Source organism: Aulonocara sp. 'chitande type north' Nkhata Bay, linkage group LG3 (assembly GCF_057382095.1).
Source record: "Aulonocara sp. 'chitande type north' Nkhata Bay isolate Kocher_YH1m ecotype deep benthic linkage group LG3, A_spYH_male_GT1.1, whole genome shotgun sequence".
Classification (NCBI taxonomy): domain Eukaryota; kingdom Metazoa; phylum Chordata; class Actinopteri; order Cichliformes; family Cichlidae; genus Aulonocara; species Aulonocara sp. 'chitande type north' Nkhata Bay.
The window spans coordinates 2702905-2988710 of NC_141346.1; the positions used below are offsets into that span (position 1 = coordinate 2702905).

Sequence of the window (285806 nt, forward strand, 5' to 3'; positions counted from 1 at the left end):
GAAGTGTAGGGCCATGTTGATGGCGTCGTCTACAGACCTGTTGGCTCTATATGCAAACTGCAGGGGGTCCAGGAGGGGGGCCGTGAGGGTCCTGAGATGGGAGAGAACTAGGCGCTCAAATGACTTCATGACCACAGATGTCAGAGCCACGGGTCTGTAGTCATTTAGTCCAGTGATCCTAGGTTTCTTGGGGACAGGGATTATGGTGGAGGACTTGAAGCAGGCAGGCACATGACAGGCCTGCAGTGAGGAGTTGAAGATGCCAGAAAACACTGGGGCCAGCTCGTTTGCACAGTGTCTGAGGGTGGCAGGAGACACGCCGTCTGGGCCGGGAGCTTTCCGAGCATTCAGACTCCTAAACTGCTTCCTCACATCTGCTTCATGAATATGAAGAGTTGTGGTCGGAGGAGGTGGTGTGAAATCCTCTTTTGTGTGGGGTGAGGAGGGGGGTGTTGTAGGTGAACAGTTTGAAGGTGGTGATGGCTCTATGGAGAGGGGAGAGGTGGGGGAATGAGTGTCCAAAGTGTCTCTATTGTTGGGGTCGTTGGAGGTGTGAAGGCTGCCTGATGGCTCGTCAAAACGGCAGTAGAAGTCGTTGAGGGTGTTGGCTAAGAGCAAGTCATCAGTGGAGTGGGGGGTTTTAGGCTTGTAGTTGGTGATATTCCTAAAACCTTTCCACACAGAGGCCGAGTCATTCTCTGAGATCTGCTGCTGCATCTTCTCAGAGTGCTGATGTTTAGCAATGTCCACTTCTTTAGTGAACCTGTACTTGGCCTCTCTGTAGCAGTCCCTGTCTCCGCTTCTGAACGCCTTTCTCTTTTCCAGCCACAGCTTTTTGAGTTTAGGAGTAAACCAGGGTTTGTCATTGTTATAACTCACCCTGGTGCGTGATGGCACAATGCTGTCCTCACAGAAGTGGATATAGGAGGTGACAGTCTCCGTAAACTCGTCCAAGCTGTTAGAAGCGGCCTTCATTGTGTCCCAGTCTGTGGTCTCCAAACACGTGCGAAGCTCCTCCACAGCCTCGTTGCTCCACAGTTTTTTAGTCCTCACGACAGGTTTGGAGAGCTTCAGCCTCTGTCTGTACGCGGGGATTAGGTGGATCGTGACGTGGTCAGAAAGTCCGAGTGAAGCGCGGGGCACCGCACGACAGGCCCCGCTGATCGTGCTGTAACAGTGGTCTAATGTCCTCTCCTCTCTGGTCGGGCATTTAATATACTGCTTGTATTTCGGAAGCTCATGGCTCAGATTGGCTTTGTTAAAGTCCCCAAGAGCAATGATGAGAGAGTCCGGGAATGTCCGCTCCATGTGCAGTATCTGCTCCGCGAGTGCGCACTGAGCTGCCTGCGCATCTGCGTCTGGCGGGATGTAAACAGCGGCCAGGATGAATGAAGCAAACTCCCGCGGAGAATAAAACGGTTTGCAGTGGATAAAAAGGTATTCCAGAGAGGAAGAGCAGTGCTGAGCAATCACTGTCACATCTGTGCACCAGCCACTATTGATGTAGAAGCAGACACCTCCACCTTTGGTTTTACCGGAGAGAGCGGCCTGCCGGTCCGCGCGCAGCAGATGGAAGCCCTCCAGCTTGAGCGCGCAGTCTGGGATGTCCTCACAGAGCCACGACTCCGTAAAACATAAGACACAGGAGGAGGCAAAGTCTCTGTTCATGCTTCTCATCAGGGCCAGTTCGTCTGTCTTATTCCTGAGTGATCGTACATTAGAAAGGAAGATCCCAGGAAGGGCAGTACGCAGTCCGCGTCTCCTCAAACGCACGAGTGCGCCCGCTCGCTTTCCTCTCTTCCGGCGTCTCACTTTCCTGATCAGAGTCAGCAGTAAATCTGCCGCAGATGCGACAAATATTGGAAATAAATCCACAGGCGTTGTAGTCCTGTAGTTAAGGAGCTCTTCTCTGGTGTAAGAGTATCCAGAGGAGTGCCCAGACACAGAAGAAATGCACAAAAGCAAAACAAAAGTAACGCACTGAAGCACCAGGGCATCCATACGCGGCGCCATCTTGGTCGTTGAGTATACTCCACTGTGTTACATGGGAAAATACAAAGATCGGTTTCAGAGAGCTTGTTGGAACAAATGTGTCATTGTTAATAGTCTTGTAACGTTTTGCACACAGTCACTACATGAATCTGTGACTGTTTAGTTCAATTTGATTGTTTGCCATTAAATAATGTGGTGGCGGATTTCTTTTCTCATGTATTAATCACATATTTAATCACATCTCATTAGTTATAGTAATATCACTTTCTCACTTTACCATAGTGAGAGCACTCCTGTCACTAGTTTACATGCATGTGGAAAGTTACCACAGTGAGGCCGTTGTAATGGGAGACGTTAAACAGATAGTGGGACTCCTGCTTATCAGGGATGTAAATCTTTAGGTGACGGCCAAGCAGAAAACAAGGTCATAATTCTCTCTGTGAGGGAGGAGGTATAGCCCCCTGTGAGAGGGGGCTATACAGGCAGGTCAGGACAGGCAGGTGGCAGACGCCGAGTAGAAACCTGGACACAAGTTGGCAGATGAAACACAGTTCCAACCAGAAGTGATTGCACGCTTTCGAGGAAGTCTAGTTACCACTGTGGGGGTGACTAACGGACTGGCGTGGAACATCCGTCAGCGCCGGGTTAAGTAGATCTTGGTTGATCTGATTTCCTCGTGTTGGTGTTGTTCCCAGATCATCATACTAAATGTTGTTCCAGGATCAACATTGCAAGTGACCAATCAGAATGTTGTGACGTCATACTTTTGCGACTTCGGGAAAAACCGGCGTAAAACAAAAAACTGTACTTAAGCTGCTTGAAACCGCCTCTGTCCGCCGATCAACGGACCCTGACCCTAACCCTAACCGTAACCCTTTAAGAATTGATATTGTCATTGCAACATTGGAATTTCATAAATGCACGAATGGCTTGGCGCGCAAAGGAATAACGTCACAACAATGTGATTGGTCACTTGCAATGTTGAACCTGGAACAACATTTTCATGATGGTCTGGGAACAACACCAACACGAGGAAATCAGATCATCCGTAGAGGTTCGTGTAGTCACCGTGATGGAGAGCAGGTGTGCCGGTGATGGCCCAGCCCGGGGGTGTGGCTACCCGAGCATCACGCATTCCACAGACACAGGACACAGTCTCTGTCTCACTCTGGCTTCAGACCCTCCTGGATCAAACTCACCTGGAAAGGCTTTCAAACACCTTTGAATAATAAACATCGTGTTTTATAAGATAAATATCATGTTTTCATGTGTCTGTGCAGTTTGAGCTTCAGTGGATGAATCAGTGCTTAATGTTTAATGTGGATACTAATGATCAATAAATGTGCTGATTGGAATCAAATGAATGACTCGGACTGAATCTGTTCCTGCTTTTCTGTCATGTGGATTCGATCCAGACCTCCAGCTTCTGCCCTCCGCCTCACATTAGTCGCCCAGCACAGCAGCTTTCCCATTAAAGCTCACTTTTCCCACCTTTAAAGGAGCCTCAGACACACCTGGAAACTCGGTTAGAAAAAGTGAGATGGGATTAAGAAAAGCTGGGACAAAAGACACGGCACGAGCTTGTCGTCTGTGAACCTTTGACTCATTTTTAATCTTTGCTGTGATGCAGCTTTGAACACAGGAGACTCACATTTGACCTTTAAATGACACCGTGACCTTTCCTCCAGAGCCACCCTCAGTCCACAAACAGCATGTGACTGATTAACTGAACTGATCAATATTCCAGAAGTTTCACAGACTCGATGCTGCAAAAAATAGCTTTTATTTTGACGAGCAGGGTATAGGTCACTTCCTGTCACTGCTAGCGTGACATTAAGACGCATCAGGAATGTCCTGAACAGTGAAATAAGTTAAAATGAGCTCAGTGAGCAGATGAAGACAACACAAGGCTGGGGTTGGATCAGAGATGTTGACCATGTTCAGGTGTTAATCTGATAAATGTAAGCTCCGCCTCCAACACGACAGAAGGCTCTAAATGAATCCCCTGTGCTGGCCTCCCTGGCTGCCTGTGCCTTTTAGAGTTCATTTTTAAATTCTCATGTTTTTAAAATGTTTCACAGTCTTGCCCCGCTTTACCTCTCTGAGCATCTACATCCCCACACACCCTGTCGGTCTCTCAGGTCAGCTGACCAGCTGCTCCTGGAAGTACCGAGATCCACGAGGAAGCTCAGAGGGGGCGGGGCCTTTTCTATCGCGGCTCCTAAATTATGGAATAGCTTAATAATAATTAATTAAACAAAGTAATAATTTTATGTTTTCTTTTATTTGGCTTTTATTTATATCTTATGTAATTTTAACCAATAACCAATGTTATTCTGCTCCCTCTCAGACCAATATTACCAGTATCATAATCAGCAATATTACCCAACAGATATTAAATTGAATATTTAATATTTGTTTCATCCCCCATCACACGCTGCTACTCCCTTTATTCTCCAGGATACAGTCATTTATATTTGATACTATGTCTTGCACTATCCTACTACTGTATATTACTGTATACTACTATTCTTACTGTGTATATTATAGATCTTATTCATCTGTCCCTCTGTCTCTCCTGCTGCTTTGAGCATGTACATGACAAAAGAATTTCCCTCGGGATCAATAAAGTCGTTCTTATTCTTCATTTTACTGTATAGTTCCAGTGTACTGCACGTTAGTCAGCTGTGGTTGTTTTAAAGTGTTTTATGAATGCATTTGATGATGATGATGATGATGATGAAGCCTACTCAGCAATCCCCTCCCGAGGCACTCACTGTTTTGTTTTTGTCTATATACCGAGCTTCTTACTAACTGCACGCACACACCAATCTCTGCTCCGATTCCACTTTATTTCGTCTACCTCTCCATTTCCTCTGGAGCTTCTTGCTCGCGAGTGAATTACACACATTGCAGCAACACAGTGCCATCTAGTGGCTGATACACACATGAGTCAACATGTTACATCTCCCTTCTTAAAAAAAAAACACAACTCAGGCTTGTAAAATTTCTAAGGCAACTGAAATTACAGGAATAACATCCTGAGCACATCCATTGATAACATAGCATTCGACTCAATACTGGCTATATCACAAACATAATAAACAGATGCATATAATGACATCATTGGAACAACAAACATGTAAACAGCTTTTGTTTTGTTTTTTTTGTTTGTTTGTTTTTTTTAGGGCAGCGATCCGCCTGCACCCTTTACAATATTACAGGTCCAAGACCTGTCTTGGTTTGGTAACACGCCCATATCGAGTCGTGTATCCAGGTGTTGTAATGTCTTTATCAGGGGGCTCCACAGGCGGGGGCTGAGATACCACAGGGCTGTCATCGCTGATGCCTGTTGGTTGAATGAACTCCTCACCTCCTACGCTGTTCCTGCTTCTGCGGAGGTGTCGGCGGTTACGCCGGTAAACTTGTCCTGTATCTGTGGTTATGTTGTAGCTTCTGGACGTGTCGGCACAACTTGTGACCACAGCTGGTTTCCAGGAACCGTCTTTTTGCCGGAACCGGACCGGTGTGCCAGGATATAGTTGAGGCAGAGGTCGGGCGGCTCTGTTGAAATAAGTCTGCTGGCGCTGCTGGCAGACCTCTCTCCTCTCACGCACTGTTTGCTGGCAAACTACTCGGGGTTCCAGCTGTTTTGGTGTTGCAGGGAGGATGGAGCGAAGTCTCCGGCTCATGAGTAGTTGTGCAGGCGACTTTAAGTTGTCCACGGGGGTGTTCCGGTATTCTAATAGGCTCAAGTAGGGATCCTTATGTTCCGCTTTGGCCTTGTCCAGAAGTTTCTTTGCTGTCTGGACTGTTTTCTCGGCTAGCCCGTTGCTCTGTGGGTAATGGGGACTAGTAGTGGTGTGGGTGAAACTCCATGACTTTGCGAACTGTTGAAACTTACTGGAAGCATAGCACGGACCGTTATCACTAATCACCGACTCTGGAATACCATGCCTAGCCATGGCTGACTTTAGTTTGTGGATCACTGCTTCTGCAGTGCAGCTGTGCAGTCTTTCCAACTCGAAGAATCTACTGTAGTAATCTACCATGATGATGTAGTCTTCCGAGTTCCAAGTGAACAGATCGGTGGCTATGACCTGCCACGGTCGTTCTGGTATTGCATGTGACAACAGGGGTTCCTTGGGGTTAGCAGCTTGTCTCTTCTGGCATGTGCTGCAGGCTCCGACGGCTTCCTCAATCTGCTTTCCCATGCCTGGCCAAAACAGAAGGTCTCTGGCTCTGTTTTTGCTCTTTTCTATACCCATATGGCTGGAATGAATCCGCTCTATCATGTCCTTTCTGAGCCTTTTTGGGATGATCATTTTCTCTCCTTTAAACATGATCCCGTCTATCAGTGAGATCTCATCCCTGTGGTTCCAAAACTCCTGAATGTCAGGCGGACATTGAGACCGTTTATCAGGCCATCCACTCAATGTGGTCCGTCTCAGGCTGTTGAGCTGAGGATCTTGGGCTGTTTCGTTTCTTATCTCTGAGAGTCTCTGATCACTGACAGGCATGTTGCTGAGGACTGAGTGGATCTGCGCATCCATCCCGTCACATAGTGATTTATCGTGGAACTGTATGGATTTCCGGGAGAGCGTGTCGGCTACCGGGATGTCTTTCCCTGGCTTGTGGATGATGCTGATGTCGTACTTTTGCAGCTGTATTATCATCCTCTGTAGCCGTGGTGGTGCTGATGCTAGTGGTTTTTTGAGTATGGACTCAAGTGGCTTGTGGTCCGACTCAATGGTCACATGTCGACCGTACATGTACTCGTGGAACCGCTTGCAACCAAAGAGAACAGCATACAGCTCTTTTTCTATTTGGGCATAGTTCTGCTCAGTGCTGTTAAGTGACTTGGATGCGTAGGCGACTGGCTTGCCGTCCTGCAGCATCACAGCACCGAGGCCACTTTTGGATGCATCGACCTGGAGTCGTAGCGCTTTCTTGGGGTCGAAGAAGGAGAGAACTGGGCCTGGTTCTCTAGTGATCAGCTCCTTCATTCGTTGAAAGGCTCTGTCATGGTTCTTGTCCCATACAAACTCACTGTCCTGCTTTAACAGCTGGCGGAGCGGAGCATTTATCTCTGACAGGTGTGGGGCAAATCTTGCTAGATAATTAACCATCCCCAGCACTGTTTCCAATTCCGCCCTGTTCTGTGGGGGCGCCATGTCTTGGACTGCTTTTACTTTTTGTGGATCTGGTTTCAGTCCTTCGTGTGACAATGTGTGACCGAAGTAACTGACCTCTTTGACGCAGATGGTGCACTTGTCAGGGTTCAGTTTTACACCTCTCTCTCTGCTGCGCTGCAGCATGGCCCTCAGGTTGTCGTCATGCTCCTGTTTGGTTTCTCCGAAGACCAGTACGTCGTCCACAATGGCTGCCACGCCCCTCAGGCCCTCGTAGGTCTCGTCCACGCGTCGCTGGAACTCATCCTGAGCTGAGATTATGCCGAATGGCAACCTGAGGAAGCGGTACCTGCCAAACACAGTATTAAATGTGGTTAACAGAGATGATTCGTGGCTTAGCTTAATGGCCCAGTAGCCTGATCTGGCGTCCAAAACACTGAAATACTTGGCCCCAGCAAGTTTTGTGGTGACATCCTCCAAGGTGGGTAGAGGGTAATGGGGTCTTTGTATAGCCTTGTTGAGGGGTCTGGGGTCCAGACATACTCTGAGTCTGCCTGTCTTGGGTTTTTCCACGACAACAAGTGCATTCACCCAGTCCGTAGGATCTGTGACCTTGCATATGATTTGGTTCCTTTCCATGTTGTCGGGCTCGTCTTTGAGTCGGGCTCGCAGAGCAATGGGAATCCGACGAGGTGGGCTGACTGTGGGTGCAACGTCTGGATTTACATGGAAACTGCATTCACCAGGAAATTCTCCTATCCCTTTGAATACGTCTGCATATTCGTCTAGTATTGCCTGTGAACTGTTGGTTGTCTTGCCTCTTTCCTCCGTCACTGCCATCACGATCCTTACCAGGTTAAGGTCACGGCAAGCTTTCATTGCTAATACAGGTGGGGCGCTTGTGTTAACGACATGGAATTCCAACGTGCAGGTCTTGTCTTTGTGTTTGCATTTTAACTGGCATTTTCCTTCCACGCTGAGTGAGTGTCCCCCATAATCTGTGAGCTTGTGTGTGACAGGCTTCAGTGTCACGTGTGGGAAGAGTGTCTGGAACATGTTAGCTGGAATTGTGTTTGCTTGCGCCCCAGTGTCAACTTTAAACCTCACTGTCTGTGGGGGGGAACCAAGCTGCATGTCTGCATATGCTTGCTCATCATTTCTTCCTTCATTTTCTATGGTGATGCTATCAATGTAGAAACAGTCTTGGTCCTCATCTGTGTCCATAGTTGACATTTCTATGTTCTCTCTCACAGTGTGTACTGATTTGAGGTGGGCTTTTGTCTGCGAAGGGAGTCTTGACCTGCATGCTCTCGCAAAATGGTTCATTTTCTTGCATTTTGCACATTGCTTCCCTTTTGCTGGGCAGGTGTCTTTATTACTGTGTTGTCCGGCACAATAGCTGCACGTTTTTAGTGTTGCATTAGCGTGTTCTTTTGGTCTCACGCTTCTTGTTTGATATTCTTGTCTGTGCGATTTCCTGCCGATGGCGTGCACAGTTTCTTGGCCCCTGGAGTGACCCATAGTTTTTAGCTGTTGCTTTGCTAGCTCGTGTGATCGTGCTATATCTATAGCTTTCTCTAGCGTGAGCTCTGCGCCTTGGCTGAGTAGCTTTTCTCGGACGTGTGGCGAGTTAGTGGCAAATACAATGCGATCCCTGACCATTTCATCTGTATTTGGGTACCTACAGTCTTTAGCAAGCAGTTTCAGCTCTGTAATAAACTGTTCAAATGTCTCATTTTCACCCTGCATCTTTTCATGGAACTTATATCGGGCGTAGATTGGGTTAGCTTTCGGTATGATGTAATCAGTGTACTTATCGTAGTACGTCTGAAGCTTTCGGGAGTCGTCTGCGGTGAGCGTCCACGTGTTGTAGACGTCCCGTCCTTTCTCACCGACCCATAGAAGAAGGTAGCTGCATTTATCTGCCTCCTCCTTCCCCCGAAGAGGACCAGCGAACATTAGCTCGGCGTGCTGCTTGAAACGCCGCCATGCCTCGGGCAGGTTGCTGGAGTCCCAATCCATACGCGGTGTGGGAACGCCGTAAGCCTCCATGTCTGCGCTGTCCGACGGCGAGGGATTGCGTAGAATCCCACTTCTGACACCATGTTTTGTTTTTGTCTATATACCGAGCTTCTTACTAACTGCACGCACACACCAATCTCTGCTCCGATTCCACTTTATTTCGTCTACCTCTCCATTTCCTCTGGAGCTTCTTGCTCGCGAGTGAATTGCACACATTGCAGCAACACAGTGCCATCTAGTGGCTGATACACACATGAGTCAACATGTTACACTCACCACCTGATGTAACAACCCTGGTTATTGTGGTATGGCACCAGTAGGGGGTGCTGTCCTACTATTGTGGTAGTTGGGGAGACTGTTCTGTTTAACTGCCTGGTCTCCGAGTTGTCCGGCTAACATCCACACCACATGCCCGCGGGACCTGCTAGCCACTCCTTCCTTGCCAGACTGCCGTTACACTGCCTGCAGAGTAAGCCACATCAGATGAGACTGCTTTGTTTGTCCACATCCTCGGTTTCTCAGCTAATCAACCATCTCTGTCTGTTCCAGAGAGCCACGCTCGAGTTTCCCACACCTCGATTATTCCCCTGTGAATAGTTAGTAGCTGTGACATTCTGTGCACATCTCCCCACATAAACTCTCCTCATCTGTATTTTGTGAATAAAGTCTGTGTACACGTTAAAAACTGCATTTCATAGGTCCACGTGCACGTGCTGGCCTCTGGGCCCGCCTTGACAGGCGAGCTGCAGAGAGGCATGTAGGACTGCAACTCTTCTTCACCGTCCCAACTCTGGATAGTCACGCTTTGACAGGTTACTGAATTTACGTAGCGAGTGGTCAGTAAACATCTTACCTCTGCTGGATCAGGTGGACCCTACGCAGTTGGCATCTAAGCCACAAAGGGGGTGAAATGAAAGAAGATGCAGCGCTGCTTTCAGTTGATACCGTTGCACATCAGTTACGACAAACAGATGCTCAGGTAAGAGTTGTATTTGTTGGTTTGACTTCAGCTTTGAGGACAATGAGGACACAGGTTTTATTGCAGCACTTAATTAAGACGAGGCTAACTCCAGGGCTGATTCACTGGATCAGATTTATTACTGATCGTCCACAGAAAGTTTGTATGAATCATGTTTTATCTAAAGAAATCATTGTTAGCACTGGAGCGTGTGTCAAGGGTGTGTCTGATTAACACCTGACACAGAGCGAATCAGCTACGAGCTAAGCTAAGCTGGCCAATCCCCAAATACACAGAGAGTGTGGTTTGGCTGAAGCGAGTGGAGATCACACAAGGGAACAAGAAGTGATGAGTTTTCAATTAAAGTTGCTACACAGATCAGCAAAAACACCACTGTTCGTGGGAACAGGAAGTGATACTCAACACCAAGTGACAACGCCATTCACTTTTTCTATGTGCAAAAAATATATAAAGTAATAAACAGCAGTATCTCCCATGTGCTCTGGTGAAATGCTGATGTCAGTGTGGTGTCATGACTCACCTGATACAGCCTGTCTCTAATCAGTGCAAATGTCAGCTCTACGTCACTTGGTCGAACGCTGATCGTAGGGTGTCATCACAAGAGTCCTCTAGTGGGAAATCCACAGCTTGTTGCAGACTGGTGCTCATCTTTACCTCTGAGAAACCTGGCCTCTCTCTGATTGGCTATAAACGTTCCTCTAGCTGTTTCTGTTCAGTACCACTGACTTTTACAGCCTTTTATCAGCAATGCTGCTTCCATCAAGTTCAAAATGAGCTCACAGTTTAAATATTTGACATATTTTCTGTTCTACTGTGAATAAAATGTGGCTTTGATGATTTATAAATCACTGTATTCTGTTTGTATTCACATTTTTACAAAGCCTCCTAGTGTCACGGTCTGTGGGGGGGCAGACGGTGTGGAGGACCCAGGTGTGGACACAGGCGGGAGGCGGAGCTAATTCTAACCAAAGGCGAGCGTTTGTTTTGAGCTGATAAATCAAAACTATTGCACTGTGACTAGACTGCTATGGACTGACTATGAAACTATAGATTAACTATGATTTCTATGATGGGGAACGATACACACTTGACGTGATGAGGAACGAATGGAAACACTCAGAATAAATACACAGGAGGTGAGGAGGGGACACAGCTGACACAAATTAACATGATCACACCACAGGAGAAAGTAGAAACAAAACAATGAGCTCTTCAAAATAAAACAGGAAACATGGAGACTTAAACCAGACGTGAAACACATGACAAGAAACCAAACAGAAAAACAAGGAGACAGATGACAAAAACGACTTGACCTCAACTAAAACCTAAATAAGAATAACCCTCAATCACAAACCTAACACGAGAAGCTCAGCAATCCAAAATAAAATTCAAAAGGCCCAGCCTGTGACACCTAGAAACACCTGCTTTGTTTCTGGTAACAGATCGTTGTTTACAATTAGCCCTGTTGCAGAAGCCAGGGTAAAGCTGGTCCTCACCTAGCAGGTTTCTCCCAGTCGAGGTGCCAAACTCTTTGTTGCTCTCACTGACGCCTGCAGCCGTCCTGCACCTGTCAGGACTCGTCCTGAACTATTTTCAGCTCTAAACGAGCAGCTTTTATCCCACAGTTTCACTCACACTGCATCTCTCACGCACACACATGAATGCTGTAAAAACAACCTGTTCAGCACACTGAGAGTCACCTCACACATTTTTAATTCCCCCTTTATCCACAGAGGCTCAGCAGGAAACGTTACAAAAAGGGAAGTAAAGCCTAAAAGCTCTCGGAGCAAAAGAACTTTAAGAACTTTAAGTGCTTTAAGTACTTTAAGTGCAATGGAGCCTCATCAGGGATCAGTCTTAACACACACAATGTCAGCTGTGACCAGGATCTGTATTTACTGCAAGCTGTTTGTTGTCACACCTTCTCTCCAGCTCCACGTGATGAGCTGCAGAGTCAGAGATCCAGATGTTGTCCACAGAGAGAGGACACGTTTCAGTGAGCTGTACAACCGCTCATATCTTCAGTCGTTGTGTTTTTGTGGTTCAGAACTGCTCAGTCACACACAGAGAAACGAGCTTCCTCCATTCTTCATGAACACCAGCGAATGCTCCAGGAGCAAAAATATTCAGTTCATCCATCCACTTCTGCTTATCCGGGGCCGGGTCGCGGGGGCAGCAGCCCAAGCAGAGAGGCCCAGACCTCCCTCTCCCCAGCCACCTCCTCCAGCTTATCTGGGGGAACACCAAGGCGTTCCCAGGCCAGCCGAGAGATATAATCTCTCCAGCGTGTCCTGGGTCTGCCCCGGGGCCTCGTCCCGGTGGGACATGCCCAGAACACCTCACCCAGGAGGCGCCCAGGAGGCATCCTTGTCAGATGCCCGAACCACCTCAGCTGGCTCCTTCCAATGTGGAGGAACAGCGGCTCTACTCTGAGCCCCTGCTGGACGCCCGAACTCCTCACTTCTATCTCTAAGGTAGAGCATCTGCATCACTCCAGCTGCAGCACCAATCTGTCTGTCAGTCTCCCGTCACTCGTGAACAAGACGGATACTTAAACACCCGCGCTTGGGACAGGAACTCGTCCCCGGCCCGGACTGGGCACTCCACTCTTTTCCAGCTGAGGACCATGGCCTCAGATTTGGAGCTGCTGATTCTCATTCCCAGCGCTTCACACTCGGCTGCAAACCGTTCCCGTGTGAAGCCACCAGAAACACATCATATGTGATAATGTAAACAGAATTGGTCCTGCCACTGAACCCTGCAGAGCTCCATAAGTAACCTCAGCGTGTGAAGAGGACTCTCCTTTCACATGATAGATGTTAGATAGATATGATTGCACTGAAGGCTCCACTGGGGTCTAGCCGGACAAACACACACAGTGTGATGAAACAAAGAGCACGTCTGCAAACAGACACCATGGAAACTGTGTGTAAATATTTATCACATCCAGATGTTTGCACTGACACAGTGAGCAGATCCAAACCATCTGCTGCTGTAAGGTACACTCATCAGGAAACCAGACCTCGGGTCCACTCAGAGCCTGTGTCTGTGACCTTTAGCGCGTCTGTAGAGTTCACAGTGATTCTGACTCCTCGCTGCTTTACAAGACGCAGCTTTTATCTGACTAATGATGACAGATCCATCAACACAAAACTTTCTCTTTACTGCAGTGGGCTAAATGTCCACTGAAAGGGCAAAGTCACTCGCTGATATTTTTAACTCTGTGAAAGAGCGCTGGCTCATTCAGGGTAAGGTGTGGCGCGGTGTGGCTCAGCTGCAGGGCAGGGGTGGAGCAGTGGGTAGGGTGTGATGTCAGGGAGGCGGACTCGCACGCGTGGCCCCATTATCTATTCATGTGTCGCCTGATAAAGATGTTGCTGCGACCTGAGGAGAGGGTGTGGTGTGTGTGCTACAGAAGCAGGGCAGGTGGAAAGCCAGCCAATGAAAAACGTGCTGTTGTCGGCTCATTCACCGCCACAAAGCACTTTTAGCAACTTTAAGAGTCTAAATACATCTTTAAGCACTTTTTGAAACAGACCAACACAAACTAGCCATCCATCAGTAATGGTGATAGGCTCACTCATACTTCACAGGAAGTGACCTCATCTTGGCGCTCTACCGTTTGTGGCATCCTGCAGAAGTCTTGGACCAACATGTTTGTTTTGATATAAAAGGAGTCTAAGAATTTCTGTGTGATCTCAGTCTGAACAGGTGAAAGTAGTTATTCCTGACAGGTTTGCACATTTACCTGAGTGTGTAACAAAACACTCTCTTCAGTCAGCATCACCTTTAGTCCCCACTGCTAGGAGCACCTGGACAGCTGGACACAGGTAGAGTTGGCCCATGTTGTCTCCTTCCTGTCATTAAAGGTCTCTCAGAGACAACAATTTACACCTTTTATGACAATAAAGCTTCAGTTAAACAGTCACACTGCATCTGTTAGTGCCAGAGCTCTGCCCAGACAATAACAGTCCTTCCAAGGAACTCTTTGCCCCTCCCACTTTGCTGATGTAATGTGATGACTCAGGAGTGTTCCTCATCTTAAAGTGGAGCGCAAAAGTATAAAAGAGGTCATAGCGTGCAGGGTCACTCATTCGATCACTTCACACCGTGACAGCAAGGAGACGACAACATGGACGGTCTGCAGGTGAGTGCTGGGCAGGTGACGATGGCAGGAAGCCTGAATAAGTCTGAGAGCAGAAGAAAGCGCACACAAGGACAAGCATGTACAGCTTTAAGAGAGGAGTGCCAGCTCACTGAAGATACATGAAGTCAGAGGAGGAGGAAGGTGAAGGGTTAAAGGAGTCCTGAGATGAAGACTTTTCTCTGATTTTACGACTGACTGCAGATTTAAACACGTTTAATGCAGTTCAGACTTCTTCACTCTCTGGAAGTCCATGACAGGAGGTGCCTGGTCTGTGGTTTTTGCTCTGCGCTGGTCTGATATGGTCTGTGAGCATTTGTGACTCCTCAGATCAGATCAGCTTGTTCTGGCTCGTTTTTTGCTGATACGTGCAGAGGGGTGGAGCCTCATTCTCAGGAATCCACATTTGTTGAACTTTGTTTCTGTCTCCTAGCAACAGGGTTTGAACTGATTGTTTACAGATTAAGATTAGGTGAACATGTGTCTAAAGTTGGATCGCTGAATCTGGTTTCTGTCCAGGTGTGTTTGTTACCTTACAGGACAGAGCAGATTGGGCTAATAGAAAGGACTTTAGCTTCAGGTATACTCAGGGTATAGCTTCAGTATAGCTCAGGCAGGTGCGCTATAGTTATGCCCTTCTTACCTGACACTTTGTTGTCCAACTGTCTATGTGTCTTATCCCAGGTGAGCATTGCATGTCTGCTGGTGAAGATGACCTTTGTACAAGGGGTTGCAGGGAGCTGTCCCACCTGTGCACGAGGTAAGGAGTCCTAATGTGTGTTCTCCTGCAGCTGAAGCTTTGACTCAAACAGATCTACCTGTGCACACCTGCGCATGTCTCTTAGCTCATGTGTGTGTCTCTCAGGTTTCTTCCTAGTGAAGAACTGCTCCAAGACTGTAGGGATCGGGTGCAAAGACTGTACTGATTGCTCGGGTAAGAACACTTTCAGTAAAAGGGCTGGACTTACCTATTTGCAATCAGTCACTGCTTGATTTGTCCTCCTATGTGTCCTCCAGCTTTACATCGGGACACTCTATCTGAGTGCACGCAGTGGACTGATGCTGTGTGCGGGAACCAAACTGTGACCACGGTGACAGTCACCACGGTGACCACTGCTGGACCTCCTGGTAGGCTCACCTGTTCATCCTTCTTCTTCACACGGCTTGAGAGGAACCTGAAGTTCTTATCACTGTCCTTTTTCTCGTCCACAGTCTTCCCTGGTGAAATGTGGATCATCCTAAGTGTGATGTAAGGATAACTCTCCTGTAATTATTAAGTGGCCTCTAATCACTTTTTAATCAATCAGTCAACACTCTGTGATGAGCTGTTCATCTGTTATTGATTCCTTCCTTCATCTGATCCTTTTAACCTACTAGTGCTCAGTGTTTTCTCTTCCTGTTTGTGTTTTTGTATTAAACGGATGAAGGCTTCTGATTGGATGTTTAGCTGGACTTAGTTTTATCTGCATTACAATTGGTTCTTTTTTGAAGGGGTGGAGCTAACTGTGTTTCTATATCTGCAGATCAGTGTCTGTGTTCCTGGTTCTGGTGCTCGCTCTGGTTCTCTCAATGCTATCCCAGCGGTACAAGCAAAAGAAAGGTAACAATCTCCACAATCTCCACCCCCTCAAACATCCACCTGCCCCTCAGGTAACAGGCCCTCTGACCATGTGACTCACCTGCTTGTTTCTTCTGCAGCTTTGTACCTGCCCTGAATGAAAGCAAGTCATTCTGAATGCCTCTCAGCACCAACGTCTTAGGGACAAGCCACTGTCCATGATGGCCAAAGCAGCAGATCCAGCTCTCAGAAACCAGAAACGTGGAGTCCAGGTCCAGGGCAGGTTTAGAGTCCAGGTCCTGGGTGGATTAAAGACCAGGTCCAGGCCGGGCTCATGAGTCCAGGTCCAGGTCGAGCTCATCATTCCAGGTCCTGAGTGGATCAGAGTCCAGGTCCTGGGTGGGATTAAAGTCCAGGTCCTGTCCGGGGTCAGAGTCCACCTGTAGACTGGTTTGATCCACCCATTATACTTCACATCCAGGCCACCCTATAAGAATACAAATGTAGACCAGGTGTAGACTAGGTGTAGTTCAGGTGTGAAGTAAGGTTAGATTCCAGGTGTAAGACAGGTGTAGACTAGTTGTAGCCAGATGTGGCGTAACTGTAGACTAGACGTAGTCCAAGTCCTAGGAAGAATTTAATTTCAGGTGAAGTCTGGGTCCACTTCATTAACACGTAGCCCAGGTGTAGCTCAGATGTAGCTCACACATAGACCAGGTGTAGCTCAGGTGTAGAGAAAGTGCAGCTCGGATGTAGCTCACACATAGACCAGGTGCAGCTCAGGTGTAGAGAAAGTGCAGCTCGGATGTAGCTCACACATAGACCAGGTGTAGCTCAGGTGTAGAGAAAGTGTAGCTCGGGTGTAGCTCACACATAGACCAGGTGTAGCTCAGGTGTAGAGAAAGTGTAGCTCGGGTGTAGCTCACACATAGACCAGGTGTAGCTCAGGTGTAGAGAAAGTGTAGCTCGGGTGTAGCTCACACATAGACCAGGTGTAGCTCAGGTGTAGAGAAAGTGTAGCTCGGGTGTAGCTCACACATAGACCAGGTGTAGCTCAGGTGTAGAGAAAGTGTAGCTCGGGTGTAGCTCACACATAGACCAGGTGTAGCTCAGGTGTAGAGAAAGTGTAGCTCGGGTGTAGCTCACACATAGACCAGGTGTAGCTCAGGTGTAGAGAAAGTGTAGCTCGGGTGTAGCTCACACATAGACCAGGTGTAGCTCAGGTGTAGAGAAAGTGCAGCTCGGATGTAGCTCACACGTAGACCAGGTGTAGCTCAGGTGTAGAGAAAGTGCAGCTCGGATGTAGCTCACACGTAGACCAGGTGTAGCTCAGGTGTAGAGAAAGTGTAGCTCGGGTGTAGCTCACACGTAGACCAGGTGTAGCTCAGGTGTAGAGAAAGTGCAGCTCGGGTGTAGCTCACACATAGACCAGGTGTAGCTCAGGTGTAGAGAAAGTGCAGCTCGGGTGTAGCTCACACATAGACCAGGTGTAGCTTGGGTCTATAAAATAAGTCTGTAATTTGTCACAGCTCACCCAGAACCCCCCCACCCCCCCACCCCAGCATCCTCCCGATCAGCTGTTTCATTTCCTATATGTCCCATAATGCAACTTTACCTCTGCAGAGGCGACAAGCTGAGAGTAACGTGTGTAAAATCAGTGGAATGACCTTTAACCCTTTCACTGTGAGTGTGAGATGTCTGGATGAGCTATTTCAGTCAGTAGTGATGCTTATTTATTGATTCTGGATCAATAAATCTGATCACCTCTGTAAACTGAACGTGTTGTAAACCTAAATCTCTTTTAAATGTTGAAGTCATTATGTACTTGTGTGCTCCTGTTTATTCAGAAATCTGTGACAGTTTTATACTTTAAACTTTCTTTGGTACTTCAGGTGTGTATTAGATAATCTGCTGTATGAACAGAGTGTGTGTTTGTATCACATAATAAACTCTAAACTAAAAACATAATGACTCTCGCCATGGATTCATCTGTTTTATTGTAAGCTAGGAGGTTGTAATGTCAGGCTCACAGAAGAAGATTTACTGTTTCCAGGATTAATTTACTCCCACAGATGTAATATTATCTACAGCTACTCTTAGTACCATTGATGTTAAGTTAGACTCTTTTTCTCCAATTGATCTTTCTGAGTTAACTTCAATAATTACTTCCTCCAAACCATCAACGTGTCTTTTAGACCCCATTCCTACAAAACTGCTCAAAGAAGTCCTGCCATTAATTAATTCTTCGATCTTAAATATGATCAACTATCTCTAATGATCGGCTATGTACCACAGGCCTTCAAGCTGGCTGTAGTTAAACCTTTACTCAAAAAGCATCTCTAGACCCAGCAGTCTTAGCTAATTATAGGCCAATCTCCAACCTTCCTTTCATATCAAACATCCTTGAAAGAGTAGTTGTCAAACAGCTAACAGATCATCTGCAGAGGAATGGTTTATTTGAAGAGTTTCAGTCAGGTTTCAGAGCTCATCACAGCACAGAAACAGCTTTAGTGAAGGTTACAAATGATCTTCTTATGGCCTCTGACAGTGGACTCATCTCTGTGCTTGTCCTGCTAGACCTCAGTGCAGCGTTCGATACTGTCGACCATAATATCCTATTAGAGCGATTAGAACATGCTGTAGGTATTACAGGTACTGTGCTGCAGTGGTTTGTATCATATCTATCTAATAGACTCCAGTTTGTGCATGTAAATGGAGAGTGCTCTTCACACACTGAGGTTAATTATGGAGTTCCACAAGGTTCAGTGCTAGGACCAATTCTGTTTACATTATACATGCTTCCCTTAGGCAGCATCATTAGAAGACATAGCATACATTTACACTGCTATGCAGATGACACCCAGCTCTATCTGTCCATGAAGCCAGATAACACACACCAATGAGTTAAACTGCAGGAATGTCTTAAAGACATAAAGACCTGGATGGCCGCTAACTTTCTGCTTCTTCATTCTCAGCAACCATCTTTTATGAACTCTCTTAACAAGGTCAAGCAGAAAAATCAAGATGATTGAAGGTTTTTTATGATGAGGTGATAGCTTATCAGTTATCATCTCCTCGATTGATCATCTTAAAACTAATAAATCTCCTGGAACTGATGGTTAGCAACCTTTCTCTGAAGAGCTAGCTCCATTACTGCTAGACGTTATATTAGAGAGGATTGGAAAAGGCTCTTTATCTCCTGCACTAACAGAAGACATAATCCCCACACCTAATGTGGTTATTGATAACTGGAGACCTAATTGAATGCAGACGACAACATTTTTGCCTCAACACTGGCTTTTCTGGAGCCGATCATTGATGAAACCCAATCTGGTTTCATGAAAAACTCACTGTAATCAACATTTCTATGCCCTGGTGATAACCTAATCCTTTGCCTGGACTTTTAGAAGGTCTTTGATATGTTAGAACTTTATATTTCAAAGCATTGAAAATGTTGGCTCTGGTGACTTCTTCTGTCAAGCTGTTAAAACATTGCATTTTACAGGCTCCATAAGATTAAGACGGTGAACATCCCCATGATTCAAGCTGAGTCGGGGGAGGAGATCAAGACTTCCACTGCTTTAATAAAGACAATGGATTTAAAACAACATCCACTCCATCCATTCTCTTATCTTCATCAGGGTTGGAGGGGGGCTATCCCAGGTGTGATAGGGCGAGAGGTGAGGTAGACCATGGACAGCTCACCAGCCTATCACAGGACAAACAGTGAGACAGACAACCATCTGCATGGCAATGTTCCCTCTAAGCTGCGCACTGCCGGCACGGTCTCTGCACACAGAAAATCTGCGTCGCGCACAAAAAAAAAAATCTAACCTGAATTGAAATTAAAGTAAATACCTTAACAATTCAGTTTTGCAGTGTTAGTCAGTGACTGGCTGCTCCCGTATGGGATCAGAACGATGCCACCTTATCCCACAGTCCAGACATGGCATTTAGTCGTTTAGGAAGGGGGGAAGTTTTAGGAGTGACGGCGTGTTTTGAGATGTGAGAGACTTGAGACGTTTAGCGCAAATCTTGTGTAGTTAGTGTGTAGTTAGTTTGTAGTTAGTGTGTAGTTAGTGTGTAGTGTAGTCAATAGTGTTGTTGTGTGTGTCAGAACAATGAGGCGCCTGCTGAGTGTTACAGGTGTTACAGCAGTGACACATCTGCTGCTGTCAGGCCTGCAGGTATCAGGCTGTTGTTCTCCTTCATCTCATAGTGGACACAAATTATTTTTGGAGCGGCACAAATAATTTGTGTGGCATCAGATTTGATGCAGAACAGCTGATTGTTCTGTAAATAGTTTGAAATGTTTATTTAAAAAACACCTTGGCTGCATTTTTAGGTAAACAGCTGCAAAACACTTTGTTGTTTGCAAAACTCAGTTACTTTTTTGAAGAAGTAACTATATAATTAACTGCCCAACATTGGTCATTATTTACTGTATGTTGCAGACAGAGTTACAGACTCTCTCCCAGACCACAGACTCAGAATACAAGTCAGAGCTTTATTAAGAAAATATATATATATTTTTTTACTTCCAATAGTGTTAACATGCTACAGGTCATGGACAAGATTTTATTTTTCGTTGTAAGTGGGCTAAAGCACTTAATTAAAAGTAGTGTAACGTGAATGCTGTAATTTGATTACTTTAATAAACATGTAACTTGGATGGATTGGATGCTGGCGTGACCACAGTGCACACGTCTGCTGTTGCTCACAGTGGTCCAAGGGCCGCTCAGGGAGTTTGTGTGTTCGCGCAGACACGTGAAACATTACAGGGAACACTGCTCACGGGTAATATAAACCAACTAACCAAGCCCACTAACTGTGGGAGAAAACCAGAGTAGCCACTGCAAACGCAGCCGGACTGTGGGTCTGAACCAGGACCTTCTTGCTGTGGGGCAGCAGTGCTAACCACAGCACCACCGAGCTGTCGACCCAGACTTTAAGAAAGTAGGAAAAGTATGATTACAGCTCGGTACTGCTTCTTCTTTGTGTTGACAGGTTGAACACAGCAACCACCAGCAGCATGCACGTGGTGTGTGCGGGTGTCTGCCTCTCACAGTGATTCTCCTCGCGTGTGATCTTGTAACATCGGGAGTCCAAACACTAAGACACTAACTGATACGATCACCATAGAAACGTGAAATCACTTAGTTCACGTTCCATGTTAGACTGTTGTAAGCGTCACATCCTCCAGTTTCAGTTTACTGAGCGAATTGATAAACATCTGTAACCACCAACAACTCTCAGTAAAGACTAATAACGAAACGAAGCAGCAGCAGGAGGCGTTGTTGCGGCAACCAAACAAATAGCGTTACCGTGGTAACAGCAACGTCACTCGGAGAGTTTCTGCTGACGTGCGCGTCATCAGCCCTGTGCGCAGAGGTGAGAGGTCACGTGTCTGACTCACCCGGATGAACCTCATTGATCACCGATGTCAGAGACTTATTATTAGGACTTAAAGTATTCACTAATAAGAACATGACGATAGGTAACACCGCAATAAAGGACAAACAATTTAATAATAAGTTCATCTCTAATACCTCTAATACTACAATGTACCTGCCTTCACATCTAAGGATGTTCTTTACTTTATGGACAATCTGGATTCTGACATCTCAGATGTTGTCATTTTGTAATAGTGCTACGTAAGTTTTTATTCATTTATGTAAGTGGAAGAATGCGTCTCCTATGTTTACCGTCTTCTTGAATTACTTTTGTTAATATTTTAAGTCACTTAAGCTTATTCCAAATATGAACCAAAAAACTGCTGTACTATAAATACTTGCTATTCTAATTTTCCTGCCTGTGTCAAAAGTAGTGATGTGACGTACTGTATCGAGGCTTCGAAGCGTGTGTCAAGTAATGGAGGGGGCGTTTCCGCGAAGCGCGTATCGAGGCTTGCTTCATTTATGGGAGGAGCTGAAAATGATGACGTCCGAAGCCTCGCTGCCCGGCTGTACCACGTGACTGGTTCAGGAAGCGGTTCGAACTTTGCCGCGAGCTATGACAGCGGTATAAACCCCTCAGACCCCATTCAAAATGTGGGCGTTTGATGGAGAGTTAGAGACAGTTTAGAAAAAAAAGAAATCGCCTACGACCTGCCACAGTGGAGAAACTGTTGTTTCTAAATAAAAACCAATGATGTGTCCCCTAAACACTAATCACTGTCCTTGCCTCAATGTTACAAAAGCACAACCACTGTCCACACCTCACCTCACAGTAAATGATCATTTCCATTTTAGGCATTTCCAAATAATCATTTTCCATACTGCCACTATAAATATACACAGTACACTGCATCACTACAATATACATGTTTTACACACTCCTTTTGTTGTTGACATTTACAGGCTGTGTGCAAAAGGCCACACTCTTCAAATTCATGCCAACTATTATTTTTACGTCCAGTAGGTGTCCTGCTAGAGCAAATGAAGCTTCAAGAAGCTTCGCGTTGGGGTGAACCAATTGGATGAAAAGCTTCAGTGCTTCATGAGGCTTCATCTGCCCATCACTAGTCAAAAGGTCTATGTTCCTTATTTCTTTACCTTAGAAACTTTTATTTTCTCCCTGTAAAGTTATAAAAAAGAAAAAGACTTATTATTAGGGCGTTTCATGTTTTAAATAAACTTTATTTAAAGTTTTTGAGCGTCCCCCTGGCGTGCACGCGCCTCCGCACATGCTCGTTCTCGCCGTGTGTCGTCACGTGCTGCGATTGGCTAAAAGGACACCACCCAGTGTACAGCACGCATGCGCAGTGTGGCAGGATAGGAGCAGAGTTTTGAGTTCAGTGGCGCTTACTGCTTGCAGCAACAGCACGCGTACGGCTGACACACGCACACCTCCACAGACACCGGGAGCACGCACAGCTGCAGACCCGGCCGAGGAGCTCCACAGTCGGCATGAGGATCGAGTTCGCCCCGCTGAACGTCCCGCTGCGGAGGAGGCTGCAGACCGCCGCCGTCGTGCAGTGGATCTTCTCCTTCCTGGCGCTAGGTACAGTCACGTGACCTGCCGAGACACACGTAGAGACAGTGATTGATCAGTGTGATCAGGGTCGTTGATTAATCAGCACAGCGTGCAGTAGTATTGATCTGCAGTCACTCTCAGGCGAGTCCTCAGCAGCTTCAGCCTGTAGGTGGACCCTGCAGGTGTTTGCGTTTGGCTTCACTGTCCAATCAGAGGCACATCACAGGAAAACTGAAGGATTTCACGGCTTCAGGTGTTAAAAAGGATCCTCCCACTTCTACCTGTTCATTTGTATTCGGATGTTTTATGTGATGTTTGAGTTTATCTGATGTTACACACTCATTTTTATTTTCACCTGGTAAAAGGTTTAAAGAGGCGGAGCTTAGACACACACACCTGTTAAGTGTAGATCAGCCTGGTCACTCAGAGAGCACCTGAACGCCTCAGCTCACCTGTCTGCCTCACTTGTCTCCCAGCTCAGTGCTGTTTGGCGGCCTTCGTCCTCCTCGCCCTCTCTGATTGGTGGATGGTGGCTCTGCTCTACGCTGGCTGGCTGTGGCTGGACTGGGACACACCCACCAATGGGGGTCGAAGGTCACAGTGGATGAGGAGGTGGAGTGTGTGGGAGCACTTCAGAGACTACTTCCCGCTGACGGTGAGCGATCCCTGAATATTGGTTACTGATCATTCATCAATCACTACTGATCAGCGATCGATCAGCGCTGCTGTTCGCTGATTACCGATCAGTGATCAATCAATCGGTGATCGATCACTGATCGGTGATTGATCACTGCTGGTTTGTCTGCAGCTGCTGAAGACGGTCGACCTGGACCCGAAGAAGAACTACATCTTTGGATTCCACCCACATGGTAACAAACACACCTGTACACCTGCCCTTTTTAGTCCCGCCCCCTGGTGTGTGTCTCCATGCATGTGCCTGTCCTCAGGTGTGCTGGTGGCGGGGGCGTTTGGGAACTTCTGCACGGAGGCGACGGGTTTCTCTCACCTGTTTCCTGGACTCAAGCCTCACCTGCTGATGCTGCCGTTCTGGTTCCGAGTGCCGTTCTTCAGAGAATACATCATGTGTGGAGGTAAGGACCTGTGAGCTCAACTGTGCTGGTCATGTGACAGCGGTCTGTGTGCTGATTGGAGGACAGTCATGCTCTGTTAATGACGCTCCTTTAAACTCTACGCTCCTTGGACTCTTTGTCGCTGTGACCTCCTCCAGCTGTTGTAATCCAGCTGTGCTTTCATCACAGCGTCTCCATCGGGCTTCAGTTGCTCCATCAGCCCTTTGGACTCTGGGCTGCAGGTCAGCAGGGAGGAGGCTGACACAGGCTCTCTGATTGGCTGCCTGACCACACGCAGGGTCACATGGGTCGATGTGTCCCAGCTATCGAGCACCTGGTCGTGTGACTCCGGCTCGGCTCCTGTTGCCCCCTCGGTGCGTGCACCTGTGTCACCTCGGGTCAGACTCACCTGAGGGAGGAAGCGGGGTCATGTGACACCTGGTGGTCTAATGAGGAACTGCAGGATGGAGATTTAGAACATCGTCGTGAGGGTGTGACGAGCGCAGTGTTGATGGAGTGATGGGTGGAGCTGGTGTGTCAGGGTCTCACCTGTGAACCTGTGTATTCTCTGGACCGAAGGTTGATTCCATCTGGATCAGTAAGAGCTGCAGCAGGGATTCAGTCAGTGTTTTTATCTCTAAGTAAACTGTTTCTGTTGTTTGATATCTGGTTGTACTTTTTTCTTCTTGTAAGAAACAAACATCTGCCTTTAGTCTGACAGGGCGGGTGATGGTTTTGGTCCTTTTCAGCCGACACCCGTACCAGCCCGAGGTCAGTGTTAGCGATGACGGGCCGATGGGGACTCCAGGCCTCGAGGGCCGGGGTCCTGCAGGTTTTAGATGTGTCCTTGATCCAACACAGCTAGGGCTCCTCGATTATGGCAAAAATGATCATCACGATTATTTTCACTGAAACTGAGATCTCGATTATGTGACGATATTTATTTAACAATAACAATGTGTTGAATAATGACTTTAAAGATTGTCAAAAAATAATATAAAATAGTGCAAATACTGATAACAGTGCAAATGTTTGCAATATAAGAAATAAATGAAAAATGTAAACATCTGTGTTTAGTGAACTTTGCAGTGTTGCTCTGTGGTGCAGCTACGACACCGTAGCAAAGTTTACACACTGTGTCTACTTGATCCACGTCTGACTGAACCCGTAATGTTTCCACACCACTGAAGGTTTTTACCTCTTTTCAACCAACAGCAGTCACTCTCCTCTCCAAATAACTTCTGCTGAGCTTTCCGAGCTTCCCTCGGGTCCTCTTAATCAGCGGTCCCCAACCCCCGGGCCTCGGACCGGTCCGTAAGTCGTTTGGTTCCGGGCCGCGAGAGTTGAGGCTCAGGTGTGAAATGTATGGTTTTTATCGATTTTCAGCGTTATTTTGTTATCGTTTTTATCGTTAACTCTGTTTTCCTGGGTCTTTTCACGTGTGTTATGAATAAATCTTTTATTCGGTACTAGTTTTATTTTGTTGTATTTATCTGCAACACCTTAAAGGCCGGTCCATGAAAATATTATCGGGCATAAACCGGTCCGTGGCGCAAAAAAGGTTGGAGACCGCTGCTCTTAATTGTTGTGACACGTGTTCGAAATGCAGAGAGGTGCGCTCGATTTGCCACACGGAGCAGCGCGAGAGTAAAGCGGGAGGGAGGGGCTATTGGCTCAGTCATTTTTAATGATTGTTGAAAATTCGATTAATTGAGCAGCCCTAAACACGGCTGATTTAAAGGCTAAATGACTTCAACACGTACTGAAGCTCTCCAGAGGCTGGGAATGAACTACTCATGCCAGTCAGGTGTGGAGACCCACCGGCCCTCGAAGCCTGGAGTTCCCCAGCCCTGTCCTGGACGATGAACGTGGTGAAAGTCGATCTGATTGTCAGGTGGAAGGTTTTTGGCGGAGCGCTTTAACGGTGGTGTGGGGGGAGTGGTCTGAGCTCAGTTTCATCAGTCTGTAGGTCGCTGGTGTCTACATGGCCTCTATGCCTTGTGGTAACCATGGTAACAGGTGAGGGGAGGAGTCACTTGTCACCCGTGTCTCTGTCAGGTCTGGTGTCCAGCTCCAAGTCCAGTCTCTCGTACCTGGTGAGCCGTCCCGAAGGAGGGAACGTGGCCGTCGTCGCAGTGGGTGGAGCTTCCGAGGCTTTGGACGCTCGGCCCGGAGCTCTCACCTTACAGGTACGTGTAGTCCTGCTGTGACCGCGACTCGCAGCTCCGCCCCATCGCGGTTACATCACTGATGTAGAAAGAGGAAGCTGTGTGGAAACACACCGCACTCAGTGACATCATCGGGTTATTAGCACAGTGAAACATGAGGTCAGAGGTCACAGGCTGGACTAACCACATTTTAAATTTTAAATTCTGCTTTTCCTCACCGAGCGCCGTCTCCGTCTGTTTTTCAGGTTCAAAACAGGAAGGGCTTCATCAAACTGGCTCTGAAACATGGGTGGGTGGAGCCTGTAAAGAGGGCGGGTCTGAGAGGGCCAGGACTATCACCTGACTGACTGTGTTTGTCTGTGTGCAGAGCTCAGCTGGTTCCCGTCTTCTCCTTTGGAGAGAACGAGCTGTTTGATCAGATCGAGAACCCGACCGGCTCCCCTCTGAGGAGGCTGCAGGTCAGAGGTCACACCCCACATCACCGTAGACGCTTCAGGGTAACCTGCTAGATAAAGGAACCACAGGGGGGCCCTCACAACCTTCTACAATCATTTACCACAGCTCTGATTGACCCTATAGCAGCCTCTCAGCGGCCACAAAGCTGATACACTGAATATAATCTATTCATCGCTGCACTTTTACAGCTGCTTGAAATGACTGTGTGGCTATTATGGGATACCAGTGTGTTATCCTGTGTCTACAGAACCGACTGCAGAGCATCATGGGAATAGCCATGCCTTTGTTTCATGCCCGAGGAGTTTTCCAGTACAGCTTCGGCCTGATACCCTACAGGAAGCCCATACGCACCATCGGTACGAGCACACAGCTTCAACCCGACCCTGACTCAGTGTTTATCCCAGCCTAATATAATGCTAACCTGATGCTGTTGCACTGTCGTTCCTCTAATATAGACTCAGAGCTAGCCTAATGGTAACTCCATCTGTATCCCGTGATGACTCAATGCTAACTTGATGCTATTGCACCGTCCTGCGCCTGGCGCGTCCTGCCATTGTTGCACACTTGTCCTTTATGTCGTCCTGTGTTGATTGTGTTGAACACTGTGTCGTTTCACTGTGTACTGTATGGTTAAAAGGACCATCAAGCCTCTTCACTTGACTTGCTGACCTTTATGGTGTTCATCTAATGCTAAACCACAGCTAACCAAGTGTACACCACACTGAGCACTAGGAGGGGGTTGTGTTGGTCTGCTTTAGTCCCTTTGAGTCCGTATCAGCTCCCGTTCCTATCTCAGTTTTTAAACACCCTCTACCCTTTATCTCTGGCCCAGTGTCAGCCTGTGTCAGCCCCGTTGGCTGCTTGTTGGGTTTATCTAGGCACAAAGCTGCTGGAACACAAGCCCAAACTGCACAACCAAACCGACAAGACGGAGCTCTTTGCCCTTGTTAGCGAGGGACGTCAGCCCAGGCCTTCACCTGTCCTAATTGAATATGCAATTACAAATGCATGTGGCATTGTTAAGCAGGTATACCTGAACAACATCAGTGTCTGTAGTCTGTGTGCGTGGGTGCAGCTGTTCCATAGATAGACATGCAACCTTTCAATGCACTTAAACTGTGTCTGCAGGACAGCAGAGTAGGCGTCTTGCTAAATGATCAGAACAGGAGGTTGCAATAGGTCATGTGTCAGATGAGCATCTAAAGGTCAGGACAGTTTCTAAGCTCTGATGGAAATGATAACGTCGAGGCTGCTTCCTCGTCTCGTGGTACACAAGTGCACACAGAATCTCATCAGACCTAACAAGGATCTGATTGTTATCAGCATACGAGTGATGTATGTTTCTAAGCATAAAGGACGATATAAAAAATCAATTCCAACACTGCTGTCAGCCTCATGCCTCTCTCTGCCTCTGCCCTCAGTGGGGAAGCCCATCCCAGTGGTCCAGACTCCGAGTCCCAGCAGCGAGGACATCGAGAGTCTTCATAAAGTCTACCTGCAGAATCTCGCTGAGCTCTTCGAGCAACACAAACGCAGCTACGGCCTTGCTGACGACCAGCACCTCGCCTTCATCTGATGGAGCGCGTGAACATTGAACTATGAACTACATTCATGTAAACACCTGACCTGTGTGTGACTTGCATGTGATTTCACTATGAGTTGGATCTGCTTGCAGAGCCTGTTGACTTAAATTGGAAATTCCAAAGCTGCTATCAGGAAGCACTGATTACAATAGCAAAAGCTAACAGTGCTGGGAGGAGCCATGCATTTAAATAGGAGCTAACACACAGTGGGAAGCATTCTTGCAGGAATCTGCCTGTAATGGGCTTTGCTAACGTTAATGCTAATGGAGCTTTCATGGTACGTTTAAGGGTGTCATAAAGACTACTCTCGTGGGTTTATGTGCAATAAATCATGTAATAGGATCACAGGTAAATGGACTGGTTCTTATTTTGTGCTTTCCTGCTTCGAGCAGTCCTAGCGATTTACACAATTCACCCACAGTCATACTCCGATGGATGCGTCAGAGAGCAACATGAGGTTACAGTCTTACTCGAGGATATTTTGCATGCGGACCGGAGCAGACGAGGGTCGAACCACGAGCCCTCCGGTTAGTAGCTCTGCTCTAACCTGAGCTACAGCCACAGGTGTGGCAGCACAGGGGGTGGTGCAGTGTGAGTCAGAGCTGTTTGCCTATAAGCAGAGACCCTGGAGGACTGAAGCTGCAGATGCTGAAACATCTGGAAATAAACTGAAGCTACGTCTTTGAATTGTTTCCCTTGTTTAAAGTGTTTGGCATGGACGAGCTGAGCGTTGGAGGGTCTTCATGAGCTGTGACTGATGCTGAGCGTCTGCTCGGCAGCAGGTTATGTTGAGAGGGGACGCTCACGGGGATCTTCTGACCTGTGAATTTCCCCCAGAGAGCCGAGGTTACCGGAGACATAAATAAATACACTTCACGATTCACATTGATCTGATTTGAATGATGCAATATTCAATAAATTCTGGTAATTGGATTCCACGAAAGCGTGTCAACAGAAAGCAGAGGTCCGACGGCACGTGCACGCACATGCTGCTGAGAGCAGAGGTATCACAGGTTTCATCCCTCCGGACAAAAATTCACTGAAGCAGCAGAAAAAGAAAACAACGCTTCACGTTGGAAGAACATCATCATGAGTTCTTTATCTACAGCTTTCAGTACCAATAATCAACTATGTGCTGCAGGCCTTCAGGCTCCCAGTCGTTAAACCGTGACGGTAACGTCTGTGGACCCAGCAGTCCTACCTAATTATCTCCACCCTTCCTGTTTGATCGACTGCAAGCAGGTATCTGCTATAAAACGCCAGGCCAGGAAAATCTGCTTTGTCTGTTTCCTCCTCAGCTACACAAAGACATCTGCTCACAGCGCCAGCTTTGGCTAAATGCATGTGTACAGTGAGGCTGAGATTGCAGAGGAATAGTGAAATAATTTGAACGCACGAGCTTCAGAGGGTTCCTTCGACAGCACGCTGATCTGAACTCTTGTATGATTTATATTATTGTTCATTATAATATTTATGAGCTGAGCTGAATCCGGTCAGAGGTCAGTGCCGACACGCAGGCTGCTCAGTAACGCTCGCTTTCACCTTTAAAGACACACGTGTGTGCACTTTGAACCAAACTTTATTGACAACACGTTTACGGTAAAGACCCCTCCTCTCTCCCCACTGCGCAGGCGCTAACTCTGTCAGAGTCTGTCGTGCACGCGCACGTCGGTGCTCGGACGTGATCCGGATCGGACCCGGACCTGGCTGCGCGTTCACGAGCTGGTACAGAGACGCGCACGCTGTTAGGATGGAGAGGAAGAGGAGGAGCGTGCAGTGACGGAGCGCAGGGTGTTTGTTTACAGAAGAAGAGGAGGAAGAGGTGAAGCTGCGCCTCAGAAGAGTCTCGCTCCTGAAACAGCGCGAGGAGAGGAGGAGGAAGAGGAGGAAGAGTCCCCAACTTCTGACTCCGTAAACTTCCTGCACGCTCCACGGTCGGGCCGTGCTACCGCGCATGCGCCCTGAAGTTTTCACCCCATCGGAACACAATGGACCGATTGTGACGTCACCGGTTGCTTATCCGGATCTGAACCAGTGACGGCGGCGGGAGCGCGCCTCGGCTCAGCGCGTGACCGTGAGTGTTTACTGAGAAGTAAACTTTACGTAACTTTTGTTAAATCCAAACATGTTTTACAAACACACGTTTGACAGACACACAAAGACACACGTCAGCTCCTCCCTCCACCGTGTCCAGAACATGCAGCTCTGCTGACACAGGTCGTCGTTGACCTTCATCGACCTGTGGCTCAGGGTGCGCTGGTGCTACAGGACACCTTTAGGTTCGGACACGGTGTTCGTTATGGACACGCTGTGGTTTCCACAGAAGACCAACAACTCAGCACCGCTCGGGTTCAGATCCAGGAGGCCGTTCCTCCTAACCACACCCCTCCAGGTCTCGCTGTCGTTGTCCATATGAGCGCTGACGTCTCCCAGCAGGACAACAGGGTCCCCAGGTGGGGAACCCTCCAGCGCCCCACCCGGGGACTCAAGGAAAGCTGGGTACTCAGAACCGTTGTCCCGCGAATAAGTGCAGACGACAGTCACACTTAACTGCTTCCCACCAGGGAGGTGACATTCCACGTCCCAGTTACTAGTCTTGGTAGCCGGGGTTCGGCCCACCAGGGCTGCCTGACACACGTTGCACCCGACCCCTACGATGCCTCCTGCGGGCGGTGGGCCTCTTTTTACCTTTTTTGGCTGTGCCCGGCCGGGCCCTAACGGACTAAGGCCCGACCCCCAGACTCTCGCACTCGGGCACCCTCGCAGGTCTGGCTCCAGGTCGGGGCCCCGGTAACTTTATCCCAGGCAGGGTGAACATCACCATTAAAGCTGTTTTTTAAGTTATCGTCCCTGCAGAACCGTCTGCACCATGAGATACTCGTATGCTGAGATCTCCAGTAACTAGTATCATCTGGAGTACAGTCAGATTCTGACGACACAACAGCAGAATTAGACTGCTCAGCAAAAACAAATATGGCTTTATGTTATGAAGTAAAAATGTAAGTGAAACACAGGAAGTGCAATCAAAACAAAACAGGTGGGAGCTGGTCCCACTGTTTCTTACATACAACCAAAAATAAATAACTTTGTTTACAAAAGCTGTAATTTATGTTTTATTACAGTTTTATTAAAGCTCAAAGTTTTGTTGAAGCGGTGTTTCAGGCTTTGAGGGTCAGTTAGCAAAGTGACCAAAAGTCTGTGGACACACCTTCATGTTCAGAAACCAACATCATCATTATCACGTGGTCCACCTTAACTCAGCTAGCCAATCACAGCACAGCTCTGAGAACTCCGAGTGCCTCACCTGACCCGGAGAGTGAAGGGTTAAACCCTGCAGAACCTAAAAAACACACACACACACACACACACACACACACACACACACACACACACAGTCATGTTGTGCAACAGTCTGAAGCAACACAGCTGAGCAGGGTGGAGTGAACAGGAAGTAGAGAAGAAGCAGAGTGGGATCTGCAGGGCGGTGCACTCTTCTGGACAGACAGACTGCACGAGGGGTGAGACACGTTACTGCTTTTACTCGGACCTCTGCCTCCACACACTGTGTTGGTTTTTGTGCTCTACGGGGACCTGGGTGTGTACATGCTTCTCTGAGGACTTCGAGTGTATTGTGTGTGTTAGTTTTTGTGCTTTATGTGGACGTACCAGAGGTCTGTGCATCTGACGACTTAGTCCACTGATATAGACCACCTGCGTTTATTGTGAGGCTACGTCCCCAGGATGCGGATCAACACACGTGCACATGCTCAGTGTGTCCTGTTTGGACATAAACAGCAGTGAATGTTAGGAGGCGTACCTGTCAGGTGTCTTCACACTGGACTGTGGTTAAAGCTGAACTTTGACCCCTAAGCTCCTCCTCTGTAGATCAAAAATCCATGTTTATTCTTAATTGTGTTTAATTTTTTAAGCTTGTGTCTCTGAAATGTCCCCATAAACCACATTAACTGGTGTACTCTGCTGTGTGTCAGTGAGCCTGTGGAGTGTGTGCGTGAGAATGAGTGGTGGTAAAAAGAGGAGTGGCTTTCAGATCACCAGCGTGACTTCAGAGGTGAACCAGAGTCCAGCAGACCAATTGTCTCCTAGCGCTGTCCTGCCCATCATCCAATCAGAGGTCTCTCTGCAGTCCCCCCTCTGCAGCCCTCAGGGAAGCTCCTCCCAGCCAACCACACCCTCTCTGAAGAGGAAGTACGTCTCCCTCGATGGCGGGCAGGGGGCGGGGTCTTCCTCCAGGTTCAGGGTGGTGAGACTAGTGAGCGGAGCCGGCGGCGGAGGCCGGGGTGAATCGTATCGTCGCGGGCGATGGATGTGCACAGAGTTCACAGAGCGGCAGGAAGGCCCGGGGTTCAGGCGGGTAATGGACAGCATGAGACACGCCCACTCCTTGGAGTCCCTGGAGATGATTGGCCGGGAAAGCGAGTGGGGTGGAGTCCACTCTCAGGACAACACCCATATGCTGGCTCAGCACGTGCTGCACAGCGGCCCGCCTTCACCCACGCACCAGACGCCAGCTAATGTCCGGCTGCTCGACCACAAGGAGTCACGCCTTGTGGTCGAGCAGGGCTTAGGCTCCACCCCTCCACCACCTTCACCCCGCCCACGCTTCGCCCCAACTCCTCTGCGGCTGGATGTGGACGCCTCAGGACGGGTAAACACACACACAGACACTCGTTTTAATGCCTTAGTGAGGACATCAATCTGACATAATATTTTTGCTAGCCTCTTACCCTAACCCTCAGAAACGACCTAATCTGGACTAACCCGGACTAGCCCAGACCTAATCTGGACTAACCCGGGCCTGACCAGAACCTCATTTAACTCCAAAGCACAACCACAGTGGGCTTTATGTTCAAATGTAAAGAGAAAACCCACCAATCAGCAGCCATATCCCTACTCCTTTGTGAAGCATTTGGTTCCCACAAAGACATTTAGACAAGTATACACGCACACACACGTGTCCTACTGCCTGACTCAGGCGTGATCTCTGCACAGGTGGAGGCTGTTAGCTGCACGCCTTCTCGTTTGCGACGTAGCTGAGTTAGCAGCACCTGTTCTGCTCTGCAGTTTCACCCCTGACACACTAGGGGGCGGTGCAGCTGCTAACAGAGGTGGGGCTAGGGCGTCAGCTGCTTGTGATGTCACAGCTGCAGCTGATCGAGCTGATTGTTGATCAGGTCATTGGAATAATAAAAACATGTACGTGCAGCAGTGACATCAGAGCAACATGTGACATCATCATGACATCACTGAGGAAACCCGCTGCTATATAAAATGAATCTTTAATGTTAGAACATTGCTCGTTGTTTTTACGACAGTCACTCACACCTGTGTCTCACCTGTCAGTCTGTCCTCAGGCTGTCTCACTCTCAGCCTGGCTCCCCCCCTGCTGGACTGTACCAACCCCCTCTGACCCCCGCTCAGACGCCGTCAGGCTTCAGCCTGGACCGCACCATGTTCGACCTGCCGGGGGACGCCAGGTGAGTGTGTTTAACAGGTGTTTGTGATGTCACTGCTCAGTGGGAGGAGTCAGGATGCTTCTCAGAGGTCAGCTGATTAGTTTTCAGTGTTTGGTTTGTTTGTGATTGATCAGGTTGATTGATTGAATGATGAACCCGGACTTTCACAATAAAAGTCCACCCTGTTTGAACTGCGTGCGTCTTAGAGGGCGGTGATGTCATACAGTTTCAGGTAACAGCCAATAAAACACCTGAGAGTCAAACTGACATTAAAGACAACTAATGGACCAAAACGCCTGGAAACCAACCACAGAAATGTCAGCGATCAATATCAGTGATCAGGAATTAATTACTGATCAATACCAGTGAGTGATTACTGATTAGTTCCAGTAATGAGCAGGCAGTTGGTCGTTTCCATGGTCCCTCCGTCTGAATCAATGGGCCTCTGTCTGCGAGTGGGCGGGAGAAGAATGCTGCTGCTGCCTTGCCATTGGCTGAGACCGTGAGTGGGCAGGAGCTGGCAGGCAGCAGCCAATCAGAGAGCAGAGATGTGTGGGAGTGACAGAGAACATGAAGATCTGAAGTCTGGACGCACCTTAGTCTGAAGACAACATCTGGATACAGCTGCTGACATTTACACACCTGTGAGCTCACAAGGAGGCAGCCAATCAGGGGCCACCTGGGAAGGCGGAGTCAGAGGTATTACGATTACATTAAGCTGATTGGAGTTTGCTCTGATGGTGTGCTGTGATTAGTTGGTGCTCTGTGGTGAAGTTCTCACTGGATGTTTCCTGTTGTGCTGTGCTGTGATTGGACTGGGTTTTTTTTTCAGAGTGCTGTGATTGGACTGTAAAATATGTAGCTGAGTTCTGATTGGCTGGTGTTTCAGTGGGCCTCCATCAGCTGAAGATGTTTGTAGGTGAGAAGAAGAGGACCTGTCAAACACGTCCTCAGCGCCGTCTCCCTTCGACTCCGCCCCTTCCTCCCAGGACTCTGCAGCTTGTTGCTAAGCAACTGGAGCCTCCAGTTGTCTTACGGGATCATACAAAGGTCAAAGGTCGTGGCTCAGCTGTCAGGGAGTCCTGGCCAAGTTCTAGGACATCGATCCAAGAACTCAAACCACGGGTGACTCAGAGGTCCCTGACCCCTCCCTCCAGAGCTCAGCCTGTCACAGAGGCCCGCCACCGATCCACCAATCAACCACAGCCATCCCAGCGACCCCAGAATCCTCTGCGTCACACTGCCCCGCATCCTCATTGGTCAGTTCCTGCCAGGGCTTCACCCACCGGGCAGGGCTCTGAGGCCACTATGATGGCTCTGCTGCTGTTCTGCAACAGGTAACCACGGTAACCCGGGCGGGGTTCAGATTCACCTGCAAAATAATAAATATGTGATAGTACCTGTCCAGGGCACCGTCGTAATGGAGATTTATCATTTCAGTGGGTTTGTTCATGGTTAGATAAAGTAATAACAGGTGAGAAGAACATCTGTGCAGATTAGAGATGGACCGATCCGATATTACGTATCAGTATCGGTCCGATACTGACCTAAATTACTGGATCGGATATCGGAGAAAAATAAAAAATGTAATCCGATCCATTAAATATCACAAAAGCACCTCACAAAACTTGCAACACGCTGTAACTCACCTCAGAACGTTAGCACGTCGGAGCAGTATGCATCACGTGATAGAGCGGCTGTGGCATGCGGGACCTGTCGGTGGTCTGGATAGCATTTGGAGTTTCGCTAGCAACCTGGCATTTCATCTCCGACAAAGTTATCCCCGAGAGAAGTAAAGCAAGTGTGTAAGTCCATCTCTGAATGTTTGTAAAGCATTCCTGCGTTAAGCTTAACAACTGATATATGGAGCGACTGCCTCTTCTGGCTGCTGCTTCAATCATGAAACTGCTTAACGATCAGCTGATCGGCTTTTCTGTCGTGAGTCCGTGTCTCTAGTTTGCTTTTGGTCCACTTTGCACCAGAAAGAGGAAACCAGCGGCTGAACAACAGCAGCACGTTTAAGCTTGATCAGCTGTTGTTAGAATGTATTTAATATTACTTTCTACTCCAGGATCTTTTTCTACGCAGCTGACGCTGGTAACTGTGCAGGGGCGGATCTAGCAAAGTTTAGCCAGGGGGGCCGATAGGGCATTAATGAATGAATAATGAATGAATATTCTTTATTGTCATTGTCACAAGTACAATGAAATTGAAAGATGTCTCCGGTCAGTGCAACATCACGAAAGATAAATACTTAAAAACTATAATAGATATGATATAAAAGATAGAAATACATATAAAATACAGTATTCTCATACAGTAAATACACCCAAGCAATCCAGGCCTAAGGCCCCATACAGACACTCAACATACGACCTAGTTGATATATCACTCAAACAATCAATCACTCAGTCAATTTGTTAGCGCATCCAACAAAACATGTCTGAAAGCATTCCAACATCAAGGGCACAAATGACAACAGGGGCAATGAAAGTCATCTACTTTTAGTAGCATTGAGACATGATATTGCAATTGGGTAGAAACTGTGTTTGAGTCTGTTAGTCCTTGTGTATGTTGTTCTATACCGTTTACCTGAAGGCAGCAGTTCGAACATGGAGTGTCCAGGGTGTGAGGTGTCCTTTATGATGTTATGGGCTCTTTTGAGGCAGCGGGAACTGTGTAGGTCTTTCAGTTTGAGGAGAGGGCAGCCGATTGTCCTTTGGGCAGCGTTGATTACTCCCTGGAGTGCTTTCCTCTGAGCCACTGTGCAGCTAGCGTACCATATGCCTATGCAGTACGTTAGTATGCTTTCGATGGACATACTTTTCTTTCTTATTCTCATTTAAAATGTCGAGCTTTTAATAAATAATTATCCGAATCTTACACCCAAAGTTTTAATTTGATGTAAAATGAATAGAAGTCAATTACTGTATATAGTGACTATTAAGTCTAATATATACACCCTAGTAAGCTATAGTACTTTTTCCTTTGGGAAGGTACCATCTGTGCAGTCTGCAATTTTGTTGAAGAAAGATGTTGAATCTATTTAATATTTCTTGAAAAATAATTGATTTCTGTGCATTTTTTTTCACACTGCATCAAATTAAGGTTGATTACGTCGATTAAGCATCATGAGGTGGAGCGTGAGGGGTGGTTCCTTATTTTTTATTTATTTATTTTTGTTGTTGCTGGGAGTTGGAACCCTATTAGTTAGGTTGCTTAATATTTACGCTAAGTACTCTTTAAAATACCAGAATAGGGAGGATGGTGTAGGTTTAAGTTTATTAGATTGATCAGTATTGCTGAACTATGAAATATTTTTTTTGTATACAGGTATAACAGAATAGCTTTAGTGTAGTTGTTGTTTTAAACTTGAGTATGAACTTATACAAAATGCAGCAAGATATTTAAAAAACAGTTTTGTTGATTAAAAAACACTATATCGGATTCATATCGGTATCGGCAGATATCCAAATTTATGATATCGGTATCGGTATCGGACATAAAAAAGTGGTATCGTGCCATCTCTAGTCCAGATGTGGATAAAGGTGCTGATAACGGTCATTCACCTGTCTCAAAGTCACCTATCAGAGAGTCACCTGCCTTTCTCACCTGCCTGTCTCAGCTGCCTGTCTCTCACCTGTCTGTCTCACCTGCCTGTCTCTCACCTGTATGTCTCTCACCTGTCTGTCTCACAGGCCTGTCTCTCACCTGCCTGTCTCTCACCTGTCTGTCTCACTTGCCTGTCTATCACCTGTCTGTCTCTCACATGTCTGTCTCACCTGCCTGTCTCTCACCTGCCTGTCTCTCGCCTGTCTGTCACCTGTCTGTCTCACTTGCCTGTCTATCACCTGTCTGTCTCTCACCTGTCTGTCTCACCTGCCTGTCTCTCACCTTTCTGTCTATCACCTGTCTGTCTCACCTTCCTGTCTATCACCTGTCTGTCTCTCACCTGTCTGTCTCACATGCTTGTCTCTCACCTTTCTGTCTTTCACTTGTCTGTCTTGCCTGCCTGTCTCTCACCTGTCTGTCTCACCTGCCTGTCTCTCACCTGCCTGTCTCTCACCTGTCTGTCTCACAGGCCTGTCTCTCACCTGCCTGTCTCTCACCTGTCTGTCTCTCACCTGCCTGTCTCCCACCTGCCTGTCTATCACCTGTCTGTCTCACCTGCCTATTTCTCACCTGTCTGTCTCTCACCTGCCTGTCTCTCACCTGTCTGTCTCTCACCTGCCTGTCTCTCACCTGTCTGCCTCACTTGCCTGTCTCTCACCTGTCTGTCTCTCACCTGTCTGTCTTTCACCTGCCTGTCTCTCACCTGTCAGTCTCTCACCTGCCTGTCTCTCACCTGTCTTTCTCACCTGTCTGTCTCTCACCTGTCTTTCTCACCTGTCTGTCTCTCACCTGCCTGTCTCCCACCTGCCTGTCTATCACCTGTCTGTCTCACCTGCCTATTTCTCACCTGTCTGTCTCTCACCTGCCTGTCTCTCACCTGTCTGTCTCTCACCTGCCTGTCTCTCACCTGTCTGCCTCACTTGCCTGTCTCTCACCTGTCTGTCTCTCACCTGTCTGTCTTTCACCTGCCTGTCTCTCACCTGTCAGTCTCTCACCTGCCTGTCTCTCACCTGTCTTTCTCACCTGTCTGTCTCTCACCTGTCTTTCTCACCTGTCTGTCTCTCACCTGCCTGTCTCTCACTTGCCTGCCTCACCTGCCTGTCTCTCACCTGTCTGTCTCACAGGCCTGTCTCTCACCTGCCTGTCTGTCTCACATGCCTCTCTCTCACCTGTCTCTCTCTCACGTGTCTCTCTCACCTGCCTGTCTATCACCTGTCTATCTCACCTGCCTGTCTTTCTCAGCTGTCTGCCTCTCACCTGTGTGTCTCACCTGCCTGTCTCTCACCTGTGTGTCTCTCACCTGTCTGTCTCACCTGCCTTTCTCTCACCTGCCTGTCTCACCTGCCTGTCTGTCTCTCACCTGCCTGTCTCTCATTTGCCTGTCTGTCACCTGCCTGTCTGTCACCTGTCTGCTTCACCTGCCTGTCTCTCACCTGTCTGTCTCACAGGCCCGTCTCTCACCTGCCTGTCTGTCTCACATGCCTGTCTCTCACCTGCCTGTCTTTCACCTGTCTGTCTCACTTGCCTGTCTATCACCTGTCTATCTCACCTGCCTGTCTTTCTCACCTGTCTGCCTCTCACCTGTGTGTCTCACCTGCCTGTCTCTCACCTGTGTGTCTCTCACCTGTCTGTCTCACCTGCCTTTCTCTCACCTGCCTGTCTCTCACCTGCCTGTCTCACTTGCCTGTTTATCACCTGTCTGTCTCACCTGCCTGTCTGTCTCACCTGTCTGTCTCACATGCCTGTCTCTCACCTGTCAGTCTCTCAACTGTCTGTCTGTCTCTCTCTCACGTGTCTGTCTCACCTGCCTGTCTCTCACCTGCCTGTCTCTCACTTGCCTGTCTATCACCTGCCTGTCTCTCACCTGTCTGCCTCACCTGCCTGTCTCTCACCTGTCAGTCTCTCAACTGTCTGTCTGTCTCTCTCTCACGTGTCTGTCTCACCTGCCTGTCTCTCACCTGTCTGTCTCACTTGCCTGTTTATCACCTGTCTGTCTCACCTGCCTGTCTGTCTCACCTGTCTGTCTCACCTGCCTGTCTGTCTCACCTGTCTGTCTCACATGCCTGTCTCTCACCTGCCTGTCTCACCTGCCTGTCTCTCACCTGCCTGTCTCTCACCTGCCTGTCTGTCTCACCTGTCTGTCTCACCTGCATGTCTCTCACCTGTATGTTTCACCTGTCTGTCTCACCTGCCTGTGTCTCACCTGCCTGTCTCTCGCCTGCCTGTCTCTCACCTGCCTGTTTCTCACCTGCCTGTCTGTCACCTGTATGTCTCACCTGTCTGTCTCACCTGTCTGTCTCACCTGCCTGTCTCTCACCTGTATGTCTCACCTGCCTGTCTCTCACCTGCCTGTCTCTCACCTGCCTGTCTGTCACCTGTATGTCTCACCTGTCTGTCTCTCACCTTCCTGTCTCTCACCTGTATGTCTCACCTTCCTGTCTCTCACCTGTATGTCTCACCTGCCTGTCTCACCTGCCTGTCTCTCACCTGCCTGTCTGTCACCTGTATGTCTCACCTGTCTGTCTCTCACCTTCCTGTCTCTCACCTGTATGTCTCACCTGCCTGTCTCACCTGCCTTTCTCTCACCTGCCTGTCTCACCTGCCTGTCTGTCTCTCACCTGCCTGTCTCTCGCCTGCCTGTCTCTCACCTGCCTGTTTCTCACCTGTCTGTCTCACCTGTCTGTCTCACCTGCCTGTCTCTCACCTGTCTGTCTCTCTGTGTCTTGCAGTAGTTCCAGTACCAGTTTGATCGCCATCGACAACAAAATTGAGCAGGCCATGGTGAGTCCTGTTTCTACGTTTCTAGTCGTCTATCAGGCGTCGATCTATAAACCTTTGTATCTGTTGCTGGTAGATTCTGTCATGAAGACATCAAGTCGTCTGTTGTTTTTCTAGTTGTATATTTACTCTTTGCAGTGAGAGAGAGTTTGTCTGTGACTCTGTTCCTGTGTAGATATTTCAGTTCTGTAGTTATTTGATTTCACCTTGATTTAAACGAGGATAACCTGACTCCTGAGGTTAAGGATCTGTTGTGTGAGAGGGTCCTGACTGAGAGACAGTCAGCAGTGGTTAAACAACAGCTGTAAAGGTTTCTGAGCCAACTCTGATGGTGGTCCTCCGTCAGGTCGGTCCTGGCTCAGTTTGTCCTCAATCTGAGGTTGAATGCATACATTCCAAGTATGCATGTAGAGCTGTTCAGATCTGTCCCTGCTGCTGACGACCATAAATGTGACACCGTTCTGTGGTTACAAACGTCTCTCAGTGAGGACATATGAGCAGGAGGTCTCCTCTATGCTGATGATGCTGTTAATCACACAATGCTCCCTCTGTAGGACGGGCTTTATGATTGGCTAGTTTATTTATGCACATCACGTGTGTGTGTGTGTAGGACCTGGTGAAGAGTCACCTGATGCTGGCGGTGAGGGAGGAGGTGGAGCTTCTGAGAGAACAAATCAGAGAGCTGCAGGAGAGGAACCGGCAACTGGAGAGAGAGAACCACACGCTGAGGGCGCTGACCCACAGCATGCACACTCAATAACACACACACTAACACACACACACACTAACACACTCACACGTGCCGTCATGTCAGGGTTAACAGGACGGCGTTCCGGCTCCTGCGTTTTCTGATCAGCTGATGCTTCAGAGACACTCGCTGTGCCCTCCTGCTCGTCCTCCTTCATGTACCTGTAGTACTGTTGAACTGCAGTATTTGTGGTACTGTGTACTGATGAAAGGTGTGTGTTTCTGTGTGTGTGTGTGTGTGTGCAAGTACTTACAGCATCTGACAAAAGTGAGCACACCCTGACATTTCTGTAAATGTTGTGTTAGCTCCTTTCATGGGACAACGTTGTAGGTAACAAAAGAGAGAAGACCCGAGGTGAAAATGTCCAAACCGTGGCCAAAAGTATTATGTTTGGCCACCATTATTTTCCAACACTGCCTCACCTCTGTTGGTCATGGAGTTCACTGGAGCTCCACAGAGTGCCGCTGAATCCTCTCCCACTCCGATGACATCATGGAGCTGGTGGATGTTAGACCTTGCACTCCTCCACGTTCCATTTGAGGATGCCCCACAGATGCTCAGTAGGGTTTGGAGACATGGTTGGTCTGAGCACTGACAGGCTGACCCTCCACGCCTCTGCAGCAATGCTGGCAGCACTCATACCTGTTTTCAAAGACAACCTCTGGATATGACACTGAGCACGTGCACTCAGCTTCTTTTGTCGACCATGTCCTGTTAAACTGCTGGATGGTCTCGACCACCGTGCTGCAGCTCAGTTTCAGAGTGTTGGCGAGTCACGTGACACCAGGGAGGGAAAATGGCTAATCGGGCTCAGTTTGGACATCTTCACCTATGGCTGTACTCTCTTTTGTTTCCCAGGGATTCAGTCACTAATGGCTGTGGGTGGAGTTATTTAGAGGTGACACCAAATGTGCACTGTTGTACAAGCTGCTTACTTTACATTGTGTCAGATTGACAGTGTGTCCTGTGAAAAGATGTAACGAAATATCTCCAAAAATGTGAGGCTGTGCTCTGTGTGCGAGTGTGTGTCTGTGTGTGTGTGAGTGAGTGTGTCTGTGTGTGTCTGTGTGCGAGTGTGTGTGCGAGTGTGTGTCTGTGTGCGTGTGTGTGTCTGTGTGTGTGTGAGTGAGTGTGTCTGTGTGTGCGAGTGTGTCTGTGTGCGAGTGTGTGTCTGTGTGTGCGTGTGTCTGTGTGTGCGAGTGTGTCTGTGTGTGCGAGTGTGTCTGTGTGCGAGTGTGTGTCTGTGTGTGCGTGTGTCTGTCTGTGTGTGTGTGTGTGTCTGTGTGCGAGTGTGTGTGTCTGTGTGTGTGTGTGTGTCTGTGTGCGAGTGTGTCTGTGTGTGTGTGTCTGTGTGCGAGTGTGTGTGTCTGTGTGTGTGTGTGTGTCTGTGTGTGCGAGTGTGTCTGTGTGCGAGTGTGTGTGTCTGTGTGCAAGTGTGTGTGTCTGTGTGTGTGTGTGTGTCTGTGTGTGCGAGTGTGTCTGTGTGTGCGAGTGTGTCTGTGTGCGAGTGTGTGTGTCTGTGTGTGCGAGTGTGTCTGTCTGTGTGTGTGTGTGTCTGTGTGTGCGAGTGTGTCTGTGTGCGAGTGTGTGTGTCTGTGTGTGTGTGTGTGTGTCTGTGTGTGTGTGTGTGTGTGTGCGAGTGTGTCTGTGTGCGAGTGTGTGTGTCTGTGTGTGTGTGTGTGTGTCTGTGTGTGTGTGTGTGTGTGTGCGAGTGTGTCTGTGTGCGAGTGTGTGTGTCTGTGTGTGCGAGTGTGTCTGTCTGTGTGTGTGTGTGTGTGTGTGTGTGTCTGTGTGTGCGAGTGTGTCTGTGTGCAAGTGTGTGTCTGTGTGTGCGTGTGTCTGTGTGTGCGAGTGTGTCTGTGTGTGCGAGTGTGTCTGTGTGCGAGTGTGTGTCTGTGTGTGCGTGTGTCTGTCTGTGTGTGTGTGTGTGTCTGTGTGCGAGTGTGTGTGTCTGTGTGTGTGTGTGTGTCTGTGTGTGCGAGTGTGTCTGTGTGCGAGTGTGTGTCTGTGTGTGTGTGTGTGTCTGTGTGTGCGAGTGTGTCTGTGTGCGAGTGTGTGTGTCTGTGTGTGTGTGTGTGTCTGTGTGTGCGAGTGTGTCTGTGTGCGAGTGTGTGTCTGTGTGTGCGTGTGTCTGTCTGTGTGTGTGTGTGTGTCTGTGTGCGAGTGTGTGTGTCTGTGTGTGTGTGTGTGTGTGTGTGTGTGTGTGTGTGTGTGTCTGTGTGTGCGAGTGTGTCTGTGTGCGAGTGTGTGTGTCTGTGTGTGTGTGTGTGTGTCTGTGTGTGTGTGTGTGTGTGTCTGTGTGTAGGTGTGGAGGACAGTGAGGATGATGGGTGGAGTCAGCAGCTCAGCTCCAGGCAGCAGAGGTGTTGTCAGAAACCGATGGACGAGTCAGAGCTGATGGTTTGAAACTCCTTCTTTGAGAGCCCCTCCCACCCCGAGGAGGTTACTTCCTGTTTAAAGGGAGTTTTTCCTCCCCACTGTCCCACCGTGTGAAGCACTCGGAGGCGACTGTTGTGATTTGTGCTGCAAAGTAATCGTCCAAGGTGTCCCGATGATGTGTTTCAGTGTGGCTGCTGAGGAAGGAGTTGCTTCATCAATTTGAACTGTAGCTCAGGATCAGCGGGCTCCGCCCTCACCATGGGTCAGGCTGGACCCACTGTGACCCCTGATCACTCACACACACACACACACACACACACACACACACGCATCCTGTAACACAGTAACCCAGAATGTGCCTTACTGACCTCACCTGACGGTGTGGGCGTGGCCTAACGGTCGCACCTGGGACTGTTTGTATTAGCCGTCCAGATGCTGATGCTGATGATGAAGAGTAGAGTCTAATAAATTAATAAAGCCTTACAGACTGATGTTTGTGTGGTCCCTCTGTGTTTGCTGTCTCTCTGTGGGGTATGACGTCACACACAGTGCATGCTGGGATACTGGGTCAGGCTGACAGATGGAGAGAAAACAGCCAAATCAGAGAAAGGAGGATATCTAATCCTTAATCCAGCGAGCCCCTCCCCCTGCACACACACACACACAATCGTGGAAACAAACACAGGATTAGGATTAACTGATGATCTTTAAATCGGTCAAAATTTGAATGGACTTTGGTTCACAGCTTGCGCCTCTCCTCTAAAGCTGACCTTTGACCTGCAGCTCAGCAGTCAGCTCCTCCTCCCTGTGAAGCTGCTGGCCCTTTAAGAGAGGAAGAGCACAGGATGAGCCCCCCCCTCACACACACACACACACACACACACACACACCCTCCTCCTCCTCAGCTGCACATTGTTCTGTGGCTCCGGGAGAAGCCACTTCCTCCTGCTGCTGCTGCTGCTCAGCCCGCTGCAAACGGACAGACAGACAGTTTCAGTGCCTCCGACGGAGAGACGGCGTCTGTCTGTGTGTCCGACGGGATCAGCTGAGGGGGGCGGACACGCGAGCACAGACAAAGACTCGCAGACAGACGAACAGACTGGACGAATGGACTGACAGGATGCGGCACCGCTGGACCCTCGGGCTCGCCCCCAGGTAGGAACAAAGACTCTCCTCCTTTTTTCATGGATGCTCCTGCTCCTGTTGTCATGGTAACCATTTCCCAGTCTGAGGTCACGGAGAGGAGGAGGGCCGGTTTGTTACATCAGCCGGCGCTTCCTGTTTTTACCTGCGTGATGTCATCAGACGTCTGCGGGTCACGTGACTGTAGAGCTTTTGTTTGTTTCAGCTGCAGCTGAGATTTTCACAATAAACAAACAGTATAATCAGCTTCCTGCTGACAGAAGCCTCGTGATCGATGAACGTCCACACTTACATGATAAAGCATCCTGACTCATTTACAGCTTTTAATCTTTTTAGAACTTTATTGTGAAAATTCCTCAAACCTGTTTGTAAAATATAAAAAAATGTTTATTTTATTCTGAAATCAGACATCACTGTGGAACAACAACAGCAGAGTTCTTGTTCAGATTGTTAAAACCTGTTTACACCTGTCTGAGGTTCTCTGTTTAGACCTGTGGTTGGGGTGGACGTAGCTCTCTCTGAGGTTCTCTGAGGTTCTCTGAGGTTCTCTGGGGTTCTCTGGGGTTCTCTGAGGTTCTCTGGGGTTCTCTGAGGTTCTCTGGGGTTCTCTGAGGTTCTCTGGGGTTCCCTCTGCATCTCTCTAAGTGCTGCTGGTTCTGTCAGAAAAGCTCTCCTGTCCGTAAGATCACAGTCTGGGATGTGTGTGTGGACCTCCTCAGGTTGGTCGTTCAGAATCTTTGGCTGGTTTGTTTTTATCCTCAGTGATACTTTGACCTCTGACCTCTCAGCGCTTCATTCATTGTCGTGTTTCTGCCCACGGTGACCTATGGGATTCAAACCAGCAGCCCTGGTTCACAGGTCACTTCCTCTGCACATGGCTGGCCTCAAACAGCTGATCAGCTCCTCCATCTTCTCCTCTGCAGGAGTCTGTGACACAGACAGTGTGAGCTCCTCACAGCAGGAGCTGACCTCTGACCTCTGACCGCCTCGTCATGCTCTGAGACTCTGAGAGAAATAACTGCTGTTGCATTAAAGCAGCCGGTCAACAGGAAAACAACCCCAGGAAGTCTGCTTCCTCACACACACACACACACACACCCCTGCTTTGTCCTGACTGTGTGTGTGTGTGTGCGTGTGTGCGTGTGCGTGTGCGTGTGTGCGTGTGCGTGCGTGTGCGCGTGCGTGTGCGCGTGCGTGTGTGTGTGTGTGTGTGTGTGCGTGTCCTATTTCCTTTGTTTGACGGCCTGGTTGGGAGAACAACAACAACAGCACATGAGGATGTCTGTGAAGGCTCTCGGTCACCCAGGGTGGCTCTTAAGTTAAATCATGGTTCTAGCTGCGCACTTGCATGAAGAGGCGGGGCCGGCAGCATCTGACCAATCTAAAAGGAGCGTTTCATGGATCACGTGACTCTTCTTTCACAGAGGTGTCACTGCTCCGCAGATGTTATCAGATGACGATTGAAGACGTCTAATCTAACAGTGAATAATCTGAGCGACCTCAAAGGGTGATTCTGTTCATCAGGACGTTTCAGTGGGAGAAACCTTTCATCATCATCATCATCAGCTGACTTCTTCAGTCTCAGCTGACTGCAGGTTTCCTTTAAACAGGACGTTTGCACAATGACTGGAACCAGCCCACTGAAGGAGCTGGGAGGTCAGCTTGTGATCGTTAATCTGCAAACTGACCACAGCTATGAGAACCATTCACAGAGAGTTGATCACACACTGACCTCACAGCGTTGCAGGATGTACTTACGTGATGACTGAGCGTGATCGAGACATTTTAACAGGGTGCACCTCTAAGACAAGCTTTCTGTGTGATCAGCTCAGTCACCTTCTGGCTTCGATCAACCTGCTGCTGGGCTCTGAACACCACACCCTGAGGTGAGAGGTGTCATGATGGTCTCGTACCACGTTACATCTGTCTTCACTTGCATCCCAGTCAGGGAAGCGTAGTTCGTAAGAGATTACAGGACAACCCCACTCTCAGCGTGGACCAAGTGTGCTTGAGCTGTGTCTTCAGTGTGTGTAGAGTCCATCGTGTCTTTGTGTCTCGCTCCCTCGTCCCTTTGTGTCTTAGTCGTGTCACTGTGTTTCCTCTGTTCCTCTCCTTGTGTCTCATCCTTGACTCCCTGTTTGTCCATCTTGTGATGTGTCAAGCCTGTGTGTCTTAAGTCTGCCTCTCAGGGTTTCCTGTTTTATTTTGACAGTCTTGCGTCCCACGTTCATTTAGTCGAATTCGTTCCAGCTGTTTTTCCGTGTGTTTCTTCCTCCTGTGTGTATACATTGTGTCATTTTCCACTGATTCCTCGTCAGTGCGTCTGCAAATCTCCAGCGGTCCCTCCTTTTGTTTCCAGGTTTCCTCGATAAATTCCAGTGATTATTTCTGTGTTGGTTTCCCCAGGCTAGGTTGTCATGGTTGTTCTTCGTTTATTTTGCCTTTAGCCATAATAAACCTCTTGCTTTTGGTTGAACCCAGCCTCCTCTGTCTGCTGCACGATCTGCAGCCATAAAGCGTCTCGTTGTCTGCTTCACTGATAAACCGTCTCCCTGTTTTCAGCGAACATCAGATCACCTGTGCTCAGCTAACACACATTAGCCCTCCCACTTTACCTGTGGACCAATACAAACGCTCCGTCAGTGAAGCTGCTCTGTTCATTCAGCATCTGTTCACTTTAGCTGAGAATCATGTGACCCAGCAGCTGTAGCACCTGTTCTTTTCCAGGTGTTCTCATATGGGCGTGGCCTGTAATGTGACACTTTCATTATGATGCATGTAACATGTTACCATAGAAACTCATACAGATTTTTAGGAGGATGCTATTTCTTCTAACTGCAGCTGTTCATAGACAAACCGTCCTCTGAACATCGTTACGGCTCGTAGGAGGACACCTGTGTCTCTGACAAACCTCCTGTTATCAAAGAGGACAAACAAACCCAAACAAAGTACAAAGGCTGGGGAGCAAAGGAGAGGGGGCGGGGCTAAAGAGGAGGCCAAGACGTGATCAAAATTAGTCTCACTTTCTTGTTTTATCAAGTCTAGTTTCAGGTTACGTGACTCCGCCCACAGGTACGGGCCTCACCCAACAGCTGCACCTGTGGAATTGTTCCAGAGTGACCTCTGACCCCTGCTGTTTGCCCTGTGCTGAGCTGCAGCTCTCTCTCTCTTCACAGGTAGCCCAGCACTGAGGTGAGGTGTGACTGTTGGTTGCCATGGTGCCCAGGCCATCGTCAGGGGAACTATGGGGGCTCCACCTGATGCCCCCCCGGATCCTGGTGGACTGCTGCCTGCCTAACGGTACAGCCACGGGCGGATGTAAGCTTGGGTGTAGCTCTGTGACGTCATAATGTCGGACAACAGATGACATCATGACGTCACAGCTTTGTTTTTAAGGCTGAACACAAGCATCACTCGTACAGGCTTACCTTCGTCCTCTTTCAGCTCACCTGTAATATTTGTGTTTCTGTTGGATTGTATTTCCGTGGCGTTTCCATGGCGTTTTCATGCTGTTTCCATGACATTCCTCAGGTATGATGGTTAGCCTGGAGTGTCTGAGGGAAACTCCTCTCATCAGTATCAAGCAGCAGCTCTTCTCCGAGGCCAGGAAGTACCCCCTGTACCACCTGCTGCAGGTATACGCTCTTAACTTTGACCCCGCCCCTTCCTTCTATCTCAGTCCAACTATAAATTCCGGTCTCCGATTGGCCAGGAGGAGTCGTGCTACATCTTTGTGGGCGTGACCCAGGAGGCTGAGAGGGAGGAGTTTTACGATGAGACGAGGCGGCTGTGCGACCTGCGCCTGTTCCACCCCATCCTTAAGGTCATCGAGCCCCTCGGCAACCGTGAGGAGAAAATCCTGAACCGTGAGATCGGTAAGGGAACGCCCCATCACATGTAATCACACTATGACCTCATAGTCAGACTCCTCCCCCCACAGGTTTCGCCATCGGGATGCCGGTCTGCGAGTTTGAGATGATGAAGGACCCGGAGGTCCAGGACTTCCGCCGTTCCATACTGAGCGTGTGCAGAGAGGCCATGGAGGAACGGGAAGGAGGGGGGGCCCACAGCCAGGCGCTCTACGTTTACCCCCCCAACGTGGAGTCCAGTCCCCAGCTGCCCCAGCACATCTATAGCAAGCTGGACAAAGGTACTCCCACACCTGCTGGGCCCAGAACCACCCTGTACCTGTCTCTCCTGTGTGAGGTGCCGTGAGGGACATTATTACTGAAACACTGTCACTACTGAAAAACCTTTCAGTTGAACAGGAAGTTGTTTCAGTTGAACAGGAAGTTGTTTCTTGACAAGGAAACTGAAGGAAAAAGTGGTAGATTTCAAACAAACCACTGCACAGATGTCTACTCAGCAACCTGCCTAAGTGAAGCAGCTGCATTACTTAACACTATATTAGCCCCAGCATAAGTCACATTTAGAATAACAGACGGGCATTATCCTGGTTATTTATTTGGCATGTGTGCTTTTTGTCTTTTTTAGCAAAGAAAATCTTAAAATCATCAATAAAACCCAAGAGAAGCTCAGCGCTCCTCCATGTAGCACAATGATGTTTACTCAAAAGTATGATGATGTGAATAATGTCTGAGACACCCAATGCAGATGATCCATGTAAAAAATTATGATGTAATTCAAATAGTGGCACATCATTAATATTTAGGGAAATCCAATTTCTTAACTTTCTTTATTAGAAATTCTGCCACAGGATTAAAGTGTGTTTCTGTAACTTCAGGTAGAAGAGGCTATTTCATAATTTTCAGTACGCTTTATCCAGTGTATATGAAACAACTACATTAGAACCATGTAACCATCCTGTTGTAACTATGAAATATTTTGTCTTTGAAGAATCTACTAATTATACTCTTATTGCATTTTTATCAAACAGCTGACATTGCCCTGGCAATAAATTTGGGAGCACTGATGAGAAATTATTGTATATCATAAACTTTTAATCAAATGAAGCCGAGGCAGCGGGACCAGTGCACTAAATGTGTTATATTCTCTTTGAGTTTAGACAATATTTTTCTGAAAGGTCCGTGTAACTGAGAATGACACCGCTATCATCCACAAATCTGTCATGAATATAATCTTTTTGTTTAACCAGTCACTCTTGAAAATTGATTTTTGATTAAGTGTTATTACCCTATGATTCCATAAGGCTGAATTATGGGGAGAAGTTGTGGGTCGCTCATTTATTGTATCCCTTCACAAGCTGAGATCTTTCTATGTCATGGGTTTTATTCCTCCACAAAAATTGGAAAATAACTGTATTAATGTTTTTTCTCAAAGATATTTTTATTGATTTAAAGCAACAAAGAAAAACAGGTACACACAGAATTGTTCAACAACAGACAAGTTTCACAGTGACTGTTTGGACTGAAATATTAGAACACAGATTAATGACACACTCACATGTCTAGTAATTGCTTACACCAGTTTACCCCCTACCCATACCACTTAGAACCCCTATCCCTCAGGCCAGGTAGGAAAAAAAAGAAAACAAAAGAAAAAACAAACAACAGAAACAAAAAACCCAAACAACAAACAAACACACACAAAAATAAAAAATACAAAAAAACCATTGCAAATACAACACAAAAATAAGACAAACACACATGACTAGAAAAAAATAAATAAATAAAATAACAACATTTTTCTGTGTTAATGCTTTTAGAGGAGATATGTAGAGAGGGACAAGGATAAATCAATTTGGAGATGCCTCCAGCTTTAGATAGGATGTTTCTGCCAAAAATAGCGAGTCTCTGGTTAACCAGTGGCTGAGTGATGTCTTTATCTCCATGATACAGTTAGAAATATTAGTGTCTTCTCTGCTAATTGGGTTTTTTAGATATTATCAGCCCTATATATTTAACTTGAGGAGTCAGAGCTTGTATGAATCGGGTTCACATTTTTTGATACTGAGAGATAAACGAGCCCAGACCTCCCTCTCCACAGCCACCTGCTCCAGCTTATCCAGGGGAACACCAAGGCGTTCCCAGGCCAGCCGAGAGATATAGGCTACGTTCACTCTGCAGGTCTTGATGCTCAATTCAGATTTTTTGATCAAATCCGATTTTTTTGTCTGCTCGTTCACACTACAAATAAAATGCGACAGCAAACGCGCTCTAGTGTGAACGCTCAAAGCGGCCGCATGCGCAAAAGAAGACGTCACACACAACGCGCTCTGTTTAGACCCAGAGCAACAGTATTGTTTGACTGATGGCCTTAATATAAAGACTTCGGACTTTACGTTTCCCAAGTTTTGCTTTAAGTTATTTTGTTATTTACATAATAATGTAAATAACCTAATAATGATCCTTATTGCTGTTTTAGAGGAGCGGTGCTTCAAAGGATAGCTGCAGATTTCTGTCAGAATCTGCAGATTATACAGAACAAATAAAATGTTCACGTTTCTCCAACGTTGTCTTCCCAACAGTTTCACTGACATCTACACTGGATGGACAGGAAGCGTTCGCGATGTCTTCTCTGGCGCTGATAATTGGCGTCTGTCTTGTGTCAGTGACGTAAAAGACGGATTTAATGCGACATGACCGTCAAACAGCAGTCGCTTTCTGAGACATCGGATATGTATCGGATTCAGCACCACATACGACGGTGACCCAGATCGGATTTGATGCGCTTTCGCCTGCAGTGTGAACGTAGCCATAATCTCTCCAGCATGTCCTGGGTCTGCCCCGGGGCCTCCTCCCGGTGGGACATGCCTGGAACACCTCACCCAGGGGGCATCCTTGTCAGATGCCCGAACCACCTCAGCTGCCTCCTTTCAATGTGGAGCAGCTGCTCTACTCTGAGCCCCTCCCGGATGGCAGAACTTCTCACCCTATCTCTAAGGGAGGGGCCAGCCACCCTTCGGAGGAAGCTCATTTCTGCCGCTTGTATCCGCGATCTCGTTCTTTCGGTCACTACCCACAGCTCGTGGCCATAGGTGAGGGTAGGGAGGAGAAGCTTTAGAGAAGCTTTAGTTTTCTCTACCTCGCATTTATCTTTCAAAAAATAGATGTATCATCTGTGAATTGACTTATTTTGAAGTCTTTATTAAAAATTGATATTCCTTGTATGTCATGTTAACAACTGAGTTGCCAATATAAAAAGCTTAGGGGAAACAGGACATGCTTGCCGAATTCCCTGTTGCACCTTGAATCCATTTAAAGAAGCTACAGTATTGTTAAGTAATGCATCTGCTTCACTTAGGCTACAAACACAGCCGCCCCCACCCCCAGGTCCTGGACCAGTACCGGTCTGTGAGTCGTTTGGGTCGCAAGAGTCGAGGCTTTCAGGGTTTTTATCGTTTTTATATCGTTTATATTGTTAGCTCGGTTTCCCTGGGTCTTTTCCCGATGTTATGAATAAATCTGTTTTTTGGTAGCGGTACTGTATACCTGTCTGACTTGCTGTACCTGTCTGTGCAGGGCGCCTGATTGTGACCATCTGGGTGATCGTGTCTCCATCAAACTCCAAACAGAAGTACACCTTGAAGGTAAACCTGGACACTGAGCTGGTTCCTGAAACAATCAGAACAGGAAGTGAGGTAGTCACCAGGTGTGTGTGTGTGTGTGTGCAGGTTAGTCACGACAGTTTACCTGAGCAGCTGATCGCCGAGTCCATCAGGAAGAAAAGCCGATCGATGCACCTTTCACCTCAGCAGCTCCGCCTCTGCGTTCAGGAGTACCAGGGCCAGTACATCCTTAAGGTACGCCTGTCTGTCTGTGTCTACCTGTCTGGCCCCACACCTGACGACTCACCTGTCTCCCTCCCTGTGTGCCTCTCAGGTGTGTGGCTGCGATGAGTACCTGCTGGAGAAGTTTCCTCTCAGTCAGTATAAGGTAACAGCTGATCCTGTGGCTTCACTGCACCTGTCACAGTTTGTCCTACACCTGACCTACCTGCTGCCCATAGTTCACATTAATGTCACGTACAGGACAGGTGAGACTGTCCAACGTGAGCTTAAAGTGTCATCCAGGATTAGGTGATCTTCAGTTCCTCACCTGTGTGTCTGCAGTACATCCGCTCCTGCATCATCGTGGGACGTCTTCCTCACCTGATGCTCGTGTCCAAAGACAGCCTCTACTCTCAGCTTCCCGCCTCAGGCTTCGTCACGCCTTCCTACAGGTATGGCCGTCACAGGTGTCACACCTGCAGGTATCACAGGACACAGGACAGGAGGTGACTTGAGCTGTGTGTGTTTCAGCCGTCGGACTCCTCAGCCGTCTCCCTGTCCAGGAGGAGGCGACGGTTCTCCTCCTCGCTCCTTGTGGGCCTTCAACACTCTGCTGAGAGTCCGGCTGCTCTGCGCCACGTACGTGAACGTGAACATCAGAGACATCGATAAGGTGAGTCGGTACTCGCTGCCTGGACCTGCCGCATCACATGTGGGGTCTAACAGGTGTTATCATGATCAAGCATCAGCCCTGACTCCAGTAATTATTACGTGCTTTGAGAAGCTTTAATGTTCAAAGAAGGACTCACAGGGTCGTAGCAGGAGGAGACCCAGGACTCTGCAGAGGTTCTGAGCACTGGGGGCCGGTTCACTGGACTGGATTAGATGTCTGGATGTTTGGGTGGATGGTTGGATCAGTCCCACCAAAACATCAGATAGGATTTTGTTGTGTGTGTGTAGATCTATGTGAGGACAGGGATCTATCACGGAGGAGAGCCGCTCTGTGACAACGTCAACACCCAGAGAGTGCCCTGCTCCAACCCCAGGTACGACACACCCAAACACACACGTTAAAACATCGGCCCCCCTCCTGTCGCTCCTTTTACCTGCCTGTCTGTTCAGCTAACTCTTACCTGTCTGTCTTCAGGTGGAATGAGTGGCTGACCTATGACATCTACCTGGCTGACCTCCCTCGTTCAGCCAGACTCTGCCTGTCTATCTGCTCTGTGAAGGGAAGGAAAGGAGCTAAGGAGGTAGGAAAGAAGGGAGTACAGGTGATCTGTGTAGTAAGACTGCTGGTTGAACCTGTCTCAGGTCGTTTCTCAGTACTCAAGTACGCAAGTCCGTACTCGTCCCACTCGTGCTTCTGAAGTTCCCACGGGAATCTGGAGTTCCTGAGAACTGGAGGACGCGGCGATCGTTCTAATGTTGGAACGGGCGTGTACTTGATGACATCACAGCTCAGCTCCATTGTTTCCACTGTCACCACCCTTTAATTTAACTGTGATTGATATGTGCAATGGAAATTACACATGACATAAAAAACTGCACAAAGTAATAGATTTCTTTAAGGAAAAAATCTTTTTAAAGTATTTTGCAAAATGCCCTTTTACATATCATCTGCTTCACAGTCAGATGTGAACAGCTAAAAGCAGTACACATGTATGCACAGTTCATGCCTCTTATTCAATAGAAACAAAGAGGTTAGAAAGCTTTTATTTTATTTTAGTAGATACTAAAACCTACCACAGACAGCTGCTGGGGTTTGGAAGAGAACTGAACTAATACTCCAAATATAATCAGATCATTGTTGGAGCAGCCGTCAGGATCTCCTCGTATCAACATGCTGTTTTTGTTTCCTCCTGGATTTAATTTTTTTTATTGTTAGATTCAATTCAGAGTCAGCTGTTTAAATAAGAACAGCACATTTTACATCAGGTGAAATGACCATCGATGCATGCTCGATAGAAGGGGAGGAGCCAAGACACATCCTCTGTCTCACCTGTCTCACAGGAGCACTGCCCTCTGGCCTGGGGGAATGTAAACCTGTTTGACTACAAGGACATCCTGGTCTGTGGTAAGGTGGCTCTCAGCCTGTGGCCTGTTCCCCATGGCCTAGAGGACCTGCTCAACCCCATTGGAGTCGCGGGTTCAAATCCCAACAAGGTACCCAACAAGTTCTCTCAGACAGTAGAAATGTGTCTGATCCTGAAGTAAGTATTTAATGATGGTGTTGTGGTCTGCAGGAGACCCCCTGCGTGGAGCTGGAGTTCTCCTGGTTCAATCAGATCGTTGTTTTTCCTGACGAGCAGCAGATTGAAGAGCACGCCAACTGGACCATCAGCAGAGAACTGGGCTACAACTACTGCCACGGCCTGGTAACTACAACATTAAAAACTCCCTCTCTGCCCCCCGAGGTTTGGTGTGTGTGTGAAATCCTCAGACCACGTCCTCTAAAGAGGTCCTATACAAAGATCCTCTACAGAGGTCTTCTACCAGAGGTCTTCTACCAGAGGTCCTCTACAGAGGTCTTCTACCAGAGGTCTTCTACCAGAGGTCCTCTACAGAGGTCTTCTACCAGAGGTCTTCTACCAGAGGTCTTCTACCAGAGGTCTTCTACCAGAGATCCTCTACAGAGGTCCTCTACAAAGATCCTCTAAAGAGGTCCACTACCAGAGGTAGTCCTCTACAGAGGTCCTCTACAAAGATCCTCTACAGAGGTCCTCTACAAAGATCCTCTACAGAGATCCTCTACAGAGGTCTTCTACCAGAGGTCTTCTACCAGAGGTCCTCTACAGAGGTCCTCTACAGAGGTCCTCTACAAAGATCCTCTAAAGAGGTCCACTACCAGAGGTAGTCCTCTACCAGAGGTCCTCTACAAAGATCCTCTAAAAAGGTCCACTACCAGAGGTAGTCCTCTACAGAGGTCCTCTACAAAGATCCTCTACAGAGGTCCTCTACAAAGATCCTCTACAGAGATCCTCTACAGAGGTCTTCTACCAGAGGTCCTCTACAAAGATCCTCTACAGAGGTCCTCTACAAAGATCCTGTACAGGGGTCCTCTACCAGAGGTCCTCTACAAAGATCCTGTACAGGGGTCCTCTACCAGAGGTCCTCTACAAAGATCCTCTACCAGAGGTCCTCTACAGAGGTCCTCTACAGAGGTCCTCTACAAAGATCCTCTAAAGAGGTCCACTACCAGAGGTGGTCCTCTACATAGATCCTCTACAGAGGTCCTCTACCAGAGGTGGTCCTCTACATAGATCCTCTACAGAGGTCCTCTACAAAGATCCTCTACCAGAGGTCCTCTACAAAGATCCTCTACCAGAGGTCCTCTACAAAGATCCTCTATCTATCGGTAGTGGTTTCCTGTGTGCTCTCCTTCCATTAACAGTGCTCTTCTTCGGGGTCTTCCTCAAAGTGAACACAGTTGCTTTCCAGCTGTACTCCAGCTGTTTTGCCTTTGGCTTCTTTTTGCCTCTTTGGGAATTGTGGTGTAATCTTTATAGGTTTCATCTCGACCGAAGAGCAGCAGCAGTCCTGTGCAGTTTGTGTTTCCGATGTTGTTGTGTGTTTTAGTTTGTCAGTGTTTACCTGTGACTCAGATCCAAATACAGAAGACTCAGCAATTGCCTCAGACTACCTGTCTCTCACCTGTCTCTCACCCATCTCTCACCTCTCCCTCAGAGCAGCCGTTTGGCCTGTGACAGCAGTGTTTCGTCAGGCGATGCCGAGCAGCTTCGCTCTCTCTGCTCCAGAGATCCGCTGTACGAGCTCTCGGAGCAGGAGAAGGACTTCCTCTGGAGACACAGGTGAGAATCAATGTAATGGAGTGAACACCCTGCAGGTGTATTTTTGGAGGCATGTCCTCTGAACGCTGTGACGTTCTGAACCCACAGTTAAACCTCTGATCCAGGTACATTTGAACAGGTTTAAATAGTCCCAGATTTACCTAACGTGATCTTTGACACAGAAACTTTCTGGACCTTTCTGTCTGTCTGATTTTAGATGTCTGGCAGCTTCACGTGACTCTCTCTGTTTGTGCATGTTCCTGTCCACCGGCCTTGTCTACCTGTCTCTCCCCATTTGTCTACCTGTGTCTCTGCCTGTCTGTATCTCTGCAGACATTACTGTGTAAACATCCCAGAGTCTCTCCCTAAGCTGCTTCTTTCTGTCAAATGGAACTCCAGAGACGAAGTTTCTCAGGTACCGAACTTCCCATCACAGTCAGGGACAAATGCTTCAAACCCTCACTTTGACTCACCTGTCTCTCTGTCACCTGTCCCCTCCCTCAGATGTACTGTCTGTTGAAGGAGTGGCCTCTGATGGAGCCCGAGTCGGCTCTCGAGTTGTTGGACTGTAACTTTCCCGACCCAATGGTCCGAGAGTTTGCGCTGCGCTGCCTCGTGCAGGGCCTGACGGATGACAAGCTGTCGCAGTACCTGTTGCAACTTGTACAGGTGCGTGTGGTAATGGTAAATGGTAAAGGGTCTGCACACCTGCTGCTGTGTGCCTCACACAGTCCTCTGCAGCACACTGCAGACACACCTGGACTCCTCACCTGTCTGTGTACTGTCACATACATACACTTATCTTTCGTCTTTTGTCTCATGGTCTTTTCTGCAGGTGTTGAAGTATGAGATGTACCTGGACAATCCTCTGGCCCGTTTCCTGATAAAGAAAGCTCTGACCAATCAGAGGATAGGGCACTTCTTCTTCTGGCACCTGAAGTGAGTGCAAATGTCCTGGTGTTTACCTGAGGGATCTAACACGTCTGTTTGGTCATTTTTAATCTAACAGGAAGTGTTCTCACAGGTCAGAGATGCACAACAAGACGGTTTCCCGACGCTTCGGTCTGCTGCTGGAAGCTTTCTGCAGAGCCTGCGGGATGTACCTGAAGCACCTGAACAGACAGGTGAGCCCTGACACACCTGGTCTTCTGAGTCCAGTTCAACATGAGCTCCTTATCTAGTTTTTCTTAACCTAAGACCATCACCACACAACAAAAGTGTGTCTCAGCCCAGGATTTATCAGTCTACCTGTGAGATAGTTCACAGGAACCAGGAAGCCTTGGAAGACCAATCAGAAGCATGGACACATACTCACAGGAAGTATCATGCTGGAAAAATATTAGGTGGTTAAACACAGAATAGAGCGTGAAAATAACACAGAGCAGCAGAGTGAAACAGCAGTGTCAGTGATTAACGAAGCTTCTCTCACCTGGTCGTTTGTATAACTGAGCTACTAACACACCTGTGTGTGTGTGTGTGTGTGTGTGTGTGTGTGTGTGTGTGTGTGTGTGTGTGTGTGCAGGTAGAGGCCATGGATAAACTGGTGAATCTGACCGACACACTGAAGCAGGAGAAGAAGGACGAGACTCAGAAAGTATGAAAACAAACAAAGCAACTTAAATCTGACTTGTGATTGGCTGACGGTGACGTGTGTTTCTGTACTGCGATTGGTTGTCAGACTCAGATGAAGTTTCTGGTTGAGCACATGTCTCGTCCAGATTACATGGAAGCTCTGCAGGGATTCGTCTCTCCACTGAATCCAGTTCACCAGCTGGGAAATCTCAGGTAGGCATAACTGGTTAAATAACTGCATGACTTCCTACCTGACCGATCATTGCATGACCAGATCTTTTAGTGTGTGTGACTATGACTAAGATCAGTGTGGATATTTATAGCTCTTGGTAGTGAAATGTGGGGTTTTCTAAATATAAAAGTGATTCATCTGCATATTGACCGACTTTAAGTGTTTTATTCTTTAAAGAGCTTCCTGACTGCATCAGCGTGTTTTCAGGCTTGAAAAACAACAAAGTAAAACAATGTTTAAAAAGTGTCGTGTGCTTTTAGGCTGGAGGAGTGTAGGATCATGTCCTCGGCAAAGCGCCCCCTGTGGCTGAACTGGGAAAACCCTGACATCATGTCCGAGCTTCTCTTCACCAACAACGAGATCATCTTCAAGAACGGAGATGGTAACGAGTTTGGCGCTAACTGTATTACTGCTGTTTACAGCTGTGCCAGGGCACTGTGGGTAACGTAGTGTGTTCTGTTACAGACCTGCGTCAGGATATGCTAACGTTGCAGATTATTAAAATCATGGAGAACATCTGGCAGAACCAGGGTCTGGACCTGCGGTGAGAGCCCGTGACATTAGCTGTGACATCACACCGACACCTGGCTAACGGAGCGTGTGTTTGTGTATTAGCATGTTGCCCTATGGATGCCTCTCCATCGGTGACTGCGTGGGTCTGATCGAGGTTGTGAAGAACAGCTTCACCATCATGCAGATTCAGTGCAAGGGAGGCCTGAAGGGGGCGCTGCAGTTCAACTCCAACACGCTGCATCACTGGATCAAAGACAAGAACCGCGGCGAAGCGTGAGCACACCCCTCTGCACACATGTTTGCATGAACACCTGTCTGCCCTCTGCTCACTTCCTGTCTGTCCCACAGGTACGATCGGGCCATCGACCTGTTCACGCGCTCATGTGCTGGTTACTGCGTTGCCACGTTCATCCTGGGAATCGGAGACCGCCACAACTCCAACATTATGGTGAAAGAGAATGGACAGGTGAGCCTCTGACCCCACGCCCTGACAGCTCTTCCTGGGACTGCAGCCGCCTAACTCTTTGTCTGCCTCCTCCAGCTGTTCCACATTGACTTTGGTCACTTCCTGGATCACAAGAAGAAGAAATTTGGCTACAAGAGGGAGCGTGTACCCTTTGTCCTTACTCAGGACTTCCTCATCGTCATTAGTAAAGGCATCCAGGAATCCACCAAGACCAAGGAGTTCGAGAGGTGCCCTGTCCCTCCTCTTTGCACCTCCTCCTGTCTCCCTCTGAGCCCGCCTCACTCTCTGTCTACCTGTTTAGGTTCCAGGAGATGTGCTACAAAGCATACCTCGCCATCCGTCAGCACGCCAGCCTCTTCATCAATCTCTTCTCCCTTATGCTGGGTTGCGGGATGCCTGAACTGCAGAGCTTTGATGACATTGCCTACCTGAGGAAAACCCTGGCCCTGGGTAAGACTGGAGTGACGGACGGGCAGGAGACAGGTGGTATTATGATGCTGTAGATGTCTAGAACTCCACCAATCCATGGTGGCAGCAGAGTGCCTGTTCTAAGCAACCATCTCCTGTCCATCACAGGGACAGTTCAGTACTTGGAACTGTCTGTAACCCGTCTGTCTCTAAGCCATCTGTCATAGACCGGCCTGTCTAAGGTCATATCCCAATTCATGGGTTGGATCCTCCTGAGGACCCGGCCTTCGTGGTCTACGTGGGCCGGGTCCTCAGAAGGTTGGGTAGGCCGGAAGTAAACGGCTGTGGAATTGAACGGTCTAGCCTTCAGATTAGCATCACCGCTGTCTTGGTGGAGTTTAATAAACTCGGCGTAAATTCTCGACCATCTCACACTTCTGTTTAATCAGTTTTCTGTTTGACGTTTATTCAGCTGTGTGAAAACCACCCAGGGGATTAATTAAGTTTTATTTTATCTAATCTAATCTAATAACTTTAATCTCAGCCAAACCGATTGACTCACGAACAAATAAAACACTGAAAAAGCCCAACAATAACATTTTTAGGTTGTCTAAATGACTCTTATATTACATTTAACCTGAGTAGCGAAAGTCCGCGGTGATCTGAAAATGATGTGCCGGGAGTTGTGTCGTTCTCGGCGGCTTCAGTGACCCTCGAGCTCTCAGCTAGCTGTCGAGCTGGTGGGTAGCAGACGTCTCCAAAAACGTCGAAGCACTTTTGCAAATATGCGATATCTTGATAAACTGAGCAGATATTAGAAGTTTACACGCCCACATTCTCGCCTGAAAATATTTTAAAAGTTTATTTTTTGGGGGGTCCTTTGTCCCTCTTTGGGGGGGGAAACTCCCACTAGGTTTAAATCTGGGACTCCCCACCATTTGACCCTAGAACTGAAGAAGCTTCTCAAATGAGAGGTGAATCATCTTCAAGCAACTTAAACAAGTCCAGACGCTTTTCTTTCCAAGCTCCTTAGATTAATACCAGTAATTTTAAAACTTAGTAGCTGCCGCCATTGCCGGAAACTGGAGTTTGGCTGGGCCACGCTATGATTTCTGGGATATGGTGGGCCACGATGGACACACCTGACCCATCCTTCAAATTCGGGTAAAAGGAGGCCACACTTGTCGGCTGCATTCAGAGGAGTCTACGAATTTGGACAGCCTTCGGCGCGTCGCTGTGACGTAATCGGTCTACAAATGTGTCCTCAGGAGGATGCAGCCCATGAATTTGGACACGACCTGTAAGTCTTTTCTTTAACCAGTCTGTCTCTAACCCATTTGTCTGTCATTCAGAGAAGAGCCAGCAGGAGGCACTGGAGTACTTCACCAAGCAGATGAACGACGCTCACCACGGCGGCTGGAGCACGAAGATGGACTGGATCTTTCACACCATAAGACACATGCCCAATGAGCACTGACACACACCTACCCACACTGGTGTGTTTGTTTACTGCACTACTGTGATGATTATGATACTAATGATGATGATGATGATGACGACAGACTCGTCATCTGATGTCATAGATTTTCTTTAGAGGTTTTTTGTCCTTGTGTCTTTTGGACGGTTGTCATAGAAATATGAATCTCAGGGTCAAAGGTCAGTGGGGTTTTGATGATGCCAAAGGCAGGCTGGGAAAAAATGACGATGCTGATGATGAAGGTGACGTCACAAAAGTCTTCCAATCGGTGCTACTGTTAGCTTGTTAGCTGCTGTACTTTTCAAAAACAGTCAAACTTTATTGAGTGAAATTTTATTGACAAGCAGCTGTAACTTCATAAAATGTTATTTTTGAGTGACATAACTTTATTGAAACCAGCAAAGTGAACACTGTGGTCACTGTGAGAGCAATAAAACTTCCAATAACCAATCAATATTTAGATTATGACAATCAGTTCTGACCAGTAGGAAGGCAGAGCTGACCAGCTGTGGGCGGAGTCATTGTGATGATGCAGTCTAGAGACTTAAGATACCTTCAGAGTTTATTGGAAGTATCTTTTGGAGTATTTTGTTGATTTGAACCCACTTAAACAGATTTTTACGATCAGCATATCATCCTCGTTAATCAGGGATCAAAGTACTCGACAATCTGAACCAATCAGCTGCTGCCGTTAGCCCTTAGCTAGTCTACTTAGCATTGTTAGCTGTTGGCTCATGAGTCATGCTGAGATAGTTAGCATTAGCCTGTTAGCTATTAGATAGCTGAGTTGTTGCACTGGATAAAGGAACTGTGGGTAGGTTTAGTTACCATAGTGAAAACCCCGTCCCTCTAATCTCATTGGCTGCCAGTTCCTAGGGCAGGGCTACATTCAAATAGTTTTATGTGAAGGTTTTTTCCTGTTCAGGTGAGAGATCAAAGCCCCGCCCCCTGCTGCATGCTAATCATTCATTGCTGACATCATCGACTGTGATGGTTACTATAGTGACTGATAACACACGGGGAGATGTGATGTGTTTGTTTCCATGTGATCAGTATTGATTGTTTTCTGATGTATTAATGATTTTTAACTAATTGGTTTCTTCATGTATTGATTTGTGATGTTATTGATTCTTCTTGACCCTCTGACATAAGAGAGCAGGTCACCTGAAGGGCGGAGCCTGATGTTATAACACCATGCCCAGGTGTTAAAGCACTTATTGATCAGTGTTATTATGGATTATTGTTGTTTTGTTGTTTCAAAATAAAAGTTTAACTGGTGTGTGTGTGTGTGTGTGTGTGTGTGTGTGTGTGTGTGTGTGTATGTGTGTGTGTGCTTTACTCACCTGAGACATGTTCAGTTCCTCTGACGTCCAGCAGGTGCTGCTGTGACCTTTGAGTCCTAACTGCTCTTTTTTTAAAATGAAATAAATAAAACTAAAATAATAAGATATTTCACCGTATTTCAAGGAAAATAAATGCAAATAACTCTGGGTATTAATCAATCCATGATATATGACATCTTTTTTTTCCAAGCTCCTTAGACAGCATTTGACACTGTTGACCACACAATCCTATTAAATTAGGGGTCCCCAATCCCAGTCCATGAGGGCCGGTGTCCCTGCAGGTTTAAGATGTGTCCTTGATCCATCACAGCTGATTTAAATAGATAAATAACTGTCTTGTCTCCAGAGGCCTGGTAATGAACTAATCATGTGATTCAGGTGTGTTGACCCAGGGTGAGATCTAAAACCTGCAGGGACACCGGCCCTCGTGGACTGGGATTGGGGACCCCTGTATTAAACCATCTAAAGACGTGTTGGGTTTGCACTTGTACAAACGTATATATGTATTTTATGTTCACATATGTGTGCTTGTGTGTGAATGTGTACACTCTTGTATATGTATGTGCATATTTGCATGTACACATATATTTTTACAAACATATGGGATGTCACAATGTTTTCTATTTTTTCATCTTTCATCTATTTTAATTCTTTTTATTTGATTATGCTATCCTTCTGTTCAGCACTTTGGCGGACACTTGATGCTCTTTAAATGTTCTTTATAAATAAAGATCACTTGACTTGAGAAGCATACATTAATGCAGAGAAGTGTATTTTCGTTTATCGTTTTTTTAATGTATTGATTGTGCATTGTTGGTCCTCCATATATTAATAAATATAATTTTGTAGTTTATGCACTATGGGTCCGCCATAATATTTATATATCACTTATTATTATTTTTAATGAAGTCAATTATCCCGCGTTGATCCTCCATACTTATGGACATAATGTTTCGCTTTTATAACCTTTCGTGAAAGTGCGATTAGTGACCATTATCAAATTTGTCCCTTCGCGCCTTCCGTCCACTGTTCCGCCGTAAGCATGCGCATTGACAGAAGCCGTCACCGCAGTCCAGTGTGTTGAGTAGAAGCCGAGTAGGGACAATAGATTAAAAATAGAAAAGTACAGGTGATACAGGCGGAGATAAGGAGCAGAACGAGAGACGGAGGAGAGATGGATCAGTTGGAGCGGTAAGGCTCACCTTTGACCCGGAAATAACTGCAGATAACGCTCGAGCACGTAGAGCTAGCATCCAGTGTGATTCATTCAAACTTTATTTAAACAGACTGCGTGAAATAAGAGTTAGCCGTTAACAACAGCGTTTTTATCCAGGCAGTCGGGGTCTAAACTTTATTGACACAGCCTCCCTGAACAGTCCGTTTGTTTCGGAGCGTGAGACGGTCGCGTGCGCTGTTGTGTACAAGTGAGAGGACCTGTGGAGGTGTGACGTCAGCGCAGGGCTCCGTCTTTTAAATGGAGTTTAGGAAGGACGTGAGATAAAGGGGCGACTTCACCTGTGAGTAGTGACGGTGCGGTGTGTCGAATCTTTCCAGCCAATGGTTTCGGGCGCACGAAGCCCCGTTTAACAGCTCACTGCTGCCATCTGCTGGTCGTTCGGTGTACAGCGGCCCTGCTGTGGTAACACATGCAGGCTACATATCAGTGGAAAAGCAAACGTAAAGATGACTCAAGCATTTTAGCTGTTCGTCCACCATAAACCATGGGCACGTCCCTCAGGTGACACCTGGGATTACCTGCTGAGTACTTCCTGTTTGTCTTTCAGTCCCCAAGATGACAACGCACAGGAGACAGATTGTCACGTTGACAATGCCGATGGAAACAACAACAACAACAACCGGCGCAAGGTAACCTGTTCCTCTGTTTTACCTGGTTACCTGTTCACGCCGTGCTCGTGTCTGTAGGCACGTTATGTTATCCCAGGTGGAAGTCTCGCTGAGACACGTGGCGTTAGAGGACAGACAACAGTTGTGTTTGTGGATATATGACTGACTGTAATTATGCATGAAATCATCACATCTCTGTAGGATTAAACTGTTTGAACATTATAAGTGCTTCATAAAAACAATGTCACGTGACTTTGCTGACAGGCAGCTAAAAGTGTTGTTTAATGTTCCTGTTGGAACTTTTGTATCGCCGCATAAATAAGAGTCATAAAACTCAGCACTTACTTTTAAATGTTTACTCTTCGGCCGCCCCACTTTATCCTCTGCTGTGCTATGAATCCTGGGATATGATGTGCCAACCCACATCATAACCCATCCTTGAAATCTGAGGGAAAGGACGACGCATTTGCAGCAGCCTTCGTCACGTCACTGTGACGTAATCGGCCCTCTGAAGGACAGCCTTGAGTTTAGACACTCTTAAAACCCTCAGACTGTGAGGGCCTGATTGGTCAGCAGCTGTGATGTGTGTGTTTTGTAACCTGCAGACGGTGTGTCCAGGTGCAGGTGAGCACCCCCTGCAGTATAACTACACCTTCTGGTACAGCAGGAGGACCCCGAGTCGTCCCGCCAGCTCTCTGAGCTACGAGCAGAACATACGACAGATCGGCACCGTGGCCTCGGTACGTATGGACAGCTTTCTGTGAGGACACGCCTCCTCTGAGACCACACCCCGTCAGCTTTACTGATAGTTTCAGTCTGACACGATTTTATTTCTTCTCTCTCTGATTCAGTCACATGATCAGTCTGACCGGATCAGTAAGTCTGTGCGATCGATCGTTCTGATAGCCAATAATGTGTGTTCAGGTGGAGCAGTTCTGGAGGTTTTACAGTCATCTGGTGAGGCCAGGTGACCTGAGCGGGCACAGCGACTTCCACCTGTTCAAGGAGGGCATCAAACCCATGTGGGAGGTAACTAAGTACCCAGTACTCCTGCAGTACTCGTGTAGGACAGATTTGTGCTGCTCAAATGAAAGTACAACAATAAAATCATCATAGACACACAACACATGCAGGGCTGCAGTGACATCACCACGAACCAGACACGCCTGTGTGAGGCCACACCCACACCAAGAAAGTACTAATGAAGGAAGCATCAATGAATTCTTAGTGAAGTGCTGATGAAGATCAGGGGTATCCATCCATCTTCCTTCACTGGGGGGCAGGTCACGGGGCAGTAGCCTGAGCAGAGCGTGCCAGACCTCCCTCCTGCTGGCCGCCTCCTGGAGAACACGACAAGCACACCTTGCCCAGGAGGCTCAGCTCTCTCTTCACCACCATGGACCGGTGCAGCATCACTGCAGCCGCTCCAGTGCGCGCTGGAGGACACCACCTGATGAAACCAACAGAACCAATCTGCACGAAAGCCAGAGACGAGATTCTTGGCTGCGCCTGTAAATTCTGTACATGAAGATTCTGAACAGAATCGGTGAGAGTACCATGTCCCACCAGGAACTAGTCCTACCTACTGACGGCTCTGCGGACCAAGTTCTTGCAGTGGTTGCTTAAGGATTAAATGGCCCGTAGTACGGCGATGGGCCCCTGTCCCTTTCCCTGGCTGTGCCACATCCTGGGCCTGGTAACCCCAGGCAGGGGGAACTGTTTCCTGGGTGATCTTCTCATGGAGGTTTTTTAATAACTCTTTGTCTGGTCCCTAAACCCATGTCCAGAAAGGTAGCGCTTCACAGACGAGCGGTCCCACAGCTGTACACAAAAGGCTAAAAGTAACATGAACGTTAGGTCATAGTCAATACAACAGATTAAATAAAACACATGAAAATAAACAATACATAATAATTCAACTAAGAATTCTTAACAGAAAAGCTGTTTTAACAGAAAAGTATTAACTGCTCATCAGTGTACTCGAGTACTGCAGGAGTAATCCTGGAGATGTACTCATGCGCTAAAGGAGTACTGATACTGCAGCAATCCCGTACCGCCCCCTGCTGTGCTGCTCGTACCAGTTGTCCCAGATAACTTCCTGCAGTGATGTTAGAGCTGTGTGGTCACATGACTGATGCACTCAAACTCCCCCCTGTGTCACCTACCTGTGTCACCTGTTGTGTCTGTCTCACCTGTGCAGGACGAGTCTAACCGCAGTGGGGGGAAGTGGATCATCCGGCTGCGTAAGGGTCTGGCGAGTCGGTTCTGGGAGAACATCATCCTGGCCATGCTGGGCGAGCAGTTCATGGTGGGAGAGGAGATCTGTGGGGCTGTGGTCTCCATACGCTTCCAGGTAACCACACAACCACTGCAGCACTGTGTTACTGCAGGGCTGCTGCTCTGAGTCGGAGTATTCAGAGGTGGAATGAGGCAGAGCGGAGACCTTCTCTACCAGAGATCAGGGCTCAAACTGGGATTCGGTGCTGTCCAAGTAAAACACAATAGAACTGTGTTACTAAAGTGCAGCTAGTGATGACTGTGGAAGTCTGTGGAGTCGAGCAGAGCGAGGACTTCTGTGATTGTTACCAGGGTTACCCAGTGCTGGTGTGCTGGTCCCCTTTTTTTAATAAGAATGAAACTACACTGAGCGTCATGCTCAGTGCTGAATTCCACTTTCAGAGCTCAGGGACCTCCCACGACATCTTTCAAAGTAAAAGTATTTCCAGTCTGGATCATGTGATCTGATCAGTGGGTAGCGTGGGTTCAGCTGGACGGGTGGGGTCTTGTTTGGCCTCAGTGTGTCCTGTGTGGAAGACTGTGGCAGCAATGTCGTCGAGCTGTGTTCACAGACCAAATCAGTGAGTCCGATATATGAGCGCTGGAAGTGAGCTCAGAGGAGAGCTGCTGCTCCTCCACTGACAGGAGTCTGCTCCTTTAGCCTAAGCTTAAAATTAGACGGTCTGTCTCCCAGATCCAAACTGGTTCCCCGAGTTGTGCTCTGATGCATCCATCGGAGTATGTGTGTAAATATTAGATAGGAAAAAGGACTTGTGTGGATGGGCGAACCAGGCACGCTGTGCTCAGAGTAGGAAAGTGATATAGGAGAACCAGTCCATTCACCATTTCCTGTCAGAGGCCATAAGAAGATCATTTGTAACCTTCACTAAAGCTGTTGCTGTGATGAGCTCTGAAACCTGACTGAAACTCTTCAATAAGCCTCTGCAGATGATCTGTTAGCTGTTGGCCTATAATTAGCTAAGATTAGCTGGGTTTAAACAAGCTTGAAGGCCTGTGGTACGTTTATGATAGCATCTGACCTCTGACCTGTCTGTAACCCGTCTGTCTGTCAGGAGGACATCCTGTCGATCTGGAACAGGACGTCCAACGACCAGACGACGACGTCCAGAATCAGAGACACTTTGAGACGAGTCCTGAACCTTCCAGCTAACACCATCATGGAGTACAAGACCCACAACGACAGCCTCAGGTACTACCACTGTGCTAGCACTGTTACTGCTGCTAACACTGTGCTGTCAGGTTGGTTGATGCTTTGAGTGTATTCATATGAACCTGACGGTGATCAAAGTCACCTGTCTCAGCTCTAAACCATCTGTACTTAACCCTTTAAAACCAGTTAGAGCAGCACGCTCCGTTTTGCCTAACCATTTTTAAATCCCTGTAGAACCGGAACCGTGTAAGCTAGCGCAATAATTTTTTTTGCATATGAAACCAGAGGAGTTGTACTTACATCTGATGCCATCAGCTTGTCCTCGGTCACGGTTCCCTTCCACATATAGCTTTGCAAAAACTGCATAAAAAGCACTTGCAGCAACAAAAACATAATATCCCAGAAACACGCTTTGCCGATCCGATCAGCTGTTCGTAACACTTCCTACGTTAGAATAGACGTCAGCATGAGCTATCGCATGTCCGCCATTACCTGCCCGAAACCGGAAGTGACTTCATTTTCTCAGAAAATGTAGTTTTTTACTTGTAGGCCTTTACCGATGTTTTTAAAAGTCATGTTTGACTTCATGCTTTTCTGAATAGTTGCTGGGATGCTTAGGACTCAAATCGCGCTGCTTTAAATGGTTTATTTTGACGCACCTGCTGTTTTCTCTGCAAATTTGCATCATAGGATTGGTTTTAGTTTTTTCTGCAGTATATAAAAATTGCTGTATCTCAAAAATAAAACTATGAAGACACAAAATAAATTCCCTGTGGTGGGAAACTGTTTGTGCAACTTTTTTGGATTTACAGTTTTGAGGGATAAACCTCTTAAATTTCTCTATTTAGAAATATATGTTAAAAAAATAAAAACGATTTTCAAATTTTTTGTACTTTATTGCAGCGGTCCCCAACCGTTTTTGCGCCACGGACCGGTTTATGCCCAACAATATTTTCACAGACTGGCTTTTAAGGTGTCAACAAAATAAAACTAGTACCGGTACCGAAAAAAATAAGATTTATTCATAACACATGTGAAAAGATTCGATCCCTATACAACCGTTGTAAGAGCTTGGTTCGCATTGCCGGCAATAAGTCGGACTCGTTCCCGGTGGGTGATGGGCTCCGCCAGGGCTGCCCTTTGTCTCCGGTTCTGTTCATAATTTTTATGGACAGGATTTCTAGGCGCAGCCAAGTGACGGAGGGCTTTCGCTTTGGTGGCCTCAGAATCTCATCTCTGATTTTTGCAGATGATGTGGTTCTGTTGGCTTCATCGGGTGAAGGCCTCCAGCTCGCACTGGAACGGTTCGCAGCCGAGTGTGAAGCAGCGGGAATGAGGATCAGCACCTCCAAATCTGAGGCCATGGTTCTCAGCCGGAAAAGGGTGGAGTGCCCACTCCGGGTCGGGGATGAGTTCCTGCCCCAAGTGGAGGAGTTCAAGTATCTCGGGGTCTTGTTCTCGAGTGATGGGAGAAGGGAGCAGCGTAAATAAGCTTCCTCCGAAAGGTGGCTGGCCTCTCCCTTAGAGATGGGGTGAGAAGTTCGGCCCTCCAGGAGGGGCTCAGAGTGGAGCAGCTGCTGCTCCACATCGAAAGGAGCCAGCTGAGGTGGTTCGGGCATCTGACAAGGATGCCCCCTGGGCGCCTCCTGGGTGAGGTGGAGAGACACGCTGGAGAGATTATATCTCTCGGCTGGCCTGGGAACGCCTTGGTGTTCCCCCGGATAAGCTGGAGGAGGTGGCTGGGGAGAGGGAGGTCTGGGCCTCTTTGCTTAGGCTGCTGCCCCTGCGACCCGGCCTCGGATAAAGCGGATGAAGATGGATGTGAAAAGACCAGGAAAACCGAGTTAACGATAAAAACGATAAAAACGATAACAAAATAACGCTGAAAACCGATTAAAAACCCTGAAAACCAGACATTTCACACCTGAGCCTCAACTCTCGCGGCCCGGTACCAAACGACTCACGGACCGGCACCGGTCCGAGGCCCGGGGGTTGGGGACCGCTGGTTTATTGCACTTTTTTGCAATTTATGTAGTTACTATGGACTTAATGCTAAAATATGGGCTATAACAGTTGTATTGATGTATAGCAACTTGAAATGCTTCCAAAAACTGCTCCACAGCATATAAACATATGTCGTTCTTGGTTCTATGGCAGGTCTAAAGGGTTCATGATCCTCTAAACAGGGTTTGTCCTCTGTTGATGTTTGGGACATGAGGTGGAGCCACTTTTCATCTAATGAAAGGAAATCAGGACTTTTGTTTTCTTTAGGTCAAAGTTGAGATCAAATGTACGTGTCCTCCCTGTCCTCCCTGTAAACCCTCTGTTACCCCTCTGTCCACTCTGTAAACCCACTGTTACCCCTCTGTCCTCCCTGTAAACCCACTGTTACCCCTCTGTCCTCCCTGTAAACCCACTGTTACCCCTCTGTCCACTCTGTAAACCCACTGTTACCCCTCTGTCCTCCCTGTAAACCCACTGTTACCCCTCTGTCCACTCTGTAAACCCACTGTTACCCCTCTGTCCTCCCTGTAAACCCACTGTTACCCCTCTGTCCTCCCTGTAAACCCACTGTTACCCCTCTGTCCACTCTGTAAACCCACTGTTACCCCTCTGTCCACTCTGTAAACCCACTGTTACCCCTCTGTCCTCCCTGTAAACCCACTGTTACCCCTCTGTCCACTCTGTAAACCCACTGTTACCCCTCTGTCCTCCCTGTAAACCCACTGTTACCCCTCTGTCCACTCTGTAAACCCACTGTTACCCCTCTGTCCTCCCTGTAAACCCACTGTTACCCCTCTGTCCACTCTGTAAACCCACTGTTACCCCTCTGTCCACTCTGTAAACCCACTGTTACCCCTCTGTCCACTCTGTAAACCCACTGTTACCCCTCTGTCCACTCTGTAAACCCACTGTTACCCCTCTGTCCTCCCTGTAAACCCACTGTTACCCCTCTGTCCACTCTGTAAACCCACTGTTACCCCTCTGTCCACTCTGTAAACCCACTGTTACCCCTCTGTCCACTCTGTAAAGCCACTGTAAACACTCAAGTGTGTTTAGAGAGAGGGAGGATTGCAGCAGATGGTAAATGGCTTGTATTTGTATAGCGCTTTATGTAGTCCCTAAGGACCTCAAAGCGCTTTACACTACATGCAGACATCCACACACAGGTGATGGCAGCTACATTGTAGCCACAGCCACCCTGGGGCGCACTGACAGAGGCGAGGCTGCCGGACACTGGCGCCACCGGGCCCTCTGACCACCACCAGTAGGCAACGGGTGAAGTGTCTTGCTCAAAGACACAACAAACCGTCAACCTTCCGATTACAGGACGAACTGAACTCTTGAGCAACGATTGCCCAGATGACACTAATTCTGTGTTTAAACTAACAGCTGTGCTTGTCACTGCTGACTGGTGAAATGCATTGTGGGAAACGATGCTGATAAAGCAGTGAGACCTCTTCTGTCTTCTGTTTCAGGGACAACTCGAGCTTCAGGAACACCAAGATCTCTGTCTGAGGTCACCGGGGTCAGCCCAATGGCCCTCTGACCAAACAGGAACTGCCGTGGTGTTACTCTGCTCTCTCATTGGCCAGAGGATGGCCACATGGACCAATAAACTGACTGAACTGGACTGACGGTGTTAGTTTGTATCTCTGAAGTTTGTGCTGGTGTAAATAAAACTGAGTCTTCTTTAAACTCTGAGTGTGACTCTTTAATCCCAGCTGGCACCTCCGGGTCCCAGAGCAGTATAAAGACCTGTCCCAGGATATTCCAGGATGGTAGCTGAGACTAATCTGGGTCTATTCCAGGCTGCAGTCCAGCAGGGAGCTGAGCAGATGGACTTGATCCAGGCCGGGATTAGCAGATCGGAGGTACCATCATCGGTACCTGATCCAGCTCACCTGTCTGATCGCATGATTCACCTCCCCTGCTGCTCCTTACACAGGAAGACGCCCTCTTACCACAGGCTGTGACACTACAGCGAGGTGCTGACATCATCAGCAGGAAGTGAAGACGTGACAACAACACAGGTGGATGCAAAGTTCCTCTCTCTCCACTGTGAGTGGATGTAGCTCGACCATGATTCTCTCTCTCCACTGTGAGTGGATGTAGCTCGACCATGATTCTCTCTCTCCACTGTGAGTGGATGTAGCTCGACCATGATTCTCTCTCTCTCCACTGTAAGTGGATGTAGCTCGACCATGATTCTCTCTCTCCACTGTGAGTGGATGTAGCTCGACCATGATTCTCTCTCTCTCCACTGTAAGTGGATGTAGCTCGACCATGATTCTCTCTCTCCACTGTGAGTGGATGTAGCTCGACCATGATTCTCTCTCTCTCCACTGTAAGTGGATGTAGCTCGACCATGATTCTCTCTCTCCACTGTGAGTGGATGTAGCTCGACCATGATTCTCTCTCTCTCCACTGTGAGTGGATGTAGCTCGACCATGATTCTCTCTCTCTCCACGGTAAGTGGATGTAGCTCGACCATGATTCTCTCTCTCTCCACTGTGAGTGGATGTAGCTCGACCATGATTCTCTCTCTCCACGGTAAGTGGATGTAGCTCGACCATGATTCTCTCTCTCTCCACTGTAAGTGAATGTAGATCGACCATGAATCTCTCTCTCTCTCTCTCTCTCTCTCTCTCTCTCTCTCTCTCCACTGTAAGTGGATGTAACTCGACCATGATTCTCTCTCTCTCCACTGTAAGTGGATGTAGCTCGACCATGATTCTCTCTCTCTCCACTGTAAGTGAATGTAGATCGACCATGAATCTCTCTCTCTCTCTCTCTCTCTCTCTCTCCACTGTGAGTGGATGTAACTCGACCATGATTCTCTCTCTCTCCACTGTAAGTGAATGTAGATCGACCATGAATCTCTCTCTCTCTCTCTCTCTCTCTCTCTCTCTCTCCACTGTGAGTGGATGTAACTCGACCATGATTCTCTCTCTCTCCACTGTAAGTGGATGTAGCTCGACCATGATTCTCTCTCTCTCCACTGTAAGTGAATGTAGATCGACCATGAATCTCTCTCTCTCCACTGTAAGTGGATGTAGATCGACCATGAATCTCTCTCTCTCTCTCTCTCTCTCTCTCCACTGTAAGTGGATGTAGCTCGACCATGATTCTCTCTCTCTCCACTGTGAGTGGATGTAGCTCGACCATGATTCTCTCTCTCCACGGTAAGTGGATGTAGCTCGACCATGATTCTCTCTCTCTCCACTGTAAGTGAATGTAGATCGACCATGAATCTCTCTCTCTCTCTCTCTCTCTCTCTCTCCACTGTAAGTGGATGTAACTCGACCATGATTCTCTCTCTCTCCACTGTAAGTGGATGTAGCTCGACCATGATTCTCTCTCTCTCCACTGTAAGTGAATGTAGATCGACCATGAATCTCTCTCTCTCTCTCTCTCTCTCTCTCTCTCTCTCTCTCTCTCTCTCCACTGTGAGTGGATGTAACTCGACCATGATTCTCTCTCTCTCCACTGTAAGTGGATGTAGCTCGACCATGATTCTCTCTCTCTCCACTGTAAGTGAATGTAGATCGACCATGAATCTCTCTCTCTCTCTCTCTCTCTCTCTCTCTCTCTCTCTCTCTCCACTGTAAGTGGATGTAGCTCGACCATGATTCTCTCTCTCTCCACTGTAAGTGAATGTAGATCGACCATGAATCTCTCTCTCTCTCTCTCTCTCTCTCTCTCTCTCTCTCCACTGTAAGTGGATGTAGCTCGACCATGATTCTCTCTCTCTCCACTGTAAGTGAATGTAGATCGACCATGAATCTCTCTCTCTCTCTCTCTCTCTCTCTCTCTCTCTCTCTCTCCACTGTAAGTGGATGTAACTCGACCATGATTCTCTCTCTCTCCACTGTAAGTGGATGTAGCTCGACCATGATTCTCTCTCTCTCCACTGTAAGTGAATGTAGATCGACCATGAATCTCTCTCTCTCTCTCTCTCTCTCTCTCTCTCTCCACTGTGAGTGGATGTAACTCGACCATGATTCTCTCTCTCTCCACTGTAAGTGAATGTAGATCGACCATGAATCTCTCTCTCTCTCTCTCTCTCTCTCTCTCTCTCTCTCTCTCTCCACTGTGAGTGGATGTAACTCGACCATGATTCTCTCTCTCTCCACTGTAAGTGGATGTAGCTCGACCATGATTCTCTCTCTCTCCACTGTAAGTGAATGTAGATCGACCATGAATCTCTCTCTCTCCACTGTAAGTGGATGTAGATCGACCATGAATCTCTCTCTCTCTCTCTCTCTCTCTCTCTCTCTCTCTCTCTCCACTGTAAGTGGATGTAGCTCGACCATGATTCTCTCTCTCTCCACTGTGAGTGGATGTAGCTCGACCATGATTCTCTCTCTCCACGGTAAGTGGATGTAGCTCGACCATGATTCTCTCTCTCTCCACTGTAAGTGAATGTAGCTCGACCATGAATCTCTCTCTCTCTCTCTCTCTCTCTCTCTCCACTGTAAGTGGATGTAACTCGACCATGATTCTCTCTCTCTCCACTGTAAGTGGATGTAGCTCGACCATGATTCTCTCTCTCTCCACTGTAAGTGAATGTAGATCGACCATGAATCTCTCTCTCTCTCTCTCTCTCTCTCTCTCTCTCTCTCTCTCTCCACTGTGAGTGGATGTAACTCGACCATGATTCTCTCTCTCTCCACTGTAAGTGAATGTAGATCGACCATGAATCTCTCTCTCTCTCTCTCTCTCTCTCTCTCTCTCTCTCTCTCCACTGTGAGTGGATGTAACTCGACCATGATTCTCTCTCTCTCCACTGTAAGTGGATGTAGCTCGACCATGATTCTCTCTCTCTCCACTGTAAGTGAATGTAGATCGACCATGAATCTCTCTCTCTCTCTCTCTCTCTCTCTCTCTCTCTCCCCACTGTAAGTGGATGTAGCTCGACCATGATTCTCTCTCTCTCCACTGTAAGTGAATGTAGATCGACCATGAATCTCTCTCTCTCTCTCTCTCTCTCTCTCTCTCTCTCCACTGTAAGTGGATGTAACTCGACCATGATTCTCTCTCTCTCTCTCTCTCTCTCTCTCCACTGTAAGTGGATGTAACTCGACCATGATTCTCTCTCTCTCTCTCCACTGTAAGTGAATGTAGCTCGACCATGATTCTCTCTCTCTCCACTGTAAGTGGATGTAGCTCGACCATGATTCTCTCTCTCTCCACTGTAAGTGGATGTAGCTCGACCATTATTCTCTCTCTCTCCACTGTAAGTGGATGTAGCTCGACCATGATTCTCTCTCTCTCCACTGTAAGTGGATGTAGCTCGACCATGATTCTCTCTCTCTCTCCACTGTAAGTGGATGTAGCTCAACCATGATTCTCTCTCTCTCCACTGTAAGTGGATGTAACTCGACCATGATTCTCTCTCTCTCTCTCTCTCTCTCTCCACTGTAAGTGGATGTAGCTCGACCATGATTCTCTCTCTCTCCACTGTAAGTGGATGTAGCTCGACCATGATTCTCTCTCTCTCCACTGTAAGTGGATGTAGCTCGACCATGATTCTCTCTCTCTCCACTGTAAGTGGATGTAGCTCGACCATGATTCTCTCTCTCTCCACTGTAAGTGGATGTAGATCGACCATGAATCTCTCTCTCTCTCTCTCTCTCTCTCCACTGTAAGTGGATGTAACTCGACCATGATTCTCTCTCTCTCTCCACTGTAAGTGGATGTAGCTTGACCATGATTCTCTCTCTCTCCACTGTAAGTGGATGTAGCTCGACCATGATTCTCTCTCTCCACTGTAAGTGGATGTAGCTCGACCATGATTCTCTCTCTCTCCACTGTAAGTGGATGTAGCTCGACCATTATTCTCTCTCTCTCCACTGTAAGTGGATGTAGATCGACCATGAATCTCTCTCTCTCTCTCTCTCCACTGTAAGTGGATGTAGCTCGACCATGATTCTCTCTCTCTCTCCACTGTAAGTGAATGTAGCTCGACCATGATTCTCTCTCTCTCTCCACTGTAAGTGGATGTAGCTCGACCATGATTCTCTCTCTCTCCACTGTAAGTGGATGTAGCTCGACCATGATTCTCTCTCTCTCCACTGTAAGTGGATGTAGCTCGACCATGATTCTCTCTCTCTCCACTGTAAGTGGATGTAGCTCGACCATGATTCTCTCTCTCTCCACTGTAAGTGGATGTAGATCGACCATGAATCTCTCTCTCTCTCTCTCTCTCCACTGTAAGTGAATGTAGCTTGACCATGATTCTCTCTCCTCTCTCTCTCTCTCCACTGTAAGTGGATGTAACTCGACCATGATTCTCTCTCTCTCTCTCTCTCTCCCCACTGTAAGTGAATGTAGCTCGACCATGATTCTCTCTCTCTCCACTGTAAGTGGATGTAGCTCGACCATTATTCTCTCTCTCTCCACTGTAAGTGGATGTAGCTCGACCATGATTCTCTCTCTCTCTCCACTGTAAGTGGATGTAGCTCGACCATTATTCTCTCTCTCTCCACTGTAAGTGGATGTAGATCGACCATGAATCTCTCTCTCTCTCTCTCTCTCTCCACTGTAAGTGGATGTAGCTCGACCATGATTCTCTCTCTCCACTGTGAGTGGATGTAGCTCGACCATGAATCTCTCTCTCTCTCTCCACTGTAAGTGAATGTAGCTTGACCATGATTCTCTCTCCTCTCTCTCTCTCTCCACTGTAAGTGGATGTAGCTCGACCATTATTCTCTCTCTCTCCACTGTAAGTGGATGTAGATCGACCATGAATCTCTCTCTCTCTCTCTCTCTCCACTGTAAGTGAATGTAGCTTGACCATGATTCTCTCTCCTCTCTCTCTCTCTCCACTGTAAGTGGATGTAACTCGACCATGATTCTCTCTCTCTCTCTCTCTCTCCACTGTAAGTGGATGTAGCTCGACCATGATTCTCTCTCTCTCCACTGTAAGTGGATGTAGCTCGACCATGATTCTCTCTCTCTCCACTGTAAGTGGATGCAGCTTGACCATGATTCTCTCTCTCTCCACTGTAAGTGGATGTAGCTCGACCATTATTCTCTCTCTCTCCACTGTAAGTGGATGTAGCTCGACCATGATTCTCTCTCTCTCCACTGTAAGTGGATGTAGCTCGACCATGATTCTCTCTCTCTCCACTGTAAGTGGATGTAGCTCGACCATGATTCTCTCTCTCCACTGTAAGTGGATGTAGCTCGACCATGATTCTCTCTCTCTCCACTGTAAGTGGATGTAGCTCGACCATGATTCTCTCTCTCTCCACTGTGAGTGGATGTAGCTCGACCATGATTCTCTCTCTCTCCACTGTAAGTGGATGTAGCTCGACCATGATTCTCTCTCTCTCCACTGTAAGTGGATGTAACTCGACGTTGACGCTCTCCCTCCTGGTCTGTGGTCCTCCCTCGTTCACCCTGACATCATCTGCTTGGTTTTCCTTTGGACAGATGAAGCTCTGAGACAAAGGTAAATAGATCATTGATCGCTCGATTGAGTGTTCTGATATTTGAGCTTCTGATGCTCAGACAGTCTTAGACTCTGTGTGTGCAGACAGGTTGTGTTTTGTCCTCTCTGATTTCCGATCCGTTGGAGCTCCCTCCCTGTTAAAAAGGAGTTCTTCCTTCCCACCTTCGATTGCCCCTCTAATATTGTAGGCTCTTTGACTGCTGCTGTAAACCCGAGCTGTATACATAAAGTTAAATTTTGCCTGAATATAGGGAGCATGGGACCTGAGTGATTTAAGTAAATCTGTTAATGAGCTTGATCTTCTTTAAAACCAGCCAATCGGAGAGCTGCAGATCAAGTCTTGACCTCTCAGGTGTGTGTGTGTTTCCATGGTTACCATGATTGGATTAAAGGTGTCAGCGGATGCCCTCTGTGGGTTCAACCTGAGCATGTGTGGTCATAGTTACATACTCTGCTCTATCTCTCCTGATGCCATGACTGAGGCAACACATTTGCACACACCATCATCGGTTATTGCACAACATGCATGTCTCTGGACAGCCTCTGGTGGCAGCCAGACAAACCAGTGAAAGCCTCCACCTGCTCTCCAGTTGCTGTACCTAAGGGTCCAAACTTTAGGATTTATGTTCTCTGAGGAGAACCAGTCACAAATGAGCTACAGCTAAGGGTCCTGTTTCAGAAAGCCGGTTCACTGAGGCTCAAGTCCTGAAGGGGGTCATGGTTCATAGTGGTCCTACACAAGCGGTCCTAGTCCCTTAGGAGGTTGAAGGTTTCCAGTGCCTGGTGGTTTGAGTGTTCAGCTTCAAGTCATCACAGTCTCTAATGTGGACTCAGACCTACCTTCAGATTAATTATCCCCAGAGGGAAGCATCTCTGTGACATCACCTGGAGACTCATCACAAACCCCACAGAGTCACAGCTGCAGGAGGTCAGAGGAAATGTGGTCGTTTCAGAGGTTTTGACAGTCAGCTTTCAAACGCTGATACAAGCAAGCATCCTACGTGTGGTTAACTGCATCTCATTCATAGTTACTGTGGAAATGACACTTAAGTCATGTGAACAGAAGGTCTTCTTCTGAGGGTTTATTGAAGTATTCTCACCTTAAAACAGAGCGTGGTCCTCTGTGAAGGGGCCAGCAGGTCCCTGTGACCTTATCACCTTGGAGCTTCTACATTGTCATTTTTTAACGAAGCACTACGTAGGCCTCTAAATTCTTAATCTGTTATTCACTTTAATACCTAACAGGAGCAGATGTTAAAGGTAAGATGTTACATCATTCAGGTGGCAGGCTGGTCGTATAAACTTACAGATCATGTGATTCTGGCTACCCACAGTCCACAGTGACGCAGTGGTTAGCACTGTTGCCTCACAGCAAGTCCTGAGTTGTAGTCAAATTCAAAGTGGAATCAATGTTCTTCTGCTGTCCATGTAACTGTGACATGTGACTGCATTGCGTCCAGAGGAAGCCAAACCCCGTAAAAGCATCAGTGTACATATGCAATGTTGGTCTATAAAATCTATTTAAAACAATAGCTTGCTCTTCTGTTTTGACTGGTATGTTTAGTGTAAATGTGTTTTCAGTGTTACAAACAAGTGATTCATACAGATTTCTGATGCTTGTCTCCTCTGAGTTGTATGTCAGCATTATTAAGTCTTATTACAGACTGCCAGAGCCAGTCCAGTGTTCCACAACCAGTGGATTCAGCCTTCCTCCTGAATCCGAGGGTCGACTACAAATCTCTTTTCCAGAACACTGGCATACACTTTCCCAGGAAAGCTGTTGAGTGTGATCCCTCTGTAGTTGGAGCACACCCTCTAGACCCCCTGCTTAAACAGGGCAACCACCATCTGGTCTGCCAATGTAGAGGCAATGCAACACTGTAGAAACGTAACCCAGCAGCACAATAGAGTTCCTTATTGGAGAGTTATTGAGAGTTATTACCCCCACCCAGTGACTCTAAGAAGGCTGGATGGGGTGCTGGAGAACTCTGTAGGGTCATTTGGCTCATACACACAAACAAAAATTAGGACTCATTCCACGACCACAAGGCGCAGGGAACCACCGGGGAAAACTCCAACAGCAAAGGCAGCCAACCGTGGCGATACATGTAGTACCACTCTGTCCGTGCCCTCACATCGAGGGCAACTCCAGAGGGGAACAGAGTCCAGGTCATCTATAGGAAACTGGTTGAGAACCAGAGCTATACACTGAGGTCATCACATCTTAACCTCATGCACCAGCTCAGGCGCCTTTCCCACCAGAAAGGCGACATTCCATGTGCCACAAGCCAGTTTTGGAAGCTGAAAATCGGAGTGCCAGTACATCAGACTGTCTGGGGTGGCTGTAGCTCAGGTGGTAGAGCGAAAGCTTGGTGGTTCGATCCCTGGCTTCCTCAGGCTGCAAGCCAAATATCCTTGGTCAAGATCCCAAATTGCTCTCCGATGCATCCATCGGAGTATGAATGTGTGTGAATGTTACTTAGAAAGCACTTGGAAAAATGTGCTTGTGCGAATGGGTGAATGTACAAGTTGTGTACAGTGCCTGAAGTGCTCAGAAAGAGTAGAGATGCGCTATATAAGAACCAATACATTCACCATTTACCATCTAAGCACCCAACCCTACAGCCCCTCGTGTGGGTGGTAAGCCCACAGTCTTAAGCCCTGTCTTTAAAATGAACTGACATTGCAGGTTAAGTAATTCATTACGTGGAGGTTTCAGGTTCCTTGTTAACAGACAGTAGTTTGACAAACCTGAATCAGTTTTTTTTGTTTCATCTTTGTTCAGACGAGTTTGTGTTCTTGTTGACTTTCTAAAAATCTGTCTGAATCTCTGGCAGGTTGTCAGGATGCAGCTTCGATGGTTGCTAGGGGCGTGTCTGTGGTTGCTATGCATCGAAGAGGTTCGGACAACAACCTTCAAGATCGCCTTGGTCGGTCCGTGGTCATGTGACCCGTTGTTTTCCCGGGCGATGCCGACAGCAGCGGTCACGCTGGCGTTGTCCAGGTTACGGACTGACACCAGTATGAGCAGAGGGTACTGGTATGATGTCAAAGTGCTGGACGAGGACTGCTCTGCCTCCAAAGGTCTGTTATCCAATCAGCCAACAGGACCTTAAAATAAAGTTCAGTAAAATATTTAGAAAGAGATTACCAGTTACAGTTATGGTTAGTTACACTAGAACAAAGTGCTACAGGGTTAACCAATCACACAATGATGAGTTAGCAGCCAATTATTAGACCCCCTGTTAAAAGGGTTTTTTTCTTTCCCACTGTTGCCAAAGTGCTTGCTCATAGGGGGTCATGTGATTGTTGGGTTGTTCTCTGTATCTGTTATTGTGCGATCTACTATACAATATAAAGCGCCTTGAGGTGACTGTTGTTGTGATTTGGAGCTTTATAAATAAAATTGAATTGAATGAACAATCAGAACACATTTAATAAAACCTTTAATTTGAAAAGTCTGCTTGTTAGTCACATATTAGACCACCTCCAAAGGATCATTAGACATTTAATCAGTCTTATCAACACACGCTTATTTGAAGTGTGTTTATCAGCTTACAGACTGGAGTAAGTGAACAATTTTTTATTTTCCTTATTTTTATTTGTGTGATATTTATTTGACCTTTGACCTTTTTATTTTAGCTCTGACCAACTTTGGGGACTTTGAAGGTTATGGCTATGCCTACATTGGACCCTTTAATCCCGCCCTCTGTCACTCTGCCTCCCTAATGACTGAGCATTGGGAGGCTGGACTCGCCTCTCCCGGTTGTCTAGATGCTGACTGGCCAAACCTGCCGCCACTGACTCCTCCCACCAGAGTCCTGTTCACCGTGCTCAGATTTTTCGGCTGGGCGCATGTCAGCATCATCACAGGTAAGGGTTTGACATCACAGTCAGAGTGGTGGGGTGGTTCTCACCATAATCTCTTCATTCAAACTTGTGTTACTTTAATTTAGTCTGAGCCGGTTATTTGATCTGAGCTTCACCATTTTAGACTGTTACACTCACATATTAGGCCCCCTTTGTTTGATTTTGGTGGTTTGACTTTTACTGCCCATCGGACTATAACTGCAGTGGTTCATTGGGACATCACAGAAGTGGAGGTGTTTTCTGTGAGGGCTTTAACTTAACCATTGTTACTTATGAGCTTCTGAATGGAGATAGAAGTGAGAGCTAGACCCAGTTTAACATATCGACATGTTCACCAGGACTCTTTCACCAAGGAAACTTCTTGCTGACATGAAATCCTCTCTGCCAAAGTAAAGTACAGAGATAGACAGAGACAGCTGGAGGTTCAACAGATCCACTGACCTTCTGATCCTCCAAGTCTGATTTCACCATTCTGAAGGAAAAAGGAGACATGGACCGAGCCCTTCTCTTTATGGACCCATCCAGGAGGACCTCAATTGTCCTGGTTGTCTGATTCCAACTTATTAAGGACAGCTTCTTAAAAGCTCAGATGATCTCCACGATCTTTGGTTCTTCATCATTTCAAACCAACCATCAACTAAATGATCCACACGAAACCTTGATGTCAGGGGGCACTCATTCGATTAATGTCCAGACGGCTGTGATCATCTCGTCTTCTCTGTGAGAGTAAAAAACAGAGCAGTGTCAGGTCAAGTGGCTTTATTGTCATTGCAACCATGTGCAGTATGAAACGAGACAGCGTTCCTCACACTGTTCCTCTCACTGTTCCTCACACTGTTCCTCACACTGTTTCTCTCACTGTTCCTCACACTGTTCCTCTCACTGTTCCTCACACTGTTCCTCACAGCGTTCCTCACACTGTTCCTCTCAGTGTTCCTCTCACTGTTCCTCACACTGTTCCTCACAGCGTTCCTCACACTGTTTCTCTCACTGTTCCTCTCACTGTTCCTCTCACTGTTCCTCTCACTGTTCCTCACACTGTTCCTCACACTGTTTCTCTCACTGTTCCTCTCACTGTTCCTCACACTGTTCCTCACAGCGTTCCTCACACTGTTTCTCTCACTGTTCCTCACACTGTTCCTCACACCGTTCCTCACACTGTTCCTCACAGCGTTCCTCACACTGTTCCTCTCACTGTTCCTCAGACTGTTCCTCACACTGTTCTTCTCACACTGTTCCTCTCACTGTTCCACACACTGTTCCTCACACTGTTCTTCTCACACTGTTCCTCTCACTGTTCCACACACTGTTCCTCACACTGTTTCTCTCACTGTTCCTCACACTGTTCCTCACACTGTTCTTCTCACACTGTTCCTCTCACTGTTCCACACACTGTTCCTCACACTGTTCCTCACACTGTTCCTCTCACTGTTCCACACACTGTTCCTCACACTGTTTCTCTCACTGTTCCTCACACTGTTCCTCACACTGTTCTTCTCACACTGTTCCTCTCACTGTTCCACACACTGTTCCTCACACTGTTTCTCTCACTGTTCCTCACACTGTTCCTCACACTGTTCTTCTCACACTGTTCCTCACACTGTTCCTCTCACTGTTCCACACACTGTTCCTCACACTGTTCCTCACACTGTTCCTTTCACTGTTCCTCACAGCGTTCCTCTCACTGTTCCTCAGACTGTTCCTCTCACTGTTCTTCTCACTGTTCCTCACACTGTTCCTCTCACTGTTCTTCTCACTGTTCCTCACACTGTTCTTCTCACACTGTTCCTCTCACTGTTCCTCACACTCTTCTTCTCACTGTTCCTCTCACTGTTCCTCACACTGTTCCTCACACTGTTCCTCACACTGTTCCTCTCACTGTTCTTCTCACACGGTTCCTCACACTGTTCTTCTCACACTGTTCCTCTCACTGTTCCACACACTGTTCTTCTCACACTGTTCCTCTCACTGTTCCTCACACTCTTCTTCTCACTGTTCCTCTCACTGTTCCTCACACTGTTCCTCACACTGTTCCTCTCACTGTTCTTCTCACACGGTTCCTCACACTGTTCTTCTCACACTGTTCCTCTCACTGTTCCTCACACTGTTCCTCTCACTGTTCCTCTCACTGTTCCTCACACTGTTCCTCACACTGTTCCTCTCACTGTTCTTCTCACTGCTCCTCACACTGTTCCTGACACTGTTCCTCACACTGTTCCTGACACTGTTCCTCACACTGTTCTTCTCACTGTTCCTCTCACTGTTCCTCACACTGTTCCTCACACTGTTCTTCTCACACTGTTCCTCTCACTGTTCCTCTCACTGTTCCTCACACTGTTCTTCTCACTGTTCCTCACACTGTTCCTCTCACTGTTCCTCACACTGTTCCTCACACTGTTCTTCTCACACTGTTCCTCTCACTGTTCCTCTCACTGTTCCTCTCACTGTTCCTCACACTGTTCCTCTCACTGTTCCTCACACTGTTCCTCACACTGTTCTTCTCACACTGTTCCTCTCAGTGTTCCTCTCAGTGTTCCTCTCAGTGTTCCTCTCACTGTTCCTCACACTGTTCCTCACACCGTTCCTCACACTGTTCCTCACAGCGTTCCTCAGACTGTTCCTCACACTGTTCCTCTCACTGTTCCTCACACTGTTCCTCTCACTGTTCCACTCACTGTTCCTCACACTGTTCTTCTCACTGTTCCTCACACTGTTCCTCTCACTGTTCCTCACACTGTTCCTCACACTGTTCTTCTCACACTGTTCCTCTCACTGTTCCTCTCACTGTTCCTCACACTGTTCCTCACACTGTTCCTCTCACTGTTCCTCACACTGTTCCTCACACTGTTCTTCTCACACTGTTCCTCTCAGTGTTCCTCTCAGTGTTCCTCTCAGTGTTCCTCTCACTGTTCCTCACACTGTTCTTCTCACACTGTTCCTCTCACTGTTCCTCACACTGTTCCTCACACTGTTCCTCTCACTGTTCCTCTCACTGTTCCTCACACTGTTCCTCTCACTGTTCCTCTCACTGTTCCTCTCACTGTTCCTCACACTGTTCCTCTCACTGTTCCTCACACTGTTCCTCACACTGTTCCTCACACTGTTCCTCTCACTGTTCCTTTTGTGAACCTGCACGAGGTCTGGCTGACAGCTTTTACCCAGCATTTGCGTAAACATATGCATCACCCCGGCAGTTTGTTTAAATTGTGATCATCTTTGTTGTCTTAATTGTTTATCAGTGTTTCCTTTCTCCATCTCTTCTCCTCTGTTGTGTAGCTGCCACCGACCTTTGGGAGAGCACCGGACAGGAAGTGGCCTCTGCGCTCCGGGCTATGGGTTTGCCGATTGGGCCGGTGGTTACCATGGAACCAGGCAGCAAAGGCGGGGCTCGGGAGGCGCTGAACGAAATCAGAGAAGCCGACAAGGTCAAAGGTCAGAGCTAAGAGGTGATCGTTAAGCTGCATCCCTGAACTGAACACATCAGATCAGAGAACTTTTTATTTCACCTTCAGTGGTCATCATGTGCATGAGCTCTGTCCTGATTGGTGGAGAGGATCAGAGGGAGGTACTGCTGGCCGCCCTGGAGATGGGGATGGTTTCCAATGGTTACGTGTTCATTCCCTACGACGCCCTGCTGTACGCGATGCCCTATCAGGTAACGACCAACAAGTTCTCAAGGAGGTTTTATTCCATTTTCTCCGATCCTCAAAAAAAAACCTGAGTCAAGCAAACTTTTCTTATTTACCACCCATACACCACCCCACTGCCTTTACATGTTAATCATGACATGTTTAACTAAAGGCTGAGTTCTGATTGGTTCCCTCCCTCTCTGTTTTATCCAATCAGCACACAGTCTTCAACCAGCTGACCAATAGCACGCAGCTACGTCACGCCTATAGTGCCGTCCTGACTGTTACCATGGCATCCGACCAGAGTTTCTATGAAGCTTTCCGCGAGGCTCAAATGAGCCGAGAGATTCACTCGGGTGTCTCCGCCACAGAGGTAAACAAACAAACAACAACAAACACGGGCTTTAATGTGCTGATGGATTCAGAGGTAAACAAGTAAATAACGTGTAAACAATGTGTACGTCCCCAGTAAACGAGAGAATCTAATGTGACAAAGTGTTGTCCTGTGTCTGCAGGTGTCTCCTTTGTTTGGGACTATTTTCAACATGGTCTACTTCGTTGCAAAGGCAGTGGAAGAGCGCCGTCAGGCGGGGAGTGGACACTGGGTGACGGGCAATCAGCTCATGAAATCAGATGGAGGCTTTGATTTTCAGGGTTTCAATCAGGTCACACAGATTTCAGCACTCGCTAGCTGAGTAACTGATGGAGTTGCTGCTTTCAGTATCAAAGCTGAGATAAAAGACGTTCTCCTCGTTTCCTTCAACAAACTGCTCCAGATCAGATAGACTCGTGACACTCAGAGGGAGAGAGGCAAAAACTACAACAAGGCACACTTCACGGTTTTTAAAACTATGACCTAAAACTCAAGTTTTGTTTTGTAGCAGTGAAGAGTTACTCGTGACTGAACCTTCTAGTGTCAGATGACTCTGATCTGGGAACAGTTCGTTCTGATTAAGTTAGACAGACTAATTGAGTCTCTGTGTCCACAAACACAAGAGTTTTAATAATTGTTTTTCACCACTTAATACAACATAATCACATCTATCCCGTCGTTAAGTGTTTGCATAAAGTTCTCTAAGGAGCTTGGAAAGATTTTCAGTGTACACTGAGAAGAATAGAACCTTTGACTCTGAAGTTCTCCAGAGGCAAAGAGGTAAAGAACTAATCATTTGACCCCGATGACCCAGGGTGAGAGCTAAAACCTGCAGGACACCGGACCTCGAGGCCTGGAGTTTGAGAGGATCAATAATGGGTCAACAACCCTCTTAAGGGACACTCCCACAGACGCTTTTCTTTCCAAGCTCCTTAGACCATGATGACCTGGATGACTAAGAAACTTCACAGACATTTAGAATAAAGTTAATAAATTAATCATTTCTGAACCACAGAATTTGATTTGATCTTTTTTGTTTTGCATCATCATCATTTTCATCATGTCCTCACCTTAAACTCAATGGTACAATCAGCTCCTGTCTTCTTCCCTTTCAGGTGTTGTATGGAGGTACTGAGGGGCGTGGCCTGCAGGCCAGCTACGTAGTGTTGGACAGCGATGGCGACCGCCTCGTCCCAACACACTCACTCTCTCCGACGCACACCGACGGGACGACCGGAGGTCTGAGACCGCTGAGCCGTTCCTTTGTCTTCCCGGGAGGAAAACCCCCCTCAGCCAGCTTCTGTTGGTTTAATCCAGATGAGGCCTGCAGTGGAGGTGTGTTTACTGACCCACAGAGAGGGTGGGAGCTTTGTGCTTCAGTTCAAATGAGGTCTTAATTACACCTGTAGTTTCTGTATGTGTCGTGATTTAGTGTTCACATTGACAAAAGGTTGCTGTCCGGCATGGCTATAAATGTGGAAACCTCTCCACTCCCTGCAGGTATGGGCGCTGTAACTGTGCTCTTCCTCTTCCTGTTGTTCTGCACTCTGCTTGGAGGCCTTTTCTTTTGGAACAGGTTAACACACAGGCTTAATCTCACACACTCCTCTCTAACGTACCTGGTGCTTATTCTGCTTTCAGTCTGGTTCTCGGTCATCCCGGTCATGGTAGTCTAAGAAACTTGGAAAGAAAAGCGTCTCGACTTCTTTAAGTTTCGTGAAGACGCAAAGCTTCTTGAGCTCTAACACCAAATGGTGGAATGACCGAGGCTTTAAGGCCTAGTGGGAGCTGTCCCTGGAGAGGGTCGTTGACCCATTGTTCATCATGTGACTCATCACATGAGCCGAGGTATTAGTGATGTGTTGGTCGTGAACAAAACGGCTCTTAGAGCCGACTCTTTGAAGCTCCTTATTGGGAGCCGTGGGATTTCTTTCTCCCTCTCTCTCTCTCTCTCGCACTTTTTCCCGCTTCACTCTGCACGCGAGCCTTGTACTGGGCAGAGGGGGGAGGGGCGGTAGTTACACTCAGTAGCACAGGAACAGAGCGGGAGGGAGAGAGAGAGAGCAGGGACAACAACGTCACATTAGAAAGGTATAGTGATCATCCACAACTATTTTCAGTTGCAGATGATAAAGGATTCAGAAAGTTTATTCATGCAGGTCCATATGACAGAGAATATGCATCTTCTTTTTGTTTTCATATTATAATTTATATTTAATTGTGTTGTGGTTTGCAGTGTTTTGTGTTGTTTCACTTTAAATTTGTGAAAGGAAAAAGTTGAAAATTTAAATAGTTAAAAGTTGAAATGTGAATAGTTTATTTTTGTATTATATGATTTATTTATTACATTTTATGTGGAGTGAATAAATAAAAGTATATTTACGGTGGCCCCTACAGACAAAACACGTACAAAAGACAACAGCAGTGCTCCAGGATGCTAGGGGGCAGTGTTGAGCTTTTGTTATCTTCTGGCTACACAAGCCAGCAAGTACCAACGACTGGATTTGGTGTGTGGTAGTAACAGGTAAATGAACATTTGTTTAAATTATTTGAATATATATGAGTGCCTGTGTATAAATACACAAACAATACCCACATGCTTTCAATTGTGTAATTTAAGTGATCTAGTAGCTCGGCTTTGGAAGTTCAGTTAATGCCAGCAATGTGTTTTGGAGTTTGTACGTGTTTTGTCTCTGGGGGCCACCACATATATTTATATATAAACATATAAATAAAACCACATTTTTTTACATTAGTAATTCCTTTTGTGCATAATTTTATATTATTGTGAATAATAAATTAATTAAAGCAACAAAACAACCTGACGAGCCGGTTGGGAGCTGAAAGAGCCGGGTCTCTAAAAAGAGCCGGAAATCCCATCACTACGAGGTATGAGGGTCATTTTTAGCAGACGTAGCCAACCTTTACATGGAGGAAGTAGAAAGTATGACTCTTGGCAGCACCTCGCCACTGGTGCAGACACGTGTATGCCACCTAACAGTTTGCTGTTTCTGGACTGTGCACATAGAGGAGAATCGAAATCTCAACATTAAAGTTGACTGTAATAGAGAGAAGATGGATGGTTTGAAAGAGGAGTGAAAGAAGCCATCTATGTCCACTGTGAATGACCATCTTTGAACAGAGGGCGGGGCTTATCACACCAACTGTCGGCCATCTGTAATCCAGTCTCTGATGCTTCCCAGGCGCCTTAAGGTCTCACAATGGGTTCACCCAAAACCTCTGCTTATAATGACTCACACCCACCTTGGCTCATGTAATGAGGCCATGATCAAGAGTGGGCCAATGACCCTTTTAAGAGGCCACTCCCACTAGGGCTTAAATACCTGGGACTCTCCACTATACAGTCTTCGAGCTAAGGAAGGTTTCTCAGACAGAGCCTCTTTAAGAAACTTGAAGTCCAGTAGTTTTTCTTTCCAAGCTTCTTGGATTTCTGCTGCTTAGTTCAAACAAACAAACAAACAAACAAACACACAAACAAACAAAAAAGCCATAACCACCCTGAACTCACTGACGACATCGTTTCACCCCCCAGTCCAAGGACTTCCTTCCATACACAATCGACCATCACCACTGTGTAACACTTAATTTATGTGCAATGACCCACACTGTAAATATATAACACGACTTATGTTGTATATAGTGCTGCAGAACTGTGCACCTTTCTTTTCTCACGTGTCTCTGGACAGGAGTACTAAGGGAGCAGTGACAGCAACCAAAATGATCCTTACTCTGGACGACATCGTCTTCATCGATACTCAAGTCAGCAGGAAGGTCAGAGAATGTTTACTGGTGGTAACTAGTGTTCAATCTGGTACCATTGCTGGTACTGGTGCATCTGTAGTTCTGTAGAAAACTGGGAGCAGCGGGAGTACTAACAGCGAGGCATGTTTGACTAATGAGCTAATCGATGAGCTGATCAATGGGCTGATCAATAAGTTGATCAGTGAGCTACCTTTGGTCAGATTGTTGGTGTTTCCATAGAAAGTCAACGATGAGTCCATCATGAAGAGTCTTTTGGAAATGAAAACTCCATTGCGATCGCTCGCTCGAAGTTATATCCTCACAACACCCGAGAGCTCCAACATCGGGATACTGGAGGTATTACCTGCACCTGTGTGAGCCTACCTGTCCTGTCACATTCCCTGATTGGCTGTGCTGTTTTCAGGGTGACTGGGTTTGGCTGAAGAAGTTCAGTACTGGAAAAACACCAACAGAAGCCAATCAAACCACCCAGAATATGTTCAGCCAGGTATGATGAGCAGAAAATCTACAATAGAAAACAACAGACACAGATTCTATTTGTTTCTGTGTTTTCTGTTCTGTTGTATGGCGCTACCATCTGTACGTGAAACAGATTAACAGTATTGCAGTATTAAGAGTATTTTCTGCCTGGTGTTCAGTTGCGGGAGATGCGACACGAGAACCTAAACCTGTGCCTGGGTCTGTTTGTGGACTCGGGGATCTTCGCCCTGGTGGTGGAACACTGCCCCCGAGGAAGTCTGGCAGACCTGCTGGCTGACGGCAACGTGAGGCTGGACTGGATGTTTAAATCCTCACTGCTCATGGACCTCATCAAGGTACTGCTGAACCTGGTGTTCACTTATATCTGCTATGAGTAGTGGTGGTCGGGGGATGAAACGAAAGAAGTGAGTTCATTAGATAATCACTGTTTGTACAATGCTGCTACTTATACAACAACTGCTGCTGTGAGCATTACTCACACTAGTACTCTCTTATTATTAATAGTGCCATGATAAAACACTGCTGTCCTAATGAAGGATCTATGAACTAGTCTGATGAAGTTCAGGTTTCACGACTCGACTTCTAAGTCAATTAATTATGCAGCTCTATTCGACTTTATCTATGATCTCTTTAAAGACTGTTTCATTTCTGATCAGACCGATCAGGTTACTGATATTTGTGTTTGTTTCAGGGCATGAAGTACCTTCATCTGCGAGGTTTGACTCATGGCCGTCTGAAGTCAACAAACTGTTTAGTTGATGGTCGCTTTGTTCTGAAAATAACAGATTATGGACTCCCTATGATCCTGAAATCCCAGGGGATCAGCATTCCTGAGGATCCACACGGTAGAAACATGAGCACGTTCAGATGTTTGAAGTTTATCTCAGACGCTGTATCTCTGCTTACACGTGTGTTTATGTCAGAGGGCATATTAAGACTCTCCATCCTAACCCTAACATTAACCCTAATCATGAACAAAACACAAACCTGTTCCAATAAAAACTGCAGCTGTGTTTCTCTTCCCGTCTCTCAGACATGCTGTGGACAGCTCCGGAGCTTTTGAGGAATCCGGTCTCAGGAGGTTCGTTTGCTGGAGATGTCTTCAGCTTCTCCATCATCATACAGGAAGTGATCTCCCGCACACTGCCATATGCCATGATGGACATGCCGGCTCATGGTGAGGGAGGATGTCTGATCAGCTGTGTCTCTTATAAACCGCCTGTCTCTTACCACATGTCTGTCTCCCAGAGATCGTGGAGCGTCTGAAGCAGCCTCCTCCTCTCTGCAGGCCGATCGTTTCGGTCGATGAAGCTCCTACCGAGTGTCTCACGCTGATGAATGAATGTTGGAATGAAGACCCGAGTAAGAGGCCGAGCTTTGATGACATTTTCAAACAGGTGAGCCGAGTCTCACTGCTGCCACCTGCTGCCTTCTACAGGCTCGGGGTTATTTTCTGATTTCATCTCGACTCCTTTGACAATCTGTTTGCAGTTTCGAGGTATCAGCAGAGGCAGGAGGGCCAACATCATCGACTCCATGCTGCGGATGTTGGAGCAGTACAGCTCAAACCTGGAGGATCTGATCCGAGAACGAACGGATGAATTGGAGATTGAGAGAACCAAGACAGATAAGCTGGTGGGGCAGCTCCTGCCAAAGTAAGACTAAAACAGTAAATTACTAGTAATAATTAGCAGTAATGTGAACTGGAGGTGTGGTCAGAGTCTCTGATGGGTGGGTGGATAAGAGTCCTTGAGAATAGAACTGTGTCGTTGGGCCTCGTTAATGAAGTTCGCTGCAGACAAGAATGAAAGGTCCTCATGATGCAGACTTTGGTCCTGATGGGACACCGACTCCCGAGAGAGGAGTGGCCATGCTGGGAGGGTTTAGCCTGGCTCGGGGTTGTGGAGTTGCACAGGTGCTAATGAGAGGGCATGCTGCAGCCAATCACTCCTCAGGTTATGAATGATGAGCTGCATTGTGCATTTGGAGGAATGCCCCAACATGATCTTTGGTGAGTTTAACTTGTTCCTGTATCACAGGAAGTTCGTCCTCCGTTGTGCTCTTTTGATTTGAGCTTGTTTAGCTCTCTGAGGACCTGTGAGATGATAGCTGCTGGCAGGCTGAAAGGTAACTCTGTCTTACTGGAATCAGACAGGATCATTGATATGGTTGGTGCCAAGGTTTTCGACTCCACTGGGGGCAGATTCTGACACCAGGTCACCAGATAGTGACTCTTTCAACTGTAGTTGGATTCATCCCCATTCAGCCAAAACATAGCAGGTTGAGCATGGTAATCACGTTCCAGTCTCCTGGACTGTCAGCACTGGTTATCTTCCAGGCTGTTTCGCTGTCAGGCAGCAAGTCTATGATCCCCCTGCAAGAGGAGTACATTTAGGCAGGAGGATTTGTTCTTTGGCAGACCAGGATGATGATGGCGTTAAAAGTGGAGCTAAACTGGAATCCATTATTGGTTCCTGCGGAGTCCTGGGTTTGAAGGATGAACTGGAGAGCCATGTTAAACTTCTGGCCTGTATTTTGGCTGTTTGTGGCATGGTTACACTAAGCAATGAAATTCTTACTTTGCGAGTTCCCATTTGTTCCAGGTCTGTGGCTCAAGCTCTGAAGAAAGGGAAGCCAGTGGAACCTGAACATTATTCGGACTGCACCCTTTACTTCAGCGACATTGTTGGATTTACAACTATTTCTGCTCTGAGCGAGCCCATCGAGGTACAAACTGTTTGAACTTGTTTTTGTGCATTTCATTTTTCAGTGTTTCACTAAACCCGTGTGTGTGTAGGTGGTCGACCTGCTGAATGACCTCTACACCATGTTTGATGCCATCATTGCTCTCCATGATGTGTACAAGGTAACACACTTCCATTTAAAACACGTGTCTGACCTAAACAGTGAAGATTTGTCTTAATTTCTGGATTATCTGAACAAAGACACATGAAATTTGGTTCTGGTTTTGTTATAGGTGGAAACTATTGGAGATGCCTACATGGTGGCTTCAGGTGTTCCCAACAGGAATGGGAATCGACACGCAGCTGAAGTGGCCAACATGTCTCTGGACATCCTGCACTCGATAGGAAACTTTAAGATCAAACACATGCCCGAGATTAAAGTCAAAATCCGCATCGGACTGCACTCAGGTACACCTGTCCACCGTTATCTGCTCATTCAGTACCAGGACGTCAGGAGAGGGTTCATTTATCAGTGTAACTACTATACTATCAAGTTTCCTCATCTGAAGAATCCAGAGTATGTTCAATGTGTCTCAGGTGTAAGTCACTCTTACTGTGGACACGTGTGGATGAGATTAGTGAAGCTCGACGTCTGTGGGCAACTGCTGAAAGATTTAGAAATGTCGGGAGTAGTGAGTAGAAGTGTCTGTTGACAGAACTGTTTTGGGAGACCTCAGGGCTGGCTCAAGTCCTGCCTCATCAGCAGCTGGTGCTCAGACCACAAGGATGGGAATGATATTTGAACCAGTCAGACTGGATTACAGTACCAGTTTTGGACAAAACAGTTTAATGGTTTTTCTTTTTAGATTCTTGCTGAAGGCATCAACTAATAATGAACACATGTTGAATTATGTAGTAAATCAAAAAGTGTGAAATAACTCAAAACACGTTGTTTGTTTTATATTTTAGATTCTTCGTAATATCCAGACTTTGCTTTGATTACTGTGTAACCTGGACGTGTGTCCCTCTATCCTAATGAAAGGGATCCACCCTACTGGCCCCAAGTGTAATATTTACAATGTTCGGGTCTCGGGCCTCCCAGTGAGAATCACCACGAGGCTACTCCGAGGCGCACTCACTGAGCCTCTAGGTTCTGAAAGGAGATTGGCAGCAGCAGACTAAATGGAAGCAAACAAGGCCTCCAGCCCACACAACACTGCTGATGGGAATTCTGAGTCTTTTTAGAGAACCGGCTCTTTCGGCTTGGCTCACTAAAAAGAGGAAAACCATGACTGACCTTCAGTTGTTAAAGTAATGATGGACTGTTGTTTCTCTTACTTTACTAATATGAATGGTAAAGGTTGTCAAATATGTCTGTCAGCTGTGTACCAACCTGATTTCTGCACAACACAACTGATGGTCCCAACCCCATTAAGAATGCAAGAACCATTCTTAATTAGGGGGCGACCGTGGTGCTGGGGGTTGGGATGTGCATCTGTAACCGGAAGGTTGCCAGTTCGATCCCCGGGCTCTCTGTCCTGGTTGTTGTGTGAGGGGCCGATGGCGCGATATGGCAGCCTCGCTGCTGTCAGTCTGTCCCAGGGCAGCTGTGGCTACACCTGTAGCTTCCTCCACCAGTGTGTGAATGTGAGATTGTAAAGCACTTTGGGTGCCTTGAAAAGCGCTATATAAATGCAATCCATTATTATTATTATTATAACCAATGAACCCTGACAGGCTCACCTGTGAGGTGAAACCATTTCAGGTGACTACATCATGAAGCTCACTGAGAGCAGGATAAGGGTTTGCAGCGCTGTCAACAAAGCAAAGGGCAGCTACTTACAGGAATCTAAACTATAAAACATATTCAGTGTTGTTTTGCTGTACCCTCAATCATCCAGGTGAGTAAATCCAAAAGAGTTGATTCAGTTCATCTGAACGTTCTCAGTGAGAGAAACGTTTCATCATCATCAGGTGACGTCTTCAGTCTCAGCTGACTGCAGGTTTCCGACCTTATAAACATGCATTTGCATAATGACTGAAACCAGCCCACTGAAGGAACAATGGGCTGGGAGGTCAGTTCCTTCATCATTAATATTCACGTTGTCATGTGGGCTGCTCCTGCCGGGAGCGGTGGAGGAGCTGCTCCAACCGGAGATGGCAGATGAGGGGCGCAAGGGTCCACACCGACTGGAGGAAGAGGAGCTGCTCCAGGAAGGGCTCTTCCAGCCGGGAGTGGTGGAGGAGCCTCATAAGCCAGAGGTGGACGAGGGGCGAGAGGGGCTGTGCCTGCTGGAGGCAGAGGCGCCGCACGGGGAGCTGTGCCAGCCGGGTGGCTCCCCAGCCTCAGTCGGACGATGGGGGTATTTGGCGGGGCGTGGCCTGCGGTGCTGTGCTGTGCAGAGAAGGTGGACACACCTGCACGGCATCGGCAATCTTGCCCCGCCAACTTAAAAATGGGACTGGTTCCTGACTGGGGTCTGTTGGTGATGTGCATTGAGGAATAAACATGTACAGAACACAACTGGGTCATTGTTCACTCATGCTGGTTTCAGTGACTGTGCAGATGTACTGTTTATAAGGTTGGAGAAAGCTGAGACTGAAGAAGTGACAAAGCATTTCTCACACTGAAAACACTTCATCCTACATCCAGTTGAACATAATCAACTTTCCTGGCATATTTAAACTTGTTAATGAGTTTTTTCTTTGCTACATAATTCCATATGTCGTGCTTCATATACATGAGGTCTTGAGTTTGTATCAAAAGTAGTAAAAATAAAGAAAAACCATTAAATGAGAAGGCGTGTCCAAACCTTTGACTGGTAGTGTATTTGTGTTCCCAGCTAGTTTGAATGTAACCCTACATCTCTGATTAAAGTATGGTAATAATGGTTCCTGAGGTTGTCAGTGGTGTTAGTGCCAGGTAAAGGTCTGGCCCTTCCTGTCTTCAGGTCCCGTGGTAGCAGGTGTGGTTGGACTCAAGATGCCCAGGTACTGTCTCTTTGGAGACACGGTGACCACGGCCTCACTCATGGAGTCCTCTGGGCTACGTAAGTAAAATCTTTGATCAATGGTTGGATCACTGAGAGACCACCCTGAAGTCTCTCCTGTCTGCATTTAAATTATGTCAGAATCACTAGCTTCCTCCTGAGTTGCGGTGTGACGATGTGTTTGTGGTCTGCAGCTTACAGGATCCACATCAGTCTGAGTACGGTCAAAGTCCTGACCAGTCTGAAAGTGGGATACCACATAGACACCCGGAAGGCACAGGTATGCCAATCTAAACAGACCTGAAGCAAATCCAAATATAATTGCATGACGCAGTAGCTGTGGATGCTGTTAGAAAACACGCAAAATGGTGATAAAGGCAGCACGCTGGCTCGGGTATTAGCACTGTTGCTTCACATAAAGAAGGTCTTGAGTTCGATCCCACCCCCTGCCAGGGCCTTTCTGTGTACTGGGTACTGTGGCTTCCCACAGTCCAAAGACATGCAATTAGTGAGGTTATGTTAATTGGAGAATCTAAACTGGTCATAGGTGTGACCACGAAGCTTAGCCTTGAATCGGGCTGGCGACCTGTCCGGGGTGTACCCTGCCCCACCCCTGCGACCCTGATGAGGATGAAAGAGAATGGATGGTTTATAAAACCTTATCAAAAGTCAGGTTATTACCCTCAGGTTTACTGTAGTCCAGTCTGACAGGTTCAGAGTCTGGTCCAGATCCCACCCTGTCCACAGTTAGTCAGCCTGATGCCAGTCCGTGGTGGGACTCGTTGATGTTTGGATGCTTGTGTTGCAGGTTAAGGGCACAGAGGACACGTACTGGCTGATGGGTCGAGAAGATTTTAATAAACCTCTTCCTGTTCCTCCAGACCTCGCCGGAGGGTAAGAACACACAGCGGTCATTATCGATTACCAATAAAGTAATCATTAAACTGAAACTCGCTCTCCACCTGTCTCTCTGTCAGGGCCAGCAACCATGGAATCAGCCTGGATGAGATTCCAGTCGACAGACGACAAAAGTTTCTGGACCGACAGAAGAAGATGAAGAAGTGACAACACACACAGTGTCATCAGCTGATGAGACCCTCTCAAAGACATCTGAACCCTGGAGATCTTCAGCCTCCCAAAGGCTGTAAAGTCTGAGTGCACAAACCAATCATCATCATGGGCGCTAATTTCTACTTCCTGATTTAACTGGAAGTCCTCTTTGATTGGTCGCTGACATCGCTTCTGTTTGACTAGTGGAATTTGTCCCTCACACTGTCTGATGTTTTACAGTTGTATAGAAACTAACTGTTACCATGGTGACTGTGATGTGTTAGTAACCTTGAAATAGAACAAGGGTTGTTCATGTCCAATGAATGCTGGGTAAATGACTGTTAAAGAGTGGATGCGTGACAGATGTTGTGTTGATCAATAATCGGTTCTGCGCACTGACGCTGGCTGTATGCTGTCGCTGTTCCTCATGCTCCTTTAAAATGTAAATGTTCCATTAAACTCTGAGGTAGACTCAGTGCTTAAATATGGATTTTCCCGGATGCTCCTGAAGGCACCGTCTTCCTCAATAAGTCAATCAAACGTGCAGTTCAGGTCTATTTTCTTCACTACCAGCTGAGTTTCACATAATAATCTGTAAAAATAACACACAAACACCCATTGTTGTGTAAGTAATAATACTTTTTTAAAAACAAATGACAAAAATACTAAAAAGAGTGAAAAAACAAACAAAAATGGAAACAATTTAGTTTAAATATTGTCTGAATTAGACAGAGGGCGGCTGCTGCTGTCTGCTGACAGGTGAGGGCTGAAACGAGCCACTGACTCCTTTTAAACCTCCCTCTCAGTCTGCATGTTTGTTTATTCCCTTTCCAATTTTCATTCGTCTCATGTTTTGTGCATTTTGAATTAATTTCCTTGTGCTTCCTCTTCTTAAATCCTATTTTTAAGCTTTTCACCTTCTAAATTCAAAAATGGATATTCTCTGGATTATTCCAGTTTTACGTTAATTTAATTAAAGTTGATTTAAAAGTATTAATATTTTTTTTGATATAACCCCTAACCCTCTCTGATTGCTAAACATAAGCAGCTGTACTCCAGTTAACCTGGGTTTCGATAATCGATTTTAGCTTGAATAAAGTGATATTGATTCATTAGATCCTGAATCAGTTTTTAAATATAAATGTATTTTGCCAGAAATGCCAGAATCTCAGGTTAAAGCTCACAAAACTAGATCCCAGATCTGAACGAATGAAATATTCTTATTGAATATGTAGTTAGATCAAGCATGGAGGTCTGGATTTGGAGTCACACTCAAAATGAAAGTGGACAAACACTTTGATGTAATGTCCTTAAAACAAGTCCAAATGAGGCTCAGCAGTGCCTGTATGACCTCCCTACAACACCTGGGCATGCTCCTGATGAGGTGGCGGATGTTCTCCTGAGGGATCTCCCAGACCTGGACTAAAGCATCTGCCAACTCCTGGCCGGGGGCAAGGCTCAGTAGAGGCCTCACGGCACATCGTTCTTTTAACCCCCCGCCGTCTTTCACTACTCAGGTTAAACATGATACATGAGTCACTTAGATAACTTAAACATGTTATTGTTTGGCTTTTTTCAGTGTTTTATTTGTTCCTGAGTAAATCGGTTTGTTATAGTAACTTATAGTTTTCACACAGCTGAATAAACGTCAAACAGACAGCTGATTATCAGAAGTGTGAGATGATTGAGAATCTACGCCTGTGTCCTGTTATGTTTTAGATAGCAAGGAGCAGACGGCGAGTTTATTAAACTCCAGCGAGACAACGAACACCTTTTCACCAGTGCTAAAACGTCAGCCACTGTGGGCTGCAGGTGCAGCAATAGTATGCAGTTCTTACTCTGTTACGTGTGAGGCAGAGTGATGTTTTTGGTCTTGTGGTCCTAATTTAGTACAGTTTGCTGTGGATGCTGTTCAGGGACTAACATGAGTGAGATGTTCTCTTATATTCTGTCTGTTAGGGCAATTCTTATGAAGATGGGCCTGGTGGGAAAAATCACCCCTTTGCAGGCCAACAAAACAAAACAAAGTATGTACAGTAGTGTTAAAATATGTATTGTTAACTGTAGTCTTTTGAACTTATTCGTGTAAACCTGTACTGTTGCTGTTTTTGTCCATTGCCACTTGTGATTTCCTCTGCTGTTAGGATTGCAAGTATCCAGGGTCAGGCGAGGCAGTGAGTGGGAAGCCCACGGCTGCTAAATGGTGCTGGTCTGTATTATGGATGAGGTGTTGGGACAGAGCCTTCTACCAGGCTCCAGTCCTAATTGTCTCCATCCAGGAGGACACTCCAGGCCCAGTTCAGCAGTGGGCCAGCTGGAGCCAAGAGTGGACAAAAGAAAGACAGGAAGGATGAATTCTTGGACTTAATAAGAGAGGGCATGAGACTGCAAATGGAAACGGAGGAAAGAAGAGCCGGAGAATGGACAGGCTTCTTCACAGTCATGTCTCCCGGGGCCAGCTGGCTGATCCTTTGCCACTTTGCTCTCTGACACTGTTAGTAATCTAGGTGTTCTGTGATATAGCTCTTTCAAACTTGATAGACAACTATCCTCTGCAGTCAAATCTAGCTTTTACCCACTGCTTCTTATTTCTAAGGCTAAGCATTATGTAACACACAAGGATCTTGAAGCTGATTCATGCCTTTGTGACCTTCTGATTGGATTACTGTAATTCCCTCTACTTCTGGCTCCAGTCTGCTCCATAGATTGCAGCTTGTCCAAAATGCTGCGGCACACCTTCTGACTGCAACCGGCAGGTTTGCCTCTTTCACCCCTGTCCTTGCTGATTTGCACTGCCTCCCTATCAAATACCAAGTTTAATGAAAGTATTGCTGCTCACCTTTAAAATCATAAACCATACAGTGTCTAGCTATCTTGTTGAGCTCCTTAGACCATACACCCCTGGGAGAGCCCTCACATCATCAGCCCAATTACTCTTGGTACAGCCTAGATCTCTGCCTAAGACCAGAGGTGAGCGTGCATTTGCCCTGGTTGCACCTAATTTGTGGAACAACCTTCCCACTATCACCGTCTGGTATGGTAACTGCACCGTATCAGACACCCCTCACACACACTCTTCATCCTACTGCTTTCTGGAAAGAGGTACTGGAGCATCCGGGCCCTCACGACCAGACTACCGTTCAGTTTCTTCCCCTAAGCCGTCAGACTCCTGAACACTCAGTGACTGGACACACCCACCCACACACACAAACACATGCACACCTTCATACACCAAGGTACTTTTCCACAATGCTCAGTCTTCTGCATAAGCCGCTGTCATTGTTGCACTTTTCTGTTGCAGTGTTGTGTCTGTATTTTCTGTTCTGTCTGGTGTTTCACTGTCTTCGTTTGTTTTTTTGCAACTTCTACACACTTGCACTTTATGTAGTCCTGTGTTGATTGTGTGTCATATGTAGCACCCTGGTACGGAGGAACGTCACCTCATTTCACTGTGTACTGCACCACTGTACGTGGTTGAAATGACAGTAAAGCAACTTGACTTGAAAAATGAACCAAGATGGAGCTGAATGCTTTACAATCAGAGACCAGGTGAGTCTCTCTCACAAACAGTCTATTTTTGTTAGAATTGATACTCGTGGATCTCACTCTGGTTAAAAATCCAGGTTTTGGATGTTTCATGAGCTGACTGGTGTATTTTTACCTGCAGGCTTCATACAGCGTGAACACTCAATGCTCAGACGGCCTCGAATGTTTATAATGTGGAAGAAAAACATACATCATAGTGCAGAGACTAATAATTACTAGAGATGGCACGATACCACTTTTTTATGTCCGATACCAATATCATAAATTTGGATATCTGCCGATACCGATATGAATCCGATATAGTGTTTTTTAATCAACAAAACTGTTTTTTTAAATATCTTGCTGCATTTTGTATAAGTTCATACTCAAGTTTAAAACAACAACTACACTAAAGCTATTCTGTTATACCTGTATGCAAAAAAAAATATTTCATAGTTCAGCAATACTGATCAATCTAATAAACTTAAACCTACACCATCCTCCCTATTCTGGTATTTTAAAGAGTACTTAGCATAAATATTAAGCAACCTAACTAATAGGGTTCCAACTCCCAGCAACAACAAAAATAAATAAATAAAAAATAGGGAACCACCCCTCACGCTCCACCTCATGATGCTTAATCGACGTAATCAACCTTAATTTGATGCAGTGTGAAAAAAATGCACAGAAATCAATTATTTTTCAAGAAATATTAAATAGATTCAACATCTTTCTTCAACAAAATTGCAGACTGCACAGATGGTACCTTCCCAAAGGAAAAAGTACTATAGCTTACTAGGGTATATATATTAGACTTAATAGTTACTATATACAGTAATGGACTTCTATTCATTTTACATCAAATTAAAACTTTGGGTGTCAGATAATTATTTATTAAAAGCTCGACATTTTAAATGAGAATAAGAAAGAAAAGTATGTCTTTGTGCCCCCTTTCCCTGTTCATGCCCTATCGGCCCCCCTGGCTAAACTTTGCTAGATCCGCCCCTGCACAGTTACAGCCGTCAGCTACGTAGAAAAAGATCCTGGTGTAGAAAGTAATATTAAATACATTCTAACAACAGCTGATCAAGCTTAAACGTGCTGCTGTTGTTCAGCCGCTGGTTTCCTCTTTCTGGTGCAAAGTGGACCAAAAACAAACAAGAGAGACGATCAGCTGATCATTGATCAGTTTCATGATTGAAGCAGGAGAGAGAGGGAGAGAGGCAGTCGCTCCATATATCGTTTGTTAAGCTTAACGCAGGAATGCTTTACAAACATTCAGAGATGGACTTACACACTTGCTTTACTTCTCTCGGGGATAACTTTGTCGGAGATGAAATGCCGGGTTGCTAGCGAAGCTCCAAATGCTATCCAGACCACCGACAGGTCCTGCATGCCACAGCCGCTCTATCACGTGATGCATACTGCTCCGACGTGCTAACGTTCTGAGGCGAGTTACGGCGTGTTGCAAGTTTTGTGAGGTGCTTTCGTGATATTTAATGGATCGGATTACATTTTTTATTTTTCTCCGATATCCGATCCAGTAATTTAGGTCAGTATCAGACCGATACCGATACGTAATATCGGATCGGTCCATCTCTAATAATTACATGTGAGGATATGCTGCTGTTGTCATGATGAGTGTTACTGTTCTCTCTGTTGAGGTCAGGAAAGCGATTCCGCTCCCTGAAGACCAACACAGAGAGACTGAGGAGGAGCTTCTTCCCGCAGGCGATACGGTCTCTCAATCACAATCACACCACCACACAGTACTGACCCACACATATGGTTCTTACACACACTGGACTTTCTGGACTTTGGTTTTGCACAACACTGGTCACTATATTCTTCATTTCCGGTTAATACTTGTACAGCTGCTGTTATTGTGTATATATTTATTTATATTTAGATTTCTTCATACATTCTTATATAGTTCTATATTGTGTATTTTGTTGTACAGTTATTTTATTTTCAACTTTAATTTATATATTTTATCTTATTCTTTCCCAGTGTGTTGTACAGTTATTTCATTTTTAACCTTAATTTATATTTTATTCCTTCCTAGTTAAATTTACCCTTTTTAATTTTTCATATTTATTTCCTATCTTATTCATAGCCTTTTCCTTTTTTGTTTTCTTTAGGTCACGAGCAGTTGTCCAAGCATTTCACTACATATCGTACTGTGTATGACTGTGTACGTGACAAATAAAAATTTGAATTTGTATTATAATGTATAATGTATTATAATACTAATGTTTTAATGATGAATAAATAAATATAAATAGATGATTATACTGTTGTTACAGTGGAACTGTATCACTAATTACAGGAATGTAAAGAGCATTTTAGGGGCTTGCTTCCTCCAGAAGACTCAGGTTCTTCCTGACAACTGAATGAAATCTCAGCTGTGATGGAGCTTTGTGTGTGTTTGCTGAGTGTGTGTGAGAGCTGCTGCTTGCAATAAGCTGAAAGTGTTTGAGGAACAAAGAGAAACAAAGAAAATCAGCTGATGATCCAGTAAAGACTCTCTGAGCAAAGTGACTGAATGAAGCAGATTTTATTGAGGATTGACAGAAAAGTGCATCGAGCAGGAGACGATTCGTGTGGAAGACCCGAATACAGAGAATCTGAACAGATCAAGTCCAACATGAAAGGATCCAAATGTTTCCACTCGGCCTGAGCCATCACAAATATCCAGCATGAACACATGAAGAATCCGAGGCATCGTGTCAATGACATCCTCTGCACTCACTGAAAGACAACAACATGTTGGACTGTCTCTGGATCGTGTCAGTGACACGTTACTGTCCCACAACCAGTTTACTGAGTCAGCATGAGAGGAGCAGCAGGATAAAGCTCACACTGACAACCTTAGAACAACATTAGAACAACATTAGAACAACGTGACAGAAACACATGTATTTGTGGAGATAGTGACGTCAGAGGAGCAGGGAGCTGTTCTCACACACTGTTGTACTGATCGTTAAACAGCAGGGGGCGCCCTCACTGCATTTACAGCACAGCTGGCAGCTCTGCTCTGCATAATAACTGACTGTGGAGTTTATGTAGTAATATTTGTCATGTGCATAAGTACAAATATCTGTGTGAAATACATGTATATTAATAATAAGCATTTTTTAACATGAGAATTGATATTTTTAACTGGATAAAATATGAAAGCATACATGATGTTCCCGTCTTAGAAGGAGGCCCTCATGTCCACATCAACAATCAACATCTGTGTACATCTGAACATGTAGCAGCATCAGTACCATCTGCCTGATGCTTCTTTACATGTTTCACGTATGCCAGAGGAAGAGTCTCCCAATGTTGGTGATGGTGTTCGTTTAAGCTTGCACTGCTTCTTCGGTTCCTCCATCCTCTCTCCTCATCTCCTCCAGTTTCTGGACCTTCTCCGTGTCTCCTTCCTCCTTCATCTTCTCAATCAGGAAGTCCAAGTGGGCAACAGTGGATGCTGAATCAGCTTTCAGAGCGATTTCCTCCAGTCTGACAGCATGCTGGTAGGAGTCACTTAGCCACTTTTGCTTTTCTGCTGTCAACACTTTCATTTCCTTTTCAAGATTTTCCAAAAGACTCAATATTTTCTCAATTTCTATTTTATTTCTGTGATTCGTCTGCTTCAGAGCTTCTCGGATCTCTCTGATTTCTGTCTGTTTCAGTTCAGCCAGCTCGAATCTGTCTTCCAGGTTTTGGATGCAGGCTTTCAGTCTGATTCGTTCATTTAACACTTCGGCTGTTTTCATCAGTTTCTGAGGATTCGATTTTCCCAACAAGTTTGTCAAATGATCCATGTTTGTCTGTGTAAGTTCCCATGAATTTCTAAAAATTGTGTTTTCCTCCATTCGCTCTTCAAGCTGGCAGTTATTAAACAGGAAGTGAGCAGGCTGACTGTCCTCATTTTTGGCACATTTAATGTTTGCAGCTTCAAGAACTTGAAGAGGGTTTTCAGGCCTGCTTCCATCTGAGTGTGTGATCAGAGCTATGATGTTTTTCTCCACATCTTTTCCAAACAGAGACATCACTGAATCAAAGACGTACCTCAATGGCTCACTCAGTCGATTCACACTCGCCTTCATCACCAGACCCACTGCATGAACTTCATGGACTCCATCGTCTGATTGAAACAGGTCCAATAATCTGTGACTGATGATGTCATCATGTTCGATCCCTCTGGTGTCTCCATATCCAGGAGTATTGATGATGGTCAGAGAGTAGGGCAGAGTTTCATCTTCAAAACCAAAGATCTCGTACACCATCACATCTGATGTCTGACTTCTTCTCTCCTCCTCTGCGATCATAAACCAGACTTCATCCTCCCACTTCACTCCCATGGTGTAGTTGAGCAGAGCGTTGATCAGAGTAGATTTTCCTGCTCCTGTTTCTCCCACCAGTAAGATGGTTCTGTTCGGCTTGTTTGGACGTTTTTCTCCAACAGTCATTCTTGTCAGAGTTCCAGTCTTCTGTTTCTTTGGTCTCAGCTGGTAGACAGCAGGAGGTCCTGACCTGATGAGAAAACTGTCTGAGACGATGTCTTCATGTGGTGATGAGATCAAACTGATCCTGCACAGAAAAGCATAGAAAGTCTTCAGCAAACATGTAAACATTATGAACAGGTTCCTGTTTAACACTGAAACCTGAGCTGATCCTTTTCTGCTCAGGGTCAAAGGTCACATAAAATTAAACCTTTTTGTTTTTTCTTTTTTCCAATTAGATTCTTATTTTTGTCTGTCTGCTCTCCCAAAGCATTAGTGGTCACTCTGATTCTTTTTATTAGACTTTTATTTTCCCTCAACCTTTGATTGGATTGGCATGACATCATCTGGGTGAGCCATAGCTGCTGCTACCCTTCTCCCTCCGGTCTGTCGCCTGCTGTGTCACCTATTGTGTCAGTGTCCGTCTCTCAACCCTTATATAGTCCCTGCGATGATGGGTTGGATGATAGGCACAGCTCTGTTTCCGGTGCACGTCTGGCTGACTTGGATGTCTATTTAGCACATCTGTCTGATCCTGCCAAATCTGATGTCCGAGAGCTCATTAACAATTACCCAACTCTTTTTGGTGATATCCCCACTCAAACACACGTGCTAAGTCATGATATTGACGTGGGTGATCACAAGCCAATAAAGCAACATGCCTACAGAGTAAATCCCACTAAGCATGCCATAATGCAGCAAGAAGTCCAGTATCAGCTTGACCATGGTTTTGCCCTTCCCAGTAATAGTTCTTGGAGCTCACCATCATTGCTCGTTCCAAAACCCGATCAAACCTCCCGTTTCTGTAACGATTACCGAAAGGTAAACGCTGCTACAAAACCAGACTCTTTTCCACTCCCACGCATGAATGACCTGGTCGATCGTGTGGGCTCTGCAAACTTTGTGACCAAACTCAACCTCCTAAAAGGATACTGGCAAGTCCCATTAACCAAACGCGCATCAGAAATCAGTGCCTTTGTTACACCCAACCACTTTTTGCAATACACCGTCATGCCGTTCGGGTTAAGAAATGCTCCCGCCACATTCCAATGACTGATGAACACTGTGTTACCTGGAGTCATAAACTGTGAAGTGTATCTGGATGATATAGTGGCCTATTCATACACCTGGACTGAACTCTCAGTGAAATATTTGACCGTTTGCGTGATGCCTCTCTGACACTGAACTTGGCTAAGTGTGAGTTTGGAAAGGCTGTTGTAACCGACCTAGGGAAACAAGTAGGACAGGGTCAAGTCCTCCCTGTTGCTGTGAAAGTGCAGGCCATATTAAACTTCCCAGCTCCGCAGACGCTTCGGGAGCTGCGGCGTTTTCTAGGCATGGCAAGTTATTATCGTGGGTTCTGCAAAAACTTCTCCGAGGTAGTAGCCCCACTAACCAGTCTTGCCAGTCCAAAATCACCATTTGTGTGGTCAGAGACATGTCAGTTTGCTTTCGAAGCTGCCAAAGCTCTCCTTTGCAGTGCTCCTGTGTTGGCCGCCCCTGATTTCGCACGTCCGTTCAAGCTTGAGGTGGACGCCAGTGCTTTGGGGGCTGGTGCAGGAGGATGGAAATGGCATTGACATTCCAGTCTGTTTCTTTTCCAAAAAATTCCTAAAACACCAATTGCATTAAAGCACGATTGAAAAGGAAGCCTTAGCCTTATTGCTAGCCTTGCAGCACTTTGAAGTGTACCTTGGGTCCAGTCCTGTTCCAACTGTCGGGTTCTCTGACCACAACCCTCTCCAGTTCCTAACTCGGATGCAGAACAGCAACCAGCGCCTTATGCGCTGGTCCCTACTCCTCCAGGACTTCAACATTGAAATCCGGTACAAAAAGGGCTTAGAGAACGTCATGGCTGATGCCCTCTCTAGGTCTTGAATCAAACATTTCATTTGGGGTTAGATATTTGATTTGTGGGTGGGGGGAAGTGTTATGATCTAATGTTTTCAGTGTTTGCTTTATGTGTGAGTCCTCCCACCAGAGGATGGCTGTGGGTCTTTTCCCTTTCTCTCTTAGGAGGTGGACACCTTGGCGTGCCTGCTGAATAGCTGGGTGGAGTCTCTTCCTGTCCTGGGATTGGATAATTGGCTAATCACCTCCAGTACTTAACTACCGGATGACAGCCACCTGGCCCCTTCTCTCCTAACCTCCACCATCCAACAAAGAACCTGTGTTTCTGATTCGTTGCTGTGTAGAGTGTCTTTGCCAAACTGATCTGCAGGTATAACCTCGTGTCTGTGTGGCATTAGTACCTCAATTTTGTAAATAGCTGTAAATAGTTTTGTCAAGTAGCAATCGTGTATTTTGGTCACCTTGTATATATCCTTCACTGCAGCAGCCTAGTAGGCGTGAGAAGCCATTTTTGTTTTTTAAGTTTTCTCCTGTTTTTCATGTAAAAAGTTAGGTAAGAGAATTGTCTTTTGTTTGGTTTTCATTTGTGTAGGAAAGCGTAGGGACCATTATGGAGTTTTGTTTGTTATTTTTGGCACTGCTCACTGCTGAAGCAAATAAATGGCTGATTAGCACTTTAAAAGATACGACTGTTTGTGTTCTTGCTTGGGTGGAGCGAGAGTGGGGCCAACTTCTTGTTGCGTTCAATACACGCCTAGACTAAGAACGTAACAATACAGTTTTAATTTCATTTTTATTGTCAGTATTAGAATATTGGGATGATTTAAAAATTTGATGTTAAAGTTAGAAAAAAGTGACACTTCATATCTATACTTATTTATTTTGTTTTTATTTATTTATATTTTACATTTGTTTTATTTTTATAGTTGGACTCTATATAAAATGATTTTAAATTTCTTTTCATTAACTAAAATAGTTAACAATAACCTCCAGCTGTAACCCTCTGTCTGTAGTGAAGGGGCTGGCCTCAGACTCAGCACTGCTCAGTCTGAGGCCATGATTTCCAGCTGGAAATGGTTGAAGTGCCCATCACAGTTTGGGGATGAGATGCTGGACTAAATAACTTTGCAGTTATTTATGTGTAAGAAATGTTTGGAATCATGTATGACTTTCGTTCCACTTCTCACGTGTGCACCACTTTGTGTTGGTCTCTCACATGGAATTCCAATAAAATTGATTCATGTTTGTGGCTGTAATGTGACCAAATGTGGAAAAGTTCAAGGGGGCCGAATACTTTTGCAAGCCACTGTATATCTCGTCAACCAATCAGGCCATTGATCAATGGCCTTTGATCAGTGGTCATGAGAAATGCATATTAATGATCATAAGCTGACCTCCCAGCCCACTATTCCTCCAGTGGGCTGGTTTCAGTCATTATGCAAATGTACTGTTTATAAGATTGAAGCCTGCAGTCAGCTGAGACTGAAGAAACCTGGATGAATGAAGAAACGTTTCTCCCACTGAAAACACTACGTCCAGATGAACAGAATCAAACTTTGGGTAATAAATCCATGTTTGAATATCACTTTATCTTTGAATGTGGAGAAAATGGAGAAAAACATTGTAGCTCTCATCACACACTCAGATGTAAGAAACCCTAAATATGCTCTTCAAGCTCTTGAAGATTCAAAAATTAAATGTGTCAAAAATGAGAAGAATCAGTCTGTTCACTTCCTGTTCAATAACTGCCAGCTTGAAGACGAGAAAGAAAAATACCTGAAACTAAATTTTGGAAGCTCAGAGAGTTCACAGCCTTCCTGAAGGAAACTACACCTCTAAAGCCAGAGGCAGCATTTAAAGTGTTAAAGGAAAGTATCAGACTGACAGCCTGCATCCAAAACCTGCAAGAAAGAATCAAATTTACTGAAGTGAAACAGAGAGAGATGAAACAGAGTCAGGAAGCTCTGGAGAAACATGACAACATGAAGAATGAAGAGGTCACTCCATTTGTTGCTGAAGCTTTTAAACATAAAGAACCTATCAGAGATGTGTGGGCTGGGTTTGAAAGCAGCTGTCAGCTGTACAGTCTGTGAGGAGAACTGTCACTATCCTGGACGCATCCTGGTGCCCTTAAATCACTGTGAGGTCTTTAGAGATGGTCTCTGCACGTCATGCACCAACAAGTGTCCTGCATCAGTGCATGTGAAAGGAAAGTGGAGATATGTGACCAGGATAAGGAGCGGTCAGGAGAACGAACCACCAACAAAAGAGAAGGATGTTCATTTACTTGGAAAGGAAATGAAACTGCTGACAGCAGAGAAGTCCCAGTTTCTGGATGAGTCCTACCAGCATGTAGTCAGACTGGAGCAGATCGCTCTGAAAGCTGATTCAGCGTCCACTATTGTCCACTTGGACTTCCTGATTGAGAAGATGGAGGAGAAAGGAAACACAGAGAAGGTCCAGAAACTGGAGGAGATGAGATGGAGAGAGGATGGAGGAATCAGAGCACCTCTGAGGTATGTCAAACTGACACTCACAGAACAGTGACTGTAAGAGAGAGAGGTTCAAAGGATTGCAGAAGTTCACCCTTGGAAATTTCAGCAGCAGCACCAAGGGCAAACTGTCCTTGTTGCACTTGGATTTGACTCTATTCCTCCTCCTCACCATGATGATTATCATCATTATTATCATCATCATCGTAATTGATGTGTTGGATTATAATTCTGAGAAGTATTTGGACGTCCAAAAGTATCCTCGGGCAAGATGCTGAACCCCAGGTTGCTCTCCGATGTTACAATCAGAGTGAGCACTTAGGTAACAAAAACAACAAAGTGCTTGTATAAATGGGTGAAAGAGGAAAGTTGTATGAAGCAGCCTAAGCAGAGAAGCCCAGACCTCCCTCTCCCCAGCCACCTCCTTCAGCTTGTCCGGAGGAACACCAAGGCGTTCCCAGGCCAGCCGAGAGATATAATCTCTCCAGCGTGTCCTGAGTCTGCCCCGGGGCCTCCTCCCGGTGGGACACCTCACCCAGGAGGCCCCCAGGAGGCATCCTTATCAGATGCCTGAAACACCTCAGCTGGCTCCTTTCAGTGTGGAGGAGCAGCGGCTCGACTCTGAGCCCCTCCCGGATGGCCGAACTTCTCACCCTATCTCTAAGGGAGAGGCCAGCCACCCTTCGGAGGAAGCTCATTTCCGCCACTTGTATCCGCGATCTCGTTCTTTCAGTCACTACCCACAGCTCGTGACCATAGGTGAGGGTAGGGACTTAGATCGAACAGTAAATTGAGAGCTTCGCTTTTACGCTCAGCTCTTCACCACGATGGACCGAAAGCCCTCTGCCACTTGGCTGCACCTAGAAATCCACCTAGACTAAACTATTCTTTATTTTTACTGAACAAACAAAAGTTCATGTACAAAAAGGGGTGTCGAGATGGAGACACTGACTGATTTTGATTGAGTGACCTCACCGTGTTTCAAGGAGAACCCAAATCTGGACCAAGCCATGAAAACATTCAGATCATACCTTTGTTCTTTCCCATCTCTGAAGTTTATATCATAGAGCGTGCTGACTTCTTCTCTGACTGCTGTCTCCAGCTCGGCCAGGGTCTCCTGAATCATAAACTGGTCACTGGTTACAGTCACAGCAGACCAGTCCTGCAGCTGGGGCTTATTGTAGGTAAGAGGGAGGACGTTCTCCAGGAAGCTGAAGGGGTCTCTGATGAGCGAAGCTTCATGAAACTGCAGCTTCTTCTTCTTCATGTGTGTAATCTCTGCCTGCAGCTCATCAATAAAGCTTTCTGCCTCCGTCTCATTTATTTCCTGCTCCGTCTCGATCGCCTCAGACAGTCTGGTGAACTCTGTCTTTATGTGCTGCACCAAAGCGGTCATCACCTTCCTGCTGTACGATAACGCCTCCTCAGCTTTACTTCTGCTGGTCTTCACTGACTGTTGAAGCTCCTGGATTTTCTGCTCACGCTCCTGGATCATCTGATCCATGCTGTTATTTTCTAATCTCAGCTGGGATTTCCTCATCTCAGCCTCGTCCTCCAGACTCACTGTTTCATGTGTTTTATGGTCACTGCATTTACAGGACCGACACAGAAACATTTGATCCAGTCTGCAGATCAGCTCCAAAGGCTCACCGTGATCCCGACATATTCTGCTCTCCAGGTCCTGAACTGGATCGATCAGCTTGTGTTTCTTCAAAGCTGAAATCCTCTGATGAGGCTCCAGATGTGTTTGACAGTAGGACAGTAAACACATTAAACAGGACTTCAGGGCGCTGACCTTGGACCCTGCACAGATGCTGCAGAGCACGTCTTCATGTCCTGCTCGTTCAGATGAACTCAACAACATTTCTTGAAGAGATTTTTTAACCTTTTCTGCCATTTCATCAATGACAGGGTTAACCCGAAGCAACGGCCTGGTGTAAAACGTCTCTTTGCACAGTGGACATTGGAGTACAGACAGGGTGCTCCAGTACTCTGTGATACAGTTCATACAGAAGTTGTGTCCACAGGGAATCGACACAGGTTTAGTGAACACACTCAGACAGACGGGACAAAGAAGACTGTCCTCAGACACCAGAGCCGACGCCGCAGCCATGACTGCAACATACAAGCAGAGCTAATATTAGCACAGTGTAAAGTCAATGTAATCCTCATTTATCATTCAATATACAAAAAAGCAACAGTGATACTGAAAAAATGCGACTGTACCTTCTGTATGAAGACTTCACCAAGACTGAGCGGTCAGAAACAGGCTCTTCTTCTTTTTAGTTTCTACTGACACACTGACCACATCGTCTCCAAGCACTTCCTCGTTTGAGTAGAACGAATGAACTCTTTAGAAAACAGACCATGAAACCCTCACAGGTTAAAAAGGTTCACTGGGAAGCTGATCGGCATGACAACTACAGCTTGAATATTCATGAACATTTAAGAACAAATGCTTAACACGAGCTTTTCTCACATGATGAAGAGGAAAGTAGAAACTGAAAGCCACAAAATGAAACTACACTGGCAACTCCTGCGTTAGCCTTTAGGGCTGTGTCTGCATTAATTAGTCATATGAAAAATAATTAAGAGAAAGATTAAGACGTCAGACTGTGAGATGATGGAAAATCTGAGCAAAGTGTCCAAGAAATAAAAACCTTGTTTGCTCTTTAGGACAAAAATGCAGACTGAAACGTTCCTAAAGAAGTCTGATGAATAACTGGAGCAAACTGGAGTCCAAATTTGTTTGTCTTAGAAAAGTATATTTGAGTTGAACCTGTCCGAGAGTGTCACATGCAGAGTCCTGACAGAGAAGCAGTGATTTAGGACTGCAGGAGTCTGGGAGATGGAACCATGCATTCCTGCAGAGAACCCAAAAACATGTGACAGGACTAAGGCTAACTAAACTCTAAATGAGGAAACACTGTAACTGTTCAGTTTATATGACATATGATTAATAAGCCCCTTTTGAACGTGGTCGGGTTGCTGAACTGTCACCGATGGCTGACAGGAGACTTTACTGAACGCAGTGATCACAGGACAAAACAACTTAAAGCTTTTACACAGATCACATCTGACACAAAGTGAGCTGCTACACAAACATACTAGGTTGGCTACAGTGACAGTTTCTCCTGCAATTCAATTCAATTCAATTTTATTTATATAGCGCCAAATCACAACAAAAGTCACCTAAAGGCGCTTCATAGGTACAGAGAGAAACCCAACAATCATATGACCCCCTATGAGCAAGCACTTTGGCGACAGTGGGAAGGAAAATCTCCCTTTTAACAGGAAGAAACCTCCGGCAGAACCAGGCTCAGGGAGGGGCGGCCATCTGCTGCGACCGGTTGGGGTGAGAGAAGGAAGACAGGATAAAGACATGCTGTGGAAGAGAGACAGAGGTTAATAACAGATATGATTCAATGCAGAGAGGTCTGTTAATACATAGTGAGTGAGAAAGCTGGTCCAGCCCTAACTATATGCTTTAGCAAAAAGGAAAGTTTGAAGCCTAATCTTGAAAGTAGAGATAGTGTCTGTCTCCTGAATCCAAACTGGAAGCTGGTTCCACAGAAGAGGGGCCTGAAAACTGAAGGCTCTGCCTCCCATTCTACTTTTAAATACTCTAGGAACAACAAGTAGGCCTGCAGAGCGAGAGCGAAGCGCTCTAATAGGGTGATATGGTACTACAAGGTCATTAAGATACGATGGGGCCTGATTATTTAAGACCTTGTATGTGAGGAGCAGGATTTTGAATCCTGGATTTAACAGGAAGCCAAAACAGGAGAAATCTGCTCTCTCTTTCTAGTCCCTGTCAGGACTCTTGCTGCAGCATTTTGGATTAGCTGAAGGCTTTTCAGGGAGTTTTTAGGACTTCCTGATAATAATGAATTACAGTCGTCCAGCCTGGAAGTAATAAATGCATGAACTAGTTTTTCAGCGTCACTCTGAGACAGGATATTTCTAACTTTAGAGATGTTGCACAAATGAAAGAAAGCAGTCTTACATATTTGTTTAATATGTGCGTTGAAGGACATGTCCTGGTCAAACATGACTCCAAGGTTCCTCACAGCGTTACTGGAGGCCAAGGTAATGCCATCCAGAGTAAGAATCTGGTTAGATACCATATTTCTAAGATTTTCAGGGCCGAGTACAATAACCTCAGTTTGATCTGAATTAAGAAGCAGAAAGTTAGCAGCCATCCAGGTCTTTATGTCTTTAAGACATTCCTGCAGTTTAACTAATTGGTGTGTGTTATCTGGCTTCATGGACAGATAGAGCTGGGTGTCATCTGCATAGCAGTGAAAATGTATGCTATGTCTTCTAATGATGCTGCCTAAGGGAAGCATGTATAATGTAAACAGAATTGGTCCTAGCACTGAACCCTGTGGAACTCCATAATTAACCTCAGTGTGTGAAGAGGACTCTCCATTTACATGCACAAACTGGAGTCTATTAGATAGATATGATACAAACCACTGCAGCGCAGTACCTGTAATACCTACAGCATGTTCTAATCGCTCTAATAGGATATTATGGTCGACAGTATCGAACGCTGCACTGAGGTCTAGCAGGACAAGCACAGAGATGAGTCCACTGTCAGAGGCCATAAGAAGATCATTTGTAACCTTCACTAAGGCTGTTTCTGTGCTGTGATGAGCTCTGAAACCTGACTGAAACTCTTCAAATAAACCATTCCTCTGCAGATGATCTGTTAGCTGTTTGACAACTACTCTTTCAAGGATGTTTGATATGAAACATATTTGATATGAAAAGGAAGGTTGGAGATTGCAGGCTGGACTCATGTGGACCACACATACCTGGACTTTGGTTCTGTGTGTCTGTAACGTTTGTAAAGACTAATGATGGAGCTGAACTGATAGAAACAGAAAGCCCTGCATTAGTGCGTCTGTGTAAATGCCATTCTCTATATGAAGCTATGAATGAAAATGAAATGGATTCAAGTATAGTGATACATTACACAGAACACTGACATACTTTACTGACTGCAGGGCCTTAATGCACAGGTTTATTTCCAACGGTAAGGACAACAAGTGCAGATATCCAAACAGCATATGTCATTATAAACAAGCTTCAGCACACTACAGGGACAACATCTTCACACTCAGGTGTTTTCAGTCCCACTGCAACACTGCAGCCATGCAGTCTACCTGTAGAAACATAGCAGAGAGAATGGTCACAAGTCAGGACTGCAACATTTCATTATTCTACCATCCACTGTAAGTGCTGTTATTATTGCCATTTAAGTGGTAGAGCTTAGTAACCACACAAAGTGGCAGAGCACATATATTACCGCGCATAACAGCTGCCAACACTCTGCTGACTCAGTGACTTCAGAGTTTCAAACCTCCTTTGGCATCAACAGATCACCAGAAACATGCCAGCAGGAGCTTCATGGTTCCCATGGATGAGCAGGTCCTGCAGGTGCACTGATCGCTGGCCCAGCACGCTCGTCTACTCAGCCTGAAAGGTTCCAGAGCAGATCGCCACGTCAGCAACAACACCAGATATGATCATCAAGAAGCTTTACTGATGCAATGCTGACTAAACATGAAAAAGCACAAACAAAGCGACTACAGTGAAGTCAGTGAACACAAGTATAGTGTAATATCTACACTGTGCACTTAGCCAAGAGGCAGACTCAGGATTTCCACCTTAAAGCCCAGGCCTGCACTTTGAACTGCTGGCACACTGAGTCCCACGAACCTGAAGTTCATTACTGGTTTCTATGCAGGTAGATCCCAGAGCCGTTTCATAAAAGCCTTTTAAAAGTCTGTATATGAGCTGACAGAGAGCCGGCGTATGCACTCAGACTGCACTCAGACTGCACAGCTGGTTCATAACACTGTCGGGTAAGCACACGCTGAACATCACAGTGAAGAGTGAACGTTATCCCAGTACATCTGTGTGTTTGTCGGTGTGCTGAGCACCAGCTTACAGCCATCTTCAGGCCTGGTGGGTGTGTCACACCTGCCAAGGAGATCCACTTCCACCTGGAGCTGATCAGCCTCGTCGGGGAGCTACTTAACGGTGTGGCTGAGCGCTCCTCGACGCTGGACCGTTCCCATCAGTTTCTCAGCATCTGTTTGAAGTTGAAGGTGCTCATGGCTGCCTTCGTGTGTTTCTGAGGAGGATCTGCAGAAACGAGGTTGTACACAGGGAACAGAGACACGGAGCACGGGCGCGAGGACATGAAACGGGAGATGGGAGCGCGCAGGGATTTATTGTTTACCTTTTATTTTACTTTGCTGTAAATAAAGACACCTTTTCATCGTAACGGTCCTGCATTGTGGGTCCTGCTTCCCCACATCCCCAGGCCGTGACAGTTTGGGATTATTGTCCTACTGAAAAACAAAGCCAGACTCTTTCCACGTGATCTTACTCAGTGGATCAAACTTCTCTACCTTCATAATTCCATCACATTTGGACAAGAGTCCCAGCACAGACTGGTTTGACAGATGGCTGCAGACTCCTCTTCTGCTGTGCTGAACACATCTATGCACACTGAAGACGAGCTGAAGCAGAGATGGATCATATTTGCATTCAAGTATAAAGACATGTTTTTTTTAAATATGTGTGTGGGCTCCAAACCTCTGAGACAACATCTCTGCACTGAGACAGCTGGACTTAAGGGCCGGGGACGCTTCAGCAGCGACTCTATGTCTTTAATAGCTTTCACAGTATTTTTCATGTGCATTTCTTCATCATTCACTGAAAGTATGACGCTTTTCTTCTGCCTGACAGTTTCATGTAGAGTCAGAGATTTAAAGGCAGGACTAAGACCCACTGAACAACAAACACACACTATACTGACTGACACATTCAGCAGCCAACACAAGTAGTCTGAAAGCATTTTATTCGTTCCAACTACAGCCGCCAACCAGATATATGATGCTTGGCCCTGGTGAACAAGCCCAGCAGCGCCTGCACCAGGACCAGGAGCTGCTGCTGGCCTTCCCACTGCCTGGGTGTTTGGTCCACAGCTGAGAACAGGAGAGCTCCACACACCACCAACCTCAGCAGTCTGAGCCATGGTGACCCTCATCACTCAGCCCACTCACACACAGACTATTCAGGCTTTTCCTTGGAGCACGTCCAAGCACCATCTAATATGTGCCTGTGTCTTTATTTTGTGTACATTTGTCTTGTTTTGTATAAAACTTTATTGCACACATTTCTCCTGTTTGCTATTTATTCCTGCTGTGTCCTATTTATATTTGATCTCAGCATTGTTGGTGTGGAGCACACAGAATGACACAGTTACACAGTTACACAGTGAATTTACGTTTTTTGTTATATCTGCAAAACATCACAGTTGTTGTCTTGGTCGTATCATTTTATTTTGTTGTATTTATCTGCCTTAAAGGCCGGTCTGTCTGACATTAAACCGTACGTGGAGCAACAAAGGTTGGGGAGCGCTGCTCTAGAGATCTTTCTCTATCCATCTATAGATCTATATACATACAGGGAGTGCAGAATTATTAGGCGAGATGTATTTTTGAGGAATAATTTTATTATTGAACAACAACCATGTTGTCAATGAACCCAAAAAACTCATTAATATCAAAGCTGAATGTTCTGACATTCAAAAACAAAACAAAAACAAATCAGCGACCAATATAGCCACCTTTCTTTGCAAGGACACTCAAAAGCCTGCCATCCATGGATTCTGTCAGTGTTTTGATCTGTTCACCATCAACATTGCGTGCAGCAGCAACCACAGCCTCCCAGACACTGTTCAGAGAGGTGTACTGTTTTCCCTCCTTGTAAATCTCACATTTGATGATGGACCACAGGTTCTCAATGGGGTTCAGATCAGGTGAACAAGGAGGCCATGTCATTAGTTTTTCTTCTTTTATACCCTTTCTTGCAGCCACGCTGTGGAGTACTTGGACGCGTGTGATGGAGCATTGTCCTGCATGAAAATCATGTTTTTCTTGAAGGATGCAGACTTCTTCCTGTACCACTGCTTGAAGAAGGTGTCTTCCAGGAACTGTCAGTAGGACTGGGAGTTGAGCTTGACTCCATCCTCAACCCGAAAAGGCCCCACAAGCTCATCTTTGATGATACCAGCCCAAACCAGTACTCCACCTCCACCTTGCTGGCGTCTGAGTCGGACTGGAGCTCTCTGCCCTTTACCAATCCAGCCACGGGCCCATCCATCTGGCCCATCAAGACTCACTCTCATTTCATCAGTCCATAAAACCTTAGAAAAACCAGTCTTGAGATATTTCTTGGCCCAGTCTTGACGTTTCAGCTTGTGTGTCTTGTTCAGTGGTGGTCGTCTTTCAGCCTTTCTTACCTTGGCCATGTCTCTGAGTATTGCACACCTTGTGCTTTTGGGCACTCCAGTGATGTTGCAGCTCTGAAATATGGCCAAACTGGTGGCAAGTGGCATCTTGGCAGCTGCACGCTTGACTTTTCTCAGTTCATGGGCAGTTATTTTGCGCCTTGGTTTTTCCACACGCTTCTTGCGACCCTGTTGACTATTTTGAATGAAACGCTTGATTGTTCGATGATCACGCTTCAGAAGCTTTGCAATTTTGAGACTGCTGCATCCCTCTGCAAGATATCTCACTATCTTTGACTTTTCTGAGCCTGTCAAGTCCTTCTTTTGACCCATTTTGCCAAAGGAAAGGACGTTGCCTAATAATTATGCACACCTGATATAGGGTGTTGATGTCATTAGACCACACCCCTTCTCATTACAGAGATGCACATCACCTAATATGCTTAATTGGTAGTAGGCTTTCGAGCCTATACAGCTTGGAGTAAGACAACATGCATGAAGAGGATGATGTGGACAAAATACTCATTTGCCTAATAATTCTGCACTCCCTGTATAGAAGAGCGTGTGTGTGTGACAACACAACATTACAGCAGCATCTTTTTCTTCACTATGTTCTGCAAAAAGAAGCATTTCCGTGTATACTGGACCAAAGTCAGGTGATATTATGTGGGCTCTTCCCTGACTTCACTTCTTGATCCTGATGGTCAGCTCCGTGGACATATTGGTAAATGATATGAAATCACTGCGAGCAGGCTTTCTGTGACTGTCCCACAGCCTGAGCATGACGGCTTTAAGCAGCACTTATGAGTGAAGCTGGAGAGCTGGTGACACAGTGCGAGTCACTCTGAGGCAGCGTTTCAGTGTCACCTTCTCTGTTCAAACGTGCAGTGAAATCACAGCCTGAATGGCTGCGTGCAAAAACAAAGAGCTGCCCTCTGCTTCTTCCTCAGCTACAAACACAGAGACAGGAAACGTCCCTCTGCTGAGCTCCTGCTGATCAAACTCCACATGTGTGAGAGTTTTCCAGCATTTCCATCAGCATCACAACTTTACACCATAAAACGCAACAGCAGCTTGTTTGTTGCTCTGAAAATGAAAGCTGTGAATGTGAGCCCACATCCACCCTGAGCCTCCACGTTCTCATTTCTGTTAGCTGCCTCAGAACTGGAGCCACTCTGACTCAACGTGTCCTCAGCTGAATACAAGCGCGCTGATCCACACAGGTATGCACACAGGTGTTCACTGCTCGTAGACTTAAATTACACCTTTCTTGGCTGCTACTTCAAAGCACATCTGTCCTGCGTGCTGCACAACAACATTGAATATTTAGTATTTACTGCTGTTTACACTTAGCTAGATTAATGCGATGGTGTTGTGTTTAGTATGTTGCTTTGTTTTTTTTTGTTTTTTTGCTTGTTTTCTATTCTTCTCTCAACAGGTGATCCAGGAGATTTTTTTTCCCTTTCTCACTGTCCCTCTCCCCTTCTGTTTTTCCTTTCCTTCCTCTTTCTTTCTCCCTTTCCTATCCCTCACTCATGTCTGTCCCGTCTGTAACATCTGAAAATAAAATATAATAAATAATAAAAACAAAGATCGACCAAATGGACCAATACGGCAATGCCACGAAGATCCATTTGGCAAAGTAAATCCATTGGGTATCCTTGTTGGTCTTCAGACAACAATTCTGATGGCTAAAGAACCAAATGGGACAGGCGGAAAAAAAAAACGTGTCCTCAGCCACAAACACCAATCCTGTGGTGTTTCATGCCTACTGCAGCTCTCACCCTTCACATGAAGACTTTGGAGATAAAGGGGACGTTCCACTGGAGACTATTATCCTGTTATTGGACAAATGCAAACATGCATGCAAACTGCACAGAGACCAGGTGGTGGATCCAGACTCAGACCTTCTAGCTGTCAACAACTGCAACACTGTGCTGCCCTGTTAACCAGGTCCTGTGGACAAATACCATGAAGTGTATTTGTTAAAAGATGGATGTGGTCGAAAAATGGAAGCCAATGTGGAAGTGCCTTTAACCTGCAATCTTTCTACCGGCCAGCAGGGGGCAGCTCTGAGAGCTGCAATGAGCCTTTCCCGATGAGTCTCACAAAGTCGTACAGCCTTGTCTTACTTTGCTCCTCAGTCACTGAATAACACAGCTCACACAAACACTTCTGTAACTGCTACTCAGAAACCTTTGTTGTTTCCATGTTATGTTTGATTTCGGGTTCACTTTGGATTCCTTTGTTTTTAAAACCACCACAGTCTGTCTGAGTGTCCGTGCTGACCACGTCAGCCTGGGGTCACTTATGAAGGCAGTGTTGACCTGACTCACATCTTCTCTGTCACAGGAATTATCAGCTGCTCTTTCACTCGTTGCGGTCTTTAAATGAGACTCCTGTCAAAGAGCAGCATAAACACAGGGATAAATCGTGAGCGTGTGATGAGCTGCTGTATGGACTGTACTCACAGTGAGGCTGGAGCCCTGTGAGGTCACTGTGAATGACCGCCCAGAATCCCAAAGCACTGGGATAATGGGCAAACACAGTGTGACAGTAGCAGCTAAGCTAGGTTAAATAAAAAGAGTCACATGTTGCTTAAATTAAAGCATCAGTTTTTTCTTCCTTCAGCAGCGATGTCCAACTCTTTCAATCTTGGCTCATGTCTCCATGGTTACCATTACAAAACTAACCCAACGGCCAATCAAAACTGATGACGACTGATGACATCATCTAGTCAGAATAAACAAAGCTCAGTCATCAGCATGTCTCTGCAGTGGTTCCAGTGTCTCCTGTGTGTCTTTGCTTCATGCTTCAGTTCTTCACATTCAGTCAGTTCAAAGTGGTGCAAACGGCAGTAGAGACATGAGAGATGTTGTTGGCAAGAGAAAGTCTCCTTCACATCCCAACACGTCCCAAGTGTAACCGAGGCCTGCCGATCCACAAAGACAGCAAACCAAGGTCAGAGCTTACGTCCACCTACCAGCCAGCTTCAGCCTTACTGGACGAGGCAGACCAGTCGATATTAGCGTTCCCCAGTGTGCATGCATCACATTTATAAAGGCCAATAAATGAAGATTTAAAGTAAAGTGGAGACAGCAGAAAGTCTCAACCATCACATGGGTTTGATACGATGTTTATTCACCAGTGGGCACTTTGCAACTTCCTGTTATCAGCAAGTGTTTGTCACGAAGCCAACGACTCGTGCAGAAATCCACGATTTGTTGGGACGATCAAACAAGTATCAGCAGGGCTCCATCAATCTATTAAATCACTACAGTAACCTGTCAGTTATTTCTGACAGCAGCAGCAAAGCATGCCTGCATGTCTCGCTGCTGCACTGATTAATGGACAGCTCGCCGCTGCTGTCAGCAAGAATATACACAGAGCTCCATCGAGCTGTGGCTCGAGGCCGTCCCCACCACAGGAAGACTGTTTCCAATAAACTGGAGGCATTTAGGTGGAGCATCAGAATCCCGTCAAATGAAAGAGGTGGGACTTGTTCCCAGAGCTGGATGCTGTGTAACCTCCTCACAACACAAGCTGCACAGCAAAGGATACAAAAACCTCCTGTTGACTAAACTAAACCCTCCCAACAGCAAAGACAGCTGCTGTGCATGAACGTGTGCACATTTATGAAAGCTGCTACAGCGCAGCACTGTCAGCACTGCAGGAAAGGTCCTCTCTATTTTCAACAGAACTGCACATCACAGGTAAAGTAATGTGTTCATGGAGACGCCATGTTGGATAGCTCATCTCCAGCCTGTCGAACCATTACTTGAAAACACGGAAAGCCAAATATTCCTGGACGTGTTGTTGGAACATGTTACAAGGTGCTGCAGCCGAGTAAATGCAACAAAGACATCTTCAACCTCGGACTGAGAGCAGAAATGTGACAGTTTCCAGAAACATCTTCAAACTGGCCTCACAAAGACACGAGTGCACACAGACTGGGATCATCTCCGTGTTCGACTCCATGTTAAACCAGCTTCATTGATCCAGACACCACAGCGGCTGTCACGTCCTCCCTGGTCCCACAGGCTGCACACAAGAGGCTCACCTCTGCTACCTGCTGCTCCACTCCCCTCAGGGTTTTGGCCACGCCTCCCATTGGTCAGCAGGTGAAGCCTGGGACATGGAAGCGTTTAGAGCAGAGCTTCATGGGCCTGACAGCGTCCAGCAGCAGACTGAGGAGAGAAAGGAGACAGAGTTCTTCTTCTTCACGTTCTTTTGTGTTAAACTCAAAATGAAAGGAGTGAGCACATGTTCTCCCTGAGGAAGAACTCAAAGCTGAGGAAGACGAGGATCTCCACCCACTCACAGCCCCTCTCCTGACCTCCTCCCAACAAACTGACCATTTGAACTGAACCTTTAACACTTGTTGTCAGTTCTTGTGTCAGTCAGCACATCTCAGCTGTTTTTCTATGCTTCTGAATGTCTCCCTGTGATTGGCCGTTCACAGAGACATGTCTGACTACATGAATCAGCTCCACGTGTACGTCTCAGGTCTTTGCTGGATTTGTCTTCCCCTTTCTTAAACTCATGCCTTTCCCGTACTGTTCTGTACAGCAGTGATGAGCACAGTGTGGAGCTTAAAGTGATCGTGGGCAGCTCGAGTGTTGTTATAGAGGGGTCAAAGCTGTGGTTGCTTCATCAGTGTGGACATTTAAAGATGGATGCAGACTGCATGGAAGTAAGATGTTTGACTGCTTTTCTAAACATCATATGAAGTAAAACATTTACTCACACATGAAACATGAACACTGTGACATCAGCAGCTGCAGCAGTGCATGAATAAACAGACTGCACAACAACTCTCCTCATTCCCAGCTGTGCCTGCTCGAGCCAAATGTCCAGCTCCAAATTCTCCTGACCTCCTGTGGAGTTTGTGTGGATGACCTGGAGCAGGGTCCAGAGTCCAGGTGCAGGAGGCAGTGCTGGGTCAGCCACTGTGACAAAGGGCCCCTCCTCCACTGTGGGAGTCATCCAGGGGCTCCAGGACAGATCCACAGTGGGACCAGGGCTGATACTGTAGTCACAGCAGGGACCTGCAATCAGCTTATTTCAGGACACGTCACTGCAAACATCTGCTCACCTCCACAGCTGTGTGTTGGGTTGAAATACAACACATGCAAACACATGTATGACTGTGTGACACAGACTGTGCAACAGTAGCAGGTAGTGCACTACATTTCCCTGCAGGCTTTGCATGCACAGAGCAGCAGTGTGTGTGCTGCTGTCCTCAGTGTGTCTAACACCAGCATTTAAATAACTACTAACATTTCTTATCACTTAGAACCAAAGACAGAGCAAGTTCCATCCAACTCTTCCCCTTCCTGCTGTTCATGTAACAGGAGGTGAACACGCTGGGATTAAAGGTTCATCTCATCAGTAACAAAGCAAACATGCCTCTGATGTGAGTTTCTGCTGTTTCCACAGTTACAGCTGGTACCTCAGTGCAGCCCTCACTGCTACAATACAACACCATCACATAGAGCAAGCCTATTCAAATGGCGGCCCGCCCAGAAGCAACCCGCGAGTGGCCCTGCCTGTGGTCCTGGCAGAAACACAGAGAAAACGCAAAAAAGTAGTTAATTTAAAAAAAAATTAAAAATTCCTACAGCGTAGTGTAGACTATGAATGCAACACTCCTAGTAGCCTAGCAATATTTAACCCACAATGCACCGTGATGTAAACATATTAAACAATCATCGTAATATATGATGCGACAACAGCATGTCTTTCTCACTCCAAAAGCGCAAAATTGACAATGAAAACTGTCGGTTTAACCCTGCCTGGACTGACAAATACTTATTCATTTTACCGAGTTTAATAATCTTACAACCGGAGTTGTACTACCATGGTGAGGGTCCTGTACAGCCCAAGAGAGCTGCAGCAGCTTCCCTTCGTGTTTGCTTCTGGGCGAAGAAGAAAAGGCCTTTCACAGATTCTGAAACAGCGAAATACTGCATGCTGGCCGTGGTGGATGCGGTGAAAAGTGAGTGTGACATCTGCTGTTAAAAACGTACCCCTGTAGGACAGTTCAAATATTCGTAGAGTTGAAGTTCTGGCGTCAGACGAGTTTGAAATGCTGTTAGATGACCTGAAGAAAACTGATGTAATGTCTATAGCAGGAGATCACAGACAGAACTGATAATGCCCAGTTGTGCATATATGTCCGTTTTTTGGATGGGAAATTGCTCGGCTTGCTACCGTTAGAGGGACACACAGCTGGCGAAATGATGTTTGAGAAGATTTCAGCTCTTTTTGAGGAAAATGGTCTGGATATGAAGCGTGTCTGTATACTTGTGACCGATGGGGCTCCATCCATGGCAGGAAAAGTGAGTGGTCAGCGAAATATTTATTTTAATTTGAAAGGGAATTATCAAAATGTTTTTTTTGTTAATATTATTGTTTCAAATGTGCAAAAAATAGTTTAGTTATAGCTCCCTTTTTTTTAAATGGACCTCTTGGTGTGCATTTGTGAGAGGTCACCAGATTTACAGGGGAATAGGAATAAAAAAATTACTTGTTTTTCAATACAGTTGTGTGGGTTTGAAATTGATCATGATCTGCTGCTTACTGGCTTCAAATAAAATATCTGGCCCAGATAAATTCCTCGGTTTGAAAATCTGGCCCAACTAACTTCGTAGTTGAATAGCCATGACATAGAGTCTCCACTGTGACAGCAGCAAAGACTGTTTGAGGCTAACTGACCGTTACAGTCGGCTGTTACAAAGTAGCAAAGCTCATTCAGTTACTCTGAACGAATAAACAGTTTTTGTAATCTTTGCAAAATCGGTTTTAAACTAAATGTAATGAAAAATAACCTGTTCCATTTAACTTCTAACACCATTAGACTGTTTTAGCCTGTTGGCTGACTAATATGAAAACAGATGAATGTATGAATGTTATGTTACAGTAACAATGATCTGCAGCAGCCTGTAAAACAGGAGGAGGAGTTACTGGAGGTGTCATCAGGTTGGGCTGAGACGTCTCAAACTTACAGTGTTATGTTTCGTTATTGATCACAGGGCAGTCCAACCAAAAGGCTTCACATGGCTTTAATACTTTAAATTGTTTTCTATTCTCATCGTCATCACATTTAGTCTGCAAATTCACAATTTGTCTTAAATCCTAGTCTGACTTTCTGAGCCTCCACAGGTGAGTGGGAGTGTCCTGGGAGCTTCTGAATCACTGGAATCGATCCACATACACTGTGATCACAGCGTGTGGTCAGGTGGGGAAACTCTTATTACACTTAAACTCAGCTGCGTGGTTTAACGTTACAGCTCTCGTCATCTGTCTGACTGTATTCGCTCATCGATCCTCTGTAAACTCCAATGTTTACGCTTCTCTCAAAAACAAATGAATAAAATCTGACTGCAACACATTTACAGATGTACGAGAAATAAGACTGACATTAAACTCAAACAAGAGTCCTTCTGTTTCAGCATCAGCTGGATTCAACACTATTATAATGCATTCATCCATTCACTGTCACAGTTCCTGAAGTGCATCGTGTGCACAAAGCAGACAAAAGATCCTGCAGTGGTTTTAAGGCCAGCACAGGTCAGAGAGTGCAGACTGTTATTAGCATCGCAGCAGATTCAAACATTCGGGGCAGGGGTCACATAAAATAGTCAACATTAGTGCATTCAAGCAGCTCTCCGACCCGCCGCAGAAGGACGAGCACTTCCAAATAGCCTCTCTATTAGAGGTGGGAATCACCATACATCCCACGATACGATATTATCACAATACTTAACGCACGATACGATATTATTGCAATTTTTAAAAATATTTTGCGATATTCAGATTCTGTCCATAAAGGTAAACTTTATCAATATTCATTTTCTCTAATATCAAAGTCTCACACTCAGTCTTTCTCTCATTTCAGTTTTATTGTTGACAAACTGAACGGTTTGTATTACAGTCTAGTCCAACTTAACTGAAACCATCTGGTACAATTATAGCTATTCTGAACTATGCAATATGAAAACTATGCAGCCCCTTCAGCAACTGAAGAATTTGAAAGTAAATTAAAACAAAATATAATTTTACATTAAATAAAAAAAGTTTTAAACTTAATTAAAATAAAACATGTCTTAAATTAAAATAAGTAAACTGTCATGTTTATTGCTGCAATAAAAACAGTTAAACACATTTGGACAGTGTCAGGATTCTTGCTCAGAAAAAGGATCAACATAAGATAAGATAAGATAAGATAAGATAACCTTTATTAGTCCCACACGTGGGAAATTTGTTTTGTCACAGCAGGAAGTGGACAGTGCAAAAGTTATGAGGCAAAAATTAGAATACAATAAGAATAAATACAGTACACAACTGTACAGAATAGAATAAAATAAAATACTATATACAGTAGAATAAAATAAAATAAATATACAATAAGATAAAAATAGAATACAAATACAAATACTATATACAACTGAGTAAAAATACAACGATGACAGAAAGGATTATTGCACTTAGTGTTATTGCACATGTGTGGATGTGTGTGCTTGATCAGTTAAAGTCTTTGTTGTGGAGTCTGACAGCAGTGGGGAGGAAAGACCTGCGAAATCTCTCCGTCCCACACCGTGGGTGCCGCAGTCTCCCACTGAAGGAGCTGCTCAGTGCTGTCACAGTCTGCTGCATGGGGTGGGAGACGTTGTCCATCAGGGATGACAGCTTAGCCGCCGTTCTCCTGTCACTCACCACCTCCACTGGGTCCAGAGGGCATCCTAGAACAGAGCTGGCCCTTCGGATCACCCTGTTCAGTCTCTTCCTGTCCCCAGCAGAGATGCTGCCGCCCCAGCAGACCACGCCATAAAAGATAGCAGAAGCCACCACAGAGTCATAGAAGGTCTTCAGGAGTGGGCCCTCCACTCCAAACGACCTGAGTCTCCGCAGCAGGTACAGCCTGCTCTGCCCTTTCCTGTAGAGGGCGTCTGAGTTATGAGTCCAGTCCAGTCTATTGTTCAGATGAACACCAAGGTACCTGTAGCTGTCCACAGCCTCAATGTCCATACCTTGGATGTTCAGTGGTTGCAGTGGAGAATGCTTGTGCCTGCGGAAGTCTACCACCAGTTCCTTGGTTTTACTGGCGTTGATCTGGAGGTAGTTCAGCTGGCACCAGTCCACAAAGTCTTGAGTCAGTCCTCTGTACTCCTTGTCGTCCCCATCAGTGATGAGGCCGACTATTGCAGAGTCATCAGAGAACTTCTGCAGGAAGCACTGGGTGGAATTGTGGGAGAAGTCTGCAGTGTAGATGGTGAAGAGGAACGGAGCCAGAACCGTTCCCTGTGGGGCCCCCGTACTGCAGACGACCCTGTCCGACACACAGCCCTGAGTCCTCACATACTGTGGTCGGTCGGTGAGGTAGTCCAGGATCCAGGTAGTGAGGTGATGGTCCACTCCAGAGTTCACCAGCTTGTCCTTTAGAACCGAGGGAAGAATGGTGTTGAAGGCACTGGAGAAATCAAAGAACATGATTCTCACAGTGCTTCCAGTGGTCTCCAGGTGAGCGAGGGAACGATGTAGGAGGTGAATGACGGCATCATCCGCTCCAATGCCAGGCTGGTAGGCAAACTGAAGTGGGTCCAGTGATGAGCTTATTAGGTGCCGAAGCTGAGCCAGGACCAACCGCTCCAGGGTCTTCATCAGGTGGGATGTCAGAGCCACCGGCCTGTAGCTGTTGAGGTCCTTGGGGCGTGAAGTCTTTGGCACTGGTACAACACAGGAGGTTTTCCAGAGCTGTGGGACTCTTCCCAACCTCAGGCTCAGGTTGAAGAGGTGCTCCATCACCCCACACAGTTGGTCCGCGCAGGACCTGATGACCCTCGAGCTGATGCCATCTGGACCCGCTGCCTTCTTGCCATTAATCCTCCTCAGTTCCCTCCTAACCTGTGTGGTTGAGAGAGACAGGCTGGAGCCTTGTGTTGAGTGTGTATTGGATGCTGCAGTTGGGGGTGGGGGGGAGTGAGCAGGGTGAATAGAGGAGGTGTGAAGTGTCTGAGGTGGAACAGCAGCAGTGGGGGTGGGTGAGTCTGCAGCCGATGTTGTAGACTGCCTCATGGCTGAGTCAAATCTGTTGAAGAAATGATTCAGTTCATTTGCCCACCTCACATCCCTCCCAGGCAGAGAGTTCTGCTGTTTGTGGCCCGAGATGGTTCTGAGGCCTCTCCAGACTTCACCAACGTTGTTTTGCTGAAGCTGGTTCTCCATCTTCTGCCTGTAGCTCTCCTTCCCTTTCCCATTCAACATGCTCTGAAGTCAGAGCACAAAAACCTTTTTGTAACAAAATATCGATTTCTGCTGTCCCTGTATCGATACATTATTAGCAAACAAAATATCACGATGCTACACAGTATCGATTTTTTCCCCCACCCCTACTCTCTATCCTATGGCTGGGATTTTACCACAGGTACACACAGCTGTGTTAACGGGTGCAGACGAACAATGCAACTGAACTTAATAACAAAGTTCAAATGACACAATTGTTCTTTTCTTAGTGCAACACAGAATGACTGATGTCTTATATTGTTAAGCCTGTACATACTTATAGTTATAGAATATTCACAACATACTTCATACCGTGTACATTATAACATACCATAATAGACCCATTTCTGTAATATACTCACATATCTATATTATTGCTAATATATATTGTAATATATCTATATCACTAAAGCACTTCTGGATGGATGCAAACTGCATTTCGTTGCCCTGTACCTGTGCATGTGCAATGACAATAAAGTTGAATTCTATTCTATTCTATTCTATTCTATATCAGGTTGGAAAATGTTGAATCAAAGGTTTAAATGACCTCCAGAAAAGTTAGACAGTGTTGAAAGTCCCTGAACACAGACCTGAGAGGGTGAAACAGCCAAGGAGAGCTACTGTCTGAGGTCAAAGGTCAGACTGTAAGAGAGTCGTCAGGTTCATATAGCTCCATAACCCAAAGCTGCCCCTCCTCACATGGAGACATGGTGATGTATCTTCATCATCCTCTGTATCCACTGACCCTCTGTGCACAGGTACAAACTTTCAGCCTCTCTGCTACACCTGAGCTCATGTTCTCATTTCTCATTGGTCCGTCCAAACATTAGAAATAACCAGTAAAAACAGTGTTCACTGTTTCTACTCCAACATGTCCTAAACTGGACCTCAGGTCCTGTCAGGCTAGTCCTTACAGCAGTGTGTGACCTTTAACCTTATTCATTCATCATAAATGTCTTTAATGACACCTTTAGTCCTTCACAGCCTCCACAGAGTGCTGTTGCAGTTATTAAACCCTTCTTTAAGCCTTTTCTACACCATTAAATAAACCCACCATATTATACTGGTCTGTGACGTCACTCAGCAGTGAATCCTTTAAACCTCTGCATCGCTGACTAACAGGACCAGTTTACCGAGAGCGCCCTCTAGTGGCCAAACCTAGCTGTTACACTTGGCAGCGGTCGGCAGCTTTGTGCTCCGTGAAATAACAAAGTGACATTTCCACGACAAACTTTCACAGCAGCCTTGTTCCCTCATCGACCAGCTGCTAACGAAACGTTTGTGACTCACAGTTAAACTTAAGTCTTTTTACCTGTTTACTAACCAATCAGCTCCCTGCGCATTCAAACTCCCGCTGCTGCTGCTGCTGTGCGCTTTACGGCACCTGGTTTACGGCACTGTGTCGTTCTGTACCTTTCAAAGTAAAAGCATCAGGTCGGTCCAAGCTGCAGCAGAATAATAACCACTTATGAACCAATTTACCAAAAATGAATGATGTCATTTACAACACTGAGTTTGGACTTGAACGGTGTTTTCAGTGTTTTTGCCTGCAGTTGAAGAGTAACGCTGTCAATGATGGCAGAAAGGCACGAAAGCAGAGAGGAAACAAACTCAGCACAGACCAGGCTCAGGGAGGGGCGGGGCCATCTGCTGTGGACGAGAGACAGGTTAATAACAGATATGATTCAATGCAGAGAGGGGTTTTTTGTTTGTTTGTTTGTTTGTTTGTTTGTTTGTTTGTTTTTTATGCAGGGAGGTCTAGTGAGTGAGAACGGTGACTGAAAAGGAAAAACTCAATGCATCATGGGAATCCCCCAGCAGCCTACAGCTATTACAGCACAGCTAAGGGAGGATGGAAGTCTATTCTTAAAGGTCGAGATAGTGTCTGTCTCCTGAAAACTGATGGTTTGTGTATATATTTATGCTTATATTCATATTCTCGTATTCCCCTTTATTTTATATCCTAACTCTGTGCTATGCTGTCTGTGTTCTGCTACGACAAACTGGATGTCATGGAGGATAAACATAAAGTTCTATCTCTCTATTAAAATCCCCCAAAATAAATGAAATGTAAATTTCAGACAGACATGTTTTTAAAAGAGTCACTTAAATGGAAAAATGTCAGCTGGTGGGAACGAGCCTCATTAAGACCTCCAGTGACTGTGTTGTTGTTGTGTTTTTAAATCCAGCCAATGGGAGCGTCTGTGGATATCAGCTGAGGCTGAACACAGGAACAGCATCACATGTAAATACACAAAACACTAAATAAAAGACGTCATTAAATAAGGATCAAATCGACATGCCAGAGGTCAAAGGTCAGTCAGAAGAGGTGTGGTTAAACACTGGCAGTGCAGCGATCAGCATATCCAGGAGCAGCAGGTCAGAGGGGGCGGGGCCATGCCAGGACTTATTTAAGTGAAGTTAAAAGTGGAGCGACAGCAGTAGTCACACAGCAGTAACCAGCTCTGTCTGCCAGGGTCAAAGGTCAAACAAGTCCTGCAGCTGACCCACACACAGACTTACACTGATCCACAGAGAGTGATGAATCCACAGACTCACTGCTTTAACAGGAACATTAGAATATTGATTTTTCTATCTTGGCTGGAGGAAGCTGGGTTTCTGCACCATCCAATCAGAAACCAGCATCCACCCTGAGACCTGGGTCTGTGACAGGAAGTCCATAAACAGGCAGACCCTCAGCAGCAGGCTGACCTCTGACCTCTGAGACAGAGGGAGGAGTTTGTGTCAGCAGGGGGCGCTGCAGCATCGCCTGAGAGCTGTAAGAACAACACCAATAAACAGGAAGTGAAAGTCACACTTCAGCAGACCGCCACCCTCTGAGGAAGCTGAGATAAGAAGCAGCCAATCACAGAGCAGGAGCATGTGACTTCCTGTTTTTGTACTGTGACAACAGCTCCTGGACAGAGAGCAGCTTTCTAAAGAGGAAAGAAACACTCGGTCCCTCCGTTGAGGGACGATGCTGTGAATGTCCAGGTGTCATGTGACCCACCTGATGTACAGAGTCAGGTGCTGCTGCATCCACACAGATCCATGTGAAACAGCTGGATCATGTTTGCTCTGCTGGAAACAGAAACACTGATTTAAATGAACCTGAAACGCTTCATGTATAAAGGCTCGTGCACCCACTGAGCTCTGCTCTCAGATCTGTGAGGCTTTAACAAACAACAGTTTAATCATGTGCAGCATCTTAAGATAAGATAAGATAAGATAGAACTTTATTAATCCCTCGGGTGGGTTCCTCTGGGAAATTCGACTTCCAAAAAGCACAGCAACGACCAAAGTTACAGTTACAGAATTGTTATATATATATATATATATATATACACACACACACACACACACACACACACACACACACACACACACACACACACACACACACACACACACATATATATAAATACAGAGACAAATATAAATAAAATATACGAAGGGGATAAATAGAATAAATAGGAATAAAAATAAAAATACAAGTGAATTGCACATTTCAAGTATGGAGTCTATTGCACTGTTGACTATTTACAAAAAGTATTGCACAGTGAGGTGAAGAGGCACTACAGCTTAGTTGTTCCCCCCTCCTTTGTCCCCCTGTCTCCCCTCCCTCTCCCCTCCAGAGAGGAGTTAAACAGTCTGATGGCGTGTGGGACAAAGGAGTTTTTAAGTCTGTTAGTTCTTGTCTTGGGGAGAAGCAACCTGTCACTGAACAGACTCTTCTGGTTGTTTATGGCCGTGTGCAGAGGATGCCCAGCATTGTTCATAATGTCCATCAGTTTCTTTAATGTCCTTTTCTCTGCCACTGTCACCAGAGTGTCCAGCTTCATGCCGACCACAGAGCTAGCCCTCCTGATCAGTTTCTCCAGCCTTCTTCTGTCAGTGTGGAAGGTCTCACACTTTCCTGAGTGTTGAACCCTGAACTCCATGTCAGCCTGGATATAAATACAGACCTGCCAGCTGTGATAGGCCCCTTGAACTTTCCCACATTTTGTCACATTACACAAACATGAATCAGTTTTAGTGGACTTCCAGGTGAAAGACCAACACAAAGTGGTGCACACGTGAGAAGTGGAACAAAAATACATGACTCCAAACATTTTTTACAAATAAATAACTGCACAGTGGGGTGTGTGTAATTATTCAGGCCCAGAATGAGCAAAGATTTCAGTCTGTAGCTGTGCACAGCTGGTGGAGACAGACCCTGAAACACTGGCAGCTGGAGCTGCAGCTGAAGCTGCTTCTACAGTGTTGACTCAGGGCTGAATAATTTGCCTCTGATGGAGTTTCCAGTGGTGAACATCTGGCATCCTTGAACTGCTCGTCTCACAGGAGACTCAGCGAGGACGCCTCTGGTCTGCTCACTTTATCTCCACCGTCTCCACCCACATCACTGACAGCCCCACCCTGTCTCTATCTGTGACCGTTCACCCACTTTAACTAAGGTGGAGGTTTCATCAGCAGCTCCATGGTGGAGTTAAACTGTATTTGTCCGTTTACACAATAATGGTCCTCTAACTCACACACACACACACACACACACACACACACACACACACACACACACGCACGCACACAGACACACACACACACACACACACACACACACACACACACACACGCACGCACGCACACAACCGTTAGGAGGGAGCAGAGTGTGAGCAGAGATAAGGAAATGCTGCAGGCGTTGTGATACTGTATCACAACGCCTGAGAGGAGTCTCAGAGGAGAACTGTAGCTCAGAATTAAACACGTTGAGACTAAAGTCATCTCACTGTGGTCATGTAAATATAATATGGCCAATATTAAAGTTATCATATTAATCATTATTAGCTATTACAGCAGTGAGCAGTGAACATAACTGTGTCTGATAGAATGAAGAGTCGACTGATATATGAAATATTCAGACCCTGTCATACCTGCTGTAAGTCACACAGGACAGACATCAGAGCCTTAAACAGGCTGACGTCTGCTAAATGGGTCAAACTGGGCAGAAACACAAGAAACAAGCTGCTGTGTAACCTGTAACAACAAACCCACAACACAAATGTGTGTGAGAAAATGATTACATACTGTATGTGTGACAGAGACACAGGATGTTAATATGTAAAAACATTTAATCTGGTTCATACAGCACCAACATCAGTGACATCAGGGGGATTATATGGATACATATGACACTGATGGAGGCAGCTGTCAATCACAGCACTGACAGGAAGTGTGGGTGTGGCCTCAGGGAGCTCTGAGGTCAGAGGGGGTCTTTCATGATGTTTGATGCTTCCTGACAGTCAGCAGCTTTGACCTTTGACCCACATGAAGCTAACATGTGACAGGACGCTCCGTGGAGATCCATCAGCACAGCAGAAACACGCTCGGGGTCATCATCATTATAAACCTCTAATGTTAGACAAACAGCTGCAGAACATCTGGCTGAGGTTAGTTAGCTGTTAGCTGTTAGCAGAGGAAGGCCAAAGCAAAGCTGCATCTTCATCTTCCTCAGGGCTGAATAACAACAGATACTGTATATACACAGGCTGCTCTTCATCACCAGCTCCTCCTCCTCAGACTGTTTCTTCAGCAGTCAGACGCTCCTCTTCATGGCTCCTGTTCCTGAGGACACAGAGGACAGAGCAGCTCAGCGCATGTGTCCACAGGACGATGTGTCTGTCTGCAGACGGTGACAGGGAGAGGGGCGGAGCAGCTGAAGGTGAACGGGCACCTCCACCCCAACAAGCTTAACACAACCAACCATATCAGTATAAACAACGCTGTCTCATCCTGTAACCTCACATTAAAATATGTTTTAGAAACTGGATGAAAGAGAAGGAGGGAGGGAGAGGACTTGAGGATGTAATACAACGTCTTAAAGACACAAAGAGCTGGATGACACCCAGCTCTGTCTGTCCATGAAGCCAGAGGACACACACCAATGAGTTAAACTGCAGGAATGTCTTAAAGACATAAAGTCCAGTGTTTAACCACTGAGAGCTGAGCTCAGCTGAGGTTTCAAAGCTGTGATATCAGCCGCTGATAAACTGCTCTGTACTTTTCTGTTTCCAGCCGTCATCTGTAACCCAGGTCAGCCACTCTGAGGGAAACACAAGCTGCAGCAGCTCTGAGCTCAGGAAGCTATATTTACTTATCTCGTGCACAACATTGTGCCGTCATTGCTGCAGCTGCCACCTGTTACCTGTGACCATCACCAGGTAACGTGGGCGTGTTTGCTGAATCAGCAGCAGGTGTCAAACAGCTGACAGGTGAGCAGCATGTATGCAGGTAGACTGAGGGCCTGTCGAGCTGATCGCTGGTGTCCTGAGGAAAATGTTTATGTTAGAGAAACACAAGGACACGAGAGCAGGTGGAACGAGACGACCGTTCGGTAAAAATGAGAATCTGCAGATGCAACACCTGGAGCACACAAATCTAACCGGTTAACGTGAAAACCAGTTAAACTGGAACCCCGGAGCTGTGAGCTCGGTGCACTCTGGTTCTGTGGCAGCTGTATGTGTCAAAGCCAAACACATTTTATTTTGAAAGGTAAAACTGAAACTGACCAGCATCACTCAAACACACACATGTTTGGACCATTACTGACCGAGGTAACGCAGTAAGTTCATTTACTTAGGCTCAGAAGGTTAGTACAGTAATCAGATTACACCTGCTCACATCAGGTGAGTGAGAGCTACCTTTGAGTTTCCAGCAGAGGAACAAAACCAAACCCAGAACCAGGAGAAGCCCAGAACCCAGACCTGCTACGACTGGGACCACGAGAGAGGAAGGAGGAGGACAGGTGGATGCTGGGAGAGGAGGGGAGGGAGGACACGTAAGAGGAGGAGCAAAGTTTGTGGAGGTGCTTGGAGGAGGAGGATGGATGATTGTAGGAGGATCTGCAGGAGAGATGATGAAGATGGTTCAGTCAGTTTATCATCAGGTCACAATGTTACATCATTTTTTAAACAGGAAGTGATGTCAGTGTTCTGACCTCTGACCCTCAGAGAGCTCTGAGGAGACTTTCCACCCTGATCAGTAGAACAGTAGAGACCTTCATCAGCCTGCGTGATGTTAGTGATGATTTATTTATTTTATTTATTTATTTATTGTCATTGTCAGAGAACAATGAAATTACGTTTGGGGCTTCTGTACAACCCGTAAATAAAATAATGAAGAAAATAATAAATACCCCTTAAAGCCCAAGTGTAAGTATTTAACCCAGTGTGACTCCAGTACAACAAGACAATCCTTAAACCAGTTCAATGCTATTAAGAAATTGAATATGGTTATTGTCCATGAGAGGGGGGTAGAGAATTCAGGAGACTCACAGCCTGTGGATATGTTGTGCTCTGGTTTATGACCAACAGAACTTCCTTTAATGTAGAAATAAGCTCTGACTGTGTCACCATTCCTCTGTCTGCAGCGCAGAATGACATCACTTCCTGTCCTCACAGGAAGTGCAGGGATCTCCAGGATGACAGCTTTATCTGACCATCAGAGACAAACAGAGTTAATGAGAGCAGAGTCACACAGAGACAGAGACACAGCTGGAACATCTCACCTGTAGTGTCTGATTGGACACTGAGGGAGACGTTGTCACTCTGCTGTCCAGAGGAGTCCTCACACCAGAACGTTTCACTGGGAGGACAAACAGCCACAACAGAGTAGGAACCAAGAAGCCTCCCAAAGCCTCCACAGTCCTCAGTGGGTCCTCCTCTGCTCCTCTTCACTGTCCATCCATCAGCTGTCTGTCCATCATCAACACAACTCAGAGACACTAAAGATCCTCTGAAGACCTGCTGAAGGTTTGGACTGACAGACAGAGACACTGGAGGACACACAGAGGTGATGAAATCATAACTATGTGTTGATTAAAGTCTAATATAAGCACAGTGCTGGTGTGCAGGGCTGTTAAATGCTGCTGACATGTTATACACTGTTATGTCTACATCAAGCTTTTAGCCTCATAATAAACAGATATTTGTGTTTGTCCTCAACATTCAGATCTTAGAGATGATGTGTGCATCAGCAGCATCACTAATGGAAGCACTTTAACGTGGAAAAAGCTCCTTTATCTCAGCTGTGATCTTTGGCTTTCAGAGGAACAAAGTGTGTTTTCTGTAAAGCTCAGATGGAACTTGGAGGACTAACATGCAACTGAGGCTGTGTTCAGGACTCTGTCACACTGGTGATGAAGAGCGGCACCAGCAGAGTGTGCACACACAACGGTCTGTGCTAATCACACATTCATTTCAAGAGTTTTCATTTACAAATGTTTGAGGAAATGGTTCATCAGCTCTGACTGTAGAGAAATGTTAGAATATGAAGAAGCTTATTTATTGTAATTCAAGCTCTTCAAGTCCAATGAATCACCTGAACAAAGGTAAGTGTTGAACTGTCACACACACACACACACACACACACACACACACACACACACACACGCGCGCGCACACACACACACACACACACACACACACACACACACACACACACGCGCGCGCACACACACACACACACACACACACACACACACACACACACACACACACACGCGCGCACACACACACACACACACACACACACACACACACACACACACACACACACAGTAAGTGTATTTGTGTTCTTGTTGGAGTCTCACTGATTGTTTTCACTTCATCTCCTCACCTGCAGAAACAGTCAGTGCAGACAGCAGCAGCACACACACACCTGCAACAGGAGGACAGAGTCAGTAAAGGTCAGAGGTCACTAAAGGTCAGAGGCTCCTCCACCACCTTGTGTACCTGCACAGGTGAGGAGCTTCTTTCTCTGTGTGAATATGACCAAACCGTCGTCTGTAACTGCAGTCATTACAAAACAACATGACAGTTAGAACAGTTAGGAGGGAGCAGAGTGTGAGCAGAGATAAGTGACGCAGAGAGAGGAAATGCTGCAGGCGTTGTGATACTGTATCACAACGCCTGAGAGGAGTCTCAGAGGAGAACTGTAGCTCAGAGTTACAGTTTTTTACAGACGCTAGGACACATGTCTCAATACTTAGGTCACTTTTGCAAAACTCTTCACACAATCCTCCTAACTGACCGTCAGCTTGGCAAAGCAGTTCATTTCACATTCAAAATGCACTACAACTACCAAAACACTTCATTCAGGTCTCAAATAAACTCATTCTTCCAGAACACTAGCAAAGGTTGACAGCCGACAAACACACTTTGTCACCCACAAAACAATGACCTAAAAAACACTAACAACATGTAGCATTACAGTGTTTTCTTGTGTAAAACAAGGACACATCTCTGTTTATAATTTCAATATATGTTACTGGAATGAATCAGACATCATGCAGAATTCGTTAATATTTGTTTATGTATTTTTATTTTTCTGCACTAAGTAATCCCAAAATACAAGAATTTGTATACACACCATCCACTGATACACATACAATAGTAATGCTAATCTACTCGGTCTTCTCCATTTGGCCACAGGTTCTCATCCACATCACATCTTATGTCATCTAGGGCAACACACCTAGGAAAGAATCTTCTGGCTGCCAGAATTGAAGGAGTTGAACAATTGAAGGAGTAACACCTGTGTAGATGTTCATCTACAATGAGAATCAGCTGTGGCTGGTTAAACTGCATTTTTAGATTTAAAATATGTTTCAATAAAATATTGCTGTTGCATTTTGCTGTCTTTTTAAGTTTTGCATTGTGTTATTGTTTTGGCCATAAGTTTAACAGTTTTGAAAACAGTATGTAAGCACATGCAAAATGTCCTGTACGTACAAAGATTTTTGGCAGTTGTTGTGTCTGAGTGAGAAGATGATTCATGAAATTTGAGAGATGTAGTCATTGAACGACTGGCGACCTGTAGCCCTGACCCCCATCGTAAGCAAATGCTTCGAGAAGCTGGTCAGGGACTTCATCTGCTCTGCACTACCCGACTCACTGGACCCTCTACAGTTTGCATACCGCCACAACAGGTCCACTGATGATGCCATAGCCCTGACACTACACACTGCCCTGTCACACCTGGAGAAGAGAGACACGTATGTGAGAATGCTGTTTGTAGATTACAGCTCAGCATTCAATACCATCGTTCCCTCGAAGCTGGACAGGAAACTGCAGGATCTAGGACTGAGCAGCTCCCTCTGCAGCTGGATCCTTAGCTTCCTGTCTGACAGACGCCAGGTGGTCAGACTGGGCAGCATCACCTCATCCCCCATCACACTGAACACTGGTGCTCCACAGGGGTGTGTACTGAGCCCTCTCCTGTACTCACTCTACACCTACGACTGCACAGCCACTAACAGCTCCAACATCATTGTGAAGTTTGCGGACGACACTACAGTGGTGGGTCTTATCACCAACGGTGATGAGACGGCTTACAGGGAGGAGGTCAGCGCCCTGACCCACTGGTGTCAAGACAACCATCTCACCCTCAACGTCGCAAAGACAAAGGAGTTGATAGTGGACTTCCGGAGGTGCAGAGAAGTACACACCCCCATCACCATCAACGGCGCTGCTGTGGAGAGAGTGAGCAGCTTCCGGTTCCTTGGTGTACACCTGGCTGAGGATCTTACGTGGTCAGTACACACAAACAAAACAGTGAAGAAGGCGCAGCAGCGCCTCTTCTTTCTCAGGAGACTGAAAAGATTCGGCATGAGCCCCCGCATCCTCAGGACCTTCTATCACTGTGCCATTGAGAGCATCCTCACTGGATGCATCACCACCTGGTATGGCAACAGCACCGCCTACAACTGCAAAGCTCTCCAGCGAGTAGTGCGGTGCTCTGAACGGATAATTGGAGGTGAGCTTCCCTCCCTCCAAGACATCTACAGGAAGCGGTGCCTGAGGAAAGCGGGGAGGATCATCAAGGACTCCAGTCACCCCAGCCATAAACTGTTCAGACTGCTTCCATCAGGAAGGAGGTTCTGCAGCATCCGGTCCCGTACCAGCAGACTGAGAGACAGCTTCTTCCATCAGGCCATCAGACTGCTGAACACTTCATAGACACCTCAGCTTCACTACTGGAACTTCAACATTATGCACTACATACTGTATATAAATGCCACTTGTTTTGCACATATTCAACTCTGTATATTTTATATATTTTATTATTATTATTATTATTTTATTTTATTTTTTTACTATTTAATTTGTAAAAATGTGTATACACACACACACATACACACACACACACACACACACACACACACACACACACACACACACACACACACACACACACACACACACACACACACGTAGGATAATATTTAGTATACACATCCAGAAATGCATACACTATTATATATTGTACATATATTTATTAGTTTCAGGTTGGCCATTCTTGTATTTTGCTCGTTTGTGTTGTTGTGTTTGCACATCTCTGTTGCTTGTGGGGCTCGCACACAAGAATTTCACTCGCATGTGCTGTGCCAGTGTGCCTGCACATGTGATGTGACAATAAAAGTGATTTGATTTGATTTGAATGCATTTTGTGCCAAAACAATGATAACTGGTCCTCAGTTTAGCCCACATAGACTTCTGTTGTGCTCACTGTGTGAGGAGTTTTGCAAACGTGACCTAAGTATTGAGAAATGTGTCCTAGCGTCTGTAAAAAACTGTAAACAAGTTTTTTTAAGCAAAACCATTAACGAATAACTAACCACATGTGCTTAATCAGCCAACGCCTCAGAGCACAGCAGGGAGAATTTGAATACTCTCCAACAACTGCTGCTTCAGAGAGATAGTTATGAAGAAAGACCCGTCCAAGAACTAGACCCCACCCTCCAGAAGAAATCGCCCAGTAGACTCTCCTAGTACAACATCGTCGGCTGGCAAACACAATCTATAAGTGACTGTCCAGCTTCAGTGTGAGGCTGTGGAGGAGCCCCGATGAAAACACCTCACCGAGGGACCTGGTCAGCTCTCTTACTGACAATGTGACCCGGCTTCATATAGAAAAGAAAACAGACTGCCATTGATCTCCAGGCCACGGATCACTTTGTGTGTTTGATATTCCCAACCTTACCCTGATCATGGACTGACTGGCATTTGCATTTCATGCACTTCTCACAGTGAAGCATCCCACGTCAGAGCTGGACACAGCTCTGATTCACTCTGCATGGTCTTCAAGTGTTGCTGTAAATCACAACATCAAGGTGAGCAGCACAGCCCTGTAGTCCTGCCACTATACCATTCATTTCTTAGGCCAAAGGCAAAGAAATGTGAGTACAGCACAGAGTGTGTGAGCAACAGAACAACTCGAGCCCACTTTGTCCACGCAGTCGTCTGTATAAGGCAAAAAGAATCAACCAGGATTTATCAAGTTATTTTCCTAAAATCTGTGCATGGCTGAAATGTCTGGTCAGTTTTTTTTTCAAATGTATTATTAGTGTTATTAACCTTTATTTAACCAGGAAGATCCCATAGAGATTAAAAACGTCTTTTTCAAGGGAGACCAAGATGGGCAGCAGCAAGTGTCTCACAGAGGCAAAACACACACAATTAAACAGAGGCAGCAAGAACACGCAAAAATACATCATAACTAAAAAAATACAATAAAATATGATAAAGTTCATTAAAATTCAATTTAAAAATTCAGTAAAAATGACAATCAATCTAAATGAAATAGTTGCATGTCATGGACCTCAACGGTTCTTAGTTTAGATGTAAAAGTACTTAATGAGATGAATTCTGTCCTTTTATGGTGCCACCCAGCTGTAGCTCAGGCGGCAGAGCAGGTTACTTTTGCCTTTTTCATACAACCTTCTTTTAAACTCAGACATAATCAATAAGGTTGGTGGTGACGACCCCCCCGGTCATCCTCCAAGACATCCAGATGACCACACACAGAATGACCAAACAATAAATGGTTTGGACTGAATCCTGTGCTGCTTGTGTGCGCTCTGTTGCCACCAGCATAGGCAGTCACAGCCTCGCTCAATGCAACGAGCTCATAGAGGGGATTTAAGGGCTCGTGGAAGTTTTACATTAGCATCCGGACTCTCTGGATGAGGAGTTAACTGGGCACATTTTGCATTAAGCTGTTTAAAATGTCAAAATCTCAAATGTGAGAAGTGAGATTTATTCCAGATTTGCTGTATAATCTATATATGCACTGAATTTGCTGCGTTTTGGTGAAAAATGCATCCTCTCTGAACACACTGTTGGAAAAAACTAAAATGGAGTTGATGTCAGAGAGCCGTTCTGTGAGAACAACCATCAAATGCTCCACCGTGTTGATTGGTCAGCTATATTTACACGCATCTGCGACATCGGAAAAATCAAACTTGAACATGAAACTGCAACGTTCCCACAGTCCTCAGTGTACACTGAAACAATATAAAGATAAAAATGCTGCCTAATTATTCATTTAGTGTGAAAGACTACATTCATAGCTGAGCCTAAAAAGCTTTTATTGTGATAAATATTAACAGATTAATGCTCATCCTCACAGCACTTCCACCAATAAAGCAATTTTGGTTGATTTTCATCCATTTAACTTCCCCGAGCTGTTGGTGATGGCACCCTGCTCTGGTGGGGGACACAGTCATGTCTTCCAAGCTCAGTTTCCTTGGGAAGACTGAGGATGAGACACATTCAGTCGAGTGCAGAGAGTCCATTTCTTGGCTGGATCGCTCTGTCGTAGCTACTCGGGTGGATTTGACTAAAACACTAGACGAGAGTTTATTTACAAGCACACAAAGACTAAGTGTTTAAGACGAGGGTCTACATTAGTGAAGTCCAGACAAACACACCTCCGTGCTCACAGGTGTACACAACCAGCAGCTGCTTACACGTGTGGAGGGATGAGTCTCAGGAGCTCAGTGAACTCCAGCGTGGTGTCTGACACGTGTGTGCGATATGGGTGGAGGTCTCAGCTCCGTCAGTGTTAAAGCTGGAGTTACAGCACTGAGCTAACCGCACCCCTGGCTGTGTGTCAGGGGGAGGGCTGGCTATTGTTTCTACTTCCTGTTTGTGTATGAGGCTCCGCCCCCTCCTGGGGTTTTTGGTTAAATCTAAAGAGGCTCAGTGGGAACTTCCTGTAGCTGCAGTGTAAGATTGTTTTGGGGGATGTTGCATCTATTTCAATAATAAATCTGTTGGAGGAATAAACCTTCCTTGTTTAAGCGTGGGCCGTGGTGTGTTCTCCTTTTGCTGGTGACGTCGTGATGTTTTCACTAATTTAAAAAAACACACTATATATGTGTATGTACAACACAGTCATGTAGTAGGTTGGCAGTATGCTTGTGCTGTGAGGTCTAACTCTATGTGTAGTGTATTTATTACGTACATTTTAGACACAGTGTCCTTAAACACAGTGTACACTGAAAGCGCGGGCCCCGCCCTGCATGGAGGCCTCGGGGACGAGCTTCACATGAACGAGCTTCACATGAACGAGCTTCACATGAACGAGCTCGATGACAGAATACGTGAGCGCTTTTAACAGCAGAGGACGGTTTGACTCACCGCTACTCAGTCTGTATGAAGCCACACCCATCTCTGTGTGTGTTTCTTACCGATTAAGAGGAGCATGATCTTCATCAGCCTTCATGAGCCTCACTGACAGCTGAAATCACCGACCGCTCTCAGAAACAGATCCGTTACTCTGCACACAAATAAAGACTTTCTCCTCCCTGGGCCCTTCACAATAAAAGCTCTTTGCAGTGTTGGAATCAAGATAAAGACAGACATATAAATGTGTATGTTTATCAAGGGAAACATGGAAGCAAGACAGAAAGAACAAGGTGGAGGTGAGAACAGGACACAGGTACTGCTGTCCAAGTAACCACACATGCAGCCCAGACATAAAGTGAACCGAGTCATTTATTTAACTACAGCGTCGGAGCCAAATCACCGAACCAGCCACTGGTTCCCACACTGACACTGAGTGTTGACTGAACTGAGCCTGTATCGACAGCTGTAACGCACAAAGCTACCTGAGGCGTTGCATTCTGCTCTCAGCTCAGATGTCCTGCTTTGTCCTTTACATAAAAGCAGTTCATGTTGCTTATTTTTATATTTTATTTATTTTATATTTTTTATATTTTATATCTTATTTATTTTATATTTTTATTAATTAGTCTTTTATGTTTTTATTTCATTGTTCCATAGTTTATTTATATTTCAGGTTTTATTGTGATTTTTATCTGTGAAAGTGCGACATAAACACATTACTCTTACTTTCCTATGATAAACAGCTAGATGGAGCCACGTGGCTGTTGTAACTCGACCGAGCCTTTACAGCAGAGCCCACAGAGACCAAACTCACAGTTAGAATAAGGACAGCTGTCCTCACATCAGCAGGAAACCACAGGAAGAAGAAGAAGTGAAGCAGAGGCTAAAAATACTGCAGGGCTGATAGAGAGGAAGCTGATGAGGGTGTGGTAGCAGATCACTCCTGTCACCAGCATGAATGTTATCACTAGTGGGCCTCATGTTTATTGCACCTTCACAGTGGACCTGTTGTAGAGACATCCTGTTCAAGGGAGGTGACTGGTGGCTGTAGCTTTCCTTAGAGTGGGAGGGGGTCAAGGATGAGCTGGACTGAAGGTGTAGGGACGTATGACGTGCTGTGAAATGTGTTTTGTGTGACAGTGGGTATATGTGAGGGCGGTGCTCAGAGATCAGCCTGGTGTTTGGAGTGTTTCCCTCCACATTGCAGTGTGTTCATTAAACCCACTTCAGTCATGCTCACCGAGGTGTCTGCAGGTTATTTTAAATCTTCCACAACAAGGCTGACAAATGTTCTTAGAGACGTTTTCCACTGCAAACATCAGCTTTGACTGTCAGTGGAGACATGACCGTGTGTAGATCAGTGATCAGGTTCATGGTTGGACTCAGTCGGAGTGTTTAAAGAAGAAGCCGAAGATACCGAGTGAACATTTCTCCCTTACACTTTGTCACCTCTGGGTCAAAGGCAGAGGCTGAAATCTGAATATCAAGCTGTAAATATACCCACCACACCATCATCACACAGATGTAGCTGTCAGCATCCTACATCATAGGATACAGCACAACATGTCAGGTTATGAGAGTTAAGAGCACCTGAGCTTCAGCAAAGATTCAAGGAATATTTATTTATATTTCCTATCATTTCATGTCTATTCCATCTCAAAGACAAGCATCTTAAACACAGAACATCCTTATAGAATATGATGTAACACTATAGATCAACTTAGCTCAGAATATATAAAGCATATAAACAGTTACAGCAATATGATGCAACAAACACAGCAGCTACTGATCCAAAATACTCAAAGCTTCATAGAACTGAAACCAACATTTATTTTAGCTCCATTCTGCTGCTGATACAGACTTTAGGTTTCTGAACATTAAACTTGTTGCTGCCTTTCATAGTGTGTTCATATTTGAACATTACCTAATGAGACTGATTCAGAGCAGGATTCAAACACATGCCAGATAAATCCAAGCTGTCAAGCTATCTAACCCGGTCACCTTCTCCCGGCCAATCAGGATTCATGCTGTGTCCCTCTGTGCATGTGTCACTATCCTCTGCAGATGCCTTCGATCACGGTCTGAGCTGGCAGACCATGGGGAGAGAGAGCGGACCCAAATGCAGACACACAGGGCTGAGGTGAATGTTTAACCAAAGGTGAGCCTTTATTTGGCTGAATGTGAATCTAAACAAGGCAGGAAGGAAATGAACAAAACATAAACAGGACAAACTAAACAAGAAAAACCTGGAAACACGGGAAAAGAAACGCAGGGGGAGATACTCAGGGGACAATGAACAGGAGACATGCAGATGAAACACAGAGGATGATCAGTGACAATGGAGCAGAGGGAAACTCACACTAGATATACTCAAGCAGCACAATAAGAGGAACAGCTGGGACTAATCAGACATGAGGAGGCCAGCAGGAAGAACAACAGAATACAGACTGTCAAAGTAAAACAGGAAATACAAGAACGTAGAGATGACAGGAGGTAACAGAAACAGCTAAACACTACAAATCATAACCAATGACCAGAACTTAACTAAGGCGATGAATATTAAATGATCACAAACAGTCACTAGGCTGTGATGCCTTTGTGCAGTCGTGCTCTTGATTATATAACTTTAGTTACATCTCTCTGCCTTATCGTTCCTGCTTTGCTCTCACGTCCTTATCTAGTCTCATCTACTTTCTCCTTTTACCCTGGAAGAGTCTCACAGTCTGTTCTCTCAATCCGAAAAGAGGAATTATGGATTTGACCAATTAGCCTGTGATACTTGGCCCACAGGCAGACACTTCCACATTGTCAGCTCAATAGTGTTTTTATTTTATTTGCAGCTGGGTTCCTGCGGTTTCTGGCACCTGCCCTGGATGCAGCCATCTCTCCCCACATTGCTGGATCTCAGTTCAAAGACAGTTTAAATGAGGTGACAGCTGCAGGTTATTTTCGTCCTTTCAGTTTAAGACAGTACGACGTCTTGTTCCTGTTTTTCTCTGTGGTCACTTCTCAGAGTTGCAGAGATAAAAATGTGCAAACAATGAATTTATTGACACTAAAGATAAGAAACGTGTTGAAGGACAGTTTGACACCTCAGCTGTGAGTGAGCTGTTTCCACATTAAAAACAAGTAACCATAGCGATAAGATCAGCTCTGTGTCTGTCTCGTCTTTCTTGGAGGTGTGATGTTTGTCTTTATTCTGCTTGTTCCTGTTTCCATCACAGCTTATTGGTGCTCACACTCTAAGGCTGTAGCTGAGCTCAGACTGTTAGCACTCTCAGGCTAACCTCAGCAGCACAGAATAAACCGTAATAAACAAATCATTCTCTCATCAGCCACAGTTCACACTCCTGGATCACTTCAATCCTGTTTCTGTGACTGACTCTGTGTCACTGAAGTATCTGCTCTGTAATGTTTCACTGTTTTATTAAAGCATCACAGAATCAGAGGAGTCAGGTCTTACTCAGAGACCGTTTGATCCAGTTCAGCCTTTCATTCCCGCTCTCACAAAGTACTGCTCACACTGGGTTCTGCTGACACTGATAGACTTCCTGCTGGGCCTGAACACCTCCACACTGATCCTGGACTTTCTGATGGAGACGCCTCAGACAGTCCAGATCCAGCAGGTGGTGAGAACAGCTGAGACGATCATTGGAGCCTCCGACCCACAGAGAGTGATGAATCCACAGACTCACTGCTTTAACAGGAACATTAGAATATTGATTTTTCTATCTTGGCTGGAGGAAGCTGGGTTTCTGCACCATCCAATCAGAAACCAGCATCCACCCTGAGACCTGGGTCTGTGACAGGAAGTCCATAAACAGGCAGACCCTCAGCAGCAGGCTGACCTCTGACCTCTGAGACAGAGGGAGGAGTTTGTGTCAGCAGGGGACGCTGCAGCATCGCCTGAGAGCTGTAAGAACAACACCAATAAACAGGAAGTGAAAGTCACACTTCAGCAGACCGCCACCCTCTGCAGGAAGCTGAGATAAGAAGCAGCCAATCACAGAGCAGGAGCATGTGACTTCCTGTTTTTGTACTGTGACAACAGCTCCTGGACAGAGAGCAGCTTTCTAAAGCAGAAAGAAACACTTGGTCCCTCCGTTGAGGGACGATGCTGTGAATGTCCAGGTGTCATGTGACCCACCTGATGTACAGAGTCAGGTGCTGCTGCATCCACACAGATCCATGTGAAACAGCTGGATCATGTTTGCTCTGCTGGAAACAGAAACACTGATTTAAATGAACCTGAAACGCTTCATGTATAAAGGCTCGTGCACCCACTGAGCCCTGCTCTCAGATCTGTGAGGCTTTAACAAACAACAGTTTAATCATGTGCAGCATCTTCTGTCAGTGTGGAAGGTCTCACACTTTCCTGAATGTTGAACCCTGAACTCCATGTCAGCCTGGATATAAATACAGACCTGCCAGCTGTGATAGACCCCAGCCTCTATGGATCTTGTACTCAGAGCTTGTTCTTGTGCTGCCATGATTAGTGCCTCTGTGCTGTCTTTCAGTCCAGCTTTGTCCAGCCACTGGTAGGATTTCTGGATATCAGCCACCTCCTCTATCTGCCGGTGGTACATACCGTGCAGGGGCCTGTCCTTCCATGATGGTTCCTCGTCTCCCTCCTCTTTCTTGGGTTTCTGCTGCCTGAGGTATTCACTGAGCACTCGGTCAGTTGGGGCCATCTTCGTGATGTACTTGTGGATGTTCGTTGTCTCATCCTGGACTGTGGTGCTGACACTCACCAGTCCCCGGCCCCCTTCCTTCTCCTTAGCGTACAGCCTCAGGGTGCTGGTCTGGGGGAGAAACCCTCCATGCATTCCTGGTCTTGACATCAGTGGCTTCTATCTCCTCCTTTGGCCAGCTTATTATCCCAGCAGGGTACCTGATCACAGGCAGGGCGTAGGTGTTGGTAGCCCGGATCTTGTTCTTACCGTTCAGTGGGCTCTTCTGTAGTTGGATGGGGCCGGTCCCCTGTGGTCCTGGGATCAGGACCAGCTTCAGTTAGCCATTCCAGGAGCTATCCAACACCAGGTGCTGTCATCGACCGAACATCAACCGAACTGTCAGCAGTGATTTAATGACTTTCTGGTCTCTGTGAAAATGATTTCCACATCATGTATATATTTACTGCTGTATGTGTCACAGCAGTCAGGGCCTTTATAAGCACAGTGCATACAGACAAAAGTACTGAACTGAACAATTTCAGGTTCTGTTTTCCATCATGTGTCATTTATTAATATGGAAGCACTGAGAATGGATGGATGGTTATTTCATTTATAATTATATTTCATTCTCTGTATCTTCACCACACATGTAACTGGGTGTGGGTACTGTAAGTGCAGTGGATGCTTACATTGTACTCACTGCAACATATTCATAGCACAGACTCAGCACACTGTGTTAGAGGCTGGGATGAGGTGAGCCTGGTCCTTGATTGTCATCTATGTCCAGTAGAGAACGACTGTGTGCACTCACATATTAAATGAACTGAAATCAGTGTGATCTCCAGTCAGAGCAGAGGCCGTGATAAAAGGAATGATCAGCCTAATCAGCCTGTCTCAGTTGTTTTAACTCTCAGCATCACAAAGTACTGTGGTAACATCTGGACTGACGAGTTTACTGTCAGCATTTTAATCGATAGTTTAAAGGCTGTAGGTTGCAGCCGTTGCTCTAACACTGCATAAATGTAACAGGGCTCAGTGCTGGTTCTAACAGTCTGAGCTGTTTCAGGCTTCATTTGTGAAGAGCACAGCAGCTTACAAACACGTGGCTGGGCCTGGACCGCCCTAAAGGAGTGTTTGTTAAAGCCTGCAGTGAATCCAGCAGCAGAATGATGGAAATGCAACACAGCAATGATGAAGAGGAGCAGCATTAAAGCCAAATCAAGTCCAGTTCATACAGTTAGGTCCATAAATCAAATAAGGGAAATCAAAATGTTGGTTAGCTGCATCTGTCTGCACCCTTAATGCTCTGTGGTTGCTATGGTAACGTGTAAACATTTCTTTCAAAATAAGACACACGACTATAACACAGGAAAAGACCCAGGGAAACCGAGTTAACGATAAAAACTCTGAAAACCATAAATTTCACACTGAGCCTCGACTCTCACGGCCCGGTCCGTGGCCCGGGGGTTGGGAACCACTGCATTAACACATGGGTAGTTCAGGCAGCACGTCATTTTCATTGTTACTGCTAATAGTCTTTGTGAAAAGCACATGGATGTGAAAATCATGACAAAGTATTTAATTTAATTTCAACAGCTTTTCCACATGCCCCTGGGCAATGTTCCCTCTGAGCTGTGCGAGTGCGCAATTGCGCACTGCTGGCATGGTGTCTGCGCGTTGCGCACAAAAAAAAAAATTCTAACCTGAGTTGTGTTTTAGCAAAGCGGCTGATGTGGAGTGAAGCCACGTTAATGACAACGTGTACAACCATCGGAGATGTGAGCAGGACAGACGGAACAACTGACGGACAAAGTGTGGACTTTGTACCAGTTTTTAAATTGTGTTGATCGGCCGCGTAAAACCAGAGTTATGATAAAATATCTGCAGTGTTTGGTTTTCTTCCTGAATACTGTCGTTGTTTATATTTACTGCGGGAAGAAACGGGAAAAACGGCGTTTTAGAAGGAAAACGCTCGAAAGCCTGTGAGCAAAAACAAAAACAAAACACCTCCACCCTTTCCTATTGGTGGAAAAATGTACCATGTGGACCAATCAAAAAATGATAAGGCAACATGGCATTTAGTTGTTTAGGGAGGGGGAAGTTTTAGGAGTGACGGCGTGTTTGAGATGTGAGAGATTCGAGACGTTTAGCGCAAATCTTGTGTAGTTAGTGTGTAGTTAGTGTGTAGTTAGTGTGTAGTTAGTGTGTAGTTAGTGTGTAGTGTAGTCAGTAGTCTTGTTGTGTGTGTCAGAACAATGAGGCGACTGCTGAGTGTTACAGGTGTTACAGCAGTGACACATCTGCTGCTGTCAGGCCTGCAGGTAGAAAGTTCAAGTTATTTTTACTTCCAATAGTGTTAACATGCTGCACAGGTCATGAACAAGATTTTATTTTTCATTGTAAGTGGGATAAAGCAGTTAGTTAATTAAAGCAGTTAATTAAAAGTAGTGTAACATAAATGCTGTAATTTGATTACTTTAATAAACATGTAACTTGGATGGATTGGATGCTGGCGTGACCACAGTGCACACATCTGCTGTCGCTCACAGTGGTCCAAGGAACGCTCAGTTTGTGTGTTCAGACACATGAAACATTACAGGGAACACTGCCCCTGGGACACTAGCAGAAACACTTTGCCACACACACACACACACACACACACACACACACACACACACACACACACACACACACACACACACACACACACAACAACAACAACAACAACCTTTATTTATAGAGCACATTAAAAGCCTTAGGCATACCAAAGTGCTTTACAAAAAACAATAAAATAATACAGTTAAGAGCATTAATATCAAATATAATAAGAACAGCAGACAATGTTCACAGTAGAAAGCCACTAATAAAATGGACTGCAGCACATAGATTATAGCAGACCCAGTGCCGCATGATAGAGAACACCAAGAATGAAGGAATAGTAAAAAGTTAATGCAATAGGTCGCAGTTAACAGTCAGCATTTAACGGGTAGAAAAGGCAAGTTCAAAAAGATAAGTTTTAAGGCGTGCTTTAAAAGAAAAAATAGAATCAGACTCCCGAATGCCAATCGGGAGGCTGTTCCATAACTCAGGTGCAGCAAAGGCAAACGATCGATCGCCTCTAGATTTCAACCGAGATCTGGGCTGAACTAACAATAACTGCGAGGATGACCTTAAAGCCCTGGCAGGGACATAAGGGTTTAAAAGTTCCTTAAGATAGGTTGGTGCAGTATTATTGATAATTTTAAAAGTAAGCAGCAAAATTTTAAATTGAATACGGTATTTGATAGGCAGCCAATGCAGCTCAGCAAGAACCGGAGTAATATGGTCAAACTTCTTGGTTTTAGTTAGAATACGTGCCGCAGCATTCTGAACTGTCTGTAATCTATGTAGAAGGGTAACATGGAGACCAGAATAGAGTGAGTTACAGTAATCTAGTCTTGACGTTACAAAAGCATGAATGAGCTTTTCTAAGTCATTATACGGGATATAGTGTCTGGCCCTGGAGATGAGACGAAGCTGATAAAAACTAGATCTGACAACAGCAGACACCTGTTTATCAAGTTTAAAGGAGCTGTCAAACAAGACACCCAGATTCCTGACAGTATCAGAGAAAGAACTAGTAAGAAAGCCAAAGGCATCTTGAAGTTTGGCGCGAAGGGCATTACTGCCAAAAATCATGATTTCAGTCTTTTTTTCATTGAGAATAAGAGTATTTGCCAACAGCCATTTCTTGACCTCACTCATGCACTCACGAAAGTTATTTAAAGATAAAGCGAGATCATCATGTAACTCAAAATAAATCTGGATGTCATCCGCATAATAGTGAAAAGCAATGTGGTATTTCTCAAAGATAGCGCTTAAAGGAAGCATATACAGTGAGAAAAGGGTCGGGCCTAACACAGATCCCTGGGGGACACCACAGCAAACAGGTACAGGGGAAGAGGAAGATGAGGCCAGATGTACCGAAGAAAGCCGATTGGAGAGGTAAGATTTGAACCAGTCCAAGGCAGTGCCCTTAATGCCAACAGAGTGCTCTAATCTTGCGACTAGGATGTTATGGTCAACCATATCAAATGCAGATGAAAGATCCAATAGAACTAAAACAGAAGGACGACCATTATCAGCCATAAGTAAAAGATCATTAAAAACACGAAGCAGCGCTGATTCAGTGCTATGATGTTGTTTAAAGGCTGATTGGAATTTATCATTTATATTATTCTCGTCCAGGTAGGTCTGCAGTTGAAGTAGAACCACCTTCTCAAGGATTTTAGCCAAGAAAGGAAGCTTGGAAATCGGTCTATAGTTGGCAAAATCACTATGATCCAGGTTATTTTTCTTTAAAACGGGTTGAATAAAAGCATGTTTAAGAACTGAAGGTACATAACCAGAAAGCAAGGAGAGGTTCAATATAGACAATAGACAGGGTCCAATTACATTAAAACAATCCTTGACTATACGAGATGGAAGAACATCATGTACACAATTAGTATTGTTTAGTTTCTCAGTTATACGCTTCAGAGTGGGAAGTGAAATTAATCCAAATTGATGTAAGGCAGCAGAACAGTCAGGATTAGACATACTGTCAGCCACCAAAGGAAGCGTAGATCTAAGAGATAAAACTTTATCTAGAAAGTAGTTTGAAAATTTTTCACAGAGACCTGGGGAGCACGAGAGTGGCATAGAGGGACGAGGATTCACCACTGAGTTAAAAATTTTAAATAGGATGCGAGGATTGTCACCATTAGAAGTAATAATCTTAGCGAAGAAGGCTGCTTTAGCCATTCTGGCAGCAGATTGGAATTTCGAGCGGCTAATACGTAAAATGTCATATGATGACTGGAGTCTATCATTCCTCCACCTCCTCTCATCGCGCCTGCACAAACGCCGTAGAACACGGACAGAATCGTTTAACCAGCATTGCGAGTAGGTTCTGGGGCGTTTGTGTTTGATAGGTGCAACAGTGTTAAGAATCGAGGAACATGTAGTTAAAAAAGTATTGGTAAAATTCTCAAGTGTGTGTGGGATAAAACAGTCCGACATATTAAATGAAGAATTAACAAAAGATGTAGAGAAGTTGACCACAGTATCGGCGTTAATAGTCCGAGTAGGATGGAGAGGAACCTCCAAGTAAGGTTCCACACACACACACACACACACACACACACACACACACACACACACACACACACACACACACACACACACACACACACCAGTCCTCCTATAACAAAGTCAAATTGTCAGGAAGCAGATGTGTGATCTCCACCCATGAGCTCAGGGACCTCAGAATGTCTCCACTGATTTCTGCTCTCAGAGCTGATGTTTGACTCTTTATAACATCTTTAAGAACTCATATCTGAGTGAATGTTTCAGCTTTAACGAATCCTCTGAGGGTTCACACGCTGACGGCCACTGATTGGTCCACTCAGTCACATGGGTCAGAACCAGGAAGCTGTGAGTCACAGAGTAATGGGTGGCTCTGTCAGAGGTCATCATATAATGAATTGCAGCAGTTCAGCCTAGAAGATCACAAGACATCTGCTCACACCTGGATGAATCCAGCTGTGTACAGCCAAAGAGAGTGTTGCGACTTTCATCCATAAATAAAGCCGCGGCCGGCTGAGTTGGTTGTGTCCCTGTGACGCGCCTCCAATAATCCATAATGAGTCGTACTTGTACTTTGCGCATTTATTTTAAGGACAAAACAAAACAAACTTTTGTGCTTTGAATCAATTTACAAATAGCGCATGGATTAACTGATGTGCCAAAAAATGCCGGTCAACATAAAAGTTTGCCCACAAACCACTCACCCAACACACCTGGGCCCTGTTTCAGGAAGCCGGTTTAGAAAACTCAGAGTGAAAAACGATACTCAGGGTTGAGTAACCCCGAACTGTCCAACTCGGAATATTCGGTTTCAGAAAGGCTGATAACAATTAGTTCAGTCAACGCGGAGTTGCTTTAACCCCAAGTGAAGCGCGCGGACGAGGATACATAAAGCCCTGATAAGCGGAGCACAGATTAAGTGAGTCACCATGGAGACGGAGGGAAAGAAGGCGTGGTCAATGTATTTCACAGCGCTTGAGGCCGAAATTCTGATGGCAGCATATGCCGATAACATGCAAATTCCACGGAAAAAAGTAACACAGCCTCAGCTGCAAAAGACAGGGAGCATGCATGGCAAAACATAGCCGACAGAGTCAATGCGTGAGTGTTAATTTAAACATTGATCTAGGGATTTCCACCCATTTAACACGTTATTTTATTATATTTCATTTGTTATTTTATACATTTTATTTTGTGACGTGATGTGAGCGCAGGTGCAACCCAACAGGCCCCAAACGTTCCTGGCAGCAAGTAAAAATGAAATATAAAAATATAGTCCAAACAGGTAAGGTGTAATTGTATTATGAGCCATAGTGCTTGGTCTGTTTGTCCCATGTAAATCAATTGCAGTTAGAGGTTACATTAATTTTCTGTCTGTAAGCACTTATTGAAATTATCTGAGCACATTACAAGTACATATTTGCTTACTCTGTATGCTCAAATGTGGCCCGTTATAGCCAACAGAAAAAAAGCGGAGGCCCGAAAAACAGGTGGGGGTCCTCCACCACCACCACTCACAGAGGCTGAGCAGTTGGCCCTCAGCCAAAACAGTGGGCGCCCTGTGGCCGAAGGCATCTCTGCGGGGACATCCTCTGAGGCAATAAGCCCGCAAGACACAAGTGCCTACATAGGGGGTAAATTCAAAATAATACATGATGTGCATACATCCTTTCTTCACAGTCACCTTCGCAGTGCGACTCATTCATTTGATAAACTCTTTACCATAATGGATTATTTTGTAGTGAAGTTATTTTCCGACTGATTTTGCCTTCCCTCAGTCTTGGTTGTCTTTGAGAGCATAATGACAATGAAGTGTAAGGTGACTGGTATGTTTGTTAATTGCCATTTGGTCCCTTGTAAGTCATAAGTGACCTGTATAAACCTCATATTCTATCAGTTGATGGTGGTGGTGTACTGCATCTGGTGCAGCCTCCTGTTGAGCCAGACCAACATGCAGTTGTGAGTAATACTCCACAGATTATATGAGTTTACAGTAGAACAGCAATGTTGTTTATTTCTTTACTACAGGAAAATAATGAAGAAACATTGACAGCTGTTACAGAGGAGGAAGCAACAGAGACACTTTATGAGGTTTACATCTTTTAATACTTTGTGTACAGGAAATACAGGCGACCAATAAAGCCAGTTGAACAAAAAATCTGTTTATTCTTCTTTCAACATGTTGAGGTGATGGGTCAAAAGAAATGATTGTGACATATGGTGTCTCTGACTGCGCTTCCATCTTGTATGTCCGTGGGAGGGTCAGGATGTTCATGGTTTGGATCACTGCTGATGTTTGGTTCAGAAGGACAGTGTTCTCCTCTAATTGTGGCAATGTTGTGTAGAATCACACATGCCACAATAATGTCACATGCCCTTTCTGGGGTGACCCTGAGTCTTTGCAGGCACTGGAACCGGGCCTTAAGCATTCCGATAGTCATTTCAATTCTGGCTCTTGTCCTGCAATTAGCCAGATTATATCGCTGCTGTGGGCCCGGTTCAGGGTCAGAGTAAGGGGTAAGCAAATAGGGTAAACATGGATACCCCCTATCACCAAGCAAGTAGCCAGTGAACTCTCCTAAGACAGAAGGATACGCTTCAGTTCAAATGTCCCTGAAGCAATTGGTCTTTATATATTTTAAAGTATTCTCAACTCACCATGTCCAAATTTTGTGCTCAGTGTACATTCACGGAATATTTGTGAGTCATGGACAGAGCCTGGCCACTTGGCTTCCACATTTGTGATAATGTTGGCAGCATCACATATGATCTTCACAGTGCAGAGAACACAAATTAGCATCCATTACTATAATGAAATAATCTGTTAGTTTGACATGCTACAGGGAACTATGTACCTGTACATTAATGCTGTGGAAAGACTTCCTGTTCACATAGTCTCCTTCATTTACTGAAGGAGCAATGATTGGAATGTGAGTGCCATCTATACAGCCAATCACGCCTGGGAACCCTGAAAATAAATGTAAAATTTAAGTAGTAGTTCAAGTATCACCACATCATAAATTAAGTTTTGTTCATCCTGCTACCTGCAATTTTGTGGCATCCCTCTTTGATAAATCTTGTGGGTCTATGACCGGGGAACACCACAAACGAGTACAGGAGACGTTTCAGTGCAACTGTAACATTCCTGACTGCCCGACAGACGGTAGCCTTGGAAACGTGCTCAGCGTCACCAATATTATACAGAAAGCTCCCGTTTGCAAAAAACTGAAGTGCAATACAAATAATATGCACAGAACTGAGAGAATGTCCGCGATGTGTCACATGCGTAATATATGGCCTGAGGATGTTATCCAAATAAATTATAGATTGTGCTGAGAAACGGTAACGTTCGCACAGAAAATCATCAGGAAATGATAAAATGTCCAAACGCGCTCTGATCACTCTCTCCCGGCGGAGAGCTCTGCGGAGAATTTGGGCTTCAACATCTACTGGCTCTTCAAGGAAGGGGCACGCCATGTCCGACACTTCCTACTGTCAGGTTTCCGACAAAGGGGCGGAGACAGTCAGGGTTAGTTGTAGTAAACCTGCTAGGGGGCAGGTTAGCTTCACGGAGTGTGTTGTCATAGTGACTCACTGAGGCTGCAGCTGAACTCGCTTTGTGAAACCGAAAACCCAGAGTTTTCGTTAACTCAGGGTATACTTACTCAGTTTTTCCACTAAACCGGCTTCCTGAAACAGGGCCCTGCTGCAAACACCGACATCAGGTAAATAGACTGTGACCACACCCACATGCCATCACCTGAGACGCAGGTAAAGCTATACACCTGTGCCACCAAAACAAAAAGGAAAAACATAAACATTGACTTTGGCTCTTACAGAGAGGTCAGCTGATCACAGCCTGCCCAGGGATGGAGATAGGTTACAGTCCCTGACTGAGAGCAGTGGTGCATGGTGGGTAAGTAACGAGTGCAGCCACAGAGGTACAGACAACCACTCAGCCTCACACTGACCGGATCTCTGTGGGAGGGTTGCATGATGTCCCTGCACGAGTCTCTGTGCCTTTATGTAAAACACAACAGTGATATTATTACACCGGTCATCTGAAACTAAAGGACACGTCCACACTGAAAATAAAATGGAGCACTGTGCTGCACCTGAATGTTATAAAGACTCTACCCACATGGAACGAACACACCTGTAATCCTGAGGTTAACGGTGTACAACAATGACGTACCATAAATATGACCTGTGAACTTAGCGTCCATACCCTGAACAAAGCTCTCTGGGCACTCTAAGTATCCTCGCTCTAGTAATAAAAACCATGTGACCTCATACAGGTTTTTGTTTGGCTAGGCCAAGAAATCAGCAGTTGGCTTACAGCAGCAAACGTTTGGTCCTTTGAGCTCACGGACCAGTGTTCAGAGTCAAGCTCATTCTACCAGAGATGTCACATGTTTATTTTTATGGCCACTAAACCACACAGACCGCCTGTAACAGGGAGCTGCTCTTACTGGACTGTATATTTATAACAATGCTTTGAATGTGTTAATAACTCCAACACCAAACCTGGTCATACTCTTCACAGCTGAGGTGTTTAATCAGTGATGGAGACTCTGTGTGTGACGTCTGCTGGATTCACTAGGATGGTATTTATGTATCAGCCACTGTGCTGCACCACAACCTACTCACCTCACAAGCTCCACCCTCACAGCACACGAGCATGAGGTCACTGCGAACCGTCGACCTGAGGAAGGCTGCCGGTCCTGACGGTGTCCCAGGCCGGGTGGACGGAGTCTTCAGCCAGTGTCTGTCCCACTCTGCCCAGAGTCCTCCACCATAATTAAACCCCATACTTCCAGCTTCATCAACTCCTGACACCACCCTCCCCTGGAACAATCAAATGTCTGAGCTGCTGGTGTTTATCGGTGCTCTATAGAGAGCACACTGACTCACAGCTGCACCGCGGCTCACAGGAAACACCATGATGGCTGCCCTCTGCCCCACAGCTCCCTCAGAACATGATGAAGGGCCCTCCACACCAGGTCATTCACTGTTTGAACAGGCAGCTCCATCAGACCTGGACAGCCTGGTCTAAACACAGCTTTGACCCAACAGCAGTGAACACAAAGCACCAACATGAGTGTGTGTGTGCAGCTGCAACACAACAGCACAGTGTTTGATTACTGACATGTTTGTGCACTGAATGGACTGACATGAATAAGTACTGTATGTGTGACAGAGACACGGAGACGTCATGTTAATATGTAAAAACATTTAATCTGGTTCATACAGCACCAACATCAGTGACCTCAGGGTGATTATATGGATACATATGATACTGATGGAGGCAGCTGTCAATCACAGGCACTGACAGGAAGTGTGGGTGTGGCCTCAGGGCCTCCATCACGGCTCCTTCCTGCTCTGATTGGAGCTCTGAGGTCAGAGGGGTGTTTCATCTGTTTGTCTGATCTTCTCTGAAGCTTCCTGGCAGTCAGCAGCTTTGACCTTTGACCCACATGAAGCTAACATGTGACAGGACGCTCCGTGGAGATCCATCAGAACAGCAGAAACACGATCATCATCATTATAAACTTGTAAAGTTAGACAAACAGCTGCAGAACATCTGGCTGAGGTTAGTTAGCTGTTAGCAGAGGAAGGCCAAAGCAAAGCTGCACCTTCATCTTCCTCAGGGCTGAATACACAACAGATACTGTATATACACACAGGCTGCTCTTCATCACCAGCTCCTCCTCCTCTGTGACCCATCAAGCTGAATGAACCTCCATCAGAGGAACGTCTTCATGGCTCCTGAGGACACAGAGGACAGTCAGACACTCACATGGCTCGGTGGGTTTGATGCTGGAGTCTGTCCCAGCTGTCCCAGCTGATCAACATCCTACAAACAGACTGATCGGTTCTCTGATCTGTGATCGATCAGCTGGAACTGGGATGAGGATCAGAGCCAAGAATTAAACCAGGTTCATACATTCATACCTGCACGGGCAGGTCATGTCCTCACTCGCTGAGCTCTGAGCTCCTTGTTCCATTAATCAGTGTTAAATATGCAATAATCTTTACATCATAAGTGCCATGCAAGAAAAAAACAAAACATAATTCAACAAATAATTAAATTCCTCATAAAGTCAGTGCAGCACTGCAGCCAGGTGCAGAGAAGCCAAAACCCAAAGAGGTCTCTCCTCTGCTCGCGCTGCAGCAGTGCTACGCTTGTACAGTTAATCTGCTAAGGTCATTTTAGCCTGTGCACATCACTTTGCCTGAAGGGCCAGGGTCCTGATGTGATTGGTCACTGTTGGTGTCAGGACCCTGGCCCTTCAGTGGGTAGGGCAGTTCGATATAAGGCTATGTATCTGATGACGCCTTTTGTTTCATATTACACACGATCGTTTGTTTCATGGTGTCACAATGTGAACTGTTTCCGGTTTGTTTCATGGTTTTGATGGTCACTGGAGTGGCTACATCCATTTTTACAGTTCTTTCTCTTATATTTAATATAACCACAGTGTGGACGGACACGCCACTGTTTTTAGGCGTTGTCGTTAGCAACAACGACGGTAACCCCAGCGTGTGGCTCTGCCGTCCGCTTGTTTATTTTCCACATAAACCACAATAATAAATAATAAACCACAATCACAATAAAGCTGAAGATCCTGTTGAGATTTTGTAAAATAAAGTGAAATGATGACAAACAGAAGGACCAAAACAAATCCAGGACATTATTCCTAAACGAGGGGCTCGCTCTGTAGCAAGAAAGTCTGACACGGGCCAGAAAACTGTACTCTGCAAAACCGGCCCCCACTAAACACGGCAAACCTCTCCTGCCACCTACGCAAGAGTCACATGACAGAGGATGGAGAGAGTTTATGGACGAGAAGCAAAGCTCTACCCACCACATCACCCTGAAGCAGCTTCACTGGCTCCAGGTCAAATCTCACGTTAATTATACATTTAAGGCTATTCATTGTCTCTCCCCACCATCTCTGGTTCAGATCACCATCCCACTCCAGCGCCCCCGATCATCCTCTTCTCTTTCTTTTCTGTTCCTTTCTCTCATCTTGTTTCTATGGGGGGCTTTTAGCCGCTCTGCCCCCAACTTTGGAATTCCTGCAGACCTCGGAAACATCACCTCATTCCCTCTTTTTAAGTCCAACCTCAAAACCCACCTGTTTAAAACTGCCTGTTTTATTTGCTGTGCAGCGTCCTTGAAAGGTGCTTTTAAATAAGCACCCTGAAGGTTCATTGTGTTCATCTGTGTTTCCAGTGGGCACCACTGAACTGTTCAGTGCTCCCTCACTGCTGCTGGTTTGGGTCATTGTGCAAATGTCCTGTTTATAAGGTTGGAAACCTGCAGTCGGCTGAGACTGAAGGATGACATTGAAAAGTTTCTAACAAGTAACAGCTGTAGTGATGTGCACCAGCAAAATGTCACCAGCAGATGAACTGCACGTAAAAATGCTGCAGCACAATCACAGGAGAAACACTCGCAGCTTCTTTGTGGGCGTGGCTGCTGAGCTCTGTGCAGGCTGTTGGATTTATGCACGAGGAATTCACGAGGAATTATTTGCTCAGATTACATTTCTTCTTTTTCTTCTTATGATATAAAGATCATTCCATATTCAAAGTGCAGCTCATTGAAACTGGAGCAGCTGCAGTTACCATGGTGACAGGTAAACACACCTCTGTGACCCTGCAAACATACCTCACGTCCTCTTTGACCTCAGGTTTTGGTGCCTTCCTCCTCCTGAAACATGGAAGCACGTCTTTCATGGTTCCCTTTAAGGATGCTGCAGGGGAGAAAACAGGAGTGAGTCTCAGTCTTTCTACATCAGACACAAACCAGGTGATCATGTGACTCTTTCCTCTCAGCTGTGGTTTAGTCTGAGTAGTGGGAACACTGGAACAACCTTTACTAGTGATGAAAACGACCACATACATGAACTCCATAGATTTGGCTTCCTACAGTTAAACGAGTATGACTGAGTGATATTTAAAATGCAAACCAAGCATTCCCTAAATCAGCACCTGGTCACCTGTCTGTACAGGCCAATCACAGCTCTCCATGAGCCGCTCAGCTGTGAGTTCAACACTACTTTAAGGACATGTATCCAGTGTTATTTGGATGTACTCTGCACCCACACATTTATACTTTAGTTATCTTATTGTGCTCAGTGTTATGTAGTCCAAAGGTTTTATTCATATCCATCATGTAGATAAAACTAACACACTTAGCTTCTATATTTGGCTTGTAAAAGACCCTGGTGAGTAAACACCATGCTGTTTAATATCTTTGCAAAATAAAATACAAACTCTACATCTAGAGCAGCGGTCTCCAACCTTTTCTGCGCCACGGACCGGTTTATGCCCGACAATATTTTCACGGACCGGCCTTTAAGGTGTCTCGGATAAATACAACAAAATAAAACTAGTACCGGTACCGAAAAAAAGAAGATTTATTCATAACAGACGTGAAAAGACCCAGGGAAACAGAGTCAAAGATAAAAACGATAACAAAATAACGCTGAGAACCGATAAAAACCCTGAAAACCAGACATTTTACACCTGAGCCTCAACTCTCGCGGCCCGGTACCAAACGACTCACGGACCGGTACCGGTCCGAGGCCCGGGGGTTGGGGACCGCTGGTCTAAGGAGTACAACATCGTCACTTTTCTGTGGATCATGAATTAAAGTCATGCCAGTTACATACAGTGATGTTATCAAGCAAGTACTTATGATTATTTTCATTTCTCTTTAATTCAGTGAATGAATGTGGATTTAACCTTGAAGCACGTTCAATCATCCATCATTCAGCCTTCTGAGACTGAAGAAGTCACCCTAACACTTCCATTAATAACATCCAGATGAACACAGTCAGCTGTCTGTGGTTGCAGACATCATGTGAAGATAATTCTGCTGTTACTGAAACTAGACACCTTAAATATTTCACAGAGTAGTTCCACTACAGGAGGGATGGTGCAGCTAAACGTGTGTTCAGATCTTTATGTGACACTACGACACACATCACTTTCTTTCTTATTGTGTAAACTTCTTGTCAATCTTTTTACATCATTTCTTCAACATTAACTGCACTGTTACACTCACCTCTGACTCTGAGAGTCACGACTTTCTGTACCAGGATGCGTTTATCCTTGTTGCAGACCGTGCAGGTGTAGCTACCACTGTCAGTGGGCTGGGGCTTATTCAGGGTCAGACTGAGGTCTCCAGTGATCAGTGGATCTTCATTCATCTCTGTGCGACCGATGTAAGACCTGTACTGTAAATCTGGCTGGTTTTTTTTATTCACATCAAGGTAATGGACCATCTTCGCTGTGGATTCAAAGACAGTCCAGTACACACTGAAAACATGATGAAGGTCAGCTGTGGTTTTAAAGGGCAGCAGGACAGACTCCACCCCCTCTGTCACCTCCACCATCTCCACCTGGAAGTCTGAGAGCAGAACATGAACACAGACAGACATGAGTGAGGTTGATGGTCCATCATGTCGTCTGCTGTGTAACCAGCAGCGTTCAGTGTTTCAGTCACGGTTCGTACACCTTTTTCAGGGTCAAATTCAAGCACTTTCTAAGCACTTTCAAGGTCCATTTTCAAGTTTTTCCAGTGCATTTCCTAAAATCTACTTATTTAATCTATCATCAGTGACATTATTTGGTACAATTATAATGTATTGTTCATCTCCCTTAAATAAACAGGCAGCCTTAATGTATGAAATATCCATATACTGTGTCAGTGGCTGATGGTGCCCCACAGGCCTCAGTGTGAGCTTGAAGCCATTTATAATGTGTAAGCAGTTTAATGTGTCGGTGCTGACCAGAAACAGCTTTTGAATGAAAGTCAGGGAACGTCGGTAGAACAAAAACACGTGACTATTCTTTGTGCCCATATGGATCACTCATATCACCATTATTCCACCCAGCACAGGGACAAACCCTGCAGGTATGACAGCAGCAGGTGTATCACTTTTCCACCTGGAGACAGCGTTTACACTGCAATCTGCCTCTGGTGGCTGTTTTGCAGCAACTGTGACATTCACTAGTAGAACTGACACACAACACAAAACAACGACTACACCACACACTAACTTGACTGCAAACATGGTACACGTCACAAATCTCTCACCTGTGAAAACTCCCTTCCTCCCTGTCTTTCTTTCACTTGCTCACTCCTAAAACTTCCCCTTTTCCTAAACAACCAAATGTCACGTTTCCATTTATATTTTTGATTGTTTGACACAAACAGGTGTTTTTTTCCTTTTTTGCTCACAAGCGGAGTGTTTGCTAGCGCTGTCCTTCTTCTCTTCCCGTAGTAAAGGCCTCTGTTTTATTTAGGAAAAATAAATCGCGTGTACTTTTGATCATGACTCTGGTTTTACGTGGCCTATCAACACAATTTAAAAACTGGTGTATAGTTTGAAGTCAGTGCTTTGGACAAAAGTTGAAATGGAGACTCCTGGTCTGTCACAATGCTATGTATCGTTCTAATGTTTAAAGCTTTCACTTGAGTAAAGGAACTCATATTACTAAGTAATGTTAGCTAAGTTCACAGCATGCTCCATAAATCTCCAAGCCATAACTAACCGCTATAATAGCTGCCGTATTGCTGTGAGGCTTTTATTCTCACACAGCTGCAAACAGCTGGACACTTGCAGTTTACACAGCTGGGATTCGCGGTGTGGACAAACAGCTGATACACTCACCTCTGACACTGAATATCACTGATTGCCTTAGCAGGATGGCTCCATCCTTGTTATAGGCGGTGCAGGTGTAGATTCCACTGTCAGTGAGGTGGAGGTCTTCCAGGTTCAGACTGAGGTCTTTCTCATTTCCCTGATGGCGTGTTATTTCCTTTATGAACTTGTATTTGGGGTGTATACGTTTCCACTCCACTTTGGAAATCTGATCAAGTTTATCTGTTTTTTTAAATTCGAGCAAATAAGACTTGTTTCCATACACTGTCCCCAAACTCCTCACAGTGTCTGAAAAGAGAAAAGAGACAGACACCATTGAGAGTCCACTCCAGAGTGACAAACTGGACCAAGGTCAGCTAGGTAAAATGTGAAATAATCAGCAGCTTGTTTTGATTTAAATATTTATTTCCCATAATAAGTTCAACAGGGTAGATGTACTTAAGGAACATCAGACTTTTTCAGATAAATAAAGGCAAATATTGCAAACTACACAAAAGGCAGCCGCTAAAGCGTTTAAGTTTCAAAATAGAACAAACAAAACAGACTAAACTGTCAATTCCACTTAGAAACAAAATATTAATTCTAAAAATAAATCTTAGTTTGTTTTACAGAAGAACAGACAAAACTGACTAACTTTTGTCAATATCAAATAAACTGAGAACTAAAAGGAAATTCTCAATCTCTCCTTGTTGTATAGCTGAGCTTTTCAAACAGTTTTAACAGTTACTTTAGTCTGACAAAAGCCGAATGATGAATCAGCGCTTCCAGTCAGAGACTGAGCTGCTTTATTGTATTTCCAGACTTGCTTTCGGCACATTTACAGTGCAGCTACTCTGTTTTTGTCAGACTTGAAATAGCCGAAATACCTTCACACTACAGAACTTCTATGGCTCTTCCGTTCGACAATCTCTCCGGCGTTGGAACCATCATCTGTTTTCTCTTCGGTCACGCTCGGTTGATTTTTCTAGTCGGCACACTCATTTCCTCCATTACCCGGCGGTACGGTGGCTGGCTGCTTCCCAAACAAACACATGTGCGGCTTGGCACTTGTGCTGGACGTAACAAGTCACGTGACGTGACGCTGCGGCTGTGATTGGTTCGGCTCTGCGCTACTTAATTTGGATTGGCTGTTCTTTTTTTTTTAAAGGGGACAAGAGAGATGAGGTCTATCGCAATAGTTTAATTTTTCTATCGAGTAAAAGTTATATCGCGATACATATCGTTATCGTTCTATCGCCCAGCTCTAGTTGTAGGGGATAAATAAAGTCTTTCTGATTCTGCTGCACTAGCTGTCAGCTTTGATTTACCATAACACATTTAGATAATCGAAGTCTTAATTGTTATTTTAAACAATGTTAGTTTATGATCAAATATATATAGAAGATGAAGCACTCTGTTCCTTATTTACCAAAAAGTCTCATTAAAGTAGTCGACCAATCAGCAGAGCCCTGAGGAGTAGCTGTGCCAGCAAATATATTCATCTGTACTGATCAGTGAGTGTCAGCAGCTTCTTATTAACAGCTCAGAGTGATGATGATGATAGAGAGCTCAGTGAAGAACATACCCAGCTTATATTAGATAGAAAACACAAAATACCTCATTACACTTTCAGTTATTAAATTCATTTCCAGCACTTTTGTGTCTCATAAGAAACATTATTTTATCGTATCAGGTTATCACAGATCCATCAGCTGCTCTTTGATTTCACTGATTCATGCTGGATTCACACAAACAGCTGTTTCACTCACCATAGACATGGAGAGTCACTGATTTCTGCAGCAGCTTGTCTCCATCCTTCTTCTTGACGGTGCAGGTGTAGACTCCAGTGTCAGTGAGGTCGCGGTTATTCAGGGTCAGACTGAGGTCTTTGGTACTCAGTGGATCTTTCTTCATCTCTGTGCGACCCTTGTAAGCTGGGTCCTGTTCATCTGGCTTATCTTTTCCACTATCATACACGTGGACCATCTTGTTATTGGAGTCTGTCCACTCCACTCTGACGTCCTGAGGAAGGACAGCTGTGATTTTTAAGGGCAGCTGGACAGGCTCCAGTCCTCTTGGCGTCTGCACAATGTCTGGCACACTCTCTGTAAAGAGACAGACAGACATGAGTGAGGTTGATCCTCCATCCTGTCCTCTGCTGTGTAACCAGCAGCTGCTGTTCTCAGTGTTGTGTGTTGATGTGTGAGGCTGCACAAACAGCTGGACACACTCACAGGTTTACACATCTGAGATTCCCACTGTGGACAACCAGCTCACACGTAACACTCACCTCTGACACTGAGAGTCACTACTCTCTGTAGCAGCATGTGTCCATCCTTGTTGTAGACGGTGCAGGTGTAGACTCCACTGTCAGTGAGGCGGGGCTTTTTCAGGGTCAGACTGAAGTCTCTAGTTCCCAGTGGATCTTCCTTCATCTCTGTGCGATCCTTGTAATCCTGGTCTTGGTTGTGTGACTGATTGTTTTCACTCTTATACACGTGGACCTTCCTCTCTGTGGGTTCAGTGAGTGTCCACTCCACTGTGACGTGCTGAGGAAGGTTGGCCTTGGTTTTAAAGGGCAGCAGGACAGACTCGTCTGCATCTGTCACATTCACCACCTTTGGCGGAGGAACTGAGAGAGAACAGAAGAACACAGACAGATAAAAAAGCTCACTGTTACTGTTCCATGATGAGACTAAATATTCCCACTGTGTGCACTGCTGAGAAAAAAACACAGAAATTCAGCACTATCTGTGATCAATTCTATGCTACAAATGCTAACCAATCATGTCTTTGCATGTTCTCCTGCCAAAGCTTTGTTGGACCTATTATTGTCAAACTGAAAACAAAGCAATACAAGCTCTCTGGACATATTCTGAAAAACAGCATTTGAGAATGAAACCAGTAATGGGGGTTACAACTATGTGTGGTAGCAAAAAGATGATGATACAAAGACTGTCATATCCAGACATTTGGTTATCTTAAAAATAATTAAAATAAAGAACACAGCACCCAAGAATCTGTCTGGTTGGATCTTATTCATGGAGGATTCACACGGTGGACAAACAGCTGTTACACTCACCACTGACACTGAGAGTCACTGATTTCTGCAGCTTGTCTCCATCCTTCTTGTAGACGGTGCAGGTGTAGACTCCACTGTCAGTGAGGAGGAGGGGTTTCAGGGTCAGACTGAGGTCTTTGGTTCTCAGTGGATCTTCCTTCATCTCTGTGCGATCTCTGTAAACCTGGTGCTGTTTGTCTGGCTGATCTTTTCCACTCTCATACACGTGGACCTTCATGGCATTGGAGTCTGTCCACTCCACTGTGACGTCCTGAGGAAGGTCAGCTGTGGTCTTAAAGGGCAGCTCGACAGACTCCTTCCCCTGTGGCACCTCCACCACATCTGGCAGCAGAGCTGAGAGGAGAACATGAACACAGACAGACAGACATGAGTGAGGTTGATCCTCCATCCTGTCCTCTGCTGTGTAACCAGCTGTTCTCAGTGTTTCTCTGACTTGGAGCTGAACTGTTGTGTTGATGTGTGAGGCTGCACAAACAGCTGCTTTGCTGTGTCAAACATACAGGCAGTAACTTTGAATTATAACAAGCTTTTATTTAATCTGTGAAAGTTGTGCATGAATTAGTGCTGCAGTATGTTGTAATGTGTCAGCACTTCTTTAGAGACATGAAGGAGACTTCTTCTAATTCTGCTGCTTCAGGCTGCTACTGATGGTCTGCAGAGATTCCAGCAGATATTAGTTAAAGCCAGTCACACTGTAAGTAATCAATTCATGAAGCGCTGTCAGACAACTCCCAGCTGCAAGCAAAGTTCTGACATGACAAACAGAAAACATCCATCCATTCGCTTCCACTTCTCCCTTTCAGGGTCACAGGGCTGCTGGAGCCTATCCCAGCTGTCATAGGGCGAGAGGCGGGGTACAGCCTGGACAGGTCGCCAGTCTGTCGCAGGGCCAACAGACAAAGACAGGCAGCCATTCGCACTCACATTCACAACTATGGGCAATTTAGATTTTTTCAATGAATCTCCACAAACTGCATGTCTGTGGGCTGTGGGAGGAAGCCGGAGGACACGGGGAGAACCCACACAAACACAGAAAGACCTGATGGTGGAGTTGAACTCGGGACCTTCTTGCTGGGAGGCAACAGTGATAACCACCGTGCCCAAAAAGAAAGAAGAAAACAATACATAAATAAAAAAGAGGTAAAATTAAATGGAAACAACGAAACCAGCACATTAGATTAAATTGAAGCAGTAAAATGAGAAGATGTGTTTTAAAAGTGGACAATGAAGCGGCGTCTCTAATGTGCTGATTGTTCCAGAGATTAGGAGCAGCAATGGAGAAGGCCCCGCCCCCTCTGAGCTGAAGATAAGATAACCTCTATTAGTCCCACATGTGGGAAATTTGTATGAGCCCCAGTAGCACAGGGAGCCCCACACAGCAGCCTCAGATTGTCCAGGTTCGCCTGGTGCACACTGAGCCGAGGAGGGGTTGATCTGATGTCCTCGTGTTGGTGTTGTTCCCAGATCATCATACTAAATGTTGTTCCAGGATCAACATTGCAAGTGACCAATCAGAATGTTGTGACGTCATACTTTTGCGACTTCGGGAAAAAACGGCGTAAAACAAAAAACTGTACTTAAGCTGCTTGAAACCGCCTCTGTCTGCTGATCAACGGACCCTGACCCTAACCCTAACCGTAACCCTTTAATAAACAGTAAGCAGAATTGATATTGTCCTTGCAACATTGGAATTTCATAAATGCATGAATGGCTTGGTGCACAAAAGAAAAACGTCACAACAATGTGATTGGTCACTTGCAATGTTGAACCTGGAACAACATTTTCATGATGGTCTGGGAACAACACCAACACGAAGATATCAGCTCATCCGCCGAGGAGGACAGGGGTCACAAAGGAGCGGTGCGTCATCCTGGCCGACCACGGGGATGAGGCAGGAACCCACGGGGTCCAGGGAACGTCGGTGCACAAAAACTCCACAAAATAATCTCTGTATTATGAATGAATGAATGAATGAATGAATGAATGCTTTATTGGCCATATGCAGGTTGCCCCACAGAGGAATAGGACCCCCCCCGACTTACACACACAACAACAAAGACAACACAAGGGAATACAGTCGGAGACCGGCAGCGTTGGGAGAATAACACTGAAAAATTACACAACAATGGGAAAAGTACAAGAGGAAAAAAAGAGACCTCTTCACACGCTGGGCAACCTATGGGAGGACAGCATGAGAACAGGAAACAAAAAAACTCCTCTGCACAGAGAGCACATTAATGTCCACATCACAACATCAGAGCACATGACAAACCACAGGGGATGGATAGGGGGGTGGGGGGTGATTCGAAGGAACACAGCAGTCGTCCTGCACCATGCTATCATTTCAGCGCGGCACACAGACCCGCTGCCTTCCCCCGCAGGAACAAGCATCGAAGGCGTTTGGAAGGGAGGGGGATGAGTGAGTGCTTATCAGTGTAAGTGTATGTGTGTGTGTGTCCATAGTTCAGCTGAGCCAGTGTCCTTCGCCCTATCAGGCTAAGTAAACAGTCCTCCAGCCGATCCAGGTGTCCTTCATGGGATGGGAAGAATAGTCATCACACAGTCGTTATCAGGGAGTTGTTTTGGTGGGCTCCAGCCTTGGGCCTAGCAGCTGGCGCCGTGGTGTCCAAATGTAGAATATTGTTGATTTCTCCTTTATGCGAGCAGCGAATTTAGCACTCTGACACTGGGGCCTCGATTTCCCGTTGGAGCGCTGCGAGCCTCCCCATGATGGTATCAAGCTTCTGTTCCGTGCTGTTGTCATTCTTTTGGTTCTGAGACCCCACAGCTGCAGTGAGCCGTTCTGCGATGTTATCCAACTTTCGCTCAAGGGTGTTATTGTGAGCAGGCCCCTCTCTGATGTATCCCATCATACGCTCAATGGTGTTAGTTTGAGCCTTCACGGCAGCTGTAAGCGTCTCCAAGGTGTTAACCATGCTGCGTTCGGTGTGGGAGGCCGCGCCTCGTCCCATCGCTTCAACTCCAGCGGTCAGCTTAGGGGGGGTTTGAACAGCTGGTTCCGCTCTCTTATTTCTCCGATAGGTCAGGGCCAAGCCAGCTCCAATCAGCAAGAACCCCGTTATCATGGTTCCGAATAGGTAGATATCTTCAGCGTCCTCGATAGACAGTCCCGCCAGGCACAAGATCCTCCAGGTTTGCCACCCGTCCATCGTGTAACCGGCAGGGAAAGTCCCTCCAGGGCACTCGGGCTCTCCCGAGCCCAGACTTCTCGTTGAGAAGAGGGTGTCAATAGCACTCAGAGACCAGTTGATCAAATCCATAATTCTCTGTTAGGTTTTAGAGAACGACAGTGAGAGACTGTTCAAGGGAAAAGTAGTGCACGCGAGACAAGACAGGACACAAGAGGCTAAGCAGGAAAGATAAGGGGAAGGAGGAGAGGAGAAAAGTGCGACCGCCTTCACCGAGAGCCAAGTAAGAAAAGCTTGAGTTTAACCAGCCAGCCACTGCGCCTACCCCAACGCCTTCGCTGGGGAGGTAGCATGACAGCACGGCCGGTCGGGATATGTGACAGCAGTGGGCACCAGGAACTCTGTCCTGTGTTAGCAAACAGAACTGTGTTTTGATCAGAACTTCAGAGATTTAGCAGCGACTGGCGATCGTACACCAGTAGAGAGCAGATTTCCTGAGTGTCACATGACAGAAACAATATAAAAACAAACAAAACTATAAGCCACAGACGAGCAGCCATGGACACCGGCGCCATCTTGATCCCCATTTAAGCTGCAATGAGCTGCTACTAAGTGAAAAATAATATCTGTTGCTATTATGTAACAAACACTTCTGGACTGATTCCCCAGAGCACAGCAGTAAGTGCTGAAACAAGCTGGTTTGTGATCTGCTGGTCAAAGTGGAGAGTCAGTAACAGCTCAGCTGTGGAACCTCAGGAACAGGTCTGTGATTGGTGGCAGAGGATCTGCTCTTCCATCTAAGGACCCTGAATCACTGAAGCTGCTCAGACCAGCTGATCCTGGAAAAGTGCTCTGAGGTCACATTAGTCATGTGACCTCAGGACGTCGCTATCAGACAATCAGTTCAGATCTACAAGAGCAGCTGTGTGTTAAACCTCCAGGATGTGGGTGAAGCCTCTAATGTGCTCCATCAGTGTGAGTTCAAGGCTCTGCTACCAAAGTGTTCGAATACACAGAGGAAAGATGTCACAGAGGAAAGTTCCTCAGCACATTTTCAGCTGTGAGAAAGATGAAAGGAGGCCACAGAGTCCAGCAGTGTTTGGGAGATACTTACCTGAATGAGTGAGCATCGAGATTAATTATTGTTATGGATAAGATGAACACAACAACTGAATGACTGAATGTGTGACTGTGTTACTGAGTAACAGGTGAAGGTGATGGCTGCTGCTTCCACTTCTTGGTCTGCTCTGTGGAAACGCACACACACACATTATAAAACACACACACACCTTCTCTGTCCTTCATCCTTTTGTATGCATAGCACACAAACAGACCAAAGACAGCAGCCAGGATGATCAGAGTACCCAGCACAGCTGCGAGGACTGTGGGCCAGACTGGAGGAGGTTCTGTAACACAAACACACGAGACATGAACATAATCAACATGTTTGTATGAACTCACATCAATCTGACCTCTGTCCACTGACCTGTGACCTTCAGATGTACTTCAATCTGCCTCAACCTGTCTCCATAGCTGACAGCACTGCAGGTGTAGGTTCCACTGTCAGAGACTGTGGGCTTCCTCAGAGTGAGGCTGAGGTCTCCAGTCTGCAGAGCGTCGACTCTCATTGATGTTCGACCGTGGTAAAGATCATTCTGATCACTAAGATCGTCACCACTCTGCCTACGCAGGTGAACCGTTGGGTTCGTGAGCCCATCACGGTCCCACACTGCTGCTGTGGAGCTCCTGGAAACATCAGCTGGTACCTGACAGGGCAGCAGGACAGACTCCGCCCCCTCATACACCTCCAACCCTGAGGCATGCTGGGACACTGAAGACAGAAACATGAAACAGGTGAGACCTGTGCTTCCAGTCACATGACCTTTCTCTCTCTCTCTCACTCACACACACACACACACACACACACACACACTTACTTCAGCAAAGAAACAGTGCAGTGCTAACATGAACCATCAGCTCAGGTCTGTCACAGTGAACCTGTCCAGCTCATCAGTGTCTCCATCCAGCTCGGATCACCAACACAAACACACATGTACAGTAAAGGCTTCTGCACACACAGCAGTCCCCATGTCCTCCCCTCACACAGAAACCTGCTCTGTACTCAGAGGAAGCAGCTGAGAGAAGCTTCCTGTGAGGGTCACTCAGGTCCATCAGCAGGTGAGCAGTGAAAGACTCAGGTCAGGTGGACAAAGCTCATCTGTCTGCAGTCATGTGTTAATTATATGAATGTAGCGTATATGGTGTGAATAACATCAGCTGAAAGTAACTCAGGCTGTGACATCAGACAAAAGAGAAAACTATGTTACTAACTGAATGATTCTATGCTCCTCAGCTGCAGCAGGACAAATAGGTAGTATTTACACGTAGTACCAATATGTAGTACATGTTTCTGTCTCCGCCTCTTTGGGTGGGAGTGCTTGTCTCTCTGTGTGGGTGGAGGTCTCAGCTCCATCAGCACCCTGGCTGTGTGACAGGAGGAGGGCTGGTTTACTGTTTCTACTTCCTGTTTGTGTCTGTGGCTCCTCCCCCTGCTCGGGTTTGGAGTTACATCTAAAAAGGCTCAGTGGGAAACTTCCTGTAGCTGCAGTCTGAGCTCAGACACGTCAGATCATCTCTCTCACACACGCTGCTCAGTACAATAGTGTACAGCCAGGGTCAGGGTGTCGGAGACTCACAGAGCTCCTCTTTCTCCTCAACAGAGAGCGTCCCCCGATTGAGCAACAGCGCCGTAAAATAAGAAGAATGGCGCCTAATTACAGAGTTAATAATGCAGACTTTGTAATATCTCACGTGTAGATTCATCAGCCAGATGAAGTGTTTACTGACAATTGACAGTGATAGCGCACATCATCATCACTATTCCAACAATCCTCTCCTCACAGACAAGCATAAACACACTCGACTATCAATAAATCAAATTTAACACACGTTTGTAATGACGATAATTCAGTTTATAATAGGGTTTATTCGCTCGGTCAGCAGGTGGCGGTATCCTCGTACACTGGGGAGTAAACTGCTATTAAACGAACAGAAGAAGAAGAAAACATCTGCACATGCGCGGTACGGATCGGGTAGACCCGATTTGTATGGTCAGACTTTACACATGCGCAGTAAGGATCGGAGAGTCCTGATCCGTAACTTTCTTTTTATTTTTCATTTTTGTCTACATTGTACTGAAATGCTTCATTATTGCAAACATTTTAAGATATACTTGTTATTCTTAACATCTTAACAGATACTCTGACCCATAACTATCGTAAAACGCTACGACCGGAAGTAGAAACCTTTCGCGCATGCGGGGTACCGATCGGGTTTCCGGTACGGATCAGGTAGTGACAATCCCGCTTGTGGAGGCGGCGGGCAAGATGGCGGACTGAGCAGTCGCATCCGGCTGAACTCCTCACTAAAGTCCCGATGTTTTAATCTTGTAGTTATAAAATCCACTCCTTTGAGCTATATTGACGACGTTTCAGCCCGAACATGAAGAAAACCAACAACACGAAACCTCCGGCAGTGAAAAACCTCCCTTTTACAACCCAGAGAAACAGCGAGCATGACTACCCAGCTCCGATGGAAACGGCTAATTCCAGCAGCAACAAGAGGGACAGACTGTTAACAACCCCTGATAATACTCCTGAGAAACCACATATGGAGAAAAAAGCAAAAGGTACGGCTAGTGATAATGACTCCAACACATCCACTGACACTATACTGAAAGCTATTGAGAGTCTTGGAAAACGTGTTGATGACCGCATGGACGAAGTTAGCAAACAAATTCAACAACATAGCGCCATGCTGGCTTCCATCGCTAAATCGGTGCAGTTTAATTCAGAGGAGCTGCAAGAATGCAAAAACAAAATAAAACACCTGGAAAAAGAGATTGAATCAATCAAAAAAGATAATGACGATATTAAGGATCGTGTATTGAGCCAGGAAAGATACAAAAGAAGATGGTGTCTTCGTATCAAAGGGAAAAAGGAGAAAACAAATGAAAATATCAGAGAAGAAGTGGTGGAACTTCTAGGAAGGATTGCTCCGGACCTAAAGATGAAGATGGAAGAAGCAGTTGATGTTGTCCACAGAGTGGGAAGAGCGGTGGAGAATAAGCATCGACAAATCATTATTCTGTTTGTGAGACGTGCCGTGAGAGATGACATCTGGAGGTGAACAAAGGCTTCTCCCGTGTTCAAAGAAGAAGGCATCCGCTTTGCTGAAGACCTGACCCCAGAGGACTGGAGATCCAGACAAGCGTTGTGGCCAAAAATCGACCAGGCACGGAAGGAAGGCAAGGCTGCAGGCTTCAGGGGCCCTTTTGGTTTCATAGAAGGCAAACGTATCAGGGTAGAGACTCCAGGTACGGGCTGACATCTGACTACGAAAGGAATATACAGTGGAACATTTCGGATGATGGGACTTTTACCTCAAGATTTTCCTACTCCATCTCCTAAACTTCCTCTTTAAAGCTGTTCATGTGTTCCGTGTTCCAATTAAAAACTAATATTTCTTTTTTTCCCTTTAACACAAGGGGACTTAAAGACTCAATTAAGCGCAAAGCTGTTTTTCTGTTCTGCAAGGGGCAACAGGCAAATTGTTTTTTTCTCCAGGAAACTCATTCTGAGGAATCTGATGTGAAATTTTGGTCACAGCAATGGGGAGATAAAATTTTTTTTAGTCATGGTACAAACAGGTCGGCTGGAGTTGCTATTTGTTTCAACAGATGTCCTGGTAGGTTTTTGTGCAACATGGCAGACAAAAATGGACATTGGGTTGCCTGTGTGTTAAATATTGATAATACTCTGATTATTTTGGTTAATGTTTATGGATACAACAATGATCAAGAGAATAAGAACCTGCTGCATCAAATTTCTACAGTTATAAAGGAACTTTATACCAAATTCCCTACTGATTATATAGTAGTTGGAGGTGATTTCAATGTGACTCCTGATGAATGGTTGGATAGATGGCCTTCAAAGTTTTCAAGAGAACATAAAAACCCAATATTTGAAAAATTTGCTAATGATACTAAATTAATAGATGTATGGAGAGTGTTAAACGAAGATGTAAAACAATTCACCTGGCACAAACCTAATGGTCAAAGCAGGTCACGTATTGATTATTGGTTGGTATCCAACTCAATTTTACAATATGTTAAGGAAACAGTCATCTCTAACAGTCCCTTAAGTGACCATTGCGCCATTATTCTGAGACTACAAAGCAAAGACCAAAACAACACATTTAAGGATTATTGGAAATTTAATTGTCAGATGCTGAGAAATGAGGAGTATTGTAATTCTATTAAAAAATTAATTTTAGATATCCAGAATGATGAAGCCATCAATACACCGATACTCAAATGGGAATATCTTAAATTTAGAATCAGAAAAACCTCAATTGCATTCGGTAAAAAGTTAAACAGACAAAGAAAAGAAGAGGAATCAAATGTAGTAAAAGAACTTATGAATCTGTATGGCAAATTGAATTGGACTGAGGAAGAAAAAGGAAAAATTAATAATTTACAATCTAAATTGGACGAAATGTACCTTTATAGAGCCAAGGCTGCTTATTTGCGATCCAAAGCCAAGTGGATAGAAGAGGGTGAAAAGAACACTGCCTATTTTTGCAATCTAGAAAAACGTAGACAAGAATATAACTCAATTTGTAACCTAATAATCGACGGAGAGGAATGTACAGACCCTAAACGCATTTCAAATGAAGTATTTACTTTTTACAGTAACCTTTATAAGTCTTCATACTCAGAACAAAATGTCACCTCCTTCTTTGACAAAATCAGTAATTGGAGTCCAGTAATTGATGATAATTTTAGAGAAATTTGTGATGAAGAACTGACTATAGAAGAATTTGATTTTGCTATTAAGAGCATGGCATCTGATCGTTCACCGGGATCAGATGGTATAACAACTAATTTCTATAAGCACTTTTGGAATGACCTAAAATTATTATTATTCAGTGCGTTAAATGAATGTATAAATCAAAAGGAGCTTATGACAACAATGAAACAGGGAGTTATAAAATTAATTCCAAAACCGGGGAAAGATAAGAAAAAACTAAGTAATCTAAGACCTATAACACTTTTAAATACAGACTACAAAGTTTTTACAAAAGTTTTAGCAACAAGACTAAAAACAGGTATTTCTGAAATAATTAGCCCAACACAATCAGGATTTCTCAAAGGACGGTTGATCCAAAATAATATCCGCTTGGTTTTGGACCTCATCGATTACAATTACCTAATTAAGGATGATGGTTTTATGTTGTTCTTGGACTTCCATAAAGCATTTGATTCTATTGAACACACTTTTATTATTAAGACATTTAAACATTTTGGGTTTGGAGATGCATTTCTGGATATGATCACTATGTTATACACTGATATTAATAGTTGTGTTTCTCTTTCAGAAGGCACATGTCCCAGGTTCAGGGTGGAGAGAAGTATCAGGCAGGGCTGCAGCATCTCTTTTATTCATTGTAGCCACTGAATTACTTGCTATTACTGTCATAAACTCAAACATCAAAGGATTAGACATAAATAATCACAAATTAATAATAAGTCAGCTTGCCGATGATACAACAGTCTTTCTAAAAAATAAAGAACAAATTCCATTGGCCTTAGATACAATAAAGATCTTTTCTGATGCTTCTGGACTACGCCTGAACCTGGACAAATGTGAACTCATGAGTATCCACAATTGTTCTCACTCTTCTTTCTATGATATACCTGTCAAAAATGAAATCAAATATCTTGGAATCTGGATAACTAAATGCATGGCTGATAGTGAAGAAAAGAATATTCAGAATACAACTGACAAATGCAAAAAAACTCTGAACCATTGGCTACAGAGAGATTTAACGTTGTTCGGCAGGATAATGTTGACCAAGGTTGAATCTTTGTCCAGATGAATCTGTCCAGCTTGTTCCCTAGCCATCCCACCAAGAATTATAAAAGACATCAATAAGGTGAATTCTAATTTCATATGGAAAAATAAACATCATTAGGGACTTGATAAAAGATTATGAAGAGGGGGGTTTAAAAGCAATCGATTTTGAAATAATGAATGGCATTTTAAAGATTAATTGGCTACGATCTTTCTTGAAAAATGATAATGAGATCTGGTTCCTGATACCATCTCTTATTTTCAACAAAGTTGGGGGGATCCAATTCCTTTTAGTGTGTGATTTTGAAATTTCTAAACTACCCATAAAACTTTCCAAATTTCATCAACAAGTTTTGTTAAATTGGAAATTAATGTTTAAACATAACTTCAGTCCCCACAATGTTCCATTGTGGAACAATAGGGTGATGTTGAATCGGGGGAAATCTATGTTTGTGGAAGAATGGATGACAAAACAAATTTGGTCTGTGACACATATAATGGATGAAAATGGAGATATACTTGAATTAAACAGGCTTAATGAGAAATATGACATGAGTTGCTCGTTCGAGCTCTATAAAAAGGTTTCACAAAATATCCCAACAGTCCTTGTAAATACGGTAAAGAACAATTTTTCAAATATACAGACTCCAAATTTGCATAAAGTTAAACTAGATGGTCTTGACTTGGTTAATGGAAAATGCAATAATCAGTTTTTGAGGAGGTATTTGGTTAACACCTTATATCCAGGTGGGACAAAACATTCACTCATCTTTAAAGATTATAACAAATCTGAGATCTCGTTGATCAGAACCAAATATTTAACATTTCCAATTCCCCCCAAATTTAAAGAAGTCCATTTTAGAACTACAAAAAATATTTACCCCTCCAATGAATTTATGAGAGACAGATTTAAATTTGTGTTAGACAACTTTGGTGGAAATGTTTGGGAGATAAACTTTGGTGAAGGAGAAAGAGAAGCACGAGAAGGCAAGACGGTGAACGGAGCGAGCGAGACAACAAGCTCAATGGGGCCTAAGAGAACACCGAACGCCGATGAAATTGAGGACATCAAAAAGTCATTGGACTTTCTAACTGAGGAAACATCAGCTATCAAACTACAACAGAAATATATCCTAGACTTAGTCGAGGAAATAAGGTCGCTACGTAACCAGAATGCAGAGAAGGAGAAACGGATTGTCTATCTGGAGAGTAAGGTCGCGGACCTGGAGCAATATACCAGAATGAATGATGTGATCATCACAGGGCTACATATAAAACCCCGGTCATATGCTCGGGCTGTGACTGCTGGCAGTAAAGAGGAGCAAGGAGAATTGGATGGGAGCTCTACGGAGCAACAAGTAGCTGGCTTCTTGCAGTCGAAAGGGATCGACCTGGATTGCAATAACATCGAGGCATGCCACCTCTTGCCCAGGAGAAATGCTAGTGATAAACCAGCTATCACCATGAGATTTGTAAACAGGAAACACAAGAATGCACTGCTGAAGCAGGGGAGGAAACTAAAAGGATCTAATGTCTACATGAATGACCATCTAACAAAATCCAATGCTGACATGGCGAAGAAAGCACGACACTTAAGGAAACTGGGAAAAATTCAGAATACCAGGGGCCTGTTCTTCGTACGTCGCTTACTACATCCAAGATCAAATGACACATCCAAGACCAAACCATCGCGCTAACCGTGAGCTCGCTAATCCGGTTCTCCGAACACACCTGCTGTTGACGATTAGTACAGCTGGACGCAGTAATGTGACATCACTGGGTGTCGTAAAAGGGGCTACGCATCGATAGTAGAAACATTGATCGGCAACCCGCTGATTGGTCGGCGAAAATGTCGAAGGAGTGCGCTCGGTATTTTCCGGCAGCAGAGCAAGAACTCATGAGTGCGGGATTTCAGGAGTTTCAGAGTTTAATCAAAACGCAAGAGAACACTGCAAAGGCTGCAAAAGCAAGGAGAGAGGGCTGGCAGAAAGTTGCTGACAAATCAAACTCGTAAGTAATTTAATAATAATAATAATAATAATAATAATAATAATAATAATAATGGATTGGATTTATATAGCGCTTTTCAAGGCACCCAAAGCGCTTTACGATACCACTATTCATTCACTCCCACATTCACACACTGGTGGAGGCAGCTACGGTTGTAGCCAGGCTGCCATATCGCGCCATCGGCCCCTCTGGCCAACACCAGTAGGCGGTAGGGTAGATCTATCATATGACACTATATTGTCCAATATCATATGGCATTATATTATATTATAATATGTTATATTATATCCCCTTTCACATTAGAGCCACAACAGGACCCACAAGAACATGGGAACAAGTAAAAGTGGAATACAGGAGTATTCTACAGAATGGTAATATTTATCTCTTAGATTGCTTTGCGTCTCTTGGCAAGGTAATACTGGCCTGTAATACTCTGTTAGTTTGTTCATAACAGCAACCAAGAAAAGGGCAGAGGAAAAAAAGACAGGTGGTGGTCCTGCACCCCCTCGTCAACAAGTTGGTTAAGTAAATAATACCCTCACGGGAATATCGATATCTCTCTATGAGCACACTGTCGCGCTGAGCTAAAGGATCCTGTCTGTCCCGCAATATACGCTGAATTCTGAGGACTCTCCTTATCAATCTTGCACCTTCCGCAATGGGTGGCTCGCGTAAACGGACAGGATATGGCTGCGACAGGCTTCCCAAATCCACCTTCGCTTTTATAGCCGTGGTCTCTCATCTTGATTACACGAAGTAATTTACAATTACTACTCTGAAATATGAATTACATCTGTAATAATCACATACATGTAATAGAATGTTAATAGTACATTTCCCTTTTTTAGGAAATGACCTGTATGTATCTGTGTGACATCAATAAAAGGATCAAGTGCTGCATTATCTTTAGTTACATTGATGTTATTTATTTATGGTGAAACAGTGGTGGAATATCGCTGTTGCTTTCGTATAAATGAAGCGGACATACCTGCGTGGCCGCGATCTAATCCTGTTTACATAAAATAAACCTGCTCCCCAGCAGGTTTACGCTTACGGCTCTGTTGCTATGACAGCAAGTCCCGGATGAGCTTCGGGGAACCGAACGATCCAGGATCACGCGAAATCGTCAACAATCTAATCCAGCTAACTTACTTAGCGAGGTACGAAGAACAGGCCCCTGGACTACAAACTGTAAAATATTTATTAAGCTTAACGGCACACCGGAGGAAGCTAAAGTGTTGGTCATCAAATGCATGCAGGATCTGGAAAACATTAACAAGTAATATAACTACAAAGACGAGGAGCTGGGCTAACAATCTACAGTCATCCAAGCAGGTAACAGAAGACAACAACGAAAGCTAAAAGCGTAACACATTTAAGGATGGAACAATCAAGTAACTCATTATCTGGGATCTATACATTGTTATCACAAAGGATTGCTAATCAGGAGATAAATTCACCAGCAAATAAGGAATACAAAACACACTTCACAGAGCAGGACATTGATCCAGAACTGAACTTTTTTAACATCAAAAATACCTGCTATTATCATAATGATGATCAATTCAACAAAACTGTTAAGGTGGACGGTAAAATATCTATAATTCACTTTAACAGTAGAAGTTTATATGCAAATTTTCATAAAATAAGAGAATATTTAAGCAAATTTGCACATCCATTCAGTGTGATTGCAGTATCTGAAACATGGATTAATAAAGAGAAAGGTGGGGACTTTGTAATAGATGGATATGAATTAAATCTTATAAATAGAAAGAATAAGAATGGAGGTGGTGTGGCCTTGTTTGTGGACAAAAATTTAAAATACAAGATGGTAGAAAAAATGACGATGGCGGTAGATAATATATTCGAGTGTGTAACAATAGAAATTAGAATGGGAAAAGAGAAAAATGTCATTGTAAGCTGTATATATAGAACACCAGGTTCAAATACTGAAATTTTTAAGGAGTGGGTAGATAAAACATTCACCAGGACAAACCAAAAAGTCATGTTCATTTGTGGGGATTTTAACATAGATTTATTAAATCCAAGCAAACAGAAAATGACAGAGGAGTTTATTAATACAATGTATAGCTTGGGACTTTGTCCAATGATCACTAAACCCAGCAGGATCACAGCACAATCGGCAACCTTAATAGACAATATATTTACAAATGAAATAGAAAATAGATCCATAAGTGGTCTTTTAATAAATGATATCAGTGATCACCTACCTGTTTTTATAGTGTATAATAAAAACTATAGGAAGGTTACACAGGAAAATATAGTAAAATACAAACGAATGAGAACAGAAGAGTCAATAAATGCATTTAAAAATGATTTGCTCAAGCAAGAATGGGAGATGCTGTATAGGGAAAAAAATATTGATAAAGCTTATGAGATTTTTTTAGGAAAATTTAAAATGTTATATAATAGCCGTTGCCCAGTAAGGAAATACAGTAAAAAACAAAAATATGCAGAGTGCCCATGGATTACAAAAGGATTGCAAAATGCATGTAAGAAGAAAAATACCTTATACAGAGAATTTATAATGAACCGAAGTATAGAAGCTGAAAATAAATATAAGAAATATAAAAACAAATTAACGAGTATTTTGAGGTTATGTAAAAAGGAATACTATGAGAAATTATTGATTATGAATAAAAATAATACTAAAGGGATTTGGAAAACATTAAATACCATCATTAAAAAGGGCTCTGGACAGTCAGACTATCCTTCGTACTTCACAAATAATGATAGAAATATTACTAATCTGAGCGATGTGGTAAATGATTTCAACAAATTCTTTGTAAGTGTTGGGCCAGACTTAGCTGAAACAATTCCTGATATGACAGATTCGGTAGAGAAAGAAACCAGATTCATTGATCGCAATCCTCATTCAATGTTCTTAACGGCAGTAGAAGAAAAGGAAATCATTGATATTGTTGGGAAATTACAAACAAAAAACTCTACAGACTCTGATGATATAGATATGGAAATAGTCAAAAAAGTGATAGAGGGCATTTCTAAACCCTTAACACATATCTGCAATTTGTCCATACAAACTGGTACATTCCCGACACAAATGAAAATAGCTAAAGTAACACCATTGTTCAAAAATGGTGATAAACACCAATTTACAAATTATAGGCCTGTCTCTCTACTTTCTCAATTTTCAAAAATACTGGAAAAGGTTTTTATTAATAGACTTGACAAATTTGTAGACAAACACAAAATAATAATGGATAGTCAGTATGGTTTCAGATCAAATAGATCAACATCATTGGCATTAATAGAATTGATTGAAAATATCACTAACAATATAGATAAAAGACAATGTATAGCTAGTATATTCATCGACCTAAAAAAAGCTTTTGATACAATTAATCATGAAATATTACTCGATAAATTGGAGTATTATGGCATTAGAGGAGTGGTGTTAGAGTGGGTAAAGAGTTATTTGAGAGACAGGAAGCAATTTGTGAAAATTGGGGAACATCAATCAGAGTGTGTGGACATTGTTTGTGGAGTTCCACAGGGGTCAGTATTGGGACCAAAGCTGTTTATCCTCTATATCAACGATATATGTAGAACATCAGATATATTACAGTTTATTCTATTTGCAGATGATACAAATATTTTTTGTGCTGGAGAGAATTTACAGCAGCTTTCGGAAATTGTCACACAAGAAATGATTAAACTGAAAACATGGTTTGATAGAAATAAGTTATCATTAAATTTGGAAAAGACGACATTTATGTTATTCGGAAATTATAAAAAAGATGCCGAAGCAAAGTTATTAGTAAATAATGTCGAATTAGAGCAAGTTTCGGATACAAAATTTCTGGGTGTGATAATAGATAACAAAATCTGCTGGAAACCTCATATAAAGTATTTACAAGCTAAACTGTCAAGAAGTGTCTCCATACTGAGTAAAGTTAAATATTTTTTGCCTTCCAAATCACTCCGGGTACTTTACTGTTCACTTATATTGCCATATTTGGAATACTGTGCGGAAATTTGGGGAAACACATATAAAACTTCACTTCAACCAATATGTAAAATTTAAAAAAAGCAATCAGGATGATTAGTAAAGCTGGATATAGAGACCATACTAACATCATGTTTTTGAAATTAAAAATATTGAAGTTTATGGATCTTATAAAATACCAGCCTTGTTGATATAAGTTTTCTTGTGTATTGTGTGGAGTATGTGATGAGGAGAATTAGGTAAATTTGTGGGATTAATAAGATGTTGAGCAGGGGTAGGAGTTAATAAGTATGTGTATACTTCTTCCTACTCCTTTTCAGACCAAACAACTGTTATCTCATGTTAGACGAATGTGTTTTATTTTATTATATTTCTTTCTTGTTTGTCTGTACAAATACGAATATGTGTGTATATCTACACACATATTCGTATTCGTAAATGAAAATACATGTAGACGAGTATATATTGTTTTTTTTTTGTTTGTTTTATTATGTCTGAAATAAATAAAGATACAAATACAAATACAACTGTTATATTTGTAAAACAACTTCGGAAACAACAGAGCACATGTTCTATGGATGTGTGACAATCCAGAACTTATGGAAATCTCTCCATGTCCTAATATTGTCCCAGTATGGATATATTGATTTTTGGTCTTTTCAAAATATTCAAATTGGAGTAATCCTTAAGGACAAAAATAGTGAGTTTTTAGTTAACAATCTCATTATTATAACAAAGTATTACATACATAAATGCCGATATGCTAAATCCCGCCCTTCATGGCCTGCTCTTAAAAACGACCTCTCCCTGTTCCGTAAATCTCTTAAGCTAATAAATAAGCCCCAAGCAATCAAATTGCATAGATTTTTAGAAGAGTTTGATTTTTCTTAGCCCCTTATTTAAGTTATGAGTCTTGTTTATGGAACCTCACTTTTAGAGATTTTATGATCCCCCTTGTCGTCTTTATTTCTTTTCCTTGTTTTTCATTCTTTTTTATTGTTATTTATTTTTGTATTGGTTATTCATCTTTTTATATTATTATTATGTAGATGTGTGAATATGGATGTGTATGTATGCATGTGTATATGCATATATACATATATATGCATGTGTATATGCATATATATGTATATATCAAATCAAATCACTTTTATTGTCACATCACATGTGCAGGTACATTGGTACAGCACATGTGAGTGAAATTCTTGTGTGCGAGCTTCACAAGCAACAGAGTTGTGCAAAAATACAATAATGTAAACAAGCAAAATACAAGAATGGCTACATCTGAAACTAATAATATATGTACAATATATAATAGTATATATGTGTGTGTATGTATGTATGTTTACTTTCAGTTATTGTCGATTTCATTGTGGTGTATAGGAGATGTGATTCTGTTCTGATTGATTTAATATGTCGCTTGTCTCTTTGAGATTGTCATTGTTATTGTTCTGAATAAAGTTCATTTTAAAAAAAAATCCCGCTTGTGGAGGCTGCCATCTTGCATTTTTGGAGCCAGAGTCTGCGCAGTAGTGATTTGAGGTGGAGGACTGTCTTTTTTTTTTTTGTGGAGCGACTGTGTCACGCTCCCGTCCACACACCCGCTGGACGGGACCGCGAACACGCCCCTCTACACTTACGTAGCCCGGCTGCTCCAATTTATCTGCTGACGGATTTGCAATGCAATCAACAGCATCAAGACTGACGGAGTGTGTTTGAGATAACCTCACACGTGTCACAGGTGACACAAGTGGCGGTTTTTGGCTGGTTTGTCGGTAGCAGCTCCAGAAACGCAAGACTGCCACACATCTGTTCGACCGACGCCAGTTGATCTAAACGCCAGCTGATCTGGAACACCGCACATCGCTAACAATCATATGGCACATTTACTTCTGAGGAAATTTTAGACGGCACTCATCATCAGGAAGGTTGCCGACCCCTGGTTTAAACACACACATATGATCAGCTGATAAAACCAGCTGAAAGTGCGGGATCCGCCCTGCACGGAGGCCGCGGGGACGAGCTTCATCACATGAACGAGCTCGATGAACGTGAACATTTGCGGTTGAAAACACCTCTATGTGTGTTTGTGTGTTTCTTACTGAGTAAGAGGAGCACGATCATCATCATCCTCGGTAACAGTCGCGTTACAGCTGATCCTCACCGACCGCTCCCAGACGCAGATCCGTTGCTCTGAACAAGATGGCGAACAAAGAAAAACCGACTTTCGATTCTACCGGAAGTCTCCTCCTCCCTGAGAACCTTCATAATAAAAGCTCTTTACAGTGTTGAATACAATATAAAGGGAAAGGGAAGAAATAAAGAGTGATGTGCAGGTGAGAAGCTGTAACACTCACAGACTGTACAAAGGTTAAAGATGCTCCAATAAAAGAATAAAGATCTTCATTACAAAGAGAAAGGAGTGAAACACACCTCCTCCTGTCTGCCTGTGAACTGAGCCCACACACTGGACTCTGTGTCACTGATGCAGCTGCTGACTGTGGGCTCATACCACATTCATGTTTCTAGCATCTAATCATTTCACCTTAAACACATACAACACAAAAATGTGAAGTACACACTCTGAGGTACAGTGGTCCCTCGCTATAACGTAGTTCACCTTTCGCGGCCTCGCTGTATCGCGGGATTTTTTGTGGCAATTTTGCTGTTTTTTTCGGGTTTTTTTTTTGTTTGTTTGTTTTTTTTACAGTTGTGAGTAGAATAAAAGAACAATTAGAATATGATGTGCTCGGACAATAGGGTTTGGCTGCAGATCAGAAGAACAGGAAATGATTCGTAAGTGTGTGTCTTGTTAGGATGACTTGATCAACCCCTGTTTAAAGGACAATTGTGAACTTTTATTCTCAAAGCATTTCATGTGGCTTTAAAGCTGTCAAGTATGAGATTAAGTTGCTGAACCTGACCTCTGACATGCCAGAGCAGGTAGTTTAGCTAAACTTTGGTGTGTAACTGTGCAGAGTGAGGAATTTATTGACAGTGGGGGTCTGCCTGTCATAAAATGAGGAGTAAGAGCTGCCTCAGTAAGATACCCCCCAAGATCCACTTGGTGCTTGCTGTGACTGCATGTAGTGGGATCTCCCAGTGTGCATAGAGATTGACAGACCACGTGACTTTCGCGCACTGCATGCCGGTAACTCGTGGCAAAACAATCCAAGCGCCGCATCAAATGCACACATTTGCAGCTGTAAATTATCTCTTTATGTCCAGAATGGGCCGACGCAATCTTTCTTTTCAGTTTGTACTAATATACAGTGTCAGAACCAATACAAATAAAGTAAGTGTTGCACAAGTCTTTCATCAGGACTGTCTTTATTTATAACTGACAACAGTGTTACATGTTACTATTGAAGCTTACAGGACAAAGGCAAAATAGTATACCGTTGTGCATTATTTGCTGATTTGTATAAAAAAAACAGCTGCACAACAAAACAATAACAACCACAACAAACAATGGATACAACAAATTGGAAAACAGTTATTCATCACTTGCATGCTTCACAACAACACTTGGGCACATATTTGTGAGCGCACATGACACAGCGACTATCTTATCCAGCAAAGTCATGTTCTCACCTTCACATGGCACCACAAAACCTAAACGGATGGTGTCATTTAGGATAGTGTACTTGGACCGTAGACAGTCTATAACGCGTTCAACATGGATCCTGACATGTGCCAGTTTTCGTGTGTCCTCCACATCTTTTGCTTGTAGCTGACTACGACCCCGTGTAAATGCTGGGATTTTTAAAGTGGCACCCATTAAGGCAACACTTTCCTTGATATCAAAACCCCGGTCAGCGAGCACTGTGTCCCCAGGTGACAGCTTCTGTAGAAAGCCAGATGTTTCAGCTATTCGTTTATCGCTGGTACGCCCTCCCCATCCTTTAGAAATGAAAGAGATGGTCCCTTGTGGTGTGATGCCAATGAGATATTTCATTGTGTGTCTACTTTTGTATGTGGAATACGTCTCCGCCATGGCGCGTACATTTTGTGCTCTCTCTATGAACAGTTCAAAACAGTCAATAATAACTGTCACCCGGTCACCAAACATCTCAACATACTGGTGTGGCATACTGGCCTGTATGCAATGTCTTCCCGGCCAGTGCACCAGTGGACTGAGGTGAGCGTATAGCACATTTACAGTAATGTTAAATACAGTGGATGTGGTTGTTCGGCTAATATCAAAGAGGTGTGCAATATGTGCAATTGGAAGGTTGAGTCTTAAACGCATGAGAGTCAACAAGAGCATCTGAAACTGGGAAATTTTCCTGTCAGTGTCTGGCAAGCTCGGGCTGATTTGTTGTAGCACCCCCATTAATAAAGCAAAAGAAGGCAGCCCTGTGTAGAATTTAACTTTAGAGTTATTATCTTTCAAGAATTCCATGTCTAATTTCCTTTTGGACAGTTCTTTTTGTAATATTAGGTTTTCTTCCTGCAGGTGTGCTATTTCTTGTAACCTTAGAGAACACATTTTACAGTCCTGCAGATCTTCATCCTCGTGCTGTGGAGTTATCTGCTGTGGTTGGATCTCAGCTGTAGTTTCCGTAGTGACAGGTGCTGAAAAACACACATGCATACAGACAAAGACAAGATCATTTTATGTGCAAAAACAAGACAGCACCTAATGTGGAAATAGTGGAATTAATTTATGTACACAGACAATTTTACCTGCATGGATTTCGCCTGGATGAGCCGTCTCTGACCCAGAGGAACACGGGACTTTTCGTGGCTCTTTTGATTTCAATCTCTGTCTTAACCGATCAAATCTCTCTGTGGTGGAAGCTTGAGACTCTCTGTGGCCCAGTTTGAGAGAGGGTGCCCAGTCTGGATCGCATTCCAGCATTTCGTAGGCTGGTTTGCCTACAAAACACAGCTAACATTACACACAGCCACAATAAACAAAGGAGCATAGTGCGATGATTTCTGTTCAGCGCCATATAAGACGTATTAACTACTACAAAACACTTACCTTTGTGGAAATGCTTGGAGCAGACTAACATGTGAGGTGGAGTGTTTTCGAACGTTATATTAGGTCTTCGGATAGTGGCAATCCAGGCCATCCGTCGCCTCTTCTTGACTTCGGAGACATGGCTTGGACAATTTCTGCTCCACGCCGGAATCCGATAAAAACCAATCACTTTACCCGTCGGCTTCACGTGGCTGTTGCTCGCCCGGCTTGTGCAGTTAATAATACAACAGCTTCTTGCCATTTTTGGTTTCTTTTTATCGCTGTGTAACTGATTTCAATTGAAAGCCTGCGTGCGCTAGTAGCTCTTGCCACGAGTTCCCACAATCCTTTACGGTTTTCCCCTTGAATGACGTCACATTTTCAATCTCTATTGGTAATAAAGCTTTGATGAAAAATACTCCAGCCTCATCTGACTCTTCCTCTCCAGCTGGGATATCACACAGATCAGTGAGGTCAAGAAGAAGTGAACCTTCTCAGCTTGTCAAATGTACATAAATCTTTGATCCCTCGCAGTGTGACTCTGAAGTAAACCCAGCACACCGCAGACCACGGCCTCTCTGTGTGAGGATCTAAACGTATTCTACGCTAGATTCGACACAGCGAACACCATGAGACCGGACAGTGTGCGCACCGCGGATGATGTCAGTGCGCACACTGTGTCTGAGGAGGATGTGCAGAAGTGCTTCAGGAAGGTGAACGCGTGCAAAGCTACTGGTCCGGACGGGATTCCCGGCCGCGTCCTCAAGTCATGCGCGGCTCAGCTGGCTGGAGTGTTCACGCACATCTTCAACCTTTCCCTCTCTCTGTCTGTAGTCCCAGCCTGCTTCAAAATGGCCACCATCGTCCCTGTACCCAAATCCTCCACCATCTCCTCATTGAACGACTGGCGACCTGTAGCCCTGACCCCCATCGTAAGCAAATGCTTCGAGAAGCTGGTCAGGGACTTCATCTGCTCTGCACTACCCGACTCACTGGACCCTCTACAGTTTGCATACCGCCACAACAGGTCCACTGATGATGCCATAGCCCTGACACTACACACTGCCCTGTCACACCTGGAGAAGAGAGACACGTATGTGAGAATGCTGTTTGTAGATTACAGCTCAGCATTCAATACCATCGTTCCCTCGAAGCTGGACAGGAAACTGCAGGATCTAGGACTGAGCAGCTCCCTCTGCAGCTGGATCCTTAGCTTCCTGTCTGACAGACGCCAGGTGGTCAGACTGGGCAGCATCACCTCATCCCCCATCACACTGAACACTGGTGCTCCACAGGGGTGTGTACTGAGCCCTCTCCTGTACTCACTCTACACCTACGACTGCACAGCCACTAACAGCTCCAACATCATTGTGAAGTTTGCGGACGACACTACAGTGGTGGGTCTTATCACCAACGGTGATGAGACGGCTTACAGGGAGGAGGTCAGCGCCCTGACCCACTGGTGTCAAGACAACCATCTCACCCTCAACGTCGCAAAGACAAAGGAGTTGATAGTGGACTTCCGGAGGTGCAGAGAAGTACACACCCCCATCACCATCAACGGCGCTGCTGTGGAGAGAGTGAGCAGCTTCCGGTTCCTTGGTGTACATCTGGCTGAGGATCTTACGTGGTCAGTACACACAAACAAAACAGTGAAGAAGGCGCAGCAGCGCCTCTTCTTTCTCAGGAGACTGAAAAGATTCGGCATGAGCCCCTGCATCCTCAGGACCTTACCTTACACGTTATACGGCGTCCAGAGGACGTTCTGTGTATTCTCTGGCGCTGGTGCCCTACCCTCAATTTTAAATGCATTTAGACACTAAGGGTTTTCGGGAGGAGCCGTGCTGCTCTCTGAGAGGAAGCAGGAACCGTGCTCTCCTGAGTTTTAAATGCACTTTAGAACAGCACACAGCAACACTACATATGAGCGGGCGGAGGAAGGTTTGGGGTCTTCACTCACCCCGGTTCTGTTAGCCGTCAGGGCTGGGGGGCTGGGAGGAGGTGCTGGCCGTCAGACTGGGGTCTGGGATGCGGGGCCTCCCCGCTACTGCAGATAAGGAGGCGGTCTGCTTTCCTTCACCCCAGAGTCTCCTCCACCCCTGTGTCTGTCTCCACATCGGGTGAGTGCCGAGTATTTGGTTGTGCATATGGGGTGGGAATGCACGTCTGTGTCCGCGTGTGCCTGTTCGTCTGTGTCTATATATGTCAGGTTGGGTGTTAGACTCAACCTCTCTGGGAACATCTCAGGCTCTCCGACGTATGGAGACCTATCTCTTCTCACCACACTCCCTGCCGGTGGCTGATGCCTTCAGACATTGGTGTCACTCCTGGTGGCCGATTGGCGGGGCCTGGCACCTGTGGCCTGGCTGGGCCCCTTCCGTGGGGTGGGATGCCCTTCAGCATCTGGGCCTGAGGCTCGGTCCTCTCTGGCACAGCTGGCTGCCGACAGAGCCCGCGGGCACGTCACTGCAACCCCCTCTGGCCTCTGCTCCGTGGCTGATGGGTGACCTCTCGATTGGGGCTCTCCTCAGCTCTTCCCAGGAGGGTGTATCGCCATACAGGTGTCCTGGTGTTTTGTTTTTTTTTTCTTCTTTTTTTTTCCTTTTTCTTTTTTTCTTGCCCCCTTTTGCACCATCTCTTCTCCCCTCTACTTTTTTCTCTCCCTCTATTTCTTTCATTCTTTCTCCCTGTTCTATCCTCCAGTCATGTCTGTACTGTCTGTAACAACTGAAAATCAAATCAAATAAATACCTAATTATAATAAAGGTCAATCAAATGGACCAATATGGCAAGGCCATGATGATCCACTTGGTAAAAGGAATCCGCTTGCCATCTTTCTTGGCCTTCAGACAACAATTCTGACGGCTATAGATCCAAACGGGACACAAAAAAAAAAACCAACAATCGGTTTGCATAACCAAAGAATTTCTGCACAAACTGTCAGAAACCGTCTCAGGGAAGCTCATCTGCATGCTCGTAGTCCTCACTGCAGTTCGTCGTCATAACCGGCTTGAGCGGGCAAACACTCTCATTCGATGCCGTTTGGCACAGTCCTGGTTTTCACTGTTTATGGCAGACAGCTTGTGTGGCCTTGTGTGGGTGAGCGGTTTGCTGATGTCAATGTTGTGGATCGAGTGGCCCGTGATAGCGGTGGGGTTCTGGTATGGACAGGCGTATGTTATGGACAACGAACACAGGTGCATTTTATTGATGGCATTTTGAATGCACAGAGGTACCGTGATAAGTAAATGGTAAATGGCCTGTATTTATATAGCGCTTTTCTAGTCCCTAAGGACCCCAAAGCACTTCACACCACATTCAGTCATCCACCCATTCACACAGTGGTGATGGCAGCTACATTGTAGAGCATACTCACCAGACATGTCACCCATTGAGCATGTTTGGGATGCTCTGGATTGGCGTATATGCCCGCGTGTTCCAGTTCCTGCCCATATTCAGCAACTTCACACAGCTATTGAAGAAAAGTGGACCAACATTCCATAGGTCACGATCAACAACCTGATCAACTCTATGTGACGGAAATGTGTTGCTCTGCGTTAGGCAAATGGTGGCAACACCACATACTGACTGGTTTTCTGCCCCTCCAACCCCCCATAAAGCAAAACTCTGCACGTTTCAGAGTGGTCTTTTATTGTGGGCAGTCTAAGGCACACCTGTACATTATTGATGCTGTCTAATCAGCCCCTTGATATGCCACACCTGTGAGGTGGGTAAAGAAAAAGTGCTCACTAACACAGATTTAGACAGATTTGAGAACAATATTTGAGAGTCATGGGTCTTTTGTGTATGTAGAAAAATCTTCAGATGTTTGAGTTCAGCTCGTGAAAAATGGGAGCAAAAAGAAAAGTGCTGCGTTTAGATTTTGTTTAGTATATACACACACACACACACACACACACACACACACACACACATATATATGGAGATAGATAGATAGATAGATAGATAGATAGATAGATAGATAGATAGATGAGGAACTGTCAGTCTGAAATTATTCACAGTATGAAGATAAAACCATGCATACCTCCATTAAACATACTAAAGTTGCACTGCTGATTGTGAGTGGGTCAGGAAGTCACTGACTGTCCATTTACTAACTTTGATGTGTTTAGGACAGCAAAGTACCAACCAGCAGCTCTATTATCAATTCACCCAGGACTGCAGGACTCAGCTCTGTCTGAGACACATCAGGACCTCACAGGGACTGACTGACACAGGCTGTTAGATGTAACAAACACAGATTCAGACACATCTGGGATGTTTTAAACAAACTTTTATTAAACACAGGTCCATCCTTTAATACATATATATGGATCCTTTAAAGTCATTCACATGTTTGTAGAAGAATGAAAACAGCAAAACTAATACTCAAAGTACAAATCTTCTCCTCCATGATCACCACTGTCTAATGAAGATTCAGGAATAACTGATGACGCCTCAGCAGGCTCTGAAAGAGGAGCAGAGTGAAGGATGAAGGTCGTCCATCAGACCGAGTGTGTCCTCAGCTTCCTGTTCAGAGACAAACATCACTGATGTCAGCTGTTCACCCTTTTACCTTTATTTAAATACTCCTGTGTGTGAATGTTACCTGCTCTCACTGATGAGTACACAGCACATGGATCAGCTGACTGCTCTGTAACACACACACAGGGTTAGAGTATCACACACCTGTCTGTGTGTTTCATGTTTATTTTTTCCAGCATAGCTCAGTGGTGCTCCTTGCTCCCCCTAAAGGCCATTCGTGGATACTCTGCTTCTGCAGGCAAAGCGCATCAAATCCAACTTTTTTGACCCTATGCAACCCATATCCGATCATGGTGTGACAGTGTGAACGGCACAAATCTGATATTTTCAAATCCGATCTGGGTCACTTTCGTATGTGGTGCTGAATCCGATACACAAGACAGACGCCAATTATCAGCGCCGGAGAAGACATTGTGAACACTTCCTGGCCATCCAGTGTAGATGTTAGTGAAACTGCTGGGAAGACAACGATGGAGAAACGTGAACATTTTCTTTGTCCTGTATAATCTGCAGATTCTGACAGAAATCTATCCTTTGAAGCAGCGCTCCTCTAAAACAGCAATAAGGATCATTATTAGGTTATCTACATTATTATGTAAATAACAAAATAACTTAAAGCAAAAATTGGGAAACGTAAAGTCCGAAGTCTTTATATTAAGGGCCATCAGTCAAACAACACTGTTGCTCTGGGTCTAAACAGAGCGCGTTGTGTGTGACGTCTTCCTTTGTGCATGCGGGCGCTTGAGCGTTCACACTAGAGTGCGTTTGCTGTCGCATTTTATTTGTAGTGTGAAGGAGCAGACAAAAAAATCGGATTTGATAAAAAAATCTGAATTGAGCATCAAGACCTGCAGAGTGAACGTAGCCTTAGACACACCTCTGAGTCAGTGCAGATTATTATGTATGCCAAAGTAAAAGCAGCTGCTGTTCTAAACAAACACAGCCTAGAAGTAATGCATTTATTACTTCCAGGCTGGACGACTGTAATTCATTATTATCAGGATGTCCAAAAAACTCACTGAAAAGCCTTCAGCTAATCCAAAATGCTGCAGCAAGAGTCCTGACAGGGACTAGAAAGAGAGAGCAGATTTCTCCTGTTTTGGCTTCCCTTCATTGGCTTCCTGTTAAATCCAGAATTGAATTCAAAATCCTGCTCCTCACATACAAGGTCTTAAATAATCAGGCCCCATCTTATCTTAATGACCTTGTAGTACCATATCACCCTATTAGAGCACTTCGCTCTCGCTCTGCAGGCCTACTTGTTGTTCCTAGAGTATTTAAAAGTAGAATGGGAGGCAGAGCCTTCAGTTTTCAGGCCCCTCTTCTGTGGAACCAGCTTCCAGTTTGGATTCAGGAGACAGACACTATCTCTACTTTCAAGATTAGGCTTCAAACTTTCCTTTTTGCTAAAGCATATAGTTAGGGCTGGACCAGGTGACCCTGAATCCTCCCTTAGTTATGCTGCAATAGATGTAGGCTGCCGGGGATTCCCATGATGCATTGAGTTTTTCCTTTCCAGTCACCTTTCTCACTCACTATGTGTTAACAGACCTCTCTGCATTGAATCATATCTGTTATTAACCTCTGTCTCTCTTCCACAGCATGTCTTTATCCTGTCTTCCTTCTCTCACAGCAGATGGCCCCGCCCCTCCCTGAGCCTGGTTCTGCCGGAGGTTTCTTCCTGTTAAAAGGGAGTTTTTCCTTCCCACTGTCGCCAAAGTGCTGCTCATAGGGGGTCATATGATTGTTGGGTCGACCTTACAATATAAAGCACCTTGAGGTGACTGTTGTTGTGATTAGGTGCTATATAAATAACATTGAATTGAACTGAAATTGAGGGGTGTCCTGTGGGGGGTGTTCTGGGTGTCGTCCCATTGCTTCAAACCATTCAATCCCAAAATATAAATACATCAATATCAATGTATAAATAAAATTGAATTGACTTATGGTGAGTGCCATGCTTTGTCGTTATGGTGGTTACTATGGTTACCTTGCCTCTTGCCAGCTTTCTTCTTGCTTTTGATGACCACCTGACCATAAGCGACGTCCTCAGGACCTGAAAACAGAGAGATGGATGGAGTGACTCGAGACGGAGTTCGGTCACAGCCAATATCTACAAACAAGCTGCTCTGTGAGGATTTTCAGTGCTCAAGGTCATGTTTTTTTTTTAATTTTTATTATTATTATTCTTTTAAGATTTGCATTTTTATAGTTGCATGTTTTTGATCGGAGAAAATTTAGTAGGTTGTTCATAAAGTTTGTTTCCATATTCCTGAAGCAGGTTGTAGCTGTGGCATTGAAACATAAATATTATTATTATTATTATATGGTTCCTATGTTATGTTGTTTCCATCTACTGGACTTGAGTATGGCGCTTGTATTTGAATTGTAATTTTATATATATACATATATGTATATATACATATAAGTTCAGGTTGTCATGTCTGCGTCTTATGTTTCCTGTTTTATTTTGAAGAGGTCTTGTGTTTCTATGTTCACTGTATTTAGTTTTACTCTTTCCCTGCGAGTTCATTATGTTCAGGTGGGTTGTGCTGTTTTGATCTTTATAGTTATTATTTCCCTAGGCTTCAGTTATGGTTATCAGAATCAGAATCAGAATCAGAATACTTTATTGATCCCTGGGGGAAATTATTTTTTGTTACAGTGCTCCATTTTAAACCAACATTAAGACAAGACAGACAATACGCTAACTAAGAATAGTACAATATATACATATATACATATACATATACATACATACATAAGTCACTCACAGGTTTAGTTCTTGTAATGTGGCTTCCCTGTGTTCCATGTTGTGTCTACTGTGCCTTTCTGTACCATTCCAGGTTCCTATGTTCTGTCTCCCCAGTTGCTCTTAAGTTTACATGTCTAGAGTTCAGTCAGTGTGTTTTACTTTGAATGTCCGTGTCTCATGTCAGTGTTTCTAGTTTTGTTTCCCTTGTCTCGTCCAGCCTGATTACTCCCAGCTGTGCTCTCCTCCTGTGTCTTGTTCCCTCGTTATCCCTCAGTGTATTTAAGCCCTGTGTTTCTCTTTGTCAGTGTCGTAGTCTCCCTCATGGCTGTGTTTCCCTGTGTGTTAGTTATCCATGTCCAAGTTTAGTTTTGTTATATTTTTCGTGCCATTCTGCAATAAAGCAGCTTTTTGAGTTTGATTCCTGTGTGGTGAGTTTTGCGTTCTGGTCCTTCCCCTGCCTGCACAGCTGAAACATGACATGTTCATGTGTACCTGAAGTTTGAGTCCTCACATCAGAGTAGACAGCTTGTAGATCAGCAGGATATTTGTCTGGAATACAGACATTCATAGAGGCAGTAGTTTTCAGCCTTCAGTAGTACTCCTTTTAACATAGATTTAAAGAGTACAGTATGTGGCTACATAACATGCTTGTCTTATTTTGATGACAGCACACATGGTGACAGCCTACCTCTCCTGTTGGCTCTCTGCTTGATCGTGACATCAGCATAGGTCACATCCACAGGAGGAGGAGATGGGTTTTTACTTCCTGAGAAGAGAGGAGGGGGAAACACATGAACATGATTGTGGTGACCCTCAGTATGTGTGAAATCTGTGTTTAGGACTTAACTTTGTGGTCCTTGTTGTGTTAGCCAATGTTGGGAGACATTATCTTCAAAAGTAACTTATTACTTTACAACATAATTAAACATTTATGCTAAGTGTTACTTACTGAGAAGATTAGCTAGTTAGAGTTTTTGCTTTCCCAAGACAATCATTTATTTTGTTGACACTAACATGTTATTACAGACTGAAGTACTCTGTGCTGGATATGATGGACTCTTTGAAGAAACGTTTTTAATATAATGTACATATTCTAGGAATTAGCTGGAGCTCTTCTGCCTTGCTCTACGATAAATCCTAAAGAAGTGAAAGGTGATGAAATGTACAGGGAGTGCAGAATTATAAGGCAAATGAGTATTTTGTCCACATCATCCTCTTCATGCATGTTGTCTTACTCCAAGCTGTATAGGCTGGAAAGCCTACTACCAATTAAGCATATTAGGTGATGTGCATCTCTGTAATGAGAAGGGGTGTGGTCTAATGACATCAACACCCTATATCAGGTGTGCATAATTATTAGGCAACGTCTTTTCCTTTGGCAAAATGGGTCAAAAGAAGGACTTGACAGGCTCAGAAAAGTCAAAAATAGTGAGATATCTTGCAGAGGGATGCAGCAGTCTCAAAATTGCAAAGCTTCTGAAGCGTGATCATCGAACAATCAAGCGTTTCATTCAAAATAGTCAACAGGGTCGCAAGAAGCGTGTGGAAAAACCAAGGCGCAAAATAACTGCCCATGAACTGAGAAAAGTCAAGCGTGCAGCCGCCAAGATGCCACTTGCCACCAGTTTGGCCATATTTCAGAGCTGCAACATCACTGGAGTGCCCAAAAGCACAAGGTGTGCAATACTCAGAGACATGGCCAAGGTAAGAAAGGCTGAAAGACGACCACCACTGAACAAGACACACAAGCTGAAACGTCAAGACTGGGGCAAGAAATATCTCAAGACTGGTTTTTCTAAGGTTTTATGGACTGATGAAATGAGAGTGAGTCTTGATGGGCCAGATGGATGGGCCCGTGGCTGGATTGGTAAAGGGCAGAGAGCTCCAGTCCCACTCAGACGCCAGCAAGGTGGAGGTGGAGTACTGGTTTGGGCTGGTATCATCAAAGATGAGCTTGTGGGGCCTTTTCGGGTTGAGGATGGAGTCAAGCTCAACTCCCAGTCCTACTGCCAGTTTCTGGAAGACACCTTCTTCAAGCAGTGGTACAGGAAGAAGTCTGCATCCTTCAAGAAAAACATGATTTTCATGCAGGACAATGCTCCATCACACGCGTCCAAGTACTCCACAGCGTGGCTGCAAGAAAGGGTATAAAAGAAGAAAAACTAATGACATGGCCTCCTTGTTCACCTGATCTGAACCCCATTGAGAACCTGTGGTCCATCATCAAATGTGAGATTTACAAGGAGGGAAAACAGTACACCTCTCTGAACAGTGTCTGGGAGGCTGTGGTTGCTGCTGCACGCAATGTTGATGGTGAACAGATCAAAACACTGACAGAATCCATGGATGGCAGGCTTTTGAGTGTCCTTGCAAAGAAAGGTGGCTATATTGGTCGCTGATTTGTTTTTGTTTTGTTTTTGAATGTCAGAAATGTATATTTGTGAATGTGGAGATGTTATATTGGTGTCACTGGTAAAAATAAATCATTGAAATGGGTATATATTTGTTTTTTGTTAAGTTGCCTAATAATTATGCACAGTAATAGTCACCTGCACACACAGATATCCCCCTAAAATAGCTAAAACTAAAAACAAACTACAAACTACTTCCAAAAACATTCAGCTTTGATATTAATGAGTTTTTTGGGTTCATTGAGAACATGGTTGTTGTTCAATAATAAAATTATTCCTCAAAAATACAACTTGCCCAATAATTCTGCACTCCCTGTGATGTCACTAATTTATTCTTTTTACACTACATTGTGACATCTTCCTCACTAAAAGAATAAACTGAGATATAATATAGATTTATGTGTCAGGGGCAGCCCAAATACACATTTTATTTTGAAAGGTCACAGAGTAAATTGAAGAATCACTGAGCAGCATCACTCAAGTAGTCATTCAAACCCACCATGACTGCATGTTTGGATGAGTAAAACCCACTGATCTGGACAGAGGTGACCCAGTCAGTTCATTTATGTAGGGTCAGAAGGTCAGCACAGTAATCAGATTACAACTGTTCATATCAGGTGAGTGAAAGCTTTCATACCTTTAAGTTTCCAGCAGAGGAACAGAACCAAACCTAGAACTAGAACCAGGAGAAGCCCAGAAACCAGACCTGCAACAATGGGGACCAGGAGAGAGGGAGGAGGAGGAGGAGGACAGGTGGATGCTGGGAGAGGAGGATAAGTAAGAGGAGGAGCAAAGTTTGAGGAGGTTCTTGGAGAAGGAGAGTGAGGAGGGGGAGGACAGTGAAGAGGGGGAGGATGGATGATTTTGGGAGGATCTGGAGGAGAGATGATGAAGATGGTTCAGTCAGTTTATTATCAGGTCACCAGGTTACATCATTTTGTAGACAGGAAGTGATGTCAGTGTTCTGACCTCTGACCCTCAGAGAGCTCTGAGGAGACTTTCTACCCTGTTCAGTAGAACAGTAGAGACCTTCATCAGCCTGCGTGATCTTAGTGATGATGTGCTCTCGTTCAAGACCATGGCGACTTCCTTTGGTGAAGAAATAAGCTGCGACTGTGGCACCATTCCTCTGTCTGCAGCGCAGAATGACATCACTTCCTGTCCTCACAGGAAGTGCAGGGATCTCCAGGATGACATCTTTATCTGACCATCAGAGACAAACAGAGTTAATGAGAGCAGAGTCACACAGAGACAGAGACACAGCTGGAACATCTCACCTGTAGTGTTTGATTGGACACTGAAGGAGACTCTGTCACTCTTCTGTCCAGAGGAGTCCTCACACCAGAAGGTTTCACTGGGAGCAGAAAGATCCACAACACAGTAGGAACCAAGAACCCTCCCAAAGCCTCCACAGTCCTCAGTGAGTCCTCCTCTGCTCCTCTTCACTGTCCATCCTTCAGCTGTCTGTCCATCATCAACACAACTCAGATACACTGAAGATCCTTTGAAGACCTGCTGAAGGTTTGGACCAACAGACAGAGACACTGGAGGACACACACACACACACACACACACACACACACACACACACACACACACACACACACACACACACACACACAGTAAGTGTATTTGTGTTCTTGTTGGAGTCTCACTGATTGTTTTCACTTCATCTCCTCACCTGCAGAAACAGTCGGTGCAGACAGCAGCAGCACACACACACCTGCAACAGGAGGTCAGAGGTCAGTAAAGGTCAGAGGTCACTAAAGGTCAGAGGCTCCTCCACCTTGTGTACCTGCACAGGTGAGGAGCTTCTTTCTCTGTGTGAATGTGACCAAACAGATAAGCAGACGTCTGTGACAGTCACACTGATGGGCCTGCAGTCATTACAAAATCACATGAAAGTTAGAACAGGGTGTGTGTAATTATTCAGCCCCCTGAGTCAATACTTTGTAGAACCAGCTTTAGCTGCAGCTCCAGCTGCCAGTGTTTCAGGGTCTGTCTCTACCAGCTTTGCACATCTACAGACTGAAATCTTTGCTCATTCTTCTTTGAAACAGCTCCAGCTCAGTCAGATTAGATGGACAGCGTTTGTGAACAGCAGTTTTCAGATCTTGCCACAGATTCTTGATTTGATTTAGATCTGGACTTTGACTGGGCCATTCTAACACATGGATATGTTTCGTTTTAAACCATCAGACCTGTAAAGAACACGTTTCCATGTACCGTGATGAAGCTCATGTAGCGTATAAATGTTGGGCCTTGGCTGGAAGACCTAAACAAGGCCCAGAATTTGAACAGAAAAAAAAGTGTGAATGCCAGATATAAGTACGCTGTTCGCTTTAAAACTAAAAATGAGAAAATGCTGAGAGCAGATTCTTTGGCCAAGAAAACGCTGAGTAATAATATGACAGATTTTTGGAAAGACGTGAAATCAGAAGAACTTCTTAAGATGGTAGACCTACGTTACTCGTTGCTGGAACGTTGAGCCACCAGCGTCAGTTATTCTGTGATCAGCAAGCCTGAGACTATTAGTCTTCGTGCGACCTTGTACTAAATGGATTTTTCTGTGTTTGTAGATCTTCCCTGGACCCGTCCCTGTATCGTTGAGTGAGCGAGTGAGCGAGAGGAGCATTGGAGGAAAAGGAAGGGAGAGTGGAGTGTGTTTTCGGACCCTTCCCCTTCCCCTCGGACCCTGGAGCCATGGACCCCTCTCCCAAACACTTTGTATATATTATCACCTGGAGAAATCACTAGTGATGTGCGGATCGATCCTGAAATATTGATTCCTCCGATACCAGTCATTTATGTTCTAGGATTGATTCTCACATTAAAATATCGATATTTTAGTAATTTAGGGTAAATTTGTAGTTTATCATTAACAGGAACACAGTGGAAAGAAACTATAACATTCAGATTGTCTACATTCAAAGGGGGGGGGGCACCAAGATGGCGGCTTGAATAGTCGTGTTTTTTCAGGAGCTCCGAAAGACCGCAAAATTTACTAAGTAACTTTATTCTCTTTCCACTCGAACTATAACTATGGATGCCCAAAAGGTTATTAAGAATGCAAAGCTGCAATTTGTGCCGTCAAACCCCAATGTTAAGACGTCTTCGCATGCTAAAGTCAGTGACCATGGCTATGCTAGCACTGAAGCTGCCAATGTGGGCCTAAACAAGCGAGAACGGGGAGCAGACTCGGCGCTGTCAACTCCATCAAAACAACTGCCGGAGGAGAAAAGAACAAAATCTTCAGAGAAGGAAGATGATATCTCCAATAAAACTATTTTTGAAGCCATTCTGGGACTTGAGAAAAAATATGAAGCACAACTGGAGGATATCAAGGAACAAAACAGCCAAAGTGCAGCTATGGTTGCCAGCTTGGCTAAGGCTGTGGAGTTTAACGCTGCAGAGATAGTTGATTGCAAACTGAAAGTTGTTAAACTGGCAAATGCGAATGAACAGCTGCTCAAAGAAAACGAAGACTTGAAAAGAAGAGTGAGAGAACAGGAGCGCTAACGAATGAGGTGGTGCCTAAAACTGAAAGGGGTGAAGGAAGGCAAAGATGAAAACATTAGAGTGAAGGTTTTGCAAACGCTTCAGAAGATTGCCCCTGACTTGAACTTAGAAGAGGCCGTTGATATTGTTCATCGCTTAGGGAAACGAGTTGATGGCAGAAACATCATTATTTTAGTCATACAAAGTCGAAACAAAAAAGAATTGTAGAGGCGCACCAAAGATTCTTCAACCTGCAAACAAGAAGGCATCAGCTTCGCGGAGATGTTGCCGCAGCAGGACATACAAGATCGACAGCGCCTATGGCCTCTGGTGGAGGAAGCAAGACGTGCGGGTAAACGAGCCTACTTTCGTGGTCCACATGCCTTCATTGATGGATGCAAAGTTGAGGAAAGACAGGAGAACTAAAAATGACAAAAACTGAAATAGTGGAAACTTGTTAGCGGTCTGCGGAGCTCAGCATTTAGTACTTTTTAGTACTTTTTTCGTTTTCTTTTTTCTGTTAATCTGTTAATCTGTTAAAAGAAAAGCCTTTTTTTTGTACTGCAGAGGTAAAAAATCAAACTGTATTTTTCTACAAGAGACTCATTCATCTGATAGTGATGTATCTTTTTGGTCAAACCAATGGGGTAGAAAAATCCTGTTTAGCCATGGCTCAATGAGGTCGGGGGGTGTAGCAATTTTATTCAATAACTTTCCCGGGGATCTTGTAATACAACGAACTGACTTGAATGGTCATTGGTTGATTGCTGTAATGAGAGTTGAAAGTTTGTTTTTCATTTTAGTCAACGTTTATGGATATAACAATGAAAGTCAGAATAAAATTATGTTAGAAGATATAACTTCAAATATTTTTGAACTTAAAGGTCGATACCCTACAGAATACATTTTAATGGGTGGTGATTGGAACATGACTCCTGATGAATGGACTGATAGATGGCCCTCAAGGACAGGTAGACCACAAAAAAATAACCTAATTATAGATTTTTTGATAAACAACAATTTGACAGATATTTGGAGAGAAAGAAATCCAGGAATTAAAAGCTTTTCCTGGTTTGAACCAAATGGAGCTTGTAAATCTAGAATAGACTATTGGCTAGGAAGTGACATCATTCTTAGGCACACTGTAAAAGTTGTGATGTCAAATGCACCTCTATCTGATCATTGCTTTATTGAACTGTGCTTAGAATGGGAAATTAGACAATCAAATAAAATAACTTATTGGAAGTTCAATGCCAAACTTTTACAAAATGAAGACTACTGCAACATAGTCAAAAAAATTATAAAAGATATTATGGCTGATCATCTACTTGTAGGATATATCAGTAAATGGGAATTCATTAAATTCAAAATTAGAGAATTTAGTATTCAATTCAGTAAAAGACTTAAGTCGAAAGCAAAGAGAATATGAATGTAAATTATTCCAAGAAATTACTTATTGCTGTAGTAAAGATGATCTAAATACCCAAGAAAGGAGTAAACTTATGGAGTTGCAAACTAAATTAGATCAGCTCTACCTAAATAAAGCAGAAGGAGCTTTTGTGCGTTCACGGGCAGGGATAGCTCAGTAGGTAGAGTGGTGGCCCCCATGATCGGAAGGTCGGGGGTTCGATTCCCCTGAACAGCTACCCTGAGGTACCCCTGAGCAAGGTACCGTCCCTACACACTGCTCCCCGGGCGCCCAGTGGCTGCCCACTGCTTCACTGAGTGAATGGGTTAAATGCAGAGAGGGATTTTCCCCACGGGGACCAATAAAGTACACTTTCTTCACTTTCTTCTTCTTCAAGTGGATTGAGGAGGGGGAAAGAAATTCTTCATATTTTTTTAATTTAGAAAAAAGCAGACAGAAAAGAAATTTTATATCTTCTCTGTTAATTGATGGCATTGAATGTGACGACTCTAAAATTTTGGAGAATGAAATTTATTTTAGCCGAGCAGCTGAATAGGGGAATAATGTTGACGCGCCCGCTGTTCAAAACATAAGTCAAAGTTCCAGATTAAAACCTCTTTATTTGTTATCGAATCCTTAAAATCCAGAAAAACAGTGATCAAAAACATTCTAAGCTTGAGCGCTCAGCAAAAGTCGACTTCCCCCACCCCCACTCATTCACAAAAATTCCCTCGGGCCGTGAACAGGTGATATAGCAATCACTATTACTATTACCCACACCACGTGACCCAAAGCTACGCCTATCCACAACAGTGTATTTTGTGAAACAGAAGAGGAGGATTTGGACCATCTATTCTTTTTGTGCAATTTTATACAAATATTTTGGTTGGATTTTCATACCTGGCTTTATTCCAGTGGGATTCAAATGACCCCATTTACCTTTAATATGATATTGTTTGGAGTGTTTTTGAAAGAAAAGAAAGCTAATTATGGTGTTAATGTGTTATTAATCTTGTGCAAGCAATTTATACATAAATGTCGTTTTTTCAAGACCAAACCAACACTAGCTTACTGGAAAAACGACTTAAACCGGTTTGTTAAATCTCTGACTTTAGTTAAAAAGAAAAAGGCTGCTTTTTTGTTTCCTTTTTGGAAGACTTTGATTCAGTGAGTTAATAATCTGTTAAGTTATGTGACCCCATCTTTATAGTTTATTTTTCCTATATATGAAAGTTGCTAATATGTAAGGAATGTCTATTCTCTGAATGTGTAATATATGGTGCATTTTATTTGTATGTTAATTTTACTAATAAAAAAAAACATTCAAAGGAACTACTTCCTCTTCCGCCTTTCATAGTCATGTGCGAATTACGGCTGTATAAATGTCTGGCACGCGCACTCACAACAATGGCTGAGCGTAAGTGTGCGGACGTATTTTACCTCCACAAACAGCCGAGAAGTGGTTTGCGATACATGTGGCAAAAACGTGCTCCAAGAGTGAGGTGTTGTGGCCATACTTCCCAACCTTGAGACCTCAGAATTAGGGAGACATTCAAAAGGGCTGTTGGGGTGGGGTGGTAAATACATTTTACAGTGTTTATTTATCGGGTAAAATACCTTAAATGTCACCGTTTTCAATGGCCGACCCGGAAACAGTGGGGGTGTCCAAATTCAGAGGCTGCTTCCACCTGAGCACCCGGCCTTCGCGGTCTAAAGAAAGCCGGGTAGTACGTCATGAGTTCCCTCGGTGGATTGAAACTCAGCCGTCTGCTCCTTGCTCTCTAAAATATAACCCCGTGCTGGCGTAAACTCTCCACCGTCTCACACTTCTGTTTAATCATTTTCTTATTCAGCTGTGTGAGGAAGGAGGAACCCTCCCGAGGGATTAATAAAGTTACATTTAATTTAATCTAATCTAATAACTTTAATCTCAGCCAAACCGATTTACTCACGAACAAATAAAACACTGAAAAAGCCAAACAATAACATTTTTAAGTTATCAAAGTGACTTATACATCATGTTTAGTAGCCATAAACTGTTCAGACTGCTTCCATCAGGAAGGAGGTTCTGCAGCATCCGGTCCCGTACCAGCAGACTGAGAGACAGCTTCTTCCACCAGGCCATCAGACTGCTGAACACGTCATAGACACCTCAGCTTCACTACTGGAACTTTAACATTATGCACTCCATACTGTATATAAATGCCACTTGTTTTGCACATATTCAACTCTGTATATTTTATATATTTTATTTTATTTTTACTCTATTTAATTTGTAAAATATGTGTACACACACACACACACGTAGAAAAATATTTAGTATACACATCCAGAAATGCATATACTATTATATATTGTACATATATTTATTAGTTTCAGATGTAGCCATTCTTGTATTTTGCTTGTTTACGTTATTGTATTTTGCACAACTCTGTTGCTTGTGAAGCTCGCACACAAGAATTTCACTCACATGTGCTGTACCAATGTACCTGCACATGTGATGTGACAATAAAAGTGATTTGATTTGATTTGATGTTTAACCCGAGTAGCGCTGGGGTTTGAAGAGGATGTGTCGGCTCAGATATTTGAAGTTCACACAGCTACATTCTCACCTGAAAGCATGTTAAAAGTTTTTTTGTGACCCAGGAAGAGAAATAAGAGTGATATTAAAACTAAGTCGCTGCCACCCTTGTTCCATCCATCCATCTTCATCCGCTTTATCCGAGGCCGGGTCGCGGGGGCAGCAGCCTAAGCAAAGAGGCCCAGACCTCCCTCTCCCCAGCCACCTCCTCCAGCTTATCCGGGGGAACACCAAGGCGTTCCCAGGCCAGCCGAGAGATATAATCTCTCCAGCGTGTCCTGGGTCTGCCCCGGGGCCTCCTCCCGGTGGGACAGGCCTGGAACACCTCACCCAGGAGGCGCCCAGGGGGCATCCTTGTCAGATGCCCGAACCACCTCAGCTGGCTCCTTTCGATGTGGAGCAGCAGCTGCTCTACTCTGAGCCCCTCCCGGATGGCCGAACTTCTCACCTTGTTGGAAACTGGAATTGGCTGGGCCCGCTATAAATTCTGCCATATGGTTTTTCAATTTTGTTGTCCTGGAAAATCGGGAGAAATTCAGGAGAATGGTGGCTCCGGGAGGTTTTCAGAACGGGCACTGAAATTCAGTATTCTCCTGGAAAAATCGGGAGGGTTGGCATATATGGTTGTGGCAACATCACTAACCTTATCAAACACCTCAGAGTAAATCATATCACAGAATATGACGAGCGTATGTTGAGGCGAACTGAAGAGAAGGACAGGGACAGGTGCTGCTAGGGCGAGACAGACGTCTCTCACGGAGTCCTTTAGTGCTGCAGGCAGGCAAGGTGTTCAAATAGCACAACTTCAGTTTTTTTTTATTTCTATATGATGAACTCTGCATTATTAAGTGATGAGAACAAGTAATCTGATGCCCTGTAATCATGACGCTATAATTTGAGATACAATAAATAAAATACGTTTTTGTACAAAGTATCGGATCAGTATCGTCGATACCACCCTGAATATTACTTGGTATCGGATCGGAAAGGAAATCAGTGGTATCGCACATCACTAGAAATCACTGTAAATAAACGCACTGTCAGCTTTTGTAAAGGTCTCCTGGTCTGCGCCTGAGTCCGCCAACAAAACCCTGCCAGGAGAGCATTACAGTGCATCGTTTAACTGTATAAAAAGTGAATCATATAAGAACAATTCTGACATGAGTAATGACACAATAAGTGTAAGGACACATGAAGTATATGAAGTCATAGGTTATCTGATAATAAAGCTTGTGGTTTGGATCACATCACTGCAGAACATTTAAAACATGCTAGTTTAAGGCTAGCTCCTCTTCTAGTGCTCTGTTTCACTGGGTTTATGATTCATGGCATATTACCAGACTCAATGCTGTGTATTTTACTGGTACCAGTTATGAAGGACAAAGCTGCAAAAGTGAGCTGTCTGGATAATTACAGGCCGATTGCACTAGCCAGTATTTTATCTAAGGTGTTAGAAAGAATCCTGTTTGATAGAGTTAGTGTGTTCATCTCTTCTCTGGATAATCAGTTTGGCTTCAAACCAAAGCACAGCACTGACATGTGCATATATGCACTCAAGGAAATAGTCAGTTTGTATAAAAAATTCATCTGTCCTCATGTGTTTCATTGATGCCTCTCAGGCTTTTGATCGAGTGAACCACAGAAAACTTTTTGATAAACTGAAGAGACGGGGAGTTCCTCAGTACATCGTGAGGATTCTCTCTTACTGGTACGCTCATCAGAACATGCAGGTTAAATGGGGAAGCAGTATTTCTGCCCCTTTGGTGTCAGCAATGGTGTCAGACAGGGTGGGATTTTGTCTCCAATTTTATTTAATCTATATGTTGATGATTTGTCCATACAGCTGAGAGCCTGTAACACTGGGTGTATATTAGGTAAAGCACTGATAAATCATCTCATGTATGCAGATGACCTGGTTGTTTTTAGTCCAAGCAGTGCTGGGTTACAGGATCTTCTTAATGTCTGTACTGAATATGGTGTGCAATATGACATTGAGTACAATGCTGCTAAAAGTGCTGTTTTGATATGTAGAACCAAGCAGGATAAACAGCTAAATTTCCCTTTGTTTAAACTGGCACAAAAAACTCTTGAAGTTCATAAAAAGGTGAAATACCTCGGTCACTTTATTACTGAGCAAATGAATGATGATGATGACATATACAGACAACGATGTAAGCTCTATGTGCAGGCAAATACTATTGCACGCAAATTCAGCTGTTGTTCACTTCCAGTTAAAGTGGCTTTGTTTAAAGCGTACCGCACACCGCTATATACTGCCCCCTTGTGGTCATCCTACAAACAATGTAGCATGCAGAAGCTGTACATTGCATATAATGATGCAATGAGAATTCTTTGTAGGATAACTAGAGGGGGTAGTGCCAGCCAGATTTTTGTAGATGTGTGTTTGGACTTTTAAAGCACTTTTGAGAAAGTTAGTGTTTTATTTTAGAGAATGACTGGATGGTTCGAGTAAAAGTATAATTTTAGCACTCACAGATCTGACAGTGAGTGGTTCCCATTACTCATTCAGAAGTTCTAATGGTATATTTAGGGCCATTGTCTTGTTGGAAGACAAATCTGTGTCCCAGTTTCAAGTCCTTTGCAGCCTCCAACAGGTTTTGTTCCAAGATTGCCCTGTATTTAGCTCCATCCATCTTCCCATCATCTCTGACCAGCTTCCCTGTTCCTGCAGAAGAAAAACAGCCCCACAGCATGTTTCCACCACCATGTTTCACAGTGGGTATGGTACATTCAGGGTGGTGAGCAGTGTGACTTTTCTGCTACACGTAGCGCTTTCATTTAGGCCAAAAAGTTCACCTTTGGTTTCTTCTGACCAGAGCACCTTCTTTCACATGTTTGCTGTGTCCCCTACATGGCTCCTGCAAACAGGACTTCTTATTTCTTTCAGTCAACATTGGCTGTCTTCTTGCCATTCTTCCACATAGGCCAGATTTGTGGGTTACACACAATTGTCCTGTGGACAGATTCTCCCACCTGAGCTGTGGAATTCTGCAGCTCCTCCAAAGTTGGCTGTAGGCCTCTTGGAAGCTTCTCTGACCAGAGCTCTCCTTGCTTGGTTTGTCAGTTTAGGTGGATGGTCATGTCTTGGTAGGAGCATAATTTTTCCATATTTGCATGATGGATTGAACAGTGCTCCTTGAGATGTTGGGATAGCTTGGGATATTTTTTTATAACCCATCCCTGGGGGATTCCTTGGTCTTCATGAAGCTGTTTGTTCACTAATGTTCTGTAACAAACTACTGAGGCCGTCACAGAGCAGCTGTATTTATAATGAGACTAAATTATACACAGGTGAACTTGATTAGTTAATTAGGTGACTTCTAAAGGCAAATGATAACAATGGGTTTTGTCTATAGGTTTTCAGAGTAGAGGGGGCTAAATACAAATGCACACCACACTTTTCAGATATTTATTTGCTTAAATTTTGAAAAAGATGTTTAACTTTTGTACCACTTTCCAACTATGTTGGTCTATCACAGAAAATCTCAATAAGAAACATTTAATTATGTGGTTGTAAGGTGACAAAATGTGTAAAAATTCAAGGGGTATGAATACTTTTTCAAAGCACTGTAGGTGCTAAATGATTCAGGTATATTCTTTTTAATTAAATGAACCCTTTGAAAAAATAATTTAGAAACTAGGTCATTACCAAGGACCAATTCTGTTTACATTATACATGCTTCCCTTGGGCAGTATCATCAGAAGACATAGCATATATTTACACTGCTATGCAGATGACACGCAACTTTATCTACCCATGAAGCCAGATAACACACACACTGTAGTGGTGAATTTCTGTCCCAAGCCTTGAAAAAAATTTCTTCCACTCCTTAATGTGAGCTGTCCAGAGTTATTTCTGACTCATACATACAAATACACGATGTCATGGTCAAAAAACTGTTTTCTGCTACAGCACACATTTCCATTGCCGTACTGGTGCATTCTAACCTGCTCCCACACATGCGCCGTAATGTTTATCTTACCCAACAAAATAAACATGCAGCATTTATTCTCTGAGAACATCTTATAAAGAATCAAACATGTAACATAATAACTACACAGTATGAAAAATAGTGTAACGATGGTTAAAGGTTATTTTACAGTGTTACATTCCCCTAAAAGGTCCAGGTGATGAGGGGGCAAGTAACAAAAAGTGTCCGGGTCAGGAAAGAGAAACAGAGGCAGAATAATAAAACTCTTTGATTTAACCAAAGTTTCTATTAAAACTAACTAAAAGAGACTGACAAGCCGCTATCACCATTTAAAGGAACAAACAAAACTCAAGCGTTGGTCAATAAAGTACAAAGTAAGTCAAAAAGAGTGCAGCTCACTAGCTGCAAACACGGACACGCAGCACACTAGCTGAAAACCACAAAAACGCAGCTCACTAGCTGCAAACATCACAACCACTCAGCTCACTAGCTGAAACCACACTAATGGCACTCTGGCTCAGAGCTCACCTTTCCCTGGGCTTAAATTTCTTTAATTACTGACGAGAGTCAGCTGCACAGAAGGGAAAGGTGGCACCTCAGGCAGAAGAGGTGGTGGGACAAGCCCACACAGGCACCTTCAGGAGGAGGCCCTGCTAGGGCCGTAACATACAGTTACAGCTTGGCTATCTCTGTGCACTGTTGTTGCTTCTTTAAGGTACACGTTTGGTTGTAAGTAAGTAAAGTAAGTAAAACTTTATTTATATAGCACCTTTCAAGATAAAAATCACAAAGTGCTTCACAGAAGCTAAAACCTAAAAATAAAAATCAACCAAAAGCAAGTTTAAAAAGATGGGGTTTTTAGCTGTTTTTTAAAAGCGACCACTGAGTCCACAGATCTCAGGCTCAAAGGGAGAGAGTTCCACAATCTGGGGGCCACAGGTCCAAAAGCTTTGTCGCCTTTTGTTTTCAGCCTCGTGTGCTGGACAGCAAGCAAGCCCTGTTCACATGACCTCAGGGACCTGCTGGGAATGTATGGATGCAAAAGTTCACTTATATATGTTGGTGCTTGTCCATGCAGGGCCCTGAAAGTCAAGGTCAAAACCTTAAACTGGATCCTGAATTTAACGGGGAGCCAGTGCAGCTGAATCAGCAGGGGTGTGACATGGGAAGACTTGGAGGACTTGGTCAGAAGCTTTGCAGCAGCGTTCTGAACAACTTGCAGATGCTCCAAAGAGGCTTTACATAAACAAGTAAACAAAGAATTACAGTAGTCCAGACGGGATGAAACAAATGCATGAATGACAATTTCTAATTCGGAGCGCGATTGTGGTGCAGGAAAAAGGGAGTTAGTGTGTGCGGGAAGCAGTGTTGGTCAAGTTACTTGAAAAAAGTAATCAGTAACTAAATACTGATTACTTCTCCAAAAAAGTAATCCAGTTACTTTACTTATTACTTATTTTCAAAAGTATTTAATTACTTAGTTACTTAGTTACTTTTTAAAAACACGATTTACAACCTGAATAGGTAATAAAGCGATAGATCTTTCAGCCCAATTCTACTTTTACTGCATAATCCATCATACAAAATGTAATCAAATGGAAAAGTCTCTTTTTAAAAGTTTAAACTTTATGCATGAAGCAAAAACTTAATTATATGCAACATTCTCTGACTGGAAGAAATTTGTTAAACATTTAAACCTATTTTCTGCACATTCCAGCACATAAAATATTTTGTGTGTTTACACTCAGTCTTTCAAATAGATGCAAGTAAAACACAGCAGAAAATAAATAAAGTCAAAGACTCAGCGGTCCTGTTGCTCTATTTTCACCTCTAAAGGAGGAGTGGGGTGGGCGGAGGTTTACCCTGGTGCAGGTGTGCTGCAGCGGTCAGTGGAAGAATCTGCGAGTTTCTCTGTGAGTTTCCCATTACATTGTAGTGCACTCGGTGCTTGCTTGGAAGTTTAGGGGTTTTTTTGCTGTAAAAAGAAGTTTTCTTCCCACGCACAACGGACTCTAATGTTTTTGTCACGTTTTATGGAATCAAACTCAAATAAGGTCAGTACTTCCACGCTTTAAACGCTGTCATGAATGTCGCACTCACGTCACTGTCATGAGACATTCTCTCAAAAAATCACGGTTTTAGTAACGCAGTAACGCAGCGTTCCTACGGTAAAGTAGCGGTAATCTAATTACCGTTTTTGCAATAGTAATCCCTTACTTTACTCGTTACTTGAAAAAAGTAATCAGATTACAGTAACGCATTACAAGTAAAACGTTACTGCCCATCTCTGGCGGGAAGGGGAGGGGCCTTCTTGTTGTTATTGTCTGGGCCTGAAGTGTTTTAGGAGTCTCCCTTGCTAGATTAGCAGCTAGCATACGCAATGTGTTGGAGGCTTGTTGCTAGCTAGTTAGCGGTGCTACACACCTAATACTCTAATAGTCTGTGTTATTGTCAAGGGGGCCCAGGACGGAGGGACGGAGTCCACACAGAGACAGTTCAGGTGGGCGGCCACGTGGAAGGCAGCAGCGACCACTGAGCCGGTCCGGTGGGCGGCTGCGGCGGTCGAGATGAGACTGTTCCGGTGGAGACGAGACAGTTCAGGGGGCCGACCGTGCGGACGGCAACGGCGGCGACGCGGACACAGTTCGGGAGGCCGACCGTGCGGAAGGCAACGGCGACGATGACAGCGCTGGTCCGGGGGCCGACCGTGCGGAAGGCAACGGACCAGGCGAAGCAGCGGCTGAGTCTGATGCCGGACCAGGTGGCGCGGAAGCCTCTGGCTCTAGACAGGCAGGGCCAGTAGGCGCAGAAGCCTCTGGTTGGAGACAGGCAGGGCCAGTAGGCGTGGAAGCCTCTGGCTGGAGACAGGCAGGTCCAGTAGGCGCGGAAGCCTCTTGCTGAGGAGCGGCCGGGCCAGCGGGTACGGAAACCCCTGGCTGAGGAGCGGCCGGGCCAGCGGGTGCGGAAACCCCTGGCTGAGGAGCAGGAGAGCTCACAGCTGGCTCTGGGTGCTGTGGCTGCAGGTCTGAGAACCGAACAGGATGGTGGACGGGCGACTGGGAGACAGGGGGCGACTGGACTACAGGGCACTGGGCGGCAGACTGGACTACAGAAGAGTGAACGACAGACTGGACAGGCGCAGACTGGACTGACTGGACAGGAGCAGACTGGACTGACTGGACAGGGGACTGAGCTACAGGTGACTGGACAGGAGCAGACTGGAGAGCAGGTGAGTGAACTGACGGGGCTGGAAGCTGAACAGCAGGTGAGGGAACTGACTGGAGTGGAGATGCTAAGGGAGGAACAGAGGCAGGCTAGGCTGACGACGGAGATGAGGTTGGTGTGGCTAATGGCTGAGCTAATGACTGGGTTACTGAAGGGGACAAAACTGCAGCCTGGGCTAATAAAGCTGGGGCCTGAGCAGGGGACACCTCAGCTAGCCTAACCAGTGATAGTGCGAGGGCGTGAAAAGCTGGATCAGGAGGTGGATGAAGAGGTGAACTGATTGGCTCTTCCGTGCCTCCAGAGCGTGAGGGCACTGGCTGGAGAGCCTCAGCTGAGTCTCTAGGGGGGTCAGGCCGGATCCTGGCCGCCCTCAGCCTAGGTGCTGGGACAGGCACGGGAGGTGGCTGGACACCAGTCACCCCCACCCGAGGAACAGAAGTGGGTGTGGAGGTATACGGGGTCACAGCTGCCCTCGTCCTGGGAGCGGGCACAGGTGTGGGTGTCGGCTGACTGATTGGAGTGGAAATGATGACTGGGTGAGTGATACTGACAGGTTTATTGGGGATTGTTCTGGTTTTTCTGCCACCACTATTTACAGTCCTTGGAGCAGAGCAGAAAAACTCTTCCAGGTCCACGTCCTCGTCTAGGAGGGAGACTCAGAAATCAGAAATGAGTCTATTGTGTGTTTTAAGTGGATAATCAGACGGTGAGTGCGAAAAACAGTCACTGGAGCTCACCATCGGCAGTTGCTGGAAATAGTCCTTGTTATGGCGACGTGTGCGCCGCTTTCTCCGGGAAGAGGCAGTGGGCGGGGTACACAGCCGAGCCTCTGGCACAGGAGCCTCCATTGAGCTGAGGTGGGAGGCGGAGCCGCCGTGCCATGGCGAGGTTGAAGGTCCGGTGAGTAAAACGGCTGGCGGGCGAGCGAGGAGCGGAGCAGCGGGAGAGCGAGCGGCCGAAACTTGGCCTGTGACGCCCACTCTCCGCGGCGAATGCTCTGATGCAGGTGAGGCAGCAGGTGGAGGACCGCGGCGTCTCCGAGGCCCGCCCAGAGCCAGACGAGTCCCCTCAAAGACATGCTCCCTCTCTGAGAAGAGCCGCTGTTTCCACCTGAGCTTCTCCGCCCAAATGGAGAGCGCTGCGTCCTGCCGCTCGAAAAGGTCCGAGTCCGCTGGGTCAAAAGCGTGTCTTCTTGGCACGGGTCGTGTCATTCTGTCAGGGGTAGTGTCGTGGATGAGAGAAGGAGGACCCAAACGCTGGACTCACAGGCAGGTAGGTGAAGGTGGATGTTTATTGCCGAAGGAGTGAGCAAACAGTACAGAGGGAGGAAATGGCTGGCTGACTGACTGAATGAATGAACATACAGACGGAGGGACGACATGAACATCAACATCAATGACACGACAGAGAACTGGTGAAACCGAGGAACTTAAATACACAGATTGAATGAGGACAATGATTGGAAACAGGTGAGTACAGGGCTGAACATAATCTGACTAATGACACGGGAGACAAGCTGACACGGGGAAAAAACAGGAAGTGAGAACATTAATGTGGCGAACTAAACTGAACATGAACAAACTGAAATCACTGGGTCCATTTGGATCCATTTTTAGACAGCGATGAGATCATCTGCACACTCCACAGAGGCCCAGAGTTACTGTTAATATCAAAAATATAATGCTGTCGTTTGAGATTTTAACATAAGACTGTGAGTGTAATGGATGTAAAACTGTTTAAATCTTCAGAGCTCTCTACAGCCTGGTAACATGGAAACTTTAAAGACATCAGCAGAACGTTTCAGTAGTGTAGTCTAATTTGTTCTTTTCATTTAATAATAGAGTCCATATTATATCAACAGCTACATTCACCCTGGAGAGAAACTAGTGAGGGGGACCATCAGGACCAAGCTGGGAAAGTTATATATTTAAAAATATATGATCCCCTCTGGTTACTCTGGTATGAATAACTCTGAATCACTTAATGGTAAATAACACACTATGTGTAAAAAACTGTAAAAGAATTCCAGATGACAAGTTTGTAGTTCAACATACAAGTGACGACCTTTGACCTTCATCAGGTTTTATTTAATTGTGTCAGAGAAACTCAAACGTGCTCTTCATGCAGCTGAGTACATCAAGTGTTTAAAACGGAAGCTGTGCAGGTCTGAGATACAAACTGAGGTCCTGTTAATGCTGATATATAGTGACACTGTTGCATGAGTGATTAATCCTTTTGTTTTTTTGTCTTTAACTTTATAAATAAAGCTGCAGCTTTCACTGACAGCACATGTGGTACTTTAACCTTTGTACTGTTTTCATCAGTTCATGTTGCAGTTAACATGTGAACATGTTGGATGATCTGTCTGCTGTCACTGGGTGGTGCTGAGGTCTGAATCTGAGGGCAGCTCCTGTAATCACAAAGACAACAGAACCATCAAACTCAAATAGAAATTTTATCCCTCAAATCTGAAATAAAGCTGATCCTTCTGTCCTCACACACTCAGGATCTGAAATTCTTACATTTTTTTCAGCATTACAGTACACTACAGTACTTTAATCCATAGTTCCTGATTAATGAGGAGTTACTGAAGTACAAGCTTAAAAAAATGTTATTGTCTTTACAGATGTGGCAAGAGACTGAAAACATGTTGATTGCACATATTTAATATTCAGCTCTGCACAGGAGCTGCAGCAGGATGCAGCCTGTTGTTTTACAGTATAATACTTGTAATAAAAGTACAGTAACAGTAATTAGTGACCGAGGAGCCCGGAGCGTTTCTCTTGATTTCTTTAGTAAATTCATTCACCTGCATGGCTTAGCTCTCAGGACCGAGCTAAGGACGGTAGTTACGGATTAGCTTACAAACATGTTTAACTTACCGAAAAAGTGCAGCGGGGCCTCGGGTCCTTCTGTCGGGTAGTCCAGTTTACTGAAGAACACCTCAGGCTGTCAGGTTAAAAAACACTCGGTCGTGTTTTCGTAGCGTAAACGCTGGCCCTCCTCTCAGAGCCTACGCTCTATCTGCTATTCCCGAACAGAGATACGCAAGTTTCTCCGTGACTGCAGCTGCCAGTCAAAGCTGCTATGATGACGTTACACCCCAATTTAACATCACCGCGGTAGGAATTAGAATCAAACTTATGGGAGAGGAGACCCCTTGAACATCAATCAGTGTGATGAGAACTGTTGATAACAAAAGAAAGAATCTTTGGAAAAAAATTATCTGAGGAGAATAAATTAATTTTAGTCTGACCCCAGTCCCATCCGCTAACATGGAGGAGGCGGGGTTTATGACCTATACTGCAGCCAGACACCAGGGGGCGATAGAGACGTTTTGGCTTCACTTTTGGGGAGCTGTCGCGTCGTCCATGTTTTATACAGTCATTGGTTCTGACTGAGAGATTTCTGAAACAAATTCAAGCGTACAGCTCTGCTATCACTTCCAACATAAATGACGACAGAAAACTAAACAGCAGTGATGTTTGTAGGGTTACTGAAGTTGGACTAGCTGGTATATAATGATGTGCTACATGATCGCTAGCTACACAGCTATGTTAGCATAACATAAACACAGTGAAGCTGGAGGATGAACGCTAACTTTTTCCACTCGATAAAAGTTAGCGTGAGTGTTCTCGGTGGTCAGGAACAAATGTAATCGCATGGCAGGATGCTGTAAACGGACCAAACTTCAGCCAGGAGAACAACTGAGATAATCCATCCACAATACGAGGTTAGTCATTCATATACTGCTGCATGGGCTGGGCTGTAGTTACATCCTAAGGTTTTAAAAATAAATAGTGGTGATAAAAACCGAGACAGGCCAGCAGTGACTGTATTTGGGGGGTGAGATTAAATAGAACAAGATACGAAGCATTAATACATGTTAAAAACACAAAAGCCATATTAAAGATAGGATACTTTGGGCCCAGAAACAGGAATCATCATGTCATCACTTAAAGACCGGATTACTTAAACTGCAGGAATGTCTTAAAGACATAAAGAGCTGGATGGCCGCTAACTTTCTGCTTCTTAATTCAGATCAAACTGAGGTTATTGTACTCGGCCCTGAAAATCTTAGAAATATGGTATCTAAGCAGATTCTTACTCTGGATGGCATTACCTTGGCCTCCAGTAACGCTGTGAGGAACCTTGGAGTCATTTCTGACCAGGACATGTCCTTCAATGCACATATTAAACAAATATGTAAGACTGCTTTCTTCCATTTGCGCAACATCTCTAAAATTAGAAACATCCTGTCTCAGAGTGACGCTGAAAAACTAGTTCATGCATTTATTACTTCCAGGCTGGACGACTGTAATTCATTATTATCAGGATGTCCAAAAAACTCCCTGAAAAGCCTTCAGCTGATCCAAAATGCTGCAGCAAGAGTCCTGACAGGGACTAGAAAGAGAGAGCAGATTTCTCCTGTTTTGGCTTCCTGTTAAATCCAGAATTCAAAATCCTGCTCCTCACATACAAGGTCTTAAATAATCAGGCCCCATCTTATCTTACTGACCTTGTAGTACCATATCACCCTATTAGAGCACTTCGCTCTCGCTCTGCAGGCCTACTTGTTGTTCCTAGAGTATTCAAAAGTAGAACAGCTCGATCCAGTTTAATGACAGTTTAGATCAAATTTCATCTCCAGCTTTGTGAGTCAGAAAGAGCTTCCTGTTATTTCTTAGTTCAGTGCAGTGAATCTCTATTAAATGGATAATAAATAAATGAGCGCAGCAGCTCTGAGTTTGACTCACCGAGGAGCAGAGAGACACACGGAGTCTTCATTATGTCTGGATGACGACTGAACATCAGTCTGAGAAGCACAGAGACGTCTGCAGCTTCATCACTTCCCCTTTAACACATGCAGTCTCACTAAATGTCGCCACACTGAGGGGTTGGTGAGGGCGGGGCTTGCTTTAATGAGCCGCAGCCTGTAGTTATCATTTACAAAGATTAAAATCATCATGTTACCATATGATCTGTCCCACCACCTGATACAGGTGCTCACGACGTTTCCATTCATCCCTTTTCTCAAACATTTATCCAGTTCACCGTTGTAGAGTGGGCTGAAGCCTGTCCTGTTATACGATGAGAGATGGGGTGGTAGAGGCTGGCAGTCCACCTTTACAAACAAAGCTTCATTCTTGTGTGTCTTCAGGTAAGATTTGCCTTCACCAAAGTCCTTATATCACAAATTTAAAGTTTGTGGTTGGCTCAGGTTGAACATCAAACACTATTTCCTTGCCAACAGTGAAGATAAATCCTGCAGCAGTGAACTCTCAGACGGACATTATGAAGCGTGTGATCAGCAGTATGAGTTCCATCCCAAGGTGTAGTTTTAGACTAATAACATACTTTGTTCAACTCATATTTCATATTCAGATAAATATTTGTTTGTGAGTAATGGCACTTCTCCATCTTTGTCTTCATCCATTAAATGCAAAAAGATCAACTGCTGAAAAGCTCCAACATCACAATTTTCACCACCTGACATGTAACTTTGTTTTGAAATATTGAGTATCAAATGACACAGAAAGACATCTGGAACATGTACTCTAAATCACCCTGCTTTGTGACTGAAATCAGTGTTTTATCTGAGTGCGTCTGAACTGAAAAGGAGGCTTACAAGCATCACATGACAAATTGATTAAAAGTGGTAAGAACATGAAAACAGGAACCAAAGAGAAAAGGAGGAAGCAGCACAACAGAAATAGACAGAAGTTACTGAGAAAGGAAACAACACAGAGCTGAATGATGGTGTTAGATACATTCTTCTTCTTTTGTTTTTGCCTGTCCTCCCCAGCACTTTAGCATCAGAATTATTGTTTGAAGGCCAAGAAAAATACCCAACATTTTGACCCTTTACTACGCTGGTCCACTTGATTTTTGTAGTTTATTAGATTTCTACTAGGATTTTTTTATTATTTTGAATTATTTTTTATTTTCCGTTACTACAATCAGAACGGACAGGACCAGAGAATGGGAAAGAGAAAGACAGAAACAATGCATGGACATCCCAACAAAGATAGTTTGTGTTACTGTTTAATAGTAGGTGTGGGGAGTCATAACCCTGCCTTCCAGGTTAGGAAGCAGGCACGGAGGAGAACCAGGCCCCGGACATCTAGAGGCCCCCAAAGCACTTGTAAGCGCCCAAGGAGGACCACTGGAGAGACAGTTGCACCACCCACCTAGAAAAGAGCTGCCGGGCTATCCTCGGATGGCTACTCCAGAGCAGACAGAACAGTGTTTGAGTCTGTCCACAGTGAAAAATACCGGCTGACCTCTGATGTTGGACAGAAGCATAGGAGTAGAGGAGAAATCCTCGCAGACACTTTGTTTATGGTGTTTACACTGCACGTTTGTGAAGCTCTGTCAAATATTAACTATAGATTCCTGATAACCTTTTGTTTATAAATGAAGGAGCTTCAGTGTGTTTAAGTTAAGCTCTCTGTGGCTCCAACCACTCAGTGTTCCTTCTTTCTTAACCCTTTAAGACCTACCATAGAACCAAGTCCGCCAGAGCTTATATTTAATTTAGACATGCTGTGGAGCCATTTTTGGGAGCATTTCAAGTTGCTATACATCAATACAACCATTATAGCCCAGATTTTAATAATATGTATGCATTAAGTGCATGTTATATACCTATGTGGTATGTGACTTTTGTTGCCATGATGCCAGGTCTCTCTTGGAAATGAGATTTTTAATCTCAATGAGATTTTTTACCTGGATAAATAAAGGATTAATTTCTGATAGTAATTACATAAATTGCAAAAAAGTGCAATAAACTACAAAAAAATTTAAAATCGTTTTTGTTTTTTTAACATATATTTGTAGTTAGAGAAATTTAAGAGGCTTATCCCTCAAAACTGTAAATACAAAAAAGTTGCACAAACTAGTTTCCCACCACAGGAAATTTATTTTGAGTGTCTTCATAGTTTTATTTTTGAAATACACCAATTTTTATACACTGCAGGAAAAACGAAAATAAATATTATAGTGCAAATTTGCAAAACAACAGCATATGCATCAAAATAAACAATTTCCAGCAGTGCAATATGAGTCCTAAGCATCCCAGAAACGACACAGAAAGTCATGAAGTCAAACATAACTTTTAAAAACACCAGTATAGGCTCATAAGGCCCTGATGGTAAAAAACTACATTTCCGCAAAATGACGTCACTTCCGGTTTCGGGCAGGTCATGGCGGACATGCGACAGTTCACACTGATGGATGTAGGAAGTGTTACAAACAGCTGATCGGATCGGCAAAGCGTGTTTCTGGAATATTATGTTTTTGTTGCTGCAAGTGCTTTTTATGCAGTTTTTGCAAAGCTATATGTGGAAGGAAACCGTGACCGAGGACAAGCTGATGGCATAAGATGTAAGTACAACTCCTCCGGTTTCATATGCAAAAAAATTTATTGCGTTAGCTTACGTGGGTGCAGTGCTACTGGGATTTAAAAATAGTTACGCAAAATGAAGCGTGCCGCTCCGACCGGTTTTAAAGGGTTAAAGCCCTCTTACACACTTAGACTGGTCCTGCTTACACATCAGTATTCTGCAAACATTAAAGGAGTCATGTTTGCTTCTGCCATGAGTTGTTGTGTGAAGCAGGCAGGACTGGACCCAAACGCAGACTCATGGATGCAAAAATAAGCTCAAAACTCAACGAACGGAGAATATAAAACATAGGAAGCTAAACCAACAAACACAGCACACAGCCAGGTATGAGGGAGATACCTGGTCAGAGGGAAACACAGGACTTACACAAGGAATAGCAAGGGTAGAGAAACAACAGGGAAACACAGCTAATCAGACACAATGAGACAGAGGAAGCAAAACCGAACATAACACACATTACAAAGTAAGAGAGGAAGTGACATATACAGTGAGAACCAGACAAACACACACGAGCTTGAAAATAGTACACGCAGACATGAAAACATATGACTGACATGAGACTGAGGAGATGAGACGGAACACAGGGGGACAAACACAACACCAGGCAAGAGAGACACACCTGAGAGGGTGAGGGAGAGGGGGGAGGGGAATGAAACACAAGAAAGAGAACATAGAAACAGAAAAGGGACACAAGACACAAGGACACACACAAACACAGAGAGGGACACAGTGGACAGACACACAACTGGAACCTAAATGAAGAAGGAACTAAAACATAGGAGACTAGTATATTAACCTTAAATAATAATACATAACAGACACCAAAATACAAGAAAACACAAAACGCTGTGTCAAATGATCAGAATCACGACAGCTTCATCTAATATCTCTATGTTGTGTCTCACTTCGTGTCTGTTTTCTGCTTCTCTTGTAGCTGAGACTTGTTTGAGTCTCCAAGGCCTGCTGACCTTCAGTTTCATTAATAAATACTGTTAGGTACAGATGAATGAATGCTGCAGTTTAAATACTGAACGATTAATTGAATTTATCATGAGTTGCAATATGACAGTTGTATTTATAAAACCTTTATTAACACACAAATCTCAATTTATGATCCATATATGTATAAACGTTCATGTAAATACTTTATTAATCACTCACACAGACTTTATAAATGACTCCATATATCATTAAGTTTCTAAATAAGCAGATTGTGTTTGATTGTTAATCAGCTAAACATTTATATCCAACATTGACAATGTGAAAGTATATAAAGCCACAAGAGGAGGGAGTCCAAAACCCACAAACAGATTTAAACATGTGTGAAATCATTTGTGAACAAATTAAAAAACATATGAAACAATTTTATAAACACACACGCATCACAACCTGAGTAAATATCAGTCATTTATGAGCTTTAACTTTTTTTGACTTTAACATCAGCGGTCCCCAACCTTTTTTGCACCATGAACTGGTTTATGTCCACCAATACTTTCACAGACCGGCCTTTAAGGTATCGCGGATAAATACAATAAAACAAAACGAGTACTGATACAAAAAAAAGAGAGGAAAAGATAATTTATTCATAACACACAGGAAAATACCCAGGGAAATTTTAAGTTTCATTATGTTTGAGTTCTTTTCATTCAATAAAGCATGAGTTTTGAGACTCTTTAATGCTCTCGGCTCTGCAGAACTCAAGTTTAAGATGTACAATCTGAATATTAGTTCAGGTTTTGATGTGTGCTCTAATTTAATTTAAATATCTCTGCAGATGCAACAGTCACAGGCAGAGTGCAGACGCTGTTTCTTTTATTAACACAGCCAAAAGTGATCTTGATTAAATGATCCATGGAAGCAAAGAAATGTACCAAAACTTTTATCCAGATTATTATTTTGAAGAAATGAACCCAGATCACAGGAAAGGATGAAGATGAACAGGTGGAGAGGAGCTGCAGGCTGAAAATCAGACCTCACCACCAAAGTTCGTCATCAGCCAAGAAACACACGAAGCAGGAAAAGAGACAAAAACTGATTCAGGATCAGAAGGTAGAAACATGCAGGCTACAAATCCAGACTGAGGAGAATCCTCTGCTCTACAACTAGGTAAAAGCATCAGAAAGACCCCTGAGACATTTCATTGGTCCCACAGCCAACTAGGGATGGGTATCGTTTAGGTTTTATCCGATACCGGTGCCAAATCGGTACTTTTGAAATGGTGCCGGTACTTAAACGGTGCTCAAACCGGTGCTTAAAGAATGGAGAACACAAAATTGGTCCAAAAACCTCTCATATTAGCTGTTTTTTTGTAAAAAGATAACAATGTTAGCCTTTTCTGCAGCTATGGGGCATATATGGTATCACTCTTGGCTGGAAGCAGTGCTTAAACAATGGAAAAAACACAAACTTTATCCATAAACCTCTCATGTTCAGCTGTTTTTTGTAAAAAGATAACAATGTTAGCCTTTTCTGCAGCTATGGGGCATATATGGCATCACTCTTGGCTGGAAGCAGTGCTTAAACAATGGAAAAAACACAAACTTTGTCCAAAAACCTCTCATGTTCAGCTGTTTCCCTCTTTTTCTTTGGTCATTTTAGCCTTTTTGGCCAGGGTGAAGGGAGTATCTGCCATCAAACAAGAAGACAGCCGCATGTAGCTATGATGATGTTTGCTAGTTCACCTTACATGCATTAATGTAATAACGTGGTTAGCCTACTCAACGTAAATTACACGTGAACAACATTAAGCTACTCACGCAGAGAAGAACGGCTGCTGCTGCATCATCATCCTCATCATTTCTGCTACACTGGCAGGGCTAGGGGCCAGGACTCTCCTCTTCATGTTTTTGGGGGATGTTGCATAACAGGCAACCCACGCACAGTAGATGTGCTCGGTGTGAGGTCTTGCAGCAAGCTATCAAATACGGCGCATTTCTTGGCTTTTAAAAAAAACTCTATGCGTTGCCAGGTGTTTCATCGGATTTGAGGTGTTACCTCCTTTGACAGTATCACAGTATCAGCTTAAAGCACTTGTTGCTGCTGAGTTTGTATATTTTGCTGTGAAGTACAGCCAGACTTTTGACCGCTTCGCCTTGGGCATTTTTAATCTGTAGCTCTGCTCTAACAGAACGTACGTACCTGGACCCGCCTACTATCCTCGGAAACGTAAAATGATTGGCTAGAAGTGTATCACAGCTCAGGAAAAATAAGCACCGAAATAAAGCACCGAAATGTGCGCTGCTTTTCGGTCTGGTTACTACCGTTTATGTCAGAACCGGTGCCATCATGGCACCGGACACCGGTACCCATCCCTACAGCCAACAGAGGGTGGAGTCATTACAGGTGCTCCACCCTCTGCTAGCTGCTCCGCCTTCAGCAGCTGAACACTATCAGGCACGTCAAAGCAAACAGAGCTTCAAAGCTTCAACACAAACATTCTACAGCTCAGAAGGCATGCTCAGTGGTGACATCGGCAGTGACATCATCACCATCTTTATCCAGTCCCAGGCCTCCTCTATCACGCTGGCTCATCTCTATGGAAACGGCTGGTTTGTTCGTTGTCTTCCTGCTCCAGCAGATGAACAGCAGCAGGCCAGTGGAGATGAAGTACGGACAGAAGACCACTAGATGGCAGACGAGTCTGAGCACAGACTCACAGGGAAGAGGAGGAGGACCTAAAAGAGGGCACAGAGGAGGAGTTAGGCAGTGTTCTTGTACTCCAAGTACTGCATACAGTAGTTTCAGTGGTGTACGTGTGGCCTTCTGTCTGGTGGAAAGGTTACAGGTTTTAGCTGATGAGGTGAGAGGTGAAACAAAGTGCAATGGAGGCCATCACATACACACACAGTAGTAAACTCATTTTGTAGGTGAAGAGTTCAGACTTATTTTGCTGTAACTGCATGTTGTGCCTGTATACGTGACAGTTTGTTGCAGAACTGAGCTTGATGTTCCAGAAGATAAGCCCGGGCAGGACGAGTGACAGGATGCACCTGCCGTGAAGACGAAGACAATGTTCTTTTCAAATTATGTTAAAAGTCATTGTGGTTTTGATTTGACGTATGCATGTATTGTATCTGCTTAATGCATGAAGGGGCGTTGTATTACCCCAACCCTATAAAACCTTTGGTTTGAGTATTGTTTGACAGATCAACACTGATTCTGCCTTTGTTCATCTCACACGCGTGTGGTCATTAAAATCAATTGTTTGACCAAGCTCTTCTGGACCAAGGTTGTTTTTACTCTCGGCCTCAATATTGAACCCCTAACAGGGGTCATTGTTGAGGTGTTAATATATTGTGAAATGGAAAACCAAGCCATGATAAACATTCCCATGATCTGCTGCACTTTATTTATTATGTCAATGTTTTCATAAAATCTTAGCTGGACCATCACTTTGAATTATATTGTTTTCTCTTCCTCAGTACAGGTCTGATTATGTCTCCTACACAGACCCTTGCAGGTCACACAGTTAGAATGCATCCCTAATGATGTAGAAGAAGCTGACGAGGCTGGGTCACAAAGACCATGACAAAGGTCACTTGACAACACTTGAACAGCTCCATCAGCCCAGAGCTCCTGTTAACTCTGTGAATGCAAACAGAGCAAACACCTGGAGAAGGTCCATGCCTAATGGAGTGCTCCCATTGGTTCCTCCTCTCAGGAACACTTTAGCTTAATTCCTTCATTCATACTTCACTTCCTGTTTGTTTTTACCTTTAACTCACCTGCAGAAACAGTCAGAGCAGACAGCAGCAGCCCACACACACCTGTAACAGGAGGACAGAGGTCACTGAGGGTCACTAAAGGTCAGAGGTCATGATGAGGACAGACAGGTGTAGGAACATCAGCTCACCTGCAGCAGTCAGCAGAAACAGGCCTGAAACTGAAGAACGCACTGATCAGAGATCAAATGGTCACATGACCAAAGAGAAGCATTCAGCCTGCAGTGATTGGTTGCTATTCCCACAATAATTCACAGCGCCATCCAGTGGTGGAAACACAGATAATATCTTGATGCACGCTCAATCATCCAGGTAAGTAAATGCCAAAAAGTTGATTCTTTTCATCCTGACGTTTTCAGTGGGAGAAACGTTTCGTCACTCATCCAAGTGACTCCTTCAGTCTCAACTAACTGCAGGTTTCCCTCATAAACAGTACATCTGCATAATAACTGAAATTGCACCACTAAAGGAACAATGGGCTGGAAGGTCAGTTTATCATCATTAATATGCAAATTATCATCACCATTGTGTAACGACGACTGACCAAAGACCACTGATCAAAAATCATTGAATGTTGATCATTTGTCAAAGCTGCAAATGCACCTAAAGAAAGCTCCAGTGATCCAGGAGAGAAGTGTAATAATAGTTGCTAGTGAGGAAGCTACCCATAGGGGGCACTCAGAAATCAATAACACAAAGAAGGAGTGAGTGAGCGCAAGAGAAAATAAACAGCTAGCTAAAGCTAGCACAATGTGCCATTCATGATGTTTTATTCATAGGAATAAGAACATTACAAGAAGGGCAACCACTGCCTAAGCAAAAACCCGTAACAATCCTGTATGTGTTACTAGTAGTACTTTGTAGTAAAACATGAGTATGAACTTATACAAAATTCAATTCAATTCAATTTTATTTATATAGCGCCAAATCACAACAAACGTCGCCTCAAGGCGCTTCATAGGTACAGAGAAAAATCCAACAATCATTTGACCCCCTATGAACAAGCACTTTGGTGATAGTAGGAAGGAAAAACTCCCTTTTAACAGGAAGAAACCTCCGGCAGAACCAGGCTCAGGGAGGGGCGGTGCCATCTGCTGTGACTGGTTGGGGTGAGAGAAAGAAGACAGGATAAAGACAATGTATAAATACTGGCATTCCTCCTGGCACTTAACAGTGTACACTATATTACTCTGTTTGTGTTGGGAAAGGAAAAACTCAATGCATCATGGGAATCCCCCGGCAGCATACGTCTATTGCAGCATAACTAAGGGAGGATTCAGGGTCACCTGGTCCAGGCCTAACTATATGCTTTAGCAAAAAGGAAAGTTTGAAGCCTAATCTTAAAAGTAGAGATAGTGTCTGTCTCTCCAATGCTCTGCCTCCCATTCTATTTTTAAATACTCTAGGAACAACAAGTAGGCCTGCAGAGCGAGAGCGAAGTGCTCTAATAGGGTGATATGGTACTACAAGGTCATTAAGATAAGATGGGGCCTGATTATTTAAGACCTTGTATGTGAGGAGCAGGATTTTGAATTCAATTCTGGATTTAACAGGAAGCCAATGAAGGGAAGCCAAAACAGGAGAAATCTGCTCTCTCTTTCTAGTCCTTGTCAGGACTCTTGCTGCAGCATTTTGGATTAGCTGAAGGCTTTTCAGGGAGTTTTTTGGACATCCTGATAATAATGAATTACAGTCGTCCAGCCTGGAAGTAATAAATGCATGAACTAGTTTTTTTAGCGTCACTAAGAGACACACCTCACAGCGTTACTAATAACTAATTGCTGTGTGTTTTATCTGGCTTCATGGATAGATAGAGCTGCGTGTCATCTGCATAGCCATGTAAATGTATGCTATGTCTTCTAATGATGCTGCCTAAGGGAAGCATGTATAATGTAAACAGAATTAGTCCTAGCACCGAACCCTGTGGAACTCCATAATTAACCTTATTGTGTGAAATGAAGTTTTATTGATTATAAGATACACTATATATCGGTTTCATATCGGTATCGGCAGATATCCAAATTTATGATATTGTATCTGACAAAAAAAGTGGTATCGTGCGATCTCTAGTATTTAGTAGCCAAAAACTTATCCACCCAAAGGATCGGGTCCCCCGACACAAACAGAGTAATATACGTAGAATACACTGTTAAGTGCCAGGAGGAATGCCAGTATTTATACATTGTATTTATCCTGTCTTCTTTCTCTCACCCCAACCAGTCGCAGCAGATGGCCCCGCCCCTCTCTGAGCCTGGTTCTGCCGGAGGTTTCAACCTGTTAAAATCGAAGTTTTGTGTTCTGGGGGCCTCTGGATGTCTGGAGTTTTGATCTCCTCCATACCTGCTTGATACCATAGAGGACGGGGCTGTGGCTCCCCCACACTCTCTAGCAGATCATTACATGGAGAAACCTTTGGAATGCAAGCATGCTGATCCACACAGGTATGCACACAGGTGTACACACGGGTATTCACAGACGTGGACTACAGCTTTCTTGGCTGCTGCCTCAAAGCACATTGTGCGCTGTCTATCTTGCGTGCTGCACAATATCGTTTATTATTTAGTAACTATTGATATCTACTGCTAGCTAGTTTATTGTGATGGTGCTGTTTTTTATTTTATTATTATGTTGCTCTTTGTTGTTTGCTGTCTCCCCTGTTTTTTTTTGTTTTTCTTTCTCTCCATACAGGTGACCCAGGAGTTTTTTTTTTGTTTTTTTTTGTTTTTTTCTCTCTTCCCCCCCTTCTCACCGTCTCTTCTCCCCTTTGGTTTTCTTTCTTCCTCTCCCCCTCTTTCTTTCATTCTTTCCCCCTGTCCTATTAAAAAAAAAAAAAAAAAAAAAGGATGACAAAGGATGAACTGAAGCTCCGCCATCACGTGATGTCACATGCTGCTGTTTCTGATGTCACTTAAAAGAAAAAAAAAAAAAAATCGAAGTTTTTCCTTCCCACTTTTGCCAAAGTGCTTGCTCATAGGGGGTCATATGATTGTTGGGTTTTTCTCTGTATCTATTATTATAGGGTCTACCTTACAATATAAAGTGCCTTGAGGCGACTGTTGTTGTAATTTGGCGCTATATAAATAAAATTGAATTGAATTGAATACATTGCAGAAACCAAACAATCTCTGAATAAGAGGATGGCACAACACAGAAGAGCTACCTCGTCAGGCCAGGACTCTGCAGTCTGTTTACACCTACAGGCCAGTGGACACTCTTTCAAAGATGAGGATGTACACATCCTGGACAGGGAGGAACGCTGGTTTGAGTGTGGAGTCAAGGAGGCCATTTACATTAAAAGGGAAAGACCATCTCTGAAACGAGGAGGGGGGCCTAAGGGTACATCTTTCGCCATCTTACAATGCTGTGATTGCAGCCATTCCCCAACTCTCTGTGAATGGTATTCATGGTTATTGATCAACGGGCTTTGATCAGAGACAATGACTGATGAAACATTTCTCCTCCTGAAAACGCTACATCCAGATGAACAGAATCAATAATAATTTTGGAGAAACGTTTAAAGAGAAGATTGGAAGTAATATGAAGGAGACTCACAGCAGAGGCAGATGATCCATCTCAGACTCTTCTCTGCAGGTTCTTCACAGTTGTGACCTCCATAACACCACAGTCCGCTCGTCTCACCCTGGCTAGGTATCGAGCTGGTGGGTAACAGGCGTCTTTGAAAACGTCGGAGCACTATTGCAAATATGTGATATCTTAATAAACTGAGCAGATATTTGAAGTTTACACAGCTACATTCTCGCCTGAAAATATCTTAAAAGTTTATTTTGTGACGCAGAAAGACTAATAAAAGTTATATTAAAATGAAGTAGCTGCCGCTATTGTTGGAAACTGGAATTTCCTGGCCGCGCTATGAATTATGGGATATTGCGGGGCACGAAGGATACACCCAACCAATCCTTCAAATCTGGGGAAAAGGAGGACACATTTGTTGGGCACATTTGGAGCAGCCTTCAAATTTGGACAGCCTTCGTCACATTGCTGTAACGTAATTGACTAAAAATGCGTTATCTTAAGGATGCTACCCTTAAATTTGGGCATAGCTACAGATTCTTAGGATCCAGTTTAAAGTTTTACAGGTTCAGTGTGAAGCTGTTCATTAGAAACAAACAGCAGCAGTACTGAGCTCAGACATTCACTGCTGTTCAGCTCTTTATTTCGCAGCTCTGTCACACATCACCAGTTTAACCAGTTTTTGCACCTTTGATCTCAGTTGACTTTATAAGAATGTGACATTTTTCTGGTTAATATTATTATGTTCTTTACATACAGCACTTCACACCTCCAGACTCACTAACAGCTTCTCACCCTGGGCAGATCAGACTGTTATCCTCCTGCCCACCCACCTATCTGAGCCGTGGTCTGACTAACCCTCATCACTCAGGCCACTCATGCATGGACCCTATTCAGACCAAGTCCTTTTAAACTGTCTCAAAGAAACAGTCCTCCATTGTGTGCGTTTCTTTGTTTTTGTATATATCACTCTAGTATTTATTTCTTTTGTTTATTTTTTCTATTTTTACAATGACAATTAAATGCTACTCTATTCTATTCTATATTTTTGATCACTATCTGATAATTTCTCTGTTATAAGTGACCCCTATAGGGATCATTTTATTTAGAAGAACAATAATCTGATCCATGAAATGCCCCTTTTTGATTGATCGGATTCTCAAGCCCCGCCCCTTTCCTGTGAATTTGTAGGTTAAACCCCAAGCTAACTTAGCGAGCTGATAACCAGCTTTGTGTGACTGCTTATTATGATCAGCAATGTTGGGATAAGTGATTCCAGATAATACACTGAACAAAAATATAAACGCAACACCTTTGTTACTGCTCCCATTCCCCATGGGATGGACGTAGAGACCTAAAATTCATTCCAGATACACAATATAACCATCCCTCCCAAACAGTGGTCACAAATCAGTCCAAATGTGTGGTAGTGGGCACATCTGCTATATTGAGATAATCCATCCCACCTCACAGGTGTGCCACATCAGGATGCTGATCTGACATCATGAGTAGTGCACAGGTGTACCTCAGACTGCCCACAACAAAAGGCCACCCTGGAATGTGCAGTTTTTTGCGCTATTGGAGGTCTGGGGACCCAGAACCGGTCAGTATCTGGTGTGACCACCATTTGCCTCATGCAGTGCAACACATCGTCGCATGGAGTCTATCAGATTGTCAATTGTGGCCTGTGGAATGTTGGTCCACTCCACTTCAATGGCTGTGCGAGGTTGTTGGATATTCGTGGGAACTGGTACACGCTGTCGTATACGCCGGTCAAGCACATCCCGAACATGCTCAATGGGTGACATGTCCGGGGAGTATGCTGGCCATGCAAGAACTGGGACATTCTCAGCTGCCGTCTGCCCTGAACAATGTGAACCATGATTCATCCGTGAAGCGCACACCTCTCCAACGTGCCAGACGCCATCGAATGTGAGCATTTGCCCACACAAGTCTGTTACGGCGACGAGCTGGAGTCAGGTCAAGACCCCGATGAGGATGACGGGCATGCAGTTGAGCGTCCCTGAGACGGTTTCTGACAGTTTGTGCAGAAATTGTTTGGTTGTGCAAACCAATTGTTCCAGCAGCTGTCTGGGTGGCTGGTCTCAGACGATCTTGGAGGTGAACCTGCTGGATGTGGAGGTCCTGGGCTGGTGTGGTTACACGAGGTCTGCGGTTGTGAGGCCGGTTGGATGTGCTGCCATATTCTCTGAAACGCCTGTGGAGACGGCTTATGGTTGAGAAATGAACATTCAATGCACGGGCGACAGATCTGGTTGACATTCCTGCTGTCAGCATGCCAATTGCACGCTCCCTCATTGCTTGTGGCATCTGTGGCATTTTGCTGTGAGACAAAACTGCACATTCCAGGGTGGCCTTTTGTTGTGGGCAGTCTGAGGTACACCTGTGCACTACTCATGATGTCAGATCAGCATCCTGATGTGGCACACCTGTGAGGTGGGATGGATTATCTCAATATAGCAGATGTGCCCACTACCACACATTTGGACTGATTTGTGACCACTGTTTGGGAGGGATGGTTATATTGTGTATCTGGAATGAATTTTAGGTCTCTACGTCCATCCCATGGGGAATGGGAGCAGTAACAAAGGTGTTGCGTTTATATTTTTGTTGAGTGTAGAAAGATACCTTTGGTATGTTTAACTTGTTTCTTTTTAGAGGAACAGAACTCCTGTTTAATTGTTCCTCTTTCTCCTCATCATTTTGCATCATGTAAGAAAAATTTATTTTATTTTCGATGAACAATGTTATTTACAAAGGTATTAAAAACAGATCAGACAAACTGACATGATTAAAATAAAACAACACAAAACACAGAAAATTAAACAAATGTCTGTCTGACCAGATCTGTTTTCAGCTGAACATATAAGTGCTCGTATGAAATGAAGTAAAATTAATTATTTATTTCAGAAGGTCCAATGGGAAACTTAATTCATGGGTGAGTCTAAACACCCTATGGCTAATAACTGTAGTGATCAGATTACAACTGTTCATATCAGGTGAGTGAGAGCTTTCATACCTTTAAGTTTACTGCAGAGGAACAGAAACAAAACCAGAACCAGAACCAGGAGAAGCCCAGAGACCAGACCTGCTACAACTGGGACCAGGAGAGAGGGAGGAGGAGAGGGAGGAGGAGAGGGAGGACACGTAAGAGCAGTTTCTACAGGACGATGAACGTTTGTGGAGGTGCTTGGAGGAGGACAGTGAGGAGGAGGACAGTGAGGGGGAGGAGGATGGATGATTTTGGGAGGATCTGCAGGAGAGATGATGAAGATGGTTCAGTCAGTTTATTATCAGGTCACAATGTTATCAGCTTTTAAACAGGAAGTGATGTCAGTGTTCTGACCTCTGACCCTCAGAGAGCTCTGAGGAGAGTTTGCACCCTGATCAGTAGAACACCAGTAGAGACCTTCATCAGCCTGCGTGATGTTAGTGATGATGTGCTCTGGTGGTTTATGACCAACAGAACTTCCTTTGATGAAGAAATAAGCTTTGACTGTGGCACCAGTCCTCTGTCTGCAGCGCAGAATGACATCACTTCCTGTCCTCACAGGAAGTGCAGGGATCTCCAGGATGACAGCTTTATCTGACCATCAGAGACAAACAGAGTTAATGAGAGCAGAGTCACACAGAGACAGAGACACAGCTGGAACATCTCACCTTTAGTGTCTGATTGGACACTGAGGGAGACTCTGTCACTCTGCTGTCCAGAGGAGTCCTCACACCAGAAGGTTTCACTGGGAGGACAAACAGCCACAACAGAGTAGGAACCAAGAAGCCTCTCAAAGCCTCCACAGTCCTCAGTGAGTCCTCCTCTGCTCCTCTTCACTGTCCATCCATCAGCTGTCTGTCCATCATCAACACAACTCAGAGACACTAAAGATCCTCTGAAGACCTGCTGAAGGTTTGGACAGACAGACAGAGACACTGGAGGACACACACACACACACACACACACACACACACACACACACACACACACACACACACACACACACACACACACACACACACAGTAAGTATATTTGTGTTCTTGTTGGAGTCTCACTGATTGTTTCACTTCATCTCCTCACCTGCAGAAACAGTCGGTGCAGACAGCAGCAGCACACACACACCTGCAACAGGAGGTCAGAGGTCACTAAAGGTCAGAGGCTCCACCACCACCATGTGTACCTGCACAGGTGAGGAGCTTTTTCCTCTCTGTGAACAGGACCAAACAGATAAGCAGATGTCTGTGACAGTCACACTGATGGGCCTGCAGTCATTACAAAATCACATGAAAGTTAGAACAGTTATGAGGGAGCTGAGTGTGAGCAGAGAGGTGGCATTAGACACCAGAGTCTTGGAGGAAAAAGGGAATGTTAGCTCAGAATTGAACATGTTTTAACACTCAGATTAGACCACAAAACCTGATAGGCACCTAAATACATCTGCATAATCCTTCCCAACACCGTGGAGGACAGCAGGGAGAATTTAGATGCTCTCCAACATTAGATTAGATAAAACCATGACAAGCGCCGTTCCTTCGCTTGACCCCAGTTGCTCTTGTCTGCTTCCTCGTAACACTGCTCTTTATTGAGGTTACATGAATATGCATAGGTTCATTAACATAGGATATCTTATATAGATATACATGTGAACAAAGAGTACCGTCTGTGTGTGTGTGTGTGTGTGTGTGTGTGCGTGTGGGGTGAAACTGTGACCCCATAAATGACTTCCCAAAATCTGCTGGCCTGGAAGTCGAGCAGTTCATCTAAACAAAAGGCACTTAGAGTAAAACAGACATAGATACGTTTATCCTACCATAAAACAACAAAAGAAGGTACGACCTCTCCCCTGCTCCCAGGATGTGGGTGTGAATGATAGAGCACTCTGGAATGCAAACAAAGTCGTTGCAGACTCCTAAGGATCACACATCCTATCACTACACAATTGATTATACACCTCTAAGCATATATGGATAAATATTTCCCAATACAAATGACAATAATAAAATATAAATCCAACAATAGGAATAATCAGGGAAGTGCACATTTCAACTATTTTGAGTCTATTGCACCGCTGAATATAGAATAAAAATTGCACAGTGAAAAGTGCACTACAGCTTAGTTGTTCCCCCCTCCTTTGTCCTCCTGTTTCCCCTCCAGAGAGGAGTTAAACAGTCTGATGGCGTGTGGGACAAAGGACTTTTTAAGTCTGCTGGTTCTTGACTTTGAGAGAAGCAACCTGTCACTGAACAGACTCCTCTGGTGTTTTATGGCCGTGTGCAGACGATGCCCAGCATTGTCCATAATGTCCAACAGTTTCTTTAGGACAAAAAAGACCCTGTGATAGCCCATTAGACTGGATGTAGACCGGTGTATTGGTATACAATATACACAGAATAATAGTAGCTTTATTATTCTTAATATTTATGTGATTTTAATGCTGATCTCACAGACACCAGTTCTCAGTTTGCTAACCACTTAGCCCACTTTTGTGAAGATAATAATCTTATCCTGTCTACCAAAGTGTTGCTGCCTGCAGACAGCTATACATACATAAGTGAAGCCTGGCATAGTACATCATGGCTGGACCACTGTATCTGTACAGCTGATGGACATGCAGCTTTAGCAAACATGACTATTAGGTATGAGGTAACTGTGTCAGACCATATACCTTTTGGTTTTACTGTGAATGTGGAACAAATGCCAGCAACAACTGGAAACAATATTGCTAATATTGCTACCAGTGTAAAATTAGACTGGTCAGCATTTAGTGAAGGGGACGTCTTAGCTTATCATAGTAACACCGATATACACCTGAACAACATTTCTTTGCCCAAAGAAGCTGGACAAGGATGTCAACTGTAAGAATGCTGTGCATAAACATGAACTCTGCTCCATGTATGATGATATAGTGACTGCTCTGTATGAATGTGGTACACTGTTTGATAAACAATATAAGCTTAAGAAACCTAACATTAGACCTGGAAAGAACATGTAGCCATGTACCATGATGAAGCTTGTGTAGCTTATAAATGTTGGGCCATGGCTGGAAGACCTAAACAAGGCCCAGAATTTGAACAGAAAAAATGTGTGAATGTCAGATATAAATGTGCTGTTCGCTTCATAACTCAAAATGAGCTGAGAGCAGATTCTTTGGCTACTCGTTGCTGGAACGTTGAGCCACCAGCGTCAGTTATTCTGTGATCTGCAAGTTTGAGACTATTAGTCTTCATGCGACCTTGTACTAAATAGATTTTTCTGTGTTTGTAGATCTTCCCTGGACCCGTCCCTGTATCGTTGAGTGAGCGAGTGAGCGAGAGGAGCATTGGAGGAAAAGGAAGGGGATCGTTGCTGAGAGAGTGGAGTGTGTTTTCGGACCCTTCCCCTCCCCCTCGGACCCTGGAGCCATGGACCCCTCTCCCAAACACTTTGTATATATTATCACCTGGTGAAATCACTGTAAATAAACGCACTGTCAGCTTTTTCAAAGGTCTCCTGGTCTGCGCCTGAGTCCGCCTACAAAACCCTGTCAGGAGAGCATTACAGCGCGTTGTTTTACTGTATAAAAAGTGAATCATATGAGGACAATTCTGACATGAGTAATGACACAATAAGTGTAAGGACACATGAAGTATATTGTCATGGTGCTGGGCCGTTGACCCAGCGTTTTGTGTTTTATGATTATTAGTGTGAATGCTTGAAAAGCATTCACAGTATTGTTGTTGTAATCTTTATTATTATTAGTGTGAATGCTTGAAAAGCATTCACAGTATTGTTCTTCTAATCTTTATTATTATTATTATATTTTATTCTGTATTCCGTACGTTTTTTGTAATCCTACTCCTTCAAAACCGTTCAACTTAGAAAAACCATTCAAACACCGTTAGATTCCTATTCTTTTGGACAACACTGCTTCTATTTTTCATATTTTTAACATTTATATTTTTAATTTTATTCAACTTTATTCAACAAAAATTTATAATGTATTTCAATGGGGAGACCCTTCAAATCCTCATTCAACTTATTCATTTTTAAACTCTTACTACTTCCACATACATTGACATAGAGCCACCATTCAAACTTTAAAACGAAGACAAGACATTCAACTATTCAACTTGTATTTATCTTTTCAATATCTATTATACTTTTTCTTCAGTTCCAGTTTAAGTTTCATGATGTTTTTTCACCCGTTTCAGAGTTTATAATGGGTGTGTATGGGACGGAATGTTGGGGCTAGAGTGAGGCAGCTCAACTGCTAGAGTGAGAGGAGCAAAAAAATTAATCTTAAAATCTTTTTTAAAACTGCTGCTGTGTCCACAGCGTTTGCTCTACAGGTATGATTTTACCCTCAAAACGTAGCCATGGCTGTCCTCTTTCATCCAATGTGTTTACTATTGTACTAGGTGTTATGGTTCTTTCATAAATGTCACCAATGCACAGCCTCCTCCCTCCAACTCTTCCATAGACTCTAATGTTAAAACGGCTCAGAAGGTTGGTTTGAAAATCAGAAGAGCATGGTGTTTTTACACTGTCACCACGTCCATATAATAAACTCCACAGGCATGAAAACTGAGAATTAGGTAGACTAGACATTGCTGCCGCTCACGGTGAAAGAATTTCGTCAATACGACCTATACTTTTCATTTGGGAGCGATTTGTTTCGGCCTGACTTTTCTGTTCATTTTAAGCAGCAAAAGTGAGGCGCATGTCTGTGTACGTGTGTATGGAGCCATTGGGTGCGGTCACTATAGCAACCAGGCTCACACCTGCCTGCTTAACGAGCTCTGCCTGCCACTGTACCAAGATTCATCTTAAGCACTTCTCTTTCAACTGCTGCTGTGTCCACAGTGTCACAGCCATCATTTTACCCTCAAATTGTCGCCATTATTGTTCTCTTTCCAACACCGTATCTTTCAAAGCTCAGGCATTTAAACTTTTTAAACTGTGTGGATCAAAGTGGAGGGATCACATTTGAGTCATTCAGTGATTCAAAGAATATGACCTTTTAATATTCATTCAGATGTTTTCTGACTCTAAATGTTCTTTTCTCATTTCTTAGGGTTTTCTAATTTACATTTAAAACATTTTCAGTTTTTTTCCAACTCCTTCTTCTGTGTAACCTTCAGCTTTTAGCAGTTCAGCACCTTTGTTTTCAGGTTAAATTTGTTTTTTTTTTGTTTTTTTTTTATCTCATTCAATATTTTTAACTCAAAATTCAGCAATTAATTCATTTCAGTGCATACATTCAGATTCAAGCATTCACACTGCAGTTTCTTCAGAAAATGCACTTTCTAGTTATTATTATTAGTGTGAATGCTTGAAAAGCATTCACAGTATTGTTCTTCTAATCTTTATTCTATTTTTTTATTTATTATTATTCTGTATTCCGTACGTTTTTTGTAATCTATCTCCTTCAAAACCGTTCAACTTAGAAAAACCATTCAAACACCGTTAGATTCCTATTCTTTTGGACAACACTGCTTCTATTTTTCTCATTTTTAACATTTATATTTTTTATTTTATTCAACTTTATTTAACAAAAATTTATAATGTATTTCAATGGAGAGACCCTTCAAATTCTCATTCAAATTCCTCCTCTTTAAACTGTATCTACTTCCACATACATTGACATAGAGCCACCATTCAAACTTTAAAACGAAGACAAGACATTCAACTATTCAACTTGTATTTATCTTTTCAATATCTATTATACTTTTTCTTCAGTTCCAGTTTAAGTTTCATGATGTTTTTTCACCCGTTTCAGAGTTTATAATGGGTGTGTATGGGACGGAATGTTGGGGCTAGAGTGAGGCAGCTCAACTGCTAGAGTGAGAGGAGCAAAAAAATTAATCTTAAAATCTTTTTTAAAACTGCTGCTGTGTCCGCAGCGTTTGCTCTACAGCCGCCATTTTACCCTCAAAACGTAGCCATCGCTGTCCTCTTTCATCCAATGTGTTTACTATTGTCCTAGGTGTTATGGTTCTTTCATAAATGTCACCAATGCACAGCCTCCTCCCTCCAACTCTTCCATAGACTCTAATGTTAAAATGGCTCAGAAGGTTCGTTTGAAAATCAGAAGAGCATGGTGTCTTTCCACTGTCACCACGTCCATATAATAAGCTCCACAGGCATGAAAACTAAGAATTAGGTAGACTAGACATTGCTGTCGCTCACGGTGAAAGAATTTTGTCAATACGACTTTTACTTTTCATTTGGGAGCGATTTGTTTCGGCCTGACTTTTCTGTTCATTTTAAGCAGCAAAAGTGAGGTGCATGTCTGTGTACGTGTGTATGGAGCCATTGGGTGCGGTCACTATAGCAACCAGGCTCACACCTGCCTGCTTAACGAGCTCTGCCTGCCACTGTACCAAGATTCATCTTAAGCACTTCTCTTTCAACTGCTGCTGTGTCCACAGTGTTACAGCCATCATTTTACCCTCAAATTGTCGCCATTATTGTTCTCTTTCCAACACCGTATCTTTCAAAGCTCAGGCATTTAAACTTTTTAAACTGTGTGGATCAAAGTGGAGGGATCACATTTGAGTCATTCAGTGATTCAAAGAATATGACCTTTTAATATTCATTCAGATGTTTTCTGACTCTAAATGTTCTTTTCTCATTTCTTAGGGTTTTCTAATTTACATTTAAAACATTTTCAGTTTTTTTCCAACTCCTTCTTCTGTGTAACCTTCAGCTTTTAGCAGTTCAGCACCTTTGTTTTCAGGTTAAATTCGTTTTTTTTTTTTTTGTTTTTTTTTATCTCATTCAATATTTTTAACTCAAAATTCAGCAATTAATTCATTTCAGTGCATACATTCAGATTCAAGCATTCACACTGCAGTTTCTTCAGAAAATGCACTTTCTAGTTATTATTATTATATTTTATTCTGTATTCCGTACGTTTTTTGTAATCCTACTCCTTCAAAACCGTTCAACTTAGAAAAACCATTCCAACACCGTTAGATTCCTATTCTTTTGGACAACACTGCTTCCATTTTTCATATTTTTAACATTTATATTTTTAATTTTATTCAACTTTATTCAACAAAAATTTATAATGTATTTCAATGGGGAGACCCTTCAAATCCTCATTCAACTTACTCATTTTTAAACTCTTACTACTTCCACATACATTGACATAGAGCCACCATTCAAACTTTAAAACGAAGACAAGACATTCAACTATTCAACTTGCATTTATCTTTTCAATATCTATTATGCTTTGTCTTCAGTTCCAGTTTAAGTTTCATGATGTTTTTTCACCCGTTTCAGAGTTTATAATGGGTGTGTATGGGACGGAATGTTGGGGCTAGAGTGAGGCAGCTCAACTGCTAGAGTGAGAGGAGCAAAAAAATTAATCTTAAAATCTTTTTTAAAACTGCTGCTGTGTCCACAGCGTTTGCTCTACAGGTATGATTTTACCCTCAAAACGTAGCCATGGCTGTCCTCTTTCATCCAATGTGTTTACTATTGTACTAGGTGTTATGGTTCTTTCATAAATGTCACCAATGCACAGCCTCCTCCCTCCAACTCTTCCATAGACTCTAATGTTAAAATGGCTCAGAAGGTTCGTTTGAAAATCAGAAGAGCATGGTGTCTTTCCACTGTCACCACGTCCATATAATAAACTCCACAGACATGAAAACTGAGAATTCAGTAGACTAGACATTGCTGTCGCTCACAGTGAAAGAATTTTGTCAATACGACTTTTACTTTTCATTTGGGAACGATTTGTTTCGGCCTGACTTTTCTGTTCATTTTAAGCAGCAAAAGTGAGGTGCATGTCTGTGTCCGTGTGTATGGAGCCATTGGGTGCGGTCACTATAGCAACCAGGCTCACACCTGCCTGCTTAACGAGCTCTCTCTCTCACTCTGCCAAGATTCATCTTAAACACTTCTCTTTCAACTGCTGCTGTGTCCACAGTGTTAAAGCCATCATTTTACCCTCAAAACGTCGCCATCGTTGTTCTTTTTCCAACATCTTGTCTTTCAAAGCTCAGAGATGTAAACTTTTTAAACTGTGTGGGTCCAAGTGGAGGGATCACATTTTAGTCATTCAGTGATTCAAAGAATATGACCTTTTAATATTCTTTCAGATGTTTTCTGACTCTAAATGTTCTTTTCTCATTTCTTAGGTTTTTCTAATTTACAATTAAAACATTTTCAGCTTTTTTCCAACTTCTTCTTCTGTGTAACCTTCAGCTTTTAGCAGTTCAGCACTTTTGTTTTCAGGTTAAATTCGGGGTTTTCTTTTTTTATCTCATTCAAGATTTTTAACTTAAATTCAGTAATTAATTCATTTCAGTGCATACATTCAGATTCAAGCATTCACACTGCAGTTTCTTCAGAAAATGCACTTTCTAGTTTTCCTCTGTTCTAGTTATTCTGATTTTGGTATTCTGTGTCCTCCCCTTGTGCCCTGTTCGTGTTCTGGGTTTCCTGTTTTATTCTGAAGGTCTCCGTCTGTTGTCATTGTGTTCAGCTTGTATCCTCAGGTCGTCTTGTGTATTAGAATCAGCTGTGCTCCCACCTGTATGTCATTACCTGGTCTCCTTGTTTGTGTGTGTATATATAGTGGGTGTCGGTCTGTGCTTGTTGTCGGCTCGTCTGTGTTCCAAGGTGTTTCGTTCCTCTCTCTGCCCTCACCCTATGTCGTATGTTCTCAGGTTTGTTATTTAGTTTTCCCAGTTTAGGTTTCTTTAGTCATTTGTCATTCCTCACTGCCTGTTCTGTAACTCCATCACTTGGAAATAAACGTCACTTGCATCATCAATCTACTGCCTGCATTTTGGGTCCTCTTTCCCTCCAACACCACACGGCTCGCCTCGGCAGCCGTGACATATATGAATTCATTCATAGTTATCTGATAATAAAGCTTCTGGGTTGGATCACATTTAAAACAGTTTAAGTTTAAGGCTAGTTCCTCTTCTAGCACTCTGCTTCACAGGGTTTATGATTCATGGAAGACTACCAGACTCAATGCTGTGTATTTTACTGGTACCTAGTGATGGCCCGCTTGAAGCTGACGCTCCGGAGCGTGTGTCGAAAAAAACAACACACTGGTTCAGAAGCACTGTGTCGAGGCTTGCTTCGTTTGGCAAAAGTCACGTGACCAGTGACGTCCGAAGCTTCATTACGCACGTAACTGCTTCGGTACCTGATTCAAACGGATATAAGGAAGTGAATCATCCACGGGATTCGTGGAGTGTGTTGATGGTGACAGATAGCGAAGAGGTGATCATTCCACTGACAGATATGGAGCCAGCGAGGAAGAGAGGACGTTCTGGCGTGTGGGAATATTTTGAGTTGATTTTGCTCAATTCATTTTATTTGCCAAAGTGAAAAACCTGAAATGTCCAAAATCATGTTTTCATAATGTAAATATCATTACAGCATATGACTTTAGGAACACTTCCATGTGAATTAAAGCTAATGAAGACTACAAAAATGTATTTGACACTATACGTACATTACATTGCTACAGTTTAGAAAATCATTTTGTTTATTGTTTTTAGGTGATAGTCTGCAGGACCCAGGAATACCTGCATATCTACCAGCTTGCAGTGTAGTTCCTGCACTCCACAGCCTCTTCTGTTCCATGCAAGTGGATTTTCTCCAGGGCAGGAGAAACTATTTCTAAGAAAAGAAACAGACTCAGCCAGCGCACAGTAACACTAATCCTCTTTTTAAATGTAAATAACAAAAGGGCTACCTGACATAGATCATGTTTTTACTTTGCAAGTTCTTGATTAGGGGTGGGTTTTGATTATCGCCTTTCTGATTACAATCCATGCTAAATTGAATAAAGTGATATTGATTCATTAAAATCCCGTGTCGATTTGTAAATTAACGTTATTATGCCTGAAACGCCAGCATCTCAGGTTAAACCTCACAACATGTCGTCAAACACCATGCAGCTAAAACAGTACCTGGGAGCAGGTTTACGGATTCTGCATACAAACGTGAACACAGAGCGCGGACCCGACGCGTCAGACTCAGATTTTGGTGCGTCGTCGGGTCCGCGCTGTGTTTGCCTCTTTTTTCTTCGCTGGCTTCTGCAGCTGCAGGTTTCATAACTCTCTGTTTACATCTCTAATTAAGGCTCACATGTATCAGCTTTCTTTTAATAGATACAAAATTATGGATATATACTGTTAAATGATCAGAATTGTAATATTTCTGACTGAGGCAAAACTTTCCAGATTCCAATCAAATTGAATCGGATCCTGTATCGAATCAAAATGATTCTACAAATCAGTAACGATGCAGCCGTACTCAGCTTCCTAAGCATTTTCCCTTTCCAGTTCACAATCAATCCCACCCCTAGGTCAAAAATATGTATAGGACAATTGGCCTCATCTAATATTTTGTATGAACCTGTCCAGCTGTCCAGTGATTAAATGACAAGTAGATGGAGGCAGGACTTCACAGCAGGGGCATACTCCATAATGTGCTGTGCATTCTCATATGTATATTATATATATTGCTCACTTATTGTATTTACCAACATCAAGGAGTTATGAGCAAAGAAAGGCCACACCATAGTGCATGTTTAAATAGGGAAAGTTTATTGATCAAAATGTATTACGCAAATACGCATTACATTTTTTCAGCCCCCCAATCGAGAAGACAAAACCAATTACATGTTCAAAGCAACGGAACGGGGCCCAATATCAGAGAGAACTCCACTCTTGAGTGAGCAGTGATGATTGAGCAGTCCGTTTTATTTTGCAGATTCAAGCTGCTCTTCTAAATATTCGCCACCAGATGTCACCGGAGAGGACTGTGTTGAAAAGCTTCGAGTAATGAACCGTTTTTTAATACAAGCTTCAGTGCTTCGGAAAGCTTCATTTGGCCATCACTACTGGTACCAGTTATGAAGGACTGCAAAAGTGAGCTGTCTGGATAATAAGAAGAAATGGAAAAGAAAGGAATTGTCATGGTCTGCAGTGGGTGGCTGGAATTTCCATAAGGCTCCTGAACTAACCTGGGATCCGCCCCTGGGCAGGGCCAACTCCAGCTCCTGCACACCTGGAGCCTATTGCAGGCAATCAAGCCAGAGGGATTTAAACCACACGTTGATGTTCATTCACTGCCAGTTTGTCATCAACACATGTTGGTAACAGGCCTTATACTTCAAGTTCTTGCTGTGATCTATCTTGTTAACACGACTCTCTTGTGCTGCAGTTGCTGTATTCACCTTGGCTCACGCTCCACCTCCGGACTCAGGATACCAAGCAATCATTCTGAAAATCTCTCTGTGCCTCACCTGCCTGCCCTCCTGCCATCACACTCCATCTGAAGCCCTGGATCTCAGGCCAGCCTTTCCACGCCACTCAGCCTCCCCTGGATTCTCATCACCCCCCTCTCAACACTCCATGTACCCTACTGCAAGTAAGAATTGCTGCTCTTACAACTGGCCACTTCAGAGCTGCCTCCACTACCTCCCTAACTCTCTTCTCTCTTCAGTGTGACTGTTCCCTACTCAGCTCCACTCCGCATCTCAGGCCTCATTCCCTCGCCCTAGCCACGTTCCCCAGGCCACGCCTCATCCAAACTCCACGTCTTATTGTTTTTTTGTCTTTGCTACGTTTTCTTTTTTGAACTTAAGCCTAATAAATTGTTATATCATCAGCTGTCTCCGCTCTGGGTTTCTGTTCAGTACAGGCTGCCCAGCCCCGTGACAGGAATTAAAAGGGAATAAAAAAATAAAAAAAACTCTCATGGCAGCCCAAGGTGTATGTGATGCTCGTTCTGAGTATACTGTTGGAGCCCACTGCACTGTATTTGGGGAGTAGGGGTAACAGTGGGAACTGATACACCCCACAAAGCCCCATGAAGGGTTTTGTGGAGAAACACAAAGTGCTGGTGGCTCACGTAGTTGTGCAGCCTTGCAAACTCTCTAGCATCCTGATCAGAGTCTTTAACCCTGGGGCTGTTACTTTAAAGTGAGTTGCGCAGCCTGTGCAAGTCCTGGAGGGGTTGGCGAATTACCCACCAAGGGTCTTGGCAGCCCTCAAGCTTGATAGCACTGCCCCTGCTTTTGTGCCAAGCCATTTGCAGGCCCTGTATGCTGAGAGCAGCCCCGGTTTGACACACGTTGCCCGTTGGGGACTAGCAGGCCTGCTGGGGTCCTATGGTGATGTCTTCTCACTGGCCCAAATGACCTTGGTTGCACCAGTGTCGTCCAGCATGACATCTTGACCATGTCAGTGCCACCAGTTAAGCACCCGCCATGCAGGATGGCAGGAGACAAACAAATAGCGGCCGACCAGCATGTACAGCAGAGCCTGCGACTGGGCTAACTCAGCCTAGCAATAGCTAGCTGCTCCAATTGTTATGGTGAAAAAGAAAGATCAGAGTCTCAGACTGTGTGTGGACTATAGACCACTAAATGAGCGCACTCTTAAAGACGCTTATCCCCTGCCATGCATCCAGGATACCCTTGACACGCTTTCCACTGCCAACTACTTCAGTACACTAGACCTGATATCAGGATACTGGCAATAGAAAGCACCTGCATTTTGTACCTGTAAGGGATTGTTCGAGTGGAATGTGATGCTTTTTGGACTATGCAATGCACCAGCCAGATTCCAAAGGCTAAATCAACAGAGTCCTGCCCGGGCTGCTGTGGGAGACCTGCTTAGTGTACCTTAATGACATCATTGTCCTGGGTCAGGATAGCACCCAGATGCTGGAGCAGCTCGAGCAAGTGTTCATCAGATTGTGTGGAGCCAACCTAAAACTGAAGCCATCAAAATGCTGCTTGTTCCTGGAGCAGGTTGCCAATCTGGGCCAGATCATCTCTGCTGGAGGTATTTCCACAGATCCCCTGATAGTTCAACAAGTGGCGGAATGGCATACACCGCAGACCATCACAGAAGTGCATCAGTTTGTTCACTTAGCTTCATACTATTACTACATACTACTACATTGTGGAGATATAATTGTCATGTTTCGGCTGTGTGGCAGGCAGTAGAGGACGCAAACTCACGGGGACAGAACTTGAACTCAAAAGCACAGCTTTAATTGCTGGAAAATAGAACACAGGCAAAACAAAACTAAACTGGGAAAAGCTAATCATAAAGTATACTAGGAGACACGGGGAGAATCACACACAGCATGAGGGACGACGTGACACTGACTCAGAGAAACACAGGGTTTAAATACACTGGGAAGTAACGAGGGGAATGAGACACAGAAGGAGGGCACAGCTGGGAGAAATCAGGACTGACGAGACAAGCAAAGCAGGACGCATTCACATGAGACACGGACCTTCAAAATAAAACAGGAAGTTTCACACAGAGACGCGAACTTGACACAGTGGAGACAGCAACTAAGAAACACAGAGACATAAACCATAAGGCAGAGGACCAAGAACCGAAATACACAGGGAAATACTCAGCTTGGAACACAAGAGACTAGACTAGAGGGAGTAACAAAAAACCAACCATGAGAACATAATGCACAATGCAGAGTGACAGAAAACAAACTCAAACATGCAAAGACACAATTACACAGAACAGAGGGGACACAGAGAGACATGAAGGGCAAGGGATCAAAACTAGAAGCCATAGAATAAATCACAAGTACAATAATACAAACATCACAAAGAACTAAAAACGCTGGGTCAGGAGACCCAGGACCATGACAATAATAGCCATTCCCCTACACATTTATGAAATATTATATATTTTTAATATTTATATATCGCTCGATTACAAATATCTAGAATATTACAGAGGTGGCATATATGATTGAAATTTTAGTCTAAACTGTGAAACATTGTTATTTATTATTTTACTGTACAAAAGATGTAACTATTGCATTTCTTGTTAAATGCTCAATAATCAAGGTAAGTAAATCCCCAAAAGGTTGATTCTGTTCATCTGGATGTAACGTTTTCAGTGGGAGAAACATTTCGTCACTCATCCAGGTGACTTCTTCAGTCTCAGCTGACTGCAGGTTTCCCCAATCTTATAAACAGGACATTTGCATAATGACTGAAACTAGCACCACTGAAGGAACGAATGGGCCGGGAGGTCAGTTCCTTGATCATTGGTACGCATATTGTCAAGACCATTGATCAACAACAACTGATCAAAAACCATGAGTACCATTCACAGAGAGTTGGGGAATGGCTGCGAGTGGTGCAGTGGTGCTAGTTTCAGTTATTATCCAAATGTCCTGTTTATAAGATTATAAACAGGACATTATGCAAATGTACTGTTAGGGGTTAGGACCCTAACAGTACATTTGCATAATGTACTGTTATGCAAATGTACTGCATAACATTCTTCACTTCATCCATGTAGGCCGCCTCATCGTTGTTGGAGATGGCGCCCAACATCACTGTGTCGTCAGCAAACTTCACAATGGTGTTGGAGCCATGGGTGGCCACACAGTCTGAAGTGTAGAGGGAGTAGAGCAGTGGCGAGAGGACACATCCCTGAGGTGCTTCTGTGTTGATGGTGATGAGAATTATGGATTTGATCAACTGGTCTCTGAGTGCTATTGACACCCTCTTCTCAACGAGAAGTCTGGGCTCGGGAGAGCCCGAGTGCCCTGGAGGGACTTTCCCTGCCGGTTACACGATGGATGGGTGGCAGAACTGGAGGACCGTGTGCCTGGCGGGACTGTCGATCGAGGACGCTGAAGATATCTACCTATTCGGAACCATGATAACAGGGTTCATGCTGATCGGCGTTGGCTTAGCCCTGGTTTATCAGAGAAATAAGAGAGTGGAACCGGCTGTTCAAACCCCCACAAGGCTGCCCGCTGGATTCGAAGCGACGGGACGAGGTGCGACCTCTCACAACGAACGTAATATGGTTAACACCTTGGAGACGCTTACAGCTGCTGTGAAGGCTCAAAACAACACCATTGAGCGTATGAGGGGAAACATCAGAGAGAGGCCTGCTCAAAATGAGACCCTTGAGCGACTGTTGGAAAACATCGCGGAACGGATCACTGCAGTTGTGAGGTCTCAGAATCAAAAGACTGACAACACCACGGAACAGAAGTTTGATACCATCATGGGGAGGCTCGCAGCTCTTCAACGGGAGATCGAGAGACCAGTCTCAGAGTGCTAAATTCGAGCTGCTCACAAAGGAGAAATCAACAATATTCTACATTTGGACACCACGGCCCCAGCTGCAGGCCCAAGGCTGGAGCCCACCAAAACAACTCCCTGATAACGACTGTGTGATGACTATTCTTCCCGTCCCATGAAGGACACCTGGGTTGGCTGGAAGACTGTTTACTTAGCCTGATAGAGCGAAGGACACTGTCTCAGCTGAACTCTGGACACGCACACACACACTTACACTGATAAGCACTCACTCATCCCCCTCCCTTTCCAACGCCTTCGATGCTTGTGCCCTACCGGGGATGATAGCAGTCAACTGGACCAGCACAGATGCTGCAGGACCGGATGCGCTGTCTACGCCGGCTCTCTCTCACCTTTACCCGCCCCTGTTGCTTGTCTCGTGTTTCTATGGTGTATTGATAGTCATGTGCTTTTGTGCTGAGGTGTTTTTTCTGTTATCAAACTGTTCTCCCACTAGGAGCTCAGTCTGAGTGGAGTTTTTTTTCTCCTCCTCTTACCTCATGTAGTGTATTTTCGTTGTTTTTTCCTGTCAGCCTACCTTCTGACATGTCTGCCCAATGTGATGTTTGTGTAAAGTTGGTCAGAAGGTTCTTTTGTAAGTGCGCATGCGCCATTAGCGTTCTGCCTGCTGTAACCCCTAATTTCCCTCGGGATGAATAAAGTATTCTGATTCTGATTCTGATTCTGATGCTGTTAGAGACGCATCTACCCACCCTCACCACCTGAGTTCTGCCAGTGAGGAAGTCCAACACCCATGCACACAGACACATTTTGCTTTTCCAGGAAGGTCATTAATTGGCTGTGAAATAACTTTTCAAGAATTTTGGAAAGAAAAGGTGGTTTGGAGATAGGCCTGTAATTTGCAAGAACCGTAGGATCAAGAGCAGTTTTTTTAATCAGGGGATTGACTACTGCATGTTTAAAATCTTTAGAGACTACACCTGACATCAAACTGTGGTTTACCAGCTCGAGAACCAAAGGTCCGACTGTAGGTAACACCTCTTTTAAAAGTCAAGGAGGAACAGCATGGTTTGGAGACCCAGCAGGCTTAAAACGACCCGGGCTCAAACCTTTTAAAGACAGCAGCGCAGGAAGCAGAGACTGATGGGTCATGAGCAGAAGGGGAGAGATTTGATTCTCAATAAAAATGTGTAATAAACTTTCACAGGCTTCAGATGAGGGCTCGATACAGTCAATATGTGGTGCACTAAGAACAGAGTTAATAGTTTTAAATAAAACATAGGGATTGTGACAGTTTGACAGAATAATGTCAGATAAGTGTTTTCTTTTGGCATCTTTTACAGTTCTTTGATATTGTCCCCAAAAGTCCTTCAGCATCTGAAATGACACTTGTAGTTTGTCCGTTTTCGACTTGTGCTCAGCTCGACGACACTCGCGTCTGACAGCTCGGGTCATGTCGTTCAGCCAGGGCTCAGATTTAGTTTTAGGCAGTCTGGTTTTTAATGGCGCCACAGTGTCCAAGGCAGTCTGACAAGTGGAATAAAACCATGAGCTCAGTTCCCCAGTCTGGCTGCATAAAAACTTTTACAGTTCTGGTTAAAAACAGCTGGAAACTGGTCAGCAGTGGAGGAGTTAAAAACGCAACAGCACCGAGCAGCAGCTGTGAGCAGGGTTGCATCACCGGCTGTTAACAACAATGGCAAGCCCCCCTCCTTTCTGCGGATCAGGCTTTCAAATGAATTAAAAGTCTGTCTGGGGCTTTCGTTGACTGATAGACTGGTGTGGATGATTGCTGCCATGCCACCTTCTTGGCCTGTGCTTCGTGCTGTGTATTGCGGCTCCTCCACCCAACGGGCACGGCAGGCCAAACATGAGAACGCTGATGATGCTCAGCAATAAACACATTAATGCACTTATGTACTATTTGTTCCTTTTATTCCACATGGTACTGTCCACTATACAAAATCAGCACATAGGATCAACTTTTAAACAAACGCGCAGATTTCACAAACACAAGAACTGCAACTCACAAAGTCTTACTGTCACGATCCAGGGTCTTTCGACCCAGCGTTTTAAGTTTTAGTTTATTTTCTATGTTTATGGTTTATGTTTAAGTTCATTAGGTTATATAAGATCATTTGTTTATTAGATTCCCTTTGTGTATCCAACCCCTGTTAAGTCTCCCTTGTCCTTCATGTGAGTGCAACCACATTTATCACCTAATACACCCATGAGTCACGCCCAACACCCGTGCACCAATACAGAGTGTGCATTTAAAACCAACCCTCTTAATCCAAAAAAGGAACAACTCATATGGCTCCTACACTGTGTGTTTATCTTCATGGAAACTTGGCTGAATGACACGATCTCCTACGTGGACATTCAGCTAATGGGGCAACACAATATCCAGGAATGCCGGTATATCTGGAAAAGGACACGGCGGCGGTGGCCTGTATGTTTAAATCAACACAGGTATAATCAACAAGCAGTGCTCTGCTGAAGGAATTTATGGCAGAGATGTGAAGGCCCTATTATTTGCCAAGGGAGTTCAGTATCATTGTTATTGTGGCAGTGTACATTCCCCCTGAAGCTAAGGAAGCTCTACGCAAGCTGTATGAGGCTGTCAGTGACCTGCAATCTGACCAACCTGAAAGATTTTTAATTTTCACTGGGTACTTCTGTCAAATGCAGACACCACAAGGATGCTCGGAGGTACAGTGAAAAGAAACAATTTATTTTGGCACTAAAAAGTGGCACACATTGAAAGTGGTGAACGAAAATGAAACACTACACATGAACTAAGGACGAGAGGGAAAACAATTGGCCTCTGGACCCTTTGATTTACTAAACCAACGCAAAACTTCCTATTAGAGCACTAAGAACTTGTAACTAAATACTGGCAAGAACTACGAGACAAAACTACTACTAGGAATGCTGAGAAAGAAGACAAAGCTATGAAGCACTAGGATTGGCTAGGACACAATGATAATTAAGCATGAAAACAAGATTCACACCACATGTGCAGCGGCAGAGTCCAAAGGAAAAAGTCTCTTTGGTTGGCTGGGGAAAAACAGCCTGAGCACGGCTCCAGGAAATTTTCCGGAGCGGGCACACAAGGTACTATTCAATTCAATTCAATTTTATTTATATACCACCAAATCACAACAACAGTTGCTTCAAGGCGCTTTATATTGTACAGTAGATTGTACAATAATAGATAGAGAGGAAAAACCCAACAACCATATGACCCCCTATGAGCAAGCACTTTGGCGACAGTGGGAAGGAAAAACTCCCTTTTAACAGGAAGAAACCTCCAGCAGAACCAGGCTCAGGGAGGGGCGGGGCCATCTCAAATCAAATCAAATCAAATCACTTTTATTGTCACATCACATGTGCAGGTACATTGGTACAGTACATGTGAGTGAAATTCTTGTGTGCGAGCTTCACAAGCAACAGAGTTGTGCAAAATACAATAATGTAAACAAGCAAAATACAAGAATGGCTACATCTGAAACTAATAAATATATGTACAATATATAATAGTGTATGCATTTCTGGATGTGTATACTAAATGTTTTCCAATGTGTGTGTATACACATATTTTACAAATTAAATAGAGCAAACAATAAAATAAAATATATAAAAATATACAGAGTTGAGACATGTGCAAAACAGTGGCATTACTGTACAGTATGGAGTGCTGTGATTGGTTGGGGTGAGAGAAGGAAAACAGGATGAAAGACATGCATCATGGGAATCCCCGGCAGCCTACGCCTATTGCAGCATAACTAAGGGAGGATTCAGGGTCACCTGGTCCAGCCCTAACTATATGCTGTAGCAAAAAGGAAAGTTTGAAGCCTAATCTTGAAAGTAGAGATAGTGTCTGTGTCCTGAATCCAAACTGGAAGCTGGTTCCACAGAAGAGGGGCCTGAAAACTGAAGGCTCTGCCTCCCATTCTACTTTTAAATACTCTAGGAACAACAAGTAGGCCTGCAGAGCGAGAGCGAAGTGCTCTAATAGGGTGATATGGTACTACAAGGTCATTAAGATAAGATGGGGCCTGATTATTTAAGACCTTGTATGTGAGGAGCAGGATTTTGAATTCTGGATTTAACAGGAAGCCAAAACAGGAGAAATCTGCTCTCTCTTTCTAGTCCCTGTCAGGACTCTTGCTGCAGCATTTTGGATTAGCTGAAGGCTTTTCAGGGAGTTTTTAGGACTTCCTGATAATAATGAATTACAGTCATCCAGCCTGGAAGTAATAAATGCATGAACTAGTTTTTCAGCGTCACTCTGAGACAGGATATTTCTAATTTTAGAGATGTTGCGCAAATGGAAGAAAGCAGTCTTACATATTTGTTTAATATGTGCGTTAAAGGACATGTCCTGGTCAAAAATGACTCCAAGGTTCCTCACAGTGTTACTGGAGGCCAAGGTAATGCCATCCAGAGTAAGAATCTGCTTAGATACCATATTTCTAAGATTTTCAGGGCCGAGTACAATAACCTCAGTTTGATCTGAATTAAGAAGCAGAAAGTTAGCGGCCATCCAGGTCTTTATGTCTTTAAGACATTCCTGCAGTTTAACTCATTGGTGTGTGTTATCTGGCTTCATCGGCGTCATCTGCATAGCATCATCCACAACTATTTTCTGTTGTGGATGATAAAGGATTCAGAAAGTTTATTCATGCAGTGAATCCAATGCAATTGTATACAATTCCAAGCAGGAAAATTTGCACGTGCTTCAGAGTTTGTACGTGCTTTGTCTCTAGGGGGCCACCGTAAAGATAAGATAAGATAAGATAAAATAACCTTTATTAGTCCCACACGTGGGAAATTTGTTTTGTCACAGCAGGAAGTGGACAGTGCAAAAGTTATGAGGCAAAAATATACTTTTATTCATTCACTCCACATAAAATGCAATAAATATATTATAAAATACAGAAATCAACTCCTAATTAGTGGAGTTTATACCTGATACTTGGGAGTGCAGCCTTTTCTAAAGTCATACAAATATCCAGTAATTAATTCATTCTGTCATGACAGCCATTATTTCTGACCCTGTAAACAGCCATAAACCTGTCACCATGACTGTAATGAAGATGGATGATAAGATGTAGCCAGTTTTGTCTAATAATAGATTAATTACCATGTTGACATATTATATATGTTATATTATGTTATAATATACAGACTGTGAGCTGCTGTCAGAGTCTCTGCTGGAAATAAATGAGTGAGGGACTCACCGAGGAGGAGGAGCAGAGGGGTGGCTGCTGGCTTCATGGTGTCTGGATGTAGACTGAGCACGTGGGCTCTGAGCTACGGAGAGATGCCCGCTTTCATCACTTCCTGTTCTCACGTCAGCGTGCTGCTGTGTGTCCGGCTCACAAAGGTCCTTCATGAAGTGTCCCAGCTGTCCTTCTCAGTCCATCACAGCTCAGTGTGTGAAAGCAGCACCTCAGAGAGCACAGGCTGACTATGGCTCTGCTCATTAAAGACCCTACCAGAGCAAACCCAACAATCATATGACCCTCTATGAGCAGTCGTTCAGCGATAGTAGGATGTTTGATGAATTTAGTTATTGGAGTGAGCCCATGAGGAAGAGGCAGAAAGACAAGAGGCCATCCTGAAAATCAGATTTCTCTGGAGAGTAATGATGCTCGTGTCCTCACTGCTCTGCAGCTCAGTAACATTAATGATGTTACACAGCAGGAATATAAAACAACAGCATGATGCTTTGGTCACAAATACACGATGTAGTGAGTAATCATCATCTTTGCTTCTGTTGCTGTTTGAACTGTTAAAGGTGTTTGTGGTCCTGAATTTAAAGAGTGCAGACTGCAGCAGTTTCAGATCCTCTCTCTGATCACCAGGAGAATAAAAACGAGGAGACGACTTCAACATGATTCATCTGCAGCTTTAAACAACTTCCTCATAATAAAACAATTAACTCATTCACTGCTATTGACGTCTATAGACGTCAATTGAAAAACTCTTCAAAAAAAGCTCTTCAAAAATGAGTAAAAATGCTCAAAAACCTTGGCAGTGGGGAGTTACCTGATTTGAAAATGGCTGGCAGTGAATGAGTTAATATATAATTCTTTATTTATCCAGGTAAAAAATCTCATTGAGATTAAAAATCTCATTTCCAAGAGAGACCTGGCATCATAGCAACAAAAGTCACATACCACATAGGTATATAACATTTAAAACAAATACAATATCGCATACAAACATGTGTAAAATATACAATAACAGATCAAATACAAAAAGAGTACATTAAAAACAATCACACTGAGTAAAAGAGCTGTTCTCTCGTTCCTTTAAGACAGACTTAAACTCTCCCAAGGTAACCAATTCTGATCATTTCAGTTCCTTCTGCAGATTATTCCAGGAAGCAGGGGCAGCGTATTTAAAAGCCCTTTTCCCCCATTCTGTTCTGATCTTTGGGACAATCAATTGTATGATTTTGTTCGAACGAAGGTTGTATTGGTTGTGGTTTTTACACATATAAACACATAAATAAGATGGAACCAGCCCAAGGAGAGATTTATAGATAAAAATCAACCAATGGGAGAGTCTGCGAATATGCAAAGATGGACATTTAGCAGCAGCATACAGAGAACAATGATGTACACGACTTCCATAGCCAGTAATAAAACGTAAAGCACAATGGTACACAGTATCCAAGCTCTTTAGGTAGTGGGCAGGTGCATTCATAAAAAGCAGGTCACCATAATCCAATAAAGGTAAAAAGGTTGAACGAATCAAATGTTTTCTCACTTGGAGGGAGAAACAGGACTGGTTTCTAAAAAAGTAACCTAGTTTTAGTTTTAACTTCGACACAAGCCTTTGAATGTGAGTCTTAAATGACAAATTCTGATCTATAATGATCCCTAGATACTTGTAAGATGTGACCATTTCAATTTCAGATCCTTGAATTGTTTTAATCTTAGGAGACGTAGCTAACAACTCTTTGCCATTTGAGAATAACATGAACTTGGATTTCTCTGGATTTAACACCAACTTAAGTTGAGTTAAATGAAGAATGTTTAATTATATAATTATAATGAGATGATCATGATGACCACGTGTCTTTCACAGAGACTACATTTGTTGTGCAGATGATAAAACAGCAGAGGTTTTGTCTTGTACAGTTTGTCACTTTAGGTGTGAACAAGCTGTTTTCACAGCATTTAAAGCAGAAGTCAGACTGCAGATCAGCTCAGCTCTGTGCTGTGCTTAAAATAAGCTACAGAACATGAGCCAGCACTGTGTTTAGGCAGCAGCAGGAGGCCACAGCAACCTCACATCACCCAACAACGAGAGTACAACACAGACAGGCTGGGTCATCAGAGTTAACACTTAATCTTATTGTGTGTCTTATGTTTCCAGTTTTATAGTCTTTTGTTCAGTGTCTTCAGTGTGGCTTCCTCCCTGTCCCATTATGTTAGATCTGTTTCAGCTGTGTTTCCCTGCTCTTTCTCATCCCTTAGCCTCTGTGTATTTACTCCTCTGTCTTCCTCTGCCTGTTGTCGTGTTGTCCTATGTTGCTGCGTGTGGTTTCCTGTGTTCCTGGGTTTCCTCACACCTGGTTTCTTGTTCCTAGTCTCCCAGTTTCTTCGGCCATTTCTCAATTCTCAAGTACGCAAGTCCGTACTCGCGTTCTCGCCAGTCCAGACGTCCCAAGAATGCAGCGTGATCATTCTACAGTTGGAATGGTAGTGTACTGATGACATCACAGGTCTGGAGTTTTTACTGCCGCCCCCTCTTAACTTAACACTGATTAATATTCGCAATGGAAATTACACATGACATGAAAAAGTTATACATGATGAAGTAGTAGTAGTTATTTTAAGCAAAAAAGATCATTTAAAAAAGTATCTTAAGCACTTTTGCTTTTACATATGCTCATCATCTGTTTCATAATTTCTAATAAGCTTCATACAGGTAAGCACAATCACTACATGACAGAAACGCAAGCTTCATCTCTCTGTTAATAAACATAATACACATGTATGTGTGAATAGAAACAAACAGGTGAGATGTTAGAACATTTTTTTTAGTAAACACTCAAACCTACAACAGACAGCTGCCGGGGTTTGGAAGAGAACCGAACTAATATTTCAAATATAAACAGATCCTTGTTGGAGCAGCCTTCAGCATCTCCATGTATCAACATGCTGGTTTTGTTTCCTCCTGAATTAAATATGTTTCCTGTTAGATTTAATTCAGACTCAGCTGTTTAAATAAGAACAGCACAATTTAAATTAGGTGAAATATTCAGGTTCAAATATACTGACAGCTCTCCGAGTATGACTTTAAAATAAAACGGTCCAGTTATGAAGCTGAACTTTAATCTGAGCCAAACCGATTTACTCAGGAACAAATCAAACACTGAAATAAACCAAACATAAACATCCATCCACTCGTGCTGGAGCCTATCCCAGCTGTCATAGGGCGAGAGGCGGGGTACACCCTGGACAGGTCGCCAGTCTGTCGCAGGGCCAACACACAGGGACAAACAACCATTCATGTTCACATTTAGATTGATCGATTAACCTATCCCCACTAGGTGCATGTCTTTGGACTGTTTGAGGAAGCCAGAGTACCCGGGGAGAACCCACGCAAATATGGGGAGAACATGCAAACTCAGGACTTTCTTGCTGTGCAGCAACAGTGTTGTCATGGGGAAGCACGGTATATAGGTTATCTAAGTCTTATATGAAATATAAGTTATCTAAGTGACTTATATATCATGTTTAACCTAAGTAGTGAAAGACCGCGGGGGATTGAAAACGATGTGCCAGGAGTTCCCTGTTCTCGCCGGCTCTAGAGAGTCTCGACCTCCCGGTCGGCTAAGGAGCTGGTGGGTAACAGACGTCCCCGAAAACGTCGGAGCACTTTTGGAAATATATGATATCTTGATAAATTGAGCAGATATTTGAAGCTTACACAGCTACATTCTCACCTAAAAATATGTTAAAAGTTTATTTTGTAACCCAGAAAGAGTAATATTTAAAAGTTTTTAGTCGCGCTCTTTGGCCATTGCCGTGTTTGAGTTAGGGATGAAATGGGTGCTCCGTCCTGATGTCTTAACCCTGCCCACAGGTAACACACCTGTCGTTTCCATGGAAATGAGCCAGCCTTTGTCCAGGATGATGTCACTGCTGATGTCGCCACTGAATATCACTTCTGACCTGATGGATCTCAGAGTGATGGAGTTGACGTGGGAACTGTCTGAGTGTCTTAGTGACTAGTTTCTGTGATGTTTTCTGCTTTAACTGCTTTAAGCAGCAATAAAACAAACATTACAGCCCAGATACTGACACAGAGAATCAGAGTCATCCTCACAGAAACAGGATTAAAGTGACTCAGGAATGTGAACTATGGCTGATATAAGAGGAATATTTATTTATTAGGGTTATTCTATGGTGATGAGTAGGGATGGGTACCGGTGTCCGGTGCCATGATGGCACCGGTTCTGACATAAACGGTAGTAACCAGACCGAAAAGCAGCGCACATTTCGGTGCTTTCGGTCTATCCGGGCTAGTGTGGACGTAGCCTTAAAGTGTGTGCATCAATAAGCTGTGATGGAAACAGGAACAGAGTAAAGACAAACATCACACCTCAAACTAAGACGAGTCCTCACAAACAGAGCTGATCTTATCATGATGGTTACTTCTGTTTTTAATGTGAAAACAGTTCACTCACAGCTGAGGTGTCAAACTGTCCTTCACAGGACTTCTGCTTTTCTTTAGTTTTAATAAATTCATTGTTTGCACATTTTTATCTCTTCAACTCTGAGATCACACAGGAAAAACAGGAACAAGACTTCTTACTCTGTCTTAAACTGAAAGGAAGAAAATAGCAAAAACAACCTGCAGCTGTCGCCTGTGACAAAGTGGATGAGCAGTTGCAATGGTCTCCATTTGTCCCATATGTGTTTACCTTAGTGATGTGACGTTCTGTATCGAGGCTTCAAAGCTTGTGTTGAGTAATGGAGGGGGCGTTTCCGCGATGCGCAAGACCAGGTGAGCCATCAAATGCCATGATAATATAGCATGCAGTAATGTTACTAAATGATATAACAATATGATACAGCTGTTATAAGTTACGTGAGTGATATTTATATTTGTGCTTTGTCTTTATTGTCTTTCCTCAGGAGAACAATCTCAAATAGATGAAGACCTGGTCAGCATGGTGATTGAGGACTCCCAGCCATTTAGCATTGTGGAGGACAAAGGATTCAAAAGATTCGTTAAGTCATTAAATCCTAGCTATGTTCTCCCCACTAAAAAGGTCATAAAAGCAGTGAAAATTTAGTTTCTACAGAGTAAAATGTGAACAGGCAGGACTGAGGCTCAAAGCCTCAGTGTGTAGCTACACTACACACTGCTTCACAGCCACGTCGTACTTTAGAACAAAATGTTTTTACTTTCCTTTAGGCCCTGAAAGTCATGGTGGAGGCCAGGTACCAGGAGATGAAGGAGAAAGCTAAGGCCAGCGTTGAGAAGGCAGCAGCTGTGAGTCTGACATCAGATATGTGGACCTCCATCAACACAGAGGCCTATCTTGCAGTCACCTGCCATTTTGTTGATGAGTCCAGCACATTGAACACCGTTGTTTTAGGAGTGCAATATTTTCCTAATGCACACACTGCAGAAAACATTGCACAGGTGAAAGGCTCACTCATGGCAGAATGGGCAATTACTGACAAAGTCACATGCCTAGTAACAGATGGGGCTGCCAATATGGGGGCTTGTGCAAGGGAGCTAAGACTTAAACATGCCATATGCATAGCTCACACCCTGAACTTAGTGGTGAAGAAGGCCCTTGACCAGACCCCTGAGCTCTCTGACATCCGAGCCAAGTCCAGGAAGATCGTGGGATATTTCAGGAGCAGTACCTCTGCAAAGGTAAGTTCTTCCGTGGCTTAATTACAGTTTCTTTAATTCTACTTATGTGTATAGTTCTTCTCCCTTGACAATCTAATGTATGCTTTTTTAAATTGTATTTTGTAAGGAGAGGCTTTCAGTCGTGCAGGAACAACTAAGGAAGCCTCAACACAAACTACTACAGGAGGTGGAAACCCGCTGGAACAGCACTTACAATATGCTGGAAAGACTTTTCGAGCAAAGGGAGCCAGTGGGTGCTGCTTTGGCAAGTCTCACAACAGACATCCCACCTCTGTCATCTGAGGATTTTGGTATAATTTCAGAGTGTCTGGTTGTCCTAGTACCATTTAACGATGCAACCACTGAGCTCTCTCAGGAAAAAAGGGTGCCTGGGTCAAAGGTCATACCTTTGCTCACTATGCTGGATCATTGCCTCAATGAACAAATGGAAAAACCACCATCCATTGGATCTTCTCTGGCTCAGAAGCTGAGGATGCTATTGAGAGAGAAGCTAGATAAAATACAGACCATGAGCATTATGTTCCTTGCGACACTGCTGGACCCAAGGTTCAGAAAACTCGGGTTTCTCAGCCCTACAAGAGCTAGCGAAGCAGAAAAAAGACTGAAAGCAGAATGTGCTTCCGTAATGAGGGCCTCCACCACCTCTTCCTCCGCACCACCACCACAGCCATCAATGTCACAATCTGTTGAGGCTGTTTCCCACGGTACCATTGTTATTGCATTTTAGTTGCATTTATATAAACTGAATGTTGGGTTTTCCACTGTATCTATTATTGTATGATCTACTGTACAATATAAAGCGCCTTGAGGCGACTGTTGTTGTTATTTGGCACTATAGAAATAACATTGAATTGAAAATTGAATTGATAGTATCTCATAAGACTCTCCTTTTTGTTTAGGTAACAACCTGTGGCGTCGCCTGGATGAGAGTGTCAGGCAGACACAGACACAAAATGTGACAGCAGACGCAAATATTGAGGTCCAACGGTACATGATGGAGCCAAATATTGGAAGGCTGGAGGACCCCCTTAAATACTGGGGGAGACAGAAATATGTCTACCCTCACTTATATAAGTTAGCACTGACATACCTGTGTACCCCTGCCTCATCTGTGCCCTGTGAGCGAGTGTTTTCAAAGGCAGGGGAAATATTGTCCAAAAAAAGAAATCGCCTACGACCTGCCACAGTGGACAAACTGTTGTTTTTAAATAAAAACCAATGATGTGTCCCCTAAACACTAATCACTGTCCTTGCCTCAATGTTACAAAAGCACAACCACTGTCCACACCTCACAGTAAATGATCATTTCCATTTTAAGCATTTCCAAATAATCCTACTAGAGCAAATGAAGCTTCAAGAAGCTTCGCGTTGGGGTGAACCAATTGGATGAAAAGCTTCAGTGCTTCATGAGGCTTCATCTGCCCATCACTAGTGTAAGCGTTTTGTTGCCGGCAAATCAAACATTCTGCAAATTAAGACAAATACTCAGTTACATGTTTCTTTATATTTTATTATGTTACAGATCAAGTCATTCGTTCATACTTTGTTTGTCTTTTCAGTCTTCATGAGGGTCAGGTGTGGGGAAACGCCTGCCTGGCATTTCCTCATTTTAAAGTCCTGCTGATGTCACAGGTCAAACCAAGTGGAGGGGTTTCTTTTTCCATAGAGATGCTTCCTTTTGCTTGTGTTAAGGTTTAAAGGGATTTGTTGAATGTTTTTCCTTTCATTAATACTGCCATTTAGTTGTGTAAATGTGCATATTAGAAGTGTGTAGAGGTTTTGTGTTTTTAGATCATCTGTGTAGAGTTTTAGATCCCTCAGTTTGAGTGAGTGGTACAGGCTGGGCAATTGGAGGGAAATTAATGTCCCTATTTAAAGCCAGTCTCTACCAGATGCAGGAGGAGGTGAGCTGTGTTATCAGAGCCATGGTATGTTGAGTTTTGTGAATTGAAGGGAAGTTTTGTCAAGTTACACAATAAATTAAGTTCACTGTAAATAAATTGATCACCTCTGGAAATCTGAAATGTCTGTGTAGTCTGCTTCTCTACCTTCCTTGACGTTCGTGTCTGACTACTATACATCGCCTCATTTAAACTGTTTTTAAACTGAAATCCTAAAAAAACAAAAAAAAACCATCACAGCATTTAATCCTTTTACACTGAGAAACAAAGAACATGTGGATTTACACCACCCAGGTCCTGATTGAGGGCCAGTAAGGGTGATTGATCCATTTAATTCATTCATCTGTCAAGTTCAAATAACTGAACACTGAAGCATCACAGACTTGTCCATCTCCACAGAGTTGATCCAGCCCTAACTATATGCTTTAGCAAAAAGGAAAGTTTGAAGCCTAATCTTGAAAGTAGAGATAGTGTCTGTCTCCCGAATCCAAACTGGAAGCTGGTTCCACAGAAGAGGGGCCTGAAAACTGAAGGCTCTGCCTCCCATTCTACTTTTAAATACTCTAGGAACAACAAGTAGGCCTGCAGAGCTCTAATAGGGTGATATGGTACTACAAGGTCATTAAGATAAGATGGGGCCTAAAAACTGAAGCCTCTTGGCTTGTCCAAATTCAGGATCTGGATCCTTGGAAATGTTGGAAATATGAAGCCACGGTTTGCCTACTACATACCAGTGAAACAAACACTAAGCAGCTCATTAGAATCAGAATTATGGAAGAATTCAGTATCACAGCAGTCTTGTGAAACTGACTCTGAGGCTTTTGGAGACACAAGTGACGGACAAAGCTTTAAGTCCAACAAGTTTTTCATTGAAAATCCAGGACGCCTGAAGCTAATTCTGTACCAGGATGCATTTGAAATTGTTAATCCTTGTTGGGTTTAGAGTTTATTATTGTCATTTGTATGTGGTCAAGTGGTGGAACGACACTTGGCTCCAGCCAGGTCTCCCTCATGCATGAGTAAACCAGAGAACTTTGGTGCCTTGTGTCTTGCTTTTTGCTGTGTAGCAGATTGTCCTTAACGTTCCAGCGAATAGGTTTATGCTACAAACCTATCAATCCTCTTGGCTCCGCTAAGAAAAAACACAGAGTGGTTGCAGTCTATCTGTCAGTGGCAAATTTGCCTGCTCATTTGTAGTCCAATACTGATCACATGTCCCTTGTCTTACTATGTGGAGACAATGACCTTAAAAAATTTGGAAACACAAAGGTTTTCTTAAAAGTGGTAGAAGATTTAAAAGATTTGGAGGAAAATGGTATCATTTCTGGTGATGAAATAGTCAAAGCAGCTTTGTACAGCATTGCTGGTGATAATTTGGGTTCACACAACATTGGTGGGTTTATTGAGAACTTCAATCGCTCTGAATACTTTTGCAGATACTGTGAAATCACACGCAGTGAGTTTCAGAGTAATGATCCAAATGTCTGTGGTCCACAGCGCACACCTGAAAGCTACAATTCTGCTGTGGGCAATCTACAAGCTGAAGGCAGTCAAGAAATCAAAGGGATAAAGGTAAACTCTGTTTTTAATACCTTGAAATCTTTTCATGTTTGCCAACCTGGTTTACCACCTTGTCTTGGCCCTGACATATTTGAGGGAGTCTTAGCCTATGATAGTGCACTGTACTTGAAGTATTTTATTAAGACAAAGAAATGGTTTACATGTGCACTTTTGAACCGGCGCATTAAACAGTTCAAGTACAGTGCAGCAAACTGGCGTGAAATGACGTGCAGCTGCACTACAGCGACGTTAAAGCGGCAGATCTCCAAAAGTTGATTCTGTTCATCTGGACGCATCAATCTTATAAACAGTAAATTTGCATAATGACTGAAACCAGCCCACTGAAGGAACAATGGGCTGGGAGGTCAGTTCCTTAATCACAGTATTGCAAATTCTCATGACCACTGATCAAGTCAAGTCAAGTCAAGTCAACTTTAATTGTCAATTCTGCCACATGTACAGGACATACAGAGAATAGAAATTGCGTTACTCTCAAACCCTAGTGATTAGAAAAATGCAAATAAAATAATTAAAAAGTAAAAATTGAAATAAATACAATACAATTTTACGTATAACAAAAAAAAGCTATGCAATATACAATATTCAAGTAAGAAGGCATAGTGGTGCAAAATAGGCAAATAGTGCAAATGGAGATTTAGTAATGTACGGTAAGAGATAGTGTAACAGCAAAGTCTTATGAGGTAATGGCAGTCCAATGCTCCACAAAGTGACTGGAGCAGGCCAGTGAGTGCGTCAGAGAGAGAGTGTGTGTGTGTGTGTGTGTGTGTGTGTGTGTGTGTGTGTGTGTGTGTGTGTGTGTGTGTGAGACAGAGTTCAGTGAGACCGTGGAGGAGAGAGGGGAGAGGGGGCAGAATCGGGAGGGAGTTAAGCTTCCTGACAGCCTGATGGATGAAGCTGTCCTTCAGTCTGCTGGTCCTGGCCTGGAGACTCCGCAGTCTCCTCCCTGACGGCAGCAGCTTGAAGAAGCTTTGCATTGGGTGTGTGGGATCAGCCGCTATGCAAAGGGCTTTTTTAGTGAGACGGGTGCTGTAAATGTCCTGGAGGGAGGGGAGAGAGACACCAATGATCCTCTCTGCAGCTCTCACTATGCGTTGGAGGGTTCTATGACAGGACGCGTTGCAGGCTCCAAACCACACAGTGATGCAGCTCGACAGGATGCTCTCGATGGTGCCTCTGTAGAAAGTGTACATGATGGGGGCTGGTGCTCCTGCTCTTCTTAGTTTGCGGAGAAAGAAGAGACGCTGCTGTGATTTCTTGGCCAGTGCTGTGGTGTTGTACGTCCAGGAGAGATCCTCTGTGATGTGCACACCCAAGAACTTGGTGCTGCTCACTCTCTCCACAGATGCTCCGTCAATGGTCAGAGGAGCATGTTGGGTGTGCATTCTCCTGAAGTCCACAACAATCTCCTTCGTCTTCTCCACATTCAGAGAGAGATTGTTGTCAGCACACCACGTGGCCAGGCGTCTCACCTCACTTCTGTAGTCGGTCTCATCCCTGTTGCTAATGAGACCCACCACCGTTGTGTCGTCCGCAAACTTGATGAAGAGGTTGGAGCTGTGTGATGGAGTGCAGTCATGGGTCAGCAGAGTGAAGAGGAGGGGGCTCAGCACACATCCCTGCGGGGCCCCCGTGTTTAAAATGATGGTGCTGGATGTATTACTGCCGACCCGTACTGCTTGAGGTCTTCCGGTGAGGAAATCCAACAGCCAGTTGCACAGTGAGGTGTTGAGCCCCAGCTGGACCAGTTTTTGAGTGAGCTGTTGGGGGATTATAGTGTTGAATGCTGAACTGAAGTCTATGAACAGCATTCGAACATATGAGTCATTTTTGTCCAGGTGTGTGAGTGCCGAGTGGAGTGCAGTGGAGATGGCATCATCGGTTGAGCGGTTGGGCCGATACGCAAACTGGAAGGGGTCCAGGGAGGGGGGCAGGACAGTCTTGATGTGTTGCATGACTAGTCGTTCGAAGCACTTCATCAGGATGGGAGTAAGTGCAACAGGACGGTAGTCATTAAAGCAGGAGGGAGATGACTTTTTTGGAACCGGAATGATTGTGGTGGCTTTAAAACATGTGGGGACGACAGCCTGGATGAGTGATATGTTGAAGATGTCTGTGAAGACATCAGTGAGTTCCACTGCACAGTCTCTCAGTACACGACCAGGAATGTTGTCAGGACCCGGAGCTTTACGTGCATTGATCCTGCTGAGGGATCTCCTCACGCTGTCCGGGGACAGAGTCATCACCTGGTCACCAGGAGGGGGTGGGGTCTTCTGTGCAGTGGTGCTGTTTTGGACTTCAAAGCGAGCAAAGAAAGTGTTCAGCTCGTTCAGCAGGGGGATAGTGCTATCACAGGTCTGTGGTGGGGGCTTGTAATCTGTGATGGTCTGAATGCCCCGCCACAGGCTCCGTGAGTCTCTGCTGTCTTTGAAGTGATGAGATATTTTCCTGGAGTACTGTCTCTTGGCCTCTCTGATGCCACGGGAAAGGTTGGCCCTAGCTGTCCTCAGGCTTGCCTCGTCTCCAACTCTGAAGGCAACATTCCGAGCTTTCAGCAGCCTGTAGACCTCTCCTGTCATCCATGGTTTTTGATTGGCCCGGACAGTTATGGTTTTCGTGACTGTTACATCCTCAATGCACTTGTTGATGTAGGCAGTAACAGTCTCTGCGTACTCCTGGAGGTCAGTGGTGTTGTTATAGGTGGCAGCCTGCTTAAACATGTTCCAGTCTGTGGTGTTAAAGCAGTCCTGTAAAGCCTCTGAAGACCCCTCTGGCCACACTTGTATCCGCTTACGAACCGGTTTGGTGGCTTTGACGAGCGGTCTGTAAGCAGGCTACAGTGTCATAGATGCAGTTTGAAGTGTTGAAATGAGAAAAGCCCAAGTGAACACAGAAAGTGTTGTAGCAGTGTTTTATGATAATGACAAAGCATATATGAGATGATGTGGACAGTGTTTATTATTAAAGTGGGGAAGATCACAGGTATCACAGGGCAACTGTACACATGGAGAAAGGAGTTTCTCTACAGAAGACAGGAAGGAAATAAGTGTTCAGTAGAATATGGAGTAGAGTCAGTCCTTTATTATTGATTATTTTCACTGATGATCAGTGATGTGTTTCATAATATAGACAGTGGGATGGGATTTTCCCCTCGTGCAGATGATGGTGCTGTGTGTGGAAGAGAGGAAGGAACTTAGAGTTTATTACTGCAAAGATACAGGAAGTGATTTTGAAGCTGAAGGATGGTCACATGAGTGGGGGTTTAAATTTTCATTGGATCAGACCAAGGCTGTGTTTTTACAGGGAAAAGAATAAAACTAAACTAAAGTTATATAATCAAGAGTGAAGCAATTAAAATAATGTCTTGGGTTCTGGTTTGATGAGGACTAGTCCTTTCCTTTTTTTCCTCTTCCAGTCTGTTTGCCTCTCAGAGCCACTGTGAGGCTGATTTTATGCTCACCATGTTGCTGGTGGCCCATGGGTCGGTCGTGCACTTCGTAACTCTTGTATCTTTGTGCGTCCTGTCATATTCTCCTATGTTGTAGGATGCTAACCGTGTGTATAAATGACTACATGTGTGTCATAATGGGGCAGCAGGTATATTTACAGATTCAGGTTTCAGCCTCTGCCTTTGACTCAAAGGTGATAAAGTGTGAAGGATAAATGTTTACTCGTCATCTTAGGTTTCTTCTTTTAAACGCTCAGACTGTGTCCAACCATGGACCTGATCACTGATCTATGTACAGAGTCATAAAGCTGATGTTTGCAGTGTGAAAACGTCTTTAAGAACATTTGTCAGCCTCATCAGCTTCCTCTCTATCAGCCCTGCAGTATTTTTAGCCTCCCATCTCCCCTCTGCATCACTTCTTCTTTGTGTGGTTTCCTGCTGATCTGAGGACAGCTGTCCTTATTTTAACTGTGAGTTTCGGCTCTGTGGGCTCTCCTGGTTCCTCTTCAGATTGTGACAGATGTCAGGGATTAAACACGATTATATTTAACATGGGCAGCACAGTGGCACGGTGGTTAGCACTGTTGCCGCACAGCAAGAAGGTTCCTAGTTCAATTCCACCATCAGGCCGGGGTCTTTCTGTGTGGAGTTTGCATGTTCTCTCCGTGTTTTCTCTCCGGGTACTCCGGCTTCCTCCCACCGTCCAGCTTGTTGGGATAGGTTAATTGGTTAATCCAAATTGCCCATAGGTTTGAATGTGAGTGCGAATGGTTGTCTGTCCCTGTGTGTTGGCCCTGCGACAGACTGGTGACCTGTCCAGGGTGTACCCCGCCTCTCGCCCTATGACAGCTGGGATAGGCTCCCTGAAAAGGATAAGTGGAAGCGACTGGATGGATGGATGGATTTAACATCAAGGGAATTTAACATCAAGGGAATCATAGCTGATTTCATCACATGTTTACACAGGTCTTTAAAACACTCCTGTTGGATCCACAACAGGATCCACTGTTGAGGTCACTAACAAACATATCTGTGGTTTCTCCACACTGACCCGATTGTCGCATCAGTCACATGTCAGAGTAAAGGCCCCGTCTCTCAGTCCTGTGGCTCCATCTAGCTGTTTATAATATTCATAATCATTTCAGTTTGTGGTCAGTACAAAGTGAATGTTTCTCTTATAAACAGCCCACACTCCCAGGTTTCCTGTGTGTTTTAACTCCATCTCCCTGGATCTTTGACTCTTCTGTGAGCCCTGACTTTAAAGTTGAAAAGATCTTCACAGACTTGAATGTCCTAAATCTGTAAAAATTTCCAGCTCACAGGGACAGCAGCCTAAAAGTTCAGCTCACCGATGCTGCTGAGCTCTGAATGTGACTGACACTCTTTAATAAACCATCCCTCTGCAGATGTTCATACAGCTGTTTTACTGCTACTCTGGAGCGTTTCAGTGGGAACTCACCTGGAGGGTCTTCACACAGGAGGACAAAGCTACGAGCACAAACAGCAGGATAGAAAAATCCCAGACTGTCCAACTAATCAGAGGGCTCCTTACATCACACAGTGTGGTTTATTTACATAATCAGAGCTAATCTGATAGCTAATCCAGGAGCTAATCCAATTGTTAACCCAAAGGTAATCTCGTTGCTAATATAATGTGTATGTGCTAATCAGTGAGCAAACAGGAAAGACAAAAGTAGTGAGGAATGAATGAGGAATTTAAATGTCAGACACAAAGGTTTTTTAAAAATATTCATTTATTTCTTTGTTCTTAACTGTGTTTAAAAAATTCATGAAAATCATTTTTTTGATTTCCATCCATCTGTCTTCTTCCACTTATCCAGGGCCAGGTCACGGGGCCAGCTGAGAGATTAAATCTGTATCTGTATAATCTGCATTATACTTGATGACAAGATGGCGCCGGTGTGTGTGGCTGCTCATCTGTCGTTGTCAAGCTTGTTCATGTTTATATTATTTCTAATTTGTGTGATCAACAAAAAAAAGTCTCTGCTGGGGCATCATCACCAGACACTACTGGACCTCCAACCTGAAAATATTGTGTCCTTTGGAGCTGGTGGGCAGCAACCCTGCCCCCAGTTGTATCTCGGGTTACCTGTACCGGGTTTCCACGCTACCTTCCCGGCAAAGGCGTCACAGTCGCCGGGGTAAACAAAGCGGTGGGCTGGTGAAGCTAAAGGTTTATCTAAGGAATTACTAAGGAATTGTGTTAATTGGATTACTTCCAGGATTTTTTGTGTCTCGGCGTTTCCTGGATCCTATTGATGCCTTCTTGGTGCCTGTGGTCGGCGTTGATGATGCTCCTCGGCCTCACTGCCCATGCCCTCCCAGGCTAAACCTCCGCCGTCAACATGATCGAAACCTGAGGTCGCTGCGTTGGTTTTCTCGACTTGCTGAAACTGGTGCTCCGGCTCCAGCTCCTGCCAGGATTGGCCTGGTGAACGCCAGATCACTTTTAATCAAACCTTTTATTCTTTGGGACTTCTTCAGTTCCCGTGATCTGGATTTTCTGTGTGCGACTGAGACGTGACTGAGTGTTGGTGAGTCCAAGACTCTATCTGAACTTTTACCTGTGGATTGTTGCTCTTTTAACTCGCCATGGACGTCAGGCAGAGGTGGAGGCACAGCGACTGTTTACAGTCCGTCATACAGTCCATGCCTGGCCCTACACATGAGCACAGACAAACACTGGATCTTGTTCTGTCATACGGTCTGCCTGTCACTAACTTGGAGATTTGTGACTGTGGACTCTCAGATCCTATGGCTGTGTTATTCAACGTTGGTTTTAAACATAATGCAGTTAAATCTCGCGCTTCTGCTCGGCGCTGTCGGGTTATTAACCCCTCCACTGTTGTGCAGTTTTCTGCTGATTTTAATCAGCTCGGTGGCTGTTCTGACTTGGTCTCCTCTGACACAGAAGAGCTTAATTCCTGGTTTTATTCTTGCTGTCAAACCGTCTTGGACTCTGTGGCTCCTTTAAAAAGCAGGCAGCCCAAGGCCAAACCTGAGCCTTGTGTGAATGAGAGCACTCGTGCTGTTAAGAGGAAATGTCATCGAGCAGAACGGAGATGGAGAAAGGATAAACTGCATGTCAAATTCTCAAAGATTGCTGGCATCGCTACCAGAACACTGTTAAAGAGGATAAAAGGGAATATTTTGCAAATATTATTTCTTCCAACTGTCCTAACCCACGTGTGTTATTTAGGACCATTGACACTGTTCTTAATACTCCATTGAATGTCTGTTTGGAAGTTTCTCCTGAGATTTGCAATGATTTTCTGAACTTTGTTATTGAAAAGGTTGTCACCACCAGGGCTCTCATCACAGCTCCTGACTCTGACCCTCTGTCTCTGTCCCTTGCACTGCTGTTTTTACTTAGTTTGATCTTGTGACGCTCTCCACGTTAGAGGATGTGGTTCGCCATATTAAGCCCATAGGCTCCCCTCGGGATCCTGTCCCTCCACAATTCTTTAAAGAATGTTTTTCTAGCATACGACAGTATGTCCTTGACATTATTAACAGCAGTCTGTCTTCTGGTGTGGTTCTTGCTAATTTTAAACATGCAGCCACTGCTTAAGAAACCTGGCCTTGATCACAGTTTTAGCGAACTATAGGCCTATTTCCAAGCTGCCTTTAGTCAATGGCGTGTCCAGCGGGGTGGCCTGGGGGGGCACAGGCCACCCCCCCAACCAGACTGGCCACCCCAGGTGCCACGCCAAAAGCAAAACAATAAAATTCAATCAAATATCAAATGTCCGATTATGTTTTCACGGTGAAGCTCAGATATCCGAGTGTAAGTGAATGCAGCATCGGCTTCTGCGCTATGCGCATCAGGTTAGCAAAGGTAGGAGAGCCAAGCACGAAAGAACTGCAGGAAACTATTCTTCGGTGAAAGAAAATGAGGACAGAATAAATGTCCCGGTAAGTAATATTAAGTTTGTTGAGTTTAGTAAACTTCGGTAAAATTAGAATACCAAGGAAAAAATAACACTTAAAGAATTATTGCAGCTGTGGAATATTTCAGACAGTATGCTACTGAGGGGAGCTAACATAAGAGTTATGAGTTATAAGATATAATCTAAGTCGTAACATTGCTGTATGGAGCTGCAGATTTGGTTGCAGGTTAACATAGCTGGACTGGCCATCGGGCATACCGGGCATATGCCCGGTGACTTATTTTTTATTTTTTTTTGTAATGGCATGAACAATGAGAGGTGGTGGATTGGCCAGATGCAGGTCGATGTGTAGAAATAACTCCGTTGTTTGGTGGTGGCTATGACGGGGCTTCCACAGAGGCCAGCAGGTGGATGAGGGAAGGGGAGGCAGGAGGAGAGACCCGAGGCAGCCGCCAGTCCGAGTGTCAGGTGAACTGAACTTCAGGTAAGAAGTTATGACCTGCAGTCTATCTGGGTCAGATATGAACCAAGTTTAGGTGGAGTTTATTTTCATGTTGCTGACTTTTTACCGTCAGTTGCAATAACTCGTACTGCGTGAGCTAGCATGACGGAGTTTTTATACAGCTGGGTGGGTGCTATGATGTTACTGATAGTGAACTTTATTTTATTCATAAGGTTAGTAGAGTTGCCAACGGCTCCTTAAAAAAATGGAATGGTCCCTCATTCAGAGAAAATATTACACGTTTCGTATTGAGCTGAGAAGAGACGCAGTTTGTCCCGGACTTCAGCTAGAATGGAAAAAGACACAAAGCTGGATTTATTCTGTCTTTATGCTGCACAGCTGCCTCTTCTTCTCTCATCCTCTCCCCTCCCTCTCCTGTTGCTACTTCAATCATGAAACTGATCAATGATCAGCTGATCGGCTTTTCTCTCTTGTTTGTTTATCGCCCACTTTGTGCCAGAAAGAGGAAACCAGCAGATGTCGCACTAAACAACAGCAGCACGTTTAAGCTTGATCAGCTGTTGTTAGAATGTATTTAATATTAATTTCTAGTATCAGCTGATGTTTGCTGGAGCCACAGCTGTAAAGCTGCTGGTCATGATGTTGGTTTGTATATGTGGTGAGAGGGAAACATGAAGATGAAACCAGGAGATGTCCTTACTGAACCATCAGAGCTGAACAGGTGATGGAGAAACAGGTTTACCTTTTAGGTGACATGAATGAGTTGAAGTTATGAACTGTTTCTGAGAGACAAATAACACCAGGATCCTTTTCTAAGCAGCTGACAGCTGGTAACTGTGCAGGGGCGGGTCTAGCAAAGTGTTGCCAGGGGGCCAGGTAGGGCATTAACAGGGAGAGGGGGGCACAAAGAAATACTTTCTTATTCTCATTTAAAATATCTCGCTTTTAAAAAATAATTATCTAAATCTTACAACCAAAGTTTTTATCTGACGTAAAATGTATAGAAATCATACATATACCAACAAGACTGTACATCACTGTCACAACAGGGTTTGTTTTCATTCTTTATGGCTTTACTACCTGGTGGGCCGGTCTGTAGTCAAAATGCCCGATTTTCTGTCCCAGTCCAGCCCTGCAGGTTAATACTGGCAGTGTCACCATGCCAGCTGACTGGATTTCATCATCAGCCAGTGTTGTTCTTTATCAATATTACTAAAGTTTACCATAAGGCAGCATAGAAAGTATTTACTTGCTTTCAGGTTTTATTCAAATGTTAGTCTTTTCAGTTGTTTCCCCACTTTTTTCCTGTTTCAAAATCAAACACCAGTTTGTGAGAAGATTATCTTCTTTTTTTAACAGGCAGATAAAGTTTTACATTGGAATTGGCTAATTTGTCAATTGTTTGTTACAAATGTTCGTATTTTAATATTCAAAAATGTTTTTGCCCAAAACATATGTGCACTATATGTCAGTAAAAATACTATGCAAATATTGCTGTCCTTGAATGCTGAGTAAACACTGACTGATTGTATCTCTTGTACTTTATCAACGCAGTATCTAAAAACTTTGCACCGTAGAGGTTAAAATCTCATTCTAATAAGAGTTAAAAGTGCATTCGGTTATTAGGTTTACAGGATTATTGAATTATGGTTAACGGTTGGTAGAATTTTTTTTTAAACATTATCTGCCAATTACATCTGCCACCCTTCTCCAAATCTGTGCCCCTACCTGGCCCCCCCAACAAAAATTTTCTAGACACGCCACTGCTCTGAACACACAGTGAACCTGCTGTTCTTGGAGGCTAAATGTGTGGGGCTGTGCTGACAGGAGGCTGTGGGCAGTGTGCATGGTGGGGATGTCTGCAGTTCTCTTGAAGCGGGAGTTCCTCTGCTAATGAGATGTCCATGTTATCTGTATTTGTCCCATTACCTTTGTAGTTGGTGATGTGTTTCAGGCCCTCCCATACCCTTCTGGAGTCGTATTCAGAGAGGAGATCTGATAACTTGTTTGAATAGTCCAGTTTTGCTGCTCTTGCTCTGCTGTACATGTCCTGGTCCCCAGATTTGTATGTACAGGGTGGGCCGTTTCTATGGATACACCGTAATAACATGGGAATGGTTGGTGATGTTAAAGTCCTGTTTGTGGCACATTAGTATATGTGAGGGGGCAAACTCCTCAAGATGGGTGGTGACCATGGTGGCCATTTAGAAGTCGGCCATCTTGGATACAACTTTTGTTTTTTCAATAGGAAGAGGGCCATGTGACACATCAAACTTATTGGTAATGTCACAAGAAAACAATGGTGTGCTTGGTTTCAACGTAACTTTATTCTTTCATGAGTTATTTATAAGTTTCTGACCACTTATAAAATGTGTTCAATGTGCAGCCCATTGTGTTGGATTGTCAATGCAACCCTCTTCTCCCACTCTTCACACACTGATAGCAACACCGCAGGAGAAATGCCAGCACAGGCATCCAGCATCCGTAGTTTCAGGTGCTGCACATCTCGTATCTTCACACCATAGACAATTGCCTTCAGATGACCCCAAAGATAAAAGTCTAAGGGGGTCAGATCGGGAGACCTTGGGGGCCATTCAACTGGCCCACGACGACCAATCCACTTTCCAGGAAACTGTTCATCTAGGAATGCTGGACCTGGCACCCATAATGTGGTGGTGCACCATCTTGCTGGAAAAACTCAGGGAACGTGCCAGCTTCAGTGCATAAAGAGGGAAACACATCATCATCTAGCAATTTCAAATATCCAGTGGCCTTGAGGTTTCCATTGATGAAGAATGGACCCACTATCGTTGTTCCCATATACCACACCAAACCATCACTTTTGTTGGTCCAACAGTCTTGGAGGGATCCATCCAATGTGGGTTAGTGTCAGACCAATAGCGGTGGTTTTGTTTGTTAACTTCACCATTCACATCAAAGTTTGCCTCATCACTGAACAAAATCTTCTGCGTGAACTGAGGGTCCTGTTCCAATTTTTGTTTTGTTCATTCTGCAAATTCTGTGCACCGATCTGGGTCATCCTCGCTGAGATGCTGCAGTAGCTGGAGTTTGTAAGGGCGCCATTTGTGAGTAGCTAATATCCGCCGAAGGGATGTTGGACTAATGCCACTCTCCAGTGACATGCGGCGAGTGCTACGCTGTGGGCTCTTGCTGAATGAAGCTAGGACAGCCACTGATGTTTCTTCATTACTGACAGTTTTCTTGCGTCCACATTTTGGCAAATCCAACACTGAACCAGTTTCACCAAACTTAGCAAGCAGTTTGCTGACTGTAGCATGGGAGATGGGTGGTCTCGTAGGGTGCCTTGCATTGAAATCTGCTGCAATGACCCGGTTACTGCGTTCACCAGATATCAACATAATTTCGAGCTGCTCTTCACATGTTAACCTCTTCGACATGTCAATGGCTGTGAACAAAGAGAAACCACCGCTATTGGTCTGACACTAACCCACATTGGATGGATCCCTCCAAGACTGTTGGACCAACAAAAGTGATGGTTTGGTGTGGTATATGGGAACAACGATAGTGGGTCCATTCTTCATCAATGGAAACCTCAAGGCCACTGGATATTTGAAATTGCTAGATGATGATGTGTTTCCCTCTTTATGCACTGAAGCTGGCAGGTTCCCTGAGTTTTTCCAGCAAGATGGTGCACCACCACATTATGGGTGCCAGGTCCGAGCATTCCTAGATGAATAGTTTCCTGGAAAGTGGATTGGTCGTCGTGGGCCAGTTGAATGGCCCCCAAGGTCTCCCGATCTGACCCCCTTAGACTTTTATCTTTGGGGTCATCTGAAGGCAATTGCCTATGGTGTGAAGATACGAGATGTGCAGCACCTGAAACTACGGATGCTGGATGCCTGTGCTGGCATTTCTCCTGCGGTGTTGCTATCAGTGTGTGAAGAGTGGGAGAAGAGGGTTGCATTGACAATCCAACACAATGGGCTGCACATTGAACACATTTTATAAGTGGTCAGAAACTTATAAATAACTCATGAAAGAATAAAGTTACGTTGAAACCAAGCACACCATTGTTTTTCTTGTGACATTACCAATAAGTCTGATGTGTCACATGGCCCTCTTCCTATTGAAAAAACAAAAGTTGTATCCAAGATGGCCGACTTCTAAATGGCCACCATGGTCACCACCCATCTTGAGGAGTTTGCCCCCTCACATATACGAATGTGCCACAAACAGGACTTTAATATCACCAACCGTTCCCATGTTATTACACTGTATCCATATAAATGGCCCACCCTGTAGAGTTGTGTGCCTTTAACATGCCTGAAGCTTACTTGTCATCCAGGGTTTACGGTTTGTCGCACACGCTTTTCCGTGGTGACAGTGTCCATGCAGTGTTTGATGTAACCCAGCACTGCGGTTGTGTGAGTCTCTAGGTCATCCTGTTCAGATACACTCTGTGCGCAAAACAGTCCTGCAGCTGAGCTTCCTCAGAAAAGGTGTTAATGGTTCTGATGGTGGGCTTTGTCCTTTTCCTGAGTGGTGTGTATGCTGGGACAGTGATGAACTTTAGCTTGGTACATGATAACTACAGGCTGCGGCGCAGTAAAGTAAGCCCCGCCCTCACCAACCACACAGTGTGGCCACATGGAGCTCAGCCAGTGAAACACTTCATGTGTTAAACTTGTTAAAGGGGAAGTGATGAAGCTGAAGGCGTCTCTCTGCTCAGACTGATGTTCAGTCGTCATCCAGACACCATGAAGACTCCGTGTGTCTCTCTGCTCCTCGGTGAGTCAAACTCAGAGCTGCTGCTCATTTATTCATCAGCATTAAACTGAAGGGAACCTCTGCTACACACAGCCGGGAATGTGGGGGACTGTGATGCAGGACAGAGACACAGACACTAAATCCACACTGTGAAATCTCATCAGCTCCCAGAACTAAAAAACACTAATAAAACTTGTTGCCTCAAAAAAACAGAGTAAAGCTTAAGACGACTATATTAGGACAACTTATTCATTAAGTGTAGAGTTCTAAGAATAACTTGATGATTCTGACTGTGTAACACTGATTGTTCACCCACTGACAAACATGAAGTTCTGCTACATCAAAAAACAACTTGTAGTAACTTATATTAATATAACACTGTATGCAAATGTGATCCAAAGAGAATAATTAATAACACTTCTTGTAATGGTGTTTAAATCAGCACAACTTTTATTTTGAAATGTAAAACAATATATCAGCCAACATCCTGGACGCTGTTCTGCTGAACAACAACAGTTATGCTGTCATCACTGTTATAATGTTACAATGAAACAACGTCTCAGATTTGATTATTCTTATTATTAGTTTATTATTATTAGTTTAGGCTTTCCACAACTTTATTCTGGTGATCTGCAGAATAATTTGGCCACAAAACAAATGTCACTGTTCAAAAAGTTGCAGACTTCACTATATACAGTGCAGACAGTGTGGACCCTCTAAACTAAGTCTGTGTCATTGTTATAATCTTACAATGAAACGTCTCAGATTTAATTATTCTTATTATTAGTTTATTATTATTAGTTTAGGCTTTCCACAACTTTATTTGTAGTTACATTACTTCTATAATCAAAATAAAATGTATTTACTGTTCAGTCTGCAGATCAAACAACACATTTGTTTCACATTCAAACACAGGAGCTGGTATGTTGTAATGTTTTAAGGAGGCTTGTTTCCAGTCCAGGCATCACTGCCTGAATGACTGTCATGGATCCAGGTGATCCAAATGTAAGTGCAGAAGAAAGTCTTAACTTCCCTTCAGTACAGTGGCAGTGGATGTGGGCTGGAGATGCAATGACCTTCGACCTGCAGGTCACTGACCAACCATCTGTGGTGGAGGACTCATCTCTGCTGGTGTCCTGCAAGCAAACAATCAGATTCTTTAGAACAACAACTTATTTGCTTTCTTAAAACATGTTTTCCAGCATTTGCTATGGAACAGACCTCAGTTTAGACTCAATCTCAGGCTCCCTCCCCACCAGAGAGGTGACATTCACTGATAGCTCTGACCACCAGCTGACACACAATAATGTCATGAAAGCATATATTTAAAAGGGCTCTGCAAACATGGCCAATAACTTATTCTGGTGATCTGGAGAATAATTTGGCCACAAAACAAATTTCACTGTTCAAAAAGTTGCAGACTTCACTATATACAGTGCAGACAGTGTGGACCCTCTAAACTAAGTCTGTGGGATATGATCTTTGAATGAATGCAGACCAAACTGTTGTTGTTTGTATTTACATACACAGCATGTCTTGTAGGATTAACTGGAGTCATCAGCAACAGCACAGAGCAGTCACATCTCAGGTCTAATAATAGAAGACAGGAAACTAAAGCATAAAGGAAGCAGCAAGTAAAGCAGTTTGATGTAAAGTATGATTAAAGTTCAGCCTGATTAATATAAATGTGACAGCTACTAACATATTGTGGGAAGTAAACTGTAACCAAAATACTTCCCACTCAGCTGATGTCTTTCTGTCCAACAGCTGCTCTTCTAGACTTGTAAGAGTTTGATGTGATGTGAAAAGCTGCCACAAAGAATTAAAATAAATACAGAGGTTAAGAAGATGCAGTTCATATGTTGTAAAAGTGGGTTGAAAACAAGCCCCGCCCCTAACAGCTGGGCTCTTATCTGGTATCTGCTCACGTTTCTATTTCAAACAATCAACAGAAAACTTGACTGAGAGATTTTATATGTTTTTAAAGCTGTGGGTTAATTTTTAAGTAACATGAGCCCAGAGGCAGCAGCAACGCTAGGCTAACACTAGCTAGCTAGCAAGTTCATAAACCTGGTGCTAAACTGAGAGAAGGCACAAAACCAGTTTGAATAAGAGTAAAGATTTACTCACTGAGTCAGTGTATCAGGTAAAGATCCACAGCAATGCCAACAATGATCTCTTGAGCTGAAGCTTCTCCAGCTTTGCTCAACATATTCCAGAAAAAAATGGCGACACCATGAACACGCGGACTGATCTGTGAGAGGAGGAGGACGGTGGTGACGTGGCATTTTCAAACCATATAGTCAAAACTTCCAGCTTACTGAGTTTTTCTAATTTAAGACAACTCAAATAAACTGATCAGCTCTTTGAATAAAAAGTACTGGTAACTTACGTAACCTGAGATCTAATAACAAGCTGATGAAAATTGAGTTCAGTCTACTTCAGTGGCGGCTGGCCCATAGGGGGCGCTCGGGCTCCGCCCCCCCAAATGTGGAGGAGTAAAAATATATATTTTTAAAAAATTCATCAATGATAGTTTTACTATGTGTGTGCCCATATACAGCCAGGCGTATTTTAACATTTTCACCAGCTGACTCATTAAAGTTCAACCAACAAACGGTGTTTTTCTTCTTCTGGGGCGCTCGTCAAAGCGCCCTTGATATGCAGCGAAATAGCCTATCATTAAATGGTTGCCAGGGGAAAATAATAAATATTTGACCTATCAGCGTCGCTGAATTAAATGGTTTGGGGGCGCTTAAAATTGCGCCCCTGCAGAAAACGCGCGAAGATTTGCTGTTCTAGAATTTTACCTCAGTCAGTAGCCTAAGTGAGCTATAAGGTCAGAGAGAGACGATGGCAGCGGTATTGTTAACGGTTGAGGCACAGCCTCCCCCAAATTCGGTTAGATCGCTTCTAACCTACCCTTTTGCCAGAAGGACAATGGCAGAAAAACTGCAAGTTAAAGAGTTGGGACCTGACAAGCCCGAAATTCAACTAACCCAGGCAACGAAGGAGAAGTCAAAAGCATACAACAGGACTTTTTGTCGGAGTTGGTTCCAGCGCAAGTCGTGGCTGACAGGCTGTGGAACAGCTAATGCACTTTTTTGTTTCCCGTGCATACTGTTCAAAAGTGACAAGTGTGATTTGACGTGGACACAATCTGGACAAACCGACTTGTTCATTTTAAATTTAAATTAAAATTGTGTTGTTTGATGTACTCATTAAATGGGTCATTTTAGTCGATATCATAAAAATTGCCCCCCCTGAGATTTTTTTCAGGAGCCGCCACTGGTCTACTTAATGTTTACCATCGTTTAATAACAGTTTACAAAAACCATGCCATCAGGTCATGAATTTAAATAAAAACTTTGGACTTTTATACACATTAATAATTCGCCAGTACACCAGAGTGACTACACGCTAATAATTATGGTTAAACAAGCAGGAAAAGCATTTTAAAATACTGATTTCAGTGGTCTAGGACACTGTGTACATGAAACGGTGTATAAAACACAACACTTGGTGATTAAACCATAAAATAGTTTCATTAAAAAGGAATAGAATAGAATAATCCTTTAATTGTCCCACAGGGGAAATTAGGGTTTAACAGCGGCAAGAAAGACACATATACAAACAAACAGTACACAAGACACAGGACAGAAACATACACAATTTTTACATATTTACATGAAGGACAATGGTTACCAAAAACTGAGTACCATACCATTATTAAATAAAATTAAATTAAATACAGATAAGAGACAAACCTTGGTTATAGTGTGAATGGGTTGATTAACTTATTGCAGTTACAGCGCAGATGTAAACATCTATGTTTGTTGGGAGCAGTTCTGATTGTGCAGTCTGACAGCTGCAGGGAGGAAGGACCTGCAGAAACGCTCCTTCATGCATCGAGGATGCAGCAGTCTGTCACTGCAGCAGCTCTGCAGCAACATCTACATGCATGGGCTGGGAGACTCTGTCCGTCAGAGATGTTATTTTGGCCAGAGTCCTTCTGTCTCCCACCACCTGCACTGGGTCCAGGGTGCATCCCAGAACAGAGCTGGCCTTCCTGATGAGTTTACCCAACCTCTTCCTCTCAGCTGTCGATAAACTGCTGCTCCAACATACCACACTGTAAAAAATGACAGATGCCACCACAGAGTCATAGAAGGTCTTTAAAAGCGCTCCCTGGACTCCAAATGACCTCAGCCGCCTCAGCAGGTAGAGTCTGCTCTGACCCTTCCTGTAAAGAGCATCAGTGTTGTGGCTCCAGTCCAGTTTATTATTCAGGTGAACACCCAGGTGCCTATAGGAGTCCACTATCTCAATGTCCACTCCCTGGATGTTCACCGGTGTCAGTGTGGTGGGTCTGCGTCTCCGGAAGTCCACCACCAACTCCTTGGTTTTCCCGGCGTTGATCAGCAGGTGGTTCTGCTGACACCAGTCCACAGAGTCCACTGTCTGTACTCTGAGTCGTCCTCACCTGTGATGAGGCGACAATGGCAGAGTCGTCAGAGAACTTCTGTAGGTGGCAGCGTGGGGAGTTGATGGAGAGGTCTCAGTGTAGAGGGTGAAGAGGAACGGTGCCAGCACAGTTCCCTGTGGGGCCCCCGTACTGCAGACCAGCGTGTCAGAGACAGCCCTGTGTCCTCACATACTGTGGGCGTCCTGTGAGGTAGACCAGTATCCACTGGGACATGTGGTGGTCCACTCCCGATAGCTCCAGCTTGTCTCTCAGAAGTCGTGTTGAAAGCACTGGAGAAATCAAAGAACATGATCCTCACAGTGCTTCCAGGCTTCTCCAGGTGAGTCAGAGCTCGGTGCAGGAGGTAGATGATGGCGTCCTTTGACCAAATTCAGTGTGGTAGCCTGACTATGCCACTGTTATGTATGTGATTGGTCTTTAGAACCAATGTCACCGTTTCACAGACAAGACTACAGGCCTTCCTGGAGGTGATTTCCTTTACGGGAAAATAGGAATATTCAGGTAAATACGTGAAAAAGTGCACACTCCTCAGGAAATAGCATCTCTGTATTACTGCTGCCTCATTTCACTCACCTTTAAAACCATGTGTCTTGGGAGTGATGGGGGTAGGTACAGGTCTGTGCGTGGGTGGATTTTCAGTGCTGACTCTTCCATCCACCTTAAAGAGCTCAGCACAGGCCACAGAGAGCACCCTGTTCTCAATATGATGCTAATCCTACTAACTACATGTGACTTCCTGCTGACTTCCACTCGACTGGAAACCAGTGAGAAAACAACCAAATATTTCCAAAGAAAAAACTTGAATGCTGATCATAAACCCTGGAGAACTGCTGCTCAAGAGCACTTCAACCTCCCTCTGTGATACTTTGACCTTGGCCTCCAGTCTCCTTCTCCATGGAGGCCACTGCTGCTAGTAGCATCTCACTGATCTCTCCTGCCGTGGTGTAGATGAGCTGGTTGCAGTAGGTGTGGTCCTGCATTCACATCATCTAGTAGATCTTCTGAGGGTACTTCATGTAGTCTTGGTAACTGTGTGTGTGTGTGTGTGTGTGTGTGTGTGTGTGTGTGTGTGTAATGATCATGTAAACCAGGTGTATTAAACTATAGTTTAAAGAGGTCGTGTCAGAGACGATGTCTTGAAGTCCAGAGGATCAAACATAAATACACAGATGTAGATGTAGATGCAACATAGCAGTAAACACACATGTAAGACTGTTCATATGCATGATGCTCCATTTCAACATAACACAATGTGATGCATGTTCAAAGGGAGATAAATAAAAAGAGAAAGAACTTGAACTTCCTCTTTTCTGTTTCACACACTGACTGTGTCTCAGTTATACTGGTAACACATCTCAACCACAGTTTCCACTCTCCTGTGCTTTTGCATGTTTCTGCTCGGTGAGTAAACTGAGCTCTAGCTTGTGCTGCCAGGATTTTAACCCTGGCTGACTCTGAGCCTCACACACATGTGGAGGAGCTCACTGATGAGCTGGGAACCACATTTAGCTGTGATTATGTTGAGTGTGGAGAAAAGTGCTTTAGTGTGTGGAGCCAAACATGGTGACGATGCTCAGAGTCAAAGCTGAGAAACTCTGCCTGCTTGTGACCTCTGACCTTTACTGACCTCTGTCCTCCTGTTGCAGGTGTGTGTGTGCTGCTGCTGTCTGCACCGACTGTTTCTGAAGGTGAGTTGATGGAAGTGAAACAGTGAGACTCCAACAAGAACACAAATACACTTAGTGTGTGTGTGTGTGTGTGTGTGTGTGTGTGTGTGTGTGTGTGTGTGTGTGTGTGTGTGTGTGTGTCCTCCAGTGTCTCTGTCTGTCAGTCCAAACCTTCAGCAGGTCTTCAGAGGATCTTCTTCAGTGTCTCTGAGTTGTGTTGATGATGGACAGACAGCTGATGGATGGACAGTGAAGAGGACCAGAGGAGGACCCACTGAGGACTGTGGAGCAGCTGTTTTGGGCTTTGGGAGGCTTCTTGGTTCCTACTGTGTTGTGGATCTTTCTGCTCCCAGTGAAACCTTCTGGTGTGAGGACTCCTCTGGACAGCAGAGTGACAACGTCTCCCTCAGTGTCCAATCAAACACTACAGGTGAGATGTTCCAGCTGTGTCTCTGTCTCTGTGTGACTCTGCTCTCATTAACTCTGTTTGTCTCTGATGGTCAGATAAAGATGTCATCCTGGAGATCCCTGCACTTCCTGTGAGGACAGGAAGTGATGTCATTCTGCGCTGCAGACAGAGGACTGGTGCCACAGTCGCAGCTTATTTCTTCACCAAAGGAAGTCGCCATGGTCTTGAACGAGAGCACATCATCACTAACATCATGCAGGCTGATGAAGGTCTCTACTGTTCTACTGAACAGGGTGCAAAGTCTCCTCAGAGCTCTCTGAGGGTCAGAGGTCAGAACACTGACATCACTTCCTGTTTAAAAAATGATGTAACAATGTGACCTGATAATAAACTGACTGAACCATCTTCATCATCTCTCCTCCAGATCCTCCCAAAATCATCCATCCTCCCCCTCCTCACTGTCCTCCCCCTCCTCACTGTCCTTCTCCAAGAACCTCCTCAAACTTTGCTCCTCCTCTTACTTATCCTCCTCTCCCAGCATCCACCTGTCCTCCTCCTCCTCCCTCTCTCCTGGTCCCAGTTGTAGCAGGTGTGGTCTCCGTGGTTCTCCTGGTTCTGGTTCTGGGTGGAGTCCTGTTCCTCTGCAGTAAACTAAAAGGTGATAAACCTGCACAGAAGTAAAAGTCCTGTTCCTTTATCGCTTAAAGCTGACGAGAGCAGCCGCGCTCCCGTCAACTCTTTTAAAACCTGCTGCAGGACGAGTTGGAACAACAATGTTTGTGCGTCTGAAAACAGAGGAGTTGTGTTTACACATCACACATTCAGCTGGTCCCAGGTTTCCTTCCACTCATGTGTCTGCAGGAACAACAAGTTCACAGCACTTCCTACTGTCTGACAAACACCATCACGCTGTCAGCACGAACCATCACATGAGTTCGATGTGCACCATTACTCCTCCTGTGCTGATGGTGCTCTGTGTGATGCAGGAGGTCGGGGAGCAGAGCTGTGGAGCTGTGGAGGTGACGGCTGTCTGAGACGGAGCGTCTGCCTCTGCTGTGAGTCTCCTTCATGTTCCTCCACATGTATTATCTGTGTTTCCACCACTGGAGGGCGCTGTGGGTTATTGATGTGTGGGAACAGCCAATCACTGCAGTCTGAATGCTTCTCTTTGGTCATGTGACCATTTGATCTCTGATCAGTGCGTTCTTCAGTTTCAGGCCTGTTTCTGCTGACTGCTGCAGGTGAGCTGATGTTCCTACACCTGTCTGTCCTCATCATGACCTCTGACCTTTGGTGACCTTTAGTGACCTCTGTCCTGTTGCAGGTGTGTGTGTGCTGCTGCTGTCTGCACTGACTGTTTCTACAGGTGAGTTGAAGGTAACAGGAACTCTGAGGTGATGTAGGTGCTCTGTGGTGGCTGCTCCATCATCATGTCTAACAATCCTCGGTCAGCCTCTTCTTCTTCTTCTCTCCTTTATCTGACTTAATGTTGACAGCTGATAAATAAAGCTTCAGCTCCTCTGTTCAGGTTTTCATGCTAACAGTAAGAGCTGCTGTTTTTAATGTTTCACTGCTGTTTGAACAACTTTTAAACGTTGTGACTTTTTGACACCACGTCATTCTGAACTTCTGAGAGACCTTTTTAGAGAAAACGATGTGTGTTATGGCACAAAGCTGGACTGCTCCTTTGTTCAGGGTCTGACTGGGGTGTTGGTTCTGATTCTGAACACATTAAAAGGCTCCATCAGCTTCTGGAGTCACAGCCGCTCTTCTTTTTCTTGAGCCTGGACTTTTTGCAGCAGTTTGTGGGATCTTCAAGAGTCACAGGCTGCAAATTTGTCCATGATGATGAGTCATGTGTTTCTAGCAGCAGGGTCTGAAACTGCAGTATGAGGTTCTGAGACCAGCTACAAACATGAGAAACAAGCACAGAGGACTGCAGACGACAGGAAGTTATAAAACTAAATCAGACTCAGGGTTAGCTAACACGTCTAAGGAGGCTGGAAGGAAACTTCTTGTCTGCAGGAGGACACTTCCACCTCCTGAGGGTGGAAGAAAAAAGGAGACTTCTGAAAGTTTGGTGAAGACGGTTCAGCTCAGATCCTCCAACATGACTGAGCATCACTCAACATCCTCAGAGCACAGACGACTTAAAATCAGACAAAACAGGCTACCCTGACCTCCTCTGTGTCCTCCTCCTGACTCCTCCTATGTATCCTTCTCCTGAGTCCTCCTATGTATTTTCCTCCTGACTCCTCCTCTGTATCTTCCTCCTGACTCCTCCTATATATCCTCCTCCTGACTCCTCCTCTCTATCCTCCTTTGTGTCCTCCTCTTTCAGCTCCTCCTCCCTGTGAGTCTGTGCTGAGACTCGTCTGCCATCTATTGGTCTTCTGTCCGTACTGCATCTCCACTGGTCTGCTGCTGTCCATGTGCTGCAGCAGGAAGACACCGAACAAACCGGCCGTCTCCATGGAGATGAGCCAGTGTGATGGAGGAGGTCAGGGACTGGCTGAAGATGGTGATGATGTCACTGCTGATGTCACCACTGAGCATGCCTTCTGAGCTGCAGACTGACAGCATCTGCAGTATTTCTGTATCTTGGTTCCTCTTTTGCTGTGTTGGAGAAAAGTTCTAGTGTTTGCTGTCAGTATGGATTAGTTAGGTTTGAGTTTATCGCTTCATCCCTGTTTCCTGTGTAAGTCTGTCCTCTGTGCATGTCTCTTAAGTCATGTGTCCTCTGTCTGTATTGTGCCTCCTGTACATTCTCCCAGTCCATCATGTGCGTCTCCTCCCGTTGTCTTCCAAGTTCTTCCGTTCTTCCCTCCCGTCTCCTGTGTCATATTGTGTGAATTAGTGTTTCCTGTTTTACTTTGACAGTGCCACGTCCTGTGTTCAGTGTGTGTAGCTTTGCTTCCTGTGTGTCGTCAGGTCCACCCTCCCTAATGACCCTTGTGTGCTTATGTTGTGTCTGTTTTCCTCTGTCAGGTTGCCTGTTTCCTGTGTCTCTCACGTCATGGTCTAGTTCATCCTGGTCTCATGTTCCAGTTTTTCTTGTTTTTTGCTTTATTTTCCCCAGTTTAGTCAGTGAGTCCAGTCCTGGTTTCACATTTTATGTATGTCAACATTTCCAGCCTCAATAAATGACTCTCCTTCCGTTCAACCTCACTCTCGCCTCAGTTGTCTACATTTGGCTCCTCCTCTTCTCTCCACATGATGTGTTGTTGCCGATTGTGACGCCGTGGAGCTCTGATGTGTAAGTCAGTAAGTTTACCTCAGCATACGAGGTGAAAAACTAACTTCATCGTCTTTAAATTTGTTACTGAGGTCTGGACGATGAACACAGCCCTGTAAACCCTCCCACTGATACTACACTGATACATATTACCCAAATGGTCACTGCTAAATAAACACACTGTGTGTTGAACCAAAATCATACATGTTTCCACGTAAAAATGTCCTGATGCACGCTCAGTGATCCAGGTAAGGAGATCCCTAAAGGTTGACCGTAGATCTGACCTGTGTGACCTCTGAGGCTCCATCACTGAGTGTATTCAGCAGATACAGATACAAACACTTCCTCTGTTCATGTCAGTGTGCAGTGCTGTTTACACAGCATCCACCTGACTGCTGAGACTGGGAGGAGTCACAGATCCTGGGTGGGCCGGGTCAGGAAAACTACCAGATTAAACCTGTGGATCCAGCTGCTGTGGATCCAGCTGCTGTGGACCCAGCTGCTGTGGACCCAGCTGCTGTGGATCCAGCTGCTGTGGAGCTCTCAGTGGAATATCCTGAGCAGTAACTTCAGATTTAATTGAGGTTAACTGCGTTTGTGCTTGCTGCTTCTTCGTACGAGGGTCAGAGTTCACAGGTCAGATGCATCACTCAGATCCAGGTTTGTCCAGAGACAACGACGGCTGCAGGACCTGAGCCAGAGAGCAGCAGGACTGACTCCACCCAACTGTGCTGGACGCTGAAATATGTAAATAACTACTGAGCATATTTAACTCACACTAGAAGAGAGAAAACGTCGACTGTTAAAACTGAGAAAATGAACCACGTTAATAAAATGAGCTCCTTTTTAATTGGCTGACATAGAAAGAGCATGTTAGAGAGGCAGGCAGACAGACATGTTCCTCACTGTGAACATCTCATCATCTACAGAACATGATCTCATCAGGAGACTCAGGGTTCAGTTAACCTTTGACCTTCAGCAGAGCTGCTTTGACCTTTGACCTCCAGATGAGACCACAATGGAGGAACAGCGTTGTCTCCTCAACAGAGGATCGGTTTGATCAGACAGTGCTGGGACTGAGGAGTCTTTCTAATTCGTCGGTTTATGTGGAAATGAACGTCTTCAGGAAAGATAAGCTCAGCTCTGGTTAAAAACAAGCTGTCGTGTTCATTGTGCTCATTCATGAACACCACCAAGTCATTGGTTCAGGTATGTGGATGACACCTGGGTGAAAATCAAATCTCAGGATGCTCCACATTTCACATTAACTCGGTGGACCGACACATCAGATTCAAATGTCAAAGCTGTAAAGGCTCCTAAAGAAAGCTCCAGCCGATCCAGGAGAGAAGGACAACCTCTGCCTAAGCAAAAACCTGGAGTGATCCCGTACGTGTCAGGAGTATCGGAGCAGTTGAGACACACCTTTTCTAAACACCGCATCTCTGTGGCTTTTACACCCCAAAACACGCTGCGCCAAAAACTGGTCCACCCCAAGGATCGGGTCCCCCGACACAAACAGAGTAACATAGTGTACGCTGCTAAGTGCAGGAGGATTGCCAGGATCTATACATCGGGGAAATCGAACCACCTCTGGCTAAGAGCCACCTCGTCAGGCAAGGACTCTGCAGTCTGTTCACACCTACAGGTGGGCTTTGATCAGAGGGTTTTGGTCAGTGGTCATGAGAAATGCATATTAATGATGAACTGACCTCCCAGCCCATTGTTCCTTCAGTGGTTTCAGTCATTATGCAAATGTACTGTTTATAAGATTGAAACCTGCAGTCAGCTGAGACTGAAGACGTCACCTGATGATGACGAAACGTTTTTCCCACAAAACGCTACGTCCAGATGAACAGAATCAACTTTTGGAGATTTACTTTCCTGGATGATTGAGATGCATCAAGACATCTCGACCAATTTTTTAAAAAATGGCAACACACGCATTTGTTTGTGTAGGGCGAGGGGAACGTTTCGGGAGTGAGGGCAGCGAGACAGAGTGAGCAAGAGAGAGACAGAGAGATTTGTGATGTTTAGTGTGGAGTGTATAGTTAGTGTGTTGTGTTGTCTTGTGTAATTAGTGTGTAGTGTATTCGTTGTTGTATGTTGTGTGTCAGTGAGGGCACTAATGAACGTCACAAATGCAGATTACAGTGAACGCCGTCTCCAGCTGGGAAACGGGAGGAGTGATACAGCTCCTGCTGTCAGACCTGCAGGAGGTGTCCTGCTCTCCTCTGTCTTATAGTGGACAGGAATCAATTTTAATGGTACAAATCATTTGTGTGCCTTCTTATTTAATGCAGAACACCTGTATTGTTCTGTAAATAGTTTGAAATGGTTATTAAAAAAAACACATTTGCTGCAATTTCAGGTAAATATCTGCATGTAACGTTGTTCTTTGCACAACTTGTGCATAGGTTTTTAAAATTTCATTTACAATCTATGTTTGCATTTCAAGCTATAAAACTGATTCGTTTTTACAGTGACAAAAATAACTTTTCTCTACTCTGATTTTATGTTTTTGTCTGAATTTAGATCAGTATGTTAAAATGGAAAAAATAACAGTAAATTCAAACATGTGAGGTTGTGCTGAGAATAATGAGACCAAACAAGGCGAGATAAACAGTTTTAAAGGTGAGACGTGGAGGTAAAATCAAAAGTAGTCAAAAACAGCCAGTTATACCCTAAAAATGGTTAAAATTTAAATTCTAAATGTTGTGATGGATAATTATAACCAATATCTACTAAAGTATTTTTTAATGACCTCATTTTAAATTGCAGACTGAAAAGCTGTGTGTTGATTGAGACCAGTCTCTATCTAACTGCAGGAGTGGAGCTGTGTTCCACTGGCCTAGAAATATTTAGTTGTAAACTGAAAACTCTAAGGTACTGGAGTCACACTTTCTTCAACTTCCACCTTTGCTAAACCCCGCTGTATAGCTTTCAGGTGTGTTCTATCAGCATCAACGTGCTGATGGGCAACTGGATGTTTGTTTGCTGTTTCATCCACCACATCTATGTACAAGCAGTTTTGTTTTATATTCCAAAGCTAAGTGAAACCCAACTTAAATAGTTTATTCTTCTACTTAAGAGAGTGTGAAGTGTGAATATACAGGCCATTTACCATTTACTCAGTGACTAAAGATGCACAGCAGACTGAGAACTTCATTCTGTACTTAAGTAAAAATACTACTGTTAAAAATACTCCAAGTACTAATTCAACTTCTTTACTCAAGTAAAAGTAAAAAGTAGTGGCTGTGAAATGAGAGTAAAAAGAGCTGATTGAAGAACATTTCTAACACGTGTTTATACAAAGCTAACTGAACCATGTGCTGCATCAACGTGATAATAAAATAATATTATTCACTTTGTTTCTAATAAATATTCCCAGCTTGAATCAGACAAGTTGAACATGAGCAGAGAAAAAGAAGCAAATCCAAATATTCCTGTGTTCAGTTTTCTCCATTTACAGGCCGACTGTGCCTCTAAACAGGAACATGAGCAGGAAGAGGCTGAAGTGGATTCAGCAGGTGGAGGATGCCTAACATCAGCTGGAAAGATTTACTGTGACGTTTGTTTGCTGTTTTCGCCTCGTGCACGAGAACATCACCAAATAAACTCCAGACAGTTTTTAATATTTCACTGTTCAAGAGCAAAAAGACTGACGGACTGTGTTTAAGGCCACCTCACAAATGTCACACATGAAATATTCAGTGTTTATTTGCTGGTTTGTTGGCAGCAGCTCCTTAAAGTCTGTCACACATCTGTTTGACCGTCTCCAGTTAATCTGAGACACCAGTTAATCTGCAACAGCAGCATCAGGCGGTTCAGCTGATCTCTGGTGTGTAGCTGCTGTGCTGTGGTCCCATTCCTCAGTGAAAGCAACAGCAGAACAAAAACTCTCTCGATCCACATGTTTGAAAAGAAAGCTTTTAAACAGATGAACACACTCAGTAAAGGACAAAGAAATAAGTAAGAAAAAATTAGAGTAAAGAGTAAAAGCAGGAGCAACTGAAACAGGCTGCATGCTAGCTGACGCATGCTAGCTGACGCATGAGCACTAGAACTGTTCAACTTCATTGTTATGATTTTAGCACCGAGTTACATGAAATCCTGCATCAAAAAGAACAACACAGCGATCACAGACATGTTTCTGCCAACAAACCAACATTAACCCAGAAAAGCCTCTAAAACAACCTGCTGTGGTTTGGAGTAGAGATTCCTGAATTTACCAGGTGCACCTGAAGGCAGCACAATTTAAACCGTAAATAATGATGTAGGTGCGCAAATCCTTTTCAAGCGTCACAGCATCAAATGAGCCGGCTTACGTTTGTTGCACTTCTACACCAAGTTTTACGCTCGCGTTTCTTCAATGTTTCTTCATTGGTGATTTTTGTTCCACAAACCAAAAGAACAAAGAATCAACCTTTAATATATTTTCATGTGTGTTTCAAGCACTATGACATATCACACACACACATGCTGAGTGTGTCACTGATAAAGCTGTGACACAGCAGCTCACTCAGTCCAGTCCAGGTAACAGACTCACCTGTTAGCAGCAGCTCTGCCCTCACAGAGCTCAGCTGCTTATTTCAGTCAGCAGGAAACATTAATATTATGGACTACAGCCGTCTGTCAGGGCCGTTCAAGGACACAACGTCACACACAGGTTTAAACTGTTAGACTCATGAATACCCACAACGTTCGATGCACATTTCTCTTTAACAGGAGCAAACGGCCTGATCAGATAATATAAGAACTCATAAAAGCTCATTTATGTAAATCTCTGCTTGGACCAGTGAAACAGTCTCACACTGATTAAACACCATCACTACTTCAGTAATGACAGAGGGGCGTAGGCGTGCTCGTGGGACAGCTTCCTCCAGCTGTGGAAACCAGATGTGGAAGCTGACTCCCTGATGTTGCAGTCCAACACCAGTGTGAGCAGAGAGGACTCAGCTGCTGGGCGGAGCTTATCTTCCTGTCCTGTTCAAATCCAGCATGAAACTCTTCTTATGTTCCCTCTTCAGTCTGATCCTGTCTAACAAACATCACTGTTCACCTCCTCCTCCCTCTGTGACTCCTTCATGTCCACTTTACTCCTCAGTAAGTCTCCACAGCTCCAAACCAGCTCTGCATTCAGAGTTAGTCCATGTTTATCTAAGTTAGTTCATCACGGGTCCTTCCTGCTCTGATTGGAGCTCTGAGGTCAGAGGGGTGTTTCATGATGTTTGTCTGATCTTCTCTGATGCTTCCTGATAGTCAGCAGCTTTGAACTTTAACTCAAATGAAGCATTTTCACTACATCAGCAGAAACAGCAGAAACAAGATAATCATCTTTATAAACCTCTAATGTTAGACAAACAGCTGCAGAACATCTGGCTGAGGTTAGTTAGCTGTTAGCTGTTAGCAGAGGAAGGCCAAAGCAAAGCTGCATCCTCATCTTCCTCAGGGCTGAATAAACAACAGATACTATATACACACAGGCTGCTCTTCATCACCAGCTCCTCCTCCTCAGACTGTTTCTTCAGCAGTCGGAGGTTCCTGTGCCCCTGAGGACACAGAGGACAGTCAGACACTCACATGGGTCGGTGGGTTTGATGCTGGAGTCTGTCCCAGCTGTGCCAGCTGATCAAC

General features: G+C 44.6%; 15 protein-coding genes, 1 long non-coding RNA gene and 1 pseudogene across 25 annotated transcripts; 10 read left to right on the forward strand and 7 right to left on the reverse strand.

Annotated features, from left to right (window-relative positions):
- Positions 1-14160: 14160 nt before the first annotated feature.
- LOC147333486 (uncharacterized) lies at positions 14161-17795 on the forward strand. Of its 4 annotated transcripts, none has more exons than XM_086267896.1 (7): positions 14161-14272; positions 14954-15029; positions 15135-15203; positions 15287-15397; positions 15482-15518; positions 15793-15869; positions 15968-17795. In XM_086267896.1, exons 1-7 carry the CDS (start codon positions 14258-14260, stop codon positions 15982-15984), a joined length of 402 nt encoding a protein of 133 aa, XP_086124022.1. In that variant the 5' UTR covers positions 14161-14257; the 3' UTR covers positions 15985-17795. The 4 variants fall into 4 exon arrangements, with proteins under 4 accessions (XP_086124022.1, XP_086124012.1, XP_086124032.1 ...); XM_086267906.1 differs by lacking the exon at positions 14161-14272 and adding an exon at positions 14291-14849; XM_086267915.1 differs by lacking the exon at positions 14161-14272 and adding an exon at positions 14291-14577.
- A 4798-nt stretch (positions 17796-22593) lies between these two features.
- mogat3a (monoacylglycerol O-acyltransferase 3a) lies at positions 22594-28432 on the forward strand. The gene is made up of 9 exons (XM_086267926.1): positions 22594-22829; positions 23279-23457; positions 23611-23671; positions 23750-23893; positions 25931-26061; positions 26286-26329; positions 26408-26498; positions 26744-26852; positions 27918-28432. Exons 1-9 carry the CDS (start codon positions 22736-22738, stop codon positions 28070-28072), a joined length of 1008 nt encoding a protein of 335 aa, XP_086124052.1. The 5' UTR covers positions 22594-22735; the 3' UTR covers positions 28073-28432.
- A 1337-nt stretch (positions 28433-29769) lies between these two features.
- On the forward strand, positions 29770-43571 carry tsc22d4 (TSC22 domain family member 4). Of its 3 annotated transcripts, none has more exons than XM_086267958.1 (5): positions 29770-30153; positions 32069-32745; positions 33441-33574; positions 39898-39946; positions 40554-43571. In XM_086267958.1, the coding sequence occupies exons 2-5, from the start codon at positions 32095-32097 to the stop codon at positions 40701-40703; spliced, it is 984 nt and encodes a 327-aa protein (XP_086124084.1). In that variant the 5' UTR covers positions 29770-30153; positions 32069-32094; the 3' UTR covers positions 40704-43571. The 3 variants fall into 3 exon arrangements, with proteins under 3 accessions (XP_086124084.1, XP_086124074.1, XP_086124078.1); XM_086267948.1 differs by having other exon boundaries at positions 29774-30153; positions 39895-39946; positions 40554-43568; XM_086267952.1 differs by lacking the exon at positions 29770-30153 and adding an exon at positions 31455-31597 and having other exon boundaries at positions 39895-39946; positions 40554-43570.
- Positions 43572-43955: 384 nt separating this feature from the next.
- LOC147333489 (phosphatidylinositol 4,5-bisphosphate 3-kinase catalytic subunit alpha isoform) lies at positions 43956-62458 on the forward strand. Its single transcript, XM_086267937.1, has 28 exons — positions 43956-44225; positions 47390-47513; positions 47745-47848; positions 47926-48088; positions 48154-48363; positions 51656-51723; positions 51808-51936; positions 52016-52069; positions 52246-52355; positions 52435-52576; positions 52864-52949; positions 53051-53156; positions 53917-54069; positions 54150-54281; positions 55591-55715; positions 56028-56109; positions 56199-56363; positions 56530-56633; positions 56719-56818; positions 57217-57288; positions 57373-57479; positions 57759-57880; positions 57964-58042; positions 58114-58284; positions 58360-58477; positions 58553-58704; positions 58779-58927; positions 60238-62458. The coding sequence occupies exons 2-28, from the start codon at positions 47429-47431 to the stop codon at positions 60360-60362; spliced, it is 3213 nt and encodes a 1070-aa protein (XP_086124063.1). The 5' UTR covers positions 43956-44225; positions 47390-47428; the 3' UTR covers positions 60363-62458.
- Positions 62459-62726: 268 nt separating this feature from the next.
- On the forward strand, positions 62727-70697 carry eif4e2rs1 (eukaryotic translation initiation factor 4E family member 2 related sequence 1). The gene is made up of 7 exons (XM_086267970.1): positions 62727-62896; positions 63490-63571; positions 64156-64290; positions 64475-64579; positions 65751-65903; positions 66901-67037; positions 70478-70697. The coding sequence occupies exons 1-7, from the start codon at positions 62880-62882 to the stop codon at positions 70515-70517; spliced, it is 669 nt and encodes a 222-aa protein (XP_086124096.1). The 5' UTR covers positions 62727-62879; the 3' UTR covers positions 70518-70697.
- Positions 70698-76341: 5644 nt separating this feature from the next.
- Positions 76342-96432, forward strand: LOC147333491 (retinal guanylyl cyclase 2-like). The gene is made up of 24 exons (XM_086267981.1): positions 76342-76458; positions 79296-79542; positions 80101-80331; positions 83605-83760; positions 83841-83983; positions 84175-84330; positions 84473-84622; positions 85446-85665; positions 85831-85906; positions 88038-88122; positions 88333-88449; positions 88517-88600; positions 88752-88928; positions 89285-89438; positions 89627-89770; positions 89842-89990; positions 90085-90248; positions 91197-91320; positions 91391-91459; positions 91571-91745; positions 94229-94327; positions 94462-94547; positions 95076-95161; positions 95245-96432. The coding sequence occupies exons 2-24, from the start codon at positions 79305-79307 to the stop codon at positions 95330-95332; spliced, it is 3171 nt and encodes a 1056-aa protein (XP_086124107.1). The 5' UTR covers positions 76342-76458; positions 79296-79304; the 3' UTR covers positions 95333-96432.
- Positions 96433-101387: 4955 nt separating this feature from the next.
- LOC147333492 (uncharacterized) lies at positions 101388-110811 on the reverse strand. The gene is made up of 3 exons (XM_086267993.1): positions 109905-110811; positions 108710-109793; positions 101388-103423 (listed from the first exon to the last, which is right to left on the reverse strand). Exons 2-3 carry the CDS (start codon positions 109789-109791, stop codon positions 102190-102192), a joined length of 2316 nt encoding a protein of 771 aa, XP_086124119.1. The 5' UTR covers positions 109792-109793; positions 109905-110811; the 3' UTR covers positions 101388-102189.
- LOC147333493 (uncharacterized) lies at positions 106664-107733 on the forward strand (annotated as a pseudogene).
- Positions 110812-112467: 1656 nt separating the features above from the next.
- On the reverse strand, positions 112468-128956 carry LOC147333494 (uncharacterized). Of its 2 annotated transcripts, XR_015125550.1 has the most exons (5): positions 127779-128956; positions 127586-127686; positions 120050-120176; positions 112993-113162; positions 112468-112849 (listed from the first exon to the last, which is right to left on the reverse strand). It is a non-coding gene; the product is annotated as an uncharacterized LOC147333494 (long non-coding RNA). The 2 variants fall into 2 exon arrangements; XR_015125549.1 differs by having other exon boundaries at positions 127586-128952.
- Positions 128957-131388: 2432 nt separating this feature from the next.
- LOC147333495 (muscle M-line assembly protein unc-89-like) lies at positions 131389-182560 on the reverse strand. 2 transcript variants are annotated; one of them, XR_015125559.1, is made up of 11 exons: positions 182427-182560; positions 168899-169243; positions 168702-168818; positions 164264-164596; positions 163472-163813; positions 162951-163286; positions 161212-161490; positions 159600-159944; positions 158199-158283; positions 156157-156289; positions 131389-131770 (listed from the first exon to the last, which is right to left on the reverse strand). XR_015125559.1 is itself a non-coding variant. In XM_086268019.1 (10 exons), exons 1-10 carry the CDS (start codon positions 182452-182454, stop codon positions 156247-156249), a joined length of 2253 nt encoding a protein of 750 aa, XP_086124145.1. In that variant the 5' UTR covers positions 182455-182560; the 3' UTR covers positions 155739-156246. The 2 variants fall into 2 exon arrangements, 1 of the variants encoding a protein (XP_086124145.1); XM_086268019.1 differs by lacking the exon at positions 131389-131770 and having other exon boundaries at positions 155739-156289.
- Positions 131763-146309, reverse strand: LOC147333496 (uncharacterized). Of its 2 annotated transcripts, XM_086268026.1 has the most exons (7): positions 140804-146309; positions 134947-134988; positions 133838-134104; positions 133621-133763; positions 133268-133358; positions 132972-133172; positions 131763-131895 (listed from the first exon to the last, which is right to left on the reverse strand). In XM_086268026.1, the coding sequence occupies exons 1-7, from the start codon at positions 140826-140828 to the stop codon at positions 131867-131869; spliced, it is 798 nt and encodes a 265-aa protein (XP_086124152.1). In that variant the 5' UTR covers positions 140829-146309; the 3' UTR covers positions 131763-131866. The 2 variants fall into 2 exon arrangements, with proteins under 2 accessions (XP_086124152.1, XP_086124147.1); XM_086268021.1 differs by lacking the exon at positions 133268-133358 and having other exon boundaries at positions 133605-133763.
- A 1145-nt stretch (positions 182561-183705) lies between the features above and the next one.
- LOC147333497 (uncharacterized) lies at positions 183706-185344 on the reverse strand. Of its 2 annotated transcripts, none has more exons than XM_086287273.1 (2): positions 185315-185344; positions 183706-184902 (listed from the first exon to the last, which is right to left on the reverse strand). In XM_086287273.1, exon 2 carries the CDS (start codon positions 184814-184816, stop codon positions 183821-183823), a length of 996 nt encoding a protein of 331 aa, XP_086143399.1. In that variant the 5' UTR covers positions 184817-184902; positions 185315-185344; the 3' UTR covers positions 183706-183820. The 2 variants fall into 2 exon arrangements, with proteins under 2 accessions (XP_086143399.1, XP_086143398.1); XM_086287272.1 differs by lacking the exon at positions 185315-185344 and adding an exon at positions 185014-185060.
- Positions 185345-189576: 4232 nt separating this feature from the next.
- On the reverse strand, positions 189577-214550 carry LOC147333498 (uncharacterized). Its single transcript, XM_086287274.1, has 10 exons — positions 214427-214550; positions 196686-196727; positions 196282-196548; positions 195974-196207; positions 195642-195878; positions 193282-193359; positions 193086-193142; positions 191829-191894; positions 189903-189947; positions 189577-189823 (listed from the first exon to the last, which is right to left on the reverse strand). The coding sequence occupies exons 1-10, from the start codon at positions 214479-214481 to the stop codon at positions 189816-189818; spliced, it is 1089 nt and encodes a 362-aa protein (XP_086143400.1). The 5' UTR covers positions 214482-214550; the 3' UTR covers positions 189577-189815.
- Positions 214551-219251: 4701 nt separating this feature from the next.
- On the reverse strand, positions 219252-230906 carry LOC147333499 (uncharacterized). Its single transcript, XM_086285797.1, has 10 exons — positions 230889-230906; positions 229522-229603; positions 229422-229463; positions 229009-229275; positions 228695-228934; positions 228368-228601; positions 225349-225489; positions 221928-221957; positions 221800-221841; positions 219252-220749 (listed from the first exon to the last, which is right to left on the reverse strand). Exons 1-10 carry the CDS (start codon positions 230904-230906, stop codon positions 220520-220522), a joined length of 1326 nt encoding a protein of 441 aa, XP_086141923.1. The 3' UTR covers positions 219252-220519.
- An 11912-nt stretch (positions 230907-242818) lies between these two features.
- LOC147333500 (uncharacterized) lies at positions 242819-243427 on the forward strand. Its single transcript, XM_086287275.1, has one exon. It carries the CDS (start codon positions 242819-242821, stop codon positions 243425-243427), a length of 609 nt encoding a protein of 202 aa, XP_086143401.1.
- A 10439-nt stretch (positions 243428-253866) lies between these two features.
- On the forward strand, positions 253867-257796 carry LOC147333501 (E3 SUMO-protein ligase ZBED1-like). The gene is made up of 4 exons (XM_086285799.1): positions 253867-254325; positions 254432-255029; positions 255225-255399; positions 257724-257796. The coding sequence occupies exons 1-4, from the start codon at positions 253867-253869 to the stop codon at positions 257794-257796; spliced, it is 1305 nt and encodes a 434-aa protein (XP_086141925.1).
- A 12258-nt stretch (positions 257797-270054) lies between these two features.
- On the forward strand, positions 270055-280176 carry LOC147333502 (uncharacterized). Its single transcript, XM_086287276.1, has 9 exons — positions 270055-270396; positions 276508-276549; positions 276677-276958; positions 277033-277266; positions 277362-277595; positions 277924-277992; positions 278149-278178; positions 278262-278303; positions 279279-280176. Exons 1-9 carry the CDS (start codon positions 270342-270344, stop codon positions 279500-279502), a joined length of 1212 nt encoding a protein of 403 aa, XP_086143402.1. The 5' UTR covers positions 270055-270341; the 3' UTR covers positions 279503-280176.
- Positions 280177-285806: the final 5630 nt, after the last annotated feature.

Coding starts and splice junctions, on each gene's coding strand:
- LOC147333486 (XM_086267886.1), top strand. CDS start 14,900: ATGCCCTTCTTACCTGACACTTTGTTGTCCAACTGTCTATGTGTCTTA. Junction 15,204..15,286: donor AGACTGTACTGATTGCTCGG/GTAAGAACACTT, acceptor TGTGTCCTCCAG/CTTTACATCGGGACACTCTA. Junction 15,519..15,792: donor TGGATCATCCTAAGTGTGAT/GTAAGGATAACT, acceptor CTATATCTGCAG/ATCAGTGTCTGTGTTCCTGG.
- mogat3a (XM_086267926.1), top strand. CDS start 22,736: ATGAGGATCGAGTTCGCCCCGCTGAACGTCCCGCTGCGGAGGAGGCTG. Junction 23,672..23,749: donor CTTTGGATTCCACCCACATG/GTAACAAACACA, acceptor GCCTGTCCTCAG/GTGTGCTGGTGGCGGGGGCG. Junction 26,062..26,285: donor CCGGAGCTCTCACCTTACAG/GTACGTGTAGTC, acceptor TCTGTTTTTCAG/GTTCAAAACAGGAAGGGCTT.
- tsc22d4 (XM_086267948.1), top strand. CDS start 32,095: ATGAGTGGTGGTAAAAAGAGGAGTGGCTTTCAGATCACCAGCGTGACT. Junction 32,746..33,440: donor ATGTGGACGCCTCAGGACGG/GTAAACACACAC, acceptor CTCACCTGTCAG/TCTGTCCTCAGGCTGTCTCA. Junction 39,947..40,553: donor ACAAAATTGAGCAGGCCATG/GTGAGTCCTGTT, acceptor GTGTGTGTGTAG/GACCTGGTGAAGAGTCACCT.
- LOC147333489 (XM_086267937.1), top strand. CDS start 47,429: ATGGTGCCCAGGCCATCGTCAGGGGAACTATGGGGGCTCCACCTGATG. Junction 51,724..51,807: donor AACAGAAGTACACCTTGAAG/GTAAACCTGGAC, acceptor GTGTGTGTGCAG/GTTAGTCACGACAGTTTACC. Junction 56,819..57,216: donor TGAAGCACCTGAACAGACAG/GTGAGCCCTGAC, acceptor GTGTGTGTGCAG/GTAGAGGCCATGGATAAACT.
- eif4e2rs1 (XM_086267970.1), top strand. Junction 64,291..64,474: donor AGATCGGCACCGTGGCCTCG/GTACGTATGGAC, acceptor ATGTGTGTTCAG/GTGGAGCAGTTCTGGAGGTT. Junction 65,904..66,900: donor TGGTCTCCATACGCTTCCAG/GTAACCACACAA, acceptor TCTGTCTGTCAG/GAGGACATCCTGTCGATCTG.
- LOC147333491 (XM_086267981.1), top strand. CDS start 79,305: ATGCAGCTTCGATGGTTGCTAGGGGCGTGTCTGTGGTTGCTATGCATC. Junction 84,331..84,472: donor CGGGTGTCTCCGCCACAGAG/GTAAACAAACAA, acceptor CTGTGTCTGCAG/GTGTCTCCTTTGTTTGGGAC. Junction 91,746..94,228: donor CCGCATCGGACTGCACTCAG/GTACACCTGTCC, acceptor TCCTGTCTTCAG/GTCCCGTGGTAGCAGGTGTG.
- LOC147333492 (XM_086267993.1), bottom strand. CDS start 109,791: ATGGCTGCGGCGTCGGCTCTGGTGTCTGAGGACAGTCTTCTTTGTCCC. Junction 103,424..108,709: donor AGAGATGGGAAAGAACAAAG/GTATGATCTGAA, acceptor TTTTCTGTGCAG/GATCAGTTTGATCTCATCAC.
- LOC147333496 (XM_086268026.1), bottom strand. CDS start 140,828: ATGAAGATCATGCTCCTCTTAATCG. Junction 134,989..140,803: donor GATCATGCTCCTCTTAATCG/GTAAGAAACACA, acceptor CTCCTGTTGCAG/GTGTGTGTGTGCTGCTGCTG. Junction 133,173..133,267: donor GAGCTCTCTGAGGGTCAGAG/GTCAGAACACTG, acceptor TCTCTCCTGCAG/ATCCTCCTACAATCATCCAT.
- LOC147333495 (XM_086268019.1), bottom strand. CDS start 182,454: ATGATGATGATCGTGCTCCTCTTACTCA. Junction 169,244..182,426: donor GATCGTGCTCCTCTTACTCA/GTAAGAAACACA, acceptor TTCTGTCTTCAG/TGTCCCAGCATGCCTCAGGG. Junction 156,290..158,198: donor GAGGTCAAAGAGGACGTGAG/GTATGTTTGCAG, acceptor CTGTGTCCTCAG/GAGCCATGAAGACGTTCCTC.
- LOC147333497 (XM_086287273.1), bottom strand. CDS start 184,816: ATGTGTTCTCTAAGGTTACAAGAAATAGCACACCTGCAGGAAGAAAAC.
- LOC147333498 (XM_086287274.1), bottom strand. CDS start 214,481: ATGTTCAGTCGTCATCCAGACATAATGAAGACTCCGTGTGTCTCTCTG. Junction 196,208..196,281: donor TGTCCAATCAAACACTACAG/GTGAGATGTTCC, acceptor TCTGATGGTCAG/ATAAAGATGTCATCCTGGAG. Junction 191,895..193,085: donor TGTGAGGACTCAAACTTCAG/GTACACATGAAC, acceptor CTCTGTTTTCAG/GTCCTGAGGACGTCGCTTAT.
- LOC147333499 (XM_086285797.1), bottom strand. Junction 228,602..228,694: donor GAGCTCTCTGAGGGTCAGAG/GTCAGAACACTG, acceptor TCTCTCCTGCAG/ATCCTCCCAAAATCATCCAT. Junction 221,842..221,927: donor GTTTCTGCTGACTGCTGCAG/GTGAGCTGATGT, acceptor CTCCTGTTACAG/GTGTGTGTGGGCTGCTGCTG.
- LOC147333500 (XM_086287275.1), top strand. CDS start 242,819: ATGGATTTGATCAACTGGTCTCTGAGTGCTATTGACACCCTCTTCTCA.
- LOC147333501 (XM_086285799.1), top strand. CDS start 253,867: ATGGTGGAGGCCAGGTACCAGGAGATGAAGGAGAAAGCTAAGGCCAGC. Junction 255,030..255,224: donor TGTTGAGGCTGTTTCCCACG/GTACCATTGTTA, acceptor CTTTTTGTTTAG/GTAACAACCTGTGGCGTCGC. Junction 255,400..257,723: donor GTCTACCCTCACTTATATAA/GTTAGCACTGAC, acceptor TGTGGTCCACAG/CGCACACCTGAAAGCTACAA.
- LOC147333502 (XM_086287276.1), top strand. CDS start 270,342: ATGTTCAGTCGTCATCCAGACACCATGAAGACTCCGTGTGTCTCTCTG. Junction 277,596..277,923: donor CCTCTGCAGTAAACTAAAAG/GTGATAAACCTG, acceptor TGTGTGATGCAG/GAGGTCGGGGAGCAGAGCTG. Junction 278,179..278,261: donor GTTTCTGCTGACTGCTGCAG/GTGAGCTGATGT, acceptor GTCCTGTTGCAG/GTGTGTGTGTGCTGCTGCTG.